The sequence below is a fragment of the Xiphophorus maculatus genome, chromosome 6 (assembly GCF_002775205.1).
Source record: "Xiphophorus maculatus strain JP 163 A chromosome 6, X_maculatus-5.0-male, whole genome shotgun sequence".
NCBI lineage: Eukaryota > Metazoa > Chordata > Actinopteri > Cyprinodontiformes > Poeciliidae > Xiphophorus > Xiphophorus maculatus.
Window position 1 is genome coordinate 4,785,691 of NC_036448.1, and position 231,903 is coordinate 5,017,593.

The 231,903-nt window shown below is 40.6% G+C and overlaps 12 protein-coding genes and 1 long non-coding RNA gene across 18 annotated transcripts; 4 read left to right on the top strand and 9 right to left on the bottom strand.

The window, feature by feature from the left end:
* Nucleotides 1–3,558: 3,558 nt before the first annotated feature.
* Nucleotides 3,559–11,003, bottom strand: LOC102238264 (membrane protein FAM159A-like). 2 transcript variants are annotated; one of them, XM_023335101.1, is made up of 3 exons: nt 10,673–11,003; nt 10,039–10,175; nt 3,559–4,803 (listed from the first exon to the last, which is right to left on the bottom strand). In XM_023335101.1, the coding sequence occupies exons 1-3, from the start codon at nt 10,852–10,854 to the stop codon at nt 4,619–4,621; spliced, it is 504 nt and encodes a 167-aa protein (XP_023190869.1). In that variant the 5' UTR covers nt 10,855–11,003; the 3' UTR covers nt 3,559–4,618. The 2 variants fall into 2 exon arrangements, with proteins under 2 accessions (XP_023190869.1, XP_023190870.1); XM_023335102.1 differs by having other exon boundaries at nt 10,029–10,175.
* A 46,524-nt stretch (nt 11,004–57,527) lies between these two features.
* On the top strand, nt 57,528–99,980 carry LOC102226539 (excitatory amino acid transporter 5). The gene is made up of 11 exons (XM_005814124.2): nt 57,528–57,850; nt 67,481–67,560; nt 79,475–79,690; nt 85,846–85,888; nt 87,002–87,233; nt 87,487–87,586; nt 89,330–89,563; nt 90,930–91,124; nt 94,458–94,592; nt 96,450–96,549; nt 98,063–99,980. The coding sequence occupies exons 1-11, from the start codon at nt 57,710–57,712 to the stop codon at nt 98,324–98,326; spliced, it is 1,740 nt and encodes a 579-aa protein (XP_005814181.1). The 5' UTR covers nt 57,528–57,709; the 3' UTR covers nt 98,327–99,980.
* A 7,664-nt stretch (nt 99,981–107,644) lies between these two features.
* Nucleotides 107,645–130,108, bottom strand: LOC102226285 (non-specific lipid-transfer protein). Its single transcript, XM_023335212.1, has 17 exons — nt 130,058–130,108; nt 129,691–129,840; nt 128,761–128,818; nt 128,513–128,584; nt 128,273–128,404; nt 127,457–127,521; nt 127,007–127,133; nt 126,370–126,433; nt 126,166–126,252; nt 125,722–125,872; nt 125,493–125,640; nt 124,763–124,870; nt 122,240–122,393; nt 120,421–120,520; nt 116,228–116,357; nt 109,688–109,767; nt 107,645–108,115 (listed from the first exon to the last, which is right to left on the bottom strand). The coding sequence occupies exons 1-17, from the start codon at nt 130,106–130,108 to the stop codon at nt 108,020–108,022; spliced, it is 1,773 nt and encodes a 590-aa protein (XP_023190980.1). The 3' UTR covers nt 107,645–108,019.
* A 624-nt stretch (nt 130,109–130,732) lies between these two features.
* On the bottom strand, nt 130,733–145,849 carry c6h1orf123 (chromosome 6 C1orf123 homolog). The gene is made up of 8 exons (XM_023335103.1): nt 145,434–145,849; nt 145,258–145,341; nt 133,011–133,067; nt 132,846–132,927; nt 132,731–132,762; nt 131,873–131,950; nt 131,053–131,118; nt 130,733–130,892 (listed from the first exon to the last, which is right to left on the bottom strand). The coding sequence occupies exons 1-8, from the start codon at nt 145,437–145,439 to the stop codon at nt 130,815–130,817; spliced, it is 483 nt and encodes a 160-aa protein (XP_023190871.1). The 5' UTR covers nt 145,440–145,849; the 3' UTR covers nt 130,733–130,814.
* Nucleotides 145,850–145,947: 98 nt separating this feature from the next.
* LOC102222150 (uridine-cytidine kinase 2-B) lies at nt 145,948–151,916 on the bottom strand. Its single transcript, XM_005815968.3, has 7 exons — nt 151,805–151,916; nt 150,114–150,273; nt 149,080–149,176; nt 148,720–148,862; nt 148,449–148,546; nt 147,928–147,976; nt 145,948–147,203 (listed from the first exon to the last, which is right to left on the bottom strand). Exons 1-7 carry the CDS (start codon nt 151,907–151,909, stop codon nt 147,067–147,069), a joined length of 789 nt encoding a protein of 262 aa, XP_005816025.1. The 5' UTR covers nt 151,910–151,916; the 3' UTR covers nt 145,948–147,066.
* Nucleotides 151,917–152,791: 875 nt separating this feature from the next.
* On the top strand, nt 152,792–159,607 carry LOC102221886 (aldehyde dehydrogenase family 9 member A1-B-like). 2 transcript variants are annotated; one of them, XM_023335086.1, is made up of 12 exons: nt 152,792–152,887; nt 153,030–153,249; nt 153,910–154,055; nt 154,135–154,264; nt 154,858–154,992; nt 155,652–155,848; nt 156,357–156,497; nt 156,606–156,794; nt 156,870–156,957; nt 157,809–157,950; nt 158,113–158,225; nt 159,068–159,607. In XM_023335086.1, the coding sequence occupies exons 2-12, from the start codon at nt 153,069–153,071 to the stop codon at nt 159,160–159,162; spliced, it is 1,557 nt and encodes a 518-aa protein (XP_023190854.1). In that variant the 5' UTR covers nt 152,792–152,887; nt 153,030–153,068; the 3' UTR covers nt 159,163–159,607. The 2 variants fall into 2 exon arrangements, with proteins under 2 accessions (XP_023190854.1, XP_005816024.1); XM_005815967.3 differs by lacking the exon at nt 152,792–152,887 and having other exon boundaries at nt 152,894–153,249.
* Nucleotides 159,454–164,180, bottom strand: LOC102222417 (HORMA domain-containing protein 1-like). The gene is made up of 12 exons (XM_014475289.2): nt 163,463–164,180; nt 162,716–162,860; nt 162,493–162,556; nt 162,360–162,396; nt 162,249–162,269; nt 162,125–162,151; nt 161,984–162,051; nt 161,740–161,888; nt 160,551–160,771; nt 160,376–160,409; nt 160,229–160,269; nt 159,454–159,670 (listed from the first exon to the last, which is right to left on the bottom strand). Exons 1-12 carry the CDS (start codon nt 163,511–163,513, stop codon nt 159,623–159,625), a joined length of 906 nt encoding a protein of 301 aa, XP_014330775.1. The 5' UTR covers nt 163,514–164,180; the 3' UTR covers nt 159,454–159,622.
* Nucleotides 164,181–164,697: 517 nt separating this feature from the next.
* LOC102221624 (peroxiredoxin-1) lies at nt 164,698–167,554 on the bottom strand. Its single transcript, XM_005815966.3, has 6 exons — nt 167,447–167,554; nt 166,096–166,212; nt 165,808–165,961; nt 165,601–165,723; nt 165,269–165,399; nt 164,698–165,150 (listed from the first exon to the last, which is right to left on the bottom strand). Exons 2-6 carry the CDS (start codon nt 166,199–166,201, stop codon nt 165,068–165,070), a joined length of 597 nt encoding a protein of 198 aa, XP_005816023.1. The 5' UTR covers nt 166,202–166,212; nt 167,447–167,554; the 3' UTR covers nt 164,698–165,067.
* A 1,244-nt stretch (nt 167,555–168,798) lies between these two features.
* Nucleotides 168,799–179,686, bottom strand: LOC111608833. Its single transcript, XR_002752876.1, has 4 exons — nt 179,601–179,686; nt 178,778–178,857; nt 169,742–169,813; nt 168,799–168,844 (listed from the first exon to the last, which is right to left on the bottom strand). It is a non-coding gene; the product is annotated as an uncharacterized LOC111608833 (long non-coding RNA).
* Nucleotides 179,674–186,338, top strand: LOC102234216 (nuclear autoantigenic sperm protein-like). The gene is made up of 13 exons (XM_005811039.3): nt 179,674–179,801; nt 179,898–180,008; nt 181,212–181,292; nt 181,380–181,480; nt 181,560–181,799; nt 182,685–182,761; nt 182,847–182,923; nt 182,996–183,069; nt 183,716–183,904; nt 183,979–184,133; nt 184,850–184,921; nt 185,312–185,389; nt 185,906–186,338. Exons 2-13 carry the CDS (start codon nt 179,908–179,910, stop codon nt 186,044–186,046), a joined length of 1,386 nt encoding a protein of 461 aa, XP_005811096.1. The 5' UTR covers nt 179,674–179,801; nt 179,898–179,907; the 3' UTR covers nt 186,047–186,338.
* Nucleotides 186,339–187,930: 1,592 nt separating this feature from the next.
* gpbp1l1 (GC-rich promoter binding protein 1 like 1) lies at nt 187,931–207,687 on the bottom strand. Of its 2 annotated transcripts, none has more exons than XM_005811026.3 (12): nt 207,509–207,687; nt 203,262–204,690; nt 201,886–202,000; nt 197,002–197,131; nt 193,718–194,049; nt 193,553–193,628; nt 193,282–193,472; nt 191,547–191,690; nt 191,242–191,397; nt 190,321–190,445; nt 190,141–190,243; nt 187,931–188,754 (listed from the first exon to the last, which is right to left on the bottom strand). In XM_005811026.3, the coding sequence occupies exons 3-12, from the start codon at nt 201,943–201,945 to the stop codon at nt 188,584–188,586; spliced, it is 1,488 nt and encodes a 495-aa protein (XP_005811083.2). In that variant the 5' UTR covers nt 201,946–202,000; nt 203,262–204,690; nt 207,509–207,687; the 3' UTR covers nt 187,931–188,583. The 2 variants fall into 2 exon arrangements, with proteins under 2 accessions (XP_005811083.2, XP_023190855.1); XM_023335087.1 differs by lacking the exon at nt 207,509–207,687 and adding an exon at nt 207,322–207,382.
* Nucleotides 207,688–207,974: 287 nt separating this feature from the next.
* LOC102233954 (transmembrane protein 69-like) lies at nt 207,975–210,129 on the top strand. The gene is made up of 3 exons (XM_005811038.2): nt 207,975–208,203; nt 208,290–208,334; nt 209,283–210,129. The coding sequence occupies exons 2-3, from the start codon at nt 208,296–208,298 to the stop codon at nt 209,967–209,969; spliced, it is 726 nt and encodes a 241-aa protein (XP_005811095.1). The 5' UTR covers nt 207,975–208,203; nt 208,290–208,295; the 3' UTR covers nt 209,970–210,129.
* A 217-nt stretch (nt 210,130–210,346) lies between these two features.
* Nucleotides 210,347–230,762, bottom strand: ipp (intracisternal A particle-promoted polypeptide). Of its 3 annotated transcripts, none has more exons than XM_023335077.1 (10): nt 230,564–230,762; nt 216,311–216,698; nt 215,970–216,181; nt 215,372–215,591; nt 214,951–215,106; nt 214,684–214,851; nt 214,448–214,585; nt 213,525–213,647; nt 213,178–213,398; nt 210,347–213,074 (listed from the first exon to the last, which is right to left on the bottom strand). In XM_023335077.1, the coding sequence occupies exons 2-10, from the start codon at nt 216,639–216,641 to the stop codon at nt 212,850–212,852; spliced, it is 1,794 nt and encodes a 597-aa protein (XP_023190845.1). In that variant the 5' UTR covers nt 216,642–216,698; nt 230,564–230,762; the 3' UTR covers nt 210,347–212,849. The 3 variants fall into 3 exon arrangements, with proteins under 3 accessions (XP_023190845.1, XP_023190844.1, XP_005811094.2); XM_023335076.1 differs by lacking the exon at nt 230,564–230,762 and adding an exon at nt 217,968–218,133; XM_005811037.3 differs by lacking the exon at nt 230,564–230,762 and adding an exon at nt 217,927–217,999.
* Between the last annotated feature and the right edge of the window lie 1,141 nt (nt 230,763–231,903).

A 231,903-nucleotide genomic window follows, 5' to 3' on the forward strand; every position in this document is an offset into this window, starting at 1 on the left:
TTCAAAGAGTCCAAACTCAAAGAAACAAACTTAATTCATTGTTTATCCCAGTTTGTAAACAAGGAGAAAGTTTAGTTTCAGGACAAAAAACGTTAAGCATCAGTTTTTTCCTCAGGACATTCAAGGCTGTTGCTTCAAAAGACCAACATGAGCTCAGTGTGTTTGGAAAGAGGATTTTAAGTGTTTGTAGTTTATGTAAAATTGTGTCTCATCCACACCACCTTTGGTGCTACAATCCAACTATGTATATTATACATAAACTGCGACATTTTGCTAATTGTAGAAATGATTGCTTACTTTTGTTTCTGCTCAGCACAATGAGCCATGCACTGCCTTGCAGGAAACTGTTGTAACTTCAGTGTATTTATTTTGAAATGCCACTCTGGCAATAAAGCTGTGCACAATTGTGAAAATGAAGGAAAACTAACTCGGGGTTTGCAAACATTTTACAAGCAAAAATCTAAAAACAAACTATTCAGCCCCCCTCAGACGATGCTTGAGCTGCTGCCTGTCGCTGCGATCACAGCTGCAGGTTACGTCTGCCTTGCTCTCCTCAGTCTCACTAACTTTTCCTGGCCAGTAGAATCAAAATGATTCCCACATCATCCTGCTGCCACTGCCATGTTTCACTCAACACACTTTGTTTGCAGGGATAAAATATATATATACATATTTTTTTCATGATACTCCAATGTTTGAATGGTACTTGCATATTATATCCTTTGAAATGTTAAAGCCTGAACATGTAAACTCTAATTTAAGACCAGGTTGGTCAGTCGGCTGATTTACTCATTAGCGGAGCTCGAAGACTGAAATGCGTTTTTATCAGTCGGATCCATCATTGGCTGGCTGCAGCAATCTATAAATAAAAAGAGACAATCTGACCCGTTCTTTCAAAATTTCATAACATAATAAAATGAACTTAAGGTGATTTATTTGGTCTCACCTGTTGTCTGCTGAGTTACATACAGCCTTCCTGTGAAGTGTGGTAAAAGTCTCATTTTTAATTACTTAACTACTTTTAGTTTATAATGACAAAATCCTGACTTCTCTGGTTTTCACTGCTTAGCTGTGTCATTTATATATTTCCTCTGTCCTGTTGTACAAATGCTTTTTTTAAACATTTTATCTCCAAAAATATAGAAATGTTATGGATGAAATGAGCAACTCACCAATCGGTAAGATGGGTACCAGTCTCCACATCATCTTAGATGGTTTCTGAATTTGTTCTTCATAAATGAATCACAGAAAACTGAATAAGATATGAGGCAAAAAGTTATTTGCACAAATTCCTTCTCCACTGTGAAACTAATAACAGCTGAATCATCTAGTCATGTTGAATTCATGATGTGCATCACGCAAATCTCCTTTGCATTAGAAATCTCCTCTGAGGACAATAGTCTTGTTCAATGTGCCCCTTTTTTAAATTTGAGCCCCTGCCCCTCCATAGGTCTCTGCACGGCCCTGCTCCCTCCCACCCCGGGCCGCGGCAAAATTGCTAAGTCTTAGCCGGTCCGCGGTAATGAAAAGGTTGGAGACCACTGCCTTATATGATAGTTGGCTGACAGGAAATGGGTTGCAGATGTGAGAGGAGAGAGAGAGAGAGAAAACGGCACATGGGTCGAGTGAGCATAAACAAACTGGGTAATTAGAAAAATAAATTTAACTAACAAATAACTAGACATAAGGAACATAATAAAACTAAAGTAACTAAAGAAGGTAGAACTAAATTTATGCAACATACTTAGAGTCACACCAATATTTTCTTTCTTTGCACTGGTTTATGGAATGTTTTTTCTTTATGTTTTGGAATACAGTATTGTCTATTTTTCTACAGCCAAGTCTATTTTTGTCAGTCATTATTTGCATGCAGAGAACGGTATGACTCTGGAGCACATGTCGTCCTCCGACGTCTGTATCTCTGCTGAGATAGTCATGAGTTCACTACAGACGTCAGTCCACCCCGACCAGGCTGGAAGCAAACCTGATCTCAAACAATCTACTAAAGGGCAAAAACGTCTCTCACTGCTCTAGCGAACGTCTATTAATACAGATCAGGTCAGAATTTAAAATCATTGGCATTTAGGCAATTTTGCTCATGGTTTACCTTGTGAACTGTGCCTGTTCTTGGTGAACAACATTTAATTTCAGATGAGTGGCTCTGACCCGACCCGGCCACTATTAAATCAACCCTCTTATTTCATTAATGTAGCCATGCATGTCCGACGAACGGCTGCATTAAAGTCAAAACAAAGAGAGCTACACTGATCCCATATTGTAGCCACAGAGTCTTTCCAATGGTCCCCCATCACAACCCGATAACCCCGAAACATTTCAGAGTCAAATCCAGTCTAACCCGACTCGGCCTCTAGCAGACCCTAATCTCAGATTATCTTTGTAGTCAAATAAACCAACATTTTTCAGACCTTGGGAAAGCACATGTCGGTTGTTTAACAATAATTGAATACATCTTTTGAAAATGATATCTACTGTTATCCATTACCCGATCAATGTACATACATAATCGCAATGCAATACTTTGACCTTTTATAAATTCGTACTTTTTGAATTTGAAAAAAGTAAAACATCAACAAGTTAATTGGGATTTTTATATTCCATCTTCCAGAGATTGGGAGGATGACCTAAAAATGGTCTCTGAAGATTCATATTAGCATATTTTTGCTGCTTCATTGCTGTAAAGCTCTGATACACATCAGCATCTACATGGTAATAAGGTCGCTCCTGTTTTCTCACAAACAAAACGCAAGCAATTTATCAGAGCTGGAGCTCGATGAGATCACTAACATCGCACATCACCAGGCGTTGTGACGTCATTGCAGGGAGAAATACAGACAGCTGCTTCAATATTGCAAAGCAAAAACATTAGGTTTTCTCAGAGGACGTCAGCTGCTTATGGGAGTACTCTGGTTTTGGGTTGAGAATGCAGTCAGGCTGCTGTTATTTCATGAAGGATTGTAGCTGCCGCCAAGTTATTTCTAAACCCTAAAATTATACCTTATCTGCTCTCGGCAGGATTCGCTCTTTTCTGAGTGAACGACAAGTGAAAGGAGCAAACACAAATGTGTTTTTTTGCCGGTAACTTCCAGATTCTCTCGCCGTGTCGGCTTTGGTTCTGCCGGTGGCCGATAGAAACCGAACCACTGATTCCGGGAATAATTGCCTTTCACTTTGGGAGCGTGTTAAACAATTATGCACCGCTTTGTGTTAGTCGTTCACATCGTATTCCCGATAAAATAATTCGGTCGGCAGTTGCAGCGTGTCAATGTGGAAGAAGTGGTAAGAAGGGTTATGAATGTTATTATGGTTTTTAATGTAACCTTTATTTTGCCGGGTAGGTTTGATTGAGAACAAATTGTCAATATCCTTTACACCAATGCAAAGGAGACTGCAAGGAAATTTGCAGCAATGCTTTGCAAAAAGAGCAACTTAACCAGGTTAAGTTAAACCCATGAAACGATACGCAGACGTTCAGTCTGCAATGATGAAGATTCAAGCACTTCGGCAAGCAGAATGCTTGTAATGGCCTCCCATGTCTTGACAGCCTAACTCGTTTTCTGACTTATCGTTTTCTGATTGCACAACACTAACGTGTTCAATACTTACTCTACCTGCTTTCCAATAGCTACAGTCAGAGCTCACATCTCCCCCCGTTCAGGTGAAAGACTCTCTCTCTTGAAGCGCAGCACCAGTTCAGCCAGAGCTCAGAGGTTGTTGTTCGCTTTATTCAAGTCTCACAATCATTTGCTCGTTCACAGTGCTGTCAGCTGACCTCTTACATCATCGCCTCGTGATTAAATACAAGCTGTCACAAACTGTTAACATCACAAAAAACCTATTAATGTCATTAGACATGTTCAAGGAGACTTTTGTCTTCTGCTAAGAAAAACATTTTTGATCACTGATAAAAGAAGTTGACTGACGACGGGGGCCAGACTGCTCGACTCTGACGAGCCCCAGCAATCTCCTTCGTCTTCTCATCATGGTCACGTTGATGGGTAGAGAAAGGGCGTCTGGCATTTAAATGTAAAGACACGTCACAGTAAGCAAGTGAAGAGACCAGCAGCCCACTCCAGTCCTTGCATTCCTGAGATGACACTGTTTCATATCGGCAGCGCCAAGTGTCACAAGGGTTTGACTTAACATTGAAAACTCACATCCTGTTTTCATTTCCGTGTGTCTCCACAGTCCCTCCGCCGCCGCGTCATCATCCAGCTCTCACAGAGCCACACATACTGTCGGCAACCACTTCTGTGAGGATGAAAGATCAACCATTTCCACTTAAAATGGAGCAAAGTTTCAGTCACCGTGACAAGCACTTCCAGGAGTGCTCTGTGGAAATGGGAGTGCTTTTTTTCCTTTTCTTTTTTTTTTTTCTACTCCAATAATTGAAAAATCTCCAACAATTTGCTCCGCTGCCGCCATGACTACAGCGTGTGGCACATGATGTCGACTAATGCCGCGGTCCTCCCGCTCAGAGCGCCTGGCTGGCAGCTCTGACTGTGTCCAGGTTCGCCCGCCTTCCTGAGCCGCGACATACCGACTGCTTCTTTTTTTTGTCTTTTCTTTTTTTGTCCTCAAAGGCAAGTTTTTCGGAGGCCTATGTGGGGCTTTCGACTTTCACGCTTGTGACCGTAGCGGTGAAACAGCGCTGGAAAAGCCGCTCCGGGTCCGACGGCTCGTTGTCAGAGTCCACTTTCCTGTTCATCATGTGTTTTCGGAACCCCTGCGGACCGGGTCCACCGGCCGCTCTCCCTTGGCTGGGTCCCTCGTTGGGGTCTCCGGCTGAAAAACACAAAAGACAAAACAAAAACAAAAAATCACCAAACCACAAAAATGGGGTCTGTACACCAAATGCTGGGTAATGGACCGGAAAAGTGAAGAAATCTGAGCCAAAAATATTACCCGGGTCAAAATTCATTACCTTGTTTAGGTAGAGAAGAAGCTAAATGAAGCCTTATCATTATCAACTGAGCAATAATGAGTCAAGTTGAGAGTAAAACAAGATATGTAATGTTGCACAAATGACACAAGTTTAGTAATCACCTTATTTGTATATCTTATAGCACTTGTTTTTCTTGTTGTTGTTTCTTTTTCATCAACTTTTACCCTTCAAATTGGTTAAAGTCAGCCGGACCCTCAACTTTCTAAGAAAAAGTGGACGGCCTGAAAGAACGGACTATTTATTTGTATCGAAGATGCCCACAAGTCACCTTTTCAAGGTCAAGTCTCGAGTCTTGCAGGGCCAAAGTTCAAGTTACGTCTCAAATCTCTGAGGGGCCAAATCTAAGTCTAAGGTTTTTCAACCCAAGTCAGAATCAAGTCTCAGGTGTCTAATGATTAAAAAAACATTTAATTATCAAATCAACAACATCTGCTGCAGCTCTAACCCTGCATCTCTGTAGGCTGGGTTTCTAAAACTGTTAAAAGTTGCCACATGGACATTAGATTCCTGTTTTATTTCCTGACAGTTATCCGTTAATCTGTTAGCATTTAATTCACTATACAAAAAAACTGGATGATTTAGAGTATTTGGAAAATTGATCCAACATATTTAGCTGCTTTGTAAACGTCTGCAGCTGCGCAGTAAAAAGATTTAATATTGATCTGGCACTTTCTATGATTTAAATCAATCAGATCACTTCCACTGTGTATTTGATCTTTTTCGAGAAGCTGTTTCCCACTGTAGGTGGAGAACGAGGTCAGAGATGGGAAGGCGTGGAGTTCACGCACAATAATGGAACATTATTGATCATAATACAAGGTAAATAAATTACTGGGTATTTTTTAAACCTAATAATACCTGATCTGATCTCACTAAGAGACAATTCTGGTAATAGTATTTAGAAAACAGAACTTCTTTTGTGGTCGGTAGTAACCCAATAACAAACATGGAGTGAGGATTTTTCTCCCCACACGGGTTTTCAGTTGATAAAATGAAAACGCCACATCCTTTCAGAATTACTCTTCAGCTACAATAACCTTAATTTCTAGTCTGATGGGAAAAGCTGGGAAAAAAGCCTCCACTGATTGCAGGAATAATTTAGTTTTGCTTTGAGTCCATAATGTATCTGATGAAGGTGCAAGTTAAACTTCTTCTGATTAAAGGTGCAGCTTTGCAGGGACATGTCAGCAGGTTTGTGATCAGCGAAACAGACAAAAATGAATTTAGCTAAACTTCAAAAGTCACTTAAAAAAAAAGTAATTCTGAAAGCATGTGGCGTTTTCACTACATGCATAAACCCACTTTGCTACACTTGTTGCCTTCTTATCCGAAGATGTTATTTCACTAAGGCATCCCAGTAGTTTGACTGAGCTCTCAGCTTTTACCGTCTCAACGTTGTGTAGTAATACAGACACTTCTCAGCTGAATATCTTCTGAAATTGTAAGCATTTAATATCTGTTATATCTACCATATGCTTAGTGTTCATAAATAACCTTGTCTGGGTTGTTTTAAATCACTAATTTTGACAAAACAGGGCTCTGTCTGATTAGCGGCTAGACTAGCCTTCCACAGCTTTGAGGGTTTTCACTTTTGTCTCTTTATCTCTTTAGATATTGATGTCACATGACCTTTCAAGGTATCCAGCTAATGCCAAGGGGTTGAGTTAATGACTGTAGTTCACGCTACAAACCAGTTTATTCACTTAAGATAACGTTAGCTTTAAGCCAAGAATGTAGCGAATGAAAGCTAGTGCTAGCTAGGTTCTGTTAAAGGTTTACACTGTGGAACACATAACGTTGGGTCTTGTTACGTATCTGTTACTATTTTCAAATTACTTATGGTTTCCCTTTAAGTTGTTTTTAAAAATGTTTTATTTATTACACTTCGTGGTTAATCTTAAAAAATACTGGGGCTACAAATTAGCCTTTGTTTCTCAATTCCAGACCTTACGCCCTACTGCATGTTTTAGGTGTTTCCCTTGTGTCACACACCTGGATTGAATCTGTGGCTGATTAACAGGCTTCTGCCAGACTTGATGACTGTAGAAGAGGTCATGCAATCATTTGGATCAGCTGTTCTGAAATAGAGCCACATCAAAAACATGCAGAGCAGGGGAGCCTGAGGACTGGAATTGAGAAGCACTTGGCTAGAGGCCTTTGTGTCATGTAATGATAAAGAGAGAAATGCTGAGAGGTAGCAGAAAGCTGAAAGTAAACTGTTCTACCAAAAATGAGGAATATCGATAACAAAAAACAAACAAATTCGAGGGAAAAATCCAAGAACAAGAACCCATCGGAAAACAACAACAAACAAACCAGACTGCTAGCAACAACAGGAGGAGAAGGTGTGAGGAGGTACTTATGCTGAGGAACTTGAGTGCAAATAGGGAACATAAAATTATGCATTGGGTCTGGACACTATTATTAACACTATAAATTAAGAAAAGATTGCTTGGAGGCATACTGATTTGATCCAATCGCTAACCTTTGGTATGCAATGTGCCAGCTCTTTTGTAAAGACAGGCCCGTGTGAAGCTTACTGGAAATGTCGCGTAAACAACCATCCCCAACTGCCAAGAGAGAAGTGCCAAACTGAGCTACATCTTTCTCCAGCAATAAAATGTCTTAAACATTCCTGTTGCTCTGACTTTATTTGTTCCATATTTGGAACGGCTTCGTTCACTTCCTCCGCTTCCATTGCTAAACTACAACCGTCGGCAGGAAGTTGACCTCGTCGTTCACAACTCCTTCTCCTGTTTGCTGATTGGCCAGGATGGAATGCATTCTGGGAAATCTAGCTCAACGGAACATAGGAAGGTGATGTCCAGGTTAGACAATCACTTCTTAAATGTGACATTGTTTTAAGTTTTGTGTCTGATGAAATACACATTAAATGCATGCATATGAACAATCAACATCTCACCTGCAGTGGACACCGCTAAGATATTTATTTAGCACAATTCCATAGTAGCCGGTCTGGGCAAACGCTAACAGCTAGTCACGATTAAAACGCAGTGTTAATACCATGAAGTAACTTCCGTTTAAAAACACGTCATTGCAGTTTATTCATATGCAGTTTTATGCAGCAAGAAGTGGGCAGAAGGTTATTTGCCTCTGGCATATCCTGAAGCACTTCTGGTCAGACTAGTTGATAAATCATAGTAGAGTCAAAAGCAAAAATATGATAGCAGTTTAAATGAAAGCCATATTTCTATTGTATTTTCTTTTGCATGGTTTGTTTTGTGTGTGTGTGTGTGTGTGAAAATAACCACTCTGTGCAACCTTGGTTTAAAATTTAGTTTTGGAAAATTGCTATACGTTCAGGAAATTAAATTACTGATGTCTACTTTGTTCTTGAACCCTATCTTGAGCTAACACTTAGCTTCAAGTTCAATAAAAAGAAGAGAGACATTTAGAGTGGGCCTCATCTATTCTGTGGAACGTGACTCCACATTTGATCGATCAATAGATAAATACTACATTAGAAATAAGTCAAACTTTGCCTTACGTGCATAAAAAAGTTGTTTTCATGTTTACTCATTTATTTCCCTTTGACACTGATTGGAAATAAAGAAAACTGTACATGTTGGTTTGTGTTGTAGCTCAGATGATTACCACTCTGCATGTTAATGCATATCAAAGGAGCAGTATTATGTATTTTCCAGGCATATACTGTCATTTTATAGCACAATCAAGTAACTATGTTACCTTCAGGTGTTACAAAAATGCTGTATATATCAAATATGACTTAAAAGAAAATTTACTCTCACTTAACGCCTTGAAATTAGGTCTCTGTCTCTCCTGCTCTTTCTGAAACTCCGCCTTCAGTAAGTCCTAACAACATGGCCCCTCTATTAACTCTCTAACAACGTTTTTACCAGCGTTGCACTGAGAAGCAGCTCACATAATGAGCTCAGCAGATCTGCAGTTCCACCAAGTGTTTGCTAATTACTGCTGGCTAGTCTGAAGGAGCTGAGTGGGGGAGTGCTGTGGTGGAAACTCAAATACTTCAGCTTCAAGGAGGAAGGCAGTGCTAGGTCCACCCAGGTGGTTTCCATGGGAGATTAAAGGAAAGAATCTAGGGAACACTACAGGTATGTTTTGGATGAGGGAATAACAATATAAAATGACATAAAGCTGAACAAAGTCAACTAAATTAAGTATTTATAAGCATTCACAGAGGGATTCTCAAGTATTCATGAATCTGAAGCTTTTGTAGGTGGCTGTGGTTCCTAATCCGCAACAATACTGGGGATTCACGTTGCTGCTTATAATATCTTAGAATAACTAAATGCAAAAATATAAAACTAAGGGCTTGATGTGCCCATATCTCACCCACCTTAGATGGGTTTGTTTTCAACCCAGCAGTTTATAGAGTGTGGTATTGATTTTGAAAAGTGGAAATGCTGCTAACTGTCATGAAGCTAACATTCCTTACTCATCATTTTGTTGCTTAGAGAGCAGGGGCAACGTGACATTTCTACACACTATTATGGGAGGTAAAGTCAACAGGGTTATGAAAAAACTAGGGTGAGATCAGGGTTAGAAAATAACATTTTAAGTGCGTCATAGAGTTAGAGGAGTGAGAAACAGAGAACTGGAGTGAAAGCCTAAAGAGTTTAAACTTGCCTTCTATCAAGCATTGAAAACTTGAAAAGGATTTTCTTGGGTTTTGCATTTTGTCTTGTTTGCCTGCAGCTAGGGTTTTTTTTTTCCAGAAACATGGAAATTCTAATCATGTAACTTGCTGAAATCAAATTCAAGGCCAAACTCATAAATGACACACTCCAGCTGCACATTTTTTTTAACGTTGAGCATAATCTAAAAGTAGATGTCTGAATCAAGGGATATGTATGCAGCGCATAGAAACACCACTGCTGGTGATGTGTCATAGCTCACCGGCAGTGCAGGTGGTTCAGTTCCATTACAAAACAACCTCTACCCTCACCTGGCACAGAAACACACACACACGCACACACACTCAAAGGGTAGAAATCCATCCTCATATAAGGCTTTCAGGAACCACATTTTTAAAAAAGCACAAAATGAAGAGTCTGACACACACCCATCCTGACCTGGTGCTCTGAGGGGCAGGCCGTTGTCAAGGCGATTGGGTTTGGTGGCTATGAAAAGGTAGCAGAGGACGCAGACGGTGATGAGGAAGGCGAGGAGCACCACGGCTGCGATTGATAGACCTACAAGAGCGCCGATACTGAGAGGAGACAGGGTGGTGGATTAGGAAACAGAGCTGGTAGGCTAAGCAAACAAAAAAAAAAAACATTAAACAGGTGTCAAAACAGGGTGGTGGGAGGAATAATTAACATTTAAACATGTGCAAACACTTGTTTCAGACCAAAGCTACTGTGCACTTTGAGATAAATCAGAATGTTTTCATTCTTTTAGTGGTTGAAACCAAACACACTTGAGGGGGAAAAAAACAGAGGGTCACGTAGTAATCAGGTTATCCTGCAGATAATAAGCAATGGGAGGGGGAGGGGGTAAAAGAAAAGCTTTTTAAAGGTTTTATAATCATGTTCATCTATAGACTAGAAAATCTAAAAAAGAAATGCAAACAACTTTTGCCTTTTTAGCAGCGAAAAACATCACTTAATGGGAGTTATAAACACACTAACTAGCTGACAAACTCAACTAAGTCTTTAAGAGTCATTAAGAGAACGTTGGTCTTAAACGCAGGAAAAGTATGCTCACCTTAGCCACCACATGTATCCATATTCGTAGGGGAAAAAGCTGTTGGGATCATCGCAGCAATATTTCACATCATTAAAGCCGCAACAGTAGACGGCGAAGGCAGCGCTGCCGGGTTTGGGGCAGGAGAAAGCCGCCACGAACGCACCGTCGGTGTTGTAGTAACTGCTGCATTCAGCGCTCATGCTGCAGCAAAGAGGGGTGAAAAAAAAAGCAAAGAAAAAAAAAGGGCGAGGAATACAGATAAACAGCACTTGTGGTCTGAGGATTAGAGAGCAGAGACGGATTCCTGCGCGAGCGGGGGTTGAGAGATGGCCGTTGGGCACAGGGGGGAAGAGGAGTGTGACTCTGCATCAACGGAGGGAGCGAAGCTGAAGGCGCTGAGGCAGCGAGCGAGAGGAATAGAGGGAGGTAGAAAACTTTGAATTGGAAGAAAAGTGTGGATCTCTCTCTCTCTTACCGTCTTCTGACACACTCATCAGCATCTTTATTTCTATCTTTCTTTCTTGAAATGCTGTGAGAATGTGATTATGTTTTCATCAGCTAATTAGGGTGAAGCGGCACTGTTGTGTCTGCCGGTGTCAAGTCACTGTCAGGCACACCTCTGGTATATCTTAACACAATGGACTATGTTGTGTAAGAAGGAGTACACGAGTGGGGTAAGCTTTATGGAGAATAACGCTGTTTTGTCCATGAGAGGCTAGAACTGAGAGCAGTTCTATGAAACGTCACTGAACTGTGCTCGATATGGGAGTAAACTTTACTTTCAGTAAAGGTTTTATAGAGCACTGTCAGTGTTTCCAGAAGTATCCGTTTTTCCCCCCCATAAGTGAAGCGGGATGTTCCAATGCCTTCAATGGTGACAGGTGAATAAAATCCATGACCGTGGCATGTAGACTGTTTCTACAAACAACTGTGAAAGAATTGGTCTCTCTCAAGAGCTTGGTGAAATCCAGCCTGCTGCTGTGATATGACGCCATCTGTGGTGTAAGTCCATCCATCTATCCATCCATCGTTTTCTGCTTATCTGAGATTGGGTTGTGAGGCAACAGGTCCAGGAGTGAGTTCCAGACATCCTGCTCCCCAGCGACATCCTTCATGTTGTTCTGGGAAGGTTTGAGGTGTTCTCAGGCTGGATGAATTATATATAGTCCCTCCAGTGAGATTTGGGATTTCCTAGGGGTCTCCTCCCACTGGGGTATGCTCAACGAACCTCCAATGGGAGGCACACTTAGAGCATCCTGGTCAGATACCCAAACTACCTCACCTAACTCCTTTCAATGTAGAGAAGCAGTGGCTCTACCATGAGCTTCCTCTGAATGTCAGACACCTTCAGTCATCTTGGTCTCCGGAGTCCAGAATCTTTGAATCACTCTTAAGGCTCCCACCTACCGTGGCGTACTTCATTCTGCAGAGGTCTAAGTGCACTCGAGGCAGGCTCAACAGGGACATCTACCAGACACTTGGGTGCAACGGAAAATGTTTACAACCGTGTACGTGTACTCTGTGTCACACACCCAACTGATTGGTGGAAAATGGTGTTCTAGTAGAATTATTTTGTATGTGACAACTAGATTATAAAATGCCAACAGTCGGAATGACACGTAGCATTCACACTGCCACTCTGTGCATCGCCAACAGGTGTGTGGTGGATGCTCTGGGGGATTAGACCGGGGCTCATCACCCACCTAGCTCATCAAACTTTCTAGTGTCCATTCAAGTTGTGGGAATTTAATGACTTTGGAAGAAATTGGTATGCTCAAGTATGAAATCTCAACCGTGGACTGACATTATGCGCGGAGTTTGTGCAGCTCACAGAATGCGTGCTGTACGTCCAAGTATGTGGGAACTTTTAGTCTGAGGCCCATTTTCCATGGAAGACTCGGGTAGGAGATAAAGTTCTGGACTACTTAGCCCTCAGGAGGGATGCTCACTACTCACTACTAAATAGTTCACAGTCAAGTGTTCGTACAAAAGTAAAGTGGAAGGAGCTGGGAACATTTCACTGCCCATAGTTACACACCTCCAACTTTGAGATTTGTGGGTGCATTTTGGGATGACTCGGTTTTGTTCCAACATGACGATGCACCAGCACACAAAGCCAAGTCAATAAGGGCAAGGATGAGTGGGAAGGAACTTGACTTCCTGGCAGAGAGTCCTGACTTTAATGTAAGAGAAGACCTTAGGGTTGAATGAGAGGAGACAGGGAGCCAAGATTTCTCATACAACATTGGTGTTTGACCACACAAACTCTCCTGAAAAGAATGGTCAGGTATCCCAATGGAGAATATTATTAGACAGCCTGACCTGGAGAGCTGAAGCCATTACTGTTGCAAAGAGTCTGCCATGCTGAGATTCACGGTGAACTCATTGTGGCACAACAGACTTAGGAGACTTAGTCCTCTCTGCAGAATAAGTAAGCAAGTCAACCTGTGTGCTCCGGCTGTCAAGAGTAATGCTAGAAATGCATTCAAGGCGTCAACGCTTTATTATTGTAAAATCTGGACTCATAAACACAAAGACGACAGAACTTCCTCACATTTTATCTCTCCCACACAGACAGCGCTATAACCATTTCTAATAAGGAGGTGGTTGTTGTAGCACACAGGACTGTCAGACAGTGACAGACAGTCTGAACACAGTCTCTGTCTATCTCTCTTTTGATTGGCAGGTTTCATCAACAATGTTATCATTTTCACGTGCAACAGACATTCACTGCATCCAAAAATGTGTGCATCCACACAAATAGTCAATTTGCAAGAATGGTCAAACATCATGAGAGCATAACAAATATAAGAAAACTTGCAAATATATCTCGTGGCATTCGTCAACACGTTGCAACAGTAAACACACATGGAGGACTCTTAGTGATAATTGAATGCAGTGGATGAAGATGAATGTATTTTTCTCAGTGGAAGGTGTCTGACACGGCTTCCACAGTAACCCTTAGGCAATAAAAACACTACTCAGACGCTGACAGTCTTAATCTCCAACCCTTTGTCTTATTTTTGGTTTTGGAGCTCTCCTTTTACAAAATCTTTTTCAAAATGTTCACTGATCTTCACCGAGGCAAGAAAGACCCGCAGAGCTTTAGGTGGATGTTCTGGGTTCCTGTGTGATCTCCTGGATGAGTCATTTTGAGCTCTTGTTGTCATTTCGCTGGGTCCATCACCATGTGGTGCTGTTTACGGCCGTCATCCCCTACATTCAAGAAAATCTCTCCCATTAAATGTTCATGAAAAATATTACAATTGATGTAATCCTTAGTCCAAAAGTTGCTTTGGACTTTTTAGCGTCAATTATTTTATGTTTTCATTGCTTGCTTTCTTATATTTTCCCATTTTAGTTATTCTTTTTGATTTTTTTCTGTTAGATTAAAAGGGTGGCATGATGTATTTTCCGGCCACACGCTGCCAGTTTACAGCAAAAATCGCGTAGCTATGTTATCTTCAGTTGATATAAAAATGCTGCATGAATCAGACATAATTTAAAAGAAATTTGACTTCGCAATCTGATACCTTAAAATTGGGCCTCTGTCTCTTTAAGAAGATCCCGCTCTTTCCGACATTCAGTCTTCAGGAAGTCATCATAACAGCGTTCTTCCATTATGCCATTTACAATCATCCTTAGGAGCATTGTACTGAGAAATAGCTCACATAATGAGCTCAGCAGATGCTCAGTTCCAGCAGGTGTTTGCCAATTGCTGCTGGCTAGTCTGAAGGAGCTGAGTGGGGAAAGTGTGGGGCAGGGATGTTCTGTGAGGGGAAGGCTCTGCTTGGAGACTGCAGTATAAATCAAACTAACGCTCCAGGATTGTTTGGAATGAGGGAATGACATTATAATACGATGTAAAGCTTAAAAAAGAAACAGTTTTACATAATACCTCTCCTTTACGTCAGTGGTCCCCAAAGACGGTCCTTGAGGGCCGGCATCCTGCATGTTTTAGTTCTCTCCTTGGTTTAACGCACCTGCATCAAATAATGGCTCATTAGAAGGCCTAAGAAGAACATTGACCCACTGAAACAATTGTTACTACCTCCAGGGCGAGAACTAAAACACGCAGGATGCCGGCCCTCGAGGACCGACTTCGGGCACCCCTGCCTTTACGTGTTTGTTTCTGTTACTGTTCAGATTTCCTTTCCCCTTTTTTCTCTTAGTTTTTGTTCTCACCCTCAGCCCTGCATCTGCTGCCCTTCTCAGCGGTTTATCATTTCCTCATTTGTCCCTACCTGCTCCCTTCCCCCGGTCGCATTCAGTTGCCTGTAATTCTCCTGTTTTCTATTATTATCCACTGATTCTTCCTGTGACACTCTAATTACTTTCCATCTGTCTAAGAGGTTTGTTCATTTTTTCCATCTAGTTCCAGTCTGCTATTTGGTCTTCCTTTAAATCCAACATCACAACAACTTCTAGGGTTAGGGTTGCGCCGCTTGCAGCATTTTATTCTGATGTGTAGCCATGCAACATAAATAAAGGTAGGATGAGGAATGCACTATGAGGAACATAGAAGAACACTGAACTTAATGATGCCGCGTTTGACAAACTTGAAGCGAGAGCAGCTCCGGTGTAAGACGGAGAGCTTTAGACTGAACTCTGTTTCGTATTAACTGGAAGCTTTACACAGAGAACGTCTCAGAGCAGACTTAAACTAGGATGATACAGTTTTCGAGTCCTTCCCATATCGGCTCAACAGGGCCAAAAGGCCGGAGTCCACCCTGACGACTCTGATGGCTCAAATTAGCATCCCTTCTTCAATTGTAAATGTGGTCGTTGACCGTCAGGCCAGAAGGTAGGAATGTGAATAGTCCATGTTGGGGGTGGGTATCTATGATACCAGCAGGAGATCAGGTCTCCTGTAGGTAGTGCTCTTCAGTTTAGTTTTGAAGCATACATGAAGTGTTTTTGGAGAGATGTGACCTTTTGCAGCTGATCCATGATGTTGTGCTGCATTATCCAGGTCATTTTGCCAAATGTACATAGAGTTTGCAAAACATAGAATCTGTTTCAAAAAATATGCAAAGGTTTTTCTAAAAGAAATTAGTAATGTTTCTCTTTGAAATAAAGCTAAGAGGGTATAACATGACAGTTTAGAAATAAACTAACCAAATTAATTGTGTTGATCCACCTCAAAAAAATCATGCAAAAAGGGTAAGCAAAAGAAATCTGGGAGACTTAGCACATGCAAATTTGCAAGCAGCCTTTTGTGCTGTGGAGGATAAATAGGTGACTGCTTCACCTATTTAGTTCACAAGAACTAATGGCATTTATTTCAGTCATAATCTTGCGGGGGGTGACCAAGGTTCCATCACTATGTGACAGCTGGTCAGCAAACCTGGCAAACATGATTGACATGGCAGCACTGAATGCACATGTGCTTTATCAGGCATGCATTGGGGTGCAGGAGAGACGGGTGGACTTCCTGGTTGAGCTTGCAAAAGAGTTGGGTAACTCTCATGTGAGTGAGAAGAAGGCACACAAGGAGAAACTGCTTCGGCAACAACCTTCCACACCCAGCTCAGGCAAAAGGGCGAAGTGTCAGGTCAACCATCGATGCAGGATGCGTGTCCTGAGGCCGAAACATCATCAGTGACCCCTCACACCCCCACCATGGACTGTTCTCCCTGCTGCCCTCTGGAAAGAGGTTCTGCAGCATCCGGTGCAGGCCCACCTGGTTCCGAAACAGCTTTTTCCTACTTGCCATCAGACTGCTGAACTCTTAACTGGACTGCACTCAAAAACTGGTCTCCACTTTATACCTTGCACATGTACAGAGCTAAATAACTTCTATTTTACTGTCAGTCCTGCACTTTATATGTTATATTTAGATTTATATTCATATTTTATACTGTTGAAAATGACAACAAAGTCAGTCGAAGTCGAAGTCGAAGTCTAAGGAACAATTGTGCAACTGTGAGATGCGTTGAGGCCATTACCAGGGTACTGATAAGGTAATGGCCCTATTTACAGAACAAAAGCACCTGCTAGAGAAAATCCTTCAGGCCAGTTGGACTATCGAAGCCGATATAGGTATACGTCAAAGTGGACTAACTCTAGCCATTCTATCTTCTACATTCAGGAAAGAAGTCGCGACATTTCTCTCCAAAGAGCGGAGCTCGGTGCCGGCTGCTCGGTGCCGACCGCTAAAACATCTGTCTCACCTTACCCGTTGTCGATAATGGATTGGCCTCCACTTTGGCTGAAATGCAACTATATCGACCGCAGGCTCTGCAGATTGTGCAAATTGTGAAGTTTGCGCCCCGTGTCTGCTGTTAACAGTGCTGCAGCTGCAGCCTGGCTCTCACACAGAGGGGAGGACCAGCTGGAGGCCGGCAGCACAGATGAGCAGAGGTATGAAGTTGGAATTATTCTGTGATGATTTGTTATTTTTTGTCATTTTCTCTCCAGTTTAATCTAACAGGTAACCAAACTCAACATGGCAGATGTTTTCATCTGATGAGTTTGTCAGCTGCCGGGTCTAAACAAAATGATGGTTCAATTACTAGTATATTTATGAGCAGATTTTTTTTTATCAACATTTCAACTTTCTCATAAAAAGTAAGGTTGGGTCTGTTAGCTTTTATGGCTTAATAAATAAGATCAATTTGAAATAGCATTATGTTAATTTAAGTATAATTTACCCAGGTTATCATACTTGTTATTCAAAATTGCTTTATCTGAGTTTCTCAACAAGAAAAAAAAGGCAAAAAGAAGAAATCTGTAAGTTGACTGACTCTGTCCGGAGGTAGTAGACAGTTCCTGATTTTTGCAGGATAATCTATAACAACACTTTAATATTAATAAAGTTGCAATTTGATTTCTAGAATTATTTGAAAATGCCATGAAAAATCTCAAAATTGGGTTTTGTTGATAAAGTAGTAGTTGCGTTTCCATTATAAATGTGCGCAAAAACTTTGTCAATATGTAAAAGGAAAAAAAACCAACACAATTTTCCAAGTGCGGAGTTTACATGAAATATAAACACACTTAAAATCACACATGAATAAATTTGTTCACCTGAGAAGTCATCGGGAAACGGTGCTGTGTCATCATCATCATCCTCCTGCCACTTCCTGTCGTCTTCTTCGTCATTCCCACCAGTAGTAACATCCGGTTGTTGATCACATGACTCGTGTGATTTTGCAAAACACACAAATTTCAATATGACTGAAAATCCACCTCGTCCTAACTCAAAAGTTTTTATCGAAAAACTAGATTTTTTTTTTTCTCAAAATGACCGTGTTTCCATTAAGCAAATTTATTTTTCGCAGTTTCAGTTTGCGTAATTAAACGCAGCTGATGAAATGGAAGCAATACCTTAAAGAACAGACTGTACATTATGAAGCAAAAACATAATTGACATGTTTTTAAATCCTGTTTAAACTGTAAAACCAGTAAGTGGCAAAATCTTCCACCTTCAAATCTCTCCCCAACACTCCATCTTATGTTGTTGATTCTGGATCATTTCACAGAAACTCTCAATATATTCTTCCCTTTCGCATAAAAACCTTTAAACTAACTATAAAACTGTACTTTATTTATATGAAGCAAGTGGCAGCCTTTTTTCATCACAAAGACTTGAAAGGACAGAGCAAGCCGATCATCAAAAACCAAACTTGCGGGGAACATTTTTGAGTCTTGGCCAATGAAGAGGCAATATTTTACGCCCATAGAGAAAAAACAATAAAAAATGAAAATAAAAATAAAAAAACACGTTAAGGTCGGATGCTATCATCTATCTTCTGAGTATTGCTTTCTGCAAGAAAATTGTCCTCTTGAAATATGCCGCTTCATATCAGCGAGTGAAAGGCAGTGAAAACATGTCTGTGCTCCGGTCTCGACCCAATAAGACGCCAGAGCAGCTGTGATGAAAAGATTTTTTATATATGATAACCAGGATATGGTAAATTATACATTTTATTTACGCAATCCAGCCCAAACATTACGATGGGGGATGTTTGGGGGTTTCCCTGGGTTTGTGTCCATTTGGTTTTCTGTACTTTTATCTTGATTTCTTTCTATTCTTTGTTATTTTAGTTCGATTTATTTATGCCATGTTATGTCACAGAAAAGCTAACATTGCAAAAAAAATCCTGGAGTATTGAAGATCGCAATGGAATCCGAACCAAATAGCATTTGATAAATGCTATTGTGAGATATACGTTTTGGATTAAATCGCTTTCATTTTATTGTGGAGTGGAACTGAAATGCAGTCGTCGTGATTTCTGTGGAATACTTTCATAACTACTAAATACCGGTTTGTTCGTTAGTTTGCACTCTAAGCAAATCGTCAAATGCAAAACGTAAATACACAATGCACTGTTGTAAGTTTTAATGGGTAAAAATGAAAAATTAAATTAAAAACCTGGCATGCTTCTCCTTCCACTTCACAATTATGGAATATTTTTCATTAAAAAATAAAAACGATGTTTGTGGTGTTTCCTGACAAAATGTAAAATAATTCAAAAATGTTATGATTACATCTGAAAGGCGTAGCAGTGCATATCATGATCATAATTTCTAAACAATAATAATAAAATAATTCATAAAAGCTGCAAAGTCTAAACCTTTGTATTTTCCTGCATGTTTTTCAGACTAAGTAATAAAAAGGGATTTTTTTTATTTCAAAGTAAGAACTACTCACAAATTGAACCTCATCTAGTATCTAGCTAAAGAGAGTTTCTTTTAAAATGTTTATTTCTCTTCTGTTTTTATTTTATTTTTATCTTTAAAAAGGAGCAGCATGGAGGATGAGGCACAAATGGACCCGGTGTCATCGGGTTCTTTTTGCTGAGTTGAAGCCCTTTTTGTGTCACCATGACTTCAGACTGAAACCTCTGCTGGCTGAAATGTTGCATTTCATGTCATTAGCAGGCTGCGGGCTCAGAGTGACTCATTCAGCTTCCAGTAAAATAGAAATCATGTCGACCAATAGGAACGGGACAACTTTCTGAGCCAAATTGCTGTGATTTTCGTTTTCCAAAAAGAATGAGGATTATTAAAAAGAAAAAAGATGGCTGAACAACATTAATGAAAACATGTCCTGAAACTTAATGTAGAGCTGCAGCAGAAACTCAGAAACTAGTCCAGAAGTTCAGAAAGCCCAGATCATTTCTGGACTTCAATTCATTTCCTGCTAACATATTTTATCATTTGAGCTTCTTTAAAAACCCAATGTGGACAAATTATTTCACACCATACAGCCAAACTTTGTGCACTTGATATAAAAAGACAATAACACTTTATTTGAAGGCGTGTTCGGACATTACGCTGTCATAAACATGACATAGCACCTGTTAGGAACATGAAGGAGGCTTCATGAATGTTTATGACTGTTGTCATGAAGTGCAACTTGGTAAATAATGACACTTTTAATCCAAAGCTTCATTGCCTTGCATTAAATGAAGCAATTAATGAAACTTTGAATTAAGAGTCCATTAAAAGTGTCAACTTTGCATTAAAAATGTCATTATTTACCGAACGACGCCTTCAAATAAAGTGTAACCAATAAGACACATTACAATTTCTGTTCCATTAGTCATAGAGTGAAACAATCTCCTTCTCTGTCAAGTAAAGATTTGGAAATATTTTTCTGTTTATTCATTCCTTGAATACCAGACTTTATTTTTCTTCAAATTCAGAAATTTATACTTAGTAAATTTACCTCTGAACAATTTGGTAGCATCAAACTGTATTTAAGCTTTAGTCACAATACTGATCTGTGGCAAGACTTGACATAAACAGTCCACAGATGCACTCCAAATTGAAAAATGGTCTCTGTTTTTTTTGTTTCTAGATGTGCAAAGCTGGTATAGATCCACCTCAAAAGACTCCCAGTTGGACTCAAAATACAGTTTTCAGATTGTTTTCTCTTTTTTTGAAAGCAACTAAATACAATTTATCATTTTCTTTCCTCTTTTTTTCAATTCTTTGTAACTTTGCACTGGGACACACCGCCTTGCAAGAGTAAGAATATTTTATAAATAATAATAATTAAGATTTCGCCCATGCTCGGTCATGAGATGAAACTGAAATAACTACAGCAATGTGCTTCCTTAATTTATACTTTTGTGTGCTGGTTTGGACTTGCATACAAGAGGTCTTCCTATAGGATAAATGTATGAGCTCACTGAGTCAAAACACAAACACAATCCATCCGTCCCAATGAATGAGAGAAACCCTACATAAACCTCAAGACTCATAAGAGGTAACTGTCCACATGAAGGGTCGTGGCATTCAAATGAACAGACCTGGCTTGCTAATGAGAACCCCACACTTCAGGTTTGGGGCCTTCTGTTTGGTTAGCAAGGCACGGGGGAAATTGCTCTGATAATTGGAGTCTGCAAAACATTCCCAATTATCATATTAAAGAGGCAATCTGCCTCTGAAATGCCTTTTTTAGGATTCTCGGAGCATATTGCTGCATATATGATGGTTCGTTCATCCACAAACACCTCCTTGCAGCCGTTCATCCATCCATTTATCCAATATTTGACATGTTTATCCCTAGTGGTGCCACCAAGGGTGCTGGTGCCCATCTCCAGCGGTCAACGGGCGAGAGGCGGGGGTCACCCTGGACAGGCCGCCAGTCCATAGCAGGGCCACCTTCTAACCAACATTTCCAAAAAGATTTTGTTTGTGAGTTTGAATTGTTGGAAAATGAGCTCTTTAAACTTAGGTTTAAGTGTGTGTATGCATGGTTGGTTGTCCCGCATGTCTCTGTGTCCTGTCATGATGGACATGTCCAGGGCCCCCCCTCTCGTCCACTGACTGTTGGAGTTAGGCACCAAACCAAACACAACCCTGCAAGGATAAGCCAGTATAGACAACGGACGGATGGATTCTTGAAAGTTATTTGAGATGAACTGGTTGCCCATGTGTTTTTCTTGTTTGTCTGAAGATTGAATGACATGTGTACAGCTCCTTCTATACAGGCATAGCTTTCTTACCCCCAGTCAGACATCTCTATTCAGAAATCATGCGCAGTTCTTTCCCATTTTGGGGGGGAACCACCTCGAGGGTGCTACTTGCTTGACATAGCCAGCTGTTGCACGCAAATGATTTGATTGGAAGCAGACTGCAATCATTGATTGGCCCGTGGAATCCTGAACAAAATCATATTTGGAGAGATGGAGAGCTACAAATGAATAACTACATGGTCAAACTTGGAGGTTCAAACCTTTTTATAAACTGTGGTAGAAGAGAGCATACATAGTCAATCGTATGGGGCCCACAAGGAACAAATGGTAAAAGGCCAGCACTTCTAAATCACTTTATCAAGTCCAGAGGATTCCAAAGCCTTTCACACCACATTCAGTCTTTCACCCATTCACACACCAAGGATGGCAAGCTACTGGACCGTAGCCACAACTACCTTAGGGCAGACTGATGGAACCAAGGCTAACATGCACTGGCACCATTTGTCTTGCCCAGGGACACAACAATGGAGACGGACACTGGAGGCTTGAGCTGGAAAGACAAGCTCCTACTGCCATTGCCACCATCGCCCCTTGCAAACATACCAACAGATTTTTGCCTTAGGCATAAAGAGGCAAAATGACGTAATCAGAGAACTGACCACAGTGCTTACATGTGGGGCTGCCGTCCTACACGTAGGGAGACCGCACGTGTGGGACACAGTTTGTTCCACATAGTCTGGAACACACTGCCAATGGACACACAGCCAACTCGGCTAGTACCATTTCCAGCTGTTGTGAGACTTGACAATGGAGAAGGGGTTTAAGAGTCTCACCTTCTAATGCCCTCAGGGATTGTCACTAGTGCACTACGCAAGGTACTGTATATATGAAATATGCATAGACTCGCAGTATGAGTCCGTCAATGATGAACACGTCTGCCTTGATTGAGGAGAACGTCACCACCGACTGCCGGCGTTAATTCCAGATTATCTCAGCTAAACCAATCCACAAACAGCAAAAAAAATGGCAAAAGTCATGGGATTACTTGACAGTGAAGGAGAGACTGAGAAGCGGTGTAATGGTTGGAGCTCACACACACACACACACACGCCCCCACCCAGTTGTTCATAAAAACCCCTCACATGAATTCTAACTCGGAAAAAGATCTGCCTGTCTTTGAGGCTGAAGTCGAGTATTCTCTCATTACCAACTCGCTCCTTTGCTTCTCGGTGTGAGAAATAAACGCTCACAGCAGGAGGAGAGCGCCTCCATCTAACGCAGCTCTCCACTAACCCCCGTCCTTTGCTGCTGCCTTTAACGCACGTCAGAAAATGCCAGAGAACATGTTCCTGCTTTCTGAACACCTCTGCACTCTATTGCCTAGCAACGAAGGTCTCGCAGAGACCTGTGGAGGGGCAGGTACTCAAAGTCGGAAAGGGGCATGTAGAGCAAGTCTTGAAAACACAAAATACAGTGAACAAGACTTTATATCTTATCTTATAAACATGACAATTAAAAACTTTTCAGAAACGTTTCGGACGAACAGAACCAGATTGGAAAAATACGGTTTTGAATAAATAAAGTCTAGAATATAACAACAAACGTTATATACAATAATGACGTCAGCAGCCACAGTCTAAGTGGTCATCTACAACACCCACATGTCTGCGTCACGCCTCGCTCTTCTCCTTTTCTGGCGTCTGATTGCAGCACATAGCAGCACCTCACATTCTCGCCTGCTGCGCGTCGGCAGGCGGAAAGATGCATTCATCTGCATGGCAATGCGCTCTCCCAGCCGGCCTCTTTGTTTGCACTGTGTGATCCCTGGACCAAATCTGGTATTTCAACACTTTTCTGTCCTCCACCATGTTCTGGTCCAGCAGCAGGCTCTGCTCCTCTGTCCACTTTGGTTTTCTTGTCCTTTACTTCCCAATTTTGTGGTCAAGCAACTTTATTCTAGCGGGCAAATTGCTGACATCAAATAGATGTAGCAGTAAAAGTGACCGGCATGGTGAGAAGACGTGACAAATCAAAATGTTGATGAGGATGTAAATACAAACATATTGATGTTTTGTGACAATTTAATATAGTTTTGCGTGGATTCATCATGGAGGCACATTTCTTTATCCAGTCTAGATTATGATTATTTCTCTAAACTGGGAGCGTAATGGTTTGTCAGCGTCTCCTGGCAATGAGGTCAACTGCACCTCCTCTCTAAGAAAATGATTTCTGTCGCAGCTGGCTGAATCACTCTTAAAGCTTCAGTATGTAAATTTGACAAAAATATGTTTTTATATTTTTATTTGTTAAAATTGTCACCATGTTGTGACAGTACACTACGAGAGACGATCTGTAAAAAGAGTGACCCCCCTTGACATCTAATGAAATGCACCGCTCCCAGTATAATACAACCAATCAGAGCCAGAAGGAGGGGCTTAGCGCTGTCAATCACTCTCATGTCAGTGCTGCTAAATGTTCTAATGGCGGAAAAGCAACTTAAAGTTCCAGGAAAACAGTTTATCTGCCATCATCAGTGGTCATGCTAACTAGCATTAGCATTTCTGACAGGATCCAGTAGGGGGAAGGTGCAGAGCAAACAGGAGTGTGACTGACAGCACTAAGTCCCTCCTCCTGACTCTGATTGGTTGTTTCTGGCTAAATGGTGTATTTCAGCAGATGACAGACTATAAGAAAAAGGCAAGACATTGTGTTAAGATAGGAGCTGTGTGAGAGAACCCAGAGAGTCACTGATCCACACACAAGTCCGGAATATTAATTATATTTAGATGGACGTTCTGATCTTGGTGGGTCTGCAGTTGTGACAAACTGTTTCCGTTTCCAGATGATTGACTGAACAGTTCTCTGTGAGACGTTGAAAGTTGGGGAAATGGTTTTCTCACCTAACCTTGATTTAAACCTTTCCAGAACTTTCTTCCTGACCCGCCTGCTGTTTGTTTTACGTCCTCTCCAACAAACCTCTGAGGTCTTCATAGAACAGATGGATTAAATCACACACAGGCCGACTCTAACTCTCCGTCTTCTCATGGCAATAGCCGTCGTCGATTCTACTAGTGAACCAGGTGGCTGAACACTGACGCACAGCATTTTTCAGAAATGCATTGAAAGCCGTGTGTTCCACTTTCCTATTATGTTGGTAAATCCCCACGTTGAAGTGTCTGGTTGCAACAGATGGTTTTAAAATGAGTGACTTTCATGGTGCTGGTACTCTGCACTGCAGGACTTGGCAACGGTTCGCCCCGTGCCCCAAAAGCAACTCCTTGCCCAGAGGGAAGTCAGCTGTTGATTCAGAGCTGGAGACATTGTGTTTCCCCAACTTCGATTCGCCACTTCCTCCAATAAATACCTTCGTATGTCTTGAATCGTTTGATGAATGTCAGCAATCCTCAAAGAAGAAACCAGCAAAGTCCCTTTTAATTTTTCTTTTTATATATATATTGTTTTCATATCTGTCTAATCATTTTCTCCTTAATTTATGCATCTAAAACAAACGTTGCTTTACCCTGTTGTGCCTTCAGACTGAGTCCCCGGGTCCCTTGGCTAATATCTCTGAAATCTGAGATTTGGTTTTTCGCACAGCAGATGGCGGGTGAATAAGCAGCTGTGTGGATTTTTATCTATTTATTTTTTTTTCCTTTAAATTGAAACTTTTCAAGGCAATAATGACTTGAGTGATTAGCACTTACAGGCTGAGAAAAGCTTTTATGAGCTCGCACACACGAACGAGCTCGTGTGTGTGTATTCACACAGAACAACACTCGCAGATTACACAACAGCCAGTCTCGGACTTTAATTAGAGTAATATCTCCCATCATGGTTGTTACACTGGCATGACTGAAGGACGTCTGGTTCTTCTTATTATTATTTAAGAAATGAAATGAGGTAGTTTTTACTGCGAGAGGACTTCACTTTAATTTCTGTGATGGAAATGTGTTTTTTTTTGTTTGTTTTTTGTTATATCCGTGTTTAGGATTTTTAATATTTTTTCAGTTCGATGGATTTGTCTGTTTTTTTTTTTGTTTGTTTTTTTAAAGTACTCAGGGACACCAATTTTGAGATCCCAGTCGGCCCTGCAGACTGACTGATGGTGTGTTTGTCTGTTTGTTTCTGTTCTGTTGTTTCCAAATGGTATGAAATCAATATTTTTCCCCTCAAAATTCTGTTCAAAAATACCCAATTATGTCAAAATGGAAAAAGTTTTTTTTTTGAGTCTTAAAAATTAAAAAAGAAACATGCATCTACACAAGTGTTCACATCACTTGTGGTGTTTTCTGCAGCTCAACTGGAGTCCATCTGTGGTAAATTCAGTTGACTGGAGTTAATTTGGAGAGGCACACACACCTGTCGGAAACTCCACCTTCAGGAAGTAATCACAGCAAGGCTCCTCTATTCACCATTTAATGAAATTTCTACCAGCGTTTCATTGAGAAGTAGCTCGTATAATGAGCTCAGCAGATTTGCAATTCCACCAGGTGTTTGCTAATTGAAGCGGGCTAGTCTGAAGGTCTAGGGACTGAGGGGAGAATTGGGGCTGTTCAGTGAGGCAGAAACTCGGAAACTGCAGTTCTGAGGAGGAGCTCCGTCTGAGAGGCGGAGGTAGGTCCACTCAGGTGTTTTGCACAGCTGAATGGTTGCCATGGAAGATTAAAGGATTTATTTTATTGTATTTTTCAAACATCCGTGAAAGAATCAAGGAAACATTTTTGTTGTTTCATCAAAAGCGTACGCCAGGAATACGCCGGGCCTCCAGTCGTTGCACATCTGGACAGAACGCTTTGAAGCCAACGGAGCAACAGGCTTTTAATATGCAGAACAGGATTCTGTGACAAACAAAAGGCGAAAACACAGTGAGATTATTCCCACACGGTGAGAAGTGAACAACCCTGATAGAGATACAATGACTCATTTGGCGCCGGGATGACACTAGGCGAAGCATTCTGCTGGAAGTGACAGGCTAATGCACATCCTTGTCTTGTCAGATTCAGTCACGCTGTATAACCGCGGCTCTGTTTCTCTCACCAATTCCCAGAAGGTTTTCACGACACATTTGATGGACTTTTTTTTTTAAACCAGTTTCTAAAGACAGTGATTAGATTGTTCTGCTGCTGCCAGATAATCTGTCTGAATTCATGCTGAAATAAAGAAATTCCCAGTTGTCTTTGAAGCTGCGGGATTGATTTTTCTAAAACCATTTCTCGCCACACAAAGCTGGGCATGAAATGTGTTCTGAACATCACCAGCAGTCGTCTTTCACTGCATATCATCAGAGCATTTCAGTGACTCTTTGTCATTGCTCCAAGCTACTATTCCGGTGTTGGAGAAAAAAAGCATTCTCCAAAACAAAATCTCACAGAATAATAGTTAATGCACTTTTATCCTAATATCTTACATTGTTGTCACTTACTATCAGCTCCTGAACAGCTAAAAATCATCACCTTCCTAAAATAATGGTCTAAGTATGTAAGTTTTTTTTCTTCTTCCAAAAGATGATTAAGACAACAACAAAATACTAAATCACTTCTGGCAATAAATTAAAAAAAACAACATTTAGGCCATTTTTATGGGTTGGTGACTAAGTGATGCATTTAAAAGATTTCAAGTGATATAACATTTGACTAAACTATGTAAAAGTTATACAGGTGTTTCATATTCAACTTTGACTTTGAGGTCATTTCAGTTGTCAACAGCCACAGTAAGATAAAAAAAACTACACATTCAAAATTCAAAAGCTGGTCAAATAAAAATAAAAATAAAACAAGAACACCCCATGTGTGTCTTCATATGAGTGAGTCACATATATGAAGAACTTCACTCTAGATCGGCGTTTCCCAATTCCGGTCCTCAGGCCTCCCTGCTCTGCATGTTTTAGATGTGCCTCTATTCCAGAGCAGCTGATTCAAATGATTGCATGACCATCAAGTGCTGCAGAAACCTGTTGATCACCCATATATTCAATCCAGGTGTGTAGCAGAAGGGAAACACCTAAAACATGCAGGGCAGGGGGGCCTGAGGACCGGAATTGGGAAATGCTGCTCTAGATTATTTCCAGATCATTCAGACATTTCAAAAATGTTTGCATCTTCAGTTTCCCCTCAGCTGTGTGACATACTTTGATATCGCTACGGACAAGTCCTGCTTTAATATCACTGTTAATGAGTACCAAATTTTTGAGTGCAATCATGTGTCACCAGACAATACTTGTGGACTGAACACACATTCCTGAGGGTCTCCCATGCTGTTCTGACAAGTTATAATCCAGGTAAACAAAAAAAAAGTGAGCTCTGAATACAAACAGAGCACTTTAACACACGCTGGTGCAGGAGGCTTTTGTTAAAAGCAAATTAAAAGTTAGCGGCCAGAATTAGGTTGAGCTGCAGGTTTATCCTCAAACTGCAAAAAGTGCTAGGATGGAAGTCATAAAATATCCATTAGTGTTCCAGAGTGGGGAAATTCAAGTGTATCAGCAGCAAAATGACAGAATATCGAGGCCTTAGGTTCACACAAAGTTACCATATTAAAATGTTTTAAAAATAAATAAAAAATAAAGACTAGCATACTGTGTAGTAAAGGCAATAAAAGAGTTGTTGGGAGAAAGGATCTCGTATAACACTCGTTTGTGCATTTAGGATGCAGCAGCCAATGTGTTAACCACCAGAGTACAAAGCATTTACAGAATGTCAGGTTTCGTACATTTAAAAAAAACTTTGACATTAATCCTCTCATCACTTTAGAACAGTGGTCCTCAACCCCCGGTCTAGGCGCGCAACCCACCCCCCATCCCCCCGGTCCGCAGCGAATTTTCGAAGTCTTGACCGGGCCGCGGTACTAAAAAGATTGGGGACCACTGCTATAATGAATCCAAAAAAAGGAACATAGAAGAAAAAAAACTTTCTCGTGTGCACCATTGTAGCCAGCTTTCTCTCAACTTTACCTTACCTTCTGTCGGGATTTGAGTTTTTTGTGTTTATTTTGAGATCTCTGTGTTCTGAGTCCCTGTGCTGTCCTGTCCTCCCCTTGATTGTTCCCTGGTGTGTCTAGTTTCCTTGATTACTGTTAGAGATTTTTTGGTATTATCATTTCATTCTTACTCTGGTTCACCTTAAGTCTATAGATCTTAGTGATTTTCTGTTTAAAGTGATCTTCTGTTTAAAGTGATTTTCTGTTTAAAAAGTTCTCTTCTTTAAATGACCTGGAAGTCACTACTGTCTGTTTATCTTCATGTGAAACAGCTAACAATGTGTTTCTCAGACCTTTGATTAGTTATCACACCTAGGAACTGGGTTGCTAGTTGATTGTATCAGAAGTTTTACGACCTTTGTTGTTTTTCCTGACTGTCCCCTAGGTAGAAATTCCTTAGTCGTAAAACTGTGTTTGATTGTGTTCGTTTCGGGGGCTCCTAATCTTATCAGCACCAGCCCCCTTTGCTTTTGTTTTGTGTTAATAAAAAGACAAGCTCTACTGCAGAGTTTCAGAACACATGGTGAACTGGTCAGAGGAGCAGTTCTCTGTGTTTTCTCCTTTTGCAAAAGCTTGGCTATAAAATTCATAATACGTTGTCTGTGGTTCTTTGTTTTATATAGGTTCGAAAGGAAAAATACCTATCAATTACCCTCTGTGTATTTAACTCCACCAGCCTTATTCCGCCCGTCAGCGCCTGGTCATTGCCACATGCATGGTCCTTATGCTGGACTACTGGATCCTGCTACTTCCGCACCTGGGGCTGGCGGAGTTGCAGCAGGAGGCAGAATGGGAGCGCCTGACGGCGGTTGCCGTTCTGAAAGGCAACACTCTGCCTCCCAAGCTGCACAGTTTCTCCGCCAGCCCAGACCCAGCGTCTCCAGAACCAGCACCTCCAGAGCCCGCAGCAGCCCCCTCTCCTGTTTCTCCTGCCCCCGCCATACCTTCAGCCGTTGCTGTCTCCGTGCCTCCAGCCCCTGCGTCCTCCACACCTCCGGTCGTCACCGCTGTGGCTGCCGCTCCCACGCCCGCAGCAGCCGTTGCTCCTAAGCCTGCTCCAGCCCCTCGGCGAACAGAGCCCACTCTCGCCTTTGCTCCGGTCCGCATGGTGATGGGTTTCCAGGCGGCCGTCTGACACCGGGCCGACAGGGGGCGCGGCTGATGGCGTGGCCTGTTCCCCGTAAGTGAGCCTTCGGGCCCAGTTAGTGGGTTCTTGGCCCCTAAAGAGCTTCCTAGTCCTCCGAGTTTCCTAGTGTCCCCTCCAAGCTCCCTGGCTTTCCCTCCGAGCTCCCTAGCGTCTCCTTCAAGCTCCCTAGTGTTCCCAATGTTTCCTCGTCGCCCCCAGTGCTCCTCCCGAGAACCAGCCTCCTAGTGCTCCTCCAGATTCTCCCAGAGACTCCTTGTCGCTGCCTCCTGTGGCCCGGTCCCTGCGCCGACGTCGCCTGGCAGACCCGCCTCCCACAGCCTGGCCTCTGTGCCGACGTTGCCCGCTGGACCCACATTTGGCTCCTTCCTGTGAGTCCGCCTACCCTGCTGGGTTGGTTTTTGCTGTTATTTGGACTCTGGCCCCTCGTCCTGCGCCCCTCCACCCACCCTTGTCAGGTCCTCGTCTCATTTGGTGTCATCGTGCTGTCTCTGTCTTTACACCGCACCTCCTGGTTCCCGTCCCCAGTGCCACGGACGTCCTCCGGACCTCTCCTGTGGGTTCCGCCTCCAGTGCCGTGGACACCTGCCGGACCTCCCATGCGACGGACGCCCGCCGGACGTTCCCCGCGGGTTTATTCTCCTGTGCCTCCGCCCACCCTGATGGGTTGTTTTCTGTTGTTTTTGGACTCTTGGCTCCTTCCTGTGTCTCCGGCCACGCTGTTGGGTTGTTTTTTGGACTCTGGCCCCCCGTCCTGTGCCCCTCCACCCACCCTTGTTTTGTTTTGTTTTTCAGACTTTGAGCCCTACACTGTATTCATTATGTCCTTCTGTGGCTTTTTCATAGATGTAGACGTACCCATTGCTGCAAACGTCAGCTGCACAGTCGATCGTTTCCAGTGATACCCGCTCATCCTCCGCCTTAAACACCAGTTCTCCACACATCAGATATGTGTAAATGCTGCTGGTGTCAGAAGCAGTTGAATGTCTCCAGCAAATGACGGAGGACAGATGATATAACTGAGTTCCATTTTGTAAAGGAACTTCCAGGGCTGGGTCAGGTATCACAGGATGTCTATCATCTGGACGGTCCGGCCATGGCAGTATCAGGGTCATCACATCAGTGTCATTAAAAAAGCAATTCCTCTTTTTGTTTGACTTGCAGGTGTCGCAACTTTCTGAAATTCCATTCCAATAATCCTCCAGAAGAGTTGATGTGGTGTCATTTTCTTGTTCCTTTGGCAGAGGAATGACAGGACCAAGGTCACGAATAATTCGTGAACACTTCTGACAATGTTCACAGTAGTCAGTTGTATATAATTTAGTGTTTGTGTAGATGCCACACTCTGCCAGATAGTGCAACATGTAAAACAACAGGACTCCTGGCCTGTCCTGATGTTTCACATCCTTAATTTTCAGAATATCAATTAGTTCATTCTGAACAGCAAACACTTCATGTGGAGGAAAGTCTCTTCCTGGATGGCACATTGCTGTGAAGAAACATCTTGCAAACAATGGTGTCGCTGAAAAAAGTTCAGAAATCTCCTCAGGATGCTGAGCCACAAACCTTCTAACAACAGTCAAGTTAATTATGCTTTGCGTTGTGGAATTCATCCAACAGTTAAAAAAGGAGTTGGAGAATTTGCAGAAATACATGGCTGGGTAAATATTTACATCCATGGCATCGAAATCGTTGGTGTCATTCTCATTTCCGTCTTCTGAGTTTTCTTCTTCAGAAGACGATTCCTCTGATGAAGAAAACTTATATACTTCTCCAAATTCTGTCCACGTATCCTCAGCATTTGGGCTTCCAGAACCAACTTCCTCATCCTTAGAGGAAGCATCAATGTTCTTAGCATAAATGGTGTCGTTATGGTCAGGATCAAATTCAACATCATCTTCAGAGCTTTCTTCATCTGAAGACCATTCTTCTGATGAAGAAAGCTCAGACACTTCATCAAAATGTGGCACAACATCATCAGCAACATTTCTGCTTCCAGAGTCAACTTCCTTTGGTATATCAACTGTATCGTTAGTGTCCAGGTTCTCACAATGGTCTGTGTAACTTTTAATTTCTGTGTCCCCAGAGAAGGTTTCAAATTCCAGCTCCATTTTGCTATCAGGAAGACATATGCTTTCCAAAGCAGCAGTTTCTCCAGATGTCTTTACTGTCAAACACTTATTGATGGTAACTTCCTCGACTTTAGAAAAAGCATCGATGTCCATCTGATCCTCAGGAAAAATGTCACAACCCAAGTACTTCCCTGTCTTATCCTCTTCGAATTCTCCTGAAATTCCATCGTCTTTTACATCGTCTTTGGCGACAATCTCAAAACCAGAGGACTCAAATCTTCCATCTTCAGATGAGCTCTCTGAAGAAAGATCACTGTGTTTTACATCATCTTCGGAGACAATGTCAAAATCAGAGTAGTCAAATCTTCCATCTTCAGATGAGCTCTCAGCATAACCATCCTTGTGTTTTACACATTCTTCAAAGAAATCTTCAAATCCAAAGTACTTGTATCGTTCATCTTCAGATGAGCTCTCCTTTGAAACATCACTGTGTTTTACATCGTCTTCAGAGACGACGTCAAAATCAAAGTGTTCTGAACATTCATCAGTTGATCTCTCCGCTGAAATGTCTTCATCTTTTATCTGATATCCCAGCAACTTTTCTACTCCCTTCGTGACAAGATACCCAAGGCCCCAACCGATAGTTAAAATCATTTTGACTGAGGTTGAAATGGTTTCTAAAATCACTGTCCGAAATCGTCTCTCTATCAAAATGTTGTACCTCCAACGGTGTTGAAAAGCAAACTGAGAATTCTTGGATTCCAAATGATATGACATCATCGATGAGAACACCGATGACATGATGATGTCGTCACACGACCTGTGTCAGGTTCTTGTTTGTTTTAGTTGCTATGGAAACACAAGGAGTTATGTATGAGATAAAACTACTGTCAATTAAAAATGCATGCGTAGACATCTAAATTTGTGAATTTAAGTCAGTAAATGTGCATAAATGTAAGTTTTGTATTTGTCCTGTTTTTCAACTCATACGTACGTGTAACTTTACCTATGAGAATACTCGTAAACAAATAAATTAATACAAGTGTTTTTGATTGGTTTTATAGAGAGTAAGTATTTTTCCAGAAGTTAGACACACATCAGTCACATTTAGGAACTGGCTCTAAACCATCTGCTTGATCTATTTTGAACTGGGAGTGAGGAGGATCCTCTTCATCTTATCATGTCTTGCCTTAATTACTTGCTCTGTTCATAAGGAAAACATTGGCTGGCTGACTTCTCTGGTTTTCACTGCTTAGCTGTGTCATTTATATATTTCCTCTGTCCTGTTGTACAAATGCTTTTTTTAAACATTTTATCTCCAAAAATATAGAAATGTTATGGATGAAATAATGTGTTTACAATCATGAATTTAAAGTGTAGCAGGAAGCCGGAGCACCCAGAGAGAAACCTGCAAACTTCTTTTTGATATTTTATTCATGAAATGTAATTACAAAATCTATTTCTGACATTTTGTAATTAAATGTCAGAAATACATTTATTATTTCAGAGCCTTTTTGGGAAATAAAGGCTCTAGTGGCCTTTATTTAATAGGAGTAGACAGGAAAGTGGGTTATGAGAGAGGGGATTCAAACCCAGGACTTTGATGCTGCAAGGCAACAGTGCTCCCAACTGAGCCACTGTCCAACAGTTTTATTCACAAAATTAATGTTTTATTAACATCTAAGGAGAATTTAGAGGACAATTAACCAAACAGTCATGATGTTAGACTGTGGCAGGAAGCCGGAGCGCCCGGAGAGAAACCTGCAAACAGGAAACCTGTCTTAATCTTTTTACCCTTTGATCCCAGAAAATTTAGTGTCTCTTGTCATGAATGTTTAAGTAACTGAACTCAACAACACATGTTCTGTCCCAGTTACTGAAACGTCTGCAGCTTCAAAATGCTCGGTTATTATCTCATCAGGGATATTTTCTTCAACCAAATTAGAAATTTCTAGCTCCTCTCCAAAAGCACCTTAATCGCTTTCGAGAGGAGGGGCTGGAGAAACCATCGCATTAGATCTTTTTACCCGGTCTTTGCCTACTTCCTTTCCTTTTGATAAAGGTAAATGAAGCCCCTTCTGAACATGATGATGTAGAAGCAGTCGTGATAGTTTGTGGACTCATTTTAAGCGATAAAAAAAAGAAAAGACGTTTGATACGAGACGGAACTACGAAATTTAACTACGAAAAAACATAACTCAACTAGAAATCATAGTGCAGCAAATAGAACCTCCAGCCCCTGCGTCCTCCACACCTCCGGTCGTCACCGCTGTGGCTGCCGCTCCCACGCCCCCAGCAGCCGTCGCTCCTAAGCCTTCTCCAGCCCCTCGGCGAAGAGAGCACACTATCGCCTTCGCTCTGGTCCCCATGATGATGGGTTTCCAGGCGGCCGCCAGCCAGGGGGCGCCAGCCAGGGGGCGCGGCTGATGGCGTGGCCTGTTCCCCGTAAGTGAGCCTTCGGGCTCAGTTAGTGGGTTCTTGGCCCCTAAAGAGCTTCCTAGTTCCTCCGAGTTTCCTAGCGTCCCCTCCAAGCTCCCTAGTGTTCCCTCCAAGCTCCCTAGCGTCCCCCCCAAGCTCCCTGGCTTTCCCTCCAAGCTCCCTAGCGTCCCCTCCAAGCTCCCTGGCGTTCCCTCCAAGCTCCCTAGCATCTCCTCCGAGCTCCCTAGTGTTCCCAATGTTTCCTCGTCGCCCCCTAGGGCTCCTCCCGAGAACCAGCCTCCTAGTGCTCCTCCAGATTCTCCCAGAGACTCCTTGTCGCCGCCTCCTGTGGCGCGGTCCCTGCGCCGACATCGCCTGGCAGACCCGCCTCCCGCAGCCTGGCCTCTGTGCCGACGTCGACCTCCGGACCAGCCTCCAGGGGCCCGGCCCCAGCACCGACGTTGCCCGCCGGACCCACATTTGGCTCCTTCCTGTGTGTCCGCCCACCCTGCTGGGTTGTTTTTTGTTGTTATTTGGACTCTGGCCCCCCGTCCTACGCCCCTCCACCCACCCTTGTCAGGTTCTCGTCTCATTTGGTGTCATCGTGCTGTCTCTGTCTTTACACCGCACCTCCTTCTTCCCGTCCCCAGTGCCACGGACGTCCTCCGGACCTCTCCCGTGGGTTCCGCCTCCAGTGCCGCGGACGCCTGCCGGACCTCCCACGGGACGGACGCCCGCCGGACTTTCCCCGCGGGTTTCATCTCCTGTGCCTCCGCCCACCCTGATGGGTTGTTTTCTGTTGTTATTTGGACTCTGGCCCCCCGTCCTGCGCCCCTCCACCCACCCTTGTTGTGTTTTGTTTTTCAGAATTTGAGCCCTACACTGTATTCGTCCTGTCCTTCTGTGGCTTTTTCATAGACATAGATGTACCCATTGCTGCAAACGTCAGCTGCACAATCGATCGTTTCCAGTGATACCCGCTCATCCTCCGCCTTAAACACCAGTTCTCCACACATCAGATATGTATAAAAGTTGCTGGTGTCAGAAGCAGTTGAATGTCTCCAGCAAATGACGGAGGACAGATGATATAACTGAGTTCCATTTTTTAAAGGAACTTCCAGGGCTGGGTCAGGTATCACAGGATGTCTATCATCTGGACTGTCTGACCATGGCAGTATCAGGGTCATCACATCCGTGTCATTAAAAAAGCAATTCCTCTTTTTGTTTGACTTGCAGGTGTCGCAACTTTCTGAAATTCCACACCAATAATCCTCCAGAAGAGTTGATGTGGTGTCATTTACTTGTTCTTTTGGCAGAGGAACGACAGGACCAAGGTCACGAATAATTCGTGAACACTTCTGACAATGTTCACAGTAGTCAGTTATATATATTTTAGTGTTTGTGTAGATGCCACACTCTGCCAGATAGTGCAACATGTAAAACAACAGGACTCCTGGCCTGTCCTGATGTTTCACATCCTTAATTTTCAGAATATCAATTAGTTCATTCTGAACAGCAAACACTTCATGTGCAGGAAAGTCTCTTCCTGGATGGCACATTGCTGTGAAGAAGCATCTCGCAAACAATGGTGTCGCTGAAAAAAGTTCAGAAATCTCCTCAGGATGCTGAGCCACAAACCTTCTGACAACAGTCAAATTAATTATGCTTTGCGTTGTGGAATTCATCCAACAGTTAAAAAAGGAGTTGGAGAATTTGCAGAAATACATGGCTGGGTAAATATTTACATCCATGGCATCGAAATCGTTGGTGTCATTCTCATTTCCGTCTTCTGAGTTTTCTTCTTCAGAAGACGATTCCTCTGATGAAGAAAACTTATATACTTCTCCAAATTCTGGCCACGTATCCTCAGCATTTGGGCTTCCAGAAGGAACTTCCTCATCCTTAGAGGAAGCATCAATGTTCTTAGCATAAATGCTGTCGTTATTGTCAGGGTCAAATTCAATATCATCTTCAGAGCTTTCTTCATCTGAAGACCATTCTTCTGATGAAGAAAGCTCAGACACTTCATCAAAATGTGGCACAACATCATCCTTAACTTTAGTGTCCAGGTTCTCACAATGGTCTGTGTGACTTTTAATTTCTGTGTCTCCAGAGAAGGTTTCAAATTCCAGCTCCATTTTGCTATCAGGAAGACAGATGCTTTCCAAAGCAGCAGTTTCTCCAGATGTCTTTACTGTCAAACACTTATTGATGGTAACTTCCTCGACTTTAGAGGAAGCATCGATGTCCTTCTGATTTTCAGGAAAAATGTCAAAACTCATGTACTTCCCTGTCTTAAACTCTACGAATTCTCCTGAAATTCCATCGTCTTTGGCAACAATGTCAAAACCAGAGTATTCCAATCTTCCATCTTCAGATGAGCTCTCTGTAGAAAGATCACTGTGTTTTACATCGTCTTCGGAGACAAAGTCAAAATCAGAGGACTCAAATCGTTCATCTTCAGATGAACTCTCTGAAGAAACATCAGTGGGTTTTTCATTGTCTTCAGAGACAAAGTAAAAATCAGAGGACTCAAATCGTTCATCTTCAGATGAGCTCTCTGAAGAAACATCAGTGGGTTTTTCATCGTCTTCGGAGACAATGTCAAAACCAGAGTATTCCAATCTTCCATCTTCAGATGAGCTCTCTGCATAAACATCCTTGTGTTTTACACATTCTTCAAAGAAATCTTCAAATCCAAAATACTTCATACGTTCATCTTCATATGAGCTCTCCTTTGAAACATCCTTGTGTTTTACATCGTCTTTGGCGACGACGTCAAAATCAAAGTGTTCTGAACTTTCGTCAGTTGATCTCTCTGCTGAAATGTCTTCATCTTTAATCTGATATCCCAGCAACTTTTCTACTCCCTTCGTAACAAGATACCCAAGGCCCCAACCGATGGTTAAAATCATCTTGACTGTAGTTGAAATGGTTTCTAAAATCACTGTTCGAAATCGTCTCTCTATCAAAGTGTTGTACCTCCAACGGCGTTGAAAAGCAAACTGAGAATTCTTGGATTCCAAATGATAATAATATTCGCTTGAACCTTTATGACATCATCGATGAGAACACCGATGACATGATGATGTCACACGACCTGTGTCAGGTTCTTGTTTGTTTTAGTTGCTATGGAAACACAAGGAGTTATGTATGAGATAAAACTACTGTCAATTAAAAATGCATGCGTAGACATCTAAATTTGTGAATTTAAGTCAGTAAATGTGCATAAATGTAAGTTTTGTATTTGTCCTGTTTTCCAACTCATACGTACGTGTAACTTTACCTATGAGAATACTCGTAAACAAATAAATTAATACAAGTGTTTTTGATTGGTTTTATAGAGAGTAAGTATTTTTCCAGAAGTTAGACACACATCAGTCACATTTAGGAACTGGCTCTAAACCATCTGCTTGATCTATTTTGAACTGGGAGTGAGGAGGATCCTCTTCATCTTATCATGTCTTGCCTTAATTACTTGCTCTGTTCATAAGGAAAACATTTAACGACATCTAATAATGACATTATTATTGTTTTTTTTTACATTTGAACTCAGTGAAAAGGATGATTCACCAAGCAGATCATCAGCCAAAGAATTTTATGTCTAATCTCACCTTATTTATTTTTTAATTATCTCATTTTCTAACACCCCCATCTCAGCCTCTTTTCTGTGTTTTTATGAATCTCCCCTTTCAGAGATCTTCTGTTTACTCTTACCACTGCAGCATAAAGTGACACCCTACCCAAAACATTTGCAATGGAGATTTTATCCTTGAGTTTGCTTCTATGATTGCATTGCAAGACCAGTTAATGTGGTTCTTCCAGTTTAGCTGCGTTTTGTCGCCCTCTCCTGGTCATTTTTTGAGTAATTGAGTTTTTTTTTTCCCCTGTTGTGTTATTAAATAATAAAAAAAAGAAACACAATAAAAGTAGCAGCAGATAATAACTGAACAGTTTGCCAGTAATTTGTGGCACTTCAGTTTAAGTTCAATTTAAATTAAGACCAGATCAGTTTTTGGTTTCTTGAACAGAAAAATATTTTTTATTCTCTTACCATAAAACTAGGGTTTAATTTCCTTTTATTCCTGGACTCAATGAAAGAATGTCATGTCAGCTTCATCTTCAAAAGATATTTACTTTGAAAATTGGTGACGTGTTAAATTCTTGTTACTTGAACATAAACGAAACATAGAAACATAAACAATGATAACTCAAAATGCTTTTCTGAAATACTGAGTGAGGTTTCTGTGTAACGATAGGCTGTTCTAACTAAATGTTGTATTTTTACATGAGAAAATGTCAACCATTCATTAATGCATTAGTGTGGATTATCAGTCATTAAGATGAAACCATCCTAATGCCTTTAGCTGAACTGATGTAATTATTCCTGTGCTGCGGTTGTTACCACATCTTCATTTCTTGTTTTCTCATTTGGATTTCTTTCTGAGGTTGGCAAGTAGGACACGGCTTGTTCAGATCCACATCTGGGTAGAGCTTAGTAATCGTTTACTTAACTGATTTTATCTCTTTCAAAGAGTCCAAACTCAAAGAAACAAACTTAATTCATTGTTTATCCCAGTTTGTAAACGAGAAAGTTTAGTTTTAGGACAAAAAACGTTAAGCATCAGTTTTTTCCTCAGGACATTCAAGGCTGTTGCTTCAAAAGACCAACATGAGCTCAGTGTGTTTGGAAAGAGGATTTTAAGTGTTTGTAGTTTATGTAAAATTGTGTCTCATCCACACCACCTTTGGTGCTACAATCCAACTATGTATATTATACATAAACTGCGACATTTTGCTAATTGTAGAAATGATTGCTTACTTTTGTTTCTGCTCAGCACAATGAGCCATGCACTGCCTTGCAGGAAACTGTTGTAACTTCAGTGTATTTATTTTTGAAATGCCACTCTGGCAATAAAGCTGTGAACAATTGTGAAAATGAAGGAAAACTAACTCGGGGTTTGCAAACATTTTACAAGCAAAAATCTAAAAACAAACTATTCAGCCCCCCTCAGACGATGCTTGAGCTGCTGCCTGTCGCTGCGATCACAGCTGCAGGTTACGTCTGCCTTGCTCTCCTCAGTCTCACTAACTTTTCCTGGCCAGTAGAATCAAAATGATTCCCACATCATCCTGCTGCCACTGCCATGTTTCACTCAACACACTTTGTTTGCAGGGATAAAAATATATATATACATATTTTTTTCATGATACTCCAATGTTTGAATGGTACTTGCATATTATATCCTTTGAAATGTTAAAGCCTGAACATGTAAACTCTAATTTAAGACCAGGTTGGTCAGTCGGCTGATTTACTCATTAGCGGAGCTCGAAGACTGAAATGCGTTTTTATCAGTCGGATCCATCATTGGCTGGCTGCAGCAATCTATAAATAAAAAGAGACAATCTGACCCGTTCTTTCAAAATTTCATAACATAATAAAATGAACTTAAGGTGATTTATTTGGTCTCACCTGTTGTCTGCTGAGTTACATACAGCCTTCCTGTGAAGTGTGGTAAAAGTCTCATTTTTAATTACTTAACTACTTTTAGTTTATAATGACAAAATCCTGACTTCTCTGGTTTTCACTGCTTAGCTGTGTCATTTATATATTTCCTCTGTCCTGTTGTACAAATGCTTTTTTTAAACATTTTATCTCCAAAAATGTAGAAATGTTATGGATGAAATGAGCAACTCACCAATCGGTAAGATGGGTACCAGTCTCCACATCATCTTAGATGGTTTCTGAATTTATTCTTCATAAATGAATCACAGAGAACTGAATAAGATATGAGGCAAAAAGTTATTTGCACAAATTCCTTCTCCACTGTGAAACTAATAACAGCTGAATCATCTAGTCATGTTGAATTCATGATGTGCATCACGCAAATCTCCTTTGCATTAGAAATCTCCTCTGAGGACAATAGTCTTGTTCAATGTGCCCCTTTTTTTAAATTTGAGCCCCTGCCCCTCCATAGGTCTCTGCACGGCCCTGCTCCCTCCCACAATTGCTAAGTCTTAGCCGGTCCGCGGTAATGAAAAGACCACTGCTTTAGAATGTCGCCATTCTGTCAACTGGAGCCATTTTCACACCAACCCACAGAAGTGTTTGTCTCCGGTTCCCACAAATCCGTCCCAAGGTGTGCGCCATCTGGTCAACGTCGTCACATTTTTCATTTCACACATGCTCCACTTGGACAGGTGGCTGATGACATTCTCTCTTCCACGGCAAGTTGTCGACGTCTCCCATCTACTCTTGCCATCTTTCCTCTTCATTGTCGCTGGCGGTGGGAGCAAACGCGAGCAGACAGTGTGCAGCAGGGCGAACGGGTCTTCAGTTCACCCCGGGGCTAACAATCCGTCACATGTCTACACTCACTCGCATAGGCAATTTTCAAACATCTACAAACATAACCCCAGAGGAAACGTACAAATACTCATGAGAGAACATTGAAATTGCTTAAATTTGCTTGATAGTTTTTTCTCTTATGATGAACTTTCCTGTAGCCTTTTGCCCGAGCTCCCACTGCTGCGCCCCGTCTGCATCTTTATTAGGTCTTGTTCTACCCTCTCCAAGTTCATTCAGATTTTAGCAGATATAAAGCCATAATTTAAATTAGATCTTAATGAAACATTGGTTTAAAAATACAATGTTTAATATTTGTATAAGTTTTAATAGATAGAGTAAACTGGTTGAAAAAAAAAAAAACACAGCCCCTTGTCCTACTCTGCCAAACACAATGTCCCAACTCCAAGTTCCCTATTTATCCTTTATTATATTCTAACCAGAACCGGATTCCATTGGGACTAAAAAGGATTCGACTATTAAAACACAACAAGACTTGTTTTCCTTTTTTTTTTCCTTGTTTGAATCATGAAGTTGCACTGGAATTTCGGTTTTCTGTTCTCCCTCGCTACTTTTTTTTCAATTAAAGCTTTTTTCTGACCTTGTTGTCATAGTGTTGACAATTAGTAGCAAAACTGTGTGCCTTTTCCTTTCATTTATATATCGCACGAACATTTAAGATCCAGCGCGTTACGTTGACAACTTGCAAACAACACAACCAAAACTGATCCAACAAATGTTCAAATGCGTTGAGGTTATTTCTGCTGGCAGACCGCTCCGCCCTCTTCACTCCCTCAATTCTCTAGGCAGTCTCAGATAAACCGTATCTCCTCTACCAGAGTAGAGGAGATACAGAAATTGATCTTGATATCTCCCCTCACTGAGATTGCCTCCAATGTCGACAAGCCGGGTTTTGACAACCATTCATGTCCTACTTTTCCCAGAAGAGTCGCTCCGGTTCTATTACAGCTCCGATCAGAAAACCTGCTGAAGCTCTTGCACTTACAGACATATTAACACTCGCCGATTGTCAGTGGTTAGAGTTCGTTCGATCAGTAAGAATATGCTGCTGCTTTCTTTCGACATGCAGACAGCAAGTGATAGTCCTTCAAACAGCGATGACAGAATGGATTCCCCGTGGTTTCGTTGAACTGTTTCTGTTTGCAGAGGACAGGTGCACCAGACCTCTAGCTTAAAGTCCTCATATCTTTTCCTCACTTTTAGTCTTTACTGTATACATCGTTCCTCCAGAGACGGAAGCCTTTTCTTTTTTATTGTCAACATTTTTCTTCGTTGTTAAATTTAACCTTTCAGGTTGCCCTTTTTAAGATGACTTCAGAAAGAAAGTTCAGCAGTAATCTTCAAGTCTGAGTTATGTTTTTATCCTGGCTGGTAGATTGAAACATAGATCATATGTATAGCATTATGAAAATAAATGCTTATTACTTCAAATAGATCTTATGAAAAGCAATTCTTGCATTTGCCTCTAATACTATGACCCAAAAAGGGACACAATTAAACCTAAAGTGGGTAAGATAAATAAGGTTGGGAGAAATTCCTACATAAACAGTACATTTGCTGTGTTTTTATTAACCATAGACTTGCGCAAAAGGAAATCACAAAAATGTATTTGTGTAATGGAAACATTCCAATTGTGAAAAAAATAAACATTTAATAGAACGTTTTAGGAGTAGGGTTACTTTTTGGCTGTATCGAGATAGATGCATTTCACAAAACTGAAGTGGAAACACTTTTTTTGCATCAGACGAGTCGCATGATCAACAGCCGAATGTTACTACTGACGGAAACGACGAAGACGACAACAGGAAGTGGTAGGAAGATGATGGTTTGTTTTTGTTTTTTTCCAGATAAACGGCTCTGGGCATCACACAGATTCAAATGTTTGAAATCCATAAGTCCTCTGTAAAATAGTTGACTACAATTTCACCAAAAAGGTCGCATACATAGCCGTCATCTATCAGCCGTCTCCTCTGACGGCTGATAGATGATGAGCGCTAGCACCGCGGTTAAATTATGAATATTTCTCAGCCATGTGTCTACATCCATCATTGTTTTTTAATGACTTACCACGGGAACAAGCTTATTAAAGTGTGATTTTAATTTCATGTCTTATTAATGAAAACATCGCACTTGCAAAACTGTGTTGTTTTCAACATCAGCAGGATTTAGACAAGGGATCGCTCATGGAAACGCAGCTTCTGTTGTGTCGCCGGAGCACCGCTTGTTTACCTGGACCAGTCAAATCCTGACTTGACTGACAAATGGATCTGAATTATTGATAAACGGACGGCAGTGGCGTTCTTTTGAGAGCAAAATTACTTTTGCGATGCTTTGTCCGTTCGCTTAATTGTCGCTTAATTGACTTTTTGTCTATAGTTGTGCCTAAATCATCTCATTAAAGCCTTTATCAATGTTGCGATTAGGAATTTTAGAACCCATGAGCTGCTAAGAAACTGCGGCTGCGAACGTATTCGGCACGAGGCGGCTCCCTTACAGTACTCTGGCATGTCCCACTTGCTCGCTGCCTTGCTTAGAGATGAGTTGACATGTGATTTTAGTTTTTTTACCTGACAGGTTGTTGCTGAATTTAATGAGTGAAACTCCAGACAGACGCTGTCAGACAGGAGCGGCCGTGAATAACCGCCATGATTCAACACAGCAGCAACATCTCATTAGCTGTGCATAAACAGTATAGCAGGAGATAGAAAGCGTGGTAAACAACCGTGGGTTTCCTGGAAGGCTTTTTCTTTAATTCATTTCACTTCAGCGAGGCGTGAGATAATTTGCATTTGTTTTACGGCCGCACGTCATTCATGGCAATGAACTCTGGCCATGTTTTAACGACACAGAAGCTCATGAAAACGCCTCTAAATGTCATTTGAGTATTTTTCTCTATAACTTCTGAACCAGTCAAACTTTCTTGCATTCATGGTTCTCTAATCCCTTTAGGTCCATGATTTACCTTTGGATGAGTATGACAAATGTTTATTCAACAGCGTTAGACCTTAGGGAATCCTCTACGAAAAACAAACACTGCCTGGATTTCCGATGGTTTGGAAATGGAAACAAACTTAATAGCAGAGACTTTTAAATTTCTTATTCTTCTCTCCACACCCTCCGTCTCTCCATGTCTCTCTTTTGGACATATTTTTTGTTAAGCGCACCTCTTATTGATTTTGTAAGCCGTTTTCCTGCACTCTGTAAAGCACTTTGTATTTATATGTGCAGAATGTGCTGTTTAAATAAAGTTTACACTGTAAAAGTAAAAATAAATAAATAAAAATAAGAAACAGAAATTGTACTTTAAAGAGTTTTGTTAGCGATGTAGCATAATCCAGTACGTATATTGAGATTTTAATGCTGATGTGGAAAAAATAATAATAATAATAAATTATGTTTTTATGACTCAGCTAGATTTACTGATGCTAAAAAAACAAACACACAGTATGCTAAACAAAAAAAAGTCAACTTTGTTGTCATCAACCGCTTTGGCCTCACTTCTGACCGCCTCATAATGTCTGTTACAGTTTACTGTCAGCACAGGACACATAGCACTTGCAAATGTTTTTATTTATATCATATTAAATTAATATAATGGTGCCCACATGGCAAAAATAGGAAAACCTCAAAAAAAGTTCAAATGGAAGCAGTCTTTTAATATTGCCCTAGCTCCCTATTTATAAAAGAACTGAACGTTTTAAGTGCAGAGGGTTGTGGGCTTGAATCCCAGCCTGGGGTTTGCATGCTCTCTGTTGAATTTTATTATTATTGTTTTGATGTAGTTCCTATTTTGATCTATTAATCTTTATCTCAATTTGTTTTTTTCCCTGCACAGCCCTCTGAAATCAATCTTGCTACCAAAGTAAATGTACCTCTTGCCAATAATCGAGTCATATTTCTTGAAGCAGACTTTGCTCAGACAGAAATCATTCTGGGATGTTATGGATTTATTCCAGAGAGATAAATCTTCATTATTCCATCACAAGCTACTTATTCTCTGAAGGGGCAGGCAGCGGTTCAATTTTCTTACTATTACTCAAACACATAGGCTCATGATTAATTACCAGCCTGACTGTTCTCTGATGATTACTCTCCCTTGGACTCTGTCCACTGACCAAGCCCTACAGCAAGCCGCGCTGCGTTCGGTTTTGGCTCTTAACCCAACTCTGTCCTCCAACAGACCAGGTACACAAGCGGTGAGGTGGGTTCACACACTCTCCTGGTTGGTGTTAATCACTTGAACTACGTACAGCTTTTAAGTTTACCTGTTTGCAGTGACATGTCAAGGTGGAAATTTGAAATATGCAACAAACATTCTGTTTTCCATTTGATGGGTCAGAATTATGTGTTTCCCATGTACATTGTGCCGTTTTATGCACAATCAAGTAACTATGTTACCTCAGTTGTTATAAAAATTATTTATGAAATATGACTCGAAATTTACTGCCTGATTTAACGCCTTGAAATTGGGTCTCTGTCTCTTTAAAAACTCCTGCTCTTTCTGAAACCCCGCCTTCAGGAAGCCATCACAACATGGCTCCTCTATTAACCCTTCAACAGCGTTTTTACCAGTGCTGTCCTGGTAAAAGTCGCTCCTATAAAGACCTCAGCAGATGTGCAGCTCCACCAGGTGTTTGCTAATTGCAATGGGCTAGTCTGCAGGAGCTGAGTGGGGAGGGCTGCTCTACGAGGCAGAAGTTTGGAAACTGCAGCTCCGAGGGGGAGCTGTGCCTTGAAGGTGGGGCTAGGTCCAATCAGGCGTTTTCCACAGCTGAATGGTTGCCACGGGAGATTAAAGGATATATCAAACATGCCTGAAAGAATCAAGGCAACACTCCAGGTATGTTTTTGATGAGGCAATAACATTATAGAACTAGAAAATTTCGGAAGAAATTTAGCCGGGGCCTGCCAAGGCGCGCCCGTCGGGCATGGGCCCGGCGTCGTCGCGCCACAAATCGGCGTCGACGCCAAAGGACGCCGCGACGTGATCAGTGGCACGCGGAGAACCGCAAGAACGTTAAGCGAGGCGGACGTGCACCGTTCGGTACGATTTAAAATGTTGTCAAGGCTTTTATTTTGGAAGTTTTGTTAACCTTCATTTCAAAGGGCCAAACTAATCCCATGCGTAATAGTCCTTGGGTTAAAATAGTTATATAATGCTCAAAACACAAGTAGCTGATGTAAAAATATTCAAGGCTTTTATTTTGAAATTTTCAGTATGCTTCATTTCAAAGGGCCAAACTAATACCACGTGTAACAGTGCTTTGGATGAAAAAGTCAAATAAAGCCAAAAAGAGCAATTACGTCATGTAAAATTATTCAAGGCTTTTATTTTGAAATTTTCAGAATGCTTCATTTCAAAGGGCCAAACTAATACCACGTGTAACAGTGCTTTGGATGAAAAAGTCAAATAAAGCCAAAAAGAGCAATTACCTGATGTAAAAATATTCAAGGCTTTTATTTTGAAATTATTATTATGCTCCATTTTAAAGTTCCAAACTAATCCCATGTGTAACAGTGCTTTGGATGAAAAAGTCATATAAAGCCAAAAACAGCAATTACCTGATGTAAAAATATTCAAGGCTTTTATTTTGAAATTTTCAGTATGCTTCATTTCAAAGTTCCAAAGTAATCCCATGTGTAACAGTGCTTTGGATGAAAACGTCAAATAAAGCCAAAAACAGCAATTACCTGATGTAAAAATATTCAAGGCTTTTATTTTGAAATTATTATTATGCTCCATTTTAAAGTTCCGAACTAATCCCATGTGTAACATTGCTTTGGATGAAAAAGTCATATACGGCCAAAAAGAGCAATTACTTCATGTAAAATATTCAAGGCTTTTATTTTGAAATTTTCAGTATGCTTCATTTTAAAGTTCTGAACTAATACCACGTGTAAGAGTGCTTTGGATGAAAAAGTCAAATAAAGCCAAAAAGAGCAATTACGTCATGTAAAAATATTCAAGGCTTTTATTTTGAAACTTTTGTTAAGCTTCATTTCAAAGGGCCAAACTAATACCACGTGTAACAGTGCTTTGGATGAAAAAGTCAAATAAAGCCAAAAAGAGCAATTACATGATGTAAAAATATTCAAGGCTTTAATTTTGAAATTTTTGTTAATATTCATTTCAAAGGGCCAAACTAATACCATGTGTAACAGTGCTTTGGATGAAAAAGTCAAATAAAGCCAAAAAGAGCAATTACGTCATGTAAAAATATTCAAGGCTTTTATTTTGAAATTTGCAGGATGCTTCATTTCAAAGGGCCAAACTAATCCCATGCGTAATAGTCCTTCGGTTAAAATAGTTATATAATGCTCAAAACACAAGTAGCTGATGTAAAAATATTCAAGGCTTTTATTTTGAAATTTTTGTTAAGCTTCATTTTAAAGGGCCAAACTAATACCATGTGTAACAGTGCTTTGGATGAAAAAGTCAAATAAAGCCAAAAAAGAGCAATTACGTCATGTAAAAATATTCAGGGCTTTTATTGTGAAATTTTCAATATGCTTAATTTTAAAGTGTAAAACTAATCCCATGTGTAACAGTTACTGAGTTAAATCAGTTATATACAGCCCAAAGCAGCAAGTAGTTGTAAAGGCCAGTTCTCAGTCCTGATCTGTTTCAACTGAGGATAGATAGAACTACAACGATGCGTATTCGTAGTCCTAACCAGCAGCCAATAGCCTCTTGAGTTCCGTTGCTATGGCAAATAATGGTCTCAGCAGGTGTGAGCTCTGAGCTGTGAGCTCTCAAACACACAAGTGTGTTTGAGCAAACACACTTTACTGAAAAAAAGCATTGGAAACAAATCCTTCTTGTTCGGGAACCGTAATACATATTCGAAAAGCGTTTTAAGCGTATGACAGTTCAATGTGTCTTCTGCGATAGTCCCGAGATTCATATCTGTACCTCACTCAGAGCATTTACAGTGATGAGAGAAAGAAATGTTGTGCCCAGATATGAACCGAGGTCGGCTGTCACTCTAATATGAGCAAAAATGAGAAACTTTGGGTCGCTTAGAGGCAAATTGTGGACAAACCATAACTGGTATCGACGAGCCGTCTTCACTTTCGAAGAGATCACAGACGTATCTACAAAATGAAATTTGAATGGCATTTCTAGGTGAATTTGTGACGACACAGCAAATCCTCAAAAATAGGGTATTTCTAGGATTTTTCCCATTGAGTTATAATGGGGTTTTTTTCGTAGTTTTTTGCGAATTATGTCGCCATGTTAATCCCGAATCCCACCAAAAGTAATAGCTGGAATGGCGTGAATTTTCTGCACGTTTTGATACCTCTTTTGTAGGTGTGCACGCAGCGGTATGAGCCGCATTAACGGTTACGGATGAAAAATAAAGAATAACTAGAAAATTTCGGAAGAAATTTAGCCGGGGCCTGCCAAGGCGCGCCCGTCGGGCATGGGCCCGGCGTCGTCGCGCCACAAATCGGCGTCGACGCCAAAGGACGCCGCGACGTGATCAGTGGCACGCGGAGAACCGCAAGAACGTTAAGCGAGGCGGACGTGCACCGTTCGGTACGATTTAAAATGTTGTCAAGGCTTTTATTTTGGAAGTTTTGTTAACCTTCATTTCAAAGGGCCAAACTAATCCCATGCGTAATAGTCCTTGGGTTAAAATAGTTATATAATGCTCAAAACACAAGTAGCTGATGTAAAAATATTCAAGGCTTTTATTTTGAAATTTTCAGTATGCTTCATTTCAAAGGGCCAAACTAATACCACGTGTAACAGTGCTTTGGATGAAAAAGTCAAATAAAGCCAAAAAGAGCAATTACGTCATGTAAAATTATTCAAGGCTTTTATTTTGAAATTTTCAGAATGCTTCATTTCAAAGGGCCAAACTAATACCACGTGTAACAGTGCTTTGGATGAAAAAGTCAAATAAAGCCAAAAAGAGCAATTACCTGATGTAAAAATATTCAAGGCTTTTATTTTGAAATTATTATTATGCTCCATTTTAAAGTTCCAAACTAATCCCATGTGTAACAGTGCTTTGGATGAAAAAGTCATATAAAGCCAAAAACAGCAATTACCTGATGTAAAAATATTCAAGGCTTTTATTTTGAAATTTTCAGTATGCTTCATTTCAAAGTTCCAAAGTAATCCCATGTGTAACAGTGCTTTGGATGAAAACGTCAAATAAAGCCAAAAACAGCAATTACCTGATGTAAAAATATTCAAGGCTTTTATTTTGAAATTATTATTATGCTCCATTTTAAAGTTCCGAACTAATCCCATGTGTAACATTGCTTTGGATGAAAAAGTCATATACGGCCAAAAAGAGCAATTACTTCATGTAAAATATTCAAGGCTTTTATTTTGAAATTTTCAGTATGCTTCATTTTAAAGTTCTGAACTAATACCACGTGTAAGAGTGCTTTGGATGAAAAAGTCAAATAAAGCCAAAAAGAGCAATTACGTCATGTAAACATATTCAAGGCTTTTATTTTGAAACTTTTGTTAAGCTTCATTTCAAAGGGCCAAACTAATACCACGTGTAACAGTGCTTTGGATGAAAAAGTCAAATAAAGCCAAAAAGAGCAATTACATGATGTAAAAATATTCAAGGCTTTAATTTTGAAATTTTTGTTAATATTCATTTCAAAGGGCCAAACTAATACCATGTGTAACAGTGCTTTGGATGAAAAAGTCAAATAAAGCCAAAAACAGCAATTACGTCATGTAAAAATATTCAAGGCTTTTATTTTGAAATTATTATTCTCCATTTTAAAGTTCCAAACTAATCCCATGTGTAACATTGCTTTGGATGAAAAAGTCATATACGGCCAAAAAAAGCAATTACCTGATGTAAAAATATTCAAGGCTTTTATTTTGAAATTATTATTATTCTCCATTTTAAAGTTCCAAAGTAATCCCATGTGTAACAGTGCTTTGGATGAAAACGTCAAATAAAGCCAAAAACAGCAATTACCTGATGTAAAACTATTCAAGGCTTTTATTTTGAAATTATTATTATGCTCCATTTTAAAGTTCCAAACTAATCCCATGTGTAACAGTTACTGAGTTAAATCAGTTATATACAGCCCATAGCAGCAGTAGTTCTAAAGGCCAGTTCTCAGTCCTGATCTGTTTCAACTGAGGATAGATAGAACTACAGTGATGCGTATTCGTAGTCCAAATCAGCAGCCAATAGCCTCTTGAGTTCCGTTGCTATGGCAAATAATGGTCTCAGCAGGTGTGAGCTCTGAGCTGTGAGCTCTCAAACACACAAGTGTGTTTGAGCAAACACACTTTACTGAAAAAAAGCATTGGAAACAAATCCTTCTTGTTCGGGAACCGTAATACATATTCGAAAAGCGTTTCGAGCGTATGACAGTTCAATGTGTCTTCTGCGATAGTCCCGAGATTCATATCTGTACCTCACTCAGAGCATTTACAGTGATGAGAGAAAGAAATGTTGTGCCCAGATATGAACCGAGGTCGGCTGTCACTCTAATATGAGCAAAAATGAGAAACTTTGGGTCGCTTAGAGGCAAATTGTGGACAAACCATAACTGGTATCGACGAGCCGTCTTCACTTTCGAAGAGATCACAGACGTATCTACAAAATGAAATTTGAATGGCATTTCTAGGTGAATTTGTGACGACACAGCAAATCCTCAAAAATAGGGTATTTCTAGGATTTTTCCCATTGAGTTATAATGGGGTTTTTTTCGTAGTTTTTTGCGAATTATGTCGCCATGTTAATCCCGAATCCCACCAAAAGTAATAGCTGGAATGGCGTGAATTTTCTGCACGTTTTGATACCTCTTTTGTAGGTGTGCACGCAGCGGTATGAGCCGCATTAACGGTTACGGATGAAAAATAAAGAATAATAATAATAAAGAAACTTTTCTTGGGAGAATAGCAATAGGTTCCTGCCATTGCTTTGCATGGCAGGCCCCAACTAGAAAATTTCGGAAGAAATTTAGCCGGGGCCTGCCAAGGCGCGCCCGTGGGGTTTTGGGCCCGGCGTCGTCACGCCACAAGTCGGCGTCGACGCTAAAGAACGCCGCGACGTGACCAGTGGCACGCGGAGAACCGCAAGAACGTTAAGCGAGGCGGACATGCACCATTCGGTACGATTTAAAATTTTCTCAAGGCTTTTATTTTGGAAGTTTTGTTAAACTTCATTTCAAAGGGCCAAACTAATCCCATGCGTAATAGTCCTTGGGTTAAAATAGTTATATAATGCTGAAAACAGCAATTACATGATGTAAAAATATTCAAGGTTTTTATTTTGAAATTATTATTATGCTTAATTTTAAAGTTACGAACTAATCACATGTGTAACAGTGCTTTGGATGAAAAAGTCATACAAAGACAAAAACAGCAATTGCATGATGTAAAAATATTCAAGGCTTTTATTTTGAAATTATTATTATGCTCCATTTTAAAGTTCCGAACTAATACCACGTGTAACATTGCTTTGGATGAAAAAGTCACATAAAGCCAAAAACAGCAATTACCTGATGTAACAACATTCAAGGCTTTTATTTTGAAATTATTATTATGCTCCATTTTAAAGTTCCGAACTAATCCCATGTGTAACATTGCTTTGGATGAAAAAGTCATATACGGCCAAAAAGAGCAATTACTTCATGTAAAATATTCAAGGCTTTTATTTTGAAATTTTCAGTATGCTTCATTTTAAAGTTCTGAACTAATACCACGTGTAAGAGTGCTGTGGATGAAAAAGTCAAATAAAGCCAAAAAGAGCAATTACGTCATGTAAAAATATTCAAGGCTTTTATTTTGAAATTTTTGTTAAGCTTCATTTTAAAGGGCCAAACTAATACCACGTGTAACAGTGCTTTGGATGAAAAAGTCACATAAAGCCAAAAACAGCAATTACCTGATGTAAAAATATTCAAGGCTTTTATTTTGAAATTATTATTATTCTCCATTTTAAAGTTCCAAAGTAATCCAATGTGTAACAGTGCTTTGGATGAAAACGTCAAATAAAGCCAAAAAAAGCAATTACCTGATGTAAAAATATTCAAGGCTTTTATTTTGAAATTATTATTATTCTCCATTTTAAAGTTCCAAAGTAATCCCATGTGTAACAGTGCTTTGGATGAAAACGTCAAATAAAGCCAAAAACAGCAATTACCTGATGTAAAACTATTCAAGGCTTTTATTTTGAAATTATTATTATTCTCCATTTTAAAGTTCCAAAGTAATCCCATGTGTAACAGTGCTTTGGATGAAAACGTCAAATAAAGCCAAAAACAGCAATTACCTGATGTAAAAATATTCAAGGCTTTTATTTTGAAATTATTATTCTCCATTTTAAAGTTCCAAACTAATCCCATGTGTAACATTGCTTTGGATGAAAAAGTCATATACGGCCAAAAAAAGCAATTACCTGATGTAAAAATATTCAAGGCTTTTATTTTGAAATTATTATTATTCTCCATTTTAAAGTTCCAAAGTAATCCCATGTGTAACAGTGCTTTGGATGAAAACGTCAAATAAAGCCAAAAACAGCAATTACCTGATGTAAAAATATTCAAGGCTTTTATTTTGAAATTATTATTCTCCATTTTAAAGTTCCAAACTAATCCCATGTGTAACATTGCTTTGGATGAAAAAGTCATATACGGCCAAAAAAAGCAATTACCTGATGTAAAAATATTCAAGGCTTTTATTTTGAAATTATTATTATTCTCCATTTTAAAGTTCCAAAGTAATCCCATGTGTAACAGTGCTTTGGATGAAAACGTCAAATAAAGCCAAAAACAGCAATTACCTGATGTAAAACTATTCAAGGCTTTTATTTTGAAATTATTATTATGCTCCATTTTAAAGTTCCAAACTAATCCCATGTGTAACAGTTACTGAGTTAAATCAGTTATATACAGCCCATAGCAGCAGTAGTTCTAAAGGCCAGTTCTCAGTCCTGATCTGTTTCAACTGAGGATAGATAGAACTACAGTGATGCGTATTCGTAGTCCAAATCAGCAGCCAATAGCCTCTTGAGTTCCGTTGCTATGGCAAATAATGGTCTCAGCAGGTGTGAGCTCTGAGCTGTGAGCTCTCAAACACACAAGTGTGTTTGAGCAAACACACTTTACTGAAAAAAAGCATTGGAAACAAATCCTTCTTGTTCGGGAACCGTAATACATATTCGAAAAGCGTTTCGAGCGTATGACAGTTCAATGTGTCTTCTGCGATAGTCCCGAGATTCATATCTGTACCTCACTCAGAGCATTTACAGTGATGAGAGAAAGAAATGTTGTGCCCAGATATGAACCGAGATGGGCTGTCACTCTAATTTGAAGAAAAATGAGAAACTTTGGGTCGCTTAGAGGCAAATTGTGGACAAACCGTAACTGGTATCGACGAGCCGTCTTCACTTTCGAAGAGATCACAGACGTATCTACAAAATGAAATTTGAATGGCATTTCTAGGTGAATTTGTGACGACACAGCAAATCCTCAAAAATAGGGTATTTCTAGGATTTTTCCCATTGAGTTATAATGGGGTTTTTTTCGCAGTTTTTTGCGAATTATGTCGCCACGTTAAGCCCAAATCCCACCAAAAATAATAGCTCCAATGGCGTGAATTTTCTGCACGTTTTGATACCTCATTTGTAGGTGTGCACCCAGCGGTATGAGCCGCATTAACGGTTACGGAAGAAAAATAAAGAATTATAATTATAACTAGAAAATTTCGGAAGAAATTTAGCCGGGGCCTGCCAAGGCGCGGCCGTGGGGTTCGGGCCCGGCGTCGTCGCGCCACAAATCGGCGTCGACGCCAAAGAACGCCGCGACGTAAGCAGTGGCACGCGGAGAACCGCAAGAACGTTAAGCGAGGCGGACGTGCACCGTTCGGTACGATTTAAAATGTTGTCAAGGCTTTTATTTTGGAAGTTTTGTTAAACTTCATTTCAAAGGGCCAAACTAATCCCATGCGTAATAGTCCTTGGGTTAAAATAGTTATATAATGCTCAAAACACAAGTAGCTGATGTAAAAATATTCAAGGCTTTTATTTTGAAATTTTCAGTATGCTTCATTTCAAAGGGCCAAACTAATACCACGTGTAACAGTGCTTTGGATGAAAAAGTCAAATAAAGCCAAAAAGAGCAATTACGTCATGTAAAATTATTCAAGGCTTTTATTTTGAAATTTTCAGAATGCTTCATTTCAAAGGGCCAAACTAATACCACGTGTAACAGTGCTTTGGATGAAAAAGTCAAATAAAGCCAAAAAGAGCAATTACCTGATGTAAAAATATTCAAGGCTTTTATTTTGAAATTATTATTATGCTCCATTTTAAAGTTCCAAACTAATCCCATGTGTAACAGTGCTTTGGATGAAAAAGTCAAATAAAGCCAAAAAGAGCAATTACCTGATGTAAAAATATTCAAGGCTTTTATTTTGAAATTATTATTATGCTCCATTTTAAAGTTCCAAACTAATCCCATGTGTAACAGTGCTTTGGATGAAAACGTCAAATAAAGCCAAAAACAGCAATTACCTGATGTAAAAATATTCAAGGCTTTTATTTTGAAATTATTATTCTCCATTTTAAAGTTCCAAACTAATCCCATGTGTAACATTGCTTTGGATGAAAAAGTCATATACGGCCAAAAAAAGCAATTACCTGATGTAAAAATATTCAAGGCTTTTATTTTGAAATTATTATTATTCTCCATTTTAAAGTTCCAAAGTAATCCCATGTGTAACAGTGCTTTGGATGAAAACGTCAAATAAAGCCAAAAACAGCAATTACCTGATGTAAAACTATTCAAGGCTTTTATTTTGAAATTATTATTATGCTCCATTTTAAAGTCCCAAACTAATCCCATGTGTAACATTGCTTTGGATGAAAAAGTCATATACGGCCAAAAAAAGCAATTACCTGATGTAAAAATATTCAAGGCTTTTATTTTGAAATTATTTATATTCTCCATTTTAAAGTTCCAAAGTAATCCCATGTGTAACAGTGCTTTGGATGGAAAAGTCAGATAAAGCCAAAAACAGCAATTACATGATGTAAAAATATTCAGGGCTTTTATTTTGAAATTATTATTATGCTCCATTTTAAAGTTCCAAACTAATCCCATGTGTAACATTGCTTTGGATGAAAAAGTCATATACGGCCAAAAACAGCAATTACCTGATGTAAAAATATTCAAGGCTTTTATTTTGAAATTATTATTATGCTCCATTTTAAAGTTCCGAACTAATCCCATGTGTAACAGTGCTTTGGATGGAAAAGTCAGATAAAGCCAAAAAGAGCAATTACATGATGTAAAAATATTCAGGGCTTTTATTTTGAAATTATTATTATGCTCCATTTTAAAGTTACAAACTAATCCCATGTGTAACAGTGCTTTGGATGAAAAAGTCATATACGGCCAAAAACAGCAATTACCTGATGTAAAAATATTCAAGGCTTTTATTTTGAAATTATTATTATGCTCCATTTTAAAGTTCCGAACTAATCCCATGTGTAACATTGCTTTGGATAAAAAAGTCACATAAGGCCAAAAACAGCAATTACATGATGTAAAAATATTCAAGGCTTTTATTTTGAAATTTTCAGTATGCTTAATTTTAAAGTTCCAAACTAATCCCATGTGTAACAGTTACTGAGTTAAATCAGTTATATACAGCCCAAAGCAGCAAGTAGTTGTAAAGGCCAGTTCTCAGTCCTGATCTGTTTCAACTGAGGATAGATAGAACTACAATGATGCGTATCTGTAGTCCAAATCAGCAGCCAATAGCCTCTTGAGTTCCGTTGCTATGGCAAATAATGGTCTCAGCAGGTGTGAGCTGTGAGCTCTGAGCTGTCAAACACACAATTGTGTGTTTGAGCAAACACACTTTACTGAAAAAAAGCATTGGAAACAAATCCTTCTTGTTCGGGAACCGTAATACATATTCGAAAAGCGTTTCGAGCGTATGACAGTTCAATGTGTCTTCTGCGATAGTCCCGAGATTCATATCTGTACCTCACTCAGAGCATTTACAGTGATGAGAGAAAGAAATGTTGTGCCCAGATATGAACCGAGATCGGCTGTCACTCTAATATGAGCAAAAATGAGAAACTTTGGGTCGCTTAGAGGCAAATTGTGGACAAACCGTAACTCGTATCGACGAGCCGTCTTCACTTTCGAAGAGATCACAGACGTATCTACAAAATGAAATTTGAATGGCATTTCTAGGTGAATTTGTGACGACACAGAAAATCCTCAAAAATAGGGTAAAATAGGGTATTTCTAGGATTTTTCCCATTGACTTATAATGGGATTTTTTTCGTAGTTTTTTGCGAATTATGTCGCCACGTTAAGCCCAAATCCCACCAAAAGTAATAGCAATCATGGCGTGAATTTTCTGCACGTTTTGATACCTCATTTGTAGGTGTGCACCCAGCGGTATGAGCCGCATTAACGGTTACGGAAGAAAAATAAATAAAGAGACACTTCTCTCCGACAATAGTAATAGGTTCCTGCCATTTGCATGGCAGGCCCCAATAAAGAGACGCTTCTCTCCGACAATAGTAATAGGTTCCTGCCATTGCTTTGCATGGCAGGCCCCAATAATAATAAAGAAACTTTTCTTGGGAGAATAGCAATAGGTTCCTGCCATTGCTTTGCATGGCAGGCCCCAATTATGTAAAGCTCAAAAAAGTTGAGCTTTACATAATGCTATCCCTTTAAACTTTGTTGGACTTAGAATTTCTCACAGGTTTGGCAAAACAAGCATTACTCGTTTGCAAAAATAGCTAGCTTGATATTATGCAGGTGGAAGTAGGCAGACTTAGTGATGTTGTTGGATTTAAAACATAGTGTGCCATCAAGGCTGACACCCAGACCCTTAACATGGGGGGGAGGAAAAACTGTCTGTGTTGGATAAGGTGGATTTGGTACTAATTACTTCATTTTGGTGTTTATTTTAATGAAGCTTAGCGCGAACAATGTTTTTATTTCAGAGATGGAATCATTGAGGAAGGTGGGCGAGGGTTTTGTGTGTTGAGGTAGAGCTGGGTGTCGTCAGCCTCGCAGTGAAAATCAACTCCAAATTTGTGAAAAATACTGCAAAGGGGTTATGATATTGAATAGTAGGGACAGAACCCTGGGGTTAAAGAACTTCAGTTGAATGAAATGTGTGTGACTAGAGCCGTAAGAAGAACATAAAACATCACTATACTACACTCAATTTTTAGGCTGTGATGTGACAAAATGTTACTCCTTCTTTTAACTCATGTAATTCTCTTGCTCTTATAAGAAACTACAAGAAAAAGTATGAGGCAAACTACCTGTTTGTTGTTTTTCATGTATAGCTGTAAATCAGTATTCTAAACGGCTGTGATTATAGCTCTACAGCGCTCCAGCTGACATCGTACTCGCACAGAACAAGCTGTGAGGCTGAGGACTTAATGGCTCGCTACCTGCACACTTCTGACAGAAATCCATGAAATGGAATTCACTTCTTACTTCTTTCCTGTAGTTTCAGATGTCAGCCGCAAATGGCCCGCTCCCTCCCGCCCTCGTCATGTTTGGTGGCCTTGACCAATCTGCCGTCCAATTGTTCAGAGAGCTCTCTAATCCAGCCTTAGATCTGAGTCGTACTGCACCATGCCTAATAGGATCGTAGTATTAACCCTGATGACAATACCACCAGCTGTCGCGGGGCCCCCTGCTGGCCGCCGGCAGAAATGTGGCCTGCGGGGCATGAGGGAGGAGAGGGAAAGAGGTTGGAATCAGTGTGTCTGTGGGAGATGGGTTGGATGTAAAGTACAGTCGGACGAAGCCCAGAGGGGGAAACGCTCAAAAACCTCCTGAACCGTTCATATTTTGGGATCTTTATTTAATTCATTCATCTTTTTTTTTTATTACTGAAATCCCTTTTGTTTTTTCTAATTTAAATTTTTTTTTTGCTTTTTAAAGCCCACTTTCTCCTCAATCAGTCTGCCTCCCTCTAGTCGCCCCCACCCACTGCACACAGCCTCCGTTGCGTCCTCCCCAGCCCCCCGGTTTGCTGCGGCGGTTGACCCGACTGGATCTCCATGGCTGAATAACAGATTAAAGTCGGGGGCTTGCTTTGGTGGTTTTCTCTGAGGGGGGTTGCTAAGTTGCGGTCGAGACCGTCGGTGGCGGCGGCGGAGGAGGATGGCGCTGGCTCTGGAGGAAGTGTGGGGCAGAGTGAAGAACGTCTGCAAGCAGAACGGCCTGCTCATCCTGTCCGTGCTGGCCGTGGTCATCGGCTGCCTGCTGGGCTTCTTCCTCAGAGGCAAGCAGCTCTCCGAGCAGGTCAGTTGGTGGTCGTGACCCCAGTCAACTGCCCCCACCCTGCCCCGATTTCACGCCCTCTCTCTACCCTGTCCCCCACACTACAAGATGTTTCTGAGTGATGCCCCCAACTTTCACACTCCTGCTTCTACACATTTGCTCTTAGCACAACAGAAGTTCCAGAGGATGTTTGAGATACGCATCAAGTTCCCAGAGGCTTAACCGCAGCGATTACAAGCCTAACCCTAATCTTTGCCCCAGTCAGAGTTGACTAAAGATCAAATCTTTTAGAGCATATTTGAAACCACTTAGTTGTTTATTTAATAATTTTTAGACTGAATGATTAGAGATGTTAATCTTTCAGCAACTAACAAAGAGTCCGATTTTTTTCAGTTTTTCTATTCAAACGTGTGTCACAATAAGCAATGAATCGATTAATCGCACGGTGGATTTAAACGAGCTCAATCATTTCCATTTGCACGATTTATCGTTTTCCTCTTTCCCCTCTCTCTTTCTACCAAAACCTGGATGATAAAAGTCTTCAGTCTAGTGTTTTGGTCTCAACTAGACCCTTATTTTAAGGACAACTTTGTTTACAGAGACTTTATGATTCTATGACTTTATGATTTTATTTGTCATTTCTGTTATTTTGTGTATTTATTTGGGGTATTTAATACGTCTTCCAGCTCCAGTGTTAAACGTTCATTAGAATTCAAAGTTTATTCATCTTTGAGAATGTGTTCTTAAAAGGTCTCGAAACAACAATGTTATCGTTTATCGCGATAACCTTTGGGACGATTTATCGTCCAGCTACATTTGTTATTGTGGCAGAATTATTCAAACCTGCCACTGAGGTTCTGTTTAAGCCTTGTGAATAGAGGAAAATACGGCATAAACAACATTCTGCGTCAAACTGTTTTCTCTAAATGTTTCTCTAAGGTTTTTTTGTTTTGATTTTGAGAAGGAATCATCTTGTCTGTAACTGTTCCAACAGAGAAATCTTTTAATTGACAGTGTTGACGTTTTTTCTGCTTTTGCTACAATTGTTCTGTAACCCTCTGCCTGTTGCTGCCAGGATTCTCTCGATAAAAAGATTTTAATTCATCTCTGTGGGATTTTCCTGGTGAAGTCGAAGTTAAAGAAAGTAAAATCAATTTCCATCAGTTTATATTTAAACAAAAATAAGTTTGTGGATTCTTGAAAGTTTTGAATCTTAAATTACCAGTATTAGGTCAGCTTAACTGCCTGTTTTTTTTTGTAAATAAAAGGAAATGTCAAAGAATTATTAAAAATATAATTATACAAAAAAAAAATTTAAGCTGACTAAAATTAACTTTTGAGGATTTTGATTCAGAACTCCCATGAATAGGAACTGTGATTTTCTGTACAATAAATGTTTTTCTGCACACACACACGTTTGCGTGGCTATCTTTGTGGGGACTTTCCATTGACTTCCATTCATTTCTAAAGCATAAAACGTCGTTTCCCCTTGTGGGGACCAGGCTTCGGTCCCCACAGGAAGCAGCGGGTCCCCACAACGTAGTCCCAGGAAAATGGTCCCCACAAGGTATTACAAACAAACGCGCACACACGCAAACCAAGAACAATAAATTAAAAAAAAGATGCTTACGCATTAAAAGTCAATAGATCCGACACAAAGAGCCAGCCAGTCGGGAACCAGGGCGGCGCTGTGATGATTGCTGATCTGTTTGGTCAGAGTGACTCTGTTCTCACTTGGTATGTGCGAAAGCACTCGAACGCATTTATGCATTTCTTTGAGTCGATGCTCTCTCCTAAAGTTCCAGGAAGTTTGCTTGGTTTTGTTTTGATGGTGCTGTGGATAATGGAGCTGTGATTGTCGTTAGCCGACTCCTCCAGCATCAGTCAAGTTCTGACTGATTTGAAATCCAATCTGTGTGCAGCTGGGGAGAGAGTGTCACAATTACAACACAATCCAAGGAGAGGACAATGTTCTGTTTTGGTGAAATGTGAACTCAGCCAGTCTACCCGAGGACAGCAGGGGGCCGCAGAGAGAGAAGGCAGCGATTAGCGTTTTGTTCTTATATAATTCTCCTAAGACCAACAATAAGGCCTCAGCAACATGAGATGAGTGACTGGAGATGACAAACGCTGAAGAACCACGTCTCGAAAGCACAAGATTTCAGGACTTTGACTAGGCTGTGCTTACGTTTTCACCGTGTGGATGGACGTCTGTTTTCTTCTGGTGTTGTTTTATAACATTCACCTTGCTGCCTGTTCTCCAAAAAATCCTCTTAGGCCTTTACAATTCCATTGCATTGTTGGTTTCTAAGATAGAATGTTGCATTGCAGTTTATTTAGAGGCATCAGAGTAAAGGACAGAGTATAAATGCATTGTAGACGGTAGAATTACATGCTAACCCACAATAAACAGAAAATGAAAGTTTGTCAAGGGGTACTGCTTTATTAATATTAGTCCAACTATATGTGATTTCATAACAACCGTGTGCAAAACTTTGTCAATATGTCAATGTCGAAAAAACAAACAATTCTTTCTGAAATCAGATACATTTTTCCTGTACCGCGAATTAAACGTGACTGAAATCAGATTTCTGTGTAAAGGGTTTATCTGTTTTTATGTTTCACATCGCCATTCCACCATTTACAGAAGTAATATTAATTGGAGCCAATTTTAAAGTTACGGGAGCTCACAGTATTGCCAAAAGATCATAAGACGAAGGAAGCCAAGAAAAAGAAAGCACAACTAACTGCATCGGCCATTTGCGGAGCGTTGACTGCAACTTCTGCAGAGAAATCTGCTTTTACGCATTGTCAGAGCTGAGAGTGGTGGGATTGTGGTGTGACGCACTTCACCGACACAAACTTCTTCCATGTTTTCATAATTATAATTTTGATTCAATGCTTATGTCCTGATTTATCGCATCTGGCTTCTTCTGGTACAGAATTATGTTGCACGTCTCACGTCAATGACAGAAAAAATTGGACAAAATGCGACACGACCGTTCAGGTCGCAGACACTTTGAAAATAATCGGACAAGCATCCAAATTAGTTCCACATGTGGAAGTGGCACAGGCAAAGTTGGGTCACTTAGACTGACGTTAAAAAAATTGGACATGAGCAAATAATAAAATAAAGTTAATTGATTAATTAATTGGATTTGGGTTATATTTGTGAACATATTAGCCTTAAAGACACTAAACAAGACTCAACAGAAGAATAAAGTTTGCTCTGGGTAGAGGAAGAGTTTGTGATGGTGTAGCCTAAACGCTCGACTCTGCTTCTCAACTCTTCAAATGCATTCGTCCTCATGAGGGTGGCACAATTTAAAAGGAAATAAATAGACTTTCCGGAAAAGCAACATTTATTACAAAGAAACACTGTTACAACAAAGAAATATCCAACTAACCACAACCGTTCTGGTTTTTTGTTGTTGGGTTTTTTTGTTCTAAGAATAAATGCGTGCAGAATAAGCAACACATTAAACGTTGATTGTGGTTTGACAAACTTTCTGTTTTTATGGTTTAGTTTTAACATCATTTGTTCCTCATTTAACCATAAAACGCTGCAGGACTGATCTGATCCCATCATCAGTCGTTAGCTGGACTCAAACATTTAGTACCAAACTCTCGATGGACAGTTATTGAAAACAGAATTTCTGGGGACGTTGTGGGGGAAAAAAAACAAAAACAAAAAAAACCCTGGCTCCGCTGCATCTGGTGAGGTCGGGGTCAGCATAACAGACGCTGACCCCGAGGTCACTGACATACATTTAGTTCTCTGTGTGAGTTGCTGTACTCTTTGCTACCACGTTGTAAAGCCACTAATCTTCAGCCATTCGGTTTGTTTTATTTCCGTTAGAATGAAATCAGTTCCTCTTAGTAAGAATGCACCGATAGGAGATTTATCTGATGTTGATATAAATATTTCCCTGCTCTTTTCTAATCCATGACAAAAATAAATACATAAATACAACACTGCTGAAATTGCTTCTCTGCTTCTGTTAAATACGCCACAATCACCGTCACATGACCCAAAAAAAAGGAGAAAAAAAACCCACATTGTCACACCATCCTGAAACCATGGCAACCAGATGGAAATAAGCACTGGTTGTTAATATCAGCCCAGCTTTGCTAACACTGGTCGATACAGATCTTGTTGCCGATATATCATGCATCCCTACTAAGAAGCAACAATACACATTGCATCAGACAAGTAATCAATATTCAATGATTTCACTGATCCGGAACCTCACAGCATTCTGGGAGATGTAGGCAGAGGAAAGACTTCAGCTGCTCAACCTCTCACCGCTAACCTCTAAGCTAACTGGGCGGCATCAACTCACTTGCTCTTTGGTTACCTAGCAACGATCTGTGGAGGAACTTGCGCAGCAGCAGTTTCAGGTTTTGCCTCGTTTAAAAATAAAAACAACGTGGAGTGAAACAGGAGAGGCACCGTCACAGGTTTAAAAGAGTTTCAGATATTAACGATAATTATCGACATCAGCTGGTGGTACGTTTTTCAGCCATATTGTGAAGCCTTAGTGATTAGCTGCTTTTTTTTTTCCATTTAGCTGTATTATTGAAAGCTTTAGTAGTTTTGCCAAATTCCAGATTTGGCAAAAAACAGGAATTTGGTTTTGCCAAATACTATTAAATACTATTAATAGTAATAGTACTATTACTACTAAATAGTAATAGTATCATTAAATACTAAATAGGGCAAAAAGATGAAAATAAATGCATGCGATATGAAAGAAAAGAAACTTTCTATTTCGGGCACAAGTTTACCATTAAAAAAAAGAAAGAATAAAAGCAATTAAATTCTTATAATTGTCCGAAAATGGATGGAAATTTCCATAAATAATGGGAGCGTAATTGCACAGGGAGCTGAGAACCTCCAGCATGACGGTGCAGATTAAAGACTAGTAGCTTCAACAAGCATCCTGCTGCTTTTTGAAATTTTATTTGTTAAATTTCAGCAAAGTTACTGCACAGTCTGCCAAGAGACAAATCATGAGATAATCGTCACGCCGTCAGCGTCAGGCATTATTATAGGAGAAACTTTAACGCCGGCTTTCAAAGAGAAACTTCAAGAATCCATATGTCTGCTGAGTTAATGGGCCTCCTGTCTGCATGTGTGTTTGCGTGTGTATGAAAGAAAGAAAGAGTGAGAGAGGGAAAGTGTGTCGGAGTACCGACACTGTTTGTTCCACTGTTTAGCAGATGCCAGGTCACAGTGACAGCTGTGATTGTCCTTCACACACACACACACCAACTAGCACACTTGTATATGCCCTCACTATGTCCTCATATACACGCCCCCCCCTTCCTACTTCACACACACACACCCACACACGCACACACACGTGCACGCCAACAACAAAATGAACACACTCATTTGCGCTAAAAGCCCAGCCACTCCAAAACAGCAGCAAAAAGCTTTCATTGCTCCGTCATCTCACAGATGTCATGTACTTACATTTCTGTTCTCGGCCCTGAGCTCCGCGCTTTTAGTCTTCCTGACTTCCATTAAACAAAAGAAATTTTATGTTGCCCATTAGCTTAAAGACAGAAACGTTTTTTTCTTTCTTAAGCTGTTGCAGGCAGTGACCCGCACATCCTACGAATCTCTTTCAAGGTAAACAGATTCATTAGATTTTTTTTTTTGATTTTTTTTTTGCGGTAAGATAGAAAGTCTCAGAACAGGAGTGACTCGACTCACCCAGGTTAAAATGGATGAAATCTAAACCAGTTCTTGTTCTTTTGTCATACTTTATAAACAAGAAAGCAAAGCAAGTCTGCAATTCAGGAAAATTCATAAAGGACTACAAGGTCCACCAGTTGCTCCACTTGCTCCAGCTATTTGCTTCATTCCTGTAATTGATTCACAAGCAGTAAAACTGCAGCAGTCAAAAAAAAACATCCAGGAGCAATTTGTTCCTTTTCTTAAATGATTTGGTGTTTTATTACTATTGTTATTTACAGCACTTTTATAACAGCTATAGGTGACAGTTATTTGATTATAGCATAGAATGGATCTATGTGTCTGGAAAACACACAGTACTGCTCCTTTAAAATGCTTGGATACGAACGCCTAACAACCAGTTTCTTTAGTAATGACCTTCAGTCTCTTCCCGTCCTTGTGCAGGACGTCCGTGACCATCTTCTGGACATCTGTCCACTCAGCAGATTGTGCAGCCGACTGACCCAGATTGAGCGTTTATAGGCTCAGGAAACATTTGCAGGTGTTTTGAGTTAATTATCTGATTAGGGTGTGACACTTAGTTTCCAATAATTACCGGTTTCAAGGTGCCCTGATTTTCTGCGGCTATGGAATGTTGCGTTTTTGTCATCTGTAAACCATAATCAACAAAATAATAATAATAATAATAATAATAATAGTAAACAACGGGTTGGAGTATATGAGTGACTGTGATCCCATAAAATATTTGATTTCACTTTCTGAAATGACTGACAAGAAATATTGCACTTTTACACAATACTCACATTTTTGGAGACATACCTGACACTGGATATTTTTTTAAAAACTCGGCAAGCCACTATTTAATGTTAAAAAATTTAATATTCTCTTTTGATGAAGAAAAAACTGATTACATGCTTTTAGAAAGCTCGCTTCCATTACATTTATACTCAGTGATGAATGCATCAATTTAACACGGTTTGCTTCCAAAGGTATCCGACTGATTGAATCCTTGTGAACGAAACAACAAGTCGTCTCAAAGAGCTGGGATTGTTTTGTCCAAGTTCCTCTACTGAGGGTTTTGTAGCTGCGCAGTTTTCCTGGAAACAGATAGCAGGAAGAGGTTTAGTGACCCTTTGTTTCAGTTCTTGTTGGGTAAAAAAAACAAATAAAAGTCCAATATGGCTCAGAGGACACTTGTGACAGGAGGTAATAATTAAGTAATAGCTCAGAAGGAACTCAAAACACAGCATGTGAAGTTGTTTGTTCTTTTTGTTTCTACAAATCTTGAGTACGGCGTCTCCCACCTTACACTGGAACGACACACAAGTCCTTCTGAGAAAACTTGCAGTAGACATCTGTGAAGACGTTGCTACGTCATTATACACTACTTTGCTTACTTCTAGAGTGCCAGGCTTTCTTGAAATCTTTTTAAATTATCTGGGTTTGTTAAGCCACATCATCTACAAATCATTCTGGTTTATAAAAGGATCCGAAATTCAAGCAAGGAACCCGATTTGTGTCATAGCAGAAGATGCTTTAGCATAAACTTAGCAAGAAACTAAGTTTTATTTTCAATTTGCTGAGCTGTTAAAAAAAAGAACCTGCAAATTGTGGCTTGTTGTGAGTCCAACAAACCACAGGAAGAACAAATTGGAAAAAATATATAAATATATGCGCTTATAAACCTTCCCAGAAGTGGCCGATCATCCAAACTTACTTCATAAATTCATTCAGGAAGTCACAAAATAACCCAGGACAAAACCTAAAGCGCTGCAGGTGCTTCAGTTAAAGCCAGAGTTCAGGATTCAGCAACAAGAAAGAGAAACTGGGCAGAAATGGCATCCATGAGAGAGTCTACTAGTATTGAACCGATACAGACACTGACTTGGTATTGATATTATTGATACTTTGGCTCAATGTCCCGATATCTAGTTTGTTTTCTTTCTAAATCATTTCCATTTTAGTTTTCGACATCCTGACTGTGCTGCTGCTTGAACTTTATTATTCCTTCACCATAAACAGTTATTAAGTTTATGGGACAATTTGTCACAAACAGCCAGGCTGGTTTGGGATGCATTTGTCCCTTTAAAAAAAAAAATAATAATTGTCAGCTCTTTTTTTGAATAAGGTTGAGATTTAAAGCCAGGACCTTCTTGTTGCACCTTTCAGCCCATTATTTTAACACATTGCTCTCTTCAGGGCTTAGAGCAACACATTTCAGTCTTTTTTTTGGTTCCGATGTCCCGTCATCTTAAGTTTTGGATGTGAAACAGAATGCTATATTTCGAAAGTTAATGTCTTCCAGTGGCCACGTAATAAAGGTGCAAAGAAAATCAACTTTCACGCTGAAAACGGTTTTGACTTTTACAAAAGATCTCATTTGTACCAGGCTCAGTCCTCAACAAGAAGCAGTCAAAGTAAAAAATAATTGCAGCTTATTTTGGCTTTTCATTCTATCAATATGTCTCAAGGAAAAGTTGCGCTGTCTGGGTGTTTGTTTGGTTTTTATTGCCTTTAATTGGCTTCGACATTTCTTAGCCTTTCAGGTCCTCCAGTGAGATCAATTCATTTTTGCTCTGGAGGCTCCGTTACGAATCCTCCGACAGCCAGTTGCTTTTTCTTTTTCTTTTTGAAGAATGAGAACTTATTTCAAACGCAGAGCTGGGGAGCAGTCGAAGGGGGGAGCAGATTAGAGGAGGAAATTGCCACCCCACAGAGGACTGGGTCGCATTTTCACCGAACATTTAGGATTCAGTTTGTGTTTCAGACAGTTTTATTTATGCCATTTATTTATTTATGACATTTCCTCTATATATTGTAAAAGATAAGTTAAATAATGAAAATGGCAAACAAACAAAAAATTCAAATATGAAAATCCAATGGTTGAAATAAAATAAATCAAAATAAACAAGCGCTCCACCATGAAACATTTTTGTTCTGGGTGTGGCCAACGTTGAGCCGGAGTCAGCTGGTTGACTTTACAGATGAATTCATGAAAAGTGACCAAGATACGGCTGTCAATACCTTAGAATTACAATAAGTAACTTTTATAAATATGCTTTTTTTAATATATTTGTTAAAACTCTCACCATGTCATGACAACATTTTATAATACTGTCATAGGATGTAAAACAAATCAAGCTCTTCTCTTCTGCCTCCCCCCTGAGATACTGTAGTGATCAAAAACAACCAATCAGACAGGAGGAGGGTCTTAGCACTGTCAATCACACTCATCTATGCGCTGCTCAATGAAGTAATAGTGGAGAAACAACTAATTGTTCTAGGAAACCTGTTTATCTCGACCCCTGCTCTAAGACTATTCAGGCTTTGCTCCTTGGAAGCAAAACGGAGAGTAAAGGGTTAAACCAAACGTTTATTGAGAAAAGTTGAGAAATTTTAGAAAGAAAAGTCACACAGGTCCTTTGGTGTTGGGTTTTCCAATGATTTTTGTGAAATGTTTGGTGGGTTTTAAGGTCATCATCACTTTTCAGGTGTGAAGAAAAGAAAAAGTAAAATTAAGAAATACCACGGAGGGTCACATCAAGTACTGTGTAGAGCAAAGTGTGGAAACAGGCAGCAAGGCCTTTCAGAACATACTGTATCTCTCATACATACAGGTTACATCAAGGTCAGGGACTGTTATTGACAAGTAAATGAAAAATAACTTTTTCGCTGAAAAACCTTTTTGGCAGCAGAAACTTCTGATCACCTGAAATCCGGAGTTGCGCAGAGATCCCGCTTTAAACTGAAAGGCGGCGAACAATGTGCTCCGAGAGAAGAGTTTCATCTTTAAGTCTATTCAGTGAGAAAAACACAAAGACCGGCGCCTCTCAGGCTCCGATCTGCTGAGGAAACAATCGGTGATGCGTCTCGGTTCTCAGCAGCCTGCGCTGTGATTGGCTGTCGCCGACTACATCCATTAAAAAAACCGTCTCTGTTGCTTTCAGGAGGTGAAGTACTTCCAGTTTCCCGGTGAGCTGCTCATGAGGATGCTGAAAATGCTAATCTTGCCTCTTGTCGTTTCAAGGTAAGAGAACCAGCTCTGTTAGACAAAAACACTTAAGCACACACACACACACACACACGCCTACGCTGTGTGCTACTTACTGTCTGACACACACACTTTTTGTAGTCATTAACAGCGTCTGCTACAGTTCTGGCTGGATGTTTGACCGCTCTGCTTGGCAGAAATGTCAAGAATAAATTTCTCCCAGGAGTGAGCTCTGAGGCATTCAGGAGGCCGGAGTTATCCCGTTGAAAAACAAGTTCTGATGTGTTTTTGAGATTGTTATCCTGCCCGACTGTCCACCTGAGTTCACGTCAAAGGAAAGAGGCTTTTCAACACAAGGACCAGGCGCAGTGATGACAGCATCACTCAACAAAGTGGTTGGAAAAATCTAAAGCATCCAAGTTTTCAGTTTTACCTTAAACCAGCTGGCAAAGGGTTGAGACAGTTTGTTGTTCTAACCGAGCAATAATCCTGCACAGCCGAGTGAATTTCTGACACAACTTCTCAGACATTTTCTAGAAAAAACTTGGAAATTTGAGAGTAATCTGAGCTTTTTTGAGAAAACGCAACCTGGAAATTTCTGAGCCTGGGAAGTTGAAAATTTGTTAGGAAAAAAAAAAGAATTTTGAGAAAAAAAATTAAACGTTTTTTCTGACCTTGTTATCTAGTCATTGTAGTGTTCACAATTAGAAGCAAAGCAGTGTGTCCCTTTGTCTTTCATGGCGTGCTTACATCAAACACTTTACGTCATATTGACGGATATTTGATGCTAGCTGTTAAGCTAACACCAATTGTCGCTTAAATTTAGCTAAAATTGGTGTGCTGGTTAAGCCCATAAAATCTCAGCAGACATACATTAAGGTTTATGCTTTTAGCATGCCTTGCATAACGTTAATTTTGCAAAGCACTCACAATGAGCGCTCTCGTTTTTTAAGCCTCAGGAAAAAAAGCCAGGTGATTTTTTTTTTTTTCAGATTCCGATTCATTTATTTGCTTCCGCCGGACTTGCAGGGGTCTTCCTGCGTGCCTGAGCGATGATTAGGCTAGATGAGACGGGCAACGTTGATGAGATTGTTCCTCTGCTCAATTGCTTTTTGAAGAAAGATTAAAGAGTAATATGTTTCTCAGAACGCGGGTCACCGTGTGCCGGCTTCACAGCATGCTTGATCATCTGGGGGGGGGCCCCCTTCAGAAGCTCTTGGTTTCCTGCATGAGATCGGCGGTGTGTATTGCACACACGCTCCAAACGAATCATGCAAACGCACGGGCAACATCCAGGCTGCTTTGTGCAATAAGCTACTTACAATCGATGCAACAGTAAAGACTGGATGAGAAGTTAATCTCCCCACCCTCTCTCTCTCTATCGCTCTATGTCTGCTGTCTGTTCTCCTGCTTTGTCTTCATCTCTGTCTGTTGATGTTTAGGCACATTTTCTTTGAATATTTCCAGTTTTTTTATCCTGGAACACGTGTGCTCTAAGCATGGAGACATGTTTATCAATTCCTCCTAGTGTCCTTTCCCTTTCTTCTGTTTTGCATTTGGGTTCCACCTCAGTGCCAAACATGGATCACGTTATAGGAAAAGACATGAACTAATCTGAAGTCATCTCCAAAGATCAATCCAGGACATGGGAGTATAAAAGCAATCAGTTATTATTTAACTGATGCTGTGATTCTGCGGCGCTCCTGTTGGCGCCCGCCCGCGTCTCGACCGCAGCAGTGACGCATATAGAGCCTGGAAGGCGTTTCCTGTTCGCTACGGCTAATCACCGTCGGCCTGCAACGCCGCCCACTTTCAGGATCATTTATAGAACGTGTGAATGTCTCGCTCCGTCTGATGCTGATCCAGCGGCGGTCTCGGAGATTTTCACCTGCTTTTTTTCCCCCTCCTGTCTTCTGCTGGAGGGTCTTGCTGGGACCCAGAGGAGGGTCGCTCGGCCCGGCGCGCGGTACAGCAGGGCTTATCTAGGGGTGAATGTCCTCTCTGGCCCCACAGCGCGTCTGTCCCCGATTTTCCCCTCCCAGTGCCATCTGTGCGCCAACCAAAGCGGAAACCAGATTATCCCATGAATGCGTCAGGTCAAAAACAACAATGGCCACCGTGCTGGGAGCCTCCTTATGCTTTCATTTTGTGTATAAAAGTCTTGTTTTGGCAGAGACAAATAGTTACAAAACATATATCTGTATAGTAGAAAACAAGCGGTGAGCCTTAGTATAGAGCAGCTTGGTCCTTCATGGTTATGGAATATTGAAAACAAGCAACTTCAGCTTTAAGTGTAGCAAAATACAACAATTTAGATTATTTGTGATCTAAGATCTTTTCTATAATATGCATTTGTGCATGATTTGCTGCAATATTGTAATACTGTATACTCATAATATGACATGTAATCTTACCAGGTTCATGAGGATGAGAAAAGGATACAAATTACAAACTTAGTCTAAAAGAATCTCTAATGGGAAAAGGAGCATTTTGTCCACATGTTGAAGGTTTTTTTGCTACTACGATTTTAACATAAACTTAAAGAAACAAACACTTTGAAAGTGACACCTTCTTAGCTTTCATGAATAGAATAAAGGCGTCACAAATCTAAAGGTTATCTGTTTAGTGTGGAATTATTCCGTTCTACATTGATTTCTCAATATTTCTGCTCCAAAATCAACACTTTTCCCCACATATCGCAACTAAAATAAAGGATTATATTGATTAATGCTGAATAAAATGAATCTTTCTTTAAGTTTTTAATTTAGGCTTTCTGGAACTTTTGCAGAAACTTCTTTGTGTATCCTGTAAACGTTGAAGTCCAAGTCTAAGCTTTGACCTCTTCAGACCTGACAGCTTTGTTTGGTCAAAATCTAGATGACAGATGATGTGGGCTGCCTGTAGTAACAACACTGACTAAATTGAGTCTTTGTGTGACTTCTCAGTTGAAATCCTTCGTATTGCTCAGTGGGCAGAAAGGACCTGTTGACTTTAATTGACATTTATTTGATGAAAAGAATTGTTTGTCTTAATTAAAATATGTTAGCCAGGATTTTGGGAACCAAACAAGTGTCCTTAAAACCTTTAAGATGGTTTAAGAAAAAAACCCAACATACTGTAGTTATAAACTAGTTACCAAAGATGAACTGTGGAGGCCATATGTCTGGACCTGGTTATTGACTGAAATCGGTCTCCCTCCCCAATTACTGGCTCTTAAAACGACCCCCTGCCCCCGGCGTCCCTCTCCAGCACACTCTAAGATTTGAAGGAGCCTCGCTGCTCTGCAGAGGAAACTCATTTCAGGCTGACCTGATAACAAGCACTGGAGTTTGTCTCGTGTGTTTCCGTGCTGGCCCTGTTGCCGGGCAACTATTCAAAGAGTCATATTTACTGACTGCTGAGACAGACTCTAAACCCTCGATGCAAACCTAGAACATCACGGAGAAAAAAAAAAAAAAAAGACTAAACATGTTAGAGTTCGATGTGATTGATTTGTCCGAGGTCTCGCCCGAGGATTAAAGATGTGTAACATGTACAGCTGAAACCAGAAGTTTACATACACCAAATAAAAAGATAACTTTGTTTCTCACTGTCTGAAGTTAAATCACATAAAACTTCTCTTGTTTTTAGACAGAAAAAAACAAAATTATTTCTCTACGATATTGAGAGAATGAATATGTCAGAAAGCAAGAAAGTCACTGAGTTGGCAACAGTGGGGTGGCTATTAACTACAAACATGCAGACATGACCTGGTGGGCCGGTCTATCAGTCAAACCTCTCTCTGCAGAGCAGAAGAGAACAGTGGTTGATTTTTAGACCTTTGCTGATGGGGATAATATCGGCTTCATATGTATCGGTCGATCACCGTTCTCCCAAACTTAAGGAAATCTGTCCCGATAAATAGGCGCACTCCTACTTTCTTGCAGATGTTCGATGTTGCCTCAATATTTCCACATAATGTTCTTTACTCATGATGTCATCAATTTTATGATGACACCATAATCTATTGGATTTGCCTTTTTTAAGCTTGTTTTAAGATATAATCTTCTGTCCTGCAAAAGACAACATGTGGCTTTTTTACTTCTTCTTTCGGTTGACTACTTGATAGACCTTATTCCAGCAGTCCGTTAAAGAATACATATTTTATTTTGTAGGAACTAGAGCTAGGTATGCTTTATTTTCTAGTCAAGGCCTGGTCCTTGGTTCTGATCAGCAGAGAAAATGTAAATCTACAGCTAAGACTTCAGCTGCATGCCGCAGTTGGTTTGCTTGGTAGGTCAGGAAGCGGAGTTGGATGAACGAGAGGTTTGTGGAAAATTGGTTTTCTTAATCTCAGCATACAGAGAGCCAGATAAACACGGCAGAGTCGAGCAAAGCCAGGAGAATTCCTCTTCCCGACTCGGTCTGCTGTCCATGAACCTCCTGTTGCTCCAAATTAGGCAGGAGAAGAGTGTCGGACCATCGAGGAAAAACCGTCCTACTGCAGCACCAGAAGGACGTTGTTTTTTCCACTGATGGCCACGAAGCATTCAGCTTTACAACAACTAGGGAGTGTGTCATGTCTTTTTTTTTTCTTTTTTGGAGCACCATCACAGCAGCTCACTGAAAGAGAACAGAACGCTGGAAAATAAAGGGGCAATTTTTCTGGATTTTAATTCATCCTGGCACAACCTGAAGTACGCCGCATTCAAACAATACCCTTTTCCAGCTGGAGCTTGTTGTGCACAGTCACACGTCTTTGTACGAGAGTTGTGATGACTCACGGTGTGGCACGGACCTGCTTGCAGAAAGTCTTGCAACCAAGGCAACTGCGGCACCAAGTGCACCCCTTGTCGCATCTAGAAACCCAAAATAAAAACTGGGGATATCAAATTTAGAAGCTGCCGCAGAGTTAGAGGACTTATGCGACCTATAATTATCTGAGCTGCTCAAGCAAAAGGCCAGGGTGTCAGTCCTAGATGTCAAGGATAACCCTCTTCCAAGGAGCCGCTGCTGTCTCTCTTTCATCTGGATGTGGGATTACTCTAATGCTCTTGCACAGCAAAGGTGGAGCAGGGAAGGCTCTAAACTCCATATGGCCCTGAACTCTTGCGGCAGATCGGCCATGCATGTGCCCCGACCTGCCACGGTCAAGGAGGCTGCACATGGCAGGTGCCATGCTGTAATCCCGCCCGGTCTCAAGAGCGCTCAGCTGCAAGTTTTCTTGGCTACTGTGCCTTGCAAAGGTATTTATGGCCTTTGTAGTTGGCGAGATGTGGGAAAAGCTCAAACTTTGGGACAGTGTCAGCTGCTATTGATGTGACTGAGCAACACAAGTCAATGTATCACAGTGAAATGGAAATTATGCATGTTAACCTTGAGAGTTTTAAATAAAGGCAAGTAGACTTCTCAAGACACGTCTCCTCTCGAAGAGGGTTTCTCAGTTCTGAAACTTGGGTTGAAAATATAAGGTTTTTAACATTTAACCAGAAGCACTTACACTGATAGGGCAATGGGAATCCTTAACGAGGCCCTTGATATTACTAATGAAGGCCATCAAGATCACACGAGTCTCTGAATTTAGACTCTTTCAATTCTTTGTTGGAGTTGCTGACATTGATGTTCTCACCAAGCCCCCAACAAAGCCAACATCTGCACTGTTTTGGTCACATGTCCTAAGGTGTGAATTTCTGTCAATCTGTTTGGGAAGATAAGCCAACGCTGCAGTGGAGGTGTTAGAAAGACAAAATCTTGAAAAATGAAACATGATGGCATTGTCGAGGACTTCTTAGAGTCATCGGTGTCAATGACACCAACAGGGAATTGAATAGTCATGACAATGACCTTGCTAGTGACCTCTATTGATTTATCAGTTTATGGTTACAACTTATAAACCTGACACTTCCAACCCAAGATTCAGAACTTAAGAACCGTCTTAGAGGAGAGGAGAAGTGACTTCAAGATGTTTAGTTGCCTTTATTTAAAACTCTTAACATTATCTTGTCGTGGACGCCAATCTTGTCTGGAGCAGGGGACAAAGCAAACATGTGGAAGAAGGCACTCTGGTTGATTGAGTCTAACATAACCTGAGCGCAACGCTATGTGTGATGTTATGTCCCTGCACATATCATCATCATGCTGGTCCATTGTGTTGAGTATTTTGCGCTGCTGATGCTTTTCATCAGCAGTTTGATGGAAAGATGGATGGAGCTAAATACAGGCTGAGCCTAAAAGAAAGCATGTTAGAGGCTGCAAAAGACCACAAGAGACAAAGAATATTCATGTGTTAGAATGATCTAGTCAAAGACCTGATGTTAACAAATTATGTCAATTCATTTTGAAACTGAGCTATTTTGTAAAGCACGTATGTAAATCTAGTAACAGCCCAAGACTTGAAGCTGGAATTGCAGCAAATGCTGGTTCAGCAAACTCTTCATTCAGGAAGAATGCATACAAAAACACTACTTTTCAAGAACTCAACTGGATGGTAGCTAAGTTAGGCACCGTTGCCCTGCAACAACAAGTTTCTGGGTAATGTGGTTAAAAATATACATGCTAGAAAAAAAAATGAATATAGTTCTTTTCTGGTTTTCAAAATGTAAAAAGTGCCACCTGATGTGAATCACAACACATCATAAATTACATAAGCGTTAGAAAAGACAACCCAGACAACGGAAGCAGTGATGGAAATCATTAAACAGCCTAGAGAAGCCTGCAGCTGGATTAGTCAGAAATATGAATTTCCTCTACAACTCCCATTTTCAAACCCCTGGCTTCAGTTGAATGAGTTGCAGATATCTCAAGCCCATCTGTGTGAAGGTTCAGGTTCAGATTGTTGTGACATTAAACATTATTTATTTACGTTCCATTCCGCTGTAGACTCAGAGAAGCGTTTCAAATACATCCTTTTCAGAAGAGTCTCTGACCTCTGAACCCTGTCCCCAGCTGAAGTCTGCTAAGCTGTGCCGTCTGGAATCACTTCAACATGATGAAACCAATGAATGATAAAGTACAAAGTACATATTCATTCTGGTCTTTCCTGTCCTAACCTAAAACCTGTTGCCATATGGTTTTACAAAGAAGACTTTCTTCTGGTAACAAGCCGTATTTATTCATATATGAGACTTTAACCTAACAATTAAAACTTGTTTCCTCAAATAATTTGACATGATGACAATAATTCGCCTTCGACCTGTTCAATCCAAGAGGAAAATGAAAATTCTGTAGAGATAAAAACAACAATTTTAAAAAGTAATAAGCACCACAAAACCTGGTTGCAAAGACAAGTACTTTGAAGTAAAGTTGATTTTATTGATGATTGATTTGTCGCCACAGTAACTAACATTTACATTGTTCTCACTGTACAAAGGTATCAGTCAGAATAAAAGGAATTGTCCTATGATGTAAAGCACTTTGAACCGCTTTGCTGCTGAGATGTGCTATACAAATAAACTTGATTGATTGATTTTCAAACACCATGGCACAGTGAAGGTAACTTCCAATAATTCAAGACCATATTGAACAAGACCGACATTAGATTTCTACCAACTGGGCTTTAAATCCAAATTCGACTGCTTTGTGTTGCAAGTAGGTTTGATTGTAATGTACATATGAGTTTTAATCTGTCTTTATGATTGGGTCCTGACGTTTGGAGCTGATTTTGCATTCCTATGTATGAATCAGCGCTGGTCTGGTATCGAGGCGACCTTTGTTGTGATTTGGAACGACGTAGCTTAAATTGAGTTAAAATGGTGGGAGAAAATATAGATGTAGAATCTGCTTACTAGTATAAGGCCATAGAGAGGGCAAGATGACTTTTACTACAATCTCATACATAAAGGTTCAAAACAGGGTGAACTAACATTTGACTTTTGATTTACAGTGTGCATATAGTGAGTACGGAACTCTGTTTAACATAAGTAAGCTTGGGAGGATGACAAGAAGGACATGTATGCTGCAATTTCTTGATTATCATTTGTAACTTTTCATTTTTTTATTCGCGCAGCGTGCTCCAGCGGGGGCCCTGCCTCTCACTGGCTGATCCGTCGCTCCATCTTTTCTCGTCCACCTTTTGTTAATCTGCTGAGGAAGTTATCTGTTTAATAACAGATCCACCTCAGGAGATGTTTCCCCTGTGGCCCTTAGACATCCTGGCTTATGGCGCCCGTCATTTGTGTGTTCCTGCACGTTGTACGACTTTGCTGCTTTGACCCTCAGCAGAATGCTGGAGATGTTTTTTCTTTCTGCCGGAGCTTATCGTACTCTGCCAGGCTGAGGGGTTGGGTCTCTCGGTCGTTGCCGCCGCCAACACAACCTACCGGCGGGCGAAGAGGGTATTCTCACAATCTGTGCATCAATCTATGATTATATGTAAATCCTGTCTGATCCCAGCGTTCAGCTCAGGACAACAAATTGTCAAAGGTATTTAACATTTAGCAACAACTTATATAGCATTTCTTTTCTTATGTAAGAGGGGAAAAAAGCATAGATTGTCTTACTGCCTACATGCCGCTTCATTTCATGTAGGAAAAACAATGTTATCGTTGTCTGGATGGTGAAACTAGTCAAAGTTCAAGTGTTTCATGAGAAATATTGATATTGTTTGTGCTACTAAGTGTGTTCAAATTATTTGGAATTGTGTTTCAATCTAGAATGGGATTTCTTTCTTTTAAGATGTATAACAAATACAAAATAATCAAATATTTAAAAAATGATTTTTTTTTAAACATTTAAAATACATATCATTTTGTTGCTTTAATCAAGAATTAGATTTTTTTTTCTTTGTCAAGCAAAAAAACAAAAATCATAAAGTATTTGTCCCCTAACAAATTTCTGCTTTTTTTTTTTACACTTGTTTCGGATCATCAAATGACAGACAGTAGACTTAGTGTTGCAGATGAACACATATAAGTATTCTTTCTAAAAAGAAAACCTAATGTCTGAGTCCGCATTTATAATATTATTAATACCCAGATGCCACGACATTTGCAGATCAACACTCTCTAAACTGGAAGAACACTTATTGGCTCAGAATAAACTTTCCTAGATTTGTTAGCAATATCCATTTTGAACAGTTTTAAATTATGGAAGCGTTTCTGAAGGTTGAGAGAGAATTACTACAGATTTTAAACATAATAAAGTCAGTAAAGCAGTAAATAACCGTCTCGTCTGCATAAAGGTTGATTTTGCAATTTTTCAATGAATGCTTATTAAAAATGGTGAGTAGAACTGGACCGAGGATCGAACACTGAGGCTGATTGTGTGACAGACTGATATGTGACAATTTGTTTTTCACTGTACTGCTTGCTACAGTAGGAGTACAACCTGGTCAATAAAAATAACTGAATAAAAAAAACTTTCAGATCTATTGTTCGTTACGAATTATCGAATGCCTTAACCATGAGGGTTGAGGTTATTTAACAGGAACTTTAATATCTTCACTGGTAACTGTTCCCATAAAAAGCATCCGATTCACATTCACCAACTACCATTTCTATTAAATCATTTGCTCAGTATTGCTACGCTGAATTCTCGGTTGCTACGCTGAATTCTCGGTTGCTGCGCTGAATTCTCGGTTGCTGCGCTGCCGTTCCATCGATGGAATGACAATACTTCGCATTGTTTTCATCAAATGGAAAAATGATATTAGATATCTGAAATCTTTCAGTTTAGCAGCTGGGAACACTAATAAGGTTACATATTTGCCTTTGATTGGTGTGTAATCTCCATACTCTGTGAAAATTCATGAAGTTCTGACCCACTGAACACATCCATGACAACACTTGCCAAGTGTGAGCAGATTATGCTCTGACGGCCAGATAATCTTGTCACACAAGCTCAACAGGCTGAGCAGAGATGCAGGCGAATGTTGGCGCCCTTCCACAATAAACAAAAGTACCTCTGGAATAACGTGAAACTGACATGTGTTTTAAGTCGCCCTTTACTGTTTATCCTATATTTAAAGGAGAGGAAGGATTGTGTAAAATGGACTTTTTTGAGCTTTGCATCATGTTATAATTTTATATAAACATATCTGATGTGTTGCTTTGACTCTTTCATGCATATCTGATTCTCCCATGTCAACCATCTGGGGCGCCTAAGCACTAGCTCTCACAAAGCACCGCCTATTTCCACAAAGCTCCACCCCTCCCCTACTACTACCCCACTCAGCTCCTTCAGACGAGCAGCAAACACCTGGTGGAACTGCAAGTCTTCTGAGTCCATCATACAAACTACTTCTCAGTCCAACGCTCCAAAGAACGGTTGTAAATGACTTAACAGAGGAACACTGTTGTGGTGACTTCCTGAAGTCCGAGTGTCGGAAAGAGTAGGAGCTTCTTAAAGAGACAGAGGCCCAATTTCAAGGTGCCAAATTGCAAAGTCAAATTTCTTTTACGTTATGTTTGATTTATGTTCAGCTGCCTTTTCAAAACAACTGAAGGCAACACTTGATTGTGCTATAAAATGGCACTAAGTGCCTGGAAAATAAAGGATACCTTCTCTTAAAGTCAAACCTGGCTTTGCTTTGGATAATTGATTCTGTTGAATATGGCTGCATTCACCGTCATTCTCTCCGAGTTCCTTCTGCGGACGTGCTTTTTCTTTTTTGTCTTTCTGTAAATAGAGGCGCATTCCTCTGCTACTTTCATAGGGCTCATTAAGTTCTAATTGCAAAGCACTGAGTAATCAGTGCTTTGCCTTGGAGTTCAGCTTGAATGGTTTTCTTGGTTCTTTTTCCCTTTTCTACCATCCACACCATCACACTGATTGATTCTGGGGTTGCATTTCATTGCATTATAATTTTTAGGTTTTACATATTTGGCAGCTGTGCTAGCAGGAAGAAAGAAAAAACTCCCTGGAAGACACTAATTGTCTTTACCTTTATATGCGGACATCTAAAATATTCCTTTTAAACCCTCCAACCAGTTCTTATATTTAGTGAGTTAATGGTATTTTGGTTTTGTTTGAAATTAGCTGTATGGTTGATGAAAAGCTTGAAGGCACCTGTTCTAATCACGGTCAAACGCCTAGCTTGTAACATGACTATAACGCAATAATTAATAGTCTTCTTAAAGGTACAGTCAAGTGAAATAATCAAAAACAACTTATTTTCACAGTTTTATTTCATTATCACACTGCAACAGGAGCTTTCAGTTGAATTGGGATTTCCCAGCCTTTGTTTCTATGACACCAGCACTTGTTTCCGGCTCCATATCTTCATAGCCTCACTTCTCAGAAGTGACATTTTTCAGCCTGCTGCGTTCCACACCGACTGAGACTCAGCTACGCCTGAAAGCCTCCTCCTTGCTTTTTTTTTTGTATTCCCCGAGTTCGCTTCAAAAGTAACCCAGACTGCTGCAGTAAAAAAAGAAGCGGTATTTAAAGCCAATTTGAATGCAAATTTGTCTTTTTATGTTGTGAAAAGGGTTTTTGTTTTTTGTTTTTTCTGCTCCCCACAGTAGCCCCCAAACTTTGAGATGAAAAGAAAAGTTATGTTGCTGTGAAAGGCCTAATAGCAAATGTGCTCAGATTGCCGTACTTCAGAGAGCAGAGGCAGTGGGGCGACTCGGAGGCCCTCTGTGGTTTTAAACAGACCCATTCAGTTTCGTCGAGCGCTGCAATCGCTCCCGAGCGAACATGAAAAGGCGTGCTTTTACTTACCCGCGAAGCCCGCTGTATAATCATGGTGGAAATTTTATATTGTTAAATAGCGCGGTGTGAATAATTTCCTCACACAAAGAGTTAGTTGAGCGTTTCTAACCCAACTCAGCATTCATGCTTCTTGCTTATCTCCCTCTGCAGGAAAACTCATTCCGTTTCAAAGTGTCCTCTTTGACAGGCAGTAGAAAAGGAGCACTGAGGGAAGCAGTTCCTCAAAGCTGGTCAAATACTAACTTTCTCCTCCTTTTTTCCTTTCCGTCTTTCCTGAATTCTCTCCTGTGTGTGCCCCCTCTCACCCGCTACGCTTCAGTTTGATGTCAGGTCTCGCTGCCCTGGACGCCAAGTGCTCAAGTCGCTTGGGCATCATGACCATTTCCTACTACTTGTGGACCACCTTTGTTGCCGTGGTGGTGGGCATCCTCATGGTGTACATCATACATCCGGGCGGCGCCGCCCAGAAGGAGGACTCTGAGGACAGCAAGAAGCCCATGACGAGTTCTGCCGATGCGCTGCTGGACCTCATCCGGTAGGAGGCCGTCGAGAAATCCACCGTGAAATGGTGACCTTGCAAAAGTATCAATACCGGCTGAGCTGGAACTACTGCGGATGCTGATTAACAAACTTGATAGAGACGTTCCAACAAAACCTTGCAGATGTAATTGCTGCAAAAAAGCAGTTCCACAAAGTATTGACTTAGAGGGTAGAACACAAATGAACGTGGTATGGATACTTTTGCCAGGCTTTATAGCGTAGCCAGCACCATGGCTTTGCATCTAAACATCCAGACAAGCAAACTTTTAACTAAGGGTGCATTCCCATCACTTGTTCAGTTCACTTTAATCAAATTCTAGTTCATTTGCAGAAAAAGTCTGGTTTGTTTGGATAGGAGTGACTCTGCGATCAAACTCTGACGACGACCAAAAAAGCGAACTCTGGTCCGCCTAAAAACCTGGTTCTGAGTTCTGTTGAAGTGAATTCTGATGCGGATTAAATGCATATGTGAATGTCATGTGAACCGGAGACCGCTCCAAAACGGTCCACATTAGCCCACTACCAAAAAGTGAAGGGCGTTCTGGGTAAATACAACCAAAACAAACATAATAGTCTAGAGCTAGTGGGATTAATGGTTTGTGGTCTTTTACCAAAGACAAAAGAGAAATCCTACAGCCACTAAAATCTGACACTTCTCCCATTTTTGTTTACATTTCAGGAAAACATTGTCTTTTTAATGGTTTTTGTGTCGTTTCCTTAAGTGGTTCTTGGTGCAGCGCCTCCACAGGCAAGGAGGGGAACAGGTTTTTCAAAGGTTTGGTTCGTTTGATGTATTGCAGCGTTAAAACAAACTGCATTAGCTGAAAATGTAACCATTTGTACATTTTGGGACCCCAATCGAACTGAGTCTACTCAACTGTTAGGTGTGAAAACACACTAAAGCAGAGTGTGTTTGACAGATGGAAGCATAGTCATCGTTTGATTACAGACACGAAGAATTACAAAGTCAAGTCAGATTTACAATCTTGCAGAAACACAAAACATTTTTGAGTTTAAGTCACCAAACTGGATCTTTGGAAAAGTCTTGTATATCTTGTATTGCAAAAACATAATATTAATAATAATAATAATAATAATAAAATATCACATTATAAATCCAATTTAAATTCTTTTGTGGAATTAAACTGAAAAATTAAACATATAAAATAACGCAACCTTAAAAGATCCACCCTGCTCTTTTAAGACCTGGGAACTTATATGCAACTGGGTTACTGTGCTAAGCTAATTAGTGCTGAAGTCTGGTAGTGTTGGAGGTAAACCTGGGTCAGGCCTGCTGAGGAAAAGGTGGGCCGTGTCAGACGGTGGACTACGGCCAAACGCCATCAAAACACAAGATCTAGAGAGCTGAATTAAAGGAATTTATAAAAACCATCGAAAATGTGAACAAAGACAGACAGAAGTCCATGTAATTTAAATAAATTAATGCTTAATTAGGAATTTAATCTCAAGAAGTTTTACTATACAAACAGAATTAAAATATATTCCATTTTGGCTTGCATTTAGCAGGAATTTAAAAAGAAGGAGGGTTATAAACTGGCCGAGCTCATAAATCCAGCTATGTACTGATCATGTGTAGTGGCGAAGCCTGGTCTATAATAGGCAACAAACGGTGTGTGTGTGTAGGCGGGGGTGGGCGTACATGTGTGTGTGTGTGTTTACAGAGCACAGCTGGGCTTTGGATTTATTGCGCAAAGCTTCTTTACTGCCTTCATCTAACGTGCAGTCATGGTCTGCTACAGCTGTAGCCTCACAAAAGCACCTGGCCCTCGCACAGTCGTGTGTTTGTTGTGAGCGAACACGCGCCGCGACGTTATATAAATGAGCATGAATGGAAATGCGCCGCGTTTATTCTGAGCTCTGAACTCAGAGTGGCTCATCAACTAAAACGCAGGAAGGAGAGGATACGATTTCTCTCTGTGATTAAATCTGTTCAGAGGACTTCGTGAAGACGCACTCAGTCCCACCTGAGTGACCCTGCCCACTCGGTTTACTAAGCTTTCTTTAGAATACAGTAGATCTTAATCTCTCGTAGATTACTCATCTTTGACTCTGCACTGGCGTGGGATTTACAACCGGTTCCAGCGTTTCAATTCGGTTGGGTTTGTTTACGCGGCGCATGTTCAAGGCAAACGTTGCCTCGATGCATTTTACAAGAAGATTTTCTGCTTATGTACAGAAACGCGAAGGTAATTGTGCAAACAGATTCAAAGTCAGTTTGACCTTTCTTGATGAGGGCCAGTGTGCTTGAGGGCCCCTGCAGGCATGAGAGGCTCCAAGACTGAATAAAATTCTAAAAGGACAGAATGACAAACGAGTCAATTGAGCTTAAATACAAATGATGGAAATAAAGTATTAAAAAGTTACTTTGCTTCAGCAATTCAGATCAAGAAGTAAAATTTATGTTTCATTTATTAGATAGAATGGTAACATACACTGATTTATTTTGATGAACACAGCAGACCGTTAATGGAAACCTTAAAATTTAGTTTCTTCAACGATTTGAGTATTGCATAACAAACTGCACTTCCTAACCAGGTGGTAAGACTCTCTGTGACCACTAAGGCATTTCTTCATCTAAAATCCTATTTTGAAGTTCAACATTTCTGAACTTTCTGGTTCTTATCTGTAAATCGTGTTAATCAAAATTATCCAGAGTCATGCGATCTAAAATACATCACTCTGTCTGTGATAAATCCCTAGACAAAAAAATAAAAATAAAAAGACTTTCTAAGTGCAAGCAGACCCACAAATGGAATTCTGCCTGAGGGTCTCTGACCACGTTGGGTCAGCGCTGTTGTTAACAAGTGACCTTCTTGTTGGTACATTGCGCCCTGCACTGTGTAGTCTACTGAGAAAATCCTCATCAGTTTGTATGGTCAGGACTTTGGGGTCTCAGCTGTGCAGTATGCTGTTTATTTATCATTTTTCCTGGAGGCATCCCAATCTGGTGATGTTCTGTTGCCACATGAGAAAAGCTGAGTGTGTTTGAGTGAAATGTTTAGTTTTACTTTAGAGAATATTTCATGGAGTAAAACTCTTGACTAATGAATTAGTCAAGAGTTTCACATCAAATCTTGGACACAAAGTGGAATGCAAAAAAAAAAAGCCATTGGACACAGTTACTGAGTGAAGATGGTGTGTTTAAATTATTAATAACCCCAAATTTGTGGATGGATTATTTTAATAAAAGATACCAAAGAGCAAGTTAAATTCAATGTCTTATGACTGCTTTGGCAACCAGATGCATCAGTATGGTGAACTACTTTGTTAGTGAATCCAGGCTCTACAGACAATCAGATGAGATAATGGATAGTTTTTGGCTAGAAGGGGTGGAAATGTCTGAGTGGCTTACCTAAAGAAAATCTGAGCTTATTACAAACAAAAACAAATGCTGTTATTAATGTTCAACTATTGGTAAGCAACCCTGGTCACAAATTTTGGTGAACTTTTTACAGAGACAAAACTGATGTGGAGCGATCTGATGAGACGTGGATGCGGTGTAATGCTAAATCGCCTAAAATGTTTTTGTGCTATTGCTAGAGCCACAAACATCAGGTTCATCTTCATAATTTGCCTGTTTTGTAACAAAGTCTAGCAAAAAATCCTTTCCATTGTCTTTTTTCTGAAAGAAAAACTTGTTTGCTCCTGCAAACTACCATCCAGTTATATTTAAAGTCTGTACAGCAGGCATGTCCAAAGTCCGGCCCGGGGGCCAATCACGGCCCGCGGTCAGATTTTATACGGCCCGCAGCTTCGGTTTTATAATGTATTATTTATGGCCCGCCTGCACTGTGAAACAGAATAAATAAATCATAAAACTTGAAACTGTAATTCCTCCTTTCACCAAATGGTGGCAGCACCACTTTAATACTATCAGTCTGCCTCCGTGCAGCGAACCGCTCTCCGTTCATTTCTGCCACTGCAAAGAAAACAAGTTTACAGTGAGGGCCGCCGCTTTCAAGAGAGATGGGAATTATAATACTTCTTCACTGAAAATCAGGGCAATTGTGCTTGTCTAATTTGTGAGATTGTTGCCTTGTTTAAGGATTTCAACGTAAAGACACACTACCAGACTAAACATGCTAACTCATACAACAAGCTAACAGGAAGTGACCATGCTGAAAAACTGAAGCAACTCCAAGCTGCACTGGCATCACAACAGCGATTCTTCACGCGGGCCTGTGAGTCAAAAGAAAATACCACCAAAGCTATGAAGTTAATGTTAATAGCTAAACATGGCAAACCTTCTACTGAAGGTACATTTATCAAAACTGTGTTATGAAAATGGTGGAGAACATTTTGCCCTGAGAAGAAGCAAGAATTTGCGAATGTTTGCCTGGCAGTAACAGTGTGGCACTGAGAGTTGAGGACATGAAACTGAGAGTTTTGAACGGTAACATCTGTCACTATCAGCAGTGAAAAGCCAAAAAACATTTATGCACTTTTATTTATGGCACTTATTTTTATTAAACTCTTGAGTAAGATTTGGTTATGAACCTGTAGATGTGATACAAACTATTACTTTCTGAAAGATATTGTAAATGACGAGCAGAATTCACTTGTTTTAAGATTTAATAATAATAGGTAACTTTGCATTACTTATAACTCCTGTTTAAAATGTTCTTGAGGCAAAGATATTTTTAAACTCATGTAAATTTAAGGTATTTCATACAGTTTGTTCAATGTTATCTGACTCTACAGATATGAAAGAAAAGCAGAATTTGGGTTTTTAGAGTTGTTCTCATCTGCCTGAGTGGCTTATATTTGTTTTTTTTGTCATTTGAAAAATAAAGATAATTGTGACAATGAAAATTGTTTTATAACAGTGTGTGAAACTTTTGTAGTTAAAAAATGTCCAAACAAACTATTGGCCCCCGGGCATCTTCACTTGATCAAATCTGGCCCTCTTTGCAAAAAGTTTGGACACCCCTGCTGTACAGCTTCCAAAATCAGGGACAGGAAGTTAGCTGACATGCTGCGGGCTAATCTGGAAAACCGAACGACAAATTTCATTGGGGGTTTTTAAGCCGCTAGTTAAATTTGTCAGTTATTGTAAACTATGACAATATATGACCCAGAAAGGAAATATTCTCATGGTAGTCCAGAACAGCATATTCGTGTCTACTGGGAATGCTTGGTCTTTTTTAGCTGCTGTTGTGCTAGCAACAGGTTTGATTTTGGGCTCATCTCTACCTGGGTTACAGATTCAATAAAAACTCTTAAGTACTTTTTACCAACAAATAAAACCACCAAAACATTTTGACGCCCCAATAATAACAGCTGTGTCTTCCTTTAGATGGCCCACTGATAAATTTCTTACCCAACTGCAGTTGGCCAAAAGTGATTCAAAACCCTGAAATCAATTTCTTCCTACAAAGAAGTTTGCGTCTGACAGGAAAAGAGACCGGCCTCTTTTACAACATCAAGCAAATTGAAAGAAGCACCTGTATAGAAAGATAATTATTTATCAGTTTTTGCATTTAGTAACATATATTCTTCTCAGTCACCATCAGAAAACTCTGAATTCGCTCCACAGCAATGAAATCATTCTCATATTGCATATTGCTGAGCAGCTTGCAGCCGTTTTCCACTGGTACACTGACAATTCCTCTGTTGTCACTACCTTCTTCAAGGCCTCCTTTTCCTCTACTCTAATTTCCAGCTACACCAACAGATTTTTCTATCAGATTCTGAACTCTGGATGACCAGTTTCAAGGCATTAATATTCATATTAGTCAGAAGAAACGTGTTGGTAATATTGCTACTTTATGAATAACTTTCCATAACTTAGCTAGAGACAGAAACAAAATGCAAGGTTCTATGAAAATATAAGATAATTTGAACATAACCATAGTTTGATAAAAGCCTACATGTGATATTTAACATTAAGTATAGGTTTAGTGTTTTGATACAGTTTAAGTTTTTCTTAATTAGCCTTTCCATCTTCACTCAGTCTCTGCTTGATATCTCCGGTACTTCTGCATGTGTCGCCATGGTTACACGTTGGCTGCCTGTCCTCCCACATGAGCCTTAGTAACATTTAGTAGCATCATTGAAACAGCATTAATCGACCCATACAGTACGACATCTGACAGTCACTGATCAATTTTTCCCACTTTTTCCCCCCAGCAACATGTTTCCAGCCAACTTGGTTCAAGCTACATTTCAACAGGTAAGCCAATATCAGTATGACATGATAATAAAACATTTTAGAACGGAGATCATACATGGTGTCTTTTAAGATTATCTACGTATAGATTTTTTTCCAACAAAAGTAAGGTAAAAGATAAGATGCTACAGCATTTGTACTAAGCTAGCAGACAGTTAGCTTATAGCACAGCGATTCACGGGTGTTAGGAACCACTGCCAAAACGTTTAAATCTACAAATTGTTGAAATTGCTTACAGCTGCTTATTTTAATAGTTCAAACACCAAATATATCTTCCTATGCTTTAATACAGACAGTGGAAACCATGTTAGCTCAACCGCACAGGCTAACATCTACCGTCTTCCTTATTTCTGCTATTGGTGGGATAACCAATCAGTGACAAGAAGAATAAAGGCAACGTTTGGATTGGCTCCTTTCGTAAACATCTGCCAACAGTGTGTCAAGTCGCAGTGCACATTGGTTTTCACCTCCTCAAGTCGCATTTTTCAATTCAAATATTTTTGATACGCTATGAAAAAAAAGGTCGGACAGATTTTCCACAAATAAATGGGAGAAGGCCTGTCACAATAGTTAACCATGTCACTCAACACAGCAATAAACAAATCCAACTTGGTTTAGACTTGCAACTAACTAATGCAGCCTCATGTCTGTCATATAATCCAGATGTCAGAGTAATCAACTCTCCTAACTCAAGATTTTGCTGATCAGTCTTAATTGCTCCTTTATCTCAAAATGTTGCTCTTTACAATCAATTTTCTTGTTTCCTGTGATTAGAGGATAATTATCATGAATTTGAATGTCTGATTTACTTGAATACATATCATTTGACTCTCTAGTTATCTTCAAAGCCAGAAGATAATGCCGTATAATTTTAAAATGACTGTGATCCTTAAAATAAATAAGTAAACGTCTGTCCCAGTTTAGTGCAGACTTCTGTTTGATCATGTGTTTGTTGTGTGGATTATCGTAAATTAGAAACATCACATTGAGAAAATGGCATGCAGTCGGTTATTTAAAAAAAGAAGAAGAAAAGAGCCCAACCATGTGGTTAGTGTTTCCACTCTGATTATTGTGCTGATTTAGAGGCTCCTGCTTCTGTTTTTTTCCGCCCTCCAGTATCGGACACACAGAGTGTCCGAGCTGATCCCCAAGCCAACGGTGGCCCAGCTCCTGGACGAGACCACCACGCGGCGGGTCTACATCTACGGCGTCCAGGACGACAACGGCACCGACGTCCAGAACTTCTCCTTGGATCTGACGCCGCCTCCCGACGTCATCGTGAAGACGTCGCCCGGGACCAGCGAGGGCATGAACGTGCTGGGGATTGTTATTTTTTCTGCAACTATGGGTGAGTGCTTGGCACGCGCCCTGCAAACATTAGCATGCACTGCACCCTGAAGCAGCGGCTCAAAGTGACGGTCTGGGTATGCTCCACTTTTCTAAATGATTCAGTTAGAAACATGTGTTTCGCCCCTGGTGATCAATTAGCACAGTTTGAAAGCTTCCCTGTAGGTGAACCCCCGGGTAAATGTGATATTTACCTCTGTATACATAAGCAACGTCGTTATTTTCTGTTGTTTTTTTTCCACCTCTTATTGTAGGAATAATGCTGGGAAGGATGGGACCCAATGGAAGCGCGTTGGTCAACTTTTGCCAGAGTTTGAATGAAGCGGTTCTGAAGATTGTTGCCATTGTCATTTGGTAAGAGTCACAGTGGAAACAGGAAGTTCACAAAGTAGCAACTCACCTTACCCAGCCCAATACAATGGTTACTAATATATTTTTTTTCATTCTGACTTTTCATATATCCACTAAATAAGTATATTAATGAATAAAGCTTGTCTAATCTAAAGGGATGTGTAAATGGTCTAAAAATAAAGTTCCCCCTTTTTTTGCACGAGTGTCACTCCTTATGGAAACTTTTGAAAGCACTTAGAGGTCACAAAAATTATTTTTTTAAAGAAACTTTTTTAAGTAAATTTCTTTGTTCTTTCTGTGTTTGCCTGTGGGATAACCAATCAGTGACAAGAAGAATAAAGACAGCGTTTGGATTGGCTCCTTTCGTAAACATCTGCCAATAGTGTGTCAAGTCGCAGTGCACATTGGTTTTCATCTCCTCAAGTCGCAATTTTCAATTCAAATATTTTTGATACACAATTCCTGTCGAATTGGAAACTCACCGGTTTCCAATTCGAACCTGAGGCCAGTCTTTTCTACAGTGATCTCACGTTGACGATAAAACAGTTAAACCTTCACCAGCACGTCCTGAAGGCATTTGCAGGGACGTTTTCCTTCGTTCTTCAACACCCAACCAAAAAAAATCCACAGCTTAATCCTCAGGAAGTCTGTGATTATTATTATTACCTGACATTACATGGTTCGCTGAACAATAATCACACAAAGAATGAGAACTGACAGCAAAAAAAGGATAAAACACCTCTTTGCCAGCAAAAACATTTTGGTGACCTTTAACCTAAATCGTGAGACGCATTCATACGGTTCAGACTTGTATCTGTTTGTGCTGTATCTTGTATCTGTTTGCTGGTACCAGTAGTGGGTTTGAATGTTTTGGACCACAGATTGTTTTGAGAAGATCAATCAGATCTCTGCTTGTTTGCAGGGTTATTATAGTTTTGGGTCTTTCATGATTAGAGTTTAGTTTCTTTCATTGAGTCTTTTTGTTGTCAAATTCAGGTCGTTTTAATTCATCTTTAGAGTGTGCTTGCTAGCTTTTATTAGTTAAATATTGTTCTGTTTTTATTACTTGTAGTAGTTTTAGTTTTTTTACAGTTTTTGTTCAATTTTAGGTGCAGAATAAAAAGAAATCTGTAATTTGTTTTGTGATTATGTAGACATTGATTGGATAAGGGATACGCAACAATTTTCAAAACATTTATTCAATTGTTGTTGAACAATAAATTGACTCTGGCATTTTTGCTCAATTTTGCCCACTAGCGTAGCGTAGCCACCAGAAGGGGTATGGAGTACCATAATTTGCAGATAGCTGCCATAAACAGCTTGTGTGAAACAAATAAGCTATTAGTTCAAAAGGCTAATAAATAGATTTATAAACACAAAAACAATGGATATATCTATACTTTTAGTATGTTTTACTGGGTTTTATAAATGGTTAATATAATTCCCGTTAGCGCTGTTCCCCATAAATTACCATTTTTATTTATTTCAGCAACCGAAAATGTTTTCTCAATTTCAGTTTCTGTCTTTTCGTTAGTTTTAGTTAGCTATAATTACCTATGTTAACATGCTAACTTCTGATGGCTAACGATTTATTCTAGCATGAGGATGTTTTTTGTTTTCAGCTCTTACTTCATGTTTAAGGGTTACTAGCAACATTCACACAAAGAATACAGCTTTGGGAAATTTTATATTTTTAGTCTAAGTCCTTAACAAGCTTTCCTCGTCTCTCCTCTCCTCCATTTCCAGGTATTTTCCCTTCGGCATCGTCTTCCTCGTTGCCGGGAAGATCTTGGAAATGGATGACCCATCAGCCATGGGGAAGAAACTGGGCTTTTACGCCATCACTGTGGTCATGGGCTTGGTGCTCCATGGTCTTTTCATCCTCCCTGCCATGTACTTTTTCATCACCAAGAAGAGTCCCATAGTGTACATTAGAGGGATTTTGCAGGCTCTGCTCATCTCTCTCGCCACCTCCTCCAGGTAAAAACTAAAATATAATCCAACTGTACCTCTTTAGATTCTCAGCTCGCTAGGGGTTTTGTTGTCTTGAACTTCGTACATGTCCTCCAAACATATGGATGTATTTTTTGTGATACCGGCATCATGCTGGACAGTTATTGTGACGTTTTAGCCCACAATTATAGATCAATCAATCAATAAAACCCAGCTATTTTAATTTACAGAACACATTTCAGACATCACATTGTATTACCAAGAGATTTAAAGGGTTTAAAGTGGACAGAGATAAACAACTCTGTCCACTTTATTAGAAATAGTCCGATTAAGTAAAAGAAAATATGAATAAATAAATTTCTTCAATCAGATAAATAAATCACTCTCGAAGGATGATGAGCTGAGGACATGTAACTGTTTAAATTAGTAATGAAAAGCCAGTATTGTAGCTTAAAACCATTATTATATTATTTAGGATAGATTATTGTGTCCTAAAAGTAGGAATAGAGTAGTAAACATACAAATACCTACGTGTTTGTGATAGAATCTGAACTATCAAAAAGATACAGTGGTTACCTAAATAAAAAAGAACTACGTAATATTGAAATGAAGTAGTACATTCTTAAAAAAAACATTACTATAAACTGAACAGATTGATTTTAATTACATCCATATTTTTAGCTTGTGGAGCACCGTATTTTGAATACACCGTTCTAATGAACACGTTTTCTGTTCCCGACTACAAAGCAGCTCTAGAAATTCAAATCCGTCTAAAATGTAAAAACCTTTAACAAAGACGATTGAGACAGTTCTTCTGAGTTCTGAACTTCATTGCTTGCCACAGTACACCACATCCCTATGCATTCTGAGCACTGCTCCGAACAATTCAAACTCTTAGCAGTCGGCTAAACATATCAACAAAGTGAATCAATACACACCACTGTAAAACCCTCTGGAAACTCACAATGCCTGTGACCAAAAGTCAATTTAGTCGAGTCTGACAACACAAACTAAACACTTCTTTTAGCAACTTCAAACATGTGACATTTTGACTACAGTGTCAGTCTGTGTAGTGGGTTCTGATGGTAAGGGCTAAGGGCTAGTACTATATCAATCTATGTACTGTGCGTGGATCCAAACCAGACTGGTATCTTCTGAAATGCTGCCAGGGTTTATAAAAGAGCATAAAAGAGCATAAAAAACTTCTTTTGATCTTCAGTTAAAGTCACAAAGAAAACGTAACTTTTCGAGTTCACGTTTTACAGCTAAATTCTGTGAAATTCCATGATTAGCACTTCGATCTCATCCGGTTTTTTGCTCCCAATCAGAATAAGTAATCATAACACCACTGACCGTTGTTCAGACCTTTTGTTTTTCTGCCTTTTTGCCGCAGCTCTGCCACTCTGCCTATCACCTTCAAGTGCCTCCTAGAGAACAACCACATCGACCGGCGCATCATCCGCTTCGTGCTGCCCGTCGGGGCCACCATCAACATGGACGGCACTGCTCTCTACGAGGCCGTGGCAGCCATCTTCATCGCCCAAGTGAATAATTACGAGCTCGACTTTGGGCAGATCATCACCATCAGGTAAAGTTGACACAACGCTCAGACTCTTCCGCTGAATGTTGCGCGAAGAAATGTCAGCCTCCGGGGCGGCAGTGGGCTGGAGAAGGGACATTAGCTTGGTTTGCCCTTTTCAGGCAAATATTTCAAAGTTTCCTCACGGCAGGTTCTTTCAGTTTAAATAGCTAGAAAAGCTATTGTACATGATTAAATAGCTGCTCTGTGGGGGTTTTTTTTGTTTTGTGTTTTACACGAGGTCAAGTTCAGCTCAACATATGTGTGGTTTCTCGTTTGGCATGCCAATGAAGCTACGCCATTTTGTGTATTTTGTGAATTTAAAGAAGCTTCCTCAACACTTAGCCCTTTACAGGTTCACACGCTTGCTTCAAAGTTTGCTTTCAAATGAGAACAGGGAGTTTAAAAGTGCTTGATATTTACCTTCAGGCAGACTCCTGTGTTGAATTTTGTATTTTTTTCAGCAAAGACTAAAGGTTAAGATGTTTCCGCTGTTGCGTTACTTCGTTAAACTACAACTGCAGGGCTTCATGTTCAGGCTGCTAAATCCCTGAACAGAAAGGCCCGGGGACACTTTTCACTTGTCACTCTCGTTTGTGGTGAAAGACGACTTGTGGAAAGTTTATCAAGTCAAATTGTCGAGAAAAAAACAAAAAATAACTGTTGAATGTTTTACAGCAAACAATGCATGCTCAGATATTTCATAACTAAAGCAATAATTCAGCTTAAAAAATAAACCACAGGGGGGAAAAAAGAAAGGAGCTGCAACTTCAAAAGCGTGAGTTAATTTGCTACATGTAACCAAATTTAGTATGTCCAACTTACTTTTTTATGTTTAACACGACAACTGAATAAACTTAAAATGGCAGTATTATGCAAAATTGACTTTTTTAGCTTAACATCATCTTATAATGTTATTCCCTCATCAAAAACAGAGCTGGAGTGTTGCCTTGATTCTGTCATGCATGTTTTAAGGAAAATCCTTGAGTCTCCATGGCAACCATTCAGCAGTTCAAAACATCTGGGTGGACCTAGCCCCGCCCTCTTGGATAAAGCTCCTCCTTGGAGCTGCAGTCTCCAAGCTTTCGAGCTTCCCCATTCCTTCAGACTAGCTAGCAGCAATTAGCAAACACCTGGTGGAACTGAGCTCATTAGAGGAGCTACTGCTTAGAGCAACGCTGGTAAAAACGTTAAAGACGTTAAACAGAGGGGCAAAGTAGGGTGAGCTTCAGAAAAAACAGGAGTTTTTTAAAGACACAGTGGCCCAATTAATTATCATTAGGGAGTAAAAAAAAAACATTTTTTGGGAACTTGGCTCACCTGGTTTTTTTGTTGTTGTTTTTTTTCCCTCTCAGAGTAAATCTGAACTTTCTTCAAACAAAATCAGAATCCCAGGAAGTCTGACCGGGTTGCTTCAAGTTCAGCATGTGAAGAAATTTAGCATCACACGTTAAAATCGGAATTATTAATACTATTATGGGATTGAGTAGATTCTCGTATATGTAAATGTCACACAGATTACAGCTGGTGTGAGCCTCTTAATCTGATCTGATTTCAGATGAATTGGAACTCGTTGATTATGCAAAATAAATAAATAAATAAAAATTCAGAAATCAAGTGCTCAGGCTCCGCTAGCAACGAGGAGAAGAGGCGCGAACAAACGTCCTGCTCCTCACCTGACCGGAGGACGTGTTTGACCGTGATGTCGTTAGAAGCAGACCTGTCCTCGCGGCCGCGCTCTCGACGCACGGTCGCTCCTTCTAATCCCTCGGCTGTAAAACCCACATGACCTGTATTACTCATCTCACATGTCACGACAGAATTATAATCGTTTTCCTCTCTGTCCCTGCGCCGCTTGGCTCCGGACCACGGCGCTCCTCCATCTGTACGCCAACCCGACCCCGAAGCGCTGCTTTCAGATAACGAGTCCAAACCGACCCGCTGTGCAGCGACCGCGGTTCAAACCAGATGTTTACATAAACTGTAAAAAAAAAAAAAAAAAAGGGGAAAAACAAAAATAAGGCCTTTTTTTTTTTCTTCCCTCACTGTCTGAGATGAAATCAGGCTAAACGTTTTCTGGTTTTGCTAATCCTGTTTTTATCATTGCCAAAAATATTAAGTTTGTTAAAATGCCACATTAGCAAGACTTGCACTATGTTATGATTGCTCTTGTTTTGGGGAAAAGTCAGGGGTCTGAGACTGAGGTTCTTTGGATTTTCCACAATGGCTCTTAATAACTGTCTAAAAATAATTATTAAGAAATGGACATAATAAAAATACAGTGTATTTAAAGGACGCTTAAGATCACTGTACAATAAAAAAGCAACAATTCTAATAAACGTTAAATTTTTGCAAAAAAGCTACGAAAAATTGGTTAATCTAAAAAGATGTTTTTTAATACAATACCTAATAATAAATGCAAGTTTTTACCCGTTTTTCAGTTTATTGTTTCAATATCTGCATTTCATTTCCGCAAAGATCCTAAATGAATCCAAGACAGGAGACGTTTTTCTGATTTGATGTCAGGCTGTGAGGAAGGAAGGCCGCGTCTGTTTTTAAACGGTGGATGTAAACGTGAAGTTTCAACTTTATAAAAAAGTGGAGGAAAAAAACAAAATCAACTTATGAATTCAGAATAGTAATTAATTTTACGAGATACAGCTTTAACGTTCTGATTCACGAATGACGGAAACTGCATGTCGCCTCTTTGTAGCTAAACTTGTAAAATTTAGACAGATTATGTCTAAAAATGACTTCTTGTATCTAAAAACTTCTTTAAGGGCCTAGTCAAAGCCCAGATTTTATTCTTCAAATCTTAAATTCTTTGTATATCTTAAAGATCACCGAACAGCTTTTTTGAACTACCTTAAGAAAGCTTCAGCGCTTCTTTCTTCTCACTGGAAGATTAACCTTCTGATAACTAGATTATTAAAAAAATAGAAGCACTGCTTGTAATTTCTGCAAATCGGCTCCAGACGTTGTTTGAGGTTGTTTTCCCAATCCCAAAATTTCAAATACTCCTCTAATATAAGGCATTTTCTGCCAATCAAATAAAATAAAATAAAAAAATACTCAAACATGGTAACCTTCAATTGGAAGGGAAGAAAATAAAAATCCTGCTGGAAAATAAATGAAGGAAGTACAGAGAACACTTCAGGTGTTTGAAAGCCCTTCCCCCTCTGTTCCAATTTGTTGTTTTTTTAAATTTTTTATTCCAGCAGTCTCTCGCTAAGAAATGTGCACCGGTCAACTCAGAAAGCTTTCACACACCTTCGGTTCTGATTGTGTGAGGGTTTTTTTTTTCTTTTTTCTAATGACCCCGTGATCCGCTCGCTTTTCCAGCATCACCGCCACGGCCGCCAGCATCGGCGCAGCCGGAATCCCGCAGGCCGGACTCGTCACCATGGTGATCGTGTTGACCTCCGTGGGTCTACCCACCGACGACATCACTCTCATCATTGCTGTTGATTGGGCCTTGTAAGTAAAATCTCTTCTTTTGTTTTCCCGCTTCAGAAAAGCGTAATGGAGTTTCAGGAAATCTTTTAGAAACGGTTTTGGTACTGATGACAAATTACAAAGTTTTGAGGCTTCACAACGGATTACGACTGGAGTTAAAAACCTCCTTGTGTCCTGACTGAGGAAAATGAGTTTTATAAATGTCCCTTTTCCTTCAGGGCTTCCGTACAGTCAAGACACATTTTATCATCTGTTTTCCCCTTGTTGCTTTTACCAAGCATCGTACAACTGATGCTAATGCTCCTATCACATCTGGAATAATAAAGCAAGAAAACGTTCTCAAAGATCAGTCAGATTCTAACACACATTTAACACTGGAATCGGAAGACATTTTCAATGTCCAAAATAAATAAACAAAACAACAAATAAAATCAGTTTTGAAGCTTCTGGAAACAAAATCGTCTTTCACAAAAAACCGTCTAAAGCACCAGACTGAAGACTTTTGTCATCCAGTTTTTAGTAGAAAGAGAAGAGAAAAACAATAAATCCTGCAAATAGAAATTGAGTTTGTTTTAGTTCATCATGTGGTTCATTGATTTATTGCTAGCTGTATGCTCTCTTGGGTCGCATACAAATGAAAAAAAATTACAATTTCAGAAGGGCACTTTCTTTTTGTCCAGAGAAAAAAACAGAACAAGTGCTTTAGCACCTCCTAGTGTCCATCTGTGTGCATCCCTAGTTGTAGCCTTGGAATGAGGTTAGCATAGCCGGTCCAACTTGAAATTGTCTGACAAATGAGGCCATGCTGGTGTCGGCCAGCTCGACACAATGGACACGCTGCCACTGCTGCCAACAGGCTCATCCGGCTCCCCAGACAGATTCCCCAGAAGAGAAGATGTGAAGCTGTAAGAAGAACAGCAACATATTCACAGAAAACCCAACTAGCGTTTCAACACGGGTGCCTCGCTGGTGGCGCAGAAGGGCTTTGTTGAACCCACAGGGTCTCCGCACATCCTTAAAGACTTAAATTTATGTATCTAAAATTATGAATGAATTCAATTTAGTCAAGAAAGGGTATGTTGGCCGTAAATCTGTTCATCACAGGTCTTAAATTTTGAGGTGGCAGAACTATTTAACGTCGTATTCTAGTGGGACTCTACCAGTAGCCTCAATGTAGCTACAAGTAGCCTCTGGTAAACTCATCTGTAAATGTCCTACATATATATGCTTTACTTTTACTTTTACTTTAGATGTAGATCTTACGTCCAAAATAGATGCTAGTTCTACATCTACAGTAGAACTTAACAGCAAAGGTATCTTGGCAGCTATTGCCAAGAACCATTGGCTATGGTTCCTGCAATGAAAACAGAGGGAGGACAAAACTGGCTAAAAACGCCCGGCTAGCTAAAAAAAAAAAAAAAGGGGAGCTAGCTAGAAGGCTAGCAAGCTTGCGTATTTGCGTCTACCACGGTTTATGTGCACATTTATCCCCAGTTGGCTGGGCAACATTCGTCTTCACCATTGGATTGCTTCTCTTGCTAATCTGCACGATGCTAAATTCATTCTGTAGTTTGGCACTACGGGGTTATGGCTGTTTCTCTGGTACATTTCTGAGATGATACAGGTCTTAGTTTTCATTCATAGTGGCCTTAAGAAGTCTTAAATTTGAGGTAATAAAACCTGCAGAAACCCTGAGGACCTGGGGATATTACTGTCAACCATCGACATCTCGGTATAAATTTTCTTTTGGGGGGGAGGGGGGGGGGGTCCTATTATGTCTGCAATGACAGTGTCAAAAGCAACTATACTGTGCAGTGATGACCATACATATATGTTTAGTAGCTGTAACAACAAATGGCCTCTAACTGTGTTGTCCAGGGATCGATTCAGGACCATGGTAAACGTCATGGGCGACGCTCTGGCTACCGGCATCATGGCTCACATCTGCAGAAAGGATTTCGTCAAGGAGGGGGAGCAGGTGAGCGCAAAGAAAAAGATGGATCAATACGACTCGGACAGCACAAACCTTGAACATCGGTCTTGTTTTTATTTTAAAGAAAGAGGAATATGATATACGGATGTGGAAGAAGAAAAAAAACTGTAAAGTTTCATCTGATGGGAGGTTAACTCCATGGGCTGCAGGGTATATGTAAACACACAGATCATTTAGAGAAAGAGCAGCAGCAGTGGGAGGTCGTAAAGACCAAGAAATATCACTTTCATCACTCGCGGTCCTGCTGGTAGCTCCTCCATATCGGTCTCCAGAAAAGGCCAAACGAATTTGTGTTCTGTGGGAAGAAACGCTGCAGAAGGTTTCACAGCTGTTAGCCGCAAAGGAAAGTATATAGAAAATGCCTGTTTGCCTGTTTTGTTTTTTTTCCTTTGACGAATCAGTTCAGTGTAGAAATTAGAAAACAAAAATTGAGTTTTTCCTACCATTTGTTTACAGTCGCTGGAAGGCAACGTGGTTATGTGACTCCAATAACTGAAATCTGCAGCAAGAGGTTGTTTAAAGTGACTGCGGTTCTGATCTGCTACGTTTCAGCAGCGTGGACCGGCTGGGACGAGAGCCAAAATAAAACTGAATTGATAGTGGTACAAAGTTTTCAGAAAGTTTGAGGTTTTTAGGACGAGTTAAAATATTCATGGCGGTACTAGACTACAAGGGAAGAAAATGCAATTATATCCAATGGTTTAGGTGGGGGAAAAAATGGTTTGTTTACATGTACAGAGCGACCGCTCATCACTACAAAGTGATGTGTGAGTGAATGAATTTATGGAACTAAAAGCCAAGCTAAGGTCAAGGCTTTGCAAATGAGCTCTGGCTATATAGTAACGAATATGCAACTTTAGTCCATATGCAAATTAATTCAATTGAATTCAAGGCACAAACTGAACCAGAGCTTTACTGAGTGAAGAAGTGTAAAAGTTATCTGTTTTTAATATCACAGGTGCATAAAAAGGAAGTTGGAAAAGTTTTTCCAAAAATAAATCTGCATTTTCTCAAGACAAACGTGCTACAATGAGGTGGCAACATCCCCTTGGACTGTCACACAGACTCTTCCACTCAGCTCCTTCAGACTAGCCAGCGGCAATTGGCAAACTCCTGGTGGATCTACACATTTATTGAGCTTCTGCTCAGTGAAACGCTGGTAAAAACGCTGTGAAAGGGTTAATAGAGGAGCCATGTTGTGATGACTTCCTGGAGGCGGAGTTTCAGAAAGAGCAGGAGTTTTTAAAGAGACATAGGCCCAATTTCAAGACATAGATTGCAACGTCAAATTTCTTGGAAGTTATATTCAATATATAGCACTTTTATAACAACTGAAGGAGACACAACTACCTTATTGTGCTACAAAATTACACTATGTGCCTGAAAAATACATAATACCGGCCCTTTAAATCTTTAGAAACATTTACAACGTTATTGTAGACCATTTAAAGAGACGATTCAGTCGCTTTTTGTTTTTTTTTATTTATTTCTCCTTCAGGTACCCCTGATCTGTGAAACCAAACCCATGATAAGCATCCAGCAGATGATGACGTACCAGAACCAAAAGAACGGCTGCTACCAGCCGCCGCCGGGCAGCCGGCAGGACCACGTGTCCCCGGACGTGGCCCGCCTCATCCAGCTGGAGGAGGGCATCCGGCCGGTGGAGAAGAAGAAGCATGGCCACGGCCCGCACCACAAGCGAGAGCACAGAGACAAGGACCACTGTTCTGTGGACATGAACGGCCTGGAGACCAACGTCTGAGAGGACCGGGCCGCTTTGGAGCTCCGGTTCCGACAGACGGAAGCAGAGGGGACGGCGTCGCGTTCACACCGAGACTGGAACCAGACGGAAAATATTTAAAAAATAAAATAAAACAGACTTCTTTTCTTTTTTCTTTTTTTTACATAACCTGTATAATGACCCACATTATATTCTTGATGTTTATGTGTAAATATTTATCAAAGATATCATATTCAGCTGCAGCAGCAGCAGCGACAGCGTGCTGCGAGACTCGCAAACCGCAGATGAATAATGCAACAACAACAAGAACAACAAACAAAAAGAAATAAGCGAAGCAGAAGAAAGTTGTCAGATAGTAATGCAAGGCCTCTGGATTCTTCTGTGGACTTCAACAGACACAAAAAAAACAAAACATCATTTCATAGATATTTTTATTTATTATGTATTTGGAATGTTTTAGCATAATAATAACAACCGGATTTTATACATTTCTTTTATTCTTATTCCGACTGTTCACAGCCGCAATGGAAAATGTTTCCTCGTTAAAGAAGATGTGATTAAACATGCAAGCAAAGAAAAAAAAACGAAAGAAAGAAAGAACGGTGTGGTGCAAAAACAGGATGTTCTGGCTGTGAGGCGTGTCTGACGGTTAAAACAAGACGTTTCCTTCTGCTTCTCTGCCTTGTGAGCCTCCAGGATCCTCCAAATCCTTCCATTATTAATGCAAAACAAGAACTTGAACGCCACGCTTCCTTATCCATCTCTCCGACATTCCTACACCAACCCCCCTTTTTCTTTTTCTTTTTTTGCCTTAAACGACCGACAGGAGAAGCATGTTAGCCCTAGCGTAGCCACCATCAAGCCAGCCGACAATCACAACCCAGGCTCTGTTTTTCTTTTACCGTTCAGCCTCCACTCACGTCCAATTCCGTAAAAAATTCACAGCTTCGATTAAAGTAAAAGTGGTCCGACTCAACTATGACAAGATTTATTTCCTAATAATTTACAAGCATGTGTGGTAGAGTAACATATCTAACCGTCATGGTATACAAAGTACTGGATGTGTAATCGAATCACTCTAAACTGCGATAGCAGCATGGAGGTCAGTCATAGTGTGACCATGATGGCCATGATTTAACTCATTCCTCTCTGAGTTAAATGTTAAGCAGCGTATTTTGATTTAAAATGTTAAGGAGAATATGGTAACAAAAAACTTCCTTAAAACACGTTTTAAATCGGAGCGAGGTGGAAGAAAACCGACAAAAATCCATCCCATGGTCCATTCCTTCAAATGGATCAAGGAATGGTAAAAAGAGGATACAATAAAATTAAGAAAGAAGCCCCGCCCCTTTTGTGGAAAAAATGGGATGGGCTGAAAAACTGAAAGAGTTAAAGAAAATGGCGCAGAATGAATATTATTGAAAAGTAAGTTCATTTCAGGAATTTTATCACTAAGTGAAACACATTATAGAGCTTCATTGATGGTTGTAGCTAATAAAAACATGTTTTCATTAGCTTGCAGCTAATGTAATAAAACGTTTGAAATGTTTGAAATTAGAATATTACAGACTACTGAAAAAAAAAAATAAGTATAAACAGAAACATTGGCTCAATGAAACATGTCCAACACCTGCATAAAGGTTGTTATTTTCAAAATACGCTTTTAATCTGAAAAACAAACCTCAACGGGGACATTGTTTTTGGTGGGGGGGTGGGGGGGGGTCTTATTTTTTGAATATGAGAGCTGATGAAAATGAAACTGTTAAGAGTTTGTCAGACAAACCTTAAAACACAGAATTCAAGCCTCACTGTGAATCAGGCCAAGCAGCAACAACACTTGGACTGGTCGGGTTCGCCAACGGTGGGAAAACAAAATCTTTTTAGAAAAAAAATCTTTCTATTTAATAAGACAAATCCCTCGGTTCCAGACCAACCAGACCGAGTTCCCTGACCGTTGTCAAATAGAAAACGTTTTTTAAAAAAAGACGCAATGTTTATGAAGCAAAACCAAGAAACACAGATGAACTGTAGAACGCCGACCAAACACGCTGGGCTAGGACGTCCGTTTACTGGACTCCATACGACACAGAATGAAGCTTTTTATCAGAAACAGTGGCTCTAAACTAAACTGAACAATCCAGAATTGTTCAGTTTGCTAAGAAAAACACTGATGCTACTTTTTATTAATTAATTTACTTATTTAGTAAACAGATCTTTTGTTTTCCTTTGTTTTGACTTGAAATAACATGCCTGTATGGGAATAAAAGCTGTTATAAGGATTTTGTTTTAGCATCACTCACTTGTTTAAACACAATGCTTTTACTTTGAATAAAGTGTTGTTGGCGCCGTAATGTCAAAGAGAAAAATAATGAACGCAGAAAATCTTGTTTGAAGGCAGAGAAATGCGACATGAGCCACCGGTGCAGGTTGTGTGTCGCAAACGAAACCAGTTGAACACGGTTTGGACTTCTGTGTCATTAAAAGACTTAAAATATTTTACTTCATCTTTCAAACTGACCGTTTAGTTTGGTTTTTTTTTCCTTTGGCTGTTTTTTGGAAGAGGAATTTAATTTGCCACATTTGTTGATCTGGTGTTAACCTCTTAAAGCCACAGCGTCTCATATTCTGTGAATTTTGTCGCATTTTGTCCCTTGACGACCACAAACTCCAGTGAGTTTCATTGTGCAGGATAAAAACGCGTCGTTTCCATTCCATTGCTTTTTTCACAAAAAAAACAACTAGAATGAAACTTTTTGCCTTTCATTTTGTAAAAACAGCTCAGATTGGGTTGATGGCATCTGTGAGCAACAACTGTTTGAATCTTGCCCAAGGGTGTCAGCTAGATTTTTATTTGGTCTTTGACTAGGACATCCTGCAACATAAAAGTGCTTTTCAGCAGCACCATTATATCTACGGCTGTCAGTGTTGGCAGAGGTTAAACGACAACCAGGCGGATTTTATTTGGGGGTATCAGAGAGCGAAGGTACTAACCTCCCCACGGAGGTTACATTTGACTTTAATGAGTGTTTAGGATTGTTATCAGGCAAAAAGTGTAAAAAAAAAATAAAAAAAATTCAACAGGCAGAAGTCCGTTCTGAATCTGCTCACAGCAGGTTTCGTTCAGCGTTTCTTATGTCATGGTTTCATTTCCAAATTAACCTCTGTGTTTTTTTATTTTTTTTTGCAATAAATATATCTCACCGCTCAAAGTACTGAGACTTTAACTGAACCACAGTGAACTGCAGGCAAACATCGACACGTCGAAACCTCTGGCAGGCTTTACAAACACAGACACCGCTGCCGTTTGTTTACGTGTTTGTGCTTCAACTCGTTTACAGAGAAACATCATCGCCACGGCAACGGTGTACAGCAAACTGGCCTCACTCTTGTCTCTGTAGCGCACCGATGAGATACTGGGTTTACCAGAGCAAATATATGTGCCGTCCACCAATTACAATACAATATGCGGTTTAATAAATCATCATTAAGAGCTTATGAATACATTATCCTCTGAATGCAGGAACAGCCAAACCTCTAGCCATGATTGACAAAGTCATTAAGTGGAAAACATTTTTAAAACCGACTTTTGGTGCCTTTCTAAACAAAGTCATTTCAATTTTATTAAAAATTAAGATATTCAGATTTTTTTCTGTAAATTATTGTAGATTCAAAACATAAAAAAGACCCAAGGTTTCTACATTTTTGGGGGGGTTGATTGTGTTCTTATGTGTGAAGTAAGATTTGCTTTTGATGAAAAACATTTTTAAAAGTAGGTCAACGTTTGTGGTCCTACTTACTCCAAAAGCAAAAACTTTAATAGATGGGAATCTATTTTCTGGACTAATTTTTTTTTAAGCTATACATCTGTTAAAGAAAAAAAGTAAAAGGCAATCAGGCCAGATTTGTCGCACTCTAGAATTGATTTGGGAGATTAAACCTTTATTTAGCCACATTTTAAAAATTCACTGAGGTAAAGACTTCTGTCACAAGGGTATTTAAGGAGTACATTTCGAATGCCTCAGAATCCAGCAGAGATCTAGACGCCGTTTGTCCTCGATGGTGTCGACCTACGACAGATTCGGGACAAGTTTTGAAAAATGTTTGGGTTTTGCGACGTCCCTCGGTCGACATTCAGACGCCGTCTCGTGTCTCTGCTGTCGCCGCATGTTTGTTAATTAAAAGAAGAAGAAAAAGATGACTAAATACAAAACCGGGCAACATATTTAGAAGAACCCGAGTCCATGCTGCTGCCACTAGCTGCTTTCAGACATGGACATTTAAAAAGTTTGAGCGCGAAACCATTTCAACATGTTTATACAGATGCGTACGATCATTGCCGTCTCCACAGCAGGTTATTTCTTCAGAGTTCTGGTTAAAATTGTCCGTCGGAAGCTTCACAATTTCTCCTGAAAAAAGAAAAAAAACTTTCTAAATCCCACCAAGAAAAATCAGAATGTTTATTAGTCCCATTAATCAATAAAATATCTTGTAATTTACTTACATTTCAGTCTAAATGGTATTATAAATAACAAATATATTTAAGTAACAGACACTAGAGATGTGCAATATTGCATATTTTGGTATCAATCCGATAAACATCAGTATCATCGATTCTGATACTGATATATAAACAAAAGGATAATTTGAGAATAAATCCCAACAAAATCTTTTCTGAGGCCGTGTTACAATACTGAAAATAAAATTTAATTTCTAGAGAGAATCTGAAGTTATAGCAGTGATCTTACCGTGCTGCTATTGATCTGATAGCAATACAAACCTGATATCGATATTACTTATTGATCGATCAGTGTTAGCAGCAAAGTAACAAAATCGGTCATTTTCTTCCTATTGTTTTAAACTGAAAGATTTGATAAGAAGCTTTGCCGTTGTCAGGTTTAATCAAGATGAACGCATGATCAGATCGGCTGCCAGGAAACGACATCAGCACCGTACGAACCAAACAACTCCACTCTGAGTTGCATTCGCTCTTTAGCAGGACGCAGTTGTCTTAAAACACGTTGGAGTTAGTTTCAGTGCAGTCAATAGAACTTTAAAATATATTTTTAGACTTTTTTTAAGCACAAATTAAATGTACAATTCTCAAAAAGTACTTTATAATTCTTTGCTTAAACAGTTAACTTTTAAAAGTCGGGAGAAAAAGCAAAGCTGGTGACGTTTACAGCAACTTTTCAAAACTCTTAACACCCAATACTTCAACTATAAGGATAATGGTTTATCTCTTCTAATTCTTTTCTAACTACTAATGAGGATTTAGTTAATATATCTGTAAAAACAAAATAAAAGTTATAATATTTCACTTTCTCCCCCCCCCTCCATGTTACTTGCGTCGTTTTACAATCTTTAAATGTGTTTTTTTTGTTGTTGTTTTCCGAGCACCAGATGACCTTCCAAAGTTTTCTTGAGAGGAAAAGAAAAAGAAAAAAACAAAACAAAAAAATATTCTCACAGTTAACCAGCCTCCCACCCACTTACACTGAGTGCATAAAATAATTCCCATGAGGATGCCCATTATCATTTGACCGGACAAACAGGATGACCACAAGCTGAGGGTCAGAATTAAGCCAGAGACACAAATAATAACAATTAGGAGGATCCAGATGGAATGTGGCAGAAGGTCCAACAGGGAGGAGGACTGGGTGAACTGGGAAATAATTGGGCAGCAGAATGGGAGGCAGAGAACAGGGGAAGTAGAATGCAAACTCAACGGTTAAAATCAACTCAGCACTGTGGAAACGTCCAACAACGCCATCAGACCTTGGTTAATGACTAACGGGCCAGGTTATTAGGCAAACCAAGAGATGTAGATGTAGACGAGACGATCTGCTTAAGTTCAAGACGAGAATCAGAAATGGAATGAAGAGAGTTGTAACTTTGAAGGTGTCGTGGCCCTGAGTGTCATGGCCTTCAGTGTCATGGCGGTGAGCGTCAAGGAGCTGAGCGTCAAGGTGCTGAGCGTCAAGGAGCTGAGCGTCATGGCGCTGAGCGTCATGGCGCTGAGCGTCATGGCGGTGAGCGTCATGGCGGTGAGTGTCAGAGGGTTTTAAGAATCTGCTGCTCTGCTGGGATTTTCACACACAACCATCTCTCTGGTTTGCAGAAAATGGGCTGAAAATGGATAAATATGCAGTTTTGTCCAGCAGCTGTCTGGACAAAACCACCTCGATGTCAAAGGTCGAGATGTAGACTGGTCTGAAAGGTAACAGCAGGTCAAAACCAGGTGAGCAGAAAACCATCTTTGACACAGCGTCACTATTTATTTAAGCCAGCTTCTTGAGCACAATGACATCAGTCATTGTGTAGAAACAGCATATCTGCATTGACCATACAAGTTGATATTTTGAAAATAAATTCGCTTAATGGAAATACGCCAATTTCGAAAGAAAAGACTTGTTTTCCTTTCAAGTTTTAGCGGTACGATGCGATGGTTTAGTTTGCAAATCCTCAATGGAAACACTTTTTTTCGCGTCACACGAGTCACATGACTCAGCGACCGGATGTTGTCACAAAGTCGACAGAAAAGTGGCTGGAGGACGGTTATTTGTTCACGTCATAAAAACACAGAAACATAAAGTCATAAAAAAACACCACGGTCAGCGACAGAGGAAACCTGCCCTGAGTGCCATCACCAAAATCATTAGTACATATCAAATATTTGTTCAATGTTTCATTAATTAAGGTTTTAAAGCAACTCTAAGCAGGTGGACGTTGGTAAGTTTTAAAAAACAACAAAAGCGTTATCTTTGGACGTATTTTCATTAAAACTCTCCTAAAGTCTGTTCTGTAATCTTTAAAATGTTCTTCTCATTGATCAGAACCAAACATTTTCAAATTCTGGTCAAGAGGAACGGATGTTTCATATGAGCTTTGATCGTGACGCTGTCCAGAAGAGGGCGCCAAACAATTACCTCAGTAGTAGAGAGTAACCTATCCTATCGATTATCAGAACAATCGAGTAATGAACGACAATTTGATCAAGTAAAATATAGGCGGATACTGTCACAATATCAGATATCAATATGATTTAAAACAACATTACCTTTTTTATTTTTTTGTAAGTACTCAAGTTTTTCTTTGAAATGTAAATGAAAGACCTTAAGTCAACACAAAAATATATTTCCTATAGTATTTGTCATAGCCACAATAAATTATCACTTTTAACATTAGGTATGTTGTCAAGGTTTATTATAGTGATATTTATTAAGCTGAATCACTTCCTGTAGCCTTTTAACTGTATTCGCCAAAGCCGATTTGTCGACCATTAACTTCAGACTCCAACATGCTAGTTTGCAGCAAAACCGTCGCAGGTCACATGACAGCGCAAAAAAAAAACCCATCAAGACAGAAAGATTTAGCACAGCAGAATGCTTCTCAGCTCACAGACTCTCCTCTCAGCAGAGAATAAAAACAAACCAGCACAGCAAAAAGCCAAGCGCTTTGGGTTTCATTAGCAACCAAAACCGGCATCAGCTCTTACTTTGAGACATCTTTGGCCATTGGAACAGTTGTTTGAATTATCCTACCCTTCCTCTGACAGTCGGGCGGATCCTCAGCCTGCCTGTAATGATCGCCTCAGTGTCCATCTTTGACCTGCTGCTGGTTCCAGACGCCATCTTTCTTTCTCCTCCCATGTTTCAGGAATCCCAGCTGCCAAACAAACCGCCTTAGAGACGCCGTGGTCGGGCCGTTCCTTGTCTGTTTCACAGCTTAGACACAAAAAAAATTCCTCCCATAACTTAACCAGAAAAACAACAACAACACACAACTTAGAAATGAGGTTTCCGAAAAATAACTTACCACAACACAAACGCAGCGATTTCCAAACTTGGCGCTCCCGCGGCGTCCTGGCCTATTCTAGAACCTTCTGTTTCATCTTCATGAATTTTATTTGGCAAATGCAGTTAAAAGGCCACAGGAAGTGATTCAGCTCGCCAAGGAACGTTAAGGTTATATTACCGCCACCTGCTGATATGAAGTGTGGCTCAAAAGGTCTTAATTTTTTCCAATATGTTTTCAAAAAATAAATAAATAAATAATAAACAATTAAAATGTGAATGTAAAGGTGTAGTGTACTAAATTAAATTAAACGTTTCCTTTTTCAGAATCCCTCCATTAGTCTCCTTTCTACCTCATATCTTCTACAAACGACAATAATGCCGTGTTGTCTCATTTCCTCCATAATATTAGCATTTCCTGTATTATGCTGCTGTATTCTGAAACATGAGCTGTTACTAGTTTCTCCTCCCTTCTCTCATTCCTCACTCTTTTTTTAATCCTAAAATGCCACCTTCCTTTCTTATTTCCAACCCATTCTTTCTGTCATCTTTCCCTAAATTTTTGTACTTTTTTGATTGTATTTACTGTAAAGCTGTTTTGTTCCTTTTTTCCCTTCCCTATCTGCCGTTTTGTTTCCCTTAATCCCAATATATGCTGGAACGCAAATAAATATAACTGTTAATCCCATCATCTGTATCCTAGGTAATGATTGTTGCATTTCTAATAAAATGTCTGGTCTAAATGACTATATTTTAAACTGGTTAGTGCTGAACTGGAATTTGAACAAATTAGTTTTATTTTTTCTATCCATTGTACTTCTTACAAAATTGCTGCTATTTCCCCCGTGTATATTGACGTTTATCTGTAATTCGTTTCACCAGAAATTTTTGTACAATAAAGGCTAAGCATCTCAAAATGTTTATCCTGTGTAAACATCATAATCTTTTTTTGTTGTTTCTACGGAAAATCTAAAACTGTCATCACCAACAAAGGCTTTCACATGAGGAACACACTGTGGACAGTCATTTTTCTCTGTATCATTACAAACCAATTTCCTTCCATCTGAAGGTGAAAGTTGGGGTCAGGCGTTTTTGAAAATTGGACTTAACCGGGAGCTTCAACCAGAAAATGATTCCAAACACATAAAAAAAAAAGAAAGAAACAAAAAACTGGTTTTGGAAATGATAAAAGCGGGGAAACGTTGAGCTGCAACCCCAAACTAAACATGACTGAAAATGTATGGCCGTGTTCTGCTCCTTAAATCAGCTTTGTTGTTTTAAAAAATAATCAAAACTGCACTTTGTAACAAGGTCTCATAAGAAAAGTTCAATTCAAATCATTAAAACCTCTTAAAAATCATTACATGATTAATGTCTGAAAGGAATATATGCAAGCCTCAATCTGAGGCTTTCTGGATGAATTCATATCTTTTATTATAACAAAGTTTTACTTATCTCCTACTTTTGACTTTGCCTTCCGTTTTAAAGAGCCAACAATATCCATTTAGAAGCATTAAAACTTGCAGAGACGACGACTCCAAAGACATTCTGAGTTAAAGACTTTATTTTACAAACATTAGATCTTTCACATTCACATCCTTAGAATGGTTATGAAAAATTTATAGTCAAGAACAGCTTCAATTAGCCTTCCTAGCTCCAGAATCGGTTAGGACACGCTGTGCTTTTTAATCTGTGACGACATTTGATCATTTCTGTAGGACCAACAACATGAATAACAGTTCTGTCGACTGATTAAAAGGAAGAAAGAAAGAATAAAAAAAAACATGCAGAAGCAGCTTCACAGACCTCCTCCTGAGACAGAGCCGGGCGCATAATCAAAGCATTTCATTTAATATTCAATTAATTCTACATGAGCCTGGTTTTCAATGTTAGGGGCTGCACAAAGAGCTCCTCCAAGGCTTCACAACCGGGCTTTGACTGGCGTCACCTGGAGGTTCTGCAGCTTCATGGCCATGCCCATGTTCCCAGTGATCTTCAGCTTCCCTTTGAAGAACGCCTGATGCAACCAGAGATAAAGGGACAAAAGAGGAAAAGTACATTTGAATATTTCTTACAAGCAACAGCCGTGACGGCAGGTCGCTGATGAAACCCGAAACGGAGCAAAGTTTTATGTTTTTATTAAAATCCAAGCTTTTATTCTTTTTCATCATTTTTGCCTTCGGCTGCTTTTGTCACTGATCAAAATAAGGAGTTTATTTTTCTCAACCGTGTGCTTGAGGGCACAAGTTCTCTGCAAACTGATTCTAGTTTATAATACCTAAAAATCTCCAAATTCTCTCTGCCTCATTGCAAGTCAACTAGTAGAAAAAGAAAAAAAAGAACAGAATAAAGAACCCAACTCTGTTAAAAGGGAAAACACATAAAACAATAAAAGTGCAGCAAAAACCTGGGTATACAACTTAGCACACCCTTAAGATCATATTTTGAACTAAATTTTAAATTAATTTTAGCATTTAATATTAAAACCCAAGAGGGTTATAGGACTGTAAATGAAGGACTAGTACTATAGAGCTAGTCCCAGCTAGCTTTCTAGACCTAGAAAGCTAGCTGGGACTAGCTCAACGACTAGCACTAGGACTAGAAAGCTAGTTCCAGCTAGCTCAAGAACTAGCACTAGCTTTCTAGGACTAGTCTTTCATTAACAGTCTTAAAACCCTCTAACTTTCTAACTAGACTAGCTAGGAAGCCAGCAGCTTTCTATCTAGCTAGCTTTCTAGTCTAGCTAGACTAGCTAGCCAGGAATAGCTAGTCTTGCTAGCTAGAAATAGGACTAGCTTTCTAGTCACCAAAAACTGCCTTACGAGAAAAAAAAAATAACTACCAGATTTGAAAGGAAATCTGTGGGGGAAATTTGAGGAAATTTGTGCAAATATACCAAAAGGCGTTGGGTGTGCAGACTTTTGCACCTAAGTTTTAACTATTTGTTTCCTTTTGTTGAACGTTTTCTTGCGACTATGACAATTTTTGAAAAAAGCATTCGGTATATTTTTAGCTCCAGACTGTGTTGCTGGATTGAATTGGATTGAATGGAGACTTTAATGGTACTTGCATTTACTAAATGTATAAACTTAAATAACATTAATTGAACTGAAACAGGAAACATTTACCGTAAATTGATTCAGCGTGACATAATGTCTTTTAAACACAGTGTATATAAAATATCTGCTTTCTACTATGTCATATTAAAAGGCAGAAATGGTTTCGACGTAATCTAACATTCTACGATGTCCTAACATGACTAAACACGTGCATGTAACCAGGTGTGTGTAACTTTTGGATACAAAAAGTGGATATACTCGGGCACGAATACGCGATCCCAACAGGAATTCAGCCAGCACTGCAACAACAACAGGTCAGTGTCAAAGGTCATTTCATCTCAGTTCAATTCATTTCTGGAAACTGAGAGATTGCTTTTAAAATTTCCCCCTTTCCTATCATATCAACAATGAAACTGAGTGCAAGATGGCAAACACAGTTGCCATGGAGCAGATGTGTGTCCCCAAACCATCTCACAGTGGAAATATATATGTACACACATATATATTGGACCTGATGTAAGCAAACACACCGTTTGTGGGTTCAGCTTTCCTGTCATGAGATCCAGCAGATCCTCGTCTCCAATGGACAACGTGCAGTCTGCCGTTTTACCTGAAAAATACAAAAAGAAGATACTTACAGTAAAACTGATTCACTGCAGCAGTTTCAGTACAAACGCTTGAAGCCGAGTTCAAAAACCACCTGGCGTTTAACAACAGGCATATTACGTTTCAGATCGAAGATGAAAAGCTCATCTCGGTCCCTATTATCGCCGCGCTCGGAACAGAAGGCTCCGATTTGCATTTTGATGAGTTTCAGAGCGGTGAAAAGTCGCCCTGGAAGGACTCGCGCGTGTTCTAGTGTATTCTTTGAATTATTTTGAGTCAGAGTTTGTGACTCATCCTGCACATTTTAGACCAAAGTGATATTTCAGGTCGCATTTCTGCCGACTTTCAGGTCAAGCACCTGAAAAACCCTCCGCCTGGAAGCTGAAAAATGTTAAGTGAGCGTTTCTAGAAAGCTGAATTCTGACTGACTTTGAAAGTTTGGAACGTTTTCCGGAGTTGCATCCAAACACTTCAGAGCATTTATTATCTACACAAAGACAAAATGGAGCATAAATGCAAAACAGAAGAAAAAGAAGATGCAGTTTTCATTTCAGTACATGAAAATTTAAATGAAAAAAAATCCTATTTGGTCCATTTTAAAGTATGTAGCTTAAAAAAAATGCCCCTATGTACTTGCTATCATTTTCACAAACAAACTGTTCAGTCAGAAACAGCCGATTACAGTCAGGAGGAGGGTCTTAGCGCTGTCAATCATGTTTCCGTACGTGCTGCTCAGACCCTAACCCCTTTCTCTCTGCTATTCTACAACAGAGCCTGTTATAAATGCTAAGGCTAGTTAGCATGGCCACTGGATAAACAGTATTCCTGTAACGGTGAGTTGTTTCTCTGCCATTAGCACATTTAGCAATGCTAAGACCCGCCTCCTGGCTTTGATTGGTTGTTTCTGGTTGCATTTCTTTAGATGGCAATAATAGCTCAAGGGATGGGGGTGGAGATGTTGGGGGGGGGGGTTTCACAGATAATCTGCCTCATATTACACTGTCATGACATGCTAAAAAACATATTTCTGTTGTCCAGACTGATTTGTGCTTAAGTGTAATAGTGTAAGTCGTCTGAATTTTCAAATTTACATGTGCATTGACAGTTGCGCAGTGAAATTTGTGTCTTGATCAAAATGGAAGTGCAGTACACATGATTCTATAAACACTTGACTAATGGTGCAGTTTATTTTAATATTTGTTTTCTTGACATTAACTCTGGTATTCTGTGCCTTGGTACGGTTGGCTATAATATTCCTGTTTTTTCCACATTTTTTTCCTGATCAAATATTCTAAGAAATTTTGAACGTTTTTTTATGATGACACATGGTAATCTAAGCGATGTTGGGCCCGGGGCACCGAGCAGGCTGGGACCGCCCCTGTGCATACCGAGCAAGAGCAAATAAGGGTAATGAAATGCAAATAAGGAGAGGAGGGGGGTTAGAGGAGATACGTACAGGAGAAATAAAGGTAATTAAAATCAGATCAGAGTCCCTGACAGGTCCTTCACGGCTCGTCCTGCATTGCCGGATTTTCTCCGCTCTTCTCTGTTCTGCCTGACCCGAATGTTGATATTCGCACCTCGACTTTAACTAAGCGTCTTATTATACCAAAGGCCTCCGAGGGGGACTTGTTCATCCCGCACCGCGCCTGTGTTTTAAATGAAGAATTAGCGCCACTGACGCCCTCCTAAAGGAAGCGCGGAGGGGCGCTCTGGCAGGAAACAAAGCGATGAAGGAATGTTTTGTGCCGCCTGCCGTTTATCACATTTCCTCTCCTGGCCTTTTGTCTCGTCCCTTTCGCTCGGGCTCGCAGGTGGGAGAGGCTGAAACCAGGGAGGAGGAGAAACAAGCAGCGAAATGAGATCTGAGGCCCGGCGGAGAGAGAGAGGAAAATGATCGTGTCACTTTGACTTTACCTCCTCTCTGCATGTAATCTTTTCTGATTGCAATTCAGAGCTGAAAAGAAGTGGCCATAACTTTGAGCTCTGCTTGTACAGCACACAGTAGTTGAAAGTGCTCAGTGTGCCTGGCGGAGGCGGGGCTTAGTCCCTTTTCATGTCAAGGGGGGATAATGTCAAGAGGGATTTAGCATAATACATCCTCTTTGAGTCCAGAACTGTGGCGGCTGCGTCACTGATGATGTCACCGCTGCAACCTGCAAAGAGCCAATAGCGCGAGCCAACATGCCAGAGGCTGTCAACGCGTTGCTAGGTGAGATATGGTGGAATCATGTATGAAACATTTTTACTATATATTTTTTTCCATATAGAAGGAAGAGTGGGGATTAGCGGTGCTTGCCAAAAACTATTGTCTGCTTTGGTCTATGTCCCTAACTACTGAGGTGCTAGAATGTCACAGAAGTTATGACGTGAACAATGACTCGATGCAAAACTTTCTTCTTCAATTTGACCAAAAAAGAAAAGAAAAAAAAAAACAGAACTTGATAACTTGGATCAACATGTAATTGGATTCAACTGACGTGTTTGTAAATGACAGTTGTTGTGAATTTGCGCTATAGAAAGAAAGTGAATTGGATTTTTTTCTGGCCTGCCCCCAAACAATTTGCTAGCATGTAGACAGGCTCCGGCAGCTGCGCTTCCACTTGCGCAAAATTGAATTACAAAAATAAAATTTGCTTAATGGAAACAAATCTTTGATGCACTTTGATGAAAAGTATATTTACTTTCCTGGGCACAAACTGTACTTTCTTTAGGTGTGGCAGAATGCATCTTAATTTTTATTTATTTCAAAACATTTTTTTTTTTTTTCTTGTGTGTGTCCTTGTTCTTATGACTTTTTCTTATTGCCTGGGAGTGATTGGAGGTCGTTTTGTTGTGTTTTTTTGTTTTGCTTTTTATAACTTAAGGGAATTGTATGGTTTGTTTTATATGTATCACATTGCAAATGTATGGCTATGCAATTCCTGTTAAAAACCAAATAAACAAAGTTTGGAAAAAAAAAAAAGAAAAAAAAGAAAAGTTTTTGGATGGGGTGGTTTTTTGCTAATTTTTTCGCAAAACTACAATGAAAACACTTTATTTTGCATCACACAAGTCACTTAATCAATAGCAAGATGTTACTACTGGCGGAAATGACAAAGAAGACAACAGGGAGTAACAGGAGGACGATTGTTTTCGGGGTTTATTTCTGACATTGTGCAGCTGGCTCCACCAGAAGTCTTACAGCTTTGCACAGGTTATAAGAAGTTATGTGAAGGTCTTGGATCCTTAACTTTTCTGATAAAAATAAATAAATCGACGACTACAATTTCCCCAAAACTCCTGAATAAGACGCCATCGTCTCTTCTGATGGCTGAGATGAACGCAGCTCATGTAACAGTTTACATCCGTCGCTGCCACGATTTTTAATTTTTCTAACTGAACGCATGAACAAGCTTATTCACTGGTGATATTAATTTAACTTCTTATTTAATGGAAATTGTGTTTTTTCGACAGCAGCAGAGTACAGACAAAGATTTGCGCACCGATTGCCGTTATGGAGACCCGGTGACCAGTGGACGCCGCTCGTTGCTGTAGTTTTCCCAGCAGTGAATTTACCTTCCCTCCCTGCTCACTGAGTGAGGCCACGGAACAAATAAAGAGCTTATTTTATTTCATTTTATTTTTTTACACAGACGTGTCCAAACAACGTCCATCATCTCAAGAGTTTTGAAACTCTTTTAAAAAGGTAGCCTTGTACCACATGAGCTTTTAGTAGCTTTCTGAACATTTCACTCCACTTTGAAGGACACTGCAGAGTTCAGAAATAATGGCCTCAATGCAGGAAGTTTCACCGGGGGGTCCATCTAATGGAGCAGTTTTTTGGTGGCCACTTAGGAAGCAGTGTGTACTTGCGCGAGTGTGTCTAGCTTATACAACCAACATCCGGCTCTAGATGAATGGCTTCTTCAACAAGTGGATGGCAAGAGAAGTTTGAAGCAGATTCCATCCTTGAACTGCGACAGAGTTCCTACCTTTTCTCGATGTCGTCTTGTTTCTTGTTTCATGCGCAACGGGGGAGAATCACTGTCCTTATAATCCGTTAATTGTGTTGCGTGTTCAACACAAAACAAAGAGTGTTGTGTTGAACGCACGGCTCCGAATTGAACTGGAGAAAATGGGACTGAAATCACTTCAGACTAAAAAATTTTCTTCTCTATGAGACTTGACTGCATGTTTTTATTGATATCTCTCTTTATTACAGCAATAACAGGAGAGTAGAGCTATACTGCTTTTGCTGAGAGCTCTACTCTCCTGCTATTGCTGTAATAAAGAGAGATATCAATAAAAACATGCAGTCAAGTCTCAAAGAGAAGAACATTTTTTAGTCTGAAGTGATTTCAGTCTTATTTTCTCCAGCTCAATTTGGGAGTTCAATTTACCTCAACAAAACAGGCTATTTATTTTTGAATTAGGTTTGAGGAAGCAAACCCAGTGAACTCATTTATATTTGACATTTTGAACAGACAAAAGAAATATCTGGCTGTAGTCTGTGTTGACCAGAGTTTGTGTTGGTCAAGTCATCATGGATCTAAGGCTATGGGTGTTTTTACTTTAGCCTAGGTTTTTAAGTGTTTCCTGGGGGCGGGGGGATACACAAAGGGAAGAAAAGCAAAGGTAGGAAAGCGAAAAGGAGACTGAAGGAATAATTATAGATTTAAATAAGCTTATTCTATAATGAGCCCTTCCGCTTAAAGGATCACATCTCTGCAAAAGATATGTTCGTCTCCGTTGAGGCAGAAACCTCAACCGCTGTTGGCGTTTTCACACAATCTGGAACTTTAGCAGCTCTGTCACTCTGTCAAAGTATCAGCGTTTATTAAAGCGTTGGTTCCTTTTTGATGAAAGTCAGTCGCTGCTGAAAGCCTTTCTGTGGTTTCTTGAGAGTCAAATCAATGCCTCTCTCCCATCCCGTCCAATTTTCACCGTTTTCTCATGATATTGCATTTTGTTACTGCAGCAATTTGTTTCAACCCACCAAGAATACTCTTGTGTAAAATACAGTAACTGTAAACAGCTTATTAGTAACCATATTAGCCTGATTATGTGTTCCCTTTCTGTTAATTTGACTGAAGAAGTTTTGACCACTGACCGCACAGCTGGTAACTTCAAAAAAAAAAATTTCCAGTCAGCTAATATTCCAAATAGAAGGGCTAACAAGCACAAACACTCTTGGGTGTGGAAGTTCTTACTGAGGAAGAAAAAGGACTCAGAGTAAGCTATTTATAATAGCGGTGGGCACCGCTAACTAAAATGTTAGCTATGCTAACCCTAATCAAAAACATTACGTTTCAGCTAGTGCTAATGCGCTACACCAACATTGTATTTAGTACAAGCTAATGCTAAAGCGCTACATTCAATTCAAATTGTATCTGCCCTCCATAGACTACAATCCTCAAGCGTCAATTTAATTTTGACATCATAATGTACATGTCCTATAATGCTCTTAAATATTGTGTTTATGTTTATATCATTCTGTATTGTCTGTGTTTCATTTTGTTCCTGTCCGTTCCCGTTTAAAATAAAGATATTTGAGAACAAGAAAAAGAAAGAGGAGAGGAAGCAGAACTGCTGCGTGACGGACTTCGCCGATTTCAAAATAAGAGCATGAATATAAAAGTCTAACTACTTAATTCTTAACAGGTGATAATCAAAACTTTAACACACATGTTGAACTAATCAACTGAAAGGTTTCAAAGCAGCCAAATAAATTAGTGCTTTGAATTTATCTGGGGGAAAAAAAGAAAAAAAAAGGTGTTTAGGGAAAGCCAAGTGTGCTAAACATTTTTAAAATTAGCTCCGCTCTTAGTGCATTAGCAGATTAGCAGAAGAGAGCAAGCCCTTTAGAAGATAATGGGATGGCTAAACGAAGAACAGCAAAGTTACTCCAGACTAAATTTGAAAATATTGCCAGGATTTTTAAGAGTTAAAGTAAGGATCATCAATCTTTAGGGAAAACACAGATTGCGGTTTATGAAATGCAACTTTACTCAAGCTAATATAAGGCGCAGTGGGTGGTTAAAAATATAAACTACATAATCATTTTGTTTTTGATTCAATATATGACTTCATATTTCCTCCTAGTTGAAATGTTTTTCTTTTTGTTCTCTCTGTTCTTTCTTCCTTAGTTTAAATATTTAATGATGTCTCTGCAGTAAGGCAAGAAAAAAACAAAAAACGTTTGAACGTGGATTTGAATATAAAATAGTTGAATGGAGTATTTGTCTTACTCCTTAAACATCAACCAATAGGAGAGCTCCATATTTTCTGTCAGACAGTGTCATATGGGAGAAACTGCAAATATTCATACACTACTTAACTCCTACCTTTCAACAACTATCAGAAAACACACCAGATTGGACGATATAAAGAAAATAAAGCCGTCCAACTTGCTGGCAAAAGCATCAATAAACCACAACAATTTGTCCTCGACTGCAGACTTTGAAGTCCATTAAGACACATACCTGGATCGTTTGTGACAGAACCTCTGCCATTTTTCACATCCACGACCCAGGTGGCCTCTCTCCCATCAGGGCCGTCCTTCACCTTGAAAGCAAACACTCCGCCGACCTTCCTGACGAGTTTCTCTCCTTCCTGAAAGAAATCAACAGGGGGTCTCAGAGTCTCTCGACCTTCGGCTGACAGATGGACGGTACCTAAAATCAGAGTCAGACTGGTGAAAATGCACCAATCAGCAACAAGGCGTCAGACGCGTCAAGCCAACACTTGCAGCGAACCGCAGGCGCTGGGGGTGGGAGGGTGTGGGGGGGGGACAGCTGCATCGCTCTGTTTGCCCAACGCCGTACCTGAGAAGGACAATGCCTTATAAAGGATTCTATATAAAGACGCAACGCAGATCGACAGATTACAGGGTGAGAGCCTTATTGTTCGGTGAGAACATGATCTGTTTACATCCTTCATTGTGTGACGCTTTTATGAGCGAATCAGCCAGACAAGCAGTCATTACGAGAAAATTTGGTTTTGTTTTGTTTCACATCAGCAGCTGTCCGAGTTCCTTTCTCGACAGCTATTCCGCTTTCCTTTCAGGGTTAACATTATCGGCCCCTCGCAGGGCAAAAACCACCCGCATGTTCCAGCCCCACTGGGGGGAAACTCTCGCTCAAAAAAAAAAAAAACAAAACCCCATAATCAAACAGAACGAGCTCTTCAGAAAGGCGATGAGGACGAACGGAGCACCAATCAACGCTGGAGACAGAAAGAGAGAGAGAGAGACTTCCTGACAGCTGGGAGAGTGGGAGGTCACACAGCAGGACAATGAATACTACTCCCTCATCGCCGGGAACATTCACACGTACCGTAGCATTTCTCTGCACCAAAGCCTGGAAACTAGTTCATCTGAATTCACCACCGCAGTGCCTTGGAGAAGACACCTCAATGTGTTTTTAGTGCAACTTCATGGGTTAGATTGAGAAGAGGTAGAGCAGAATTGTAATTCGTAAAGAAAAAAATATATATAGTTGTACTTCTTTTAATTAAAAGTCTGAAAGTTGTAGCATGCTTTTGTATTAAACCATGCTGTGCTGGACACACGTGTGCTGCAGCTACAGCTGTATACATCCAGAGCCGAACATTTGTGCTGTGATCAGGTCAAGCTCGGTCAGACTGGATTAACCGACAGTCTTCAGTCGGAAGCTTCTTCAAATGAGCTGCAATACAGACTGCTACAGGAGAGCTTTCCTGCTAACAGCCGTCACTATTTACAATAACTCTTTGAAGAATCTCTAATTATTATGAGTTAAAACGTTTAATTTTCCTTTGAGGTCAACAATATATTTTTGAGTTTAATTGAATTTGAACGACGAGTGTCTGTAGACATTAATTTTGACAGTTTCGCTAAAAATTCTAGATTTGATTGAAGTCTGGACTTTGATTGCGCCGTTCTAACAAACAAATGTGCTTCAATTTCTAATCCATTCCATTGTGGCTCCGGCTGAATGTTTGTCACTCACCTACTGGAAGGTGAACAAAAACACACCTGGACTGTTGCTTCGGTTCTTTCACGCATGTCTGACAAATTCTTTAATCTCCCGTGGCAACCATACAGCTGTTTAAAACACCTGGTTGGACCTAGCCCCGCCTTCAAGGCGCAGCTGCTCGTCTGTGAGGCACCTTCCTAGCTTCAGAACTTTAATCCGTTCAGCTCCTTCAGACTAGCCAGCAGCAATTAGCAAACACCTGGCAACAGTGGGCATCTGCTGAGAACATTATGTGAGCTACTGCTCAGTGAAACGTTGGTAAAAACGTTGTTAAAGGGTCAATAGAGGAGCCATGTTGTGACGACTTCTTGAAGGCGGAGCTTCAGAAAGAGCAGGAGCTTCTTAAAGTGACGAAAGCCCAATTTCAAGGCATTAAATTACAAAGTCAAATTTCTATTCAGTCATATTTTATTTTTCGTAACAACTGAAGCTAACAGTTACCTCAGTGTGCTATAAAATGGAGCTATGTCGCTAGCATATTGCTGCCCCTTCAAGCCTCTCAACAGCTGCCTCCCTGACCTGTCCACTGTGTCCCTTGGCCTTCATGATGCCGTTTGTTCACTAATGTTCTCTGCTAAACCCCTGAGCTGTTGCCGACAGATGACTGAGATTAAATTACACACCAATTAGGCGTCTTCGGGAGGCAGTTGGTTGCAATTAGCGGTATCAAAGACAAATGATTTTTAATTATAAAGCAAATTGAAAACCATGTCAGACACACACGGGGAGCGCTCAGCTCCGTGATTACTGATTGTATGTTTCCCGCTAACGCACAGACAGATGAAGGTCGGGCCTCGGTATGCTTCACGGCCCCCCGGCCCCTTTCATCTGTTATCCATCATTCTCTACAGCCAATTTCCCTAACTCCGGGTCAGAGAGGACTTCGGGCTCTTTTGTCAAAGGAGCGACAAAAGACACATGGAGGTATTAAATTGACAACTTAAAAAAAAAACCAACTAGACACCAGTTTTTAACCATCATGCACTGCTTGGGGGCGGGAAGCTTTGAGCTTTAATACGGTTCATGACCTTCAGATAGCCCACAACTTTAAATTAGGACTGGCTGATTATAACAAACACAGTCAATGTATTGCAATTCGTGCGTCGTCTAAAATGACAAGAGCGTGGCTATTCAAATACGAGTTTCCATAGCAACCACTGCCTAACTCCATCGAATTGTCTGGAAGGTCCGTTTTTTCCTAGCGATCGCCAGAGTTATGATAGTTTTAGCTTTTTCGTTGTGGTTTAGTTTTACTTTGCTGTGACTTTTTGTTTGTCTACCTCGGTTATCTTTAATTAGTTTGCAGAATGTGCCAGCTAGTTCTTACTGGTGAAATATTGTTTAGTTATAATTTAGGTTTTGTTGGTTATTGGAGTCATTTTAGGTTTTTTTCGTACTTTGGTTACATTTTTGGCGCAGAACTCAATAAGGTCAAAGTATTGTACTGTGGTTGTGTTTACATCAATCGGGTAAAGAATTAAAAAGAAAAATGCATTCAGTTATTGTTGAACAGCCGACTGAATCTGGTGCTTTCTCCAAATTTATGTCGTCACGATTTTGCGGACTAGCGTAGCTGCCAGGAGGACGAAGGAGTGACGTAATTTGCCGACAGACGACACGCTGCTTATGTGGAGAAGAGAAAATCAATTTCACACCAGTATGAAAGTCTAATAAATAGATTCATAAACAGGAAAGGTATTTTATCTCCAATTTCAGTATCTTTTAGTTTTTATAACCGCATAATATAGTTCCGGTTGGTTAGTAGTTTTTCTCCATTAATTTGCGTTTTTATTTATTTCAGTTGCCAGAAATGTTTTCTCGATTTCCGTTTTCGTTATTTCATTGGTTCTAGTTCACTATGGTAACCGTGGCGAACGTACGGCTCACCATCCAACCCACATTCATGCAGAAACCTTCTGGGTTTTCCATGTCCTGACGTCAAACTTAACACCAAGTTCGGGTCTAACAGATGCCAAGGTTTGTCTGATAAACTAATAAAAGATGATCAACTTTAATATCTCTGCCTTCGTCAAACGGTGACAAATTAGGTTAAAATAATTTGCTCAGACGGGTTTCATCCTGATCTCCGCCCTGCTGCTACTTTTAGCCGCGTTTGTTTGAACCGTTTGCCGTATGAGTCATATTTTGCTTTCATACTTATTAACCAGAGTTCCCTCTCCCGTTGAAATATTTATATTAAATCATGTTTAAAAGTACTGCTTTCTGTAACAAACCACACAGTGTGTGTTGCTAGGCTAACGTTCTGGTGGCTCGTCTCTGAACTTGTGGAGAATCACGTCTGCAGATGGATGATGTGGAAAAACAGCTGCAAAATTCTGTTGCTTTTGTCCAGCTGTTGACAAAAGGAGGTACAAAGTATGAATCAATATTTAAACAATTAATATGTATGTATTGACTACTGCGATATGTCAAACCTATATCTGGATATTAACTTTTAAGAGAGCTGGACTTTGAATGCGAGTGATACGAAATGTAGCAGAAGTTCCCACTTTCTGCATGTAAATATGCTGTTTTGGTCCAACAATAACCGAAATAAGCACTCGGCACAAGAGAGGGGAAACAAAAGTTACGTTTGTGACAAAATAACTTCATTTCGATTAGATTTTCTATGTAGAAAAATACACAAAACCAATAAAAACCTGCAGCAGATGGTTCTCAATTTCCTTGAAGACGGGATAAGCTTTAAACCCTTCAAGATCCCCATCGCCGGAGCTGCTGGCTGCCGAACCGATGACATACCTAGGAGAATTGAAAATAAGTAAGTAGAAACACAAAAAATTCATTCCTGCTGAGGTTATGGATATAGTTTAGTTCTGTCTACATAAAAAGATGAAAATCACCACTTTTTCTTTTATAAAACATGCATCCTTGGTGATTTAGTGCAGAACCGCTAATGATACAAGCCTTTGATACACTCCTTTAGTGTGATCGAATACACACATCCAGTCCAAACACCCGCTAGCAGAACACCTCTAAATTGCGGCCGCTGACTTAAGTGGAATTAGAGCGGAGTCGAAGCTCTTACTGATCCACAGGAGCGCGGGCCGAGCCGCACGGCACAATTAAAATTGTTCCCTGTTCAGCTCAACCATTTACAACGGAGATCTCATTTTCTACCTCAACATGCGAATGCGTAGGTTACAACCGCAGGAGATACTCAGGACGATATACCACCAAGGTTTGCTTTAACAAAACAGCAAAGTGACCTGGGTCTGATTTCTAAATATACAGAACGGACCACATTTTGGACTAAATGTAGGAGGGAAAAAGTGAAGAAAACGTTGGAATTAAAGACGGAGAAACACAACTTGGATCTTTAGGGGTGAAGGATTAAACAGCAGCCTCAGGGAGCTACAGGGGAGATTTAAAAACTTTAAGGACTGAGCTCTCAACTGTTTCTGTTGGTAGATGCTGCAGAAACACAGAAAATTCACAACACAAATGCCGACTATATGCAAACGAGGGTTACGAACTGTTGACAGCACTAAGATACGATGCCTTGCAGCAGCATTCCCAACCCTTTTTATTATAAGCTGAAACCTCTTGATTGGTATCTGCAGGTTTCAGCAAGTTCAACTTAAAACTCTGTAAGACCTTTTTAATGTCACCTTGAATAAAATTTTACATAAAAAATCCCTAAATACAGTAGCCTATAAGTTTGTAGTTCTTGGCCACAGCTTTGTGTTTCTCACACTGCATATGGCTCTCTACAGTCTTAACCCCCGCAGTGCCAAACTTACAGGGTTTTTTGAGGGGTTTTTTTTTTTTTGCACAGAGTGGAGACAGGCAACAGAAGTGATGCTACCGCTAACTAACTACCAGTAATGCAGAAGTAATGCTGATAGCAGAAGTAATGCTAGGTATCCCTAGGTACAAATATACCTAGGGCACAAATGTACCTAGGTATATTGGTATTTAAGGCCAATATTATTTTTAATTAATTTATTACATTTTAAGGCCTTATTTTTAGATACATGAATTTAAGACTTTTTAAGGATGCCCTAAATTACTGATGGGTCTGGTTGTTTGTACTAAGTTTGCATACCTACAGACTAAAACCTATTCTTTGCAAAACAACTCTGGCTTTTATTTTATTTTATGTTTTTCATTTCATCTATTTCATACGTGGGTCCTATTTAAATTACTTGTAATTTCAAACTCGTATACATTTTTTATATCATTAATTGTTTTGCTGCTATTTACTAATATTTAACACTTTGAATGGGAGTAGTTTCTCAACAAACAGGCAATTTCCCCTTGATGATCAATAAAGTAACTTAATGATTCTGATCAGAATTTTCCTCTTCCAAATTAAGCGCCACGTTGTGTTTGTCTATCATGTTAAACACATCAAACGTCACACGGTTGGTATCTGAAAAGACGCAGGAGGAGTTAAATGGATACAAATACTGTCGCAGTGCGCTGGAATGATGTCACAAAGGGGTTCTGACGGGTCACCTGGACTCCTGTGGGAACCCCATCTTGTAGATGGTGACGACCACGGCTCCCCCCAGGCCAATGTTGTGCTGCAGGGCCACGCTGGCTCCGGGGACCTGCCTCCTGCCAGCCTGTCCTCGCAGCTGCCAGCACAGCTCGGCACACTGAGCCAGCCCTGGGAGGAACACACACACACACACACACACACACACACACACACACACGCACACACACACACACACACACACACACACCACAAAGAGAGGCTGATGATGTGGGGAGCGGACCCTACAGGCAGAAAAATGATCGTCGTCATCAGCATACGGACAAGATGCGGCGAAGGAAACGGAGGCACAGGTCTGCCAGGCTTCCTTTCATGAACTTGCACGTTTAAATGCAGAAAAAGATTGTCTTTTGAACGGCAGGAAGCCCTCAAAGGAACAACTCTGAAGAGACATAAAGCTGTACTGTATGAAGGTGGCCTAAAGGCTCAAAGCCTCAGCTCTTTCTCACTTGTTGGATTTCACACAGCACACCCTGTGAAAGGTTATTTACATTTTTTAAAAACATTTAACAGCTGAACAGGCTGATTCAAGTGTCCAATTATAATTCCGGCTTTGCTGCTAAAACAAAACAAAAAAAAACTGTAATAAAGTTGATAAATATAGAAGCAAACCACAGACGCAGCTACCTTGATGCAAACAGGCAGCATGTTTCCACTGGAGAATTCTCAAAACAAAGAGCAGTTACAGCGTATAGTTGTTCAATTAAAGAAATCGGGACATACGACTGGAAAAACTGAAGCTATCGGACTGAGAGAGGCGCCATGACGACTGCTAATCTGACAACTCTCTCCGTAATCTCACCGGCGGCTGCTCCTCTGCTGGCCTGAAATTACAGCTAATCATTTCATGCCACATTAATTAGCCTTTATATGCGTTTTGCCATTCAACAGCACTGATTTAATACTCTGCAAGGGAACTTATTAGCCCGAATGCTAATTAGGAGATCTACAGATGGCTCCTCTGGGAAGACGTAAAGAGTCGGCGGATAAATGGTTCATGCTAGGTATGAAATAATCAGCAAAACATTACAACCACTCACTTCACGTTGTGGAAAAACAAAATCTTACCAGGTACTTTTAGTCCGGTTTCTAGTGTAAATATATTAATACTCTTGAAATAAGACAAAACCTACTTACAAGTAACATTTCAGCAAGAAACAGGAGCTTGTTTTTAGTAATTAATTCCTTAATATTGATGAAAAAAATTCTAGTTCCACTGGCAGATTATTTCACTTATAACCAGTTTTTTTTTTTCATCAATATAAAGAGATTGTTGACTTAAAACAAACTGCTGGTTTTTTTTTCCTGAAAAGTTTATTTTAAGGTAGTTTTATCTTATTTCAAGTATACTAAGATTTTGCACTAAAAACTACATTAAAAATACTGAAGATATGGGGTTTTTTGTTTGTTTTTTTTCCAATGTTGGATGTTTTACCCCATTTATTACTTTTACAAATCAACCATGATTAACATAATTTGGCTTTTTTGACAAAAAAAAACCCTTTAGTAATAAATAAAATAAAAACTGATTTCTACTAAATAATGACAAATAATATTCACTCCCTTTCAAGTGACTGACCTAATTCAACAGAGGTCCAGTCGATTGGTGCCAACAGTCTCAGTGAGTGGAGTGGAGATCAGCTGGCTGCAGTCGCTGTCTCCAGTGATTATAGCATAAAGACACCTGCTTCTGTAAACACCTTTCACTGGTTACTGTATTCCTATTGCTGCAAACATATTGTGATGCAACGATTATTATAGTTATAATGATATTATCTGTAACTTTGTTTGTTGTTGATTAGATCATTAGAACTGAAGATCTTTTTCAAGCTGCCCAAAACTCTCCTGTGAGACTTCTGATTCGATTACACAAAGGAGATGTTGTTACTGCCTGCTAATAAGACCACAGTTTTATTTATTTTTTTAAAAACAACAAATGATGTCATGAGAATAATCTGAAAGAGGACCTATCGGCAAGTGAGCTGACAGCTCAGAGTGATCGAAGGAGTGAAGCACCGACGAGTCGATCTGGGAAACCGTGTGATTAAAAAAAGGCCAGGCAGTGAGAAAACAAATTAAATATAAACGTATAAAGCAGGCAGACAGAAACGGGCTCCACTCCACGACCCGCTCCAGTGGATTTGAGCGTTTCACGGCCGGCCTGATGCTGCAGAAGCAGGCTGCACCAGTGGCCCAGTCTGCTGGTGGTCAGTGATTTAAAATGTGAACAGATTACAGAAGAGAAGAGGCGGGCCGGGATCTCTCATGCAGGCTAAGCATCACTTTAACCCACTTCCAGTCTGACTGTCCACCAACGGGAGACGGTTGCCCTCTAGTGGCCACAGTGGAAACTTTTCAGAGTCAAAATGTACATTTCCAGAAAAGAAAATCATGAAACTAACAACAAACCAAATAAGTTGCATTTCTGAAACCAATAAGCAAAGTGAAAGGGAGGCTCGACAACGATGCCGTCTGCGTACCTGTTGCACCGAGAGGATGTCCTTTAGAGATGAGGCCGCCGCTGGGGTTGATCACAAACTTCCCACCGTAAGTGTTGTCCCCTCTGTCAACCAGTTCTCCTGCTTTACCTGGAAAACACAAACGGGACAACAGCTGGTGACGCACTCCCCAAAACCGGATCTTTATGGAAGAAAGCAATTTTAAAGCTAGGAACAAACTATGTCTGGGTCAGCAAACATGGGGAATAAAATGAAAGTAAACTGAATTGTTTGGCTTACTGTGTGTGCTGGAAAATTGAAAGCCAGCCTGAACAGAAAAGCATAGAGGTGGAAGCATCATGCTGTGGGGTGTTTTTCGTCAGCAGGGACGTGGAACAGAATAGAAATTTGGTAACGAGTGCTGTTATTAAATCTATAAGCAGTTTTATTGTGTGTGATAAATTGATATTCAATGACAGGATCACGTTAAAACACCAGTGGTATTGTTTTAGATCTTTTTTCCTTATTAAGTTAGAACCTATACTTTTTTTTCCTATACATCTCAACATCCCACAGAAAGAAAACTTTTCTTTCTGCAGTTTTATGTCTTTCTTTATTTTAAAATGTAGCTCGACTTTCATGCGCATCGTTTCAGACACGTTCTGAAGACTCCCAGATCAGCAGCGTCAGACAGAACCGCGGTTTTAAAAACTCCTAGACGAAACCCCGACGCGTACAGGAAAACATAAAAGTACGCTCGACAACACTTTACCTTCTTCACACAAGCCCAGAGCCTCGTATGTGATGAGCTCGTTGGCGGAGAAGCAGTCGTGCAGCTCGACCACGTCGACGTCGCCCGGCGTCAGGCCCGCGGCCTCGAAGCACTTCTTACCCGCCAGCCGAGACATGTCGTACCCCACCTGCACGCCACGGGGGAAACGCCCACGGCACTCAGAACTGTCCGGTAATCATCAGAACGGGTTTCGTTTCGCGCGGCGTACCATCTTAATGCAGCTGTTCTCGCTGAATGTGGAGGGAAAGTCCGTCACCATCTCCTGAGCCACGATCTCCACCGCCTGGTTTTCAAGGCGGTGCTTCCTAACGAAGGCCTCGCTGGCCAAAACCGCAGCTCCAGCACCATCTGAAGTTGGGCTGTAAGGAGAAAACAATACTCTGGTCAATCTCTGCTTCTAAAGCTAACAGTTCCCACTAATACAATTTGGAATGAAATGAATTTTGGGAGGGACAATGCACATTAATATTTCTGTAAATGCACCAGAAGTAGCCAAAAAGGTATTTTCCATCTGTTGTCCCTGAACAAATAAAGGTTCAACAAAACAAGGTCAAAATGACAACTACATTAATTTACAATCCAGCATGACGGTAAATACAAAAACAGGAAACTACAACATAATTACTAGAAAAGGTGTAAATTATATTCCTACCAGCACTGCAGCAGAGTTAGAAAGTCAAACACCTTCCTGGAGTTCATCACCTGCTCCAAGCTGTACTCATCCTGGAACTGGGAATACCTGCAGACAATATACGATAAAAAATTTTTTTTTAAAAACCTCACACAGTTCACCTCATGGTGTAACACACAAAAGTAAAACCCAAGGGCACAAACTGCTACTTCCCCTCCATCTTACGGGTTATTTGTGGAATGCTTGTGGTTTTTCCAGGCAATCTTGGCAAAGTGTTCTGGTTTTGTACCTAAAAAAGTGAGGAAAAACAAAAATTTAAAAATCTAATTAAATAAAATGTTTTGCCATGTCAGTATTTATATACAGCTAGTAGTCACCACATATGACAATAATATGATTTTTTTAAAAATCACTTTAATGTAATCTTACATGTCAGATAGTAGATAATAGTTAGCAAAATTTCGCTAATCCGCTAGCAGTGGAGCTAATTTTTAGCTTAGCACTTCAGCTAACTTTGAAAATATGTAGCACCCTTGGCTCCCCGTAAGTTTTTTTTTTTCTGGATAAATTATAAAGCGCAGATTTACTGTATTATTAATACAAATACAAATTACATTCCATCATTACTTGTTAACCAGAACAGAAAAACTAAGGAGCTGCCATGTTGATTTATCGTCACCAGTGTGACCAACTCTCTAACAGCAGGTGTCGCTCTGGAGCACACCGTTGTGCTTTAACGCAACACTAAAGCATGAAATGATCTCAGCAATGACCTTACAGAAGCAATTACTGCTGATCATATCTATTATGTTTTATTCTGTACGCAAATTTAAGCTACCGGTAATAACATTTTTAAAAATACCGTATTTCTCCATGTGCTCCCTGCCGGCGTTGCCAAACATCTGCGGCGCTCCTGGTGCCGCCGCCATCCCATAGCGGTTGATCATCACCTCCATGTGCTTGTCCATTGGATTGGTCCGATCCATGTACTGAAAACAAGGAAAAAAGAGAAAGACATGAAATCAGTTTGCAGCTGCATAACATAACGTACAAAAAAAAGAGAAAAAGATGAGAATGATTTTGGTTTTGACCATTTTCATGGAAGAATTTTAGAATTTTAAAAGAGTCCTCAGTTCTGTTGCTGTTATTTCACATCATAAGATGCAAACATTCACAAAGAAGGAAGAAAGGGCAGAAGGGAAAGTAAATAATGAAGCAGAGGGATGGGATGAACCAAACAATGAAGGAAGAAAGGAGAGACGCAGGCAGTTCTGCTGCTCATCAAGAACTGATGAGATCGTAAGAGTCGTACCTTTGAGGTCAAGGAGCCTCTCTCCATCTTCTCAAAACCAAGAGCGAGCACGCAGTCGACAAGACCTGCAAGACGTGGATTCAATTAGAGCAGGGGATTGGAGTCTACTGCAAAGGTTGTTGCTATTTTATGTTTTTTTTTCTAAACTGACATTATTAGACTCAAGTGATCATAAGTTGTTTATCCAAAAGATACGCCGTCTTGTCTGGTTGTCTTGAAAAAAAACAAAAATGCTGTTTTCACATTTGACAGTCCAGTGGACTTGGTTCTACTGGGTATAGAAATTTCAACATTTGTTAAATTTTCAGTTGGTGCGCTTCACTTTCACACTGCACCTGTTCCCACCCCTCGCCTGTGGTGGCGCTGCACCAAAAACCACTACAGGAAACGACACGAAAACCTCAGAAGAAGATACCGGGCGCTGCTTTCGTCTTCACAAAATGTCAACAAAAATGAAGTGATGTCATTTGTTCACGGTTGGAGGATTTCTCTTGTCATTTTTAAAAGACCACGAACCATTTCTCCCTGTAGAGCAAGACTCAAGTTTGTTTTGGTTACCCAGAATGCTCTGAACCGTAGCCCGCAGTCTCCAGTCCACATGCATACACATGCGTACCCGAACCGTGCCAGAGTTCACTTCAGCCAGGTTTTTAGGTGGACCAGAGTTCACTAATTTATGGTTTGATTGCGTGTTTACAAATCCCCCAAAATGAACCGGACTTTCTGAGCAAACGGACTAGAGTTGGACCAAAGCGGACTGAGCAGGGCTGGCATGAACGCACCCCAAAGTCTGGCGCTTTTTTTTCTGGGACTCACCCCCCTGGATCAGCTGACGGGCCATGAAGAGCGCGGTGGAGCCGGTGGAGCAGTTGTTGTTCACGTTGACGATGGGGATTCCCGTCAGGCCCAAGCCGTGGTAAATCGCTCTCTGTCCACATGTGGAGTCCCCTTTAGCAATGAAACAGACGATAGCGTTCAGGTCTACTGAAATCTAAAATACAGACATTTTTATATAAACCAATATTTTAAAAAACCATATTTCGCTGAGAGTCTTACCGTAAACATACCCTACACAGGCCTGTTCAATGGCCGAATACGGGATCTTTGCATCTTTTAGAGCTTTTTCACCTACAAAACAGACAAACACGGATCATACATGGCTTGTATGTCACATGACATAAAAAAACCCCCCAACAAAGTCAAGGTTCTGGAGTGGCCAATTGTTAGAGAAAATGCCATTATTTATGGTTGTGCACATGTCTTCTAAATGAAATCGAGCTCCATCTTGTTGCATCAATGACCACCTGCTTCTTTAGCCATGTCAGGGTAGTCGTAGTCCCCTCTGGCTCCAGGCTTGTCAAACTGCAGAAAAACACAGAGAACCCAAACCGATCAATGGTTCTGAACATTAGAAATTATAACCAGGTACTTTACTACGTTCTTTCTCCAAATTGTCAGGGGGTTTTTCCGCCCTCCTTTTATGTCAATAAATTACATCCTTTGTGCCAAAAATGAAAAAATATGAAGTCGGGTTTTTTTGTTTGTTTGTTTTCTGTACAGAATCAGTAAAAGAGACAGATTTATGTACGTTACACATTCATCTGATTAAAATATAAGAAGAATTTCAAAGTGGCGTATTTAACTTTGTATTTATTACATATTTAATACATGCTTCTATATATTGTGTTGTGTATTCAGGCCACAAACAAAGAAAGTAAAGACATAATAAAAAGTGCCATCAGCAGAATTCAAAGCATTTTGTTTCTGCTATGAATATGTTAACAGACCTATTTTTTTACTTTTTATTCTTAGAAAGGCTAACTTAGGCCGCTGAAAGCTGCAAAAAGGGAGCTAACCAACCCTCTCAGAAAGACGACCTCTGGCCCACTTCGAAAACTCTGGACTTTAAACTTTGACCCACTGGTGCCGCAACAGAAAACATCAGTCCTCAAAACTGCCATATGGAAGCCTGAGTTTAGCTTCCAGAGTTGGGCAGTGACCATTTATGAACCTAATATTAATAAAAAATTCCGTTTCATTCTGGGAAACTGTGTTTGTAAATGCCTCAGGCTGTTCTCCCATGAATAGACGAGTTTGATAACAGCATGGAAACTTTCAGTAGCAAGTCCTAGTCTGGAACTAGCCTCAGATGCTAACGTTCAAACTTCTCAAGCGCCTGGTCGGAAGTACTACGCTGCAAGTCGAAGCAGGTGAGTAAAGAATAAAAATATTACCTTCGTCATGCCCACACCGATAACAAACACTCTGTTCTTTTTCCCAGGTGCCATGGTTGCTCCTTTCCCCACTAGCCCTGATTTCAGAGAGGAAAAACAGCGGCTGTGACAAACAGCACCGAGAGGACGACGCCTCCCAACACAGATCGTCTATTACATACGGGATGCATCACTTACCTGAAAAAAAAGTTGAACTAGTGAATTGGGTAACAAATTTAGATTTAACTATTGTTAACGTGGACATATCACGCTTTTAACTTATTCCTTCATAATACTTACAGTCAATATGAAGCACAACTGCAATGCTTTGGTTCCTCGTTAAACTCTGTGTGCTGCGGTCTCTTTAAAAGTGAATGGGACACTTCACGCCCCGCCCCATCCAGGTCGCAGAGAGTTCCACTCCACCCCGTTCGGCCATTTTTGTAGTTTGATAGAGATTATCTACCGGCCGAGAAACTTTTTATTTCAAAGTTTATTAAAGATGTCAACAACGGAAGACTTTCCATCCAACCTTGCATGGTGGCGCTAGAGTCTAACCCACAGCAGGAGAACATTCAGAACCACGCATTCAAATTATTTTTACTAATGCCACATTTAATAAATGACAATATGCTTGTAATTTTATTTACTTATATATTTGAGGCCTTGATAATTTAATTGTGGCGTACAGCCCTCCATATTACCCATAAGATGCGCTTTAAATTATGTGTATATGCAATGCAAGCAGAGATGATGATTATTTCTTTTAGATATAAACAATAAGTCTCTCAACAAAAAGACCTGATAGGTGGGTAAGACCTCTTCCACTGTGATAAACCAAAAATGTTACCTAAAGCAGCTTAATTTAGCTTAAAGAATTGTAAATTCACCTTTTGAAAAAACAGTCACTTTTTAAATCAATCAACCTTCACCTGACCGGAAAGCCAGTTATCAGACCTGGTGAAAAAAAAATATGAAAAACTAAAGTTGTAATATATTTATAATCAATTACTTTTGAAGAAAATGTTTTTAAAGTGAACTACGATGAAAAAAAAAACCCATCTGAAGTCATCATCGTCACTTTTATTAAAACAATGCACAAGGTTCATGTCTTTTGAGCATAATCCAAGAAACGTGAACGAACGTCAACACTTGATGAATCGATGCGTGACCTCATAGATTCCCACAGACTCCTTGGCTTTGTCGTCGTAGTCGTTCCAGTCCTAAAATGTGCAACATGAGGACATTGTTTTTCTTTTTAAATAAGGTAAAATAGACATATCAAGAAAGAAAAGTAACACTCTCGGGAGCAGTCGGAAACAGATAGTGGATTAATAATCTAACAAAATAACTTTTGGGACAAGGTGGCCACAATGTTCTTACCTTTTCTAGCAGGTTGACTTCAGGAAACGGCGTTCCGGTCTCTGCTCCCTCTGCAGCAAAACCGGCCTGCGGAAGGAGAGGTGGTGCTATAGTCAATTCAATTCAAACTTTATTAATAGAGAGTAACCTTGTCCACAGTAGAGATAAAAAAATAAAATAAAAAAAATAGAAAAAACTGTTTGTGATGTAGATCAGAAGAAGAGGAAAAATACTCCAGGTAAATCCTAAAATCGGAGTCACAAAGTGCAAGGCTCTGTTTTTGTAGAATCTTTGATTTAATAGCTCTAAAAGTCAAAGTGTGCTGATCCTAAATTTTCGAATGTCTATGGATGAATAAAAACTGATAAGAAATACAACTATAAAGTGAAAAAACATGTATAAAATATATATATTTTTTGTAATTTATGTACTTCAATCAAGTACATAAACTTGTTTGAAGTCAACAGCTTCAAACTTCACAAAACAACTTAAAGTTAATTTTAACTGCTTGTTAAAATCTTGCAGCCAGATACCACAAGAGTAAATACTCTGTAGGTCAGCCCACCGGGGAACCAACAAACTAAAGGTGGTTTTAATGTTATGCCCGAGTGATGCACAACGTTTGTACAAAAAAAAAAAAAATCCAGTGAATCAGTAACCGCTATAAAAAAAATTAAAAAAAACAGTACAAAATTATTACAGTAGATGTAATAGATCTATTATTACATCCTACTAATTGAATTAAATATAGTCTAGGAGTTTTACAGAGAGAGTTTTACAGAACTCTGAAGTTTTTTATGAATCTGCCTGATCAGGAATAAAAAGACAGAAAGATTCTCACCTGCGGTTGGAAGTCAACCGGCTCCAGGCCGCGACACTCGAACTGAACCATCGTCTTGAATTTCTCGTTGTCCGACGCCTTCGTTCCAGAGAACGCACAGCGGCGTGAGAATGAAAAACAGACACAGTCACACACTCTGTTCATTATAAAGGAGATGGATTTAAAAGGAAATCTGAAAAAAAAACCTATATAATCCAAAAAGAAAACAATAAAGTTTCTGGAAATATATATATATAAATATAGTTTTATAAAATTATCTTATGAACATACAGGAGGAGAGGCGTGTGTATATTCTCAAAACTATTGACACAGGTTCTGAGAGCAGCTAACGGTTATTTGATTTGATATTTGATTATTCTGACGATTAATCGGAAAACAAAATCGCCACATTCTGCTGATTTTTCATTCAGCCGCCTATGCCTTTTTAATACAATATCAGAAATACACAAAAGACACAATTTCATTCCTTTTTTGAATAAGAAAGTAAACATTTCATTGCCTAAAATGCAACAACAGCGTTCCTTTAGTGAACGCTTGATCAGTTATCGCAAACGATGCACAAATGATTGCGTTGTTAAATTTGTTGTTTTTTATACAGTTTTGTCTTAATTACTGCTCTGGGTGTGTTGTTCTTTCAGAAAATGGCCTTTTTAAGTGTCCGTGTATTTGATGTGTAACGATTCATCAGTTACTAAATTCATTGACAGTTATTTCAATAACCAATTAATCACGATTAATCCAATTAATTGTTTCCATCCTTTAAAAAAAAATAAATAAATAAAAACATAACACAGTATGCTGGGAAAACTGAGTCGTGGTAGGCCATGTTTAACACCTGGCACCAGACGGTCTACTTACATTATAAGGGGTGATGGTGTCTCTCAGGATATCTGCAATGGAGGAAATTGGCCTCCGATTAGTTCAAACATCTCAAACGGGCAGCTGACACATTTAATGACAGACTCATGCGCACCTATTGAATTCTCCCTTGCACAAAGTTTGCATTTCTGGACCATGCTGGCGCTCCCCCGGCCTCCTTTCAGCGGAACGCTCTCCTGTCGACACAGAGACCGGGCGAATGTTGACATACGGGACGGCAAATTTGTATTTTTTTTTTAAATGACGTTTTTCTACTTACCATTAGAGTCACGTACTGCCATTTATCCGGGACCTCCCCACAGTTTCCACACTTCAGCTGAAGGCGGGAGGAGAAAACGACGAGTGAGTAGAGAGACAGAGAACGACAGAACATGAAGTGGCTCTGGTGGTCTAAGTCCTGGCCTTAACTCCACGGTGCGTTCAAGTCACAAAGGTTTCCTATGTATTTTTAGATTTTGTCAATTTCATTGTTTTTTTTACTGTTTCAAATTGGTTTTAATACAAGATCACCATGTTTTAAATGTAGTTTTTTAAAAGGGTGCACAGAAAATGGATGGATGGATGGAATATATTTACCTAATCACAACCAAGATATGCTACAACATTATAAAGTTGGAAATTTGTCAGTAAAAAAATCTCTAAATTTTACTCTCATTTTAAAGTCACACTTTTGCAACAAAAGGACGTACATTCCCTACATTTACCACCTCTACCATAGAGGAGTCCTGACTTAATTATTTTAGGAAATTTTCTAATAACTATAAGTATTATTTCTCTAAAACGTTGTCACGTTGCTATGTAACACAACATCTTTTTTAATATTGCAAATATATGTCCTTAACAACAGTGGTCTCCAACCTTTTCATTACCGCGGACCGGCTAAGACTTAGCAATTTTGCCGCGGCCCGGGGTGGGAGGGAGCAGGGCCGTGCAGAGACCTATGGAGGGGCAGGGGCTCAAATTTAAAAAAGGGGCACATTGAACAAGACTATTGTCCTCAGAGGAGATTTCTAATGCAAAGGAGATTTGCGTGATGCACATCATGAATTCAACATGACTAGATGATTCAGCTGTTATTAGTTTCACAGTGGAGAAGGAATTTGTGCAAATAACTTTTTTCCTCATATCTTATTCAGTTTTCTGTGATTCATTTATGAAGAACAAATTCAGAAACCATCTAAGATGATGTGGAGACTGGTACCCATCTTACCGATTGGTGAGTTGCTCATTTCATCCATAACATTTCTATATTTTTGGAGATAAAATGTTTAAAAAAGCATTTGTACAACAGGACAGAGGAAATATATAAATGACACAGCTAAGCAGTGAAAACCAGAGAAGTCAGCCAGCCAATGTTTTCCTTATGAACAGAGCAAGTAATTAAGGCAAGACATGATAAGTTGAAGAGGATCCTCCTCACTCCCAGTTCAAAATAGATCAAGCAGATGGTTTAGAGCCAGTTTCTAAATGTGACTGATGTGTGTCTAACTTCTGGAAAAATACTTACTCTCTATAAAACCTATCAAAAACACTTGTATTAATTTATTTGTTTACGAGTATTCTCATAGGTAAAGTTACACGTACGTATGAGTTGAAAAACAGGACAAATACAAAACTTACATTTATGCACATTTACTGACTTCAATTCACAAATTTAGATGTCTACGCATGCATTTTTAATTGACAGTAGTTTTATCTCATACATAACTCCTTGTGTTTCCATAGCAACTAAAACAAACAAGAACCTGACACAGGTCGTGTGACATCATCATGTCATCGGTGTTCTCATCGATGATGTCATAAAGGTTCAAGCCATTATTATTATCATTTGGAATCCAAGAATTCTCAGTTTGCTTTTCAACGCCGTTGGAGGTACAACACTTTGATAGAGAGACGATTTCGAACAGTGACTTTAGAAACCCTTTCAACTGCAGTCAAGATGATTTTAACCATCAGTTGGGGCCTTGGGTATCTTGTTACGAAGGGAGTAGAAAAGTTGCTGGGATATCAGATTAAAGATGAAGACCTTTCAGCAGAGAGATCAACTGACGAAAGTCCAGAACACTTTGATTTTGACGTCGTCGCTGAAGACGATATAAAACACAAGGATGTTTCAAAGGAGAGCTTATCTGAAGATGAACGATACAAGTACTTCGGATTTGAAGATTTCTTTGAAGAATGTGTAAAACACAAGAATGTTTATGCAGAGAGCTCATCTGAAGATGAAAGATTTGAGCAGCACCCAGCAGGGTGGGCGGAGACACAGGAAGGAGCCGAATGTGGGTCCGATGGGCAACGTCGGCGCAGGGACCGGGCCACAGGAGGCGGCGACAAGGAGTCTCTGGGAGAATCTGGAGGAGCACTAGGAGGCTGGTTCTCGGGAGGAGCACTAGGGAGCTCGGAGGGAAAGCCAGGGAGCTTGGAGGGGACGCTAGGGAGCTCAGAGGGAAAGCTAGGGAGCTTGGAGTGGACGCTAGGGAGCTCGGAGTGGACGCTAGGGAGCTCGGAGGGAAAGCCAGGGAGCTTGGAGGGGACGCTAGGGAGCTCAGAGGGAAAGCTAGGGAGCTCGGAGGGAAAGCTAGGGAGCTTGGAGTGGACGCTAGGGAGCTCAGAGGGAAAGCTAGGGAGCTTGGAGTGGACGCTAGGGAGCTCGGAGTGGACGCTAGGGAGCTCGGAGGGAAAGCCAGGGAGCTTGGAGGGGACGCTAGGGAGCTCAGAGGGAAAGCTAGGGAGCTTGGAGTGGACGCTAGGGAGCTCGGAGTGGACGCTAGGGAGCTCGGAGGGAAAGCCAGGGAGCTTGGAGGGGACGCTAGGGAGCTCAGAGGGAAAGCTAGGGAGCTCGGAGGGAAAGCTAGGGAGCTTGGAGTGGACGCTAGGGAGCTCGGAGGGAAAGCTAGGGAGCTTGGAGTGGACGCTAGGGAGCTCGGAGTGGACGCTAGGGAGCTCGGAGGGAAAGCCAGGGAGCTTGGAGGGGACGCTAGGGAGCTCAGAGGGAAAGCTAGGGAGCTCGGAGGGAAAGCTAGGGAGCTCGGAGGGAAAGCTAGGGAGCTCGGAGGGAAAGCTAGGGAGCTTGGAGTGGACGCTAGGGAGCTCGGAGGGAAAGCCAAGGAGCTTGGAGGGGACGCTAGGAAACTCGGAGGGAACGCTAGGGAGCTCGGAGGGAAAGCCAGGGAGCTTGGAGGGGACGCTAGGAAACTCGGAGGAACTAGGAAGCTCTTTAGGGGCCAAGAACCCACAAACTGGGCGGTGGCTGGCGACCACCTGGAAACCCATCATCATGGGGACCAGAGCGAAGGCGATAGTGTGCTCTCTTCGCCGAGGGGCTGGAGCAGGCTTAGGAGCGACGGCTGATGGGGGCGTGGGAGCGGCAGCCACAGCGGTGACGACCGGAGGTGTGGAGGACGCAGGGGCTGGAGGTTCTATTTGCTGAACTATGATTTCTAGTTGAGTTATGTTTTTTCGTAGTTAAATTTCGTAGTTCCGTCTCGTATCAAACGTCTTTTCTATTTTTTATCGCTTAAAATGAGTCCACAAATTATCACGACTGCTTCTACATCATCATGTTCAGAAGGGGCTTCATTTACCTTTATCAAAAGGAAAGGAAGTAGGCAAAGACTGGGTAAAAAGATCTAATGCGACGGTTTCTCCAGCCCCTCCTCTCGAAAGCGATTAAGGTGCTTTTGGAGAGGAGCTAGAAATTTCTAATTTGGTTGAAGAAAATATCCCTGATGAGATAATAACCGAGCATTTTGAAGCTGGAGACGTTTCAGTAACTGGGACAGAACATGTGTTGTTGAGTTCAGTTACTTAAACATTCATGACAAGAGACACAAAATCTTCTGGGATCAAAGGGTAAAAAGATAAAGACAGGTTTCCTGTTTGCAGGTTTCTCTCCGGGCGCTCCGGCTTCCTGCCACAGTCTAACATCATGACTGTTTGGTTAATTGGCCTCTAAATTCTCCTTAGATGTTAATAAAACATTAATTTTGTGAATAAAACTGTTGGACAGTGGCTCAGTTGGGAGCACTGTTGCCTTGCAGCATCAAAGTCCTGGGTTTGAATCCCCTCTCTCATAACCCACTTTCCTGTCTACTCCTATTAAATAAAGGCCACTAGAACCTTTATTTCCCAAAAAGGCTCTGAAATAATAAATGTATTTCTGACATTTAATTACAAAATGTCAGAAATAGATTTTGTAATTACATTTCATGAATAAAATATCAAAAAGAAGTTTGCAGGTTTCTCTCCGGGTGCTCCGGCTTCCTGCTACACTTTAAATTCATGATTGTAAACACATTATTTCATCCATAACATTTCTATATTTTTGGAGATAAAATGTTTAAAAAAGCATTTGTACAACAGGACAGAGGAAATATATAAATGACACAGCTAAGCAGTGAAAACCAGAGAAGTCAGCCAGCCAATGTTTTCCTTATGAACAGAGCAAGTAATTAAGGCAAGACATGATAAGTTGAAGAGGATCCTCCTCACTCCCAGTTCAAAATAGATCAAGCAGATGGTTTAGAGCCAGTTTCTAAATGTGACTGATGTGTGTCTAACTTCTAGAAAAATACTTACTCTCTATAAAACCTATCAAAACACTTGTATTAATTTATTTGTTTACGAGTATTCTCATAGGTAAAGTTACACGTACGTATGAGTTGAAAAACAGGACAAATACAAAACTTACATTTATGCACATTTACTGACTTAAATTCACAAATTTAGATGTCTACGCATGCATTTTTAATTGACAGTAGTTTTATCTCATACATAACTCCTTGTGTTTCCATAGCAACTAAAACAAACAAGAACCTGACACAGGTCGTGTGACATCATCATCATGACATCATCATGTCATCGGTGTTCTCATCGATGATGTCATATCATTTGGAATCCAAGAATTCTCAGTTTGCTTTTCAACGTTGGAGGTACAACACTTTGATAGAGAGACGATTTCGGAAAGTGATTTTAGAAACCATTTCAACTACAGTGAAGATGATTTTAACCATCGGTTGGGGCCTTGGGTATCTTGTTACGAAGGGAGTAGAAAAGTTGCTGGGATATCAGATTAAAGATGAAGACGTTTCAGCAGAGAGATCAACTGACGAAAGTCCAGAACACTTTGATTTTGACGTCGTCGCCGAAGACGATGTAAAACACAAGGATGTTTCAAAGGAGAGCTCATATGAAGATGGAAGATTTGAGTCCTCTGGTTTTGACATTGTCTCCGAAGATGATGTAAAAGATGATGGAATTTCAGGAGAATTCGAAGAGGATAAGACAGGGAAGTACTTGGGTTTTGACATTTTTTCTGAAGATCAGAAGGACATCGATGCTTCCTCTAAAGTTGAGGAAGTTACCACCAATACATGTTTGACAGTAAAGACATCTGGACAAACTGCTGCTTTGGAAAGCATCTGTCTTCCTGATTACAAAATGGAGCTGGAATTTGAAACCTTCTCTGGAGACACAGAAATTAAAAGTCACACAGACCATTTTGAGAACCTGGACACTAAAGATAAGGATGATGTTGTGCCACATTTTTGATGAAGTGTCTGAGCTTTCTTCATCTGAAGAATGGTCTTCAGATGAAGAAAGCTCTGAAGATGATGTTGAATTTGACCCTGACAATAACGACAGCATTTATGCTAAGAGCATTGATGCTTCCTCTAAGGATGAGGAAGTTCCTTCTGGAAGCCCAAATGCTGAGGAGATGTGGACAGAATTTGGAGAAGTATATAAGTTTTCTTCATCAGAGGAATCGTCTTCTGAAGAAGAAAACTCAGAAGATGGAAATCAGAATGACACCAACGATTTCGATGCCATGGATGTAAATATTTACCCAGCCATGTATTTCTGCAAATTCTCCAACTCCTTTTTTAACTGTTGGATGAATTCCACAACGCAAAGCATAATTAATTTGACTGTTGTCAGAAGGTTTGTGGCTCAGCATCCTGAGGAGATTTCTGAACTTTTTACAGCGACACCATTGTTTGCAAGATGTTTCTTCACAGCAATGTGCCATCCAGGAAGAGACTTTCCTGCACATGAAGTGTTTGCTGTTCAGAACGAAATCATTGATATTCTGAAGGTTAAGGATGTAAAAGATCAGGACAGGCCAGGAGTCCTTTTGTTTTACATGTTGCACTATCTGGCAGAGTGTGGCATCTACACAAACACTAAATTATATACAACTGACTACTGTGAACATTGTCAGAAGTGTTCACAAATTATTCGTGACCTTGGTCCTGTCGTTCCTCTGCCAAAGGAACAAGAAAATGACACTACATCAATTCTTCTGGAGGATTATTGGAATGGAATTTCAGAAAGTTGCGACACCTGCAAGTCCAACAAAAAGAGGAATTGCTTTTTTAATGACACGGATGTGATGACCCTGATACTGCCATGGCCGGACAGTCCAGATGATAGACATCCTGTGATACCTGACCCAGCCCTGGAAGTTCCTGTAAAAAATGGAACTCAGTTATATCATCTGTCCTCCGTCATTTGCTGGAGACATTCCACTGCTTCTGACACCAGCAGCTTTTACACATATCTGATGTGTGGAGAACTGGTGTTTAAGGCGGAGGATGAGCGGGTATCACTGGAAAAGATCGACTGCGCAGCTGACGTTTGCAGGAATGGGTACGTCTACATCTATGAAAAAGCCACAGAAGGACATAATGAATACAGTGTAGGGTTCAAAGTCTGAAAAGAAAAACAAAACAAGGGTGGGTGGAGGGGCGCAGGACGGGGGTCCAGAGTCCAAATAACAACAAAAAACAACCCAACAGCGTGGGCGGAGACACAGGAAGGAGCCAAGAGTCCAAAAACAACAGAAAACAACCCATCAGGGTGGGCAGAGGCACAGGAGATGAAACCCGCGGGGAAAGTCCGGCGGGCGTACGTCGCGTGGGAGGTCCGGCAGGCGTCCGCGGCACTGGAGGAGGTCCGGAGGACATCCGCGGCACCAGGAGGTGCGGCGTAAAGACAGAAACAGCACGATGACACCAAATGAGACGAGGACCTGACAAGGGTGGGTGGAGGGGCGCAGGACGGGGGGCCAGAGTCCAAATAACAACAAAAAACAACCCAGTAGGGTGGGCGGAGGCACAGGAAGGAGCCAAACGTGGGTCCGGCGGGCAACGTCGGTGCTGGGGCCGGGCCCCTGGAGGCTGGTCCGGAGGTCGACGTCGGCACAGAGGCCAGGCTGTGGGAGGCGGGTCCGCCAGGCGACGTCGGCGCAGGGACCGGGCCACAGGAGGCGGCGACAAGGAGTCTCTGGGAGAATCTGGAGGAGCACTAGGAGGCTGGTTCTCGGGAGGAGCCCTAGGGGGCGACGAGGAAACATTGGGTCACTAGGGAGCTCGGAGGAGATGCTAGGGAGCTCGGCGGGAACGCTAGGGAGTTTGGAGGGGACGCTAGGAAACTCGGAGGAACTAGGAAGCTCTGAAGGGGCCGAGAACCCACTAACTGGGCCCGAAGGCTCACTTACGGGGACAGGCCATGCCATCAGCCGCGCCCCCTGTCGGCCCGGTGTCAGGCGGCCGCCTGGCTTAAGGAGGCTGTATCCTAATCTTGCTCCAATAAGTGCACCCATGAGCTCCAAGCGAGGTAATGTCATTTTCTTTAATGGTGCTACTCGTGACTTGGAGGCCACAAAACTGGTAATAGTCTCTCCTAGGTTGTTTTGTCCTTGAAGATATGCCACAGCACCGTAAGCCTTTTCACTTGCATCACAGTAGACATGCAACTTTACAGTGTGTGATTCTTTGTTGATCTCAGTGTGGTACCACCTGGGAATAGACACCAGGTGTAACAGTGGTAACTCCACACACCACTGCTCCCACTTCTTTTCTAAGTCAGTAGGTAATGGTTCATCCCAACTCAGTCCCTTTTCCCACATCTCTTGGAAAAGGCACTTTACTCGGACTGTAAAAGGAGTAAGAAACCCAATAGGGTCGAATATACGGGCTGATGTTCCTAGTACACTTCTTTTTGTATTTTCTCTGTCTTTCAAAATGTCCATTAACCCCCTTTGATCAAACACAAAATCATCGTGTTCCGGTCTCCAAACTAGTCCAAGTACTTTAAGCACATTTCCACTGGACTCTGTATCACCAGTGAGCTCTACTCCATTCTCTTTCCACATGGCTTTCAGATCAGGTGAGTTGGTAACCCATTTGCAGAGGTTCATGCTTGCCTGAGAGAGAATGTACTTTGCTGCAGTTGTCATGTGAAGAGCATCCTGCACAGTAGGTGAGCTTGAAATAAAGTCATCTACATACATAGAGTCTCTGAGAGCCTGTACTGCCCTTGGCTGTTTTCTTTCAAATTGTTTGAGATGTTTTCTGATGGTGGCAGCAAGCAAGAATGGGCTGGGAGTTACTCCAAAAAGAATTCTTTTCATCCTCAGGACGCGCACCTCATTTTTCCAGTCCTCAGCTAAAGGTCTGTGCATCCACAAGAACCTGACAGCATCTCTGTCCTTTTCTGCTAGTGAGATTTGAAGAAAAGCCTTAGTTATATCAGCAGCAAATGCTATCTTGTGCAATCTGAACTTTATGAGCACATCTAGCAGGTTTGGGTTCAGGTTAGGTCCAGTGTACAGACAGTCGTTGAGGGATGGACTGTTTGCCTCATGTGAGGATGCACCAAATACCACTCTAAGTTTGGTTGTGGCCTTTTCTTCTCTTATTACAGCATGATGGGGCATATAATATTTCACAGTCTGTTGATCCATTTCTGGTTTTCCATCTGCAACCTCCTCACAGATACCATTTTGAAGATAGTCTTCTATTACATCGTTGTATCTGGCAAATAAATTTACATCAGTCTTCAGCTTTCTTGTTAGATTCTCAAAGCGTTTCTTCGCTACCCTGAAGTTGTCTGGAAGCTGGTCTTTGTCACATTGCCAGGGAAAAAAAACTTTGTACCTTCTGTCTTCAAATGTTGTTGTTTGTTCAAAACGTTGCATAATTTCTGAGTCCTCTGGGCTTTCTGACTGTTTATTTACAATACCCAGGGACTCCACCTCCCAGAATGCATGCAGCTGCTTAGACAGCTGGGTGTCTTCGTTCAAACTAATGTGCATACACGTGGTGTCTGTAACACTGGAGGTAGTCACTGGTCCCTGTAAAGCCCATCCAAAAAGGGTTTCAACTGCCACTAATGAATCTGTAACCCTTTGGACCTTTCCAGTAACAGCCTGCCAGTAGTAATCTGCTCCTATTAACATCTGCAACTCTTGTTCATTAGCACCCTCTAGTGGAAAGTCTCCAAGCTGCAGTCCTCTTTTCTTAATCTCTGCTTGAATGGGCTCAGTTGGTACCTTTATTACAGCAGTGCACACCTCAGGGGCCTCTACAGCATCTATTTCAATTTTCCGTTCAGTGTTCCACACATTTTCAAGTTGAACTCTCACTATGTTGCGTTTCTTTACTACAGGACTGGTGGAACCAAAAACATGGAGGTTTAGTGTCTCTTGCCTCACAACTGGCAGTCCTAGGGCTCGGACAATGTCTCTGTGAACAAAACTACGCTGGCTACCTCCATCTAACAGACAGCGAGATATTTTTCTCTCCTTTGGTCCTACACCCCATGCCTTAACCATTTGGAGCAATACTGTGTTCTGAGTATTTGTCTTCACTTTGACTGAGCTGGTCAACGAAGACAACACAGCCTCTGCATTTCCACTATTGCTGGTACTGTCGACTTCTGGTTTAGCTTCAGATTGTTCACAAACTGACAAGTGGTGTTTTCGATTGCACTGTCTGCACAAAATCTTCACTCTGAAGTATTTCGCAATATGTTTCGGGCCCAGGCAGACAAAACACCGTCCAAGCCTTTTCAGTTTCTCCCTGCGTGCACTTATTGTAAAACCATGACAGTTCTCTGGTTTATGGTCATTACCGTCACAAAACACACAGGTTTGTGGCACGACTCTGGCTGTGTGCAAAGCAGTCGCTGATGGGATGCTCCACTTTCTGGGTTGATCACAGGCAAAGGATGGCTTACCCACATGCTTGTGTTGTGTGCTCGGGCTCTTCAATGTGTGGCCTGGTCTGGTCAGCAGAAGCGCCCGTTCTCTGCTTTGCACTTCATTTTGCAGAAACTGAATCAATTCTGGGACTTTCCATTCGTTAGTTGAGTTTTGTTGCCGTGTATAAGCAAGTGCTATGTCTTCTGGAATAAGCTGTAGCAACACTGGACAAAGGAGACAGCCGTAAGTATCACTTTGCACTCCAAGAGACTCCAAGCTGCGTATCTGGATCTCACATTCATCATAAATGTGCCTCAAAGCTGCAACATCAGATGATCTTCTCACAGGTGTCAAGTTCAGCAATTTAGACATATGAGCACTTATCACAATATCCTTCCTTCCAAAACGATTCTGGAGTAACTCTATTGCAGCATCATAGTTGACATCTGTCATTGTCAGTCCTGCAATAGTCCGAGCAGCTGCTCCAGTTAGGTAAGATCTCAGGTAAGTGAACTTGTCCGTCTTACATTGTCCATCATTTCTGTGAATGGCTGATTCATACTGTGACCAGAATTCCTGCCATTGGCTTATTTCTCCATCATACTTGATTATCGTTAGTTTGGGCAGTTTAACCGTCTGTTTGGATTGTGATGAAAATGAGCCGTTGTTTACGTCACTCACACGCGCTCTCAGGGTGTCTGTAGCGGTCTCCTGCAATCCAATAACGTTGGTGGTGCGAACCTTCCAAACGAGAATCCGGTCCGTGTAATCCTGCGAGTTCGTTATCTCAGTGTCCAAGTCTTCAATTGACGTTTCATCTTCTATGCTCTTGTCCAAATCCAATAAAATGTCCTCCTTAGAAGATAAAACTGCCAGGAACTCACGCAGTCTATCCATATCTGGACTCTCTATGCCCACCTCATCCTCTAGTCGAGTTAACAGCTTCGTCGTTGCTGTTCGGATAGTCGACCGTTTCCTCTTTAATCGCTCCAGTCCTTCCATCATGTTGGCTGCTAAACTGAGCCTTAGCTTCACTTCGTTCAGAAAAATAAAAAAAAATCCTTATTCCAGGGTTTCGGCACCAAAATGTTACGGAGTAAAGCTTCTTCTCAAACAAGACGGAGGCTCGTATTTCCTTTACTGAACCTTTCTGTTCAGTATTTATTAAAGAGAAAAAGGAACAGCGTCCGCTGATTACGGGCAACAGCAGTTCGTAACCAATGGCAATCAAAAGTCAACAAAGCAAGATAGTGACAAACAGTAACAGGTCCTTAAGCATTCTTCAAAATAAGACTTCCTCTATTCAAATAAATCATGTCTTGCACTTAAATATATTTCACTTCACCTTTGTAATTATATACAATCATGTTCAATACAATTAATAATAATAATCATCATGTAAATTATGCTTAACATATAATTGTAAATCAGTCGCTTATCATGCAAATATACCGAACAACATAAGTGTAAAAAGGTCACAACAAGTGGTCCCCAATCTTTTTAGTAACGCGGCCCGGTCAAGACTTCAAAAATTCGCTGCGGACCGGGGGAATGGGGGATGGGTTGCGCGCCGAGACGGAAGTATTTAATTATTTCTTCCGTGGCCCGGTACCAATTGGTCCACGGATCGGTACCGGTCCGCGGCCCGGGGGTTGGGGACCACTGCTTAAGAATACAAATGTGTCCTCGTTTTCTTTAAAAGGCATGACTTTGACATAAAAGAATATCCGAGTTTTTTCTTGCAAATATGTCAAATTAATCCCAAAGTTTCTTTGATTTTCTTGGCAGAAATGTACTTCTCTGTGGACATCAGTTACCAACAACGGCACTAATACTCCTCCATACATTTCTTACTAGGGACGGTCAGCTTTGGGTTTTTGTTTGCGCGTCTTCAGATTTCTCACTGCCATAATACATAACTTATGTGTGAAGATAATTATTTTCATGCAAGTGTGTAATTTTTTTCCACATAAGATTAACCCAGATGAAGCCAGGTGTATTTGTCAGTACGGATTTTACTTGAACTGCCAGATAAGATACAAAAAAAAGTTCTTTTTTCCGCAATATTCTTGATTTTGTGTTTGATCATTATTTAATTGACATTTGCTCTTTTCAGATAGTGATCTTTAATGGGAAGTAAGCAACCCCCCCCCCCCACGTTTGATGATTAAGGCTTACAGATTATATAAATCCAAACTGAGGTTCCCGAAATATAGATCGCAACATCAGATCAATTATGAAATATTATATATATATATATATTACAGTCATGGGGAATGCTGCTGACATGGCAGAAAAAACCGCAGCGCCCCCCCCCCGGTTGTTTTTAGCATGCCTAGTGCTGTTTGTGATGCAGCTACACAGCAAACTACATTATACACATGTGTGCAGCTCAAATTAAATTCCTCATTGATCTGAAACTGGATGGGATCAACCAGCAGAGGACACGGAGCAGTTTTCGACAGTGAATTAAAAACAGGGGTATAAATAAAAGCATATAGTAGCATTCTCGCCGTCCTACCTTCAGAAACCAGCGGAAGTCTTCCCCCAGCGGCCTGACATTTGTCACATTTTCCAGGTTGGCTTTAAACTGCAGCCCGAACTTCTGTCATGAAACAGAGAGGAGTTAGAACCGAGACGGAACGAGCCGAACGAGCGCGCTTTGGGTCAGAACCCTGCAGCAGGGGCGACACATACCACCATCTTTGACGCTCCAATGACGTCAACCGTCTTTGAGGCGTTCAGGAATCCTCGAAATTTGTAACTTTTACTACTTATCAGCACTGGCAGTGGGTCTAGTCATGCGTCAAAGCTAATAGTTTGCTGCTTTGTTCGGGACATACTGAAGCTCGCCCAGTTTTACGTAAAAATACATTTAAGTTTCCCTTCTTTTTAACAAAGACTTCAACCTAAAAAAACGCAAACATCGTGGAGCCAATCAACCTAGTTTGAACGAACATGTAAACCCAATTTGAAAAACGTCCGTTTTAAAAACAAACACTTATTTGTGAATTAAAAATGGCAAATTCACCGTTGACTTAAAATGTAGCATCTTGACATTATGAATGCACGTTTGCTACTGAACACGTCAACCACACAACACTCGCGCTCCCTCTAGAGGCCAAAGTGAGCCATTTTGATTTTAGAACAACGTCAGCTCAGGAATCTTGCGCCTCGCTTAAAAAGAAACACGCCAAACCAAACCAACTAATCTGCATCAGTTTATTCACCATTGGCAACTGACAAATTCAGCTTCAACTAACCAATCAGTCTCTTACTCCACAACCATTCACAACTCATTCATTCAATTGCACAACATGACAAATATAGGACTTGGCATAAAGGAAAAAAAAAAAACTTTTATTCATTGAAAACCTATCCAAAGCAGACCGGTTTCCTAGTGTTGAGATTTGCTGTGCATGAAAACCTGAGGCAACTTTACAGAGGCATTATGGTGGTTTGTCACACATCTGGAATGAATGCTATTGCTGAGGCAATGAACACCCCTGGAGCAGCCCCCCCCCCCCCCCCCTTTCATTCATTAATGTGGCATTTTAGGCCAACTGCATTACCCTGAGTCTATGTCATCATGATGTCACAGCTGTGATTTGGCTGTGTGAATGTGAGCAGAAGCACCCAAGTTCTGAAAAATAATTTAGGTAATCTTGTTTAAAATAAAATAACCATTTAGACCTTTTTTTTCCCCCCATCATTTAAATTTCAATAAATAATTAAATGTAAAAGAAGCATTTTGATCCTTTTTGGATTAACTGGAAACTTGCCAGCATTTGCTTTGATGTGTGACGATGCTCGTGTGAAACACTGGGGCGGACAACAATTCAAATCATTGACAAAACAATGAGAAACGCGCTCAAGATTGTCAATACAGAGATCAACCTGCTTTCGGCCAACTTTAAACCGTTTTTTTTTTTTTTTTTTTTGCTTGTTTCAAATCCTCAGACATTTTAAGGGTTTCCCTAGACACCAGGGCTTCAAGTTTTACCAGAAACAAAAAAGGGAAAAAAAAGTTTTTATTTTCTACCAGAAAAGACTTCCATTGTTTAGTAAGGGGACATTTAAAAAATAGAGCAGGGAGAAAAACCCAGTTTGAACAGCTCCCTTCTTTACCCTCCACACAACAAAAAGAAAATCTAAGTTCAGGTTTGACAAAAGAAAAAAAATACATAACTGATCACAAAAGGGCTCAATGCAAGGCATTTCAATTACTTCTGTCTCTCTTCTCTTTTTAAATACAGTGTAGCCAAGGTGGCGTTATCTACAGTGCGACACCCACACCCCTCTCCGCCCCGTGAAGAGAGGGGTCACGGCGTCAGTGAGGGCGGCTGCTCGACTCCGAGGCCCTCCGCTGCCGGGGGGTGCTGTGTCCGTTCGTGAAGCCGTTCTGACGCTTGGTCTGTCCACCGTTCAGAATGTCTTGGATGTGCTGGACGATCAAGTTGATGGCCACTGCACAAAACAGGAAACAGTTACGTGGACCGCAAAAATTGGCTTCAAAAAGTATTTTTTGGGACTGAACTGATGCAACTAACATGGCTTCCATGCCCTTTTCTTTTCTTTTTTAATGAACATGTTTGTGTTTGTAAAACTCCAGGGTGGTGAACTCCAGATTTTGTATTGGATCCACTTCCAATACAAAATCTGAGGCACAGTATTGGCCGATACTGATCCAATTCAGAAACAGGAGTGCTGAATTGACTCGAAATGTTTCGGGGGTTTCTTTAAATCCAGACATAAATGTACTGAATTACCAATTTACTTGATAACTCTGCACCAGTACAGCACACCAACAGCTTCACAAGCTTGGTCAAAAATGTAAAAACAACACCTTTTAATGTATTCAGTCAGTGGAATTGGGAGTAGAACAGCTGATCTAAAACAAATAAACTGAAACTGATAAAAATAAAAAATAAAAAGTTGGCTACTGTGGTCAAACATGTAAAATCTCAAAGTTACATAATGTCAAAAAAAAAACACCTGTCAGGTGCATCAGTGCTAGAACCGAGCCTGGACCCAAATTTTAAAAAACAACAACAAAAAAAACAGATTAGATTTGAGTTACAGAGAGCAGCACACAATAACGCAGGAGAATGTTTACATTTTCCTTGTAGGGCAAAGTTAACACCCTCAGCCATCCTACTGTTGGTCTACATAACAATCAGTCTTGTCTTACCAAGGTTATCTGCTCCTTTTGGAATAATCAAGTCTGCATACTTCTTTGTCTAGAAGGAAAAAAAAGTTCAAGATAAAGCAAGTCAAAACATTTTCAATGCAGCTCAAATTAAAGCTATAATCAATCTATATTTTGTATTGAAACAAGCCAAAAACAATGGAGAAAGAAAATAAATCGCAGAAAAACACCACCATCTATTGGATCATCTCTGCAACTGCAGCACTGATTTTCTACAAACACTGTGACCAACATACTAAAAATTTGAAAACATCAGTTGTTTTGCCAATTGGTCAATTATTAGTGTTGGTCATTATGTACCCAATTTTTGAAGGAATTGAAAGGAGCATCTTTGACAATTTACATTTTATACAGGTTGATTTATCTTCTAATATTAAGATAGTGTGAGAAATTTTGATCATCAAAAATCGGTATCTATGATTCTTGACTATACAGAACTTAAAACAAAGCAAAAAACTTGAAACGATAAATAAAAGAAGAAAAATCCTTGCATTGTCACTTACCGGTAAACAGAACTCCTCAAAGGCTGGCTTTACAAAAGTAATATACTGACTCAGCACTTGTTCAAGATCTCTGCCACGCTCATTAATGTCCCTCAGAACTGGGGGGGGAAAAAAAAGGCACAATGACCACATAAGATATTTGCAAGACACCCCTGTGGAATCCCACCCCTTTCACTACTGCTGGTTACCTCAGTGTCTTACTAAGCATTGTTCAGATTACTTTTAAACAAGTGACAACAGTGCGTGTCCAATCGGATCTTTTTCTATACACCTCGGCGCGAGAGCCGCGTGTCTGGGTCTGTGTCAACAAACAGCTTCATCTGGAACAGATCCCTGATTTCCTGAGAGTAGAACATGAGGATGCCCTCAAACAGGACCACGTCGGCCGGGTACACCGTAACAAACTCCTCTTTCCTGGAACAACACACAGAAAAAAGTTGCCTTTTCTCTGTGGCTGGAGGGGAAAACAACAACTGGAGATCGATTACAAAACCCGAGCTCAGAGGCAAAAAAAGAACATGTTCCTTTCAGGTCAGGAACTTGTTTATGAAAACACTGTCCTATGAGAAACTACAATACTGGGAGGTGCTGAAGAAACAGGATCTGGGCAGAGAAAGGAGGAAACGCTTACCTGGAATGAGTAACAAAGTCGTAAACTGGGATTTGCACTGTCTCTCCTTCAAGTATTTGTCTGAGCGTTTGCATGATTAGATCACTGTCGAAGGCATCTAGAAAAACCAAAAAAAGGCACAAGTTTGGTTATGAGTTTGTTTACTGTTTTTTCACCACCACCTAACTTTCAAAAGAACTTTTAGAAGATTTTTTTTTTTTTTTTTGCATATTTGTTGAAATTGTCACCATTTTGTGACAACCTGGTACGAGACGGATTATCTCAATAGAACAACCAATCAGAGCCTGTAGGCGGGTCTTAGTGCTGTCAATCACCCCCCGCGTGGCACTGTTCTTCCCCCTCTTCCTCCCTGCTGTGCTGCAGCTATCATAGCCTGCTATGAATGCTAAGGCTAGTTTGCATGGCCACTAATGGCAAACTTTTTTTAACAACATTAAGTTGTTTCTCCAACAGCGCATTTAGCAACGCATACACAAGCATGATTGATAGCACTGAGATCCTCCTCCTGGCTCTGATTGGTTCAGTTTGACCAGGAGTGCTGCATTTCTTCAGACAGAAATATTAACTCAGGGAGAAAATGGAGGAGCTTGACATGTCACGGCATTCTAAAAAAACAAAACATGGGAAAAATATATTTATAAAAATTACATACTGCTACTTCAATATGGGTGAAAATCTGCCATTTTGAAAAATGCTGCAAACATTTGACACAAAGTATAAAGTAGATTGTTTGCACTTTCGTTTCTTTTGACTGAAGTCCTAACTGGCAGTTTAGCCAGTTTCTCCTTTCTGTTTGAAGGATAGTTTTGTTTATTTACAGAGACTTCATAACCTTTTTTTATTTTGGATTTATTTATTTTGGATATTTAAAATGTCTTCCAGTTAAATATTCTTTGAGAAATTAATGTTTATTTATCTTTGAGAGATTTTCTCAAAGAGTCTCAAAACGACAACATTATCGTGTATTGCGATCATTTCTGAGACAAAACGTCACAATCTGTTATCGTGACAGACCCAGTTGAGAGCTTCCATACCTGGATGATCGAAATTGAATTGGCCCTTTAGTGCTTTGGCTTTCTGCTCTGGAGTCAGCACCTTGTAGAAGCTGTCCTGGCTGAGGATCGCCACCTGCCGCTGGTGGCGGTCGATTTCGTTCTGGCCCAGCTTCTCCATGATCTTCTCACACACGGACGACTGTCACGAGAGACAACGGAGCCGATGAAATGGATAAAACATTCAGAATGGCCAAATAAATCCCTATGTAGTAATTGGAAATGACTCGGTTGGACATACTTTGCTTTTTACCAATAAATCAAAAATAATATAACAAAAAAAAAAAGTGCACTGTGGGCCATGGAGAGTGCCCTCACTAACCTCGGCAGCCCATTGCTGACAGGGCATTCCCTGCCCCTCCTGAGGCCTAGGTGTCTTTGTGCCAATAAAACTGTGCAGCAATCAGTTTTGTTGCCCCAAGTGGCAGTGGTGAGTCAATTTTGGCCAGATGCAGCAGTTTTGTGGTTTTTTTTTTTCAGACAAGATGGTCAAACTGTTAATATACACTGGAATCAGGTCGGTAATACTAGCTGGCACAACTGATGTGCCTTAGAGCTCAAGTTCTCAGTAGACTCACTCTAAATACGAGAGATGACCAACTGGATTTTTTTTTCAACCAAACAAGTATACTTAAATCAGTTACAGCAATATTGCTAGAACATTTCTTCTTCTCAATGTTGGTTGCTTAAACTATTCTCTTATTGTGACGTTTATAGATTATGGGAAGGATAACTGAAAGTCTGCGTGGTTTTAACACCTTCGCTGGTTATAGAAGCCCAAACCTGCGTCACCAAGCAGAGATATGACATCAGTGATTTAAAGAAGAAATAAAGTAAAAAGGGGCGGGGCTTAAGTTGCAACAGTCAGCTGTACGGACTGGAATCAGAATCTGGAACAACTTTCCTGTGTGAATGAACTACAGACATTCAATCCGCTTATTTCTCAAAGCAAGTTTAACTGATAAGTTGAGTTCATATTGTTATTCTCTAGGTTCGGTTGCGACAGAATTTGAGTCACACATCTTGAGGCGCGTCCGTTCTGACGCCCGTCAGTCAGCGCTGCCCACGCGGCATCTAAACGACATCAAGGGCCGTGGGGGGAAATCTTTTATTCCCGCGAGCGCCAGCAACTTACTCGCGTCAGCGCCAAGGCTAAGTTAGCCGTTTCACCACGGATCATTCCCAAAGGGTTCGTACATTTAAAAATGCGTCAGAAGTTCTACAGATATTCCATTATTTTTGAAAAAGAGCTAAAACCACAACAGACTCAATACGCTCGCTTATGTTTACAAACGCCGGTTTCCTGTTAGCATCATCTATTGTTTTTGCCCAACCAGCTGCCATGTGATGGAATCCCAGCACCAGTTAGCTGCCCGGTACACCAAAGGAAACCTGGTGCGTTCATTCAAAAGCTATGGAAAAAAGGGGGAACATAAAACACAGCGCGGTGGTCCAGAGGTTTCTGATAACGTAGCCGAACCCGGCTGATGTAACGGACCGTTACTGCGAACAGACGATAAAGCCGACCGTACACCCTCAACTATGCGTCACACGAGCCACGCGGTTCGTTTAGCGTTAGCATCCGGTTACTGTGCCAACGTCAGCTGTGACTTTAAAAATAAAAACCGCGACATTTTCAGAGACCGGCTAAAGTACGAAATGAGAAGGCGAACCTTGCCACTAGCAGTGCCACCGGAGACACCAATGAGGAAAGGCTGTCGAATAACGGTGGTGCTCTCCTCCCGGTCCCTGAGAAGCGCCTCGCTGTCCCCGGCCATACTTGCAATGTGCGGTTGGAGAAGCTGCGCTGGAGCGTCACCGTGACGGAGCTCCTCCCACTGTTTATGACGCCGACATTTATCAAATCAGGGCACTTGTTTTCCACTTGAGCTCAGTTTTTATGGCAGGAAAGATAACTTTTATTTCATTTACGACACAAGAATGTTTTTTTTTCTGGACGTTTTATTTTTGATGGACAGCGTAACTATCAAATAGCATATTACGCTGCGAGCGAGCGCAGCATAGATATCGAAGAGCAGACGCCTCCACGCACACGAATAAATATATGTCCGTGATACTGAGTGGCAAGTTTTCTCCGAAAACTAAAATATTGTTATTTAGTTTAAGTAATGTTATTTTTGAAGCAACACTCATCTTGAGTACTTTTTTTTTGGCAACACTACCCACATATGGTCAAAAGAACAAGCCTGTTTTAAACCGAACATGCGCAAACAGAGAGATTATGGTAAATACAAAACTTATTGACCACTTTCTCCTTTTCTTATTTTCTATCAGCTGCTGAAAGTAGTTCCCACTGTTAAAGCATACACTGTAGGCACTGAAGTCAAATACTTAACGCTATGAAAATGTGTCATTCGGAATTTTGCTAAGTGCCTTCATTTATCATTTTTATTAAGATGCTATTTATTTTTATTCATTCTATTTGTTACTTTGAAAAACACCAAGATTCACATGTAATTGTAGGGGGGGGGGCATTAGGCATACAAAATTGTTTTATGCTATTTAAATTGTGTAATTGTCCTTTTTTTCACTGGAAAGAATATGTAATTGCCACTCACAACATGGCGACATAGTAGCCTGACGCACTCGCAGCATCTTATCTATGGGTCGCTGTTCAGCAGCGTCAGTTTGCTCCACCTCCCGTAAACCTCTGCACAACTGGCGCAGCGACAACTTAACACTTTTAGTAGAAGCTATAATCTCCACCTCAACATTTAATGTGACGTTTTCTGTTTGTAAGTGCACTAATGAGCCGTGGAGGAACTGTTCGCGTTTGCTATTCACTTTTCACATGTTGCTGTAAAAGGACGTTTTTGCGTGGTTTTAACCCGCATGTTGTTTTTTGTTGTTGTTGTTGTTGTTGTTGTTTTTTAACAGTCGCTGCTGAAAGTAGAATTAAAAGGGGACGGTGTAAGTATGCTTCGGAGACTTCTCGGGTTCCGGTTTCGAAATAAAACCGCTCCGACTCTATCTGCCGCCGTGAGGTGCCTGTCTTCGGGTTCGGTGGACATCACCGTCCCGCTGAACTTCTGGGCTGGACGGAGAAGGTCAAGCCAAGAAAGCCGCGAGAAGGAAAACGTTTACGAACCAGCCACGGGTAAGTCACGCAACTGACCCCGTTTCGTAACTGCTGAACTTTGGTCATTGTTGTGTGAAGACTATTGGTCAGATGATCCAACCTTTAGCAACATCATTTTGCAACTTGAAAATCAAAAATGCTAGATTTTTTTTTTTTTTTTTTTTTAGCAAACTAAAATTTTACTTAGCTTCAGCACAAATAAATACACCAGTAGTTTAACTTTAATTTGTGGAGTCATTGCAATTAGGACTATAACAATGTAAATGTAACAATCAATGTAAAATCAATAATAAAGAAACTGAAACGGACAAAAACAATTGGCTGGCTACCTTGGTCAAACATATATATAAAACTCTGCAAATTCTTTCAAATGGTTCGGAAAGTACAATTAGGAATTTCAAATATAATGTAAAATAAATAATAAAGCTTAACGTTGCACAAAGCATAGAATTAGACCGAATAGACTTGACCTTACGGCTCAGGCACATTGTCACCAATACCCGATCTAGATATTGAAAAATCCGATACAGATGTTAATATCGGACTGAAGCATCGTTAGTGAACTCATTTTCTATTTCTACTCTAAAAGGAGCGTTGGTACTTTTACAAGGCGGTGTATATAAACGACTTACGATTCATTTGATGTTTTGAACGGCCTGTTTGTTTTTTCCACTCCAGGCCGTGTTTTGTGCCATTTGGAGCCATGCGGCGGAGAGGAAGTAGATCAGGCCGTGAAGGCTGCTAAGTCGGCCTTTGGTCCCTGGAGCAAAATGTCCGGGATGGAGCGGGCGAGGATCATGATAGAAGCTGCCCATTTAATAGAGGTGTGTTTAAACTTTTGTTGGTACCGTCGTTTCTACACCAAAACAGCTTGAAGCGTTTTCACCCAGGTGTCATTCACAGAGCAGGAGAGAGGAGATCGCTGAAATGGAGGTGGTCAACAATGGGAAGTCCATCACAGAGGCCCGTCTGGACGTGGACTCCGCTAGACTGTGTATAGAATACTACGCCGGACTGGCCAGCACTCTGGCAGGTTGGTACAAACTGCGCATGAGGGACTGTTTTGCTTTTTTGGTCAAATTTATTTCTTTTTTTACACACTTTCTAAAAATGGGTTCTTAGCACAGTGACGCATTAGGTGTATAGAACTGCTAAGAAAAATTCAAAGATCAGCCAAGCTGGTTTGCAGAGGGTACAAGGACAAAGTAATCGAGAAGATTAGGTTAGGTTAAAAAAAAGAAAGAATGATGTCACGATTTTATAATGGGAAAATCGCAAACTTTTCCCATCACAAAGTCCATCAGCAAAAAAAATCAAGACGTTGCATATGGCAATAAAAAGCCTATTTAAAAATAATAATATCTGGTGCCACAGGCAAAAATATTTTTTTAAGTACCCACATTTTATTTTACAATTTTTTCCATAATTCATTGGAGGTTCTGGTATTAGTGAGAAACACTTTTCATGAGTTGAATTTCGGGGATAGATATTTATCATAAATTTGACTACTGATATATTACTTGAACCTGTTTTTAATAAATTAAGTGTTTATCAATTACGAATCTCATACATACCACCGTAATTTTCTCCTTTTTTTTTTTTTTATTTTTGTTCCTTTCTGCCAAGGACAGCATGTTCAGTTGCCGGGGGGATCCTTCGCCTACACCCGCAGGGAGCCTCTGGGAGTGTGTGTGGGCATCGGCGCCTGGAATTATCCCTTCCAGATTGCTGCCTGGAAGTCTGCTCCAGCCCTGGCTTGTGGTATGGGGATTTCCTCTGGAAGCTAGAAAAAAACATTTTGCTCCAAATTAATCGCAACATATGCCAGGCTAGCTGAAGAAAACGTTTAGCTAAGCTACACCTGAGCGCAGTTGGAGCTGTTCTAAAGCTACCAGGTTACATGGAGGATTGATTTGCTGCAGCAGCTATTGAAAGAGGATATTTGCGGTGTGTCGGCCCTCTCATGACCAAAATATTATAAGTACGATCTGAAAGGATAAAGAAGAAAAAAAAAAATCACATTAAAGCCATCTGCTCTGACTTGCTGGTTAAAAGCGTTACAAAGGTTGTCTTAATGGACCGTTTTCCAGTCAGAATTTAAACGTGTAAATGAGAGTCGTTATTTTATTAATGCAGCCATTATAAAATATACTTTATGTGAACAAAGACAACAGGAGAAAATAAACATGTCTACCACATAATCCATATGCTACTATGTGAATGATACTGTATCATGACCTGTATTTTTTTTTTTAACTTTTCACGCAGAAAAATTACGACAAATAAACATTTCAAATTGGAGATCAGTTTGTAATGAACTATGAACATGAACCAATTCATTTTGACCTGGCTGGATGAACCGACCAAACATTGCTTTGACTGGAGAAGTCAGTTGTTCTGCTTCCTGTCCTCCAACACAGGGAACTCCATGGTGTTCAAGCCGTCCCCAGTCACACCAGTAACAGCAGTGCTACTGGCAGAGATCTACGCTAAGGCTGGAGTTCCAGAGGGGCTGTTCAACGTGGTACAGGGTGGACAGGAAACTGGCAGCTTGCTGTGTTACCACCCCGATGTCAATAAGGTGTCCTTCACAGGAAGTGTGCCCACGGGACAGAAGGTCAGTGCTTCTATTGTCAACATTTAATTAAGGGGTAATATTATGTAAAATCAACTTTTTTTTTTTACCTTTACATCATGTTATAATGTTATTCCCTCATCAAAAACATACCTGGAGTGTTGCTTTAATCTCCCGTGGCAACCATTCAGTTGTGCAAAACGCCTGGGACCTAGCCCCGACTTGAAGGATCTGCGCCGATATCCTTCAGACTAGCCTACAGCAATTAGCAAATACCTGCGCTTCTGGCTAGCTCGTTAAAAAATGTTGTAAAGCTCAAAAAACTCAATTTTACACAATTCTGGCCCTTTAAATTACAGAATTACTTTTTTTGAAGTCCTATTCGATAGATACAGCTCTTTCATAGCAACTTAAGGTGATAGAGTTATTGATTGTGCTTTAAAGTGGCACTATGTATGGCTGAAAAACACATTATACTGCCCCTTTAATTGTGAAATTTCTATAAACAGAATGAATAACGGGTATTCTTGAATGTGGCACTAACTTTCAGATCATGGAAATGGCATCAAAGGGGGTCAAACCGGTGACTTTGGAGCTCGGAGGCAAATCTCCCCTTATCATATTTAAGGACAGCGATCTGGAGAACGCTGTGAAAGGAGCGCTCATGGCCAACTTCCTGTCTCAAGGACAGGTAGCGAGAGAATCCCGCACTTTCACCTGTTTGTAGCTGAGAAGCCGAGTTGCTCGGTAAATGCGGCTGGCTTCTGTTTGCCTGGTTGATTGAGCGTGTAACTCACAGGTGTGCAGTAACGGCACGAGGGTCTACGTGCAGAAGGACGTCTTGGCCGAGTTTGTCGAGGAGGTGGTGAAAAGAACCCAGGCGATAGCAATAGGAGACCCGCTGCTGGAAAGCACCAGAATGGGAGCGCTGGTTAGCCGGCCACATCTGGACAAAGTGCTATCCTTTGTCGAACAGGCGAAAAAAGAGGCAAGTCCCTTTAAAACGTTCCTCAAACGTCCGTGTGTTCAGACTCTGATGTGTGTTGTGATGCTGTGCTGTCAGGGAGCCACGGTGTTGTGTGGAGGAGAACGTTTTGTCCCATCTGACCCCAAACTTAAAAGTGGATACTACATGACTCCATGTGTCCTAAGTAAGTCTTCACACTCGGATATTTTTCTTAATGAATTCAGAACAGCAAGAAAAGCCAACCAAGCTGTACTATTTCCAGCAGGGGGCGACAAAAAGCACAAAAAACTCAACTCTCTTTCGGAATCAATTCAAGAATATTAATCCTTTTATTTTTTGCTAAAGCTGGTGTATGTAACTTTTATAAATTAAAGAAGTATATATTATTTTTTAAAATTTGTTAAAACTGTCACTATCCCATGTGATAGTATTACATGGGACAGATAATCTGCGGGGAAAAAAATCAAACTCCTCCATCCCCTTCCGTTTGAAGAAATGCACTGCTCCCGGTCAAAAACCACCAATCAGAGACAGGATGGTCTTAATGCTGTCAATCAAGCTCGGGTACACGCTGTATAATGTGCTAATGGCGGAGAAACAATTTACCGTTCCAGGAAAACCGTTTATCCGCCATCACTGGTAGTCATGCTAACTAGCCTGAGCGGTCGGCAGGCTCTGCTGGAGGGGAGAAGCTGTAGTGGAGCAGTAAGGGTGATTGACAGCACTAAGATACGCCTCCTGGCTCTGATTTTTTGTTTCTGACCAAGCTGTTTATTTCTTTAGCTAGCACAGGAACTTAATTTTTTTCACAATTATCTGTCTCATATTACATGACAATAGTGACAATTTTAACAAATATGTAAAAAAATATATATACTTTTTTATAAAAGTTACATACCCCAGTTTTAACAAAACATAAAGTCCTTTAATATTGTGTTTAGGCTTTGATTGTATTATCATAAAAAGTAATTAGATTACCATGATTTATAGAAATTGTCTAAGTAAAGTTGTTGACCGTCCTTTACCTTTACACAGGCGACTGCACAGACGACATGACGTGTGTGAGAGATGAAATCTTCGGTCCTGTCATGTCTGTGCTGTCCTTTGAAACAGAACAGGAGGTTCTGCAGAGAGCCAACAACACAACAATGGGTCTGGCTGCAGGCGTCTTTACAAGGTCGGTGTGCGATTAAAGAAAAAAAATATATATACACAAAAACAAAGCAGAGAGGTATCAGGAAAACCGACGTCGCATAGTCACCGTTTCGGTTTCTGTTCATGTTGTTTTGGACGCGTAAACATTTTTATTTTTTTAATCGTACTACGTTGCGTAACCCAGGGATGTGACCCGAGCCCATCGTGTGGTGGAACAGCTCAAGGCCGGTTCCTGTTTCATCAACAACTACAACATCACTCCTGTGGAGGTTCCATTCGGAGGCTTCAAAATGTCAGGTGCAGTCAGAACGAGTGTTTTCCAATGGACCAACGTCATGTACAAATTACAACATTGTGTCATTTTTTTTACGTCTTCCTTATAGCAACTATCACCGGTTTTGGTGTGAAAATCAAAATGTGCAAAAGGGGCAATTACACACTGCAAAAACAGAAAATCTTACCAAGTAATTTTGGTTTAGTTCCTAGTGCAAATGTCTCAGTTGTGTCTTCTTTGAAGTGTGCTAACTTACAAGTAACTTTTCAACAACACAAAGGAGCTTGTCTTGTGTCAATTAAAAAAAAACAAATCTTTTTCATGTTTTAAACTAAAATGTCTTGTGCCACTGACATTTTATTTAACTTATAACTAATAATTTGATATCAATATTGAGGAATTATTGTCTTAAAACAAACTTTTCAAGTGTACTAAGATATTTGCTCTTGAAACTAGACTAACAATCTTGCCAAGCTTTTTTATTGTTGCAGTGTAAAACAGCTTTTCCAAATAAAAAGTTGTGAAATGTGGTTTTTATTTGTATCCAGTGATTACTTTGTACAATCATCTTTTAATGCATACATCTTCATGATGTAGTTTGTTAGTCTACCACATAAAAATGCACAGAAATTTGTTTGCAACGTGACAAATATGAAATTTCAAGCAATATCAGCACTTTTAAGTCCTACGGAGGACGATTAGAGCCTCTAATCCTCCTCTGACTAATTACTATTCTGACCTATTGTTGTCAGAATTCTGAAATTAAAGTCATGATTGTTCCTTTTTATTTTTTTCAGTGGCCCTAATCCTGTAAAGTCTTGTCTTCGTCCCCATTCTCAGCATTTCATACCCTTACATCCACCAGGTATCGGGCGGGAGAACGGCCAGGTGACCGTGGAGTTCTACTCCCAGCTGAAGACCGTGTTTGTGGAGATGGGAGACGTGGACAGCCTGTTTTAGAGTGCCGACCGGAGGAAGCAACCTGAGCCAGAGACTGGAGGAGGTGGAGGGGATTGGACCGAACCGGCCATCTGCCATCACTCAGAGGGAGGAAAAAAATCAAATATGAATACAGACAAACGAGCCTTGAACGATGAGAATCATGTCGCTTTATATCCATCTTCAAGATTTACACGTTTGCAACTCTAGCTGAATAAATACTACCACATTTTACAGACTCTTACAATACAACAGAAGTGCTTTACAATCAGTCCAATTTTTCAGTTTATTTTTCGCCAACTCTAATCAAAAGAAATTGAACACATTTCAAACGTCTATGTAATAAACCACCTTTAAAAAAAAATCATACCAATGAAATTGGCCTTACTGTTTGTGTCCGTTATACACAGCTGACTGTAAACTGAAAAATGTTTGTAAATATCACACTAATAAACTGGTAACGCTGTGCTGGTCTCCTGGCTTAATTTCTCCTCTTCTTCTTCGCCGCAGATTTCGGAGCAGCTTTCTTCTAACAGAGAAAAAAATACAAAAGTTTTACACCTTACAGCTGCAGTATGCAACGTTTATGAAATTTTTTAAAACTCACAATGTCGTGACAGTATGCTATAAGATGAATAATCTGAAAAAAAGAAAATCGAGCTCCTCTGCTTTCTCCCACTGTTACCTAGAAACAACCAATCAGAGCCAGGAGGCGGGGCACTCAATCACAGTCACTGATCACTACCCCACCTACTCTGGTTTTTCTGTAAGGGTAAGTTGCTTCTCTGTCATTAACACATTGAGCAGTAGGTACATGAGGTTGATTGGCAGCGCTAAGCCCCTCCTCCTAGCTCTGATTGATCTAGGTTGTTTTTGACCTGGAAATGGCAACAGTAGCTCATGGAGGAGATCAATCTATTCACAGATTATAAGTCTCGACATGCTGACAGTTTTAACAAATTTGTAATAAAAACAGATTTTTTTATAAAGTCATACACTGCAGGTTTAATCATGACTCAAGTGAAGCTCTGAATATTAGGTTTTGCTTCTGAAGCCTCTACATGTATTTCTGCCAGTCATGTTGTACCTTAGTCAGTGGCCTGCTGGGTTTCTTGAACTGTGCAGACTCTGTTGAAAGTAAAGTTGGCACACTTTACTTTAGAACGTTCAAAAAACGTTGAAAATACAAGAAAATTGTCGAAATGAATGATTTTATTTAGACAGAAACCCCTACCGTCCTCAGAAGGAAGACCTTCATCGTCTTTTCTCTGAAGAGGATTATGTAAAAACAGCAAAGAAAACATTAGAACTCAAATTAAAAAAAAAAAAAGTTGACTTAGTCCTTTGAGAAAAAGGACAGGAAGTAAATAATGAATGACGGACTAGCAGAGTCTCCAGTCTAAACCCACCTTGATCGCCTCTTTCCTCGGGGAAATCCGCCCAGGTTCCTTCCCATAGTTTCCTTCCTGCAGTTTTTTCACCTGGCCTTGCTCCACAGACACTCGGACCCTCAGGGAGTGGAAGGCTGTGTGCACTTGGCCCACTTTGAAGTGCACTGGAACCCCTTGAAACCATAGCCGGTCGTGCACCCCGTCCTGGAAGCCTGGTGGTTGATAGTCTGCAGGGGTAACTTTGGAAGCGGAGCAAATAAAGTCAGAAAGCGAATAACTTCATCTACTGATGTGCTTGGGTTGTGCTTAGGAAGGAAGAGAACTAGTCAAAGTAGCAGAATTGAAAAGAGTGGCTTTATGGCCTGCTTTTCAGTCCAACATAAGCTGCATGTTTCCATTGACCATACAATTTGCAATTTGATATTTCGAAAATGAATTTGCTTAATGGAAACACATCAGTTCAGAAAATAGTTGTTTTTTAATTCAAAGTTTTGGTGCAGGGATGAGGTTTGTTTGTTTTTTTGGTTTATTTCGTAAAACTGCAAAAATACAAAACTCTGCCTCTACTTCAAACTGTCGTGTCTTTACTTAATTCTTGAGAGCAGCTCAGCGCACAGTAGCCATTTTATGTTTTACATAGTTACATAGCATAAATATCTATACAAAAAACTTTATTCCGAAGGCGTGGTGGCTTTTACTTTGCCGTTGCAGAAAACCCTGCCATATTACTGACGATACACGGTGCATCCCTAGAAAAAAGAAAAACTTGAAACTTTTTAAAGAACCACAGATTTTTTTCTACTTTCAGGTCTAAAAATTTGCCCTTTATGGGATGTTGATACTTATGGAAAATTACGTAGAAAAATAGCTTACAGGCTCCAACATATTGACAAGAAAATTTGATCCAAAACAAATATCACACGCACCTTTAGTGTCATCCTGTTGTGGAAATTCAGTGAGATTATTTAATCAGAAAATTTAACTATTATTACAGCTGGATTTAAAAAAAAAAACAAAAAGTTGATTCTTTTTCACGTGTAGCCAAAGTTACTAAGAGCCATTGTTGAAGGTCCAAAGAACCACTTGCAGCTCCAGAACCGCATGTTGAAGACCCGCGGTTTACACAAAGGGCAGCTGTTATTTCTTCATGTCTTCAGCAACATTCTGCTTGAGGAGTTAATCACACTGAAACGGTTTGGTGTCTTACTGTCATCGTAGTAGTAGAGCTTCATGGTGAGGTAGACGTTGCTGGGGAGGGCGTCCAGGTTCTGCAGAAGCAGGAAGAGCTTCCTGATGAGCAGCACAGAGGCTCTCTTGGTGTCCTCCAGTGCCACCTGCATCCCCCTCGCATTGTTCCTGAGGTTTCATGAAGGATTTACCAACCTTCTACTGAAGTCAGCTCCTAAAGGCGCATATTTATTTACTTACTACAAAAGGAAATCCGTCCCCACCTGCTTATGTCCATTTCTGGTCCCATTTCAGTGTATCTGAAGTTGAACTGGTAAGACTCAATGATGCACTGCAAGTTAAACAATACAAACTCAGTATTTCTGATTGACACGTCACATTATTAAGTGTGTTATACAACTTACATTACGGTCCTCTGGATCAGTGTAAACCTAGATTTTGCCCCCCACCCAAAAAAAAAGAGGAAATTGTTAACGCCAACTATCACATCAAATCTACATATTGCTTCAGTAATTACAAGGTACTCACCCCAATGCATATGATATGGAGCTATTATAGGAAAACATGGAACAATAATTTTAAAAAATGGGGAAGAAATTGGCTGTTTTAAGTCCAAAGGCAATAGAGGATGGGACTTACATACTGTTTCTCTAATGCGTCAAAACAGCCCATCATCCTAAAGAGACCATACGCAAGGACAAAAGTGTAATTTATCATTGGGAGGGATAACGACAGCTTTCTTTAAGATCTTCCTACTTAAAATCAAATTTACCATTTCACCACTTTGTTGGCGCCAGGGGTGTTGCTGTTCTCACGCAAAACCTTAATGCACAAATCTAGCAAAACAGACATCGATTTTTAGAGTATAACATATCAAAACATTTGTTTCCAACACGTTCCGTTACTGTAAGATAACGTTATAATTTGAGGTCATTGCAGGGAGTCTGTAAAGAATGCAAATTATGGGGAAATTTTCTGCAGTGTATCTTGCTCACCATCAAGATACCTGGATCGGTAGGCGCTCTCAGGAAAAATCCCTCTCAGGTAGGTGACGGAAGAGACTGCGATGGCCATCATCCTCTTGACAAAGACCAGAGACTCTTGTTTGGTTTTTAAGTCCTGGATGAATAATCCGGTCCACTTGAAAAGTGACAAAATAAAACATAAAAAGCCGTGGAGATAAAATACAGGTGCATCTCGGCAAATTAGAATATCAGCAACAAAATTCACAAATTTCAATACTTCAGTTCTAAAAGTAAAATTCTTTTTTTTTCTTCTTTCCTTTACGTGAAATCAGACCAAGCTTCTCTTTCAGGTCAGTTAGAATTACCGAAATAAAACTAGGTATGAAATATCCTGCTTTTGGTGTAAAATAATCTAGTGGAGGTTTAAAGGCTTTAGGTAATTGTAGTTATTAAAGTGCAGCAGATTAAAGATGCTCAAGGTACTGAAAAATTAGGTGTATTTTCCCTTTAGCTTCGATTTTATAGATATATATATTTTGCTTTCTGAGAAACTGGATAATGGCTTGAATATATATTTCTGTGTCTACTGAATGTAAATAGTATATAAATTCGTGTTCTCATTTATTGAAGTGAACCTCGACAAGCTAATTAAGGCTGTATTCTCTATCTTATGAACAAATAATAACGTCAATTGCACTAGAAATGCCATTCACTAACGCATTTTGAGCAAAGACATCTTTTTGGCGTTAGCCTTTATGGAGTGTGTCGTTTCCAAACCTCAGCAGTTCCCTCCTTGTTTCCTCTCAGACGCATTTTCCCAGACGCCATTTTTATCCCTGCTTCTTGCGTCGCACCGTAGTTAGCCGAGTCACTTCCAACGGTTAAATTAGCTAGCGAAGACGCCGAATAAGCTAGGAATATGTAAATGTATCCAAAAAAAGACAATGTTTTTCTTCTTTCGAAGTTAGTGTGATGTCTAGAGTTTGGAGTATGCTCTAAGACGATATTTTGTAAATAAGTTAGGACTCTAGGAAACGAGCCCGCAGCTTCTCCAGTCAACTAACGATAAGCTTTAACCAGCGAAGTTTTCCCGCGCTAGACGAAAAAAAGACACTCTATGATAAATCGGTCATGAATTCACACTTACCGTCATAACGAATTTTTTTTTAACTCGAGTGACGGATTAAAGATTTTAATTTCAAATAAAAAAAATTCTAATACAACTTAACTGAGCAAAAATAGGTGAATATTCTGAATTTACTGTAAAATTGTAACCTTAGTTCCAACAAGACAATACCTTTATGCAAGTCTTTAAGTTAACATTAAGCTTCTGCAGTAGCCCTACCAAAGAAATAAAATATTTTTTTAACCCCAACCCTGTTAATGTTCATTAGAATTTTTCTTCCTAATCAATCCTGGGTACAGGAGAATACCAGTAATATTTCAAATATATATACAGTACAGACCAAACGTTTGGACACACCTTTCTAATTCAATGGGTTTTCTTTATTTTCATGACTATTTATAAGGCAATAAATCCCACTTATTAACCTGACAGGGCAACACCTATGAAGTGAAAACCATTTCAGGTGACGACCTCTTGAAGCTCACCAAGAAAATGCAGAGTGTGTGCAAAGCAGTAATCACAGCAAAAGGTTGCTACTTTGAAGAAACTAGAATATAAGGGCTATTTTCAGTTGTTTTACACTTTTTTGTTTAGTGCATATTTCCACATGTGTTATTCGTAGTTTTGATGCCTTCAGTGTGAATCTACAATGTCAATAGTCATGGAAATAAAGGAAACTCATTGAATTAAAAGGTGTGTCCAAACCTTTGGTCTGTACTGTATATGTGTGTGTTCATCCTAATATATATAAATTGCTTTTGATTCATCTTTACAAATTATTGTGTAGAGAAAATTCAAATGTCTACTTAATTCTACAATTTATTTAAATTCAAGGGTTTTCAGAAATGTTAGCAGTTTTGTTGACAAACATGAAAACATCACCATATAAGTCAAACACATAATTTATTGAGGTGAAATAATAATTTTGTTCAGAGTATAGGGGGAAAAAAACCCACAAAAAAAAACAACAACATTTTGAGCAGATGGTCTTGCCTTTGCTCCAATGAAAACGTTTGTGAGCTCCTTTGTATGCACCACTAATGATCGACTGCTCAGCTACCTGTCAAAAACTGACTACAGTATAAAATAGCTACCACAGCATAATTACTGTCTTTTGGTCCCAGGGCCACAGTTTACACAGACATAATACACACACACGGTATGATGACGACATAGCTCCGAGTCAAACAATATTGGACGCGCTATCGCAAAATGAAATCTGCTAGAGCAGGCGGCAGACTGTGGTCTTGAGTTTATTACTGCTTGGAGAAGAAATCTTTGCTTTTCTGCACGTCCGGCTTGATGGTGTCGCTTCCTGGCTTCCAGCCAGCTGGACAGACTGAAGAGATAAACAAGTAATGAGCCCAGGCGCATAGATTAAAGATAAAAGAGGTTCCAGAAAAGAAGCGTGTACAATTTCAAAAGAAAAGTGGCAAAAACAGAAGCAACACACAAACCTTCTCCATGTTTGTCTGTGAACTGAAATGCTTGAACCAAACGCAAGGTCTCCTCAACAGAGCGTCCAACTGGGAGGTCGTTGATGGTGATTTGTCTCAGGACACCCTTGTCATCAATGATGAACAGACCCCTGGAATACGGGAAATATATATGAATCTTATGGATTTTAGGATCAACAAATGCTACATCAGGTTCAATCAAACTGGTTCAATCCAAATCAGCCAAAGGTAAATCAGACAAAAGCTGGGAAGTCTATTGTGACCTTTAGCAATCGAAGAGCATTTTGAGATTGGTGCATAGACCAGAGGGCAAAACCTAACATCCACCCCACCTGTAGGCGATGCCTTCGTCATCCTTCAGGACACCGTAGTCTGTGGAGATGGTGCGCCGCGTGTCAGACACAAGTGGGATCTTCATTGCACCCAGACCGCCCTGTTTACGTGGTGTGTTTGTCCTTGAAGACCACAAAACGGCAGCATTTTTGAAGCACTATGCGTAGTCACCGAGAACGCAAAAACAACAAAGGATTGTTGAATACCATGCAAAATGGGAGAAGTGAGAGTCTACGGAGGCAGCGATGACTTCGCAGCCAATCTTCCTGAAGTCCTCAGCGGCGTCGCTAAAAGCGATGATCTCGGTGGGACACACGAACGTGAAGTCCAGCGGATAAAAGAAGAAGACAACATACTTCCCTGTGCAGAGAGGAAATAAGATGAGGAGATTAGTTTTGTACCTCTAAGGGGGTAGGGAGGTAAATTCAAACCTTAATAGGTAGCGTCTGTTAAAAAAATAAAAACCACTTCCTGCAGCAAAGGAAAGGTCTTACCTCTATAATCCGACAGCTTCAGGTCCTTGAACTGTCCATCCGGCATCACCGCTTTAGCCAAGAAGTCTGGAGCCAGTTTTCCAATCTTTGCGTTGCCTGCAGCCATCTTCAGTCAGACTGAGAAGGAAATGGCCGAGTGTTACACACATCCTCTCTGAAAACTTACAGCTGCTTGTTTATTTTATAAAAGGAATGTCTAATATAAATATGAGCCCACTTGCTCAACTCGTGCAATAAAAAAAATAAAAAAAAGTTTTGTTTACATAGTCTGTGAGATTGTTCACATGGCTACAGTAATGTTTAATATTCTATTTCATTACATTTTTCAGGGTTCCTACACATTTTCAATACAGTTCCAGATGAAAAATTATCCAAATTCTCAAAGATTTTTTTTTTTAAATGTTCAAATAGTATTCAGATGTTTTTTTTCTTGCTCATTTTCAACTATAAACAAAAGCTCACTAGATTATTTTACTGAGCTCAGACAGAGTCTGTAAAGGATGGGTGGAGGAAATGCTGATATTACAAAACTACACATCCTGTTTCGTGCAAAAATAATTAAATGAAATTCCCGACTTTTCTGCTCGTTGAACACAACGACAGCTAGTTGCAAGAAATGTTTGTGTCAGCCATTCTCACACCTGACTTTAGGGACATTATTACATTTCCCTTTGGGGTTAATAAAGTATTTTTGAATTTGAATTCAATTTTATTTGTGAAAGATGCAAACAGATTCGAGAAATCTAAATGCAGGTTGACTTAATTATATTGTTGAGCAACAAATCTCATCATTCACTGAGAGCTAAAAACCGCAGACAAGGTAATTGTGCATCATTACCTTACAATAAATTACTCAGGTTATTACATGCCTGAGTATATAATAGCCTGCAGTCAGTTGGGATCTTTCGAAACATAACCCATGACCACTTCTCTTGTTTCACAGGTGTTTCCGGGTATGAATAAATGCAAACTTATTTTTTTTTCCCCATCGTGCTTTCGTCGAAGAGCGCGCGGCGCTTATGAAAAATGACTCTTTACGAACCGAAATGTATGTTTACCTGGTAAACATTCAAAAATGACAAGAAAAAAACCTGATTTCAGATAAATCCATCAATGTCGGACAGAAAATACCGATTAAGCTAACTCTTGTCACACTGGATTTACAGTTTTGTGATTTAAAAAAAAAGAAAGAAGAAGAAAAAAACACTTGTTGAATTCCTCAAAAACACAAAAGAGAACTCCTTGACCTTTAAGCACCGTGAATTGGAAGCTTAAAACAAAAAAACTACTCCAAAGCAATACATATATAGAGAAAAGTTGTCGTTTTCTTTTTTTTTTTTTAAACACCTACCTTTTGTAAAATTTCACCTCGCATCCAAAGCCGTACAGAGTGCAACGGCTGGCTGTTTCGACTGGATTTATATACCTTCACCAAAATCTCGCGATACTTTTACCAAATAACGCGACGCATCTCCTCAGTTCACTTCTCCAGTCCTGACCACGTCACAGTGTAGCGTGACTTTGCACTTTCCCAGTCTCCCCCTTTCTGGGAATGTCAGTTACTCGAAGGATTACGTCGAGGAAACCTTCAGAGGAAGTGTTAAATAACCGTTTTATGCAATTTGTCCATTCTTACGAGTCACTTTCGAAAATATTTTTATTGGCATAATATATTATTTATCCAAAACATAAGACGTATTTTTTTCGAGGTTCCTTCTTCCGCAAAGAAACCAGGAAAAGGTCTTTGAGTCAAGAGGTTGGTTGCCATGTGACCCAACCCAATTCCATGTGTAGAGTACATCCTTATCACCATGAACAAGCAATAAAAAGAATCTGTATTTTATGGTATATTCTTTCATTGAATTACCTTCAAATTTTGCACTTCTTACAAAAGGTCTTGTTTGAGTTCACAAAGCGGCCATGTTTTAGATGAGACAAAAACTGAGCTGTTTAACACAGAGTAACAGAGTATGTTTAGGCCTATCAAAGTAAGGCCTAAGAACCTACTAGCACCGTAACCGTCAAGCATGATGTTGGTAGCATCATGCTGTGGAGCTGCTTCACAGGCTCTAGTCCAGGTGCATAGTAAATTGACCAATGACTAACTCCAGATGTTTTTGTAATAGTAAATAATATGTGGTGTTTTTTTTTTTGTTTGTTTGTTTTTTGCTCACTATTCTATATGTAAATTGTGTTTTTTTTTAAGTCCCTTTTTTTCAAGTATCACCTCTTAAGTTGGGAAAAAGAGAATAATGGGGTTCGCATATTTAAGAGAGACGTTCTCATTTTGTGTGACACATAATTCTGCAATGCAAATGTTTCAAAAAGGAAGACAGAAGTTAAACCTAAAATAGATTACGGGATTAATTTAGCGTCAAAACAGGTAATGCGATTGTCTATTAGATAACTAATGGCCACATGCAAAACCATCATTGCCTATTATCATCTTGTGTATATTAGGCTACATTACATAGGCAACAGTGACATGAAATATGTGTTCAGAAGAGTCAACGTTCAACTTTTAATCCTTAGAGTCTGCTCCAGCTGTTAAACATTAAAAACATTACTTAGATGAAACTTCCTCCTTTCTTTAGACTCGTGTTGCATCATGTTCCTTTAATCAGTTCGCTTCAAAATGGATTTTTCTCTCTCGTTTCCTCTTCACATGCCGCTGCTTTGTTTACTCAGTGAATAAGCAGAGGGACGCCACACATCTTTGTCTGCACACTTTTCACAATGGAGGCAGTTTCTGGTGGTTAGTGAAAACGGAAGTTAAACTAACAACTGGCTGTCTGGTTATGACATGTGTCACATCAATTTCATTATTTGGCTTAAATATATATATATATAAGGATTTGCAGATCCTTCACAAGCAGTTTGTATTGCAAGGTTGAGCTATGACACACATTTTTATTTTACATTGATATGATTTCCATTTTGATTCAGGGGAATCATAATTGTTAAGAAAAAAAAAAGGAGAAGCGAAAACTGGTCATATAATCTTAAGAAATGATTTAAAATAAGCTCACACTAAAATGAGAGGTGTTTCAGTTTCATTGTCCAACCCCTGTATATATATATATATATATATATATATATATATATATATATATATATATATATATATATATACACTGCTCAAAAAATAAAGGGAACACTTAAACAACACAATATAACTCCAAGTAAATCAAACTTCTGTGAAATCAAACTGTCCACTTAGGAAGCAACACTGATTGACAATCAATTTCACCTGCTGTTGTGCAAATGGAACTTTGTACAGAACAAAGTATTCAATGAGAATATTTCTTTCATTCAGATCTAGGATGTGTTATTTGAGTGTTCCCTTTATTTTTTTGAGGAGTGTATATTCAAATAGGTGTGGATTTTATAAAACCATGGATAAAAACATGAGAAACAATCCTGCTGACGTGTGCTTGAGAGCTATGCTTCTTAATCAATATTATATATAACAGGATAACAAAAGTGGAACCTCAGAGGTATTGCATATTGCACTGTATTTTACATAATTTCTCATGATTTAATAGTATGTAGTTGAAGGTCTTGCCAAGTCATTCTAAAAAGCCGTCAACTAAATTGACTATTTACATTCTTCTGCATGTTTGTTCTGGCTTGTGGCAAACCTCACCTTGTGACCTTTTAGTGACGGCTTTCTTCTTGCCACTGGACTGATGTTGAGGCTTGAGGAGCTCAATTACACCTGAAGAGGAAGAAAAATTTGTTGTTTTTTTCTTTTAAAAAAAGGCAGAAATTCAAAACAAAATAGTTTTTTGTAGTCTTGACTCATATCAATCTGTTTTACCTAAGGAAACAGGAGTTTTTCAAAGCTTAAGCAGCCTCCTCGCTTTCCTCCATCATCTCTTGTCACCGATTATATTTGCACACCGTTGCCCTAGGAGAAATCTCATCAAGGGCCAGATAAGAGGGACGGTATGGTGGGGGGAGGACATAATAACCTCCTTTTAGATGCACCATTGTAGGCTCAGGATCAAACACTGTCCTGTGTTCATCTCCCGTCTCACAATATCCCCGTAATTAGTGAATACGCTCAACGGCTGATTCTGAAGCAGCTGGATGTTTGAAGGGCCCCTCAGGGGCCCATTGTCTTGGTTTCAATGAACCCTGAGGAATAACAACAAAGTTGCACCAGAGATCCGATGTAAAACTGCTAGAAATGTGATGAGTCTCTTCCACCAGACGTAAACACAGTGATGACAGTGATGCTACTGCTATGCAGCTGTGATGCGTTATTCTTCATCAACAAAAGATTTGCAATCATAAAAAAATTAGAACACCATTAAATGTTCAGTTTTTTGCTAAGAAATGTAACCAACAAAACAACATCTTTTAAAGGAGCAGTGTCATGTATTTCCAAGGCCATTTTATAGCACAGTCAACTAAATACGTTACCTTCATTTGCTATAAAAATGCTATCAAATATGGCTTTAAAAAATTTGACACCGCAATGTAACGCCTTGAAATCGGGCTACTGTCTCTTTAAAAACTCCTGCTCTTTCTGAAACTCCACCTTCAGCAAGTCAGCACAACATGGCTCCACTATTAGCCTGGTAACAGTGTTTTTCCAGCATTTCACTGCAGTTCCAGCTGGTGTTTGCTCATTTCTGCTGACTAGTCTGAAGGAGTTGAGTGGGCGGAGTTGTGGGGAAAGGTTGCTCTGTGAGGCGGAAGTGTGGAAACTGCAGCAGAGAGGAGAAGGTGGCTCTAGGTCCAGCCAGGCGTTTTGAGCAGCAGAATGGTTGCCACGGGAAATTAAAGCATTCTCAGCCTCTGGCAGTCCTTGGTGGATTCTCTGCTATGTTTTGGGTCATTGTCATGATTCTGAGTCCAGCTCTGTTTCTGGTTTATTATATTATTTTTGTTTGTTTTACAGATGGTTTCACGTTTTGCTCAATCACTCTCTGAAACATAGAACTCATGTTGGATTCTACGGTAGCGAGTCGGCAAAGAAACCCTAAACCAGGATTCTTATAGCTGTGACTCACTGTTGGTTTGTTGTTTGATTTCTCTCCTCTGTTCTTGGGTACAAATGAATCAGCTTGAGACTCATCTATCTAAAGGACGTTGCTCCAGAACTCTTGGCCTTTGTCCACTTTCTCTCTGGCAAACCTGGGTCTGACCGTCATGTTTTCTTGAATTGTCCAGTCCCTTTCTGGTTGTACAGGCAGGCACTTTCAGATCAACAGTAACGAGAGCCTGTTTTAGGTCCCGTGATGATATTTCTCGGAGACTACTTTCGGCATATTGCGTTCCACTTCCAGGGTGAACTTGCTTGGACAGCCAGACCTGGGCTTGTTGGCAGCTATTTGAAATGCCCTTCACATTTAGACTATTTGCGGAACAACAGAAAGTCTCCTTTTGAATTTTTTAGATCTGTAGCCAGACTCAGGAAACCAAACCTTCTGCCACAATCATCTTCCTGAAGCTCTTACCATCTCTTTTGAGCTCACCGTGGCACCACAGTGCTGTGAGGCTAATGGCCCAAACCAAGATGGGTCCTTGATGAGCTGTTTGGTCTGGGGTTTGAATGTTCTCTCTGTGACTACAGAAGGTTCTCTCTGGGTACTCCCGTTTTCTGTCACAGTCCGAAAACAATTTGGTCGCTTGAAATTTCTAAATAAAAATAACAACTTAAAACTGATTGATTCTTTATTGTCAGGCGTGTCTGTGTTTCCCTGTGATGGACTGGTGACCTGTCCAAGCCGTGTCATGCCCAGGCCACGGCAAACTTGAGAGACACACCGGTGACCTTGCGATCTTTAAAAGTATCATGTGAGGATGGAAAACAAATGGATGGATTATTTTATAACATATCCAGATGTGCAATAGAGTACATCTATGTCCCTACAGAGGACAGACTGATGAGCGAGAGGCTGACTGAGAGAGGCCAGGCTGAGACTTGTTCTGACAAGGTGGAGGCAAGAAAGTCAGCAGGAGAAACTCAGAGGGGAGCCGTCAGTCACAGCAGGGTACGACCACAACATGCAGAGCAGAAACACAAACAGGCACCTGCTTAGAATCCAGCAGCAGCACAGATACACACACGTAGATACTGCACCGCTTCCTCTTTTGTTTGTTCGCTTAATAAATCTAAACAGGTTTCATAAATCTACAACTGTTTTATACAACCTTTAGGTCACGCATGAAGTTAAATCTGTTTTATCCTGGTTATAGTTGGTCTTTTGATGCTTTAGGTATGCTGACTTCTTATGCAGAAGGATACTTAATGTTATATTTAAAAAAGCTTGCAGTGTAAAAAAAAAAAGCAATAGAGGAACTCTATAGATGTTTGTTTTTAAGAACAGGGCAACATTTGAGTATTTTCAGTTTATTAAAATATAAACAACATCAGAAAGGTACAAATATTACTGGGTAATTACATGTTACGGGTAGTTAAAGCAGGATGGGCCGCCAGGCTTAAAATACACTGAGGGAAACCCTGATAAAAGTGTCTTAATCTGTACATCACTGCCCACTTAATAATGATATTTTTTTAAATAAGCTCTCTAAGAGTATACATATATACATATATATATTTCTAGCTCCTCTCCAAAAGCACCTTAATCACTTTCGAGAGGAGGGGCTGGAGAAACCGTCGCATTAGATCTTTTTACCCGGTCTTTGCCTACTTCCTTTCCTTTTGATAAAGGTAAATGAAGCCCCTTCTGAACATGATGATGTAGAAGCAGTCGTGATAGTTTGTGGACTCATTTTAAGCGATTAAAAAAAAGAAAAGACGTTTGATACGAGACGGAACTACGAAATTTAACTACGAAAAAACATAACTCAACTAGAAATCATAGTGCAGCAAATAGAACCTCCAGCCCCTGCGTCCTCCACTCCTCCGGTCGTCACCGCTGTGGCTGCCGCTCCCACGCCCCCAGCAGCCGTCGCTCCTAAGCCTTCTCCAGCCCCTCGGCGAAGAGAGCACACTATCGCCTTCGCTCTGGTCCCCATGATGATGGGTTTCCAGGCGGTCGCCAGCCAGGGGGCGCCAGCCAGGGGGCGCGGCTGATGGCGTGGCCTGTTCCCCGTAAGTGAGCCTTCGGGCCCTGTTAGTGGGTTCTTGGCCCCTAAAGAGCTTCCTAGTTCCTCCGAGTTTCCTAGCGTCCCCTCCAAGCTCCCTGGCTTTCCCTCCGAGCTCCCTAGCGTCTCCTTCAAGCTCCCTGGCTTTCCCTCCAAGCTCCCTAGCGTCTCCTTCAAGCTCCCTAGCGTCCCCTCCAAGCTCCCTAGCTTTCCCTCCGAGCTCCTTAGCGTCTCCTCCGAGCTCCCTAGTGTTCCCAATGTTTCCTCGTCGCCCCCTAGTGCTCCTCCCGAGAACCAGCCTCCTAGTGCTCCTCCAGATTCTCCCAGAGACTCCTTGTCACCGCCTCCTGTGGCCCGGTCCCTGCGCCGACGTTGCCTGGCGGACCCGCCTCCCCCAGCCTGGCCTCTGTACCGACGTCGACCTCCGGACCAGCCTCCAGTGGCCCGGCCCCAGCACCGACGTTGCCCGTCGGACCCACATTCGGCTCCTTCCTGTGTCTCCGGCCACCCTGCTGGGTGCTGCTCAAATCTTTCATCTTCAGATGAGCTCTCTGAAGAAACATCGCTGTTTTACATCGTCTTCAGAGACGATGTCAGAACCTGAGGACTCAAATCTTCCATCTTCAGATGGGCTTTCTGAAGAAACAACACTGTGTTTTTCATCGTCTTCAACGAAATCTTCAAATCCAAAATTCTTGTATCGTCCATCTTCAGATGTGCTCTCCTTTGAAACACCACTGTGTTTTACATCGTCTTCGGCGACGACGTCAAAATCAAAGTGTTCTGAACTTTCGTCAGTTGATCTCTCTGCTGAAAGGTCTTCATCTTTAATCCGATATCCCAGGAACTTTTCTACTCCCTTCGTAACAAGATACCCAAGGCCCCAACCGATGGTTAAAATCATCTTGACTGTAGTTGAAATGGTTTCTAAAATCACTGTTCGAAATCGATTATCATATTCCAAATGATAATAATATTCGCTTGAACCTTTATGACATCATCGATGAGAACACCGATGACATGATGATGTCACACGACCTGTGCCAGGTTCTTGTTTGTTTTAGTTGCTATGGAAACACAAGGAGTTATGTATGAGATAAAACTACTGTCAATTAAAAATGCATGCGTAGACATCTAAATTTGTGAATTGAAGTCAGTAAATGTGCATAAATGTAAGTTTTGTATTTGTCCTGTTTTTCAACTCATACGTACGTGTAACTTTACCTATGAGAATACTCGTAAACAAATAAATTAATACAAGTGTTTTTGATTGGTTTTATAGAGAGTAAGTATTTTTCCAGAAGTTAGACACACATCAGTCACATTTAGAAACTGGCTCTAAACCATCTGCTTGATCTATTTTGAACTGGGAGTGAGGAGGATCCTCTTCAACTTATCATGTCTTGCCTTAATTACTTGCTCTGTTCATAAGGAAAACATTGGCTGGCTGACTTCTCTGGTTTTCACTGCTTAGCTGTGTCATTTATATATTTCCTCTGTCCTGTTGTACAAATGGTTTTTTTAAACATTTTATCTCCAAAAATATAGAAATGTTATGGATGAAATAATGTGTTTACAATCATGAATTTAAAGTGTAGCAGGAAGCCGGAGCACCCGGAGAGAAACCTGCAAACTTCTTTTTGATATTTTATTCATGAAATGTAATTACAAAATCTATTTCTGACATTTTGTAATTAAATGTCAGAAATACATTTATTATTTCAGAGCCTTTTTGGGAAATAAAGGTTCTAGTGGCCTTTATTTAATAGGAGTAGACAGGAAAGTGGGTTATGAGAGAGGGGATTCAAACCCAGGACTTTGATGCTGCAAGGCAACAGTGCTCCCAACTGAGCCACTGTCCAACAGTTTTATTCTCAAAATTAATGTTTTATTAACATCTAAGGAGAATTTAGAGGCCAATTAACCAAACAGTCATGATGTTAGACTGTGGCAGGAAGCCGGAGCGCCCGGAGAGAAACCTGCAAACAGGAAACCTGTCAATCTTTTTACCCTTTTGTTAGAGATTTTTTGGTATTATCATTTTATTCTTACTTTAGTTCACATTCAGCCTATAGATCATTGTGATTTTCTGTTTAAAGTGTTCTCTTCCTTACGTGTGTATGGAGGTCACTACTGTCGGTTCAACTTTACGCACCTCCTAATTTAGTAACTACCTGTGAACAGTCGTATTTTGTTTTATTGACAGTACTGACCGAGATTTGAACCGGGCTCAGACCTTTGATTAGATATCACATCTGGAACTGGGTTGTTAGATGTTTGGGTTAGAAGCTTTACGACCTCTGTTGTGTTTCCTGACTGCCCCCTTGCCTGTTCTTCTTTGACAATAAAAACAGGAGTCCTTGTGAGGGCAGATCAGAACGCTCTGTGGAACTGATCGGAGGAGAAGTTTGATAGAGCCTTCCCTTTTACAAAAGCTCCACGTAAAATTCATATACGTTGTCTGTGGTTCTTTCTTTTATTTAGGTTCGAAAGGAAAATACCTATCACCTTTGATCCCAGAAAATTTTGTGTCTCTTGTCATGAATGTTTAAGTAACTGAACTCAACAACACATGTTCTGTCCCAGTTACTGAAACGTCTCCAGCTTCAAAATGCTCGGTTATTATCTCATCAGGGATATTTTCTTCAACCAAATTAGAAATTTCTAGCTCTTCTCCAAAAGCACCTTAATCGCTTTCGAGAGGAGGGGCTGGAGAAACCGTCGCATTAGATCTTTTTACCCGGTCTTTGCCTACTTCCTTTCCTTTTGATAAAGGTAAATGAAGCCCCTTCTGAACATGATGATGTAGAAGCAGTCGTGATAGTTTGTGGACTCATTTTAAGCGATAAAAATTAGAAAAGACGTTTGATACGAGACGGAACTACGAAATTTAACTACGAAAAAACATAACTCAACTAGAAATCATAGTGCAGCAAATAGAACCTCCAGCCCCTGCGTCCTCCACTCCTCCGGTCGTCACCGCTGTGGCTGCCGCTCCCACGCCCCCAGCAGCCGTCGCTCCTAAGCCTTCTCCAGCCCCTCGGCGAAGAGAGCACACTATCGCCTTCGCTCTGGTCCCCATGATGATGGGTTTCCAGGTGGTCGCCAGCCAGGGGGCGCCAGCCAGGGGGCGCGGCTGATGGCGTGGCCTGTTCCCCGTAAGTGAGCCTTCGGGCCCTGTTAGTGGATTCTTGGCCCCTAAAGAGCTTCCTAGTTCCTCCGAGTTTCCTAGCGTCCCCTCCAAGCTCCCTGGCTTTCCCTCCGAGCTCCCTAGCGTCTCCTTCAAGCTCCCTAGTGTTCCCTCCAAGCTCCCTAGTGTCCCCTCCAAGCTCCCTAGCTTTCCCTCCAAGCTCCCTAGCGTCTCCTTCAAGCTCCCTGGCTTTCCCTCCAAGCTCCCTGGCTTTCCCTCCGAGCTCCCTAGCGTCTCCTTCAAGCTCCCTAGCGTCTCCTCCAAGCTCCCTGGCTTTCCCTCCAAGCTCCCTGGCTTTCCCTCCGAGCTCCCTAGCGCCTCCTTCAAGCTCCTTGGCTTTCCCTCCAAGCTCCCTGGCTTTCCCTCCGAGCTCCCTAGCGTCTCCTTCAAGCTCCCTAGCGTCTCCTCCAAGCTCCCTGGCTTTCCCTCCAAGCTCCCTGGCTTTCCCTCCGAGCTCCCTAGTGTCTCCTTCAAGCTCCCTAGCGTCTCCTCCAAGCTCCCTGGCTTTCCCTCCGAGCTCCCTAGCGCCTCCTTCAAGCTCCCTGGCTTTCCCTCCAAGCTCCCTGGCTTTCCCTCCAAGCTCCCTGGCTTTCCCTCCGAGCTCCCTAGCGTCTCCTTCAAGCTCCCTAGCGTCCCCTCCAAGCTCCTTGGCTTTCCCTCCAAGCTCCCTAGCTTTCCCTCTGAGCTCCCTAGCGTCTCCTCCGAGCTCCCTAGTGTTCCCAATGTTTCCTCGTCGCCCCCTAGTCCTCCTCCCGAGAACCAGCCTCCTAGTGCTCCTCCAGATTCTCCCAGAGACTCCTTGTCGCCGCCTCCTGTGGCCCGGTCCCTGCGCCGACGTTGCCTGGCGGACCCGCCTCCCGCAGTCTGGCCTCTGTACCGACGTCGACCTCCGGACCAGCCTCCAGTGGCCCGGCCCCAGCACCGACGTTGCCCGTCGGACCCACATTCGGCTCCTTCCTGTGTCTCCGGCCACCCTGCTGGGTGCTGCTCAAATCTTTCATCTTCAGATGAGCTTTCTGAAGAAACATCACTGTGTTTTTCATCGTCTTCAGAGACAATGTCAGAATCAGAAGACTCAAATCTTTCATCTTCAGATGAGCTCTCTGAAGAAACATCGCTGTGTTCTACATCGTCTTCAGAGACAATGTCAGAATCAGAAGACTCAAATCTTTCATCTTCAGATGAGCTCTCTGAAGAAACATCACTGTGTTCTACATCGTCTTCAGAGACGATGTCAGAACCTGAGGACTCAAATCTTCCATCTTCTGATGAGCTCTCTGCAGAAACATCAGTGTGTTTTTCATCGTCTTCAACGAAATCTCCCAGTCCAAAGTAATTATGTTGTTTATCCTCAGATGAGCTCTCTGCAGAAACATCAGTGTGTTTTACATTGTCTTCAGAGACGATGTCAGAACCTGAGGACTCAAATCTTCCATCTTCAGATGGGCTTTCTGAAGAAACAACACTGTGTTTTTCATCGTCTTCAACGAAATCTTCAAATTCAAAATTCTTGTATCGTCCATCTTCAGATGTGCTCTCCTTTGAAACATCCTTGTGTTTTACATCGTCTTCAGAGACGACGTCAAAATCAAAGTGTTCTGGACTTTCATCAGTTGATCTCTCTGCTGAAATGTCTTCATCATTAATCCGATATCCCAGGAACTTTTCTACTCCCTTTGTAACAAGATACCCAAGGCCCCAACCGATGGTTAAAATCATCTTGACTGTAGTTGAAATGGTTTCTAAAGTCACTGTTCGAAATCGTCTCTCTATCAAAGTGTTGTACCTCCAACGGCGTTGAAAAGCAAACTGAGAATTCTTGGATTCCAAATGATAATAATAATGGCTTGAACCTTTATGACATCATCGATGAGAACACCGATGACATGATGATGTCAGGTTCTTGTTTGTTTTAGTTGCTATGGAAACACAAGGAGTTATGTATGAGATAAGACTACTGTCAATTAAAAATGCATGCGTAGACATCTAAATTTGTGAATTTAAGTCAGTAAATGTGCATAAATGTAAGTTTTGTATTTGTCCTGTTTTTCAACTCATACGTACGTGTAACTTTACCTATGAGAATACTCGTAAACAAATAAATTAATACAAGTGTTTTTGATTGGTTTTATAGAGAGTAAGTATTTTTCCAGAAGTTAGACACACATCAGTCACATTTAGAAACTGGCTCTAAACCATCTGCTTGATCTATTTTGAACTGGGAGTGAGGAGGATCCTCTTCAACTTATCATGTCTTGCCTTAATTACTTGCTCTGTTCATAAGGAAAACATTGGCTGGCTGACTTCTCTGGTTTTCACTGCTTAGCTGTGTCATTTATATATTTCCTCTGTCCTGTTGTACAAATACTTTTTTTAAAACATTTTATCTCCAAAAATATAGAAATGTTATGGATGAAATGAGCAACTCACCAATCGGTAAGATGGGTACCAGTCTCCACATCATCTTAGATGGTTTCTGAATTTGTTCTTCATAAATGAATCACAGAGAACTGAATAAGATATGAGGAAAAAAGTTATTTGCACAAATTCCTTCTCCACTGTGAAACTAATAACAGTTGAATCATCTAGTCATGTTGAATTCATGATGTGCATCACGCAAATCTCCTTTGCATTAGAAATCTCCTCTGAGGACAATAGTCTTGTTCAATGTGCCACTTTTTAAAATTTGAGCCCCTGCCCCTCCATAGGTCTCTGCACGGCCCTGCACCATCCCACCCCGGGACGTGGTAATAAAAGGTTGGAGACCACTGATCTACATGACCTGATAAGAACCTGATCTATATAATTTACACTTAAGATCTTTAAAGCAGAGGTCAATATTGATTTTATTCGACTTGCCATATAAGATAAAGACATTTTGAATGTTCTTTTACCTTTGATAATTTTATGGCTTATTGCTTTTTCAGGTTCAGTTTTTTCAATAATGAACATTCATAAAATGATCATCTCACCTCCTCCCAGGATGCTGCCCTGGGCTGGGATATTAATCTATACCAGAACTCCTCATCGGTTCCTATTGCATTTGTTCTCACAAGGCATTTCCTCCCCCCACAATTTTGCCCTTAAACTCCAATCGTTTAATACTCTTTTTTTGTATTTCAAGAAATTCTCATAAGACGATGAACACCGCCGTTTTAGATTAAATGAAACATATGGAAGAGTTTCTTTTCAATCAAGCGGTGGATGAACAACATGAACACAACATACTGTTTCAGAACAAAGTTGTCTGTACCTTTAAGAATTCTCCCGCGTTTGTCTACGACTCCGGAAGGAGCGAGCCCGTTTCGCGCTAAATTGAAACAACAGAGCAGTTCAGCAGTCCACGCGAGGAGCGACTCACACGTCACATCTGAACCCCTCGCTGCCAGTGGTAGTCTTCAACAAGGTCTGCTGTTTCTTAGCACTCTTCAAAATTGTATTTAAGTTTACCAGCGTAAGTATACAACTTATTATTTTATTGCAAGAAAAATAAAAAATAAAAAAATATATATATATTTAAGTGACCACTTGCTTTGGTTTCTCTGTTCAGTGAAGCCAAAATGGAGGAGGCCAACAAGCTCGTCGGGACCGGCAAGAAGTTCCTGGTGACGGGGAAGGTGGTGGAGGCAGTGAGCGCCCTGCAGGAGGCCTGCGGGATGCTGTGAGTAAACCGGCGGCAGACAAAAAGACTCTCACTCAGTATCTTATATATATATATCTTTTGGTTGCAAATAGTTTCATTTTGTATTGTTGACTTTTGTATCTCGAGAAATTGTCTATTTATTTATGCATTTCTAACAGGCTATATTTTTGGTTGTCTAAAATTCTGGCGTTAAGCATCCTCTCCTTTGTGCGGGTTTCCTTCGGGTTTCCTGCGTTATCGTAATAATAGAAAGGAGTGAATGCGGCCCAAACCGCGTTGTTCGCAGTTAGCTTTCACGGCTGTTTCAATGGTTGCGTTTAATTACATGTTACAGTGAAAATGGTCACTTTTAAATGTTCTCAAAGAAAATGTTTGGTCCCCATTTTTCAATAGCCACCTTTTCCTCGCTGTCTCTTAGAAACGTAGCGTTAAGGTTAAAAGGTGAGGCACAACCTCGAGGTCTGACCTCAGCAAAATAAATAAATAAATAAAAATCGTCGACTTTAAATTTATTCAGAACTTTTCAGTTTACCATCAAAACTGAGTTTTAAAGGGACAAACAATTGAGTTTTGAAATGCCTGGTCCAAAAGCGTGTAGAAACCCTGATGGAGTGAAGTTTTTTTTTTGTTGTTGTTTTTTTTTCCCAAGTCCATCCATTAACTGCATCTTCAGTCTCAATGTTGTGTGTCAAACAAATTGGTCCAATTTTGTCACCAGGAAAATACAATCATTCAAATGATAACCCAACTGGGAACTGGAGCTGAATATGTAAGCTTGCAATAGCCAAACATTTTATTTCTTTCCTGTGTTTGACAATAGCTAACCTATGGCAGAATAGAGGACCGACTCACTGCCTGTACAAAATATAAAACAACAAACACCCTCGGGGTCCTTCCAACTGCAATAAAATATATTGCTGTATATTTCAATGCAGTTACATGTCCGTTCTGTGTATTATCTCCATTAACAACAGGTCTGCTCACTTTTCACGTATGGCCTTCGTACAAAAGAACATATGTATTTTAAAAAATGTTCAGATTTTTTGTTTTCTACTTAATTTTATTTTATTTTTTAAAATAAAAGTAATTTAATTTTATTTAGTAAAAGGGGCATTTTTTTTCCTCCTCCAAACATTTTGCAGAAGTACAATTCGAAACAGAATATTTTGGCTGATGTGTAACTTGATGATGATATTGACGAGAGAAAAAAAATAATTTCAGAGCTAAGAAGTACGGAGACACGGCGGATGAGTGCGGGGAGGCGTTCTACTGGTGTGGGAAAGCACTGCTGGATTTGGCACGGTGGGTTTAAAAAACGTTAAACTAGCTTTAACCGCCGCTTGACGGCGCTTTGAGTCTGCAGATGTGAACGACAGGATGTGATTACAGGATGGAGAACTCCGTCCTGGGGAACGCTCTGGAAGGAGTCCCGGAGGAGGAGGAGGAAAAGCCCAAAGACTCCAACGTTGAGAGCGTAGAAAATGTTGATGGTGAGGGGGCGGGGCTAACTACTTCAAATCCCACTGGGAGCTGGCGCCGACGCTTAACGCTCATCCATCGCATTGTTAGAAAAGTCCAGAGACGAGCTGAGGGTTCAGGTGTACGATGCCATGGCGGAGAAGAAAACAGACTCCGAGAAGCAGAGCGAGGCGACGGAGGAGAGCAAGACTGAAGGCTCAGAGGCTACACCGGAGAAGAAGGAGGAGGAAGAGGACGGCGAGGATGAATCACCTGCTGAGGAGAAGGAGGGAGAATCTGAAGCTGCTGCTGAACAGGAAGAATCTACAGATAAACCAGAGGAAGCTGGAGGTAAACATCTGATTTATCCAGACTGTAGAGATGTTTCTGTCACAACTGGGCACAAAACTTGGCTGATGTCAATATTGGCAGAAAAGGGATGCAGTTTTACCGAAAGACCGTCTTAGAATTCTGGGGGGAAAAAGTTTTTTTTTTTTTGTTTTTCTTTTTTTGAGTTTTCAGAAAATTTCTACTTATTTCTCCTAATTTGTCCGAATTCTTGCAATATTATGACTTTATTCTCGTAATTAAAACTGGAAAAAAAATCTTAGCCGAACCCTGATATTCCATTGCAGAGTTGTCCTGAATTCAAACTCTGTAAAAATAGCTGTAAAACACACTAGTCAAACAAGATGGCCGCCTTTGGTGTGGCGACATCACTCTGACCTACGGAAGCCCGAGGAGTTGATAGTTGGGAGGGGAAAAAACAAAATTGTGATTTATTTTTTCCTTCCAAAAATTATAAATCTTCAAAAACCAGGAATTCAATTAATTGATCAAATTAATTGCTTGTATTTTAATTTCTGCAGCAAAGCATCAGTAGCTGCATTTCCACTAAGAGTTTGCTCAGAACTTTGCCAACATTCTGCAAATGTTGGAAAAAAAAGTAAAAAAAGCAATTTCACAATTGCAGTTTCCCATTAAATAAGAAACACGATTAAAATCCCACATGAATACATTTGGGGTGGCAAGTCGTTAAACAGGCCGGGTCACTTCCTGTCGTCTTCTTCATTTCCACCAGTAGTAACATCCAGTTATCGATCATGCAACTCGCACAAAAAAAAGTGTTTCAATAAAGCAAATTTATTTCCACAATTCCAATTTGCGCAATTTTGCGCTTAATGGAAACGAGTGGTTTCAGCTGGGTGCCATGGTAACCACACCTCCCCTCTGCAGGCGATGAAGACGAGGACGACGAAGAGACGGAGGCTGAAGTGGAGGAGCTCGGTGAAGGGGAGCCCACTGCTGACAAGGTACTGACCGCACACTGGCCTTCAGACGGAAAGCATGACGTGGGCTCACGTCATGCTTTCTTCCTCCATGCTGACCTTCCTCCAGGACAGTGAGGATGAGGAGGTGGGGAACCTGCAGCTGGCCTGGGAGATGCTGGAAGTGGCTAAAGTCATCTACAGAAGGTAGAGCTGCAGCGACGCCTGCGGGATCCAGACGCCTGCTGGGATCTGACCTCATGTCTCCGTTTGACTCAGGAAGGAGGGGAAGGACGACCAGCTGATGGCGGCGCAGACCCACCTGAAGCTGGGAGAGGTTTCTGCCGAGTCGGGTAAAAAGACTCACTTTTTCAACACGCTGTTAGATTTTCAGGGTATTGTTTGCTGGGAGGGCATATTGTCACTTTCCTAAAATAATGGCCTGGGCCAATTGTTTTGCCAATTTTTATTTGTATTTTTTTTTCAGTCTTAGGTCATTGCTTTAGGAAGGTGACAATATGTAACTAAGAGGAAAATGATGTATGTAAGGGGTGCCCAAAGTGTGGCACCGGGGTCATTTATGGCCCTTAGACTGATTTTGTGCAGCTGCCGACTGCAGTTCCATGAAGATGTAAATCCAGCCCGTCCATTTTTTTTTTTTTTTACCATTTTTTTCTCCGAAGAGTTTTTGCGGCGCTAGTGGCTTGTATTTTTTGTACAGTAGGCAGACAGGACGGAGGGTGAGGAGAGGGGGGAAGACATGCGGCAAAGGTCGTCGGGACCGGGAGTCGAACCTGCGACGTCCGCGTCGAGGACTAAGGCCTCCAAACGTGGGGCGCGCTAACCCCCTGCGCCACCACAGCACGCCCCAATCCATTTTTATTTTTCCCTTAAATCAAACCGTAATCATAAAATCAATTCCCGGGCCACATGTTGGACCCCCCTGATTTAAGACGTTTGTTCTGGAATATTGTTGCTCATATTGAATCTGCGTGTCAGGAAATTACAACCAGGCACTCGAGGACTTCCAGGAGTGTCTGAAGGTCCAGCTGAAGCACCTGGACCCGGACAGCCGCCTGCTGGCAGAGACCCACTACCAGCTGGGGGTCACCCACAGCCTGAACCTCCAGTACGTCCCGGCCATCCAGGCCCTGAATAACTCCATCTCGGTCATCAAGAACAGGCTGGGTGAGGCGCCTGGCACCTCAGCAGATCACCACGCAGAGAGCCGACCTTTTAGTCTGACGTTGTTGACCTTTCAGAAAAACTGCAGGAGATGATGGACAAAGCCGAGAGTCCAGAAGCTCTGGAAGAGGAGAGGAAGGAGATGGAGGAGCTGAAGGCTCTGCTCCCAGAGATCCAGGAGAAGGTGGAAGACGCCACTGAGGGGATGAAGAGCAGCGCTGAGGCGGCTCAGGTGAGCTGGGAATGGACAAACTGCTTAATCTGGGTTTTTCTTTTTACTACAGGGGATCTGCATCCTTAGTCTTACATTTGTGTATCTAAAATCACATTACGTTCACTAAAAAGAAAAAGAGTTGGCCTTAATTACCTTAATCACAGGCATTACATTTTGTTGTGCCAGAATTATTTAGTCTTATATTCTGTGAGTCTTGCTCTTTTTTTCTTAAGGATTTCACTGTTATGCAGAACTTTGATTCTCATGCAGACGACTTTATTGCGTTCTGTGATTAGAGGCAGTTGTGGCTACCGCTAACACGCTACTAATACACAATTGAAGGCTAGCTAGCATGAAGCTAGCCAGCTTTTGTACATCTGTCATGGGTAAGTTCACATTTCTAACCAGTTGGCTGGATGATGTTTCTTTGCCATTGGCTCACTTCTCAGGCCAATCCATGCAAGTTATTTGCGATTTTTCTTTTTATACATTTCTGTAGTTATACATATTTTCCAATTCTGTTCCTAGCCTTACAAAGTCTTTGAGTTGGTGAAATCCTGCAGAAGTTCTTTCAAAGAAAGAAATAACCTACCAAGATGTTGCTTATATTCTGAATACTTGGATTATTTGGACCAGTCCATAGATGTACAATTCTCATGTTTGCATTCTTAACGCTGACCGATGCTCCACAGCTCCTGTCCTGAGTTCTTTGTTTGCTTTGTTCCCACCTGTAGGATGGAGCCTCCAGTTCCTCTGCTTTGCCCGATTCTACCGTCGGCCCTGCTGACTCTTCGTCCAGTCCAGCAGTAAGTCTGCTCCTGAAATAGCAGGGCTTACACGGATGAAACATTGACACTGGGAAGTGTTTACAGCTGAAAACGAGATATTTGAAGCTTCTGATTTCTTAAACCCTCACTTCCTGACATTGTGAAAAAGTAAAAAGTCTGATGTAGGCCAGGCATCCAAAACCCAAACAAAATACAGAGGAGGTTCCTGAAAAGACCAAAACTCTCCCCATCGGTCAAACATTGTGGAATGTCCCTTAGATGACCAGCAGGGGGGAGTGTTATGATCTAACTTTAACTTGAACTAGTTCTGGTTCCTTTCTCATTTGTCAGAAGCAAAGTTTTGGTTGTGTCTCTAACCGCCTGAACGTTGTTTTTCCTAATGGCTACTTGTCTCAATTTCCCAACCAGCTGCAAAGCACCAACAGCACCAGTGTACATCCCTCCACCGTCCCAGTGTCCGATATCTCCCACCTGGTCAGAAAGAAGGTGAGTACTCAGACATTTGACGGTGACCCTGGTGCAGGTTGAGGATCTCACCTCCCTTTAAAGTAATTTTTTAAAGGAATTCTATCCAAAAGTTCAGATGGGACTGGAACAGGAATAATCCAATTCAAACATGCAGTGGATGATGATGATGCATTCTGGTACTCAGTGAAGTTATAAAGTGCCTTTTATATGATTTTTATTTTGTAAACCTCTTACTGCCTAAATTTGTGTGTTTTTGTTTTTTTTTAAACATTTTCTTGCTGTCAGGTGGATACTAAATTAAGCAGTTTTATGTATATTTAGCACAATATGTGAAATGTAGAAATGGGCCAATTCTTGTATGTGTAGAATATGCACCAATTGGCATTAGGTGCCAGGTGCCGTTTTGGCTGCATTACAGTAGTTTTTGATCCACAAGCCATTTATCCCATTAGCTCTAGACTTGTTTGTTTTGGTTGTATTTACCCAGAATGCCCTGTGCTATGGTGCCCTATTTTTTTCTGTGCTTCCTTTCAGAGGAAACCAGAAAGTCCAGTAAAGGAAGCTGAAGTGAAGAGGGTGAAGCAGGACGACGACCAGGAGCCCCCCGCCAACGGGATCCACAAAGCTAACGGAGATTCCGCCAAACGCACCGAAAACATGGAGGTGGCAAAGTGACGCGTCTTTAGGCTTCCTTCCACTTTTCTTTGATGCTCACTGTCCAAGAATATGAAATACACTCTGCTCAGGGGACGCATCTCTGAAGTTCAGAACTGCAATGTTCAGGTTTGGCTGCAGAAAGACCACGACCACAGAACCTGGAGCCTCCTCACTTGTGTTTTAAGTCGGTGAAGCCAGACCGGTTCACATTCTCCTGGACAGCTCTCACACCGGGTTGCTGCTGTTGTAAATATGTTGTTTTTCTAAACCTTTTTGTAACCTGTAAAGTTAATAAAGATTGTCAGCTGAACTTTCTTGCTAATGGTCTGATTTGACTCGGGTGTGTTGAAACGGAGTCGTCTGCTTCAACAGACATGACACCTAAAGAGAAAAGGGTCCAGAGAACTTTAATTCATGCTGGTTCTTTTACAAATCCTAATTATAGCATTTTATGCTGTAATTGGCAATAAAATGCTAATTGTAGCTATAATTAGTTATTGCCATTTATAGATTTATATTGCTATAATAAAATGCTAGCTATTAAACATGTAATACAATGGTTTTTTTGTGTATGTAGATGTTCTTTAGGTTATCTCTCACACCTGACGCTGAGTTACAGTCGCTTTTTGGTTCCCTACTTTCCGAAAATGGGCCCAGGTAGTTCCGAATAATGGAGTTTGAGTGAAAGACAAATTCGGGTTCAAAACCAGGCGTCGCCAAGTCATGTTTTTGCCCCGCTCCTGGTTCAAATCGTTAATTATACACCTCGCCTTGGCTCGGATTGTCTCCAGTGGATTTTTGACCACTGACCAATCAGCGAACAGAAAACGTAGTAAACAATGGCGTTGATTTTCTGCGCCATTTTAGAATTGTAGTTTGAGCAATGGCGGCAGATTAAATGAACCAAGCCAATCAACAGCAGCGCCTAAGAAACGACTGAAGCATTTACAGAACTGGAGCCACAATAAGATTCAACTAAACACTTGCCCTTTATTAAGTTGGTGGATTTTATTAGAAGCTTCATAGTAAAGGGGCTGAACACGCACTTACACCAGACCTGATTTTTGGCGTAACACGAAACTCATCCCCTAACATTTTATAATTACTGCACTACTTGGTGTTGGGTTTGCTAAAGCAGTGAAATACATTGAACCCTAATGTATGCGAATTAACATTTTTTGTTTTACTGACACAACCTGACTAATTAAAGAGGCCAAGAATACCAGGACTAGAGTTGAGATTTATGGCCTGAGCTGAACCCATCAGGCAAAAAAAAAATTTGCTAGATGTTTGGGCTCAGGCTTCTGGGGAACGTTTAACAACCCTACAACACGTCCAGTCCAGAAAAGCCAAAAGAGAAAGTGCGATGAAAAGTTAACAGCACTGCCCTGCTCTTATCACACATCCCAGAAGATGCGCACTTGACTCACTGCGGTGGCAACAAAATGGAGCTAGAAGACGTAAAACAAAAGCTCAAAACGGGAGAAGTTCCCCCGCTTACACAAATTATGGTCTATAAATAAAAGCAAAATAGTCTTAATTAAAATATCAGGTTTACTTTGGACATGTTAATTGGTTGGGATGGATCAATGCTGGATTTATAAGGCCTGATCTAAACACCAGCTAAGATCACCTACAATTATAACCATAATCTGAGATAAAAGCAGCTCAATTACCTACAACAGTCAATCTGGAGCCTTTCAGACCGGACGGGACGCGTCTCTGAAAACACAAAGTTAGCTGGAAAAACCGTAAACGCAACTCCAGCAACAAATCCTAATCTATTTTAAATATGACAGTCAACATTAAAATGACAGAAAGAAAAAAAAAAGCACAGACTTGTTTTTGTACATTTCAGTACCCTTCCTAAAGTTTCCAACCTATAGAAAACATTAGCTCTAGTGTCTTCTTGGAGCAACTTTATTTTGTAGAAAGGCATTAAAGAAAGCAAAAACATTTCATTCTTCAAAGTTGAGCTAAAAACAACCCTGTAGTCTCAAACAAAAAAAAAAAGGCAGCATTTCATTTTTTTTTTTTTCCTTTTACAACTGGCCTAGACAAAGTAAAGAGTTTTGGAGATGAAACACCACAGTAGTCAAGATTCATAGTGAAACATATCAGCTTGTCAGGAACCAATTTTTATTAATATCATTATTAATGTGTCATCAGCATCATCAATGAAATGAGTTAGTCTGTTTAAAGCAGAATCAAGTGTGCATTCATTGCCCTTCTTTTCTTGATGAACACTTCAGTTCAACAAAGCGAGGAAGAAAAAGGAAGAGGGTGAGGAGAGGGAGGAGGAGGAGGGTCAGAGGTCAAAAGGACTGCAGTGAAGGAGGAAACGCAGGGAAAACGACGTCTGGCAGAGCAGGAATCTCCCCCTTCACTGGGATATGATTGGTTTTTCCCTTGTGCAAGAATGACGAAAAAAAAAAAAGAAAAAAAATTCAAAATGGTGCTCTAAAAAGAAAAGATGAGACAGGAAGAGGGGGTTGCTTGCTGGGATGTGGTGTTGGCTGTTTTTTTTGTTGGATGTTTTGTTCCGTAAAGCCGTGTTAGGATCTGGTGCAGTCGTCGTCGTCCGAGGTCTGGCTGCTGCTACTGGTTTCGGACTCGGAGCCCTCCTCCACGCGCGCCTCCGCCACACTCCTCCAGGGGGTGAAGTGGAGGGTCACGCCCCGCGTCCTGGGGAGAACCCCGTTTCTCTGCATGCCGTTCTTCTTCAGCTGGTAGAAAGAAAAGCCCCCCCCCACCAAAAAAAAAAAAAAAACAAACAAAAAAAAAAACACACAAATGAGTTGATGAGCAGGGTTCGCCACAGGAAAATTCAAGCATTTTTAAAGGTACGTTTTCATACTTCTGCAGCCTCACACTTGGTCGGTAACACTGGTCAACAAACAAAAAAAACCAAACTGTTTTAGGGTCATTTTGATGAGGCCAATCACATTTGTTTTTGCTCAATTAGGTCAACTTTCTGAAATATGGAACAACAGGAGCGTCAAAATGCGTGACCTGTTCTGACACCTGGATCGGTTTCCTGAGAATCTGGATCAATGAGTGATGAGAGTGAATTTACCATCACGTAAATGATGTGTTGTGTAAAATTCTCCGTCTCTTTCCTGTCCTGGTGGAATCTCTCCTCCTGCTCATCAGTGTTTATGATTCAATTTACAGAAATCCTAGTTTGCAACATTTCATTAACATACTGTTAGAAAACTTTATTTTTCTTTCTCCCAAGACTTTGTCGGATGAAGCGTCAACAGGGATGAACTGATGATGTCACTAAAATGTCATCAATTTAGTCAGAAGGTCAGATTTCTCTAAATCAAGTTTAGAATTAAAAACCTGACCAGATTGAGAAAAATGGATGTGACTTTTGCGTTCAGTGGTGCAAAATAATCCTAATTCAGTTGAAAAAAACATAGGAAACTTCCAAAATATATTTTTTATAACCAAGTGTAATACATACAAATGAACTTAATAAAAAAAAAAAACACAGCTTCAGTTCACTACCTACACAATGGAGTATTAAGGACACGCTAAGAAAAAATATATATGTTTTTTATAAAATTAGCAAAACAGAATCATAATATTACGAGAATAAAAAGTCATTACAATTTTATTCTCGTAATATCTGAGCTTTATTCTCATAATGCTGCAACTTCATTCCATGATATGACTGTTGTTGTAATACAACTTTATTTTCGTATTATTTTGAGTTTATTTTTGTAATAGGACTTTAACCTCAATTTTATTTTCATATTTTTTCTTAGTATGACTAATACTAGTTACTCTTAATATAGTTACTCTGAGTAAAACCATCTGGAAATTGACTTATTATCTCAAGAAGTCTATCGGGGGAAAAGCATGTACGTAAAATGCCCAATCTTGGCTCCCGTATTAATCCAACATTAAATTCCACTTTATTACAAAACTGTAGTTTCAGTATCAAGCCCCATCAAGGACTTCATACAGAAATCAAGCACTTTCCAAACCTTGAAAACACCTAATTGAATTTCAATCATTTTGAAGGATTTCCTGGCCCCGTATGAACCCTGAATGAGGAAAGCAGAACAACTTCTGATCGCGTTTCCTTTCCTCCCAGCCCTCACCTGTTCTGTTTTAGTTTGGAACTCCCTCAGCTCGTCTTCTGTCAGAGGGAGGAAGTTGTCATCGTTTTCTGGGTACTCCTGCCAGCCCATGGCCTTCAGCAACCTGCACCGATTCCCAACGTTAGCTGGTCGCGCCCAGAATTTGTGCGACTCAAGACCCAGCCGGCCGGTTTTCCTCACCTGTGCTCTGCCTCCAGGGAGCTGGACAGGTGTTCAGTGTCCGAGTCGCTGAGGGAGTAGGACAGGCCGTTGGCGTGGCACACCTCCTCGCTGTACGCTTTGGGCTCTGGGGTGCTGCTCTCGCCCTGAGGAGGAGAACAAAACAAACAAACGCATAAAACAACATGTTAACAAAAAGTAAAACGGACGGTGTGATGTCGCCGCTAAATTAAAGCAAAAACGCACAAAAAAAATCTTTTCAAACTTGGTCTAGGTCTGTCGCGATAAACAATAAGTCAGTAAATCGCACGATAAATGAAAATGATGGACCTCATTTTAATTTATCGTTTCTTCCTGCCTTTTTCTCTTTCTATTGATGATACTGGATGAAAAGAGGCTCACTGACTCCTCACTTCCTCAGTGTAAGGGAGGAGTGAACTATTGCATCAGGTAGTCTCATAATCCCACCTTCTCTATCTAAATCTATTGATTATTGAAGGGCAATATAGTATACAGACTTCATAATCTGTACTCTTTTGATTAAGTGTAGTTTTTATTTCCACTTTGGTTTTATGTTGTGTTTAGTTTTTGTTCAAGTGCATTTTTTGTTAACAGCAACTGAGAGTCCATTTTATTTTTGTTTATCAGTTCTTTTGGAAATGAGGTGTATTTATTTTTGGCAGAATGTGCTTGTATTATTATGTCATTACTATAACATCAGTTGAAAATGGTCTCCATACAATATTTTTGTTTATCGCAATCATTTTTGAGACAATCGCTCAACAAATTTTACTATTCTAACCAGATTTTACACAACACCGCCTCTTATTTTCATTCATATCCCTTAAACCTTTTTACCACCACAAAATCGGGCATCATTTTAAAATGGAAGGAAAAGAGCGACAGTTCTTGACCCCCGCAGGTCGGAGCTGGCCGCCTCACCTCTCCTGAAGTTCCCGGGCTGCTGCTGGTCGTCAGCTCTCCGGTGCCCTCGTCCTTTAGAGTTCGCAGGAACTCGCTCTTCCGGTCCGGACCGCGGCGCATCAGCTTCAGCCTGGAGGGAGCGATGTCTATGGGGGGAGTCGTGCTGGAAGGGTGCTGCGGGGAGTCACAGGAAAAGTTTAGCGTCTTTGTCCAAAATGACACAAACGTCCGCCACTCATTATTTCGGACGGTTCATGTCGCATTGTGCCGGTTCTCAGCTTTGTGTTTCAGAAGCGTCGGGTGTCAGGCGGTTCGACTCTAACCTCTTTCTGGGTGTTGTGCTGCGGTGCGCTGGCTGGGGTGCTGGGTTTGGCTGCAGCGACGGGGCTGGTGAAGACTGAATCCCGGCCTGGCATGTGAAGGCCAGACTTGGTGATCTCTCTACCACCGGCTTTCCACTGGGTGCTCTGGAGAAGACCACAAGTCGCTTTATTTTATTTATTCTTTTTTTATTTCCCCATTTTCACCACATCAAATGTTTTTGTCAGCTTCAGACATTTTCATCCCAACACACGCAGACTGTTCAGAAAAAGGCCTCTATTGAAATGTTTTGATGAATCTCTGCTGCCCCCTTGTGGCATAACTGTGCTAAAACCTAAAACCTGTTATACCTGAAGAAAGAGGCTTAAATTTGTAATAGTAACTAATTCTTAGGCCTGTCATGATAACAAATTTTGCTCAAGGATTAATTGTCTCAAAAATTATTGCAATAAACGATAATATTGTTTGAAGACCTTTTTAAACTGATTTAATGGAAATGACGTAATAAAGCAATTTCCTGCCAAAGATGGATACACTTTATTTTCAAAAGAAAACTTAACACTTGAGCTGATAAACAAAATAAACAAAACAACCAAAAACAAAAATAAAATGGATTCTCTGTCTCCATTAACAAAAAACGCACTTGAAAAAAAACTAAACAACATAAAGCCAAAGTGGAAATAAATACTGCATTCAACCAAAAGATTATGAAGTCTGCATATTATGTTGCCCTTCAGTAATAATTAGATTTAAATAGAGAAGATGGGCACATCGACTACCTGATGCAATAGTTCACACTACATGATTTTTTGCTCCTATTTTTCCCCTTACAACAATCTTAGCAGGTTGGTCTTTCTAAGATTGTGTGGTGCATTACGGTAGATCCTCGTTGCCGCTCCGATCTAAATCAGGGGTTTTCCCCGACTGGAAGCGTTAACGATACCTGTTGAATGTGACAGGTAGCCAATCAGAAAGCGGGGATTCTCCTCCGTGTTTTCTGAGGGGAAATTACTTCGGGGAATCCCAAACAGCTGACACGGCGCAACCCGGAGTCCAGCGAACATTGGAGATGATATGTGGAAACAACATTAATGTTTATTCAACATGCAAAGAATATAGAAATGACAAGAGGAGGAGTTGGAGCCAAATTGCTACCGCAGTTGATAAACCCGGTAACTTTTCAGCTGTTCTTCGTTAACGTGACGTAAACAGGTTCTAATGATTTTCATTCAGTCAGGACTTTACGCTGACACTAGCCACACGCATTGTAGGTAGATTGTAGTAAAGCATTGATTAATGCCTGGTTTTAAAATTAGTTCACTGGACTTGTAGCCATTATTTTGTGCCCATTGTTGGAAATCACTCGATCGAACCGTTATACCTAGGATTTCTGTCGGCTAATGTGTGGTTTCAGGTTTTGAAAATCGGCCGACAGCTCTAAGATCGTGTAGTCTGCGCTGGGCTTTACACTAAGGAAATGAGGAAGGGAGAGTCAGTGGAGAGCACTGGAGTTGAGCCTTTTTTTCCATTCAGTGTCATTAACAGAAAGAGAAAAAGGCCGGAAGAGACGATAATGCCGATAATTAAAATGACGTCGATAGTTTTAAGTTATCGTATGATTAATTGATTTATCGTTTATCGTGACAGGTCTACTAATTCTGAGAGAAAACAACATCTAAAACTATCAGAAGCCAGGTACAATGTCTGCCTCTTCTGGGGCCCCTCTGCCCTCCCTACCTTGGTGGGGGCCACAGCAGGCTTGGGGACCAGGTTCTTGTAGACGCTGGAGCCCGTGAGGGGAGCTTTGCTGCCGTTGGTGGGCAAGGTGCCAGCAGTGGCGAACCCTGCAGAGAACCCGGCGTCCTCCTTGGAAACCTTCTTGATGACCAGCATTTTGGACACCATCTGTTTGCTGACAGGAGGGTTTTCTGGAACAGACGGATAAGAATTCGTGTTACAAGCAGAGACATTCGATCGTTGCGACTCGGCCGACTAGATGATCTCGTACCCCACACCCCAGCGTGGGGAGCAACTGTTCGCATCGGAGTGCCAGACTTTCCAGTTGTTTCAGGGTTGAGGGAGGGCTGCAAAAAAAACCCAAAAAACATTTTAGATACTGTAAAAAAGAAAAAAGTTGAAGTTAGCTTCTAGTAAATTGGTATTCAGAACTCACAAAGTCCTCTTCTACAAAATTCAGCTTGTCGTCCTTGCCGTCTTTGCGTTCCTCGTTGGGGAACTTGTCCTGGTACGAGGTTCCCTTGCGGGGATGAAAGTTGCCGTTGCGCTGCCGGTGCCCCCCCTGCCTGTCCCTGTCGCCTCCGCCCCGCTTGGGGTGGCGCCCCTGGTGGTGGTGGCCGTCCTGGGCGCCGCCACGCGGGGCTCCGTGCCAGTTGGGCGCTTCCTTCCAACAGGAGCCCCCCGCCAGTCCGCCGTGCCCACCCTTGGCCACCCCGGAGTCCACAGAGTCATGCCTCAGGAGCAGCGAGGGCTGCTGCCAGCCATCACCTGAAAATACATTTAATAAACATAAACATATCATAATGACAGCAAATTGTCCTGGATTAAACCTCCACCAGCTGCAGTTTACAATATACAGTCATATAAAAAAAAGTTTGGGCACCCCTATTAATCTTAATTATTTTTATCTCTAAATATTTGGATGTTTGCAACAGATATTTCAGTTTGATACAACCAACAACTTATGGACACAGTAATATTTCAGTATTGAGGTTTATTGGACTAAAGGAAAATGTGCATTAACACAAAATTTGACAGGTGCACAAATATGGGCACCTCAACAGAAAAGTGACATTAATGTTTAGTAGATCCTCCTTTTGCAAAAATAACAGCCTCTAGTCACTTCCTGTAGCTTTTAATGAGTTCCTGGATCCTGGATGAAGGGATTTTTAATCTTTGCAAAACAATTCCAGTTCAGTCAAGTTTGATGGTCGCCGATGGATTTGATGGACAGCCCGCTTCAAATCATCCCACAGATGTTCAATGACATTCAGGTCTGGGGGCTGAGGTGGCCGTTCCAGAACATTGTAATTGTTCCTCTGCATGAATGCCTGAGTAGATTTGGAGCGGTGTTTTGGATCATTGTCTTGCTGAAATATCCATTCCCAGCATAACTTCAACTTCGTAACTGATTCTTGAACATTATTCTCAAGAATCTGTTGATATTGAGTGGAATCCAGGCAACCCTCAACTTTAACAAAATTCCCAGTGCCGGCATTGGCCACACAGCTCCAAAGGACGATGGGACCTCCTCCAAATTTTACAGTGGGTAGCAAGGGTTTTTCTTAGAATACTGTGTTTTTTTTGCTGCCATGCATAACGTCTTTTTTTTAATGACCAAACAACTCAATCTTTGCTTCATCAGGCCACAGGACCTTATTCCAAAATGAAGCTGGCTTGTCCAAATGTGCTTTTGCAAACCTCAAGTGACTCCGTCTGTGGCGTGCTTGCAGAAAAGGCTTCTGTCGCATCACTCTCCCATACAGCTTCTCCTTATGCAAAGTGCGCTGAATTGTTGAACGATGCACAGTGACACCATGTGCAGCAAGATGATGCTGCAGGTCTCTGGAGGTGGTCTGTGGGTTGTCCTTGATTGTTCTCACCATTCTTCTTCTCTGCCTCTGATATTTTTCTTGGCCTTCCATTTCTGGGCTTAACAAGAACTGTCCCTGTGGTCTTCCACTTCCTTACTATGTTCCTCACAGTGGAAACTGACACCTGAAATCTCTGAGAGAACTTTTTGCATCCTTCCGCTAAACAACTATGTTGAACAATCTTTGTTTTCAGATCATGTGAGAGTTGTATTGAGGTGCCCATGATGCCTCTCTTCAGAGGAGGTTCAAATAGGAGAACAACTTGCAACTGGCCACCTTAAATACCTTTTCTCATGATTGGATACACCTGGCTATAAAGTTCAAACCTTAATGAAGTTACAAAACCAACTTTGTGTTTCAGCAAGTCAGTGAAAAGTAGTTGGGAGTATTCAAATCAATAAAATGATAAGGGTACCCAAATTTTTGCCCCTGTCAAATTCTGTTTCAATGCATATTGCACATTTTCTGTTAGTACAATAAACCTCAATTCAATTCTGAAATATTACTGTGTCCATCGGTTATTGGATATATCAAACTGAAAAAGCTGTTGCAAACAGCCACATATTTAGAAATAAAAAGATCTAAGATTAATAGGGGTGCCCAAATTTTTTCATATGACTGTACATCACTGAGTCCAAAATTTTTTTTATTACACAAACTTCATGTAGAATAATAAATCAACACAAAGTTGGACATAGAAGTGAAGTAGGAGGCAACGGATACAAGATTCTACAGAAACATTTTTTTAAAAATGAGGTGCAGGGCGTGTCGTGGTGGCGTAGCGGTTAGTGCAACCCGTATTTGGAGGCCTTGAGTCCTCGACGCGGCCGTCGCGGGTTCGACTCCCGGACCCGGCGACATTTGCCGCATGTCTTCCACCCTCTCCTTCCCCGTTTCCTGTCAGCCTACTGTCATATAAGGGACAAAAGACCCCCTGGAGGGGTGAAAAAATAAAAATAAAAATGAGGTGCACGTTGCTATTTAGCCTTTATCTTGACACCCCTACATTTATTTTCAAAAAGTCCACAAGTTATGAGTTAGAAAGGCCTAGTCAAAGGGCAGACCCAAGCTCATTTGAGGATATGGAGCAAAACTTTCAAATTGATCCCCTTCATCCGGTCTGATGCTTTCTACTACTTGCTTTTACGCAATATTTTTATTATTTCTCTGCTATTTGGACAAATTATTTTTCCCTTGCATTGATCAACAAAGTAATCTTAGATCTTGAGATCTAAGTCTCCAGAGAAAAATTGGTTGCTATGGAGACACTCCAAAGATACCTGCAGCTGGAATCCCACCAACGCCGGTTTAGAAGGACTGTTCTCTACTAACACAAGAAAGCAGGGCTGGACATTTATAGTATCGCTTATCGTTTATAGTGATACATTTCTTATGATTGTCGCTGCGATAAAGTCCAATTAATGCAGTTTAAAAACCTCCAAAATGGTCTGTATTGGTAGACTTTTTTCTCCACCGTTTGTTCGATGTGAGCATCAATAAATCTGAAAATGTGATTAAATGCTCGGGCGCAACCAGCTGTTGCATACAGAAAATGCCCAGTAGAAATTCGGCCATTGTTTTGGCGCCCGCTTTAGCGCAGCACCCACATGCGACGCGGGCAGCACCTACCTACTTTAATGTTTTTCGAGAGCAATATTTGCGTTTTTGGGGCTATAATTGCTGTGACACGCAGTCACTGGCGCACAGCTACCTAAAAAAGAAGTAACAAATAGTTCTCATCACTTTTATCGTTATCACAACAGCACCACAAAGTACCGTGATAACCGTGCGTCCATATCGCCCACCCCCTAGATGGAAGTCTGAAATAAGGTCAGTAATGGGTTACCTGCTGGAGCACGCAGGGAGCCGTTGTTGAAGAATCCATCAGAGGAGTTGTGGCGGCGGCGACTCACAGCAGGTCTGGCGTCTCTGTGGTGGTGAGGCTCACCTTGCTTGTCAAGGTTGGCAGCAGGGGACTGAAGGACGACAGAAAGGCAGCCGTGGGTCAACCAGGAAACATGATCCAACAACAGAGGAACTTTTTACGCCTCCATATTCTTCAGGATACAGTAAAACAGCAGAACAGAGAAGGTGAAGCTCTCTGAATATTCTTTAGGAGGTTCTGATGGAGTGCAAACGTTTAATATCCATCTCAGCAAAAAAACTGAAAATCTTACCGAGTATTTTTGATTTGGTTTCTACGGCAAATATGTTAGTTTTGTCTCATTTCAAATTTTCTAACTCGCAAGTAACTTTTCAGCAAGATGTAGGAGCTTGTTTTAAGTCAATTATTCTTTAATATTGATTTTAAAAAGTACCAATTCCACTGGCAGATTATTTCATTAACAACAAGACATTTTCCCATGTTACAAGTAAAATTATCTGCCAGTAGAACTAATACATTTTCCAGCAATATTAAGAACTTGTTTAGTAAAAACAAGTTTCTTCTCCATCTCGCTAAAACAGCTTCTTGTAAGTTAATTTTGTTTGATTTCAACTGTACTTAGATATTTGCACTAGATCAAAAATACTTGGCAAGATTCTTTTGTTTTCGTTGACTGTGTAATTGCTTTCCTTTCAAAACAACTTACTAAGTTAAAGAGTAACTAGGGGAACCTAAAGTAGAGCAGAAAATTAAATGAATAAAAGTCACCACACAGACCGAAAGCGAGGACCGCAACTACTGCGACGCAGCCGAACCCTCGACCCGTCGCTTTGTGAAGTCCGAAGGTCAATTCACATTGACACGCCTGCCTGATCACTTCCACAACATAAAAACATCTCCTGGGGAGTAAACTAGAGTTTCAACTTGTTTTGTGAACACAGACGGATGGAAGAAGTCGACCCAGAGGTCAAATAAAGTGCCAAACAGTCGGTAACAAAGAGCAGCTTCCTGTTTCTAGTATTACAGCTTTAGGAAGTGCGATCACACAAAACAGCAGCCGAAGAACTGGTTTTGCAGCTTTAAATGATGGCGCTTCACACGACCGGTCTCATCCTCTGAACTTCTTCACATGTTGTAAAAATTACAACCGCAAACCTCGGCGTGTTTTGTCGGGACTGCGTCTGGTTGCCCAACACAAAGGAGTGCGTGATAGTAAAGTAGGAGAGAATTATACACAGGTTGTAAAAAAAAAACAAAAAAAAAACAAACTCTGAGACATGTGTTTTCAGAGTCAGTATTTAGTAGAGCCAGTTTTGCTGCACGTTTTCTACGTGGATTTTTTTCCCCATTCATATGACCGAAATCCATTTAAGTCTTGCTACAAATTCCCAATTGAATTTCAGTCTGGGCTTTGACTGAGCCGTTGTAATGCACGAATATGCGTTCATCCCCAGGACCAAAAATGGAGAAGCAGCATACAGTTTTTACGCTGAGCAAATCTGGAACAAACCTCCAGAAAACTGAACAACATCCAAAAACGTTTTTTTTTTGTTTTGTTTTTTTAAATCAAGGCTAAAAACTCATCTGTTTAAAGTTTCCTTTTACTCATAATAATTGGACCATTGACTGACATATTTGTTGTATATTTGCTTGATCATTTTTGACAAAATGCAATGTTTATTGCTCGTTTCATAATAGGTGACCTTTTGATTGTTTTTTATGGTATAAAGCACTTTGAACTGCTTTGTTGCTGAAATGTGCGACGCAAATAAACTCCAAAAAATCTATTGAGGTTTGTGGTTGTAACATAAAGGTGAATAAAGTTAAAAGGGTCTGAACATGGACAAAAAGTTACAATTAAAACATTTTTTTTTTATGGCAATCATAGATGCAGAGCAAGAAAACACCAACAGTCAGCAGAAAACACACCTGCTGTAGCTTCTGTTTGACGCATGTCCATGTCGAAAAACAAATCTTTGCACTCAGTCAAGTTTAAAGCCTGGTTTTATTCCACTGTCTACCTCTAGGCACACAGACCGTTCAAGGGAAACACCGTTTATTACAGATCCTTTGATAAAACAGATAATGTTTATTCACACATATATATTCTGTGCAGTAAAGCCATTTTGTTCCATTTGACGCAGAACCACTCAATCACGGCAACACAAACACAAAAATTAAACCTCGGAAGTAACAGAATACTGAGCCTGAGGAAATATGAAATCATGTTCAAATACTGCCATTAAAACTGTAATTAAAAGTTTTTGTTTGCAACCACAGACACGTAACCGAGAATAGACCCTTTTCACATGACGTCACACAACTTCCGTTTTGGCTCGAAGCTGTGTATCCTTAGTTCCGGTGTACATAGTAAGTAATGATAAAGTTGTCTATTTCATATATATATATATATATATATATATATATATATATATATATATATATATATATATAGAGAGAGAGAGAGAGAGAGAGAGAGAGAGAGAGAGAGAGAGATGTATAAATCTGACAGCATATGTTGATCAGACAGATCACCGGAGCATGGAGTTTACACAGTCTCTAAAACATTTGCCTAAAATAAGATTTGAAGATATATCACGATTTGCAAACCAGTTCTCTCTGACAAAAAAATCTAAATTAGACAAAGGCTACAAATTCTTCACCGAACAATACCTGTTTGACTATGAAGGTAGGTATTTTTGTTTTGCGTAACCGTTAGCTTAGCATTAGTGAATTTTGTTAGCTAGCTAACTACGTGACATAACTGTTCCTTAACCAGACCTTTTTACTGTTTTTGAACTATAACGTTTTAGGCTCTAATCTTGATCAGATTATTAAATTATAGACTGGAGTTGCCACTCATCCCATAAAATAGGGATTTGTTTGTTATAAGCAGAGATGTCCGGTGCCGCCGCTGCTTTGTAATGTCTTTAATCGGACCACTTTTTCGGTAACGAATAATCTAACGAGTTCGTATTTCAAATCCAGTAATCAGATTAAAGTTATTTATCCAAATCATTGCACATTAATATTTTCTTGTGTATTTATTTTTATTCCTTCTTTGCGTCTTTGGGAGAGACTCTGTGACAGTTAGCAGTGACAGAAACATGAACAGTGCATGGAGATGCGCATTTTGTTGCTGGAAAAACAGAAATATCGTCAAGCCCAACTGTTATTTGTGGCTTTTGTCTTGTTTTTATTTTCCATTAATACAGAAAACGAACCTCTAAACGTTACATCACTGACAGGCGGCGGTGTATATGTTTCCTAACTGTGGCTAAAGCTGCTGCTAGCTGGTTTACTCATGATCGGAAGCTGGTTCCTTTGAATACAGTTGGAGAATGGTAAATTGACAATGACTGATAACGGTTATCTAACACGTAAACACCGTTTTATAAAACACAGAAAGTGAACCTCTAAACGTTACAGCGCTGACAGAGAGTATATTTTTCCTAAATGTGGCTAAAGCTGCTGCTAGGTGGTTTACTCTCCGATCGGAGGCTGTTTATTTTATACACAGATAGAGAATGGTGAATTTACAATGATTAGTAACAGCTATCTAACACTTAAATGCTGTTATTATTAAACTTACCTTTTATTATATCCTTAAGATTATGAGAATGCGGGAAGTTTTCAGCTTGGTTCCCAAGGCAAAATCACACCGGAAGTAAAGATACCCAGTTTTGAGTTATGGCGGCCATTGTCTGACGTCACTGTGAAAAGGGTCTATTTAGGTACGGTTGTCTATGAAAAACTTGGTTTCTGTTAAGATTCCTGCAGCGCAGAGGCATTATTCACATTATGGGGACGCCTAGTGTTTAGGAGGGGAACTGCCAGCTTCGACATCTAAGTTGTATCCTTTTTATTGTTTATCATAAGTAATTTAGTAAAAGCTTATGCAATGAAAGAAGTTGAACGATTACATAAATCAAACTGATATATATAGTTTAGATGCTGTTATCACTGTATAAACTGCAACAGGAAAGCAACTTGAAGAGGAACAGAGAGCTGCATAAACTAGATTTAAAAACAAAATTAAAAATAAGGTCAGTTACATGACTTTCACTGACCAGAATCAAAGCAGACTGCAGACAGTAGAAACAAATTAATAATTGGACAGCAAAAGACACACAACAGGAATTTTTTATATAGAATCTTAATTTTAAATACAAAATGTTTATATATTTTTATAGTTTTGTTTTATTTACTGCTTTGACTGTGTTGTTCTTTCAGTAAATGGCCTTTTTTGACTCTATAAACTCCAGTTAGCGATTAATCAACAACTAAATGAGTTGACGATTGTTCCAATAATCGATTAATCACAGTTACTTGTTTCAGTTCTATTCGGTTGTGGAAATTCTGCATGAAAATAGAAAAAAATAACGTTTAACTAGCTTTTTATATACATGTTATAAGCAAATATATCGATGGGTTTTAGAACATTTTGATCAAAATTACTGAAAGCCACAGTGGAGGGTCTAAAGAGCCACGCAGACCCCTGCAAAACACAAAATAAAATTTTAAAAAATCTATAGCACTGCTCCTAACCGAGTTAGAAATAGCCAATCAAGATCATCTTTGGTCTGATCAGGTCTTCACTCAGTGTACAACATTTGACTGTTATGCATGTTTTGCTTATTACGGCACTAAAAACCGTGTCGAGGCTCTGCTGCACCACCAACTGACTGCAGTCATCAACCCTGAGGGGAATTTATCTCTGAATGCAGACACACACTCAGATCCCAAGATATACTGGAGCAGTGAGTGCAACCCCCCCACCCCAAAAAAAACAAAACAAAAAAACACTTTCAATCCTTTGACACACACACACACGTATTTCGCTACCTTGGCAGGCTGGGGTGTGGAGAAGTTAAGCCAGGCAGGGACAAAGTCATGCTGCGCCATTTAGGTCCAGTGTTTCCGGTCAGTGGATGGAGGCATCAAACCTCATGGCCAGGATCTACAGAAACAATCAATTTCTGGGGATTAAATTCAGGAAGAGATAAGATTCATGTTTTACTCAAAACGCCTCCGATGGTAATTTTGTGTTGGATCAATAAATGATCTGCAGAAAAAGGGAAGCCAAGAAGTATTTTTAGTAGGAAACAAAGCGGGATGTGCTGCAGCTGCGCCCGTGAAGTTCATAATCATCTGACAGCTTGGTTGTAAACACACGGTTTAATTTAGCTCCGTGATTCTTTTACCAAAAAATACTTATGCAATACATTTTCTTATGTGGTAAATATGTCATTTTCATTGGAAACGGAAGAGTAGGAAAACATAAAAGTTTCCGAATCACTTCTGATTAGTTTTTTTTCATACCAGATACAATTTCTTTTCTAAACAAGAAACTACAAATGACAGAAAACACTTATTTATTTCAATAATCCTGTGTGAGTTGTATTAGGGCTAGGCTATGAGAACTTTTCTTTAATTACGACAATATAGTCATAATATTTCGCAGAACAAAAACACAATTTTACCAGAACGCCTTAAAATTACAAGAAAAGAAAAGTTGTTTTAATGACAAAAAAGGCTGAATAATTAACTTTCTTTGTCTTATAAAAATATGACTTCATTCTAGTAGTATTGTGACTGTAATCTTGCAATCAAATAAGAAAACAAAGATCTCAACCCGCCCCTTATATTCCGTCATAGAGTTGACCTGAATGAACAATAGCTGTAAAAGACACTAGTGAAACAAGATGGTCGCCTGGGGCCTACCAACAATACTCTGACCTTTGGGAACATGAGAAAAAAAAATTCCACATCTTCCAAAAATTAAATCTTCAAAAACGATTAATCGGTTTGCTGCCCCGTTTCTACAGAGCATAGTCACGCGCCAGTAGCTGCGTTTCCATTACAAATGTGTGCAAAACATTGTCGATAACTGTGTCCTAAGAACAATATCAAAATCACGGGAATAAGCTTGTTCACGAAATAAGTCATTAAAAAAAACACGCCGCGCCATCATCATCATTATCCATCCACTTCCTGTCGTCTTCTTTGTCGTTTCCGTCAGTAGTAACATTGGGTCGTTGAAGATGCAAAAAAAAGTGCTTGTTTCAGTTTTCCAAAGCACGCTAATTTCATAAAACCACTTCATACCAGTACAAAAACTTGCCGTGTTTCCATTAAGCAGATTTACTTTTATAATTAGAAATTTGTGCAATTCTACGGTCAAAGGAAACGCAGCTAGTGAGGTGAAACCTGAACATTACCCCAGAGTCTGTTGCTCTGAAGTCCTCTGCCTCCCCTCTCTCTCTCTCTGGGCTCGGTTCCTTCAGGCCTGTTGGCACTGATCACGGACAGCGTGCGCTGACAGATGGGAAGCGGCACAAAGAAACCCCCCGCTCCACCTCGACCAGGACAGTGCAGTCCCTTTCTCCAGACGTGGATCCCTTCGTCCAGGATGAAACAGCTGGAGAGAAATAAAAAAAATGGGGTTCTGCTGGAATGATCTGGAGCGCTGATCCAGAAGAAAAAAAAAAAAAAAAAAAAAACTAGCCAAGCGGTGTGACTGGATCTTTGCAGCAGAAGAGCAGGAAGGAAAAAAAGTCTATAACGAAGAGGTTTCTTTTATATCTCGAATGGGAATTAAATCACGTCTTCTGCACTCTTTTGAAGAAAGCTCTCACAGTAACTTGTTTTTTCTTTTTTCTTTTAGTTGACAAACTGACTTCTTCAGTTTTGGAAGCACTTGCTCCTACTGTCGTGAAAAACAAAAACTCCAAACTTGATTGGGCTTAAAATTGAATTGCAAAAAAAAAAAAAGACAAAACAAGAGATTTGTCCCCCCCCCCAAAAAAAAACTTTGAAAAAGGAGAAGAAAAAAAAGAAAGAAGCTAGTCCCGTCTTATTTTCAGCGGAAGGAAAGAGTCTGGTGTGGAAACTGTGCGTCCTCGAACATGGACGACGCTCGTGAAGCAGTCCCGCTTTGGCTCCAGACGGAGGGAAGAGAGGCCGGTGATGTCCTGCCACACCGCGTGCCGGTTCGCTACAGAGTCGACGAGCCTCTCACCGGATCATTTTTAAAATCTACGCAGGCATGCAACGGAGAAAAAAAAAAAAAAAAAAAAAAAAAAAAAAGGATTCACAGACAGTCTTATTGGCAATGGAGGTCGCTGGAAGCCGCCGTTCACCTCATTAAACTGGCGGAAAAAAAGACTGTCGTCACTCGAAAGAAAAAGATTCAGCAGACGTTCAAAGTCACATGACAAAGAGAGGAGGTAAAAAAAAATATATATAGGTGCGAAGTTACATCGCTGTGATTTTCAGTTTGGGTTAGTGAATTTGAGACGTCGCCGAGCGAGCCATCGTAACGCCGGATTTAGCTTTGGAGCTCATGTAATCACATCTGGAAGATGCCCCTGTAGTTAGGTGTGCTCTGACTGGAGGACACGCAGGACTTCGGCCTGATTTCATAGACGCGTAAGGTCAGAAAGCCTTCATGAAAGTCGCCGCGCGGGAACTGGGACTCGTCCGAGAACGAAGCCTGACAGCGGCTTGATCGGCAGCTTTCTCTGTTAAAGCCAGAGGGTGCTGGGAAAACGCCGACGTGTCCGATGTTTGGAAGGCGGAGCTCCGACCGCACGAGATGCTTTCTGGGAAAGTTTCTTCTTGCCGACTGTTCACAGGAACAGACTGGATCTGAAAAACAAAAACAAACCCACGGTCATTTATTACGTCGGCAGAGGTAAGAAATGCAACAATCCGGCTTACAATTCATTTTCAGTTTCATATGTCGATAAATATTTATCTGCACAAATAAACTCCAAAAAGTGCATCCAAGCACATGTTCTTAGTTTGGCGGCAATTAATGAAAATGAAAAATTTAACTTCATGAAAAATGTGACGTTTGAAGAGGAAGGGTTTTTTTCTTGGATTTAAAGATGGTCGTAGTTTCTGATGGGAATCTTGACATTTTAAATCAGGGTTTGTAAAAATTTCCCCACAGAAAAATAGGAGCAATTTCAAGAACTGTCAAGGTTAGTTTTAAAACTTTTCCAGCATCACACTTTAGAGATAAAAACAGAATTAAAATGAACAGACATTTATCATTTATCATAATATTTTGTGATAGTATTCTATATTCCACAGGATGGGCAAGGCAAATTAAAATGTGACAAAATGTTATGTTCTGAAATGTCTTTCTCTCACACAACCTAAACACCTGACTGGGCTGAGAACAAAACAGTAATTTAACAAAAGAAAAAATTCACCAATTTTAATAACTTTACTTAACGTATAAAATATAAGCCAACCTTAATTTCATTTACACAGATCAATAAGTCTTCTGAGCCATTAGGAATAATAAATATTTATTACACTGAGACATTCCAAACAAATTGTGTTAAGGTAATTGACCTTCCTGCTCAAATTAAATTTACACACACACACAAAAAAGAAAACCTTCTAGAAAAAAAAAAAAAAGGTTACATTTTCTGTCATTTGGCAAATAGAAATAATTTTGGCAATTATAGCTGAGATAAAATGGGAAAAGTTTAGTCTGATTTAACTCCAGACAGAGATTAAACAAAAAAATATGTGTGTCTTTTAGTTGTATAAAAAAATATCTGGTTTCAACTGCAAACGATTATTTCCAAATGTAGGCTTTTAATCAAGCGTTAGATTGCACTTTATTGCAAAGCTCTGCCGTTTGAATGTCAACCACTTTCACAGATTTTATACAGAAAGCAAGGCCTTTAAAAAAAACCCTGAAAACACATCATTGAAATTCAAGTATTTTCAACGATTTCAAGCCTAAACTTTTCAGTCACCTTAAAAGTTTGAATGAAACTTTAGCATGTGGACAAAACCAGACAAAATGTGCGGTAAATATTTGGCCACAATGAGAAACAGCCAACAAAAAGTCAAGTTGAGACTTTCAAACTTAAAGAGTAATGTACAATAAAAAAAATGTAAAAAAAAAAAAAAAAAACGCTAATGGTCAAACACATATGAGACTGGTTTTGGAATTGGTAGAAAAGGCTAACAATAAACATCTGGAATCATCCTGGATCATCTGGAATTTGTTGTATTGTTTATCGTGAAGTTTTCTTTACATTTTTATCCATCATCATTGTCGCAATAAAATCCAATTAATGCTGTTAAAAAATAAAACTGACAGTATTGTCGGAGTTGTTTTAAGCAATTTCTCCACTGTTTGTTCCATCAATGAATATCACATACAAAGGGACACTTAACCTAATATTAGTGAGTATGAATAATTTTGAGTCCTGTGTTCACGGTAGGAAAAAAATAAATAAATCAACAATTCAAAATGTGTCACCCAAATTCTTGTTCAACAAAAATACCTAAGAAACTTTTGGAATAAATCAGTAAAAGCCACAAAAAAAAAAAAACAAAAAAAAACATTAAATGCACTCGTGTTAAACAGAAATTCATGAAAACTTCTCGTAAAATGACATCGTGATAACAATTAGCAACCAAGCAGCTACTACAATAAAATAAAATGTGGAACTGAGAATATATTGCAGCGCTTTAAATAGAAAGTGCAGGTTTAAATCAAGCATTAAAATTCCCTTTATATCTCTAAAGTTGCTACAAACAGCCTTAATGTGTGACATTTACCAAAAAAGTCTCTAATTTTAGACAAGCTCAAAGAAACAGACGTTCAAAGACTTCTGCTATCATCTGTGAAGTTTTAATTCAGAAGAAACCCGACTGCTCAGCCTCGAAACTGAAGGTCCCTTTCACTGAGTTTTCGTGATGCCATGTCCACGGAGAGCCTGGATGGTTCACGTATCCTCCTCACTAAGCCATTACGTAACAGCTCATCATCCACGAGTTGGCCGCGGACAGCACTTTGCGACTCATACATTCACTTTATTGTCGGTCAAAATGCACTTGCGCCAATTTCACAGCTAGAAAAACTGCTGGGCTAACAGCACCTCGTCGTAAACAAGCCCAATGTGCCCACGGAGCTGCAGTAGCAGCCAAATTCAACAGTTACGCGCACGTTTCACCGAGCTAGCTGGCTACATTTAATTATTTAAAGTGCTGTGGCATATTTCAGAGGGGTAAATATTCCACGGCGTTCCTTAACTAGTTGATAATAACCACCAGAATATTGCGCCGTCATTTATGTCCCACCTCCGCAGCTAGCAAACTGTCTACAAAACTAAGGTTCGCGTTAGCATAGCAATTGTTAGCAAAGAGCTGACATTAACTAGCCTGTTTAGTCGCCCGTGAAAACAAGGAAGTATTTAGCAGGAGTGCGTGGGGTTAGCTGGCTTGGTCGACTTAAAATATACTTACTATTGCAATAATGCATAAAACCACCAATTTGAGCAACTGTCACGGGCATACAAAAGAGGTAAACAGACCTGGCTTGGTTGGAACAACACAGTTTCAAAATGGCTACCTTAGCAGCAGCACCACACATTTATCAGCTTGCTAAGTGCTAGCGAGCTAACTTGCAGTGTTTTATGACGATAGCGCCTACCTTCTCAGGAGCAAGGCAGTCTCGAGTAGAGAGGGATTCCCATACACAGGAACTCTGTGAACACAACAAACACGACTTCTTTCTGTATCTGCAAACTTCTTCGAAAATCGGGCTGCCTACGTTTGTTTGGGCTTTAGGTGCGCTTACGACTGGCGCTGGCACTGAAGGGATTCGAACAGCCTCAACTGTGTTGCGTTCAAGAACTCTCGTCAGTATGCAACGGGCGGAAGTTTTAAACAGCTCGTCAGCGGAACTTTCTGAGGGACGCTCCTTTTTAAAATGCATTCGTACTTAGATAATAGAACAAACGCACGAGTATGTCGGCAGAAAATATACCAGTGTTCCCAAAAGCATTCAAAAACCAAAGGGCTGATGATGGGGGACAGTGGAAATGTGCAGCTTTGAATGCAGCTCAACGAGTCAGTCTAGAGTCAGACTAATCGATGTCAGAATTAAGAGAGGCTTTTAATCGAGCACCGACGGGGTGGCGGGGAGAAAATGACCTCTGGTTTAGCTAGTTCACGTTAACTTTGGCTCCTTTAAGTCGATTTTTTGTAGTCGTTAAGTTGGCCAGGATAAACCGGTAGGAGGCAGCGAATACACAGAGTTACAATTAGGTAACTGTGACGCCCAAGCTTTATTCTGAAAGTTATTGCACTTGAAAGCGTTCTATTGCATCAGAGGTTGAATGCTAGGTGAGCAAAACAACAGATTTATGTTGGCTAATAATCCAGATACAAAGGCTGTGCTGTTTTGTTACAAATTTTCTTATAATTTGTAGGTTAAAATGCTGCGGTTTTCATCCATAAGGAAGATAATATTTGGGGTAAGAAAATTAAGCTTGTTTATGTTTACCTGCAGTGTCTTTTAAAAATAGCTGTGGACTATTTCCTTATTTTGTCTGTGTATTTTATTATGATTTAATTTGATAGACAAGTGGTGCCTAATTCTCAAGTGAAAAGTGGAAAATAGTAGAAGGAAACCACAATAGTGTGAGGATAATTTGTATTCAGTTCCAGCATCCATACTAGTGGAATCCTATTTTGAAGCACTTACAGCTTGTAAGTCTTTGAGATACTGTATGTCCCTACCACTTCCAGGAAGGGACATTTCTCTTACAGAATAGCTCAAACAAAGCCAGATTTGACAAAGAGCAAAGAGGTCTGACAGTTTGTAGAGAATATTCCATAAATACATATATAAAATTTGATATAAACCTTCTGCATGGTAGCTCCTTCTGCATGTTTAGTGTTGTTCCACTGAATGCTAGCAGATCTAATGGGAAAAGTTCAACAAGTCCAGGTTTTCCCCCCACAAAACCTGCTAAGCCTAGTGGTAGGGGTGCTCGTGGTCCACCATGATTTTGTATTTAAAAAATGTTCAAAGTTACACAAATTTGGACATGCCTGAGCAGGCATCATAATTTGGAAATAATAGTGCGCGAGGCTAACGGACTGGTGGAGGGAAGACGCACTCCTTCACGCCCAGTTCAATGCGTCAAACCTAGTTTAATCCTTCTATACTGTTATTAGTGTATTTTAAAAAAAAAAAACTATTTAAAATAAACAAATAATATTTAACCTGATGGGGCCGCAAGCACAGCCTGACGGCCCGCCAGGCTTATAATGCACTGAGGGAAAATGAAGTGAAGTCTGATTTCTTTTGGAAGGCGCTGTAAATAGTGGCGTGTTGGTCTTAGCGACACATTTCACAACATGTGGTAACTTGTGAAACAGGAGTGGTGCTGATGTTTTTTCTGTGCCCTACCACCTAGCATCCAGTGTGGAGATGCATCCATCTGAAACCCAGGCCACCTAGCTACACAACAGGATCTCCGCTGCTGGTTCCTTCCCCATCCGCTGCTTTGTTTACGCCGTTTGGACCCTCATCCGGCAGCGGATGTCGGAGCGTCAGGCCCGCGAGCTGGGTGACCTCTCGTCTGTGTCACGGGGATTCAAGAGACGCCTCGGCGAAAGGCATGAGGGCCCTCGCTCAGGCACCGAAACCGGCTCTTTACCTGGGATTCTCAGGCCTCATCCCGTTTCTCTCCGCCCCGCTGTTCATGGCTGCCACCCAGTCCTTCTACCCGGACGTAGCCTACGCTCAGATGGTGTACGGAGCCTCCATAGTGTCGTTCCTCGGAGGAGCCCGATGGGGCTTTGCCATCCCCGCCGGCAGCCCTGCCAAGCCAGACTGGATGAACCTGGGGAACAGCGTGGTGCCGTCGCTGCTGGCTTGGCTGGCGCTGCTCTGCAGGGACCATGTTACAGAAGGAGCGTTGGTGGTTATAATGGGACTGGGCCTGTCGCTGCATTACGACCTGACCCTGCTGCCGGGCTACCCCGCCTGGTTCAGAGCCATGAGGACCGTTCTCACTCTGGTCGCCACCTTCTCGCTTGTTGCCACGTTGATACTCAAAAAAGTCTGCGTAGAGAGGAAACTTAAGGAGGTGGAGAAGTGAATTATGGGAGGTTTTTTTTTTTAATTGAACACATAAAATAAATACTTTCTGTATGACAAATTGTCTCAGAAATGATTGTGATACACAATAATATTGTTGTTCTGAGACTATTTTTATGTAATATATTGATAATGGCATAATAATGCAAGTTTGTCCTCTCAAAGACTAATAAACTTTACTTTTGTAAAGAACACTTAACACTGGAACTAGAAGATATTTTAAATATCCAAACTTAAATGCAACCATCAAAAACGGTAAATACAACAGAAATAAAAACCACACACAACTGAAACCATAAATAAAATGAATAATAATGTCTCTATGAATAAAATTGCCTTTAAAAAAATTACTAATCATGATGGAAATTGTCAAGCTCATTTTAATTTATCATGCAACTAATTGTTTATTGAAATGGCCTTAGCAGGGATTCCACAGAAACGATTAATAAACAATAACAAATCTATAGAATTTTCAAAAGCAGAATTTGACACTTTTGACAGTGTAAATGCAAATTGTGAGCAACTTTAATAAAAAAAATCAAAAGTATCATTTTTATCCCGCGCTGTCAAATGTTCTTCATGACCGGTAATATTATCTTTTCCATAGTGCTGTTGTTTAAGTTGTTAAAAAAGTGGCAGACAGTACTGACCATGTTCATTTCGGTCTATTTTCCCGACAAATACAGCTGTGAGCACCGTTCAAGTGCAGAACCTATTACCGGCAATGAAGATAAAGACACGTACTGTGAAGTTGAAGCAAAAAGCAGCGCTCTGACGTCTTAACGCATTTAAAGACCTCTGGCGAGATGCGCCTGTGTTGAACATTTTGATGCGGAAATCATTTTTATTTGAAACTGTCTCAGAAAAAGTCGTAATACCTTTTGAATTCCTCCCATCTTGTCACGTTGCAACCAAAAACTTTGGTGCAGTGAATTAGACATTTTGTGACAAACGAACATAATAGTGCGTAGTTCTAAAGTGGGCGCTGGGTGAAGAAAGACCGGGGAAGACCGACTCCGATTTTGACCAATAATTGTTTTGTTTATATATAACTTCAATACTCCAGTCTTATTTAAATGAACAACTCTGAACACGCAAACTTGTTCCAAATGCACGCGCTCTCAAATATAATTGAGCATTGCTGTTCAAATTACTAAATTAACTACAATAACAAACAAAAAAATCAGTTCCTTTAGTTTTCCATTTTTCACTACTTTCAAATGTCGCCAAAGTCTCCAATAAGTCAGAATAAAGTCGCTAAATTTGACACAAGTTGCTTTTTGGTGGTGAGGGGAAGTTGCTAGAGGTGTGTCTGATAAGTCGTTAAATATAGCGACAAATTCTCTTAAGTTAGTAACAGTGAGGCGACCACTGCTAACTGGGAACATTCAGTCGCGACCTGGTGGGCGAAGTCTGTCGGTCAGGGCAGAGCAAAAGGGACAGTGGCTGATTTTCAGAACTTTGCATAAGCAGGTAACATCGGTTTCACATCAGCCAATCACTGGTCACCCAACATTAGGAAAATCGGACCACCGATCGATCCTTTGGTGCATTCCTAATTACAAATCCCGCTTTGTTAAAGAGAAAACTCTGACCGCACCATATCCACCGTGGAGCACAGTGGCATCATCATGCTGTGGGGAAACCCTTTCTTCAGCAGGAACAGGAAGCTGGATGAAATTGGTGACGCGAATCTTCACCTTCTGGCAGGAAAACCACAACATGGAGGCAGAACAACAACAGAAGGGTTTAGGACAAATACAATTCATGTCCTAGTCAAACCCCGGGCATAATTCCAACTCATATGATATGCGGCAAGACTTGGAGAATTTGTGTTGATAGACGCTTTCCGCCTAATCTGAATTGGAGCTACTTTGTAAAAATGTCAGTCTCCACAGGTGCATGCAACCTCTTCTTTCATTTACAGTAAATAAGATGGACTAAGGTTTTGTGGTGTTAAGGTGACAGATTGTGGGAAAGGTTTTAATGGGTATGTCAGAATCAGAGTTGGAAATGTAACGGCGCCCACCGATGACTGCAGTAAACATAAATAATAAAGATTTGCAGTAGCATTATGTACAAATAATCATCCAGTGAAAATAGAGAGACCATCCTCCATCAAGTTTCCAGTAACAAATGAACCAGACGCTAAGAACAACCAAAGGTTTCACTGTCGGCCGTCGTAGAAGCACTGCATACAACAGAAACCACAAAACGGTGATGACCTCCAAGTCTGAGACCAAGAAGCTAATGAAAGAAAAAAAACTGCTTCATCTGATCAGCAGGGCCGGATTTCGAAGGATCAGGGCCCCTGGAATAGGGCTAGTTTTGGTGCCTTATCCAAAAAAAAGAGAGAACAATTAGACTCATGCAAATTACAGTACATTAACAGGGCATCAGCAAATGGTGTAAAATGTCACAAAAAGATGTACTATGACTTCAAAATTTTGAAATATTTGACTATTGTATACATTAATAAAAATGTACCAATATGCACTTCATATGGGCCTTCCAGTTTTACATAAGGTACAATGCTTGTAAAACATGCATTCATTACAAAAACATCCTAAATGTTTGGGGCGCCCCTGTGAAGGGGAATAATGAGAACACCCCAAAACTCGGTGCCCTGGGCGACTGCCCTTGTCAGCCCCGTCTAAAGTTCGTACAACACGGTTGATGTCACTCTCTGTTTCAAGTAAAATGATTTACTCTTACTGAAGATAGGAAGAGCGGTTTGGCACTTTCCAGAGCTGTGCAGTTAAAAAGGAGACATGTAGAAACAACATCAACCCTCTTCTTTTTTTTTTTTTGAGTTTTAAGGTGCAACGTTTCCACAGTTTCCTTTGCCTCCCACGATGTTCACAGTTCAAAGCGGCGGCCGTCAGAGGACGGCCAGCCCGCCGTCGCAGCGGCTGGTGATCATGTTGCCGACCTCGGTCCACGTGTCCAGGTGCGGGTCATAGATCTCCACGGAGTCCATCGTCACGGGCGCCGAGAAGTCCCTGCTGGCGGCGCGTCCGCCCACGGCGTAAAGCAGCCCGTTGACGGCCGACACCGACAGGCCCGCGCGCGCCGTGGACATCGGGGCCGCCTCCACCCATTTCTCCTGCAGGGTGGGGGGGATGGGGCGGAGGGGACGGGGTGAGGTCACAACACGGTGAGAAAAGCGCTCAGAGACACGAGACCGCGAGTACGAAATCCCGCCTCACCTCCTCAGGACAGTATTTCTCCACCGTCTCCAGAGCGCCCAGTGCCTCGTTCCAGCCTCCCACCACGTATATGCAGTTGTTGAGGCAGGCCACGCCCACGTAGGCCCGACGCTGGCTCATCACCGGCAGGGCGCTCCAACGATGCGAGATGGGGTCGTAAACCTCTGCTGAGCGCAGCTCCATTCCTTCATCGCTGATCCCACCAATCACATAGATTAACCCTGAGAAGAAGAAAAATAATAAGAAAAAGTTTTCTTGCATTTTATTTCAAATGATGTAAAAAATACAGAAAAAAAAAGGTCTAATTTCAGCTAAAAGCAGAGAAAAAAATCAAATGATAAACAGACCCTGTAGCTCACAGCACCCAAAGTAATATCTGGGAACCGCCATGCTCCCGATGACCTCCCACTTGTTTTCCTCCGGATCGTATCGCTCCATGGTTTTCCCGATCTCCGATCCGATCCAACCACCTGCAAGCAGACGGCATTTTCAGCCGGTAGATATCAGGGGTTCACCGATAAATCGGCTCCGATTCCTTCAATTTGGGAGATCAGCAATCGGCCAATACTTGTGAAAAACGACCTTATCTACCTAAAAATCAGCAGCTGTCCTATTTCGCTGTGTTGATACTTTACTGTTGCTATATTTAGCGACTTTCACTCTAGAACCAATCAGTAACGGGCAAAATCGGAATCGGCCGGTCAGGCTTTCTGAGGATCGGTGGTCGGTCAGAAAACTACAATTGGTTAAGGTTCATCCATTCATTGTGCTGTCCGAAAGTTTGTACTTTTTTACATTTTGTCTCGTTTACAACAAACATTAATGTATTACGTTGAGATTTAAGGCACCAGACGAGCACAAACGAAAGCAAAATTGTGAAGTACAAGGAAAATTGGACATGGCTTTTAAAAATATTGTGCTAATTTAAGATTTCCATTTATTTAGGGGTATTAAAATCAACAGAAACAAATGCAAGCCACACTTCCAGATATTTTTTTCTGCAAGAAAATTTTAAAACCATGTGCCATTTTCTACCCATTTCACAGTCATCCACTACCCTGTGTCTTAGTCCGCCCTATAAAACGATACAATAAGATAAATGGATGGTTTTTGTTGCCATTTTATAAAGCGTTCTTCTTCAACAGCTTCGTTAGCTGTGATGTCTGTCAGCGTTTGGTACCGTTCATAACATTTTGAAAAATTTGACTGATTCCACCTAAAATGACCCTTGTAGCCGTCGCGTGCTCCCACCAGTGTCGTGGCGTTTTACCGAGTGCGTACAGCGCCCCGTGGCAGGGACACACGCCAACTCCACATCGAGGGAAATTCAGAGACGCCACGGCGGCCCACTGCTTCGTCACCGGGTCGTATCGTTCTGTGCAGTCAAAAATCATTGAGTCTTTCTCTCCTGTCGGCAAAAAAACGTAAAAAAAAAAAAAAGAAAGAAAATGAATGCACGTTTTCTGAAGTTGACTTTAGACTTAAGGCAGAGCGCGGCCTTTTCACCTCCCACCACGTAGATCATGCCCTCCATGACGGCCACGCCCAGCCCGCTGCGGGCCTGATGCAGAGACGACACGGTGGTCCAGTACTGGTTGAAGGTGTCGAAGCGCTCCACGCAGCTCAGCGCTCGGCTGTCACTCCAGCGGCCGCCCTGCAGCCGGGTGTAGCCGCCTGACAGGAAGAAACAATTCACGATTTCACTTCTGGGTTTCGTCTCATTTCAGCGTTATCGTGGGCTACGTAGTTTTGGTATAATTTATAGATCTCGACCTATTGCGTAGAGGTACTTCCTAGCTTTCCTTCTGGGTCTCGTCTTTGCTGGTTGGAGCTGACTGTGCAGCTTATTTTCTTTGGGAGACTTTGTGACCTCAGTGTATTCCTTCAGCAGGGTCTGCAGTGCCACCCGCAGGCTGAAGTCGGTAATACCTTTGTTCAGAAACGAGAGGAAAGAGTTTTTTGGGGGGTTCTGTTTCAAGAAAATCTAACTTGTTGCAGTGACCTAAGATACGACGAAGTAATAGAGGCCATACTAATACAAAATAAATAAATTAATTAAAAAAAAATCAAATAACAAGAATGAGGTCATAATTTTACAAGGATAAACTAAGGAAAGCACTAAACCTTCCATCTTCACAGAAGCCGCATTGCAAACAAAAATCATATTTACGTGCTAATGACATACTTTCCTCACCTTCTATGTACTTGAAGAGTCTCTGAGGGGAGAGCAGAGGGAAGCGGACGGCTTCCAGCACCTCAACGACGTGTTTTTTCCTCTTGGCCACGTCGTGCAGGACCCAGTCCATGGCCGCCGTGAACACTTGGTACTCGTCCTCGATCCTGAGCTCCTCGCTCCGCAGAAGCCTCACCAGCTGGTCCTTCGACAGGCCTCTGAACTCGTCCGTGACGCACACCTGAAGGAGGCGGTGAACACGGACGATACGCACGTACGGTCCGGAACAAAAAACAAGAAAAAAACATTTAAGAACGTAAATGTCTTACTTTTTTTATTTTATATTTGTTGGACAGGATCGAATAAAGTGATGTTTGATAGGGCTGGAGGATATATACGGGTTTCATATCAATCGATTATCGATAACTACTGATTTGATTTTTGTTTTAAATATCAGAAGTACTGACAAACGGGTGGCGTGATCTTTCCTGTTTTATCCATTTTTCATTCCACGCCGCTGTTGTTTGTTTGTAATTGCCTGGGGAAAACTAAATTAGATTTGGCCGTGTTGTTTTTCTAGAAAGCCCTGTGACAGAATGTGGATGGACGATGCCCAAACCTCCAGGAAGTGAACGTGGATGTAGTTCTCGGTAAATTCCAGCATTTCCATGCAGGCGATCTGCTCCAGAAACTGAAAAATGCCCACGCAGTTGAAGGGGTCCATGTGGCCCTTGAGGAACTCGCCGCATATCGACACCACCTCAATCAGCTGCAGCATGTCGGCGGCCACCATCAGCTCCTGAACGTTCTCCACGCTGACACTGATCGCCCCTAAAAAAAACAAACAGAAAAAAAAAAAGAAAGAAAAAGGAAAGGCACAGATCGGACAGCATCGCAAAACCAAACAAAACCCGGCATCGAATGCGCGAGGAAAGGGCAACAATCAAAAACAAACAATACCTGTGTATATGAAGTCCAGCAGAATCTCAAAGATTCCCGTGTCCACGCCGATGATCTGCACCTCGTCTTTCTCCGCCTCCCGCATCCCGCCGGAGAACAAGGCGGAGAAGTAGGGACTGCTGGCGGCGAGCACCAGCCGGTGGACTCTGAAGACGCGCCCGCCCACTCTGAGCCCCACGTCGCAGAAGTCGCAGTGTAGACGCATCTTGTTCATCTGGGCCAGGATGAGGCTGGCGTAGCGCTCCGAGGCCAGGACAGCGGCGGCGGCAGCAGCGGCGGCTGCGTCCTGGCTGCAAGCGGCCGACGTCGACACGGAGACGGAGGAGGACATGGCAGCTGAGGCTGCTGCGTTACCATGGAGACAGGTGTTCTCCTGTCCGAGGAGTCTCTGCGCGATACAGCAGGAGCAGGGAGGAAAACACATCTCCATCAAGGAGAAACACACAACGCTGATAAGATCACAAAACGTGATCTTTGGTTCTCCGTAATTTGTTTCCATATTTATTTCTTTGTTTTGTTTTTTGTTGTTGTTGTTTTTCTTCCCTCTCTTTCCCGCTTCTACCCAAAATTTATGTGTCACCAATGAGAACAAGAAATGAGAGAAAAAGGAAATAATCCAAAAAAAAGAAAAAAGAAAATCTGAAAATAACAATAATAATTCTAAGTTCTAACCCATATTTATGAAACAATTCCATTTTTGTTGCGACACCAACTGGTTATGTTCTGTTTTGTCTTTGTTCTAAATGTGTCTATTCTTCTTTTATGCATATTGTTGTTGCTGCTGTTTGTTCACTTATCTAATTATTTTGTACATTCATACATCTGTTAGTCTGGAATGTTTGTTTCGTAGGCACTAATTGGCAAATTAATGGAAGAAAAAAAAAGGAGAAACAGACAAGCCACACTCTGCCACCAGGTAGGCTGTTACATTTTTGTTTGTTTCATCAGAAGCTAAACATTTTGTCATGTCACCACCTAACTTTACTGTCTTTTTATGCAGGTTTCAGCAATGACAGGGAAGCTGGTGAGAGGTGATGAAGTTAAATACATTCCAACCTCTAAAGGCTGCAGAAGACTTGAACCTGAAGTGGAGGTTCAGCCTCCAGCATTGACTCTAAATATGCCGCCATGGCAACAGTGGAGTGATTGTATGGAAGCACACTCAAGTGCTAAAAACAAAAAAAGAGGCTAAAAGTCCAGATCTAGATCCAATTCAGACACCGCAACAAAAGTGTTGAATCTCCATCACATATTTCAGTTTTTTTCCCCCTTTCTTCCTTTAACATCACAATTATGCATTAACGAAAAAACGTGATATCCCAATATAATAAGCCAGTGGTTGCAAACATTTAAAATGTTATAAGGTCTCAATGCCTTTTCAAGTCTGTGTATGCCACTTACTGTCCCGCTGCTGCACGTTTAAAAAAAAGAAAAGAAAAAAAAAGACACTTGTCTCTGCTTTTAGCCAGACATGCTAACAGATAAACCAACCCACCAGTGTGTGTTTACATAATTCTATTCAGCAGTCGGGGTTTTGGCTAACAGGACACCGCTTCGACAGCCGAACACCGACAGACGAGAATATCACCCGAATGAAAATAAGGAGTGTGACTCACAAGGAAGACACATAGTTTCTGCTTTCTGCGCTGAAACTCACCGGTGTGTTTACAGCTGAGGATGCGGAGAACTTCCGCCGCCCTGCAGACCGTCCATCCGCTTCCTCCGGGCTCCACTGCGCCGGTCTGAGTCTCCAGGCATCACTAATCAAACCCGCTAACATCGAGACTTAGCAAACAGCCTTGACGCTGACGGGAACCACGGCCTTTTTTTTTTAAAAAAATGAACTTAAGTTTCTTCAGTCTATTTATGTTTAATAATGAAATATAAAAACAAAACAATCGTTCCGACGGCTTTTATTGTGAAATGCATCGACATTTTATACAAACGTGCTAAAAAAAAAAAAGAAGCACGTTTGTGCTTTTTTAATCTATGCCATTTTAATCTGAGTATGCTGTTTTTAACAACGCTACAGTATTATTTTTTTATCTTGTAAATGTGCCCTTACTTATTATTATTATTATTACTTAATTTGAGTTGCTATGCATGCGCCCACACTTACCTTGATGCTTTGACAGCTGAATTTTCCCAATGTGAGTCAATGGCCGATCTTTCTAGTCTATTCTACTCATTTTCTAGGCTTCTACGTTCACGGAAGTAGAATAACTTTCAGCAGTGCTCCTTCATAACGCTACAATTTGGACTTCTAATTCCTACAAAGTGACAAATATCACCGTCTCTGTCTTTAAACATTTCCCTTTAAGATAATAATAAGATCAGTCAACTTATGCTCATAGGCAATATTATGCTAGAGGAAATGGAACTGTTTGATTTAGTAACATATTTTTTCAAAAGCAACCTAAACTAATTTTTAACTGTTTTTGTAAAAATGAGCAAGGTAGTTTGTAAAAAAACAAACAAAAAAAAACATTAAAAACTACAAAACCTTTGACCACTACAGTACATTAATCGTTGTTCAACTTCTTGAAATAAGCATGACTAAATGTTCCTATTTACTATTTTTGTTTTAGTTATCCTGGTACGTTATGGTTTGTGACACAAATCCAGCACCAGGTGGCAGTGTTTTCCACAAAGAAAAAAAGGCAAGTAGGAGACGGAGCAAACGTGGAAGAGCATTGAACCCAGTTTTAACCTTTTGTTCTAAACGCTGGAAAACTTACACTGGTGTCCAAACATTTTGGCTAGAGGTCAAAATTGTCAAATTCAAACCACTAAGAAGCCACAAAATTCATTCAGTTAAGAATGCAAAATACACTTGTTTTTTATTTTATTTTATTTTACTAACAACATTTTTAATGAAATCTGTACGTAACTAAAGCTCCAAAAACACAAGAAGGACTTTGTACTGTTAAATTATTAAAAGAAAAATAGACAGTTTCCTAATTTTTTCGAACATCAATTGTTTTCCATTTTGTTGACCAATTTATTTATTTATTTTACCATTCTTAACTTGTGGTCTCGCGCCAAACAAAATCATTTCAAGGGCTACAAAATGGCCACCTGGGCCACACTTTGGACATCCCTGAAGTAAGTGATCAAAATAGACTGAAACATTGATGACTTGTTAATCTCGCTGAGAATCAATGGAAAAACTTTGAAAAAAGAAGAATTTTTTTTATAAGGGAATCTAACGCCAGGTGGCAGCGTTTCCCTTCCAAAGCCTGCTGGAGAGAAGAAAATCCTTGAGAACAACCCACAGGAACCTAACATGTAAATTATCAGGTTATTCTTGCCTTTCTGGCCCCCAGCAGAATGGTAATTTAAGATGGAGTTATTCTCTGGCGTAGGCTGTATCCCACCCCCACCACCGTCCTGCACCTCCTTACTGAACCCACTGACATAACACTCGCCTACTGTGACACAACTAAAGGTTTCTTTGGTTAGTTTTTTATCAAATTGCTCTGAATTATCATGTTGGAAACTTGCTACTACGCGGCACTCTCAAGTGCTGCCTGGTACACTCTGAAATCTCATCTCAGGTGAAAAAAGCAACAAACAAAAACAACCTGATTGTAACAGTCACGGGGATGAGCCGTCACACACCTGAAATACAAGTCCTGTAACATCTGTCACTTCACTTGTGTTGCTAGCTTTTTTCTCTCCCCCCCCCAATGTGTCACCAGACAGCCACTGGCACACAGGAGGATATCTGGTGGCACCAGTGCTGGCCAATAAAAACGCAGATGTTGGTTTGGGCACCCAGTGAACGACACCCATCGCTGGAATTAACTTCAAGTTTGTCTGCTAATCCCGAACAAATTCAGACTTTTTCTTTGGCCTGATTAGACATGAATAAATGCAATGTTGACATCTTTCATTTCGTTTTTTTTTTTTTTTTTTCTGCTTTGCAAAAAGCACATATTCTGAGGGCATTTTAGGTCTAAAACATTTACCTACTGTCTGTCACTGTTATTTATTATTTTTAAAATCATATTACCTACTGGTAGCCTGGGGAGAAACAGCACAGTGTTGTCTGGCTGCCTTGCAGTGTGAGAACAGGTTTACTCTAAAAGTGGTGGAATGTGATATTCCTTTGGTTATTGAGTTTCTTTCTTTTTTTCCCCCCTTTTTTAAAAAAAAAAAAATTAAAAGCATGATAGCTTGCTACCGGTTCAGGCAACAAAGAAGACACTTTTGAGGAAAAGGGGGAAATTAAAACAGTCACAAAAATAATGAAAAACGAATTTTAAAAAGGACATTACATGTAGTAATTTAATGTGTTTCAGTTTCAGAGTGAACTTGTCAAACACCTGATAAACTGGCAGTTTTTTATGATGTCAAAAACAAAAAAAGAATAAATTATTTCTAGACCGTTGTTATCTTAATATATAAAATTTTTAAATGTCCTTTTAACCCCATATTTTCTCCACTTATTTATAATTGTTTTTATTGTGCTGTTATGCGTAAAAAAATGCTAAGGAACTTTTTGGTACCCTACTCCTGACTGATACCTTTCTACAATGAATTAGTTTGGATTCCAACAATGCAAACTATGCGTTCTATAGTGGAAAGGTGAAAATGAGAAAATTGTATGAGAATCCTGCTAATGACAGAGAAACTTTGTCATCAACATTCACAAATTCGAAAAATAACAACAAAGGTTGCTTGTCTTTTCCATTTAAATGTATTTTTTTGTTCTTGTTGTTTTATTTTGCTTTTGAAACGATTTATCGTGGTCGAATGTCTTTATGCGGTACAAAAACGCTGAGTTTTTAATCAATCGATAATAACCGTTACTAAATCGGCTTATTTTAAAGGGACAACGGAAAAACATTACGCAACTCCAATCCATTTCTTATCTCCCGGTCAACTACGTCTTTTTTTTTCTTACATGATTTCTGCATGCTTGTGTGTTAATCGTGCAACTTAATTTTAGCAGTCGTGACATGATCGGGCCCTGCTTTGCAATTCAAGAGCCTCATCAGTGGTTCACTGAAGCGTGACCCCCAGCTCCATTCAGCGCGCTGTGCCACACGTTACATACATGCTCACAGCAAGCCTGACATGACAGCAGGGGCCGCCTGAAGTTGACAGACGTTTCATTCAAACGTCCAGATTTTCTACCACTGATACTAGAAGTTGAAAAGTAGCCTCCGATCGAAAATGTCTGTACACACTAATGGTTTTAAAGTTATGTAGACATGGATTGAGTGTGTGGGGGTGGGTGTATGCGTGTGTTCTCTCACTGCACAGCATTTTTTACATTTTTTTGCTGGTCAGAAGCGTAATAATATTATCACCGGTCATTAAGTCTCTCCGTTGTGGTGATCGCTCGTCTCGCTCCCAGAACTTCTCATTCAACGGGAGACAAAGTAAACAGCTTCAGGGTCATCTTATGGAAATCAGCTGCCACAATTACTGGTCTTTTTTTTTTTTTTAAAGTACAGGGATCACATTGCTTTCCGTTTAGCTGGCTATTTCAACCAGAGAGGGGAATACATTTTTTTATAGGTACTATTCAAAGGATTGCTCGTTTTTCCACCAACAAATGTAGCTACATGGATAATAAAACACAGCAAAAGGTATTTCCATATTGACTGTAGGATTTCAAAGCACACAAAATATTTTTTGAAGTGCCCCGAATGAAAAAAGAAGACGTGCCAATTCTAATTTGTGTATGTTTGAGTGAATGACATCGTAAGAGGCATAAAACTGGAACCAAGCAGCTGGCATTAATATATTACCAAGTGTTTCTTGACAGATTTTGTGTTAAATTGTTACTATGAAGTAAGACTCTTCTTTCATTGAAAAAAGGTTATGTACAACACAAAGCCATTTTCTTTTTGTGAATGTATAAATCGGAAACAAATACACTATCGACTTGTACAGATAATAGCAAATGAAAACTGGACATTGCAGTCGACCATTTTCCTCTTTACAGGACACTTCCACATGTGTTATTGGTACTGAATTTTCCTAAAATACATACTGTGTTCACATACAGCTCAAACTTTAAAAAAAATAAATTATTCTTAAGCTGCAGGACGTATGGGAGAAATTAGATTAGAAAAAACATGCATATAAAGAGGTGAAATAAAAACAAAATGACAAAAAGAGAATGTTGCACTGAGAGGTGTGGTGGGGAAAGAGAAGTCATCAGTCAGTCTTGGCTTTGTGGCTAACAAAGCTGGTTTATTAACTCTCAAAGGTAACAGTAGATTTCAAAATGGCAACCCTCCCATCAGTCAGCAGTCCACCTAGTACATACAGGTCAAACCCCGCCTTCTCAATTTAAATTGGCCAATCACCTCAGCCTTCCACATTAGGCGCAAAAGGAAACAAAGTTAACTTACACTAACAATTATTTATCAATAATAAGATATGAGGTTAAACATCTTATGTATGCAAATATGCATCATTTCGTTCTTTTAACTACTTCACGTTTCAATCAATCAAACTCCAGCTCTCACCACTGCACTTCCTATAAAACAGCTGGGTCTGAGGCGGGACTCTTCTTTAGCGGGGACCCAAGATGGCTGCCACATAAGACACACCCACAAGGTAACAAACATTCCATTAGGACAGTCACAGAGTGCTGATTTACACGCAAAGGTTAGAGGAAAAACCCATTGCACAGCGACCATGACGTTCCACAGATGACCATCTAAAGTGAGTTTTACAGGAACGACTGGATAATGTCTATAAGATAAAACTGGCTGAGAATGAATTCAGACAGGCGGAAGTGAAATCTGTCCACGTCAGATTAAACCACTGTGAGAACATTTGTGCAAAACCCATCATCGGTGTAAATATTCTGTTGTCAGAACAGTCTTCTGGCCCTCGACATGTAAAACCACGAACCCATCCTTGTTCCGACAGACTCTTTCACCGGCACACACCAACAAGCAAGCGGCCAAGGTGTTTGTGCTTCGAAAGTTGCGACTTACTCTCCCGCACCGGCGCTGGCAACATTAGTTTCCCGGCCACGTGCCCGCTGGGTCTTTTTTTAATCTATCTAAAAGCTGAATTCCCACAATGAGATTGTCCTCGGAGATCGAGGGACGGTGAAATGCTCTGTTGAAGTCATTGCTTAGAACCCCTCCTTCTTCTCATTCTCTTGCTGTCCCTTCTTGAGAAATAGGACAGAGTGTATTTTTATTTTTTATTTTTTGTGAATTAGGAGGGAATCGTGCAAGCCGTAGCTGGTGATGTCCTGGTCTCCGTGGTTTCTAAAAGTGTGGGATCGGCCTCCCGTCCCTGCCTGTAAGCTGGCGCCTGCAAATCTGATTGGGTTGTGCTAGATCTGGATTGACGTTTCTCTTTACGGTTTGACAACGGACGGCATTATGCCATCCCTGAGCTGGTTCAGTGTCACCTCCCATCTCAGACAGATGTGAGCTTGTTACTGAAATCAAAGTCGATGGAGGTAAACGACGTGGCGTATTTCCTTGTCCTCCGAAGTAACCGAAAGAATACGGCGAAATGCCAGTGAATGTATTTCATTGATTTAATTAATCTTTTTTGAACTTGTCATCTTTTCTCACCACAAATGTCAATATGTCTTAATTGTAAATACTTCAGGCTCTGTCAGATTACATGGACAATATTTTTAAACATCAGTTTTCCAAATCTAGCCAGATTCTCAATTGTGTTCATCTATAGGACTGCAGTGTATTTAGCCCCATCTGCCATTTTCCCCCCTCATGTTTCACAGTGGGTTCTGTTTTTCAACACATTTTGCATACAGGCTATAAATTTCACTCATCTGACTAAAGTACCTTCATCCGCATGTTTTCTTTATAGTCTTGATGGCTTGTGGGAAACTGCAAACTTGCCATGCCTTTCTTTCAGCAACAGCTTTCTTCTTCCTAATTTTCCATTGAGGCCATATTTGTAAAAACCAATCCCCTTGTTCTACCCTTCGCTTCGTACAGACGGTCTATTGAGAAACGATTGCTTGCTCAAGACGTGGACTGTGTTGAGGTCTTTTACCCAATCGCTAATGTTTAACCATGACGTCAGTTCGACCGTGTGTAGCTTAACGGAAATTGCCTGCGCTGAAAACAACCATCCTCCACTGAGAAGACAGAAGTACCAAGCTGAATAACATGGCTATTAATGTTAACTCAATATTTGGAAGCAGGACTAATCTGGATTGAACAGCTTCGTTCACTTCATCCACTGCTAAAACAACAGGCTAAAACAACAGGCTGGCTATGATTCTGAAATGACGCAGAAAATCACTGTCAACGTTCACAACTTCTCCTTCTGTTCACTGATTGGCCCGGTTGAAATTCTACCAAAGGGGATTCAAGTCAATGGGAGAAAACACAGACGGATAACTGAACGGACATGTGAATCTAGTGGAATTGGGTAGGAAGGCAATGGCCAGGCTATGTCACGGTGGATGACAATGTCTTAGAAGGGTTATAGTTGTGCCATACTCCTACTGTATGGCACAACTACATACAGTTGTGGGAGACCAAAACTCCCGATGTAATTTGGTCTCTAGTGTTGTGAGGCTTTCATAGCTTGATTTATACCTATTTAAAATTACACAGTAAGTGGACTCTATTTACTTATTAGACGATCCCTGAAGGTAGTTGGTGAACTGGTAGGTGGCTTTATTTATGGTAACAGGATGAATACATATGCATGCCACACCTATTTGTAAGGTATTATAGAAACATTTAATTATTTTTCATCCACTTTTTACAGTTACCCTTTACTTGGTGTTCCCCCATCACATAAAATACTTTAAAGTATACACAGTTGTTAATTAAAAACTGAAGCTGAAGGGGTGTAAATACTTTCACAAGGTGCTGTAATGTAAAACGTAATGTTTAACAAAACCTGACGACCCTGATTGTCGACTGTATGGTGTTTTATGATGTAAAGTGCTGCTGAAAATGTGCACAAATACAGTTGACTTTAGGATATTGACATAAGGCACTCATATATAGTTTCATTGAAATTATCTTCGTTTTTTTTTTTTTTTTGCAGCTGATGGATGAGAGTTATTTCACATTCGGTCAAACTTTCAACTCCTGTAAGCACAATTACCCCAAACAAACTGGAATCTAATATCCTTCCTAACTTTTTTTTTTTCCACCAACAGCTTAAACTATTACCCACAGCCAGCAGAAAAGTTTTATTTATGGTGAAACAAAAGAGCTGTGGCTCTGCTGCAGTGTTTAATGGGTCTAGTCTGCACCCTACATGGCGGTTGGCAAGCAACAGGATCTCCTGCCCTCAGCCTATAAGCCCGCTATAACGTGAGCCTGTAAAAAAAAAAAGAGAGGGGGGGAAAAAAAATCCTTATCGATTCTGCCTTCAACATAGCAACTGCTTGCTGATTGGCCGAGGCGGCAGCGCGTTCTCTGACTCCCATTGGTTGATCCCGGAGCGTAAACGTGTGGAGTCGGACAGAGACAGAGGAGAGGAGAAGCTCGATTGGCTCCTCCGAACTGAAAGCGAAAAGCTATTTTTCTAAAAGCCTGCGAGACAGTTGGTCGTGTGTGTTTGCGTTATAGGCGTGACTCTAAAGGTAATTCGTCCTGCTACCCCCCCCCCCGTTCTTTGTCAGTCAGAACCAATTTAAATCGAGAGCCGTGAGGCAAAAAAAAAAAAAAAAGTGAGGGTTTTAAAGGAGGAAGCCGGCTGACGGGGGCCGGTGCGGGCTGGGAGGGAGAAAAGGGTTAAAGGAGAGAACTGGATGAATGACTAATACAAGACCTTTTATAATGAATTCAGACACAGAGGGTGGAATTAAGAGACTTTTCTAGAAGTCATTTTTGTTCCAACTTTAGTAGTAGTTTAGCAGTAGTTCACCCCCCCCCCCCTTTCAAACAAGCCATATTTATTCTGTGCTTTTCTAATACCAGTGTTATGAACATTGACAATGAACTTACCAAAGAGACCTCTTGGATATGTTGGGGGTTTTTTTGGGTCCCTTCTCACCAGCCATAGTTCGCTTAGGGCAGTCTTTTCTTTCTGAATTATTTTCTGTCATGCGCCCCCTCCTCCCTGTGGCCTTCCCTCCCCAGAATTGAAATTCTGTTGCGAAACTGTTCATATTTAATAACTTACCTGTACAAACCATTGGCTCCGGCATTGTATGACATTATCAAAACCGCCATTTTGTTGTTTTGAGTCTCAAAATAATTTCCGAAATCAGATTCCAAACCACAGATTTAACAAGTGAATCTGTGACATTTAATCAAGGCTACTCAGTTTGAAGTTAAAAAAAAAAAGTCTGTATTAGACTTAATACAGCAAAACTTTTTAGAACTGTAAGCATTGATTACTTGTCAGCTTCTTCAATTTAGTTTTCCACAAGGTATATACTGTACTTTTCAAACATTTATTGTGGGGAAAATTTGCAGCAATATTACTAATATTTCATCTTGTCAGACGAGAAGAGATGAAAAGTGTATAACATTTTGCATTAACAATAAAAGGATGGGTTTCGTCTATTTCCTGGCCTTTTTCTGCGAGCTACAGTTACTTGCTTAGGATGGAGTATAAGGGCGGGGCTCTGAGTTTTTGATTTGTGCTTTAAATATGAGTAAAGTTGGACGAGAATAAAGTCGTAATTTTATGCCTTTTTATCGTACTGCGCTAAATTGCTGAATAGTCATCTTGTAAGGTTATCGTTGGTATTGGTTTAACAAATTAGTAAATACTAAATGTTTTAGCAAATCAGAAGCAAATTTTCAGCCCCGGTAGTTTGAAATTATTGTTTAAACAACTTTCCATTTAATAGAAAGAACCAGACTTGCTGAGCGGGTCACGTTGCATATCACTCTATCGAACTTTTTAATTTAATGACTTTCTTCCAGCAATATTGCGTCTTTACTCTGCCAATATTTAAATTATTCTGCTAATATGACTTGGTTCTCGTAGCATTATGACTATATTCTTGTATTTGAAAATAAAAATCTCTTAGCCTGGCCATAAAACTCTGTCATACTTGCTTGCTGCCGTTTTTCTTTTCACTGTCAAACTTCTCCGTCTCTCCTCTATGTCGGTGTTTCAAAAAAATCCGCGCTTGTATCCTTCGCTCCGCTATTTGTTTGTTTTGTTTTTTTCAACCTGTTGATTAGTTTGAACACTGCTGTCACCTAGTGACCGGAGGCTTGTTCATCAGTTAAGCATGAATAAAGACAATTATAAAGTCCTGCTTCTCACGACCCCCCTGACACTTCGCCAACATTTGAGAAGTACTGGCTTAAGGCAAAGTCTGGTTCGTTTATCTGGAAGGTACGGTTCGTTTTGGGAGGTGTGAATGCGCAATGGAACTCCAAAAAAAGCGAACTCTGGTCCACCTAAAAACTTAGTTCCCGTTTTGGTTTAAATGAATACTTAGTGTGGTTCAAATGCCCAGTGAAAGTGAAAGTGAACCGCATCAGTTGAAAATGTAACAAATCTTGCAACTTTGGTCCCCAATCGAACCGAGTCTACTGGCGTGAAAACACCCAAGTTCATTTGGGTATTGCACGGTACGGCCTGGGCGGTGAAATTGCTGGGCCAGCCATACCTTGAAATACTTTAGCCATTCTCGGATTGATAGGTAGCAACAATTGCTTCTCTGGGGTCATTTGCTGATACCTTCCCACCCTTTCAGACCATGTCCACATGGAAACGGTTGCCGGTTTCACAAACACTTAACGGCCGTTTCCAGAAATGTTTTTGCCCACACCACAACACAGAGAACTGTCCAAAACGCTATTTTTGTTCCCCTACACCTCTAGAGTCGCTAAGCATGGAGTACAGGACTTTAGTATAGAGACTCCACACAAAGTTACATACAACAAAACAAAAATGCAAACATGGAATATGGCATTTGTCAGCCTTCTCTTTTCAGTCAAATAGTACAGATAATTTTGTGAAGTTAATCAATCAGGGAATTTACAAACATTACGATGCTTATGACGCGTTTCAGGTCATAGGTCAAGTTAGAGCTAATACGTCTGGTTTTCACAAAAGAGGCGTTTTCACTGTCTACATGAGTACGCCAGGGTGAAATTTTCAATGTGGAGCCTGTTTAAAGATCCCAAACGGGTAGAATCTCCTAAAACACTGTTTCCATGTAGACGAAGGGCACAAACGGTGACAAACTTTTCTCTTTCAGAAAAAATTTTTTTTTCTCATGCCGAACGTCACACCAGTGTGAGTCCTGACCTTCACACTGCCAAACCCCTTTGGATACCGTCTCAATTTCTAGTGATCAATTGATTAGCCGTATTTAGCTACTGCTGTTAAGGCAGAAAGGATGTAATTAGTTGTTCACACACAGTTTCGTTTTGGCTTCAGATGTTTTTTTTCCTAAATAATTACTGTGGAATCTAATGTGTGTTTAGCTCAATTTGAGGTCAGATTTAGATCGTTTTATAACCCTATAAAGAGCAAATATAAATGAACTCAGACCTTGGCAGAAGTGTTCTGACAGTTAAAATCTCTGCTCCCAAACATTTGCATATGGTTTATTTTCTTTTTCCACTAACCCTCCCCCTGGCTTCCCTTCCAAACAAAAATGATACACCAGTCTTGTTTGAAATGTTGGTAGAACAATATTTAATCTAACTGCAGGCCTTTAAGAGATCAGTTCGCCAACTATTGGGGACCACAGAGGAAGAATCCCCACCATAATTACAACAAATGCTAGCTGATTCAACGGCGTGTTTATTTTGGAGGGCTCTGTGACGTGGGGGGTGTGTTGTTTCGATCCCCTTATTTTCATTACTGAAGCCAGGATAAATTCCAGAGTCAACTTTGGGTCGAGCTCGGTACAGCAGAATGGTGCTGCAAACCACATCATCAAGAGTCGTTTGTTTAGCAGAGCAGTTACGCAACAACCACATCAGTTTTCTTCTATATCTAGTAAAATGGTAGATGACAAGCCTCTATCTGCCAAGAGCCGATTCTGTCTACATTGGTAATCAAGTCTTTTACAAATAAAAGTCTGAAAAGTGAGGTATCCATTTGTATTCAGACCCCCCAGAGTCGTGCAGGACCGCCTTTCTCTGGGATGTACGACTGCAAGTCCTTTGGGGTATGTCAGCGTTGCACATCTAGACACCAATTTTTGCCTATTCTTTGCAAAATATTTCAACTGTCTATGAACAGCACCTTCCAGTTGTTACCACAGATTTTCAAATGGTTTAAGGTCAAGTCTTCAACTGGACTATTGTAATTCGGAGGGCGTGTTGAGACGTGTTGTTCTGTCAGACAGTGAACTTCTGTCCCAGTCTCAAGTCTTTTGCAGCCTCTAATCCTGGCAGGTTTCTGCCGGGGGGTTGCCCTGCATTTTGTGGCTAATTGACACAAAATAGAGGGCAATCGGCAACCACCAATTGCCCTGGCATCACCACCATGTGTTACCTTCAAATGATGTGAGGAGTAAAATGATCCAAAATGTTAATATCAATTTTAAGTCAGAATCAGTATTGGATATTGCTGTGGTAAGATCGATGCTTTAGTTTTAGATTGCCTCCTGAATTTTGTTTTAAAAAAAAAGAAGTTGTATTGTAGTTTCTCAAACCTATCTGAAAAATGAAATTGGTTTCGATTTGATCTCGAATGATAACTTTTTGCACTTTGTGTAGGGTTTCCTCCAGAAAACCTGCTACGCCAAGTGGTAGAGGCGATAGGACACACTGGGGGAAACCCAGTTGTTTGTTCAGGTAAAATGCACACAAATCATGTCGATATGATATTAAAAAATTTTGTAGATGCCTATAAACTTTGTCCAAATTCTGTCGTAGGTTTGAACAAAACCATTCAAAGGAAAAACCACAACGGATGTATCAAACTTGAATAAAACGTACATGTATCAGTGTTGGTATTGGGGACACCGGCCCTGTATTTACTTTGTGTCGGATCAATGCAAAAGTATGCAGCACTGCACAGCCCCAGTGAGTACTTTAAAGAGCTTACAGTTTTCCACTATAGTTTTCCCGGTCCACACTTGTCTGGTGTAAAATTTACACCCTGCAAATGTGGACATTTTTCTTCTAGCACATGTAGCAGTAGATGCTAGAAGCTAGCCCAAACAGCTACACAACCCAACCCTAGAAATTGACAGCCTGACTTTTTATTAAGCAAGTTGACTTCGGCAAATATGTGTGAAATCTATTCCCTGAACACATTTTTTCCTGTCCCTCCTCTTTCCTGTCCCTCCACCCACTCCCTCTCCGTCAGTTTGGACTCTCACGCAGCCCGAGGATGACTCACCTTTGGTACATTTTGTCCTGTCCATCTATCTTCAGTGCATATGGTCAATCCCGACAGAGCCTTCCAAGCTGACACAGGTAACGAGGAGTAATCCCTGCCCTGGAACTGTGCCTCATTAATCCTCGCCGAATGCAGACCTCATGTGATGCTCGAAAGAGGCCACCTGTTGTCGAGGTCACTCAGGACCTGTAGTAGTATCATCTAGGGTCATCGACAGCAATCTCTGCAACGGGTTACAGGCCGGGCCTCTTCTGAGACGCAGAGGCCCGGCCTGTAAACTCGGAACAGTTTTAACTGTTATCAGGTAACAATGGGGCCGACTGCTGAATGCACAATGTGGGACGGAAGCCCGGGATGTTCTAAAGCTGACAACAGTGGAACATGACATTCCTGCATTCCTTTCGGCGTAGCGTTTAAGCGAAAGTTATTTTTCCAGATACGGCATTCCTCGCACAGCTAGCTGGGTATACATATTTTTCCGGTGACTTAATGGCACCTAGAGTACAGAGAGCTCGCACACATCCTGCCATTGTCTTCATCACTTCCTCCCCCCCCCCACACACACATCTGTCCACAGAGTGTCCTCCGCTGCCCCCAAAGCCTTCTGAACTCTTGTGGGCGAGAAAAAAAGGTTTTCAGACTTCAGTGGATGTCTGAAAGAGAAACGGCAAACTTTAGACAATGTGTTAACCGTCTACGGTATGCATTATTAAGATGTCTTGAGTGCTTTTGTGTCTTAAAATAGACTAATAGGGCATAGTCTAAAGACATTATAGATCTTTTGAAAGGTTTTTTTTAAAGCAGGTAACATTGTAACAAAATGTACAACTGAAAATAATTCGCTTTTTTAAAATTTATTTTTAGAAAAAAATATTCAAACATAGAAGCATGTTCTTGTCACTGATTGGCCCGGTTGGGGATTCAAGTCAATGGCAACATTGTTCTACTGTGAAAACAAGAACACTGTCTCTTGTAGAGCCATTCATCATAATTTAGTGTAGACCTTTGCAGCTTAACAAAGAGACATTAAATGTTGGTTACAGTGAATTTCGGGCTATTACTAAACCTTTTACTGCATTTCACCCTCTTTATCCTCATCCTGATGCTGAACATGGAGTGTGATTTCTACGTTTTTCCCTCTTCAGCGTATAAAAACCTAAGAGCCTGATGTTTACTTTGTCATAGCCAACATGAAATGTATCTTTAACTGATCAAAGTGAAATCATGGTGAATGGGACACGGTACATTATATATAACCCTTAATGTACTCCTCATTATGACTCCAGAATGATTCAGTGTCGCCATAAAATTGCACTAAGCTATCAAAAATGTAATCCCCC

Excerpts from the sequence above, each read along its gene's own strand:
- LOC102222150 (XM_005815968.3), bottom strand. The coding sequence starts at position 151,909 with ATGGCCGGGGACAGCGAGGCGCTTCTCAGGGACCGGGAGGAGAGCACC. Across the intron at positions 148,863-149,079 it reads GACTTTGTTACTCATTCCAG|GAAAGAGGAGTTTGTTACGG; the intron begins GTAAGCGTTTCC and ends GTGTTGTTCCAG. Across the intron at positions 147,977-148,448 it reads TTGAGGAGTTCTGTTTACCG|ACAAAGAAGTATGCAGACTT; the intron begins GTAAGTGACAAT and ends TTTTCCTTCTAG.
- LOC102222417 (XM_014475289.2), bottom strand. The coding sequence starts at position 163,513 with ATGGCGTCTGGGAAAATGCGTCTGAGAGGAAACAAGGAGGGAACTGCT. Across the intron at positions 162,052-162,124 it reads CTGATCCAGAGGACCGTAAT|TGCATCATTGAGTCTTACCA; the intron begins GTAAGTTGTATA and ends TTTAACTTGCAG. Across the intron at positions 160,410-160,550 it reads CGAGGAAAGAGGCGATCAAG|AGAAAAGACGATGAAGGTCT; the intron begins GTGGGTTTAGAC and ends AATCCTCTTCAG.
- LOC102226539 (XM_005814124.2), top strand. The coding sequence starts at position 57,710 with ATGGCGCTGGCTCTGGAGGAAGTGTGGGGCAGAGTGAAGAACGTCTGC. Across the intron at positions 67,561-79,474 it reads TTGCCTCTTGTCGTTTCAAG|TTTGATGTCAGGTCTCGCTG; the intron begins GTAAGAGAACCA and ends GCTACGCTTCAG. Across the intron at positions 87,587-89,329 it reads ATTGTTGCCATTGTCATTTG|GTATTTTCCCTTCGGCATCG; the intron begins GTAAGAGTCACA and ends CTCCATTTCCAG.
- LOC102221886 (XM_023335086.1), top strand. The coding sequence starts at position 153,069 with ATGCTTCGGAGACTTCTCGGGTTCCGGTTTCGAAATAAAACCGCTCCG. Across the intron at positions 156,795-156,869 it reads TCGAACAGGCGAAAAAAGAG|GGAGCCACGGTGTTGTGTGG; the intron begins GCAAGTCCCTTT and ends CTGTGCTGTCAG. Across the intron at positions 157,951-158,112 it reads GCTGCAGGCGTCTTTACAAG|GGATGTGACCCGAGCCCATC; the intron begins GTCGGTGTGCGA and ends TGCGTAACCCAG.
- gpbp1l1 (XM_005811026.3), bottom strand. The coding sequence starts at position 201,945 with ATGGCGCAGCATGACTTTGTCCCTGCCTGGCTTAACTTCTCCACACCC. Across the intron at positions 197,132-201,885 it reads CCACACCCCAGCCTGCCAAG|TCCCCTGCTGCCAACCTTGA; the intron begins GTAGCGAAATAC and ends GTCGTCCTTCAG. Across the intron at positions 188,755-190,140 it reads TCCAAACTAAAACAGAACAG|CTGAAGAAGAACGGCATGCA; the intron begins GTGAGGGCTGGG and ends TCTTTCTACCAG.
- LOC102238264 (XM_023335101.1), bottom strand. The coding sequence starts at position 10,854 with ATGAGCGCTGAATGCAGCAGTTACTACAACACCGACGGTGCGTTCGTG. Across the intron at positions 10,176-10,672 it reads GGATACATGTGGTGGCTAAG|TATCGGCGCTCTTGTAGGTC; the intron begins GTGAGCATACTT and ends GTCTCCTCTCAG. Across the intron at positions 4,804-10,038 it reads CCTGCCCCTCAGAGCACCAG|CCGGAGACCCCAACGAGGGA; the intron begins GTCAGGATGGGT and ends TGTGTTTTTCAG.
- ipp (XM_023335076.1), bottom strand. The coding sequence starts at position 218,090 with ATGTTAGCGGGTTTGATTAGTGATGCCTGGAGACTCAGACCGGCGCAG. Across the intron at positions 215,107-215,371 it reads ACTCTTCAAGTACATAGAAG|GTATTACCGACTTCAGCCTG; the intron begins GTGAGGAAAGTA and ends TTCTGAACAAAG. Across the intron at positions 214,852-214,950 it reads GAAGTACCTCTACGCAATAG|GCGGCTACACCCGGCTGCAG; the intron begins GTCGAGATCTAT and ends TCTTCCTGTCAG.
- c6h1orf123 (XM_023335103.1), bottom strand. Across the intron at positions 132,928-133,010 it reads GGCAGTACGTGACTCTAATG|GAGAGCGTTCCGCTGAAAGG; the intron begins GTAAGTAGAAAA and ends CTGTGTCGACAG. Across the intron at positions 130,893-131,052 it reads AAGTCAACCTGCTAGAAAAG|GACTGGAACGACTACGACGA; the intron begins GTAAGAACATTG and ends TGCACATTTTAG.
- LOC102234216 (XM_005811039.3), top strand. The coding sequence starts at position 179,908 with ATGGAGGAGGCCAACAAGCTCGTCGGGACCGGCAAGAAGTTCCTGGTG. Across the intron at positions 181,481-181,559 it reads GAGCGTAGAAAATGTTGATG|AAAAGTCCAGAGACGAGCTG; the intron begins GTGAGGGGGCGG and ends TCGCATTGTTAG. Across the intron at positions 182,762-182,846 it reads GGGAGCCCACTGCTGACAAG|GACAGTGAGGATGAGGAGGT; the intron begins GTACTGACCGCA and ends ACCTTCCTCCAG.
- LOC102233954 (XM_005811038.2), top strand. The coding sequence starts at position 208,296 with ATGCTGCGGTTTTCATCCATAAGGAAGATAATATTTGGG. Across the intron at positions 208,335-209,282 it reads TAAGGAAGATAATATTTGGG|CATCCAGTGTGGAGATGCAT; the intron begins GTAAGAAAATTA and ends CCTACCACCTAG.
- LOC102221624 (XM_005815966.3), bottom strand. The coding sequence starts at position 166,201 with ATGGCTGCAGGCAACGCAAAGATTGGAAAACTGGCTCCAGACTTCTTG. Across the intron at positions 165,724-165,807 it reads CACTTCTCCCATTTTGCATG|GACAAACACACCACGTAAAC; the intron begins GTATTCAACAAT and ends GTGGTCTTCAAG. Across the intron at positions 165,151-165,268 it reads CACAGACAAACATGGAGAAG|TCTGTCCAGCTGGCTGGAAG; the intron begins GTTTGTGTGTTG and ends TTATCTCTTCAG.
- LOC102226285 (XM_023335212.1), bottom strand. The coding sequence starts at position 130,108 with ATGGCCGAACGGGGTGGAGTGGAACTCTCTGCGACCTGGATGGGGCGG. Across the intron at positions 125,873-126,165 it reads CTAACTCTGCTGCAGTGCTG|CCCAACTTCAGATGGTGCTG; the intron begins GTAGGAATATAA and ends TTCTCCTTACAG. Across the intron at positions 124,871-125,492 it reads TCTGGGCTTGTGTGAAGAAG|GTAAAGCAGGAGAACTGGTT; the intron begins GTAAAGTGTTGT and ends TGTGTTTTCCAG.